Source organism: Rhipicephalus microplus, chromosome 3 (genome assembly GCF_043290135.1).
Source record: "Rhipicephalus microplus isolate Deutch F79 chromosome 3, USDA_Rmic, whole genome shotgun sequence".
Taxonomy (NCBI): Eukaryota; Metazoa; Arthropoda; class Arachnida; order Ixodida; family Ixodidae; genus Rhipicephalus; species Rhipicephalus microplus.
Genome location: NC_134702.1, coordinates 257,359,236 through 257,642,290, shown reverse-complemented (window position 1 = coordinate 257,642,290; position 283,055 = coordinate 257,359,236). Strand labels below are relative to the sequence as shown.

General features: G+C 47.6%; 1 protein-coding gene and 2 long non-coding RNA genes across 4 annotated transcripts; all 3 read left to right on the top strand.

Moving 5' to 3' along the window:
* Positions 1-35,290: 35,290 nt before the first annotated feature.
* LOC142803546 (uncharacterized) lies at positions 35,291-36,049 on the top strand. The gene is made up of 2 exons (XR_012894161.1): positions 35,291-35,656; positions 35,717-36,049. It is a non-coding gene; the product is annotated as an uncharacterized LOC142803546 (long non-coding RNA).
* A 26,965-nt stretch (positions 36,050-63,014) lies between these two features.
* On the top strand, positions 63,015-282,227 carry LOC119181018 (uncharacterized). Of its 2 annotated transcripts, none has more exons than XM_075890926.1 (6): positions 63,015-63,164; positions 159,334-159,433; positions 176,379-176,464; positions 218,777-218,881; positions 249,559-249,612; positions 281,584-282,227. In XM_075890926.1, the coding sequence occupies exons 1-6, from the start codon at positions 63,021-63,023 to the stop codon at positions 281,719-281,721; spliced, it is 627 nt and encodes a 208-aa protein (XP_075747041.1). In that variant the 5' UTR covers positions 63,015-63,020; the 3' UTR covers positions 281,722-282,227. The 2 variants fall into 2 exon arrangements, with proteins under 2 accessions (XP_075747041.1, XP_075747043.1); XM_075890928.1 differs by lacking the exon at positions 63,015-63,164 and adding an exon at positions 155,497-155,740.
* On the top strand, positions 146,115-151,622 carry LOC142804226 (uncharacterized). Its single transcript, XR_012894529.1, has 4 exons — positions 146,115-147,319; positions 147,855-148,112; positions 148,706-148,828; positions 149,378-151,622. It is a non-coding gene; the product is annotated as an uncharacterized LOC142804226 (long non-coding RNA).
* Positions 282,228-283,055: the final 828 nt, after the last annotated feature.

The following is a 283,055-nucleotide window of genomic DNA, read 5'->3' as shown; positions in this document are numbered from 1 at the left end:
ATCATGAGATGTGTGTCATGTGAGAACATGACTACATGCCACAGTCAAGGCGCCATTATATGACGACGTGACGCGGTGCACGTGCTCGGACGACTCCAAGGCGAGAGCCATCTTGTAAAAGCTCTATGTATCTAACGTAGTTTAGCGTTGCTTCCAGGATCAGAGGCACGTCATTTAGCTTTGTGCAGCCTCCGTGATCGGCCCCCCGTCGAGCAAGTTGCAATGCCATGTGGTAACACCATCACGTTGGTGAGGATGGCGCCGTGCAGGTCGGACGCCTTGCGATCGGCTTCAGGCCGCGTTCACACTGAGCATTCCGGCTGCCGAAAGTGCTCCAAACCCGGTTCGGCGGCGGCGACTAAAAAGGCCCGCCGAAAGGCCCCGGTCCGCGCCGCTCGCTCTCGGACCGATTTTTGCGGCGTCTGCCGCCGAATCGGTCACCACGGACCAATAGGAGCGCTAGTCAAGGGATTTTGAAAAATGGCGGCCAAGCCCTACACACTTGTTATGGCGCAGTGCACGTAACTGAATGTTGAAACCAACGGGAGTTTAATCTACTCTGTGCCTACTTCGCGTCCGTATTTCGTGGAAGAGGTGACCGAGCTTGCTGTTGGCATGACCGAGCTTGTTGCAGTCTTGCCGAGCAAAACGAACCCACCAACGCCGCTGGCGTCGGTGGTTTTTCTGCTCTTCGTGCATTACAAGACAGCCACTTGCCAGGAAAGTAAGCAGTACTGTCTTTTCTTCCTTCTTGCGTACGAGAATCGTCGAAGTATACACCACCGGATAGCATAGCGGCGTTTGCGAGCCGCGACAACAACAGGGTGACAGCGCATCGATCCCGCGTTCGCCCCGTAGTAGATGGCGTATTCGGCGGCGCGGGACGCGTCAAGTGCGAACGACGCTGTGTTTCGGCGGCAAGGGAATTTCGGTCGCTTTAGAAATCGGATGTTTCAGTGTGAACTAGGCTTAAGTGATTTTTCCGCTTCTTGGTGTTATGTGAGGCCGCATTCACCCGAAATAGGGTCGCTACGGACATCTAAGATCATCGGGACGCTGTGGACACAACAATCGCACCTGTCGGTGGACTATTTGTACATTAATAAGTGACTTTCGTGACGACGACGCTGAGTGTGCGTGCAGCTACAGACGCCGTCGTTCGGCCCGGCCGCTCCGCTGTCTGCGTGGTCCTCAGGCACCGCGTCTCAAACAGAAAAGGGCGTGTTCTCGCCACATTAAGGGATGGAAGATGAATCATCAATAACCCCGGGGAGCGCCGAAGAGAACAACAAGGATTCCGGATGGATTACGGTGACTAAAAGATGATCGGAAGTGAGGAAAACCAGTAGAGCTGCTCGAGCCGGAACGCCGGCGTTTAAGACGAACTCTCAAGAGCCTACGCCTGGCCGTCACAGCTTCAGGGATTTCAAGAAAAACCTTATAAGGTGAAGCAAGATGCCACCGCTGCTACGTGAAGAAACTAAGGTTATCGTGAGGCCGAGAGGTCATCTGTGTATTAGCAAGTCTGGCGCGTCGTTTGCGGCAGAAGCCATATAGAATGCGGCGGGCTTGGTCAGGAAGAGAGAAACACGGACACAATGTGCCCTAATCACCTGCAAAATATCATGGTCGTCAGTACTTCGAGCCAAGAGAATGTTAAGCGCTATGTTAACGTTGAAGCTATTACGGTGGCCGGACAGCGCCACGAAGTCAGTGCATATGTGGCTGCTCCAGATGCCACCTGCAAGGGAGTCATCCATGAGATACCTCTTAGTGATGATCCAGGAGCCATCGACCGAAAGATTGTCAACGCAAGAAATTCACTGGCCCTAGGAGCAAAAAGAATCAAGAATACTGGCGTCATCATAGTGCTGTTTGACGGGTACAAGGTTCCAATTATGTTTCCTATGGCGGCACCTTCATCAAGTGCACTTTATACAGGAAGAAAGTTGATGTTTGCTATGCCTGCGGCCGACTAGGACACTGCTCTGACGTCTGCCCAACGCCCGACGCTTGCTTCAGTCTGCAAGGCTTCCAGACACGCTATCTAGGAAGAAGAGGATCATGTTTGTGAACCAGTATGCAGTTTGTGTGGCGCAAAGCATCTCACCGCATCCAGGGTATGCCAGCACCGTATTAGATACCCTATGTCATCAGGCGCAGGCGAGGCCTGAGGGCCCGCGCCCCTCGGCAGAGGTCTCCATCCGTCAATGTTGATGGCTTCCTCGGGCTCAACGACTGTCATCAGCAGGGCCAGCCCGGACCATCGGCTCCTGGAAGACGATTCAAATCACGAGGGAGATCCGGAACCAGAGGCAGCTGCAGGAGTCGTTCCACATCCAGGCTGCGTCTCGGATCCCGTTCGAGATACGGGGCCCGCTCCACATCCAGGACGTGGTCTCAATCCAGGGGTGGCCCCAGACCACGTCCCAGCTCCGGTGCCCGTTTCGGATCCAGTCTCGGACCTGGACAGGGAAAGAATGACACACCGAGCACCAGACCGGACCCCTCGCCCAGGGCAGACTGCGGGCACACAAGGGGACTCCGGCTGTCTGGGGCAGTGCACGACACCGAGGACCAGAGCAGGGGCAAGTCAAACCTAACCTGGGCCGACAGGGTTCGTAGTAATGACGGCGAGCAACCCACGCAATGCGACCCGTCTCCAGGGCATGCTAGAGACGCGGAGATATCACGATTGAAAAAGAAAAATGCCGAGCTTAAAGATACGCTTACTAAAATGGCAAATGAAATGGCGGAGTTTAAAAGAATGCTGAGCACGATGCGCAGCAATACTGAAGGTGAAACCACCGATACGCCGGTTCCGGCCCCTATTGGAGATGGCTCATGGCAACCAAACGTAGAGCGGTAGTAAGCAAGCTTAAGAACACGGAATCTCAAGTCGAGGAGATTAAGCAAACGCTGGTTACAGTTACAGAAAACTTTAATGTCGTGGCAGGGAGTGTAGCTAGCCTCACGGAGAGTGTTAGGCAGATGCAGGCTGCACTCAGTGACCGAGTAGAGGGGCTTAGGGAAATGAACGAGCGCATCATTGCGCTAGAACATCACGCCAAACTGCCTAAATCTGCGTCACAGGGTGCGTCGCCGAGCAATGTGAAAGTGGCCATTCCCATACACGTAGATAGCCCAGGAGTTAATTACGAAGAACAGATTTTTCGAGCCACACTGACCCCCCAGGATGGTGATCAAAGTAGAATCCATAATGGATAACGATAAAGACACTGTCTGTATTTGGCAATGAAACTGCAGGGGCTACGCTGGTAATAGAGCACTCCTGCAGCAGTACTTTAGAACAATAACGAAGAAACCTCAAATTATAGCCCTTCGAGAGACCTTAGACTCTGCAGCGTCCATTTCTGGTTACGGGGCAGTCCCTGGCCAGACAGGAGGGCGAGGTGTCTGCACACTAATAAGTAAAAAGCTGACACATGTTGCCCACAACTTGAAGATGGCCAGATGCAATATCGAATATGTATGTATTGGTAGAGATCCTACTTGACACACCATGGTGTAATCAGCAGAAAAACAGTGTTTTTGTATTCAATGTCTGCAGTAACCCCAGGCACAGACGCCAGCAGTTCAAGGCGTTGCTCGAGAAGGCAGTTGAACTAGCCGGTCCTTGGCCCCTTGTCATAGTCGGTGACTTCATTGCCCCACCTTGCTTAAGGGGATACGTGTATGAGACGAGAAAAAGTCGTGACCTCTGGCAGGACGCCACCGAACTAGACCTTACCTTAATCACTGATAAGGCTTTTCCTACGTGGATAGGCAACTCTGCGACCAGAGACACGACGCCAGACCTCGTTGTCATCAAGATTGTCGAGAAGAGTACATGGGCCATGTAAAGACCGTCATCATTATTGAAGTTTTTCGGCCTTTGTGAACGGGACGAAAATATTTCGACGCGTTCCAAGCAAGGGTGTGCCGTCAAGACGGGTTCATTTCCTCTCGGCAAAACCTGAACGAGGGGTTCGGGACTGGTTCGCGCAAAGAAAACGCACGAGCCAAGAGAGGCCATTGTGAGCTCGACCATTGTGAGCTCGACTCAAGAAAAACCATTGTGTTTGCTGCGACCAAGGCTTTCGAGGCAGATAAGGAGGCAGCTGGGCCGTTTTCGAGGTCACTGAGGCTCTGCAAATCTCGGAACCAGCATAGTATTTGCAGTTCTGGCTGAAAGCTAAGGCCAAACTGGTTGTGCCTGCATCTTGCGAGGAGAAGCGGAGGCTTGGATAATCGCAGCTAAGTCCCTGCTTCTAGCAAACAACGAGGAAGGGAATGTGGGGTTGAAGGTAAGAAAAAGGCACTATCTGCTTCAGCCCTTGCGGGAGCCCGCCTGCACGACGAAGGATTAGTTGACTACTCCTCCTTCCCCCTTTTCTCCATAGGATCGGCTGAATCGAGTGGCATATTTTGACAATATGCTGGCACACCACGACATTGTCCTACCCAAACACAGTCAGGCAAGTTTGACACGTGTACTGGCAGCCGGAATTTCGAACCTCACCCAGCTGCCAGAAGAGTCTTGGAAACCAAGGTCAGCTAAGATCATCGGACGTGCGCGAAACTTGGTGACGTGTGAGAAAACGTCGGTGCAGTGCGTTTGTGACCATATTTGGGCATCTCGTAGACTGTGCCCTCTCCGCATGCATTGTGTGGTGTGTTTCCTCTCCTTCGTGGGTGGAGCACCTATACCATGGAGCGCCCTATTGGCGATAGCCGCGGACAATGTGCCCAGGGTTGGCAACGAGGCGCTATATAAGCCCAAGACTTTCGTGTATATGAAGTGCTACAGTTCAACAGTTCTCATGTACAGTTCTGATCACTTGATCACCTTCTTTCTAATTCTCAAATACTAACCATGTAAATAAATTGTTGTCGTTTTCACGAGTGCCTGATCTGGCTTGCTCGACGATGGGTCCTACGACGGGGGCCCGCTACCAAACTAAGACCCGCAGTACCCGGAGTCGCAACAACTGGATGGCAGTGGTGGGATTGAATCAACCCAGGTCACAACCACTGAATTCAGCGGAGAGATGGCGTCAACCCAGGTAGCAACGACTCGACGACAGCAGTCAGATGCTACGACCCCATCGACTTCGAGAGGCGATACGACGACAATGGTCGGATGCTCCGAGCTCATCGACTTGAGAGGCAGCCGAACGGCACTTCTGGGATGACACGAGGTCATCGACTGCGAGAGGCAACCGGAAGGCACTGCTGAGATGCACGACGCTTGAAGAATGACTGCAAGCCGCGTGAGTGCCGACTTTCTCTGTTAAACTTTACCAGGCATTTACTAATGTGCGAGTAAAAGCTCGTAGGGAGCATAGCTTTTTTGGTCATTGTGTAACTGGCGTCAGGCAGATTGTAAGATAGCTTTTTATGCTATAGTGTGTGGGTGATGGCAAGGTTAACAGTGACAGAGCTATTTTAGTCATCAGGTTAACAGATAACATGCGTCGGGCAGATAATTGTGAGATAGGTTGTTTAAGGTATAGTCTGTGGGTGACGGCAAGATTAATGGTGACAGGGCTGTTTTAGTCATTGGGTTAACAGATAACTTGCGTCAGGCAGATAATTGTGAGGTAGCTTGTTTAAGCTATAGTCTCTGGGTGACGGCAAGGTTAAAAGTTACAGAACAGGATTCCGTGTAAAAAGCTTAAGGAAGCTTTTGCAGACTAAGTTAACAGGTAACTTGAGGCAAGGCCGAAAACTAGGGTTGTCATTGTTGTCAGGGTTAGTTAGTTGCAAGACAGGAATCATTTGTGAAACAGAGAACGGTACCGGAAGCAGTCATGAATCTGAAAGCCCTGCAAAGACCTATGTTGCTAGCGATCGCAAGGGAGAGGAACCTAGATGTGTCGACTCTCCAACAAGAACAATACTGATCGAGCGGATCGTCGGGACAGGGTTGGATGATGAGGAACTCTCAGGCTATGTCATGGACATTGAGGAAGCAGAGAGAAAAGCGGCAGAAGCCCAGAGAGAAGAGGCAGAAGAAGCCAAAAGGATACGTGTACAGGAGGATAAAATGGAGCATTAGATGATGACATTGCAAGGATGAATAGTATAACTAGGGCACAGCATCGAAAGCGTCTTCAGTCGTGTATATGCTCAGTATGTGTAGAGCCGAAAAGGTGCGGTGAAGTGGCGAGTACGGTGCAGTGTGAAGTCACCGAGAAAGCCGCTGTTTGCGACGTACCACCCGAGAAAGGTACGCGTCTCTATCAGTGCGACATTCAAAGTTATCCTTCGGCGGAGAGAAAAGAACAACAGGTCGTTGTTAGTAAAACTGCGCCTAGGGAAAGTACGCGACTCTCCGATGGTGCGAAGGTAGTGCATGTAGAGAGCGGGACGGTGGCTGGTATGCAAACTGTAGCAAGTCCAAAAGGTGTTCCATGTGAGACCGAGGCTGGTTCCAGTCGGCCTGGTGATGTCATTGAACAGATTTATGAGCTGGAGACCACGCTCGAGCTTCAGCAAGGGAATGACCTTTCTGAGGCTGAAAAAGAGGACGACGAAGGTAGTCCTAAAGGTAGCGAAGACATAACGCTACTGAAACCCGACAGTACTGCCAGCGAGGTCGAGCTACTGTTGAAATCATTTCCTACAGATAGAGTGGGAATGTCTCAGAGGGTGAGAAGATACATTGCGAGGCTATCGTAAGTGTACAAACAGGCGCAAGTTCAGTGGAAGATTGTTTCGAGGAAAAGTCTAATCCCAGAGGCATGGACAGAGCTTGTAAGGTGTTAGAGACATGCCTCGTTCAGCGGCACGCAAACGATCGGCTGGACAATAAGAACTACCCGGAAATTGAGCAGGACGCTAATTTTGAAGAGTTCAGATCTGTGGAGGGCCAGAGTATAGTTTTGTGAGGGGTAGCGCAGATAAGTCAGCCCGTCAGAGCAATAGATCGGGGAAACCGAAGGGCAAACGCGGCAGAAAGGGTGGTGCACAGGCACACCTGAAGTGGAGTGTTGCCGATGAAGGTTGTACGTAAGTGTCACCGCAAAAGAAGAAAGCGGGGATGTGCGGCGCCACAAAAGGTGGAGGCAGAGGGCACGCCACAGCGGAAACGAAAAGATTGGCCATCGGGCAATTCAATAAAACGTACTTTGACGTGTAGGGTCAGGCAAAATTGGCGAGACAGGAGATGTGGAAAGGGACACGCGTCCCCAAGAAGGAAGGCACGGTATGAAGGAACAGTTTGCGTCGACAAAGATGTCGACAAGTTCCTAAAACAAAGGCTGCTAGTCTTAAATTTAGGGTGGAACCAAACACCAAAGGACAATAACCATTCTTTCCCCCACACTTCTGGAATCGTCGGTGTTACGAAGAAAGCCGGCCAAAATCACGAATGAGGCGAGATAGCAAAGTCTGGCTAGGAGCTCACGCTCACTGTGGCCTTTGGCGACCGCGGAAGCGGCAGAGAACACGACCGCCACGTGCAAGACTGAAAGCGTAAAGGTCAGCTGCAAGCTTTTTGCAGAATGCGACCCAAAGGTTCTGGAAGGAAATAATTTGAATATTGTTCCAGTTTTGAACGTTTGAAGTACAGTTTCCTTTTGTATGTAAGGCTTAAAAAAACTGGTTTGAAAAGGTTGATGCTGAACGCGGTATGTTGTTGTTTTTGTAAACATTTACAATCAAACGCGCGTTTAGATTTTTTTAGATGGCACGAAAGCGTACCTTTGGTCGAAAAATGTTACAGCGCCCTATAAGTACGAGTAGAGCTAACGCACCTGAAGAAAGCCAGCGCGTTCTTTATTCAAGTAGCTAGCATGATAATATAACATTAACCAAACAAGACTATTACGCAAGGTTTAGTTCCGTCCGTTAGGTTTTAAAAGAATAATTGGGTATCGTGCGATAGTTTAGGCGGAGCGCTACGCGTTACCGAAAGCCGAGGTTAAAGCAACATTTTGCACAGTTATAGGATGCAGATGGATCTAATGTGACAGATTGAGTCTGTCAGGGTGTGTTCTACTAGAGACCTGAAGAACGGTAAGGTTTGAGCTTGGGTTTAGCGTACGCAAAAACTGGCACGAAGGCTTAAGGTTTTTTCACGTGTAAACAGAACTCATGCGAGAATTCTTCGTTTTGAGATTTTCGTTGTTTTGCAAGTGTCCTGTTTAAGTGGTGGAAAAACGTAGTGAGGGCAGCTCGAAAACTGGCTTACTAGATTACGAAGTAAGTTATGTAGATGGGGAGCATTGTCTTCTCTCGGGGCTACTGCCTATGTTCTCTAAGAATGGCCGCCTGCTGCGTTGAAGCCTCGTTTTGAAACAGTATACGTTTGAAATACGTTTCAAAAAGAGGGATACCCCATGGCAACGCTTAGTGTTTAAGTCGCTGTCCCTGGAGCGAACGGCATTTTCGAGAGTTCTGAAATATTTTTTCCTGACCTAGACGAGGACCATTCATTAGGCTTTGTTGTTGTTTTGTTGCGTTTTTGAGTTTGTTGAACTCATGGTGAGTACATTAAAGACACCACTATTCAAGGTTTTAGGTTAGGTGTGCTTCCAGTCCTGTTATTCTGTTTCACTCAAACGTAGGAGAGGAATATAGAATAACTTGTGTACTTCTTTTAATTAGTTGTAAAGGGGTAAATATGCCTGGTGGGGTTTGACGGAATTGTCTGGCGCTCACTAGGTGAGCGGTTGTTTTTCATAGGCGTATGTGATGTCTGTTGAGCCAAAATGAAGCAGGTGGTCACTACTTCATCAAGGACAGTCTTCACCTTCACCAGACTAGACGTCAGCGCTGATCTCTCCGAGCTGTGGCTGCAAACCTCAGCCCATCGAGATCTTCACCCCACCGCGCGAGAGGCTGTTATGACCGTCATCATTATTGAAGTTTTTCAGCCTTTTTGAACGGGACGAAAATATTTCGACGCATTCCAAGCAAGGGTGTGCCGTCAAGACGGGTTCATTTCCTCTCGGCAAAACCTGAACGAGGGGTTTGGGACTGGATCGCGCAAAGAAAACGCACGAGCCAAGAGAGGCCATTGTGAGCTCGACTCAAGAAAGGCCATTGTGTTTGCTGCGAGCAAGGCTTTCGAGGCAGACAAGGAGGCAGCTGGGCCCTTTTCGAGGTCACTGAGGCTCTGGAAATCTTGGAACCAGCATGGTATTTGCACTTCTGGCTGAAATCTAAGGCCAAACTGGTTGTGGCTGCATCTTGCGAGGAGAAGCGGAGTCTTGGATATTCGCAGCTAAGTCCCTGCTTCTAAGAAACAACGAGGAAGGAAATGTGGGGTTGAAGGTAAGGAAAAGGCACTATCTGCTGCAGCCCTTGTGGGAGCCCGCCTGCACGACGAAGGATTAGTTGACTACTCCTCCTTCCCCCTTTTCTCCACAGGATCGGCTGAATCGAGTGGCATATTTTGACAATATACTGGCACACCACTACATGGTCCTACCCAAACACAATCAGGCAAGTTTGACACGTGTACTGGCAGCCTGAATTTCGAACCTCACCCAGCTGCCAGAAGAGTCTTGGAAACCAAGGTCAGCTAAGATCATCGGACGTGCGCGAATCTTGGTGACGTGTGCGAAAACGTCGGTGCAGTGAGTTTGTGATTATATTTGGGCATCGTGCAGACTGTGCCCTCTCCGCATGCATTGTGTGGTGTCTTTCCTCTCCTTCGTGGGTGGAGCACCTATACCATGGAGCGCCCTATTGGCAGAAGCCGCGGACAATGTGCCCAGGGTTGGCAACAAGGCGCTATATAAGCCGAAGACTTTCGTGTATATGAAGTGCTACAGTTCAACAATTCTCATGTACAGTTCTGATCACTCGATCACCTCCTTTCTAATTCTCAATTACTGACCATGTAAATAAATTGTGGTCGTTTTTACGAGCGCCTGATCTGACTTGTTCGACGATGGGTACTAGGACTGGGGCCCGCTACCAAACTGAGACCCGCAGGACCCGGAGTCGCAACGGCCAACACCGTCATGGATGTTGGCCGCGACCAATACGTTCTGCGAACTTCTATTATAGTGGACCGTAGCAGAGTCCGAGAGTTCACGGTGGTTGACTGGGATCTTTTTCGCAGCATTCGTGGTACAAGGGCCACTGCTGCTGACAATTTCGAGGAATCGTGTGAGGGCATCCGTAGAGATACCACCGCTGCCAACAAGATGTTAAGACAGATTTAAATGTGGAGAAGATGGACGGTAGGCTCGCCCACCTGCTCGAAGCCAAGACAGCTCTATTTTATTGACAGAATAAGCACAGGCACAACCGTAGGCTGCGGCAAAGAATATCAATGTTGAACAAAGAAATCAAACAACATTGCGACACACTGTGCTAACAGCAATGGGATGAGCTGTGTGAGTCCGTCGACGGTCAAATCAGAAACGGCAAGTCCTGGCACCTTCTGAAGCACCTCTTGGACGAGCACAGCACTAGAGCCAACCAGAGACACACTTTAGCTCGTGCCGTTCACGAAGCAACCAAAGAACAGGGGGTTGGCGAACTCGTTACTTGATTAGTTTCCAAGTACCTGCTGGTCGAACGAGAGGACGAAGATGGCGTGTTCCCAGAGTATGGCGGCCCTTCTCAACCTGAACTAGACGAAGACTTTTCAGAGGCTTAAATCAGGAAAGTGATGCGAATTATAAATCGCAAGTCGGCACCAAGGCCAGACGGTATCACGAACAGAGCCCCCCGAAACCTAGACGATGCATCCATAGAACGTTAAACTGGTTTCATCAATGAAGCATGGAAAACGGGAAGAGTTCCTGAGGAATGAAAGCTAGCTGACACTGTACTGATTCCCAAGCCATGAAAGTCTCCTAGCGTTGAAAATCTTCACCCCATCTCCCTCACGTAGTGCGTGGGTAAGGTGGCAGAGCACGTGATTCTCAACAGACTTAACGACTACCTGGATGGAAATGAGATTTATACGCACAATATGATCGGGTTTCGTACGGCCTTTCAACGCAGGATGCAATGCTGCTCATTGAGCACCAAGTTCTTGATGGATACTCTAGAGATACAAAGGCTCTTCTTGGCCTAGACCTAGAGAAGGCCTTTGACAACATCAAGCACGAATTCATATTGGATACTGTGGCGAAACTCGAGCTTGGGCCCAGGGTGTACAACTACATCAAGTCCTTCTTGTCTGGAACAAAAGCGAGGCTGCGCATTGGGAACTTCTTCTCTGAAGACATACCACTCGGACATCGAGGCACGCCCCAGGGGTCTGTGATTTCTCCGGTTCTGTCCAATCTTTGTATGATCGGACTGTCGAAAAGACTGGCTAGCGTGGACGGCATCAAGCATACCATCTACGCCGACGACATCACAATCTGGTGTGTTGGCGGCAGCGAAGGCCGTGTGCAAGATGCCCTTCAAGAAGCAGTCACCGAGGTGGAATCGTAATTGCGCCAAATGGGACTCAGATGCTCACCCACCAAGTCGGAGCTCCTGCTCTATAGAAAAGAACGAGGTGGCCAACCTAAGGGATGGAAACCCGTCGAAGAAAGCGATATACACATTTACATGAGTGACGGGGAGGAAATACTGAGGGTAGACACCATCCGGATCCTCGGCATGTTTATTGAATCGAAGGTTGGCAACGACACCGCTCTGAGGAAGATTGTCGCCAAGACTGGCAACGCTATTCGGCTCGTCAAAAGAGTCTCCGGGAGACATAGAGGCCTTAAGGAAGACAATTTGTTAAGGCTCATTAATGCGTTTGTGCTATGCCACTTTACCTACACCGTTGCCATGCACAACTGGCTTAGGCCGGAGTGGGACAAGCTCGACGTGATTATCAGAAAGATCGTCAAGAAAGCACTGAGGCTTCCCGTACGCACAGAACCCGAGAACTTGCTCACGCTTGGTGTGCACAACTCTGCTGCCGAGATAGCGGAAGCGCAGCAACGCTCGCAGCTGGCTCGCTTGTCCACTACGATGGCTGGTCGGCGCATACTTAGTGAGCTAGGTTTCAACACCATGGAGCTGGAAACAGATAGCGTGCGCACATCAAAGCATATACAGGAAAACGTCATTGTTGCCCCAATACCCCGCAACACTCACCCCGTACACAACGAGGAACGTCGTCAGGCAAGGGCGACGGCTCTGCTGAAGCAACTGGGAAAAGATGGCGTAAATGCAAGTTTCGTTGACGCCGCAGCATATCGAGACGGCAAAAAGTTCGCAGCTGTGGTCGTGGACCAGATGGGCTCGACTACAAACTGCGCCACGGTACACACCACGAACCTCCAGGTGGCCGAACAAGTGGCGATCGCACTCGCTCTGATAAATGATCGGTGCGAACAGGTGTACAGCGACTCCAAAGCCACAGTCAGAGCCTTTCAAAAGGGCCGCATATCAACACAGGCAGCCAGGATCTTGAACAGCTCCACCAGTGATACGATTGTTCCTCACACCATACATTGTTTCCCCGCGCATGCCGGCTCCGTAAACGGAGTTGCACCCCGAACGAGTCGGTCCACACAGCAGCGTGCGCGCTCACTGACCGTGCTGCTCTCGACCTGGGCGACGGCTCCAGTGCCGACGATGTGGGACATAAAGACACACCTACTACACACAACGAGATTACGAAGTATTACTACATGGCGAGGCGGGCATTCCCAATGCCGCATTCAAAACTCAATAGAGCACAGGCCGTGCGCTTACTTCAAACCCATTCGTACCCGTCGTTAGCATACCTAAACGCAATTTATCCTCATAAATTCCCCGATGCTGCCTGCGCCATTTGCGGCTGCTACACTAGCACACATGCTCTGGGAGTGCGGGTCGTTTGGACCGACTTATATCAAACCCGAGTGGGATGCGCTTCTGCGCAGCCTAGAACTTCATGACTAAATCCTGGCCGTCCAGTGTGCCCGCGACAGGGCCGTCAGGCTGGACCTGCCGGTCCCCAGGTGGGAGTAGCCGGGTGACGCGTGGCAACCTCAGCGTGTGCACTGGACCATAATAAAGTTATCACTCACTCACTCACTCACGTGCTCACCGGCGTTGCGACACCAGGCGCCGGTCCTGCCATATACTCGCACGTGTGCCCCGCGCTGTGTTGCTATGACGCCTGGGCGTTTCAGCGCGTCCGGCGTCCCTCCACCACGAAAAGAGGGAGACGCAGTGTTGTCTGGGTAACGCATCGGTGCGAAATGCAGCATGTCGCATTTCGCGCCGGGTGCCGTCGGGCCACGCCGACGGACGCTTGTCGCGCCTGGTGTCAGACTATAGAGTTCTCGCGTTTTGCTAACGTAGCGTCGCTGTGCCCAGCGTGCGTGCGCGTCAACGCTACATTGGAGTGTATAGGGCCCTTCATGATGCACTTGCAGCCGTTTTGCTAGCTCCACATAAAGCAAATTTGGTGTTACGTGACGTGAATGGATGTCGAAATATATGAATGGTGCAAACATGATAATCCTGACACGCGTGTCATGTAAGAACATGACAACGTACCACGCTCATAACGTGCTCGCGGCCGTTTCGTTACCTCTGCATACACTGAGTTTGGTATCACGTGACGCGAATTGATGACGAAGGTAAACGACACATCCAAACATGATAATCATGACACGGAAGCCATGTACGGCATCATTCACCTCTAAGTCAACGTTGTGCTGATTCTAAAGTTTCATATCAACATTTCTCATTCGTGCTTCGCACATCATCGATTCCCACTGTACGCGGGGTCTGCCAACTTTTTTATTGGTATAGCAATTATATGAACACTCTCAGCTGGATTTTGCCGCCGGCCTCAATGTCGTCGTCGACGCCGACATGGGAGTCGCCGTCACTCACCGTATTTGCATACGTATCTATGTATATAAAAACGCAATACTGAACTAAATCCAGAAAAAAAAAGATTCCAGCTAGTGTAATCAAACGTGGAACCTATGCGAGGCATTCACCACTGAGACACGAAGAAGCATGTCCTTCAACGTTCAAACAGCAATACCACTTACCGCTGGTGACGGACATATCGAGGGGGGAAGACTATCGTGTTTTCAGCTTTACCAACAAGATGTCACAATTATCGCGCGTCACCACGTTATCATGACGCGGCTGGTGGCGCGTGCTCTCCACTCGCGCGCCCTTATCTCACGGCGCGGAAGATCGTACGTCCTCGCTAGCGTTTGGCTTTCACCAGAACAATTCTGTTGTGGTTACCGGGTGCACAATGGTCACTGCAATCATTGCACAGCCTCCGTTTTGGAAAAGAGCACGCTTCTCAGACACAGCGAAATAACAACTGAGACGCTTATTCGCGTTTATCTGTACCTGTGAGTACGTTCCGTGCGCTATCCGTGCGTGGGAAACAAGCGGCACGTTTCGATCTGCTTGCCATTCAGCGTGTGACCTTCCAATTTGTTGCTATCACATTTATTAGGGGCGAAGCTCCTTAAAGCGACACCCGGTCGTCCCTCGTCGTAGGACGTTACATGTCTTACGCTTTGACCTGCAAGGTGGTGCCGGTGTAAGATTTTACTTGTGCGTTGTTGAACAACAAAAAATTCGCAGCGTGTGCGTTAACTAAAAGCCGAATTCTCCTGTCTCTCTTTCCCCATTAGCAGCCATTGGCACGTACATTGAGCACTATCTGACAAGAAAAAGTTGCTACGTTATACTCGCTGGGCGTAACCTCCTCGGTTTCAGAAGGTTTAGCGAACGTTGGGCCGCAGTGTCATGAATACAGTGAGCTAGTATACACCATGAACTCGAGGTGGTTAAAGGTGGGAAGTAGACACGAAGCGCAAGCCGTAAGAAAGTGTGTGTGTGCCACCTCTCCTGTAGTCCTTGTAATGTCCGCTGTATGGCGGTGCTCCTATATGCGGAATATATGATGAAAAGATGCGAGATGGTGGTACTTGAAGTGTTGATTAGATGGACGAACGGACACACAGATAGATGCATGGACGAACGCACGGATGGCTGCACAGACGGATGGACGCATAGACGGACGCAGGGGCGGATGCATGGACGAACGCAGGGACAGACGCACGGATGGACGTGCGGACCTACGAACAGACGCACGCATGGACGGGCGGATGGACGCATGGAAGGTCACACAGACGGACTCATGGACGGACGGAAGCAAAAATGAATGGACGGGCGGATGCTTCACCCCGCTCTCCATCACTCACCCCGTAAATATGCTGCCATTTTTGCTTCATCTTTGCGGAAAAACTGTGACTTTTTACTAGCAGACGCTGCCTTTGTTGGTCTTGCTTGGAGAGAGCACTGATCTTTACTAGGGGAGCTGGATGGTGCATCAAGCACGTGTGGTCGAAGCTACCGGAAGACGCCGTTAGTGTCCCGGAAGCCTCCACCATGAAAATAATTTGCTCTGGGGCGATGTGTGCGATGGGGAAATCATAATAGTGAACTTTACGAATCAACCGGGAACGTCGTCGCGAAGACATTTTACGCACAGTTACCTCAAAATTATATTAATTTTTACGGATTATGCCAGGAAACTATGGTATTTTACCACCAATCTTTTTATCGAGCCGGGTTTAAGGTGTTTGGCTCTTTGATATTTATTTATTTATTTATTTAAAACATACTGTGGACCACACTTCGGTCCAAGCAGGAGGGCATGATGTAATGCAAAGAGAAATACAATACACGCAAAACAAAAAAAACAGTGCACAGTTACTCAGTATCGCAAGTACTACATTCGATTGTCTGATTCCAGTCTGAAATGGTGCGTGGAAAAAATGAAAATTTGAACGTGTCCATTCTCGCGAAGTACGGAGTTAGTGCATTTGGTTGGCGATGTCTTGTCGGTCTTGTGTTTAATGGAGAAAGAAAAGGGGTTGGATCAAGGGAAAGTTTGCGATTATATAAAAGAGACAGAAAATCAAGGCGGGACTTCTTTCTACGATCCTGAAGGGAAGGAATATTATTAGCTAGCATTAGGTCTGTGGGGGAGTCCGTTCGCAAAAACCTAGAATAAACAAACCGAATGGCTTTCCGCTGAATCTTTTCAAGTTTTTTTACGTTTTGTTTAGTATGGGGGTCCCACACGATACTCGCACACTCCAGCTACGGCCTAACGAAAGTGAAATAACTAAGAAGCTTTACGTTTGGAGGGGAATTTCTGAGCTTATATCTTAGGAAGCATAATTTCCGAAAGGCAGACGAGCAAATATTATCTATGTGCATGTTCCATGATAAGTTGTTTGTTAACGTAACGCCGAGGTACTTATAACTGTCAACCTGTGTGAGAGAAGACGATCCTAATTTATACACGTGTTCACTGGGGTCTTTCTTTCTCGTCACACAGAGATATATACTTTTTTCCAAATTTAATACCATTCTCCATTCTATACACCACTCCCGCACGTTTTCAATGTTTTTCTCGAGTTCGTTCTGATCATAAGTACATGTGACTTCCCGAAACAAAACACAGTCGTCAGCGAACAATCGAGTTTGAACAGTATGGTCAACAACAGTTACTAAATCGTTAATATACAACAAAAAAGCAATGGTCCCAAAACACTACCTTGTGGAACCCCAGAGGTGACAGGAAGACACCGAGATTCTTCTTCGTTAATTTTTACAAGCTGTTGGCGGTTGGATAGGTAGGCTGCAATCCAGGAAACAAAAATATCCGGAATGTGAATGTTTTTAAGTTTTGCTATTAATTTGTCGTGTGGTACCTTGTCGAAAGCTTTTTTGAAATCTAAAAATATAGCATCAATTTGGCCGTCATTGTCAAGACACGCTGCTAACGAATGAATTATTGTCGCCAATTGGGTTGCCGTGGAATAACCTTTTCTAAAACCATGTTGAAAATTTGTTAGTACGGCATTTTCGTCAAGAAATTCAAAAATCTGTTTGGAAATTATATGTTCAATGATCTTGCAGCATTGAGACGTTAAAGATATTGGATGGTAATTTTGAAAGCTGGACCGGTCACCTTTTTTAAAAACGGGAACAATCAGAGCCATCCTCCAGTCACTCGGCAGCTTCCCAGTGGACAAAGAAGTACGAAATATTACTACAAGAAACTTAGCAAGTATTTCGGCATATCTGCGTAAAAAGGCGTTTGGAATCTGGTCTGCACCACATGAAGACTTGGTTTTCCAATTTAACAGCATAGATAGTACTCCAGAGTAAGATACAAAGTCAGCGTCATAAATGCTAGGATCTGATATTAACAGTGGATACGTTTGCGCAGGAGAAAACACACTGTGAAAATAATGATTAAAATATTTAGCAATGATTCCAGGGTCAGAAACGAGGTCACCATCGATTTTCATTTCCCTTACAGGCTGCTTTTTGTCAGTAATGTAATGCCAAAATTTATCAGGATCATTTTTCATGAAGTTTAGTAGGAGGGTTTGAAAGTAGTGGTCCTTTGAGCAGCGCACTGTGTTTTGCAAAGAATTTTTAATCTCATTGATAACGTCAGACTGTGCCTTCTTCTTCTTTAATCTTTTCAGTTTGCGTTTCAAGTGAACAATTTTGCGTGTTATCCAGGGTGTACACTTGTGAATTTTTTTTGCGCTTGCTCGGTATAAAGTTATCAAGGCAGTAATGGCACATGTCCTTGAACTGGTCCCATAGGTTGCAAACGTCATCACCATCAAAATTAGCAAGACATATTTCTAGATGGTCAAGTACAGATTTGTCATTAGCTCGTGAGTAATCTTTAAAGCGCCATGTCATCGACCTATCTTGGGAGCTTAACTTGAGAAGGGGTAAAGTAACGCATACTAAGTGGTGGTCAGATATCCCTGGCTCTATTGCGACAGAGTATCGGTCAAAATTACGGGGAATAAATACAAGATCAAGAAGGGAACTACAAGTGCCCTGTACACGAGCTGGTTCGTTTACAACTTGTATTAGGTAATGTGTAAGCATGATATCAAACACTATGTTTGTGTGTTTCAAAAATTCTGAACCAGCCATCAATCGTTTCCAGTCAATTCCTGGAAGGTTAAAGTCCCCAATCAGAAAAACTTTGCTGTTCACATATTTCGACATGTGCTCTCGAAGTCTAGTTAGATATTCCTATGGGGAATCAGGAGGCCTGTAAAGCGCGTAAAGAATGAAAGAGTACAAACCCAGCACAAAACCTTCATGCACAGGCATTCAAGTTCGTCGATATCAGGCAACAAAACGACCCGAATGTTGTTCTTCAAAAGAACAGCCCCGCCCCCGCCTCTCGAAGCCCTGTCTTTACGTAAGATCTGATAGGATGCGGGAAAGACGCTGTCATCTGATATGTCGCTTCGGAGCCAAGTTTCTGTCACTACGACAACGTGCGGGTCATTTTGAAGCAAGATAATTTCAAGCTGGTCAGATTTATTTATTAGACTACGAGCATTAAACTACGAGCATAAAAAAATGCCGTGACATTTTTTTATGTCACTGGACTAATGAGTGATTGTATAACATTGTACGTAACAGCACTGCGCCATATTCGAACGGCGTCGCTACGGCGTCTGTGACTTTTCGTGTAGCGTGAGTCGGCTTTCCAAGTAATATCCACTTGTAGGGTTTGGTGCATGGACAAGTCGTAGTTTACAGCCCCCGCCATTTCATATGGCATTTGCCATTTTTCACGTAGCGTCGGATGACCGCGAGAAAGTTATCTTCCAAAAAATAACAAAAAAATTACGATCACAACGGCTGCTACAAAATATGATAATTAAACACCTAAAACGCCCATGAAGAAGACGCCAGCTTCCATCACAGGGAAGGAACCTTCCGTTGGCTTCACAAGCGCCTGAACAAGAGAGCAAGGAGGCGTCATCCATCCTTCTTTATTGAAAGCCAGTAAGAGAGAGAGGGGGAGGGGGTGACAGTTATGCGGGTGTCTTCCTGGGCCGGCACAAGACATGCGCGTCTCAGTACAAGACGCGAGCTGCGGCGCGAGCATGCGCAGTGCGGGTGTACGGAGAGACAGCGTTGCACAGGCTAGACAAAGAGCTGCTTCGCATCTAATAAATGTGTAACGTATGAACGATGCGTACGTAGAAGCTGACGATGAAGCAATGAGCTGTGCATTCAAATAATTGAATGCCTTCTGAACCCATCTCTGTTCTCGAACGTCACTCAAGTCGTGATGATCCATCCCATCAACCTGTCATGGCTAAGCCATAGCCTCCGTCCAACATAACCGAATACACCTACTCTTAACCTCAGCTCATCATCCACAGTGCAATAGTATGAACGAGCGGACAAACCAGATCTTCGTAAGCACACATGTGTAAGATCAATCATTAGCCACATAAGTGTTGGACTCTATGTCGGAGGTAATGGTCTATTACAACCGAACGCCCCCCACTGTAACGACAACACACAGTCCTTTATTTCTAGATAATTTGCAATTTAAAAGTTTATGATACAGAGATTGACTTTCTTTGCACCGGAAGCATAAGGGTGACTGTGCCAGCCCAGACGTGTGTTGATAAAAGACTCGACATTGCAATCTTTTAATTGATGTTTCCGCCCTTCAAAAGGAGCATGATCAATTTTTCCAAAGATACTTAACATCGGGAAGCTCAGTTGTTGCCAAATGAAGCTTAAGAATGTTATCCGACGTGGCAAATTCTTCGATCAATGATGCCGTTTAATAAGGTGCCAGCATCGGCAAATTATGGGATCGTTATGTGATGCCACTGCAAGTGCATCTGCATATTGTTCTTGTTCTTGTTTCCCTTCACGTACTGACTCATACCCACTGTGGGGGATTGTTCAATAAGTTAGTGGTCCATTTGGCCGATTTTAGGGTTAAACCTCTCGAGGACTTCTTCATCTTCTATTTTTAAAACCTAGGACCGGGAGGGGGGGGGGGTGTTCCATGCAGCTTAGTTTCCCCTGTCCCGACCTAATACCCTATAACAGTGTAACCCATATGTAATGTGTTTTAGTTATGCATAGACTTTAAATAAAGCGTGAATAAATATATATATATATATATATATATATATATATATATATATATATATATATATATATATATATATATATATATATATATATATATATATATATATATATATATATATATATTGTGAGCGCGACAAGCGAATGATTCTTTATTCTCTTTGATATCATCATCACCTGTACATCTTCTTCATCTGTAAATATCATCACCAGCGTGATTTAGCTCGAGCCTGGCTGAATAAACCGGTTCCTCACACGCAAAATTGCATCCCAGTTCGTGTGGTTGGGGTGCGGTGAATGTACGTGGCGATCATGTCCGATAGGGTCCAATGAAACCTTTCAGTCAATCCGTTGGTCTGCGGGTGGTAGGGTAGAAGTGGTCTTGTGAAGAGTGTTCGAGGCACGAAAAATTTGCTCGACAATGGAAGAGCGAAAGACTTTGCCACGATCACTATATATATGTATATATATATATATATATATATATATATATATATATATATATATATATATATATATATATATATATATATATATATATACTTATATTTATATATATATATATATATATATATATATATATATATATATATATATATATATATATATACTGTGAGCATCATTACTCGTTCCATCTTTTCATCAGTACATACTCATCATCACTCCAGTTTAGGTTGTGGGGCACATACTCGAGACAATAAAGAAGAGTCTTGAGGGTACTGGACGCCATCTTACAAGTGGTGGAGGTGCTGCCTGATTCCCGCGTCTTCTCGCGCTCTCGCACAACCCCAGCGACTTTTACGACACATCCCTGGAGCTCCGTTCAGGCCGCCGCTTAAACGTCCTGGGTGCGGTAATGTCGCAAGCCGACCAGCCCAGCGCAGCAGCTGCGCCACCGCTCCCACTGCCAAGAAACCCTTCTCACCTGGTCACCAGCCCTCAAAAGGATCATCTGCTGTTCGCAGGGCTTCCGGGCGAGGACGTGGAAGACTGGCTCAAGAAGTATGACCGCGTGATTGCCATCAACAACTAGGATGAGCCTGCAAAACTCACCCACGTTGCTTTCTACTTGAGCGGCGTCGCAAAAACGTGGTTTTTAAACCACGCTACCAATTTTTTGACATGGCCCGCCTTTATGCGCCAGCTCCGCCAGATTTTCGCCAACCCGTCAGTACGCTCGGATATTGCCAAGAAAAGGCTTGGTGCACGTTTTCAACGCCCTGGCGAGTCTTACGCTTCTTACATTGAAGATGTTCTCGCCCTTTGCCGCCGCATCGACAACCATATGGCGGAAAACAACCGCGTGCGCCACCTGCTGTAAGGCATTGCGATGGTCACTTTTAATGCGCTTGTGGTGCAGAATCCCCAGACCGTTGCCGATGTTGTAGCTACCTGTCAGCGCCTCTAGGAGCTTCAAACCACTCGGGTGCAACCTGATATGCCTGATCTCAGCTCGAGTCACGACACCACAGAGCTGTGTTCATTGATCCGGTCTATCATCCGCGAGGAACTTCATGCACAGGCTTCACCTCGCCACCTTGATATTCGAACGACGCCACCTGCTACTAGTTTACGTGACGTCGTGAGGGAGTAACTGGCCTTGATCACAGGCACACCAGTTCCGTGCTCAGATCCCGTGCCCATGCCAAGTTATGCTCAAGGTGCTGCAACGACGCCTGCGCCCCACCAAAGCCTGGCCTCGATGACTGTCACACCTGTTCCGAGTTCTTATCCTGTGGCCATGCCAACTTATGCTCAGGTTGCTGCTAGGACACCTGCACCCCAGCACAGCCCAATGCAGCTACCAGTGCCCAATGTGCATGGCTCATGGCTCGCTCAATTCGCTCGCACCACGACCATCTTCCCAGCCTTACAACATCTGGCGCACTACATGACCGACTTGCTTTTATTGCGGCATCCGTGGTCATATTTCAAGGTATTGCCGACGCCGTCAACAAGACGAAAGATGAGGCTACGGTGACTATGAACGGGACGACTTCTACCCAACTGGACCACCCTATCGCCGACAGTATCATAACAGCACACGCCGGTTGCCATCTCCGCAGAACTTTTCCTCAGTTGGCAGTTCCCGTTTTTCCCGTCGTCGCTCACCTTCACCGATGCGGCGTTCCTCCTCTCCCCTTCGACCTTCTACTTCGATTCCCGACCGCCAACTGGAAAATTAAACAGTGCAGCTTCGGGAGGGAAAGCTGCATCTTTCGAACTGCGTCAAACTCCTCCAGACCGCCCATCAAATATTTTATTGGTGTATGTTGAAGGTGTACAGACAGAGGCACTAGTAGACACAGGCGCATCACTTTCCGTAATTCGTGCAGGCTTTTGTGTCCGCTTGAAAAAAGTTTGGACGCCATACGATTGCCCTACCCTTCGTTGCGCAGATGGAGTCCCTATTCAGCCTTCAAGTGTTTGTACAGTCCGCGTTTTCATAGATGGCATCCTTCACCACATTCAGTTTCTTGTACTTCCTTTGTGCACTTTGTGCACTCACACAGTCATTTTAGAATGGGACTTCCTTTCTTCGGCATCAGCTTTCATATTGTGTCGTCAGTGAGTAATTCATATGTCAGCTACTGAGAGTTCATCTGATGTCGATCCATACAGCTTTCGTTTCGCTGCTGCCATGGATTGTTTCAGTTCGCCAGGAGATGAACGAATTCTCACAATTGCTTCGGATACTATAGTTAACGGTGACGTGTTCATTGCTCCATCAGTTCCCTCTAAACCTGCGGTGCTTACCAACGCACCCGGCCTTGTGCGGTTTAACGACGGTAAGGCATTGGTCACCGCCTTGAACCCAACTTCGTTGCCAGTGATGCTGCCCCAGGGCACTGCTGTGAGCTGCTTCACTCACAGCGAGCCTTTTTCGCTGGTTCCTCTTCACGCAGAATCACCGCGTTCGTCTGCTACAACCGATACCAAGGCAACCACTGCTACTTTAAATGCTACCATAAGTCCTCACCTCATTGCTGAGCAAACTAGAGACCTCTTAGACCTTCTCCAAAAGCACAGCTGTTCTTTCGACGTACATTCCATAGTTTTGGGCCGCACATTTGTTGCAGAGCACAGCATCGAAACTGAAGACAATTCCATTGTGCGCCGCCGCCCATACCGTCTGTCTTTGGCGGAACGGCAAATGATTGAAGAAAACGTCGCCGACATGCTCAAACGGGACATTATTCGACCTTCATCCAGCTCTTGGTCGTCTCCTGTGGTGTTGGTCCGGAAAAAGGATGGCTCTGTACGCTTTTGTGTTGATTACAGAGTGCTAAATAAGATAACGAAAAAAGATGTATATCCGTTGCCACGCATAGATGATACCCTGGACTCCTCACAAGGCGCAGAATATTTCTCCAGCCTTGACCTTCGATCCAGGTAATGGCAAATACCTATGCGCGAAGCAGACAAGGAGGAAACTTGTAAGCCCATCGGCGTTTGCAACGCCTGATGGGCTTTACGAGTTCAACGTCATGCCTTTTGGCTTATGCAACGCTCCAGCAACATTCGAGTGCATTATAGATACTGTATTACGTGGTCTAAAGTGGAAGTTTATTCTTCTACTTTTCCTCAGCACCTTAAGCGTTTGGACGAAGTTTTTACGTGCATTTCGAACGCTGGGCTTAAGCTCAATACAAAGAAATGCCACTTCGCCAGCAGGAGCATCAAAGTATTGGGTCACCTTGTCAGCAATGATGGCGTTCGACCCGACCCCGACAAGGTTGCTGCCGTAATTAATTTTCCACGTCCGGGCAATCAAAAACAATTGCGAAGTTTTGTGGGCCTAGCGTCTTACTTCCGCTGCTTTATCAGTCACTTTGCTGCCATCGCGCGGCCGTTACACAAGCTTCTGACGTCAGTAACGGCCTTCACTTGGACTGACGAGTGCGAGTGTGCTTTCCAAGCCCTCAAACGTGCTTTGACATCAGACCCCGTCCTCCGTCACTTCGATGAGAGCGCACCCACTTTCCTTCACACAGATGCCAGCGGCCACGGAATCGGTGCCGTCCTTCTCCAGCATGACGACATTTCACGTGAGCGAGTAGTTTCGTATGCCAGCCGCGCACTAACACCTGCAGAGCAGAACTACTCGATAACAGAGCAGGAATGTCTTGCTGTCGTTTGGGCCATCCAGAAGTTTCGACCTTATCTGTATAGACGCCACTTCACTGTCATTACCGACCACCATGCCCTATGCTGGTCGTCCTCCCTGAAGAATTTGTCCGGGCGACTCGGTCGCTGGATACTCCGTTTGCAAGAGTACACTTTTGACGTTGTGTACAGATCTGGCAAACAGCATAAGGATGCTGACGCTCTTCCTCGCTGCCCTTTGCCACTTTCATCTACAAACACGCATCCTCAATGCCTCTCAGGTGATCAAGCGGCTTCCTCTGCACTCACGTTATCACCCCTGGCAGTTGCTGGGCCACTATCTTTAAACAGCAGCGCTCAGTTTGCCACGTGCCAACGTGACGACCCATACTGTAACCACATCATCGGGTACTTGAATGACTCGCCTTCTCCACCTAATGCCAGACTACGTCGTCAGCTACGGCAGTTCAAGCTAGACAACAATGTCCTGCAGCGCTATACTTACAATGCGGATGGGCATCGGTGGGTGCCAGTACTTCCCCGTTCACTGTGAGAACAAGTTCTTAAAGCACTCCACGACGATCCATCAGCAGGACACTTGTGATTTCAGAATACCTACAACCGCGTTAGGAGCCGTTTATTCTGGCCTGGTCTTTCTACCTTTGTGGCTAATTATGTCGCTTCTTGTGTACTGTGTCAACGCCGGAAACGACCAACTTCTGCTCCTGCTGGATTATTACAACCCATTCCATGTCCCGATACACCTTTTGTCATTGTCGGAATAGACCTCGTCGGACCACTTCCCGTAACGCCAACGGGCCACCGCTAGATCGTCACAGCCGTCTACTACCTCACATGATACGCGGAGACCGCTCCTCTACGCACTAGCTCCGCCTCAGACGTTGCCGCCTTCTTTTTAGAAACCACTGTGTGCCGTCATGGTGCACCTCGCACGTTGTTGAGTGACCGGGGCAAAGCCTTCATGTCGACAATTCTTGATGAAATTCTAAAAACTTGTGGCACAGTTCATAAGACCACATCCGCTTACCACCCGCAGACAAATGGCCTGACAGAGCGATTCCACCGGACTCTAATGGACATGATATCCATGTACATCAGACCGAACCACGATAACTGGGACAAAATCTTGCCGTTCGTAACGTTTGCACACAACACCGCTGATGATGATGATGATGGTGATGATGATGATGATGATGAACCTTCGGCTTTGCTGGCACTCGCCCACAAAGGGGGATCGGCCAAGAACCGGGTGGCAGGATCATCAAGTGTGTTCAGTCAGGCATTCAGGCAGTCTCGTAGCCGCAAATAATAACAATAGGCTGTTCAACGAACCACCGGGTATTCATCTTTCTTCCTCGTCTATGGTCGTGCGCCGAAATTCACTATTGACGCCTCTTTCTTCAATGTAACGACAAAAACGTCCACGACTACGCCCGAAAATTTCGGCTCCAGGCTCGCTGACACACGGCAACGTGCTCAACTCAACACGGAGGCCAGTCAACTAGACCGCAAGCAACGACATGACAGCTTTCGTCGAGATGTCACCTTCTGTCCTGGAGATGAAGTACTACTTTGGAGGCCTGTTCGCACACCCGGATTGTGTGAAAAGTTTCAGTCACGCTTTCTTGGACCTTACGTTGTTAGTGAACGAACCTCTCCTGTCAATTACCTTGTCACTCCCGTCGAGGGTTCCTCGGACCGTCGTTACCGTGCATCCGAGATAGTTCACGCTTCACACCTTAAACATTTTGTTCGCCGTACCTTTCCCGCCTAAGTTTCGGCCGGGTCGGCCGATCAAGTGCGCGGGGAAAATAAGTGTGAGCATCATTACTCGTTCCATCTTTTCATCTGTACATACTCATCATCACTCCACACTCCAGTTTAGGTTGTGGGCCACATACTCGAGACAATAAAAAAGAGTCTTGAGGGTACTGGATGCCATCTTACAATATATATATATATATATATATATATATATATATATATATATATATATATATATATATATATATATATATATATATATATATATATATATATATATATATATATATTATTACGCGGACTGAAAGAGCGAGGAAGAAGAAGAGATCGGATGCTCTCGAGCGATGGTGATTCGGCAGTGACGGTAGAGCGCTGCCATTTTTCAGTGTAAATAAACCCATCACATCCGTAACAGCTTTGGTGAAGGTGCTGGGTAACTTGCCATCCTGGACCCCGCAGCAGAATTTCTTCGAAGAAACAGACGCTTAGATGGTCTACCCCCGGACAACACCAGCATGAACGACGACACAACAACCCCATTGACGTACTTCGCTGCTGCATCCACCAGTGCCACCGACACGGCACAAGGGGGCCATCGACATCGACAACCAGGCTACTGGGCACCTGAGCCACGATATTTCTCAGGTAAAACTGACGAAGACATGGACGCTTGGCTAAAACACTTCGACAGAGTGAGCCGCTACTACGAATGGGGCGCACCGGCAAAGCTCGTGAACGTAGTATTCTTCCTTGCCGGGACAGCCTTGTTTGGTTTGAGATCCATGAACATGTCGTCCCCACTTGGGATATATTTGTTATGGAACTGAAGGCCTGCTTTGGGGACACGATTTCCATGAAAAAAAAAGCTGAGCAAACGCTGTCACGTAGGGCTCAGTTGCCCGGCGAGACGTGCACAACCTACATTGAAGAAGTATTGAATCTTTGCGGGATTGTCAACGCAAATATGTCTGATGAAGATAAAGTCGGTCATTTGTTAAAAGGCATCGCCGAGGACGTGTACAATTTTTTGATAACAAAAGAAAACTTGAACACTCCTTCGATTTTCAGGCAGCAGTGTCACGCATTCGAGGCGTTGAAGACCCGGAGAATTCTACCCAAGTTCGGGCGCTTGGACAATGTTCCCACTGTCGCAAGTATGAACGTCACCACCTGCGAAGGCATTCCCTTCCTCGTACGTCAGGTAGTTCGAGAAGAGCTCGTACGACTTCAAGCAGGTGACGTTCACCACCAATCCTCGTTCGCCGCGTGCCACGAACCGCCTCCCTACTGGATGTGAGAGCGCCACGTCGAAAACCGACCACGCACAGAAACTCAGATTTTACCCCGCGGATTCCGTTTTCCCCGACGGGTCGCGGCCACCATCGGATGTCATCATCTTGACGTGCCGCTCCGGACCTCCGACCGTCGTCAACCAGGCCTCTACCAGAAGATTACTATGCGTCATCACAAAATGTTCCTGCGGAGCACGACCCATCTCCGCGTACTTCTGCCACCTCTCCTCCTGCTAATGTAAGCCGACAAGTCCCCTTTTACTACACATGTGGTCTCCTAGGGCATATTTCGCGCTTCTGTTCCAGACGGCCGCCTGCACCGCCACGTTTTTCAACGTATCCGGCTCGTATGTACGAAACGCCTGTGCCACCACGTTTTTCGACGCACCCGCCTCGTATGCACGAAACCTGGACCTTTCACCCGGCCTACCACCGTCCCCGAAAGCAATGGCCTATTGAATTTCGCAGCGAGTCCCCCGTCTCCGAACGAAGCTTGACGCCGCCTCCGACACGGTCCCGCCGGTCGCCGTCTCCACGTCGTCAGTCACCTTCCCCGCATCAGCTGGGAAACTAACTGGTGCGACCGATGGAGGTGCGGTCGCAGGACGGTCAGTTTCGCCAATTCGTCCTTCTGCTGTGATGTTGATGAACAAAGTGCGTGTGTGTATAGATGGTGTAGATACTCTTGCTCTTGTATACACTGGTGCTGCTGTTTCGGTTATGAGCCTTCGTTTCAAACATAGTTTCTCGGGTCACAAAGTTGTTCGCGTGGAATCGTAAAGAAACTTTTCGTGGAGTTGGAGGCGAAGCGTTATGCCCTGTTGGCATTTGTTCAGTTGTACTCACGATTGGTGGACAAATTTTCCGAGTTGAATTCACTGTACTGGCTCGCGCAACTCAGGAGATCATTTTAGGGATAGACCTCCTTCATGAATGCGGTATTACACTTGACTGTGGAACTGGAGAGATTCTTCTACAAAGTACGTTGCCCACTGTAATAGTTGACGATTTTCCGACTCTGCCCATTGATGCTCTTTCGTTTTCTGAAGATGTGACGATCTCTGGTCTGACAGCAGTGTTTGTGCCCGTATGCTCTTCTCATGTTCGCTCAGGACCCTGCACTGGACTTGTGGAGCCTGATCATGCAAACGCCATCAAGAAGAATGTGCTGGTCCCACGATCTGTCCTTACAGCCATCGACGGACATGCTTGCTTGTGGGCGCTCAACGCAGCCTCAGAGCATGTTGTTCTACCAGCCGGATTCAAACTGGGAACGTTCGAGAAGCAGGCCACAATTGACGTCAGAATGGTCTCGGAGTCTCCAGCCATCAGTCAAACTGCGCCCAACTACTCAGCTGAGATTAAACGTATGATCAATAAGTCGTCGCCTTCCTCCGAGCAGAATGTCCTTGAGGAGTTACTTACACGCTACGCGGGAGTCTTTGATTTCGCTCAAAACAAGCGTTGTTCCATGTTGCCCGAATCCCGTATGCACCACCGCATCAACACGGTACATGCTACACCGATACGCCAGAAACCCTATCGCGTATTACCGTAAGAGAGGCAAGTGATCGGCGATCAGGTCAACGACATGCTGCAGAAAGGCGTTATTCAAGAGTCAAGCAGTCCCTGGGCAACTCCTGTTATATAGGTAAAAAAGAAAGACAATTCTTGGCGATTTTGTGTAGACTACCGCCGTTTCAACGCCGTCACAAAGAAAGACGTGTATCCGCTACCACGCATCGACGATGCTGTTGATTGTCTGCACTCGGCCGCATACTTTTCGTCCGTCAACCTAAGGTCTGGATACTGGCAAATACCAATGCATCCGTCTGACAAAGAGAAGACTGCTTTTGTCACGCCGGATGGGTTATTTGAACTCAACGTTATGCCGTTTGGTTTATGCAATGTCCCAGCTACCTTCGAGCGATTCATGGACTCCATCCTTCGTGGTCTCAAATGGGAGATATGTATGTGTTATCTCGATGATGTAATTATTTTTGGCAAGACATTCTACGAGCACAACCATCGGCTTAGCGTTGTTATAGATTGCGTCAAACAAGCTGGTCTCGTTTTAAACGCAAAAAAGTGTCATTTTGGTGAGCGTCAAGCCTTTGTGCTTGAATATCTAGTCGACAGGGACGGTATACGACCAGACCCTCACAAAATCAGTGCTGTCCGATACTTCAAGCAACCGACGTCTGTGAAGGATCTCTCTAGCTTCGTGGGCCTGTGCTCTTATTTTAGTCAGTTTATCAGACTTCGCCCAGCTTGCTCATCCCCTGACAGAGTTGCTCCGCAAAAATGCCCCATTCCGATGGACCGTTTAATGTTAGGCTGCTTTCAAGCAGCTGAAGTATTTGCTTACTTCCGGGCCCCTCTTGCGCCATTTCAACCCGGAGGCACTCATGGAACTGCATACAGATGCTAGTGGTGTCAGTGTTGGTGCCGTGCTTGTTCAATATCACGACAGCCGCCAGCACGTCGTGGCGTATGCAAGTCGGACTTTGACTAAGGCGGAGAGGATTATACGGTCACCGAACTGGAATGTCTTGTAGTTGTTTTCGCCGTCCAAAAGTTCAGACCTTATTTGTACGGCCGGCAGTTCAAGATCGTCATAGATCATCATTCGCTTTGTTGGCTTGTCAGACTACGTGACCCAGCTGGTCGGTTGGCTCGCTGGGCCTTACGGCTTCAAGATTATAAATATTCTGCGACCTACAAGAGCAGTCGATGTCACGCAGATGCCGACTGCTTATCTCGTCTTTCATCTCCGACTGTGGATGCTGATGATGAAGATTTTGACAACTACCAGGCCGCAATCTCATTCAACTTCCCAAATTTGGACGTCTTCCGTCACGAGCAACAGCGTGACTCTTCGCTGAAACTAATGATTGATGTGGCTCGTAGCTCTAAACGCGCCACGCCATTCGTGATTCATGACGCCCTACTATATCACAAGAATTACTCCAGCCATGGTTCCACTATACTACTCGTCGTGCCAGAATGCCTGCGTCTTGCGGTATTCCAAGCCATGCATGATGACATCACGTCTGGGCACCTTGGATTTGCCCGAACGCTTCACCGTATCCGACAACGTTTTTACTGGCCTCGACTCTGGAAGACCACCAAGCACTACGTCGTAAGTTGTGATGTCTGCCAACGCCACAAACAACCTACCACACCATTGGCCGGCCCACTGCAGCCGGTTAAGCCACCGACATCACCATTCGAAAAAGTCGGCATAGATTTACTGGGCCCTTTCCCCAAGTCTACCACCGGCCTCCGATGGATTATTGTGTGCGTAGATTACCTGATGCGGTATACTGAAACGATGGCGGTTGCTTCAGCCACATCATCTGATGTGTCATGGTTTCTTCTACACTCGATCATGCTTCATCACGGGGCCGCTCGTGTGGTGATAAGTGATCGCGACCGACAGTTTACCGCTGACGTTGTCGAAGAGTTGCTACGGCTTTGTGGGTGTCAGTATCGCCATTCCACGCCATACCACCCTCAGACCAACGGCCTCACTGAGCGCACCAATCGTACTATCATCAACATGCTTTCAATGTACGTCACAGCGAATCACAAGAACTGGGATGCCGTATTACCTTTTGTTACATACGCCTTTATTACCGCGAAACACGAAGTCACGGGTTGTACGCTTTTCTTTCTTCTCTATGCTCGTCATCCCCAAAGTTTTCTTGACACCATACTTCCATTTCCAACGAACGAAAACGCCAGTGTCGCGCAGACTTTTTGTCGCGCCCAAGAAGCTCGTCGACTTGCTCGGCTCCGAACTCTTTCCGCCAACGCTCGCGCGAAAGACCGTTATGACGCAAAACATCCGCCCGTGACTTTCGCTACAGGTGATTTGGTCTAGCTGTGGACGCCTGTTCGAAAGAAAGGACTTTACCAGAAGTTTCTTTCTAAGTACTCTGAACCATTCGTCATTACTCAGTGCTTAAGTGACATCACTTACGCTGTTGCGAAAGTGACAGCTCAGAACCGGCGTTCGCGCAAGACGCAAGTTGTGCACATTGCCCGATTGAAGCCCTACAACAACCGATCGCTTCTACTCGTTCGGTGAGCTTCGTCTGGCCAGGAGGGAAATGTAACGCGGACTGAAAGAGCGAAGAAGAATTAGAGATCGGACGCTCTCGAGCGATAGTGATTCGGCAGTGACGGTAGAGCGCTGCCATTTTTCAGTAAATGAACCCATCACATCCGTAACAATATATATATATATATATGTATATATATATATATATATATATATGTGTGTGTGTGAAAAGTGTATACTTAAGGGCTCGTTTTTCTGTGTTTCACACAATATTAATGAGATCTAACAGACAATAATGCCAAGGAAAGTATAGGGGAAGATATTAGACCGAATTTTAATGTAAATATGAAGAAAAGTGGGTGAAAAGATAACTTGCCGTGGGCAGGATCCGAACCTGCGACCTTCAAATGACGCGTTCGATGCTCTACCACTGAGCTACCACGAAAGCTATCCCCGCAGTCACTTTATTGGGTTTATATGTGAATTAAACGTGGGAGTGTCAGTCAGCGCCACCAGTAGCCATGGCGTCGAGTGTAGCACACTCTGTTGAGCCTATTTGGCGTCACGTGGCACGTGAACATAATCCGAGTGGGCAAGTGGGCAGCAGACTAATAGTTCCTCGTATACAACATAAAGACACTAAGTCTGCCAGTACGAGACCTTCGTTAGTGAATTAAGGAAAGAAGTGTAAACTGAAGGGCTCGTTTTTCTGTGTTTTACACAAGATTAATGAGTTCTAACAGACAATAATGCCAAGAAAAGTATAGGGGAAGATTTTAGACTGAATTGTAATGTAAATATGAAGAAAAGTGGGTGAAAAGATGACTTGCCGTGGGCAGGATTCGAACCTGCGATCTTCAAATGACGCGTTCGATGCTCTACCACTGAGCTACCACGACAGCTATCCCCCCAGCCACATTATTGGGTTTATATGTGAATTAAACGCGGGAGTGTCAGTCAGCGCCACCAGTAGCCATGGCGGCGAGTGTAGCGCACTCTTTTGAGCCTAATTGGCGTCACGTTGCACGTGAACTTATTACGAGTGGGAAGCTGACCAATAGTCCCTCGTATACAACCTAAATGCACTAAGTCTGCCAGTACGAGACCCTCGTTAATGAATTAAGGAAAGAAGTGTATACTTAAGGGCTCGTTTTTCTGTGTTTTACACAATATTACTGAGATCTAACAGACAATAATGCCAAGGAATGTATAGGGGAAGATATTAGACCGAATTGTAATGTAAATGTGAAGAATATCTTACCCTATATTTTCCTTGGCATTATTGTCTATCAGTTCTCATATATATATATATAGTAGTGAATCGGAATAATGGACGCTCTGCTGCTACTGAAGAAGACGATGATGATCGGTGGCAGTAGTAGTAGCTGGCGCACGCCACTCGCCGGTAGCCATACCTGCCTCTTAAAGCACCTTTCACCAAGCTGCGTCGGAAGCTTCCTCGACGTACAACACCTCTACATTAATATATATATATATATATATATATATATATATATATATATATATATATATATATATATATATATATATATATATATATATATATTGTGATGAGCGACACAGAGACAACACCCGTTCGTCAGGCAAGCTGTTCTATTCTTCCTTTTCTTCTTCCTCTACCTTCCCTTAGCTGCCCACGCGCCGAAGCGCCAGCGTCTTTCTTGGTCGTGACACTTGGCCATGACCGCGCGCGTGGAGCTGGTGGCAAAGTTTCTGGTGGACGGCTCTAGCTGCCTCGAGCTGGTCGCTCTTTTGCACGCCACGATGTCTTTTAAAAAAGCGCTGTGGACTCAGGCGGCCGGCACTGGCTGCCCCGTTGCGGCCGACGCTCTCGGCCGCGATTTGTTCCCGGTATCTGCCAAAGGTAGAGCTGGCGGTCGATATAAAGGCTGCATCTCGGAGGTCGGCGTTGGCCACGCTGAAACTGGGTGCCCAAGTCTTCCACAAGTCTATCGGGAGGTCGAGACTGGCTGCTGTCTGCATCTTGAGCGCCAACCTTCTCCACATGATCTTGGTCAGTGACACCAGCAGTGGTTACCTTGGGCTCTACCGGCGCCATCACCGTAGGCGGTTTAAGCATAGGCGATGCTGGTGTCTCCGCTTGCCTCAGAAAAGGTGATATTGGGGCTGGCTTCTCTAACTGAGCTGTATGAAGACTGGTATCAGCCTCTTCCGCTGACATGATGGCATCGCGTACAGGCGCGGGTACTGAGAGCAGCAGTGGCGTGCCGCACCTGCGTCTAACGTCATTCGTAGGACAGGCGGAGAAGCTTTCTTCCGCACGGCTGCAGGGCTCCGAGAAACCTTCGAGGTGTTGTTCCACTTCAGCTCGGTGTGCGAATGGGGTTGCGTCGGTGAAGGGCAATGCAGCACAGTCTAGATGATTCTCTGCGGCTGTTTCGTTGGGACAACGCCTTTCAAGAGGTCCGACTTCGGTAGCGGTCTCCGGGCGCAGTGAACTTGCTTCGGGTAGCAGCCTCTGGCCGCAGTGAACTTGCTTCGGGAACTTCTCGTGTGGTAAGCTGCAGCGCACAGCTGCAGCCTCGAGGTGGAAAGCCTCTGGAGCTTGCTTCTCGATACCGGCCAGGTTGGACGGAGTGGTGGTGGAGAGGTGGTAAGGTTTACGACCGAAAACAGCTATGAGCTTGCAGCTCCACTCCGCCCATGACTGCTGCTTCCAGCCTTCATACTGTTGCCACGCCGCTGCACCTTCCCGAAGACGGTCTACAGCCACGGTCCATTTCTGAAATTCCGTCCAGACTTCGCGCATTGCTATCGTGTTGACGGTTGCCACCCAGCTGTCGGCGTCGTTCCGGACCCTGTGGAATTCCGGTAGTTCGCAGACGGTTGGTGATTGTGAGGTGGCAGGTGGCAACGCAGACATCACCGACGCGAAGGAGTCGAGCCGGTGTGAGAGCTCGATCAGAGAAGACCGAAGCTCCCTGTGTTGCTCCGGTTTGCTTGCCTCAAGTTCGTATGAGGCAGCTACATCCAACACTGCGTTAATGTCATACAATGCTGGCAACATTCTAAGAGCTCGTTCGGCGATAGTCTCGGCGCGGAGCAGTGCGAAGGTACGCCGCAGCTCCACGGCACTGTCGCACGAGGCTTCTGAACCACTTTGGTTCGCGTCCGTGAAGTACGTGGTTCTAGTAGTACTCACGGTGGTGACACGCACGTTCAAGGAAGCATGAACAGCGTTTCTTGGCGGCTCATGTGTTGGAAGGGTACCTGACAGGGAATGCAGGCCATGGAAATCTTGAACAGCATTCCCAAAGAACAGGAGCCCGTGTGTATTACGGCCGCGAAGTGGTAGCATAGTGTCCATTGGGTGATGACCTGGTACCACAGAGGAGGCATGGACACCGTCCCCTGATGGTCTGATGGGCAGCTGCAGCGGCGGCCGGGTTGTTGACTCAATCGCCAAAGAAGCGTGAATGGTGTTCCTGGATGGAGAAGTCCGCACTGCTGACGAACCACGAAGACACGTACCGTTGGCTTCCCGCTGAGGGTTCACTTGTCGGCTTGCGCTGGCGGCAAATTCCATAGCCAAGAACGCGTGGACGGCGTCCCTTGCGAAATGGTACTGGTAACTTGTACTGCAGCCGCCGAAGAGACCTTGACGCCGTCCCCGAACGGTGATGGCAGTGGCGGCAGGTGAACCGCTGCCGAGGAGGCCTTGACGCCGTCCTCAAGCGGCGCTTATCACAGCTGCCCTGGATGACGAAGCCGGACGTAAGACTTCTTCTTCGTCGACTGCGCCATTGTGATAAGCGAGACAGACACAACACCCGTTCATCAGGCAAGCTGTTCTATTCTTCCTCTTCTTCTTCCTCTACCTTTCCTTAGCTGCCCACCTTGCCATATATATATATATATATATATATATATATATATATATATATATATATATATATATATATATATATATATATATATATATATATATATTGTAGCGAAGCCTCCGAACCCTGAAATGGGTCGAACTCTTCAGTACCTTCTAGTGGGGCTACCCAACAAGGACGCCGCTCGCGCTGAGAGCCCGTGCTTGGCTGCGACTGTCGCCATTGTATATTCTCGCTCGTTGCCGGCTAATAAACGCCTTAATAATTGACCATTTGCGGAAAAGCTTCTGCGCATGCGCGGTAACGGCGCAGCTGGCGCCCTCTATGGGCGCTTTGGTTTTGGTTGGAAAACACGAACCGGGCCGGCCGTCACTCGTGCATCTTTGTGCCGTCACTGAACTAAGTCGCCTCGCTTTAGCAGCGTACAGAAATGCCAGCGCACTGTGTGGCCTACGGCTGCACGAATTATTTTACTCAGAAAGGAAGCACGCATTTCTACAGGTTCCCGTCCGCGAGGCTACGTGCCGAAAAGAGAGATGCTTGGGTAGCTGCTGTGAGGAGACAGAATGCCGACGGTTCGCCGTGGGCGCCCAGCAAACATTCTCGGATCTGCAGCGCGCATTTCATAACAGGTACGTTAATTTTAAGTGCTTATAACTTGGTTTGGCAATCAGAAATCACGTTTACTGCAGGACGGCCGTCAAAGTTCAAGAACCATCCTGACTTCATCCCCAGTGTGTTCACCTACGTGAGAAGTCGCGGCGATGCTGCTGTGCGTCGCCATAGCCGATGGTGGAAGCGATGAGCCGCGATGAGCCTGGCGAACGGTCGAAGTAGCGGAGTGTAGGTACCGCCACACGTCGTCGTCGCTCAGGCTGCAACGCGAAAAATCCTCGCTCCATCCCGTTTCCACAAACGCAAACGGGATGTTTTCTTCTTCTATCATGTTGTTTCCGTAAGCAGCGCACGTTTCCGGCAAAGAAACAAGACTAAATCAATAAAACAAGCGCACGCGAGCCGCCGAACGCTGCCTAGCACATGTTAGTTCACGAATGCCTTTCCAACCAAAAGTGCGAGCGCTGCTGCTGAGACGGCAGGTGGCGCTCGCTTTTCCGCAAATGGTCAATTTGGTGGAGAGTGCTGCGATCCCTGTCTATGCCTTTGGTGCTACGATCACGTACCCTGCCATCTGCTATGTACCACGACGCTTCTGAGCAAACGCCTCCTCCAATGCCACCCCCTTGTCCCGGTGTCCCCAGAATCCGCGATCCACCCATCTTCACTGGCGCTGATGGCACTGACGTGGAGGACTGGCTCGCCATTTACGAGCGCGTGAGCGTCCCCAACAAATGGGACGAGGACGGCAAGCTGACCAACTTGCTGTTTTACCTTGCCGGTGTCGCCAGTTTGTGGTACAACAACCACGCGTCCGATTTTGCCACCTGGTCCGACTTCAAGACCGCAATCGTCAACGTCTTCGGCCGCCCTGCTGTTCGCAAGCTGCAAGTCGAGCAGCGCTTGCGTGAACGTGCTGAGGAGGCTGGTGAGTCATTCACCAGCTATATTGAAGATGTCCTGGACCTATGTAACAAATCCAATCACACCATGTCCGAGTCTGACAAGATCCGAAACATCATGAAAGGCATTGACGATGATGCCTTCAAGATGCTGCTCGCCAAAAACCCCGGCACGGTGGCTGAGGTCATTACACTGTGCCAGAGCTACGAGGAGCTCCGCCGGCAGCGTTCGATGACCCGACGCTCCCCACCTCGAGCTGCAACGCTTGCTGGCTTCGAAGCCAGTTGTGACCAAGTGTCGTTGATGGCAGACCTGAAGTCCTTTATCCATGAGGAAATCGCGCGTCAGTTCTCGATCCTGCCCTTTGCCCACCAACCTGCTGTTCAACAATCGGCTACTACCCTTCTCCCTCCCATCCGCCGAGTGATTGAACAGGAAATAGCGGAGGTAATGCCTGCTTACCACCCCCAACAGCCTCCGGCTCCTGCGTCCCTGAGTTACGCGCAAGTGGTCGCCAGGCCACCCCAAGTCGTTCAAGCACCCACCCCTCTGACCTACGCTGAAGCTGCTGCACGACCTCCGTCCTTTGCAGCGGGTATGCCCGCTACGTATGTTGACGTAACCCCTCAGCCTCAGCTTCAGTCCACCATGCAGCCGCCGTTCCGTCCATCGGCCTTTACGACATGGGTGAGACCTACCCCGGTGAACAGATGGCGCACACCCGACAACCGGCCCATCTGCTTTGCCTGTGGTTACGCCGGTCACGTAGCCCGTTATTGCCATCGCGTACAGCCAGCTCCGATTTCTTCACCTGTTGCTGGCCAACTCAGCCGTCCTTATCACGAAGAACCGCCGTCTATGTTACCTCGGTCTCGCCCAGGTCCATCTCGAAGATCGCCGTCTCCACGACGTCGTTCCCTGTCCCCCATGCGGCCAAGTGCGGCTGCTCATCAAGCGGGAAAACTAGTCGTCGCAGTCCGCGAGGCAAGGACTGCGACGCTATCACAATGTGAAAGCCCTCAGAGCAGCCCCTCGAATGTCATTGACGTGCTTGTGGACGGTGTTTGTGCATCCGCTCTTATTCACACTGGAGCTGCCGTATCAGTTATGGACGAAAAACTCTGCCGCTTACTTCGAAAAGTGACGACGCCACTTTCTGGGTTATCCCTCCGCACTGCAAGTTTGCACCGCATTTATCCTACAGCAGGGTGCACAGCTCGCGTTGTCATCCAGGACGTTCTGTATGTCGCCCAATTCATTATCATTCAGGCATGCTCTCATGACGTCATCCTGGGATGGGACTTTCTCTCCCGCCATGACGCCGTCATCCATCGTGCCGCCGCCGAAATTGAGCTCTCACCCTTCTCGCATTTGACGCCAGAAGACAGTCCCCCGACACTGAGCAAGATTCTAACGAAAGACGATACAACAGTGCCTCCAAACTCGACGACGGCTGTGTCTGTCTACTGCGCTGGTCTCTCCGACACCATTGGACTTGTTTCGCCATCTGACCGCGCTTGCAGCAGGAAAGGGTTGCTAGTACCTTTCGCGACCGTGCAGGTCAACCAGGGCAACACTGCTATTTTTGTAACCAACCCGTCCCCGTACGCTGTTACCTTGCTTCGAGGGGAATGTCTCGGCAGAGTGGAACCAGTCGACGACGCACAAGTCCGGGACGTACCCGATGACACGCGCGGTCCCAGGTCGTGTACCATCAATGCTGTTTCCACTTCTGATTCGTCATCTGCTGATGTATTTGGCCCCTTTATCGCTGACAACCTTACGGCCGTACAGCGTTCCCAATTTCTGGACCTGTTGCAAGAATATCATTCTTCTTTCGATGTCGGGCGAAGTTCTCTCGGTCGCACGTCCGTTGTTACGCATCGCATCGACACTGGTGCCCATCCACCTTTACGGCAACGTCCATATCGCGTGTCGCCTGCTGAACGTCGAGTAATTAATGATCAGGTTGACGATATGCTCCGACGCGACGTTATTCGGCCCTCGGACAGTCCATGGGCGTCTCCTGTTGTTCTTGTTGCGAAGAAAGACGGTTATGTGCGGTTCTGTGTGGACTACAGACGGCTCAATAAGATCACTCGCAAGGATGTTTATCCACTGCCACGCATCGATGACGCGATTGACAGCCTTCATGGAGCCGATTTTTTTTCTTCTCTCGATCTGCGCTCGGGGTACTGGCAAGTACCCATGGCTGACGACGCTCGACCAAAGACCGCCTTCGTCACGCCAGACGGCTTGTACGAGTTCAACGTCATGCCGTTTGGTCTATGTAATGCACCTGCGACCTTTGAGCGCATGATGGACATCGTTCTGCGCAACTTGAAATGGTACACGTGCTTGTGTTACCTCGACGATGTCATTGTCTTTGCTCCGGATTTCTCCACGCATCTCCAACGTCTGAAAGAAGTTTTCGCACGTGTGAGCAATGCCGGCTTGCAACTAAATCTGAAAAAGTGCCGCTTTGCAGCACGGCAACTCACCATACTGGGGTACGTCGTGTCCAAAGACGGTATTCTTCCTGATCCTGCCAAGCTTCAGGCCGTGGCCGAATTCCCCAAACCTGCATCTGTCAAGGAACTGCGTAGTTTCGTGGGCCTGTGCTCATACTTCCGACGCTTCATACGAAATTTCGCCACGATTATATCACCGCTGACGAAGCTCCTTGGAAGCAACGGGCCCTTCAATTCGTGGTCATCTGAGTGTGACGACGCGTTCGCGAAGCTCCGCCATTTGTTGACGTCGCCTCCCATTCTACCCCACTACGACCCTACAGCCCCAACGGAGGTGCACACGGACGCCAGCGGTGTAGGCCTCGGCGCTGTCCTGGCGCAGCGAAAACCCGGATTTCCTGAATATGTCGTAGCATATGCAAGCCGTACGCTCACGAGAGCCGAGAAAAACTACACCGTCACGGAGAAAGAGTGCCTGGCGATCGTCTGGGCTCTTACAAAGTTTAGGCCTTATTTGTATGGTCGCCCATTCGATGTCGTCACCGATCATCATGCACTATGCTGGCTTTCATCATTGAAGGATCCCTCAGGCCGTCTCGCCCGTTGGGCTCTTCGCTTACAACACTACGACATCCGCGTGCTCTACCGCAACGGACGCCAGCATGCTGACGCCGACGCCCTCTCGCACTCCCCTCTGCCTGAAGGTGATGTGCTCTGCTCAGTATCCTCGGCTGCTGTTTCTGCCATTGATGTTGACATCATCGCTACCGAACAGCGAAAGGATAATTGGATCGGCCCGCTCATCGACATGCTCTCTGATCCATCCGCAACACCATCCACACGTGCCTTGCGTCGTCAAGCTCGCCATTTCGCCATTTGTGATGGCCTCCTACACCGACGCAATTACGACGCCGACGGCCGGCAGTGGTTACTCGTGATACCCCGCAGTCTGCGGTCAGAGATATGTGAATCCTTCCATTCTGATCCGCAATGCGCGCACTCTGGGGTATTCAAAACCTACCATCGCATTCGAAAACGCTACTTCTGGCGCGGGATGTACCGCTATGTGCAGCAGTTCGTTCGCTCTTGCCTCACTTGCCAACGCCGTAAACCGTCAGCCCACATGTCGCACGCTGGTCTGCAACCACTACCTTGCCCTGACCGTCCCTTTGGGCGCGTAGGTATCGATTTGTATGGACCACTTCCTCTGACGTCGGCTGGTAACCGCTGGGCCATCGTTGCCGTTGACCATTTAACGCGATACGCCGAAACCGCCGCTCTCCCTGCGGCTACTGCGCGCGATGTTGCGTCCTTCCTGCTGCATCAATTTATACTGCGCCACGGACCACCCCAAGAGCTTCTCAGCGATCGAGGCCGTGTCTTCTTGTCGGAAGTCGTCGAAGCCATTCTGACGGAGTGCCATTCTGTCCACCGCAAAACTACTGCTTACCACCCACAGACCAATGGCCTCACCGAACGCTTTAACCACACCCTCGGTGACATGCTTTCTATGTACGTCGCTGCCAACCACACTAATTGGGATAATATACTGCCCTTCGTCACCTACACCTACAACACCGCCCCTCAGAGCACGACTGGTTTTTCACCTTTCTACTTGCTGTCCGGAAGGCACCCGTCGCACACCATGGACACAATGCTCCCGTACACGCCGGATCCATCTGAGTGTACACCTATTTCCGAGACAGCCAGGCTTGCTGAAGAGTGTTGCGAGCTTGCCAAGACTTTTACGACGCAAGAGCAAGAGCGGCAGAAGAGTATTCGTGATGGCTCCACCACTTCTGAGCCCACGTTCCTTCCTGGTGCGCTTGTATGGCTCTCGATCCCGACCTCTGCAGCTGGCCTCTCTTCCAAACTACGTCCCAAATACGAAGGTCCCTACCGTGTCATCGAGCGCACCTCACTCGTCAACTATCTGATCGAACCCGTTGAACAATCTTCGGACATGCGCCGCCGTGGGCGAGACATCGTCAACGTGGAGCGCCTGAAGGCTTATTATGACCCGCTCATAGTAACGAGCTGTTAGGTCGCCAGGCGGCTCCCTCTACGACCCCGGGGTAATTGTAGTGAAGCCTCCGAACCCTGAAATGGGTCGAACTCTTGAGTACCTTCTAGTGGGGCTACCCAACAAGGACGCCGCTCGCCCTGAGAGCCCGTGCTTGGCTGTGACTGTCGCCATTGTATATTCTCGCTCGTTGCCGGCTAATAAACGCCTTAACATATATATATATATATATATATATATATATATATATATATATATATATATATATATATATATAGGGCATGCGTCATGCGCTATTTCTATTTCTGATATATGCATTATCGTAATCATCATCATCCTTCTGGGTCTCTGTCCTCAACTTCACTGAGTGTCACCGCAATGATCATCGGGTATGTGCGCGATCTGTCTCAGACTGCCCGTTCGCTGCTGAGTGCTTGGGCTGAATACACTCTTTCTCAACTGAGACGTCATTTGTGGTGGAGGTGGATTTTCGGTCCTCGGTCCTCTCCTACATCACTCGACCCCCTGGAGCTGCGTTCAGGCCGCCGATTGCCCCCACTGTCTGGCAGCATGTCACAGAACGAGCCTGCCGGCGCTGCTGCCATCACTGCTGCCATCTCTCCTCCGCCATCTTCAGCCGCGTCTCCTGTTTACATACACAGCCACCAGCGTGATCCCCCTCTCTTCGCCGGTCGTCGTGGGGAAGACGCGGAGGACTGGCTCGATGAGTACAGCCGTATGAGTGTTGCTAATCGTTGGGACGTCTCTTTCTACTTGACCAGTGTGGCGAAGATATGGTACTTTAACCACATCATCGACATACCTAACTGGGCGACCTTTGAGCAGCAGCTCCACCACGTTTTCGGCACACCGGCTATTCAGTACGCAGTCGCGAAGAGAACCCTCGACACTCGCCAACAACATTCTGGTGAGTCGTACACGTCGTACACCGAGGACGTTCTTGCGCTCTGCGGGCGTGCCAATTCATTTATGCTGGATTCCAACAAAGTACGCCACATTATGAAAGGTGTAAGCCCTGTTGCCTTCAAAGCCTTGGTTGTTCATAACCCGGCTACCATAGCCAACGTCGTCACGACTTGTCAGTGCCTCGATACTCTGGACTCGGTTCGTTTACAACCAGACATTGGCGAACATTATTCTACGACAAACAGATCTCTCCGTGACCTCACAAGAGACATAATACGTGAAGAGTTGCAGAAAATGGGTTTCTGACCTTCTACACCGTGTTCTCTCTCCACAGACTACTGGAGCGGCATTACGCGACATTACAGGGAGGAACTGACATCTCTGAACTGTCCGGCTCACGTCCAGTCACCCCAGTCTCGGCCCACACGAACCTACGTGCAGGTCGCTGCTACGCCTCCCAGCGAAGTATACACGACGTTACCACTACCGTCGTATGCGTCGGTCGCTGCCGCTTCTCTCCTCAACTTTCCTTCGGTCCCTCGTCACCCTTCTTCTGCACACCTGACCCCATTCTCTTCAGGTACTCCGCATGGTTTCTACCCTTACCCCTGGCGCTCATCTCGCCTAGTTTACTATTACCATGGGTATCGCGGCCACACTTCTCGTTTCTGCCGCAAGCGCCAGCAAGGCGAGCGCCGTGGTTACAACATGCGTGAACGAGATACTTCGTACTATCAAGGGCAACACCATTCATAACCTCCACACCGGTCTCCCTCTCCGCCCGCATCGAGTACACCTCGGAACAGCCGCAACTCCAGATAGCGTTAACCTTCACCCTTTCACCGCTTCTCCTCCCCACTACGGCCTGCCTCATTCGCTACTGCCAGTCATTCGAAAAACTAAGTGATGCAGTTTCTGGGGGAAAAACGGCATTCCAAATTAGGACTGATATTCCTCCACCAGGCCCATGAAACATGATTTCGGTGGTAGTGGAAGGAGTGTACGTGAATGCTCTGGTGGAATGGGGTGCGGCATTTTCTGTTATGCGTGTTGATTTAGGCCAACGTCAGAAAAACGTGATGACCCATTACGATGGACTCACGTTGGTTGCTGCCCAGGTGTATACCATTGGCCCTCCCACTTTCTGTACAGCCCGCGTTTTTATTGATGGTATCCGACACGACACTCAGTTCGCCGTCCTGACTGACTGCTCTCACCAGTAATGTTTAGGGAGGGATTTCCTTTCTCTTGCCTCCGCGGCTATTTGCTGTTGTCAACGTGTTGTCCACCTCTCCGACACGGCCTGCATGCTCAACGATGACCCCCAGAGGCCACTTCGTTTGACAGCTGCGGAAGATACCGAATTACCACCAGGTCAGGAGTGAATTGTAACTATTGCCTCGAAAAACATCGACCAAGGTGACGTCTTGGTCTCACCATCACTTAGTGGCGTCGGTAAAGGCATCATTATCGCTTCCGGTGTAGTTCGTTGTCTCAATGGTTCCGCACTGGTCACCATCATGAATACAACATCCGAAAAAATTCTACTTCCTCAGAACACCACGGGGGCCTGCGTGACGAATCCCGAGCCTGCGTGCGTCGTGCCACTTCATGCCGTCTCCTACAACGACAGCCCTAGTGGTGAGCCTGCTTCTTCTTCCGCCTTTACTGCAGCCATTAGCGACGACTTGATTGCTTTGTTAAAAAAACACGCAAGTTCCTTCGATGTTTACTCCTCGACTTTGGGCCGCACTACTACTACAATGCATCGAATCCACATAGTCGGAACATTTGTTGTATGCCGCCGGCCCTACCACGTGTCTCCTGCTGAGCGAAAAATTATCGAAGAAAGCGTAGCTGACATGCTCAAACGAGAGGTCATTCGCCCTTCGTCTCGCCTTTGACCATCGCCTGTGGTTCTCGTTCGCAAGAAGGATGGCTCCGTGCGCTTTTGCGTCGATTACAGGGCGCTCAACAAAATCACTCGCAAGTATCTGTACCCAATGCCTCGCATTGACGACGCCCTTGATTCTCTACAAGGCGGAAATACATTTACAGCCTCGATTTGCGTTCCAGATACTGGCAAATTCCTATGTACGAAGAGGATAAAGAGAAAACGGCATTCGCAACCCCGGACAGGCTACCCGAATTCAACGTTATGCTTTTCGGGATGTGCAACGTGCCCGCTACATTTGAGCGCATGATCGATACCGTGCTGCATGGCCTCAATTGGAAGACCTGCCTCTGCTACTAGGACGACATCGTCATTTTTTCGTCAACATTTCCTCAGCACCTACAACGTTTGGATGACGTTCTGACATGTCTTGCCACCGCTGGCCTCCAACTCAACAAAAAAATGTCATTTTGCCACAAAAGCTACCAACGTTTTGGGCCACGTCGTGACCAAAAGACGGAATTTGGCCGGATCCGGACAAAGTTGCTGCGGTGTTTCACTTACCACCATGCGCTTCTTCTCATATATGCATTATCATAATCATCATCATCCGGATGGGTCTCTGTCCTCACCTTCACTGGGTGTCACCACTAACATCATCGGGTTTGTGCGCGCTCTGTCTCAGACTGCCCGTTTGCTGCTGAGCCCTTGGGCCTGAATAAAAGCTGTCTCAACCCAGACGTCATAATATATATATATATATATATATATATATATACATATATATGTGTGTGTATGTGTGTGTGTGTGTGACGTATGAAGCGATGATTGGTAGAAGCCGAGAAGAAAGAAGTGCAGAATAGAATCAACATGGCGTATGAGCCAGGCCACGTCTCCCATTCATCCTAGCGTCACACGAGTCGACAGGATGAAGACCTCCCAGCCACTTCATCAGTGTCTCATCATCGACGCAGTTCTCCACAAGACGCCCTGATCATACATCGACTACGGAATCATCTCCTGGCCGCACACAGCGACCAGCACCATGACAGAATCATCGACTGCCCTTCCCATCTCCAAGTACACCGGAGCAGCGGACGATGGACCTGTACAGGATTGGTTTGACCTGTTCGAGCTGCATGCAACCGCTGCAACTTGGTCGGAACGGGAGATCGTTACGAACTCCAGCGACTACGTCACCAGTGAGGCATTTAAATTTTACCTCACCCACATATTCGACAACGACGAGTCTTGGAAAAAGATAAAAGAAGAAATGATCGTCTGGTTTCAAGACTCTAATGAAGATTCGATTAGAACACACACTCTAAGTGCATTCGAACTCAGTCATCGCGGTCATAAGCAGCCTTCACGCATTCGAGCACAGAACATGAATTTACAATTCCCGTCAGGTGAAGTTAGCCACATGCTCATGGAAAGACCACGCTGTCGTTTTCCCAACCTTTCACCTGGTTCCTCATCCGCGCAAATATCGCCAACGCTTAACTCTCCGCTGCATAAAATACTTGAATCCGCTATTGATGACTCAAATGCAATGAATACTTCGTGCCGCATGCGTACTTTGCAAACTGACTTGGTATTCAGCTCAGTAGATCCACAAAGACAGAAGCATTCACAGTCAGCATTTTGTGAAGAAAAGTCTTCTGCAGAAGCGTCTAGTGTTCATCAATCACAAGATCGACGCGACGGCAATCCAGTATACAACCTCACTGCCAACACTGAAAACAAAAGCGCAGGGGCGACTTCTGGTGACACAGGTACTTTTCAAGCAACGACCAACAATGAGCTGTATATGAATACAGAAGAATCAAGTGCGCGAAACCCCCCACATTGGTTTGCGCCAGAAAGAGCTGCCTTGGTTGGCGTCGAGAAGCCTGAGGAGGGCTCGCTAAAAATCCGGGCACACTACGAGCAATGTCACACCACAAGCAAGTCCATGAAACCAAGAAAATACAACGTCAACGTATTCTTCATCATTGTCAACGACGAAAGAAAACTGCGTCGAAACCATTCTTAAGGCTAAAAGAACATTGCGAAAAGGCCCATCGTCGTGGATACATTCTCCACCAGAGATTGAAAATGCGCCTTCGATCAAAACATCTGCGACATAGCTATAGAAAAATCTCCAAAAGCCGCAAAAGCACCCGTTTTACTCGGCAGGAACACAGGCAGCGCCCAATCAACCTCTATCAACGAGCACGAAAGCTGCCTGCACGGCCTGTGTATCACCCCCGACGAGGAATTCAATGCCTACAATATCGGAACTGTCGATTCTGCAAGATATTAGAACCTCGTTCGTTCTGCACAGGAATGCCAGCTGTGATTACCCCTATCTCTACGTCCAAAGCATTTTTGTGTTATCCAAGACGCAACCATCAGCCTCGCCCACCAGAACTCCTGCGTTAACCGGACTGCTGCACTCTTTCCTGAAGTTTTGCGAGTTTACGGAACACCACGGGGCCATGAAACCAATTGTGCACTTTGACATTTGTGACTTCTCAACCTCTCCTTGTGTACTTTTCCTTCTTTGTAATCCATGCCTTCTTTCGGGGGAGGCAGAATCGTGTGACGTATGAAGCGATGATTGATAGAAGCCGAGAAGGAAGAAGTGCAGAATAGAATCGACATGGCGTATGAGCCAGGCCACGTCTCCCATTCACCATAGCGTCACACACACACACAAATATATATATATATATATATATATATATATATATATATATATATATATATATATATATATATATATATATATATATATATATATATATATATATATATATATATATATATATATATATTGTGATGAATAAGGGCAGCGGAATCGGGGCCCTGGGCGCGAGAAGCTACCTTGAAAAAGAGAGCAAGACGAAGTACAGAATAGAATAAGGATCACTTGGCTGGTCATTTGTCGTGAGGCTGCCCGAGGAATGAGAACAGAGCAATAATATTCACTGACGTGCTCTCAGTGTGCACAGCTCTTACAACTTCTCATACCTCTCGCGCGATCACGATGTTACGATCTTTAGTTCCGTCTCAGCTGAAGTACCTGAAATTGGTATGGGTACCAGGTCACTGTGGGTAAACAATAAATAAAATGGGTGACGCCTTAGCCCGCTCATCGCTATGTCTCCCAATGATTCAGGTTCTCCCGGTGATAAAATACTTCACCGCAATCAGGTTTGGAAGATCAGCTAACCATACAGATAGGATAGAAACAATAACCACGTGGATGGATTAAAATAACCTAAAATATGCATGGAAATCGCAATGAAGCCATTCTCGACAATCAGAAGTGATGATCACCAGCTTTGGATGTCGTGTCCCCCCATTAGACTTTTACTGGTACAGGGCTTGTCTGATGATATAACCCCTCTGCCAATTCTGCAAAGAACTGGAAAATATCGCACTATAATTTTAGTCATGTGCAAGATATTCTCGTATCCGAAGTCAATTTCTAATTACTCCTTTCACAAAAATACGGTTGACCTTATCGGTGAGAAATATTTTAAGCTTCGGTGCCTCAGGCTTGGGATACTGCCACAAGGATGCCTTTGATGCTGTGTGTGATTTTATTATAAATACTGAACGAGTACTTTTTGAATCTGGTATTTAAAACTCTTCGTCATTTCGTTAGTTTAGTACTTCAGTTTTCAAAATTATTGCCGACAGGTTATTACGGCAGTCTGGAATGCAGGCTCAAAAGTAATCAATTTTAGTTAAATAAATTTTTTACGTATATATGCCATTTGATTTGTTTATTTTTGGTTTCAAATTCTATAGCATACCTGAAATAACACTTAACAGTCTCTACGCCGCATTTTTGGCCAATCCCACAAAGTGGGTACGTGCCATGCATCTAGGATAGCAAAGCAAAGCAAAGCAAACAGCTGGCCCAGGATCGGGTGTTGTCTCTTGTTCTCCGTCTAGTACATGAGGATGGCGCAGTCCGACAAGTGAACCCTCGGAAGGAAGCCACTGGTACGTGTCTTCATGGTTCGTCGACAGCGTGGGCTTCTCCATTGAGGAACGCCGTTCACGCTTCCTTGGCGATGGGGCCCCGTCCGCCACTTCGGCTACCCATCAGAACGCCAGTGGACGGCGCCCAGGCTTCCCCTATGGTTCTATATATAGGGCATGACCTGATGTACACCCTGCCACCGCTTCACTGCAGGGATCCGTACAGGCTCCTGTCCTTTGGGAATGATGCTCACGCTTCCCATGGCCTATAATCTCATTGCCTTACTCTTCTAACATACGAGCCTCCACGGAACACCGTCCCGGATTCTCCGCTCGTCGATCTCGCCGGCGTCAGTGCTGCAACCACTACTTACTCGAAGACCGTGGTCATCGACTCTTCGGGCTTCACCCCCGACAGCGCCGAGGACCTGTGGCGTACCATCGCGCTACTCCGCGTCGAGACCAACGATCTGAAAGCGTTGATCTCCGAGCGAGCTCCTACAATGTTGCCAGCATTGCGTGCTTTTAACGCAGTGTTGGATGTAGCTGCCTCGCGTGACCAAGAGGCCAGCCCACCCGAGCAACACAGTGAGCTCCGGGATGTCCTCATCCAGCTCTCAGACCAGGTGGGCGGCTTCATGTTTGCGCTCTCTGCATTTTCACCTGCCCTTTTATCGTCGCAAGTTGTCGCTCAAATGCCGGAGTTCCACAGCTTTGAGAACGACGCTGACGACTGCGTGGTGACCGTCAATGCAATAGCAATGCGGGAGGCTTGGACGGGATTTCAGAAATGGTCCGTGGCTGTAGACCATCCTCGGGAAGGTGAAGCGGTGTGGCACCGGTATGAAGGCTTCAAGCAGCAGTCATTGGCGGAGTGGAGCTCCAAGCTTACAGCTATCTTTGGCCGGACACTCTCCGATCTCTCTTCCACCACCCAGTTCAACCTGCCCACCACCGAGGATAAGGCGCTGGAGGGTTTTCACCTCCAGGCTGCAGTCATACGTTGCAGCTCACCACTTGAGCTTTCAGACTCTTTGCCGTCGTCCCATTCAAGTTCAGCTCAGCCAAAGACAACTATTGAAGACGGCCCTCGTGAAGGACGTCACTCAAACGACCTACCCGCACTGAATCATTCCGAATGTGCAGCTGTACCCTGCATAAGCTTTGATGACCTCTTGGCTGAACGCTCCGCAGGGTACACCAAAACAGGCTCCAAGGCAGGCGCCGCTCTTCCGATGCCAGGTTCTATACCTGGACCCACCTCATGAACTTCCGTGCCAGCAACCAATGCCATTTTCAAGACAGAGCTGTCAGAGACAACCATGGATAGCAAGGAAACCATCTTGGACGAGGCTGTACCACATCTGCAGTCATTGGCCGAGCGTGTGAGCTACATCGATGCGTTCCAGGCAGAGAGAGCCAGCATCGAATTTTCCGGCAAGATGATGTACGATCTTTCCGACGACGACAAGCATGCCATTCTGACTCCCGACTTACCACCTGAACACCATGCAGACCCCCTCTAAGTCGTTGCTCTCACCATGGACATCACCCGCAATTGTTCAGGCCATGACCAGCCCGATCAAAACAAGAGCGACAACAGCAAGGAAGCTGCGGGAACGTCGCATCATGATTGTGTCCAGTGGCCTGTGCGCGCTCACACTCACCCTGTGTTGCACAAGCATTTTCCGGCTCGGCATGCAAATGCGCCTAAAAACCATACCAACACACTCAGACGACATAATTGTCTACTCGGGAAGCAACGACTGCTCCAGCACACCACCTGTCGCACACCAAATTTCTACACCATGGACTATTGCACACCAACCATCGTCGCACTAACTGAAACGTGGCTAAACGATGACATTCCTGACAGCAGTATTATTCTCACGTGGGCAGATTACAAATTTTTTCGTTGTGATAGGAAACATAGAAGGGGAGGTGGCGTACTTCTGGCGATAAAAAATGATATGCTTGCAGTACCTGTTCCGGTTACCTCGTTTTTGGAATGTGTATGGGTATCCCTGAAGTGTGGCGGCCGCGTCATACTTATTGGTGTTTTTTACTGCCCTCCAGATGCAAATATTGAATTTTCTAATGAATTTACCCGTGTCTTGATGCTACTGTGTTCTCGTTTTCCTAATTCTCTCTTAATAATTTTTGGCGATTTTAATTTTCCGAGCATTTGCTGGTCAACTCTATCCGTTAGGGATGGTCAAAGTGAAGCTCATAATTTCGTCCAGTCTTCTCTCGACTTTTCCCTGGCTCAGCTAATTACTCATCCCACGCGGTGTTCCGCCACATCAGCTAATATTCTAGACCTAGTATTTACCAACAACCCTGATATTTTTTCTGAAATTACTCATCTTGACGGGCTTTCTGATCACGACGTCCTTACTGAAAGCGTCCGGATTTCTTCTAATAAGCGCAAAACTACCAATAAGCAAATAAGGTGCTATAATAGAGCTGATTACGATAGCATTACTAATGAACTCCTGTCATTCTCAAATAACTTTTTATGAGGGTATTTATTCCGATCCGTTGAAGATAATTGGCTCATGTTTAGAAATGCACTTACCAGCTTAATCAGCAGGTTCATTCCCCTTATCACCATCAAAACTGTAAACACCGCTCTATGGTATAACCAACAGCTTCGACGCCTCAATAACAAAAAGAAAAGACTTTACCGCCACGCCAATAAAATAGATCCCCTTTCAGTTTCCTGGTTACGCTACAAAACATGTGATAAGGAATATCAGTCACTGCTCACATCAACTCGACGTCATTTCTTCAAACATGACTTAACATCTATGCTAATAAATAACCCTCGGAAATTTTGGCGTGTCATCAATCCTGTTGATCATCCTGATATAGTCCTTACCACCAGTAATAACAGCGTCATTCCCACGTCTCAGTGCGCACAAGTTTTAAACAACGCATTCATTTCGGTATTCACGTGTGAAGACATCCCATCATGCCCGAAAGTTAACCTCATTCCTAATATCAGCATGCCAGAAATAATAGTCAGTGAAGCGGGTAATTCTCCTTACTAAATAAACTCAAAACTTCTACTGCTTCTGATCATGTCGGCTTTAATAATAAGATACTAAAGAATATATCAGCTAGCATTTGTCCCATACTGTCCGCCCTTTTTTCACAATCGTTATCGTTAGGCTGCATCCCACATGACTGGCAAATCGCTAAAGTAATTCCCATCTTCAAGTCTGGTGAACGCTCATCGCCATTAAACTATCGTCCCATCTCATTAACCAGTACCATTTGTTAACTTCTTGAACATATAATCCACAGCCAAGTAATTAACTACCTGGAAGATCATAACATTATACATAAATATCAGCACGGCTTTCGCCGAGGATACTCATGTGACACGCAGCTCGCCGGCTTTATTCATGACATACATTCAGCTCTCGACGGTGGATCCCAGGTTGATGCTATTTTCCTCGACTTTTCTGAAGCTTTTGACCGTGTCCCTCATCACCGGCTTCTAACCAAACTGTCTAGGCTTAACATTCACCCTAACATTTTGGCATGGGTAAAAGATTTCCTTTCTTCTAGAACACAGTTCACGTCCGCTAACAATTGTAACTCTTCCTTCAGACCAGTAACTTCTGGAGTCCCACAGGGTAGTGTACTTGGTCCACTACTGTTTCTAATCTACATTAATGACTTGCCATCCTTTGTCTCATCCCGAATTAGAATTTTTGCTGATGACTGTGTGATTTACCGAATAATTTCCTCTGACAATGACCGGAAAGCTTTGCAAACTGATCTAAATGCTAATAATGCATGGTGCTCATCTTGGCTAATGACCCTAAACTGCTCTAAAACAAAGTCTACGTCTTTCAGTAAACACGTAACCCGGATTCCTACCTCCTACGTGTTGAATAATACTACTGTTGGCCTCGTCTCTACTTATAAATATCTTGAAATTCATTTGCAACCTGATCTGACATGGCACTACCATATAAAACTCACCCTGGCAGCTGCTAACCGGTCTTTCGGATTTCTCAAGCGTAACCTTAAACAGGCTCCTCCTAACATACGCAAACTTGCATTTACTACACTAATACGTCCAAAATTAGATTATGCATCAGCCATTTGGGATCCCGAACATGTTTACATCATAAACGACATTGAATCACTGCAAAATCGTGCTGCTCGCTTCATATTTTCAGATTATTCACGTCATTCCAGCGTCACAGCACTAAAACGCCGAGCAGAGCTACCCGAACTATTCCATCGTCGGAAACTTGCACGCCTATCACATTTCCATAAACTTTATCACCACGTATCACTTCACAGCGATTTCTTCGAGCCACCTGCCGTTATTTTTCCTCGCCGCGATCACCCCTACAAAGTTAAACGCTTAAACTGTAAGTCATCTGCTTTTTCCAAGTCATTCATTCCGCGTACCACAATCGATTGGAATAATCTACCATCACACATTGCCTTAGAAAAAAAACGCCACGAAATTTCAAGAACTAATTCAAGATACTGACATCATCTAACTTTTGCTCTTTTACTTGTTTTTCCCTCTTTTCTATAACGTGCAGAGCACACGTGTAGTACTTTTACCTTGATTCAGCCCATTTGAGGTGTGATGAGTGAGTGTATATTTTTTATTCGTTTTAGAGTGTACGCTTTATTTGTTTTTTTATCAAGTGTATTGATTATTTTTTCTTGCAGTTTCATAGGTTGTTCACTGTGTACTTATCTGTGTTCCAATGATTTGTTGCCTATTCTTTCCTCTATTTTTGCTGTCTTTACCAATTACTTGTTACAACATATATCTCAACCTTAGTCTGTATTTATTTTAATTTTTTGACCTTTTTTTCGTTTTTGACGTTTATTGTTTGTAATTTTGCTCATGTAACCCCCCCTATGTAATACCCTCTCACGAGGGCCTTTAGGGGTATTATGAATAAATAAATAAATAAATAGCGTCGCAAAGACAGACCACCGTGGTACAGTCAGTTTCATACCCCCGAGTCTTCATCAACCTAGGAGCGAGCGAATGCCCATTCCCAACGTCAACAACGACACTCTGGTCGACCAAGGCAACTATTACAGTCTCAGCGTGCCAAGTCACAGCCTAGACGGGTACGGCCACGGCGAGGCAGTCAATGCCACCCGCCAGAATCGTTTTCACCAAGTCTTCCGAACACGTCGAACGTTAGACGAGACCGACCGCAGCGACAGAACTCATTCCACCCGTTGGAAAACGCACTGGAAGTGTCGCAACGTGACCGAGGTTAAAGACAGCCGCAACACAAACTCGTAACCCAGAGTCACCATCGGCCAAGGTTTACGCCAAACCTCAGCAAACCTCAGCGTCTTCACCGACATTTCGGACGACCATGGTGACACATCCAGTGTCGGCCACCGGATTTAGCTGCAAAATAGTTTGAGACGAAGTTCATATATTGAAATAAATAGGACAAGTTTGGACGACAAGTGTCCGCCAATACTGTACGTCGTTCTGGTACCCCTCTTGTGGACAAAGCCTCCTGGGCGAGAAGTCAGTGGGAGGGCCTCCGAGTTAAGGTCTTCAAACGCGTTATGTGCATGACTTACGTTTTCGATGACCGTCCTCCCCTGGCAGTGGGGCGAGTGACCCTATAATTAACCACACTGAGACGATCTATTCCCCTAAATGGTCCAGTATAGTTAGCGAGTAGTTTTTGAAAGAGTCCGCGTTTTCTGACTGTAATCTATAGCCACTCTAGGTCACAGGATTGTAAGTGACATTATAGAGTGGACTATCATATCGGGATTTAGAGCGCTCTTGTGAAGCCAGAGTATGCAGTCGAGCAAGGAGGTGAGCCTCCTTCACCCGGCAGAGTGTTTCGGCTATACAAGCACCGTCGTGATCACAGAAAGTGAAGATAGTGTCTAAAGTTTACCTATATGATAGGGCATAAAGCAGTAAAAGTGGGCTATATCGAGTAGTCTCATGCAGCGTGGCATTGTAACCTAAGCGTCGAATGGCAGCACTTCATCCCAGTTCTTGTAGTCTGAGCTGACGTACATGGACAGCATGTTCACGAGAGTTCTATTCGTGCACCCAGTGAAGCCGTTGGTTTGAGGGTGATAGGGCGTTGAATGTCGAAGATTGTAGGCACAAAGACGCAGAAGTTTTTCAACAACATGAGCGGTGATCTGACAGTCAGGATCACTATGTCGACGCGAGGGCGACCATGACGAAGTATTATCGAATGCAGTATAAACTTTTACACTTTGCTTGCAGTTGCCGAGGGTAGTGCTGCTGTCTCACAGAACCAAGTCAAGTAGTCAGCAAACACTATGACCCAACGGTTGCCCCCCGAGGAACGTGGGAATAGTCCTAAAGTCGACGCCTACTTGTTCAAAAAGTGAGCTAGGTGGTAACACTGGCCCTAGGCAACCTGCTGGTGCTTGTGACTTTCTTGCAACTCCCTTGGGAATTTGGCCATGGACGCCACTGGCTACGAATGCCTTCGTTATCTTGCGCATTTGAGACCAGTAAAATATCTCCTTGACACATTGGAGTGTCTGCGTGAATCCTAGGTGAGCCGAAGTTGGATGATCATGTACGATGCGCAGTACAGAAAAGCGAAGAGCTTCTGGCATTACAAGAAGAAACTATGCACCTGTGGCGGAGGAATTCTTCTTGTATAGCAACCCACCTCGAAGACAAAAATCACCGGCTGTCGACGCTTTCATGGTATTAAAAAGTGGCTTTAGACTCGGGAATTCTCATTGTTCTTTTCCGAAGATTGCGGCATCTGAGAAATCTGTACGTACGGTTGCAATAAAATGATCAAAGCAGTCAGCGTCACATTTCGTTGCACGAAGAGGTTTTCCTGAAAGGCAGTCGACGTCAGCTTGCCGGCTCCCGCTTTTGTGGGAGACAGTGAAACTGTACTCTTGCGAACGGAGGGCCCAATGGGCAAGGAGTCCACACGAATCACGAAGATTGACGAGCCAGGAGTGATGGTCGGTGATGATTGTAAACTCGCGCCCATAAAAGTGCGACCGAAACCGCTGCAGAGCAAAAATAACGGCGAGGCAATCCCCTTCAGTGACCGTATAGTTACGTTCTGCTTTGCTCAAGGACCAACTTGTTTAGGCGTTTACATGTTCTTTGTTGTACAAGCACAGAACAAGAACAGCACCAAGACCGACACTTCTCGGGTCGGTGTGGATCTTTGTTGGCGCTGTGATATCGAAGTGCCACAGTATCGGCTGCAACGTCAGCAGAAACTTGAGTTCTCGAAAGGCAACAGAATACTCGACCGTCCACTAGAAGTGGGTGTTCTTTTGCAGAAGACTAGTCAAGGGATAAGCAACGTCAGTAAATCGAGGGATGAATCATTCTAAGTAAGAGTATAGTGCCAAGAAGCTTCGGAGTTCTTTTACGGACTGGGGAGGCTCGAATGCTTCAACAGCAACCGTCTTTGCAGGGTTGGGTCTAACACCATCTTTGTCCACGAGATGTCCCAGCACGAAGTCTTGGCGTTCATCAAAATAGCACTTTTTAGAGTTTAGCACAAGACAAGCCTTCTGTATACAGTTGAGGACGGTGTCAAGACGTGCGTTGTGCTCGTCAAAGGTGCACCCATAGATGATAACATCGTCGAGATAGCACGTGCGTATCTTCAACTTTAAACCGCGCTTATTAGTGTTCATGAACCGTTCGAAAGTAGCGGGTGCATTACGCAGGCTGAATGACATCACGTTAAATTCAGAGAGTCCGTCGGGTGTTCCAAATGCTGTTTTTCTCAGTATTCATTTTGCATCGGGATTCCCCAATAGCCACATTTCAGGTCGACAGAAAAAAAAGTAAGAAGCCGTATGTAAACAGTATAAAGCGTCGGCTATACGTGGGAGTGGGTACACATCTTCCCAATAATGCTGTTCAGCCGTCGGTAATCTACACAAAATCTCCAAGTGGCATCTTTTTTTTGACGAGAATGACAGGTGCAGCCCAAGGGCTCGTGGACTCCTGAATCACTCCCTTCCGCAACATTTTCTTCGATTTGCTCACCAAATAATTTACGTTCTCGTGGTGATACGCGGTATGAATTCTGTCGTATAGGATGCGCTGACCCAGCATTGATACGATGGCGAACTCGAGAGGTTGGAATCGGGGGCATTTTATCGTTTAGGGAGAAGTCGAACACTTGAGAGTGCTTGGTTACAATGTCGAGTAGCATGTGCCAGTCACTAATGCTGAGTGGCTTGCTCACCATCTGAAGTATCTTCGAATTCAGAAAGCAGGGATGGAGGGAACCGTTTCCAGTAGCTTTGAGTACAGCCAGTAAAGTTGGTGCTTGTTTCTTGAATTGCACTAGCTTCATGCAAGAAAGTAGAAGTACAGGTTGGGACGTGTAATTAATCGTCCATAATCCAGAACGTACATCAACTACCGAACAGAGCAATGCGACAACACAACATTTTTCTTTACGCAGGGCGAGTAAAGGGATTCCGCTGCGGCATCAAATATTGTGGTAATGGTGCCAGAGCAAATGACGCGAACGCAGACGCTAGATTGTGCGGGCACGACGACACCCTCTGCAACACATAACACACTTTTTTGGCGTGCACACCTCACAACATGTTCGATCATCACGTCGCCGTTTACAAACAGCTCGAGTATTCGACAGTCCACAGTTGCACCACAGTCCCGCAAGAAATATATCCCTAAAATCACAACATATTCACGGCGAGAATGATGATGCGTGAGGCGAAGTGTCCGTCAGTCCGTGTGCGCTTCCATTCGTCCGTCCGTTCTTCGTTTCGTTCGTCCGTGCATCTACCCGTGTGTCTATCCCTGTGTCTATCCGTGTGTCCATCCGTGCGTCCATCCGTCTGTCCGTGTGTCTGGTCGCCCGTCCGTCCGTCCGTCCAGCTGTGCGTCTGTCCATCCGTCCGTCTGCTTTTTGTCTGTCCATCCGTGTATCCGTCCGTCCGTACATCTAGTGAACACTCCAAGTACCGCCATCTCCGCGTGATCGTCTCTCTCCTTCACACGTGCCCGTCTGTCCCCATGGCACATGCCCACTCTCTCGGGTATGTGCCACCGTTAGTTACGCACAACAACAACGGGGACGCACAAGCCACACCATAAGGAGCTTCGCCCTTAATAGCATGATACGTCGATCTAGGAATAACGGCAAATTCAGTAGTGAATGCTTTGCCAGGCAAACGTACATCGGCAGTGCAACACCAACCAGGCACAACGTGGCATTACTAAGAGTACTAAACTTCGTCATGTTGCTGAAGCGAAACCTAACTTCTTGTCCGAGTAAACTTTTGAAGCTGGGGCTCATCCCCGAAATCGTTGCCCCAGTGGCTGCAAGAGCCATAGCTTGCACACCATTCACACGCACATGAACTTTGTTTTTGAGCATGGAGGCTGTCGGGGGCATATCGTTGGGCAGCGCACAGTATCAAGCGACCTCACAGCCATCGACCGCACTGCCTAGTTTTCCGGATGTGGGGATGGAAGCGCCGTTGCGGCGACGGAGAACGCGGAGCTCGTGAGGCAGGTGGAGGCATTAAGCTGCGGTCATAGCCTGGTGACAAGTTCCGGAAGTTTCATTGACTAAATCAACGACTGCCAGATGGACATGTTGGCCATGACTGGACGAACTGTCGATAATTGGCCTGGCAGGGGCGCCTCCCGTAATTGTCGTCTGCGGTCACAATACCTGGAGATAAGTTCTGGAAGCCCACAGCTGTAGCCCATGCAGGGAGAAGGCCGAAATGCGCGATGCTGCTCAAACACCTCAACTTCGTCAGCAAGCATTGGATATCTGTCCCAATTGCCGTAGTCGATGTATATCTTCATCGTTGAATACGTCGGATGGAACTGTGGCGTCGGATAAGCAGTGCGGCGCTGCTGCCCATTGTTGAAGCGAGGTCGGCCCGCGGGTTCAAATGGGTGTACGGCTTGACAATAGTTCATGTTGGCCGCTTCGATGGATGGTTGCCACGACGTGGGTGGTAGTTCGGGGTCATTGTCTCGGGAGTCGAAAAACCAGGAACGGCTGATTTCGTGGCAGCAGAGCAGTTCTTCCCGTACATTCTGCCGTATCGTTGACGAACGGTCGAATGACACACTATAGTGACGACGCTCAACACTAGCTTCGGTACGTTAGCAAGGTGGTCAAATTTTGACGCCACAAGACTCCGCGCTTCGAACGTACGGCAGTGTATCATCACCTCGGCCGCAAATGTTTGGTTCTCTTTGGGAATAAGAAACTGATGCACATCTTCAGAAATGCCTCTGAGAAGATACCCACTTTGTCTTCTTCAGACATACTGAGGTTCACGATTCTACAAAGCTTCAGCATCTAAGGCACAGCCGGGAAAAACCGAACTGGGGTTCCCACCGCCGTGAGTCATCACTACTATATACCCGCCAAAACGCCGCTCGAGGAAGTGCGACCGACTGACGACAGGCACCAGCGTTTAAAGGCAATGTTTTAAGTCTTCCTTCGCGAGATCTTTTAGAAGCTAGGAAAATTGTTGAGAAAAAACTTCATTCCCAACTACGTGTATCCTCACTTACGAGCTGGTTGAATGCTTCGATAGTCCTGAAAGGATCTCAAATAAGATATAAACCAGCTACTTCCGAACTTTCGGCCTCTATGAAAGCCGATTGGCAAGAAGTGATGAGTAAAGCGTCCTTAATATTATGCCAATAACTATTGACCATTATTAATATTGCGCGCAAAAGCTGTGGTATACAGAAGCTCGCTTGTTAAACGAGCTAGGGCAGCATGAGTCCGAGTGTTCAACTGCATATTAAGAACGTAAGAGAGACACGTTATAGACAACTAAACAGAAGAAGTTTATGCGTGATGGTTCAGGTACACACGAGTGCGTCTTTGAGGTGAACAAACGCGCCGCAATACATTCGAACGATTTGAAAGACCAGTCCTCTCAAATCAATAGCAGTGTTGTAAACCTATCAAAAATAATTCTTTCCAACGCACCAGTGAGTGCTTTTTCAAAGCGGCTCAACTCTTGCCCCACCTCAGGTGGCTTCAATGAGTTTCAATTCCTTAAGGATCTACACAACTTTTTCCATGATTTGCGCCTCAGAGAATACTATCATAACCACCGATGCCCGAACAAAGCCTAACAGCACTGCCGACCTATAAACAATGAACACCTCAAGCACAGCGTGACATGCCTAGACGTTTACATAAACGCAGTACAACGCAACATTTTGGCTGCTTATAAGAAAACCGGGCCTTACCGCCAAAATTTGTCCAAAAACAGGAGGTTTCTCTTGAGCAATTGTAAACAAATTATGACATGGTCATTAAGCTAGCCAAAAAAGGGGGTGGGGCTATTGTCATTCTCAATTCTGTTGATAATATAAACGAGGCCGACAGGCAACTTTGAGACGCCACCTTTTACAAAACTTTGCCTTCCGATCCAACCAGCGAATGAAATCTAAGGTAAAGGACGCACTTACGTCTCTACTGGAACAAGGTAAGTTGGACAAGACAGTCCGCTCTTCGGTATCCCTCAGCCCCGTAGCGGGAAGATTTTACGTGCTTCCTAAAATTCACAAGCACAATAATCCCGACCACCCCATCATTGCTGGAATTGACACCGTCACTGCAAATTTGTCACGTTGCGTTAACTTCCTCAACAAGATTCCAGCCACATATTCGTCAATTCAATAGAGACACCAACCATTTCCTTCAAGAAATTGTAGATCTTCGTGTTCTATCCGGTTCAATGTTACTACGCTAGAAGTAGCATCACTATACACCAACATTTCGCATAAAGATGGTATTACCGCAATAATAAAGACCTATAGAAGTTCCCCATTTGATAATGCATTCATAAAGACGCACTTGGTACTCTTCTGAATCTAATTATTGAAATATGCAATTTCGAGTTTAACAACATTCAATACATACAACCTAACGGAACCTCAATGGGCACGAAAGTAGGTCCTAACTGCGCCGATATTTTTATGGTCATTCTGTAAGGCAAACTTTTAGGTAAAGCCATGGTTCAACCTCTCTACCGTAGGAATGGTAAAATGTATTACGATTAATCAATTAATCGATTAATCGATTAAAGGTCTGCAATTGATCGATCAATCGTAAACAATTTTCGCCTTTCGATAAGTCGAAATAATTGATTAAACCTATTTGATTAACCGACTACGGCACCCCACACTCCCGCCCCCAACCTCGGCCCTTGGCTGCAGCGCATGACTGCGAGGAGCGCTATGCTTAAACACAGACGCCGTGCACGTCGCGTTTGTTTCACTGCTTTCATTACAACGCATATTTCTGCGCTAGCAGAACGAGTCCGGAGCCGGCGGTGGCAATACCCCTTATAGAGAGATGAGAACTCGCCCTTATCTCCGTCGCATACGCCTGGAACGGCGTCCAACTCTGAGCACTCCCCAACGCTTGAAGTCCCGGCAGGTGGCGGCTCCACCCCATCGAGACAGAAATGAACTTGCCCGCTTCCCTCCGGCTCACAGTCTACTGTTGCTATTGTTGCTAGTGCCTTCACCTCCTCGACCTTAAGCTGGTTGAGTGTCGCCTGAGTATACGTGAGGCTTGCGTTGCTTGCGTGTTATATTGTATAATTATTACATTTTGGTGGTTGTACTGTAAATGCGATGATGGGGAGAGAATTAGTTAAGCCGTATATGTATAATAAGACACGTGTGCTACTGTGGAAAGGACAAGCACGTTTGTAACCATCTTTTATTATGCAGTGTACCAACTAGCCCAATTATCCGTCTTATAAGCTGTATACCATTTACACAATTATTCAGCTAGCTTTCCTGCGATGCAGTTAGCCCAATTACTGGCAGCTTGTCACTTCTTCAAACAGTGTTCAGGCGCGGCTTGCTTGCGCTGGGACGCGGAAAATCTAGGCTTGGCTTTCTTGACACGAGCACGCATGATAGACAGCATGTGCATTTACGAGCTCGTCTCCACCTGATGCACGAAAGTAGCTGTCATTAGTTGAGAGAAAATGTAGCGCAGGAATGCTCACTGGCAAATTGTGAAAAGGGACTTAAGACCCTTTATGTAATCCGCATCTTTAAGCGTCGGTTTACCGAACGTCTAGCATCCAGTGCATTTCTATTGAAGAAGTGACCTTGTAGCATTTAGTAATACTGTATGGCCACATATTTAGAGAGAAATACAGCTTTCAGCTAGAGGCCCCCCGTCTTCTGCTGCGAGAAGAAAGAAGGACAGTCACGAAACTCATGTTGTATGTCTGATACACTAGATAGCGCTCACAGTTCAGGCTGTGCGCATGATTGAAAAGGTGTGGGTAACGCCATGTTAAGGCAACGATCAGAGAAACCTGCGGAGTATACTGGCGCAGCTGCTGTTTATTCTAGCCGGGAGGCAGAAACTCGTGTCACTTTATTTCCCGCAGTTACCTTACCGATGGTCTGTTTGAGGCCAGTATGTTTCAGTGAAATCTCTGCACAGGGGACCTCAAGATGAAGATCGCGCCAGTCCGCAATTATAATATTATGTAGGGCTTACACAATATCTAATCGACAAACCGAAAAAAGATGCCTTGCTTACGAGAGCGAGCGTCTCATTTAATTCCTCTTCCTCCTCGTCTCTCTATTACCTTTCTCAGGAGTTCCTCACCCTCCTCCACACTGCATGTTTCAGCTGCGACTTTCCAACCATTGTCGTCCCTGAACGCACCTCCGGTTTCGATGAGCTTGAGTAGGCAGGCTTCGAGAAAATACGACCTTCTGTCGAATAGCTCAACGATGATGGCCACAGGTGTTGGCATCCTCGACATTAACCAACGAGGACGGGCCCCTTGAGTCCAATATGCGTAAGTGGAAATTTTCGCACACTGAACACAAGGGACTCGTCGTCGACACTTTCGAAAGTCGGAATTTTCGATCGTCAGCGCATCTGATAAAAATATTTGGGTCCATAGGAAACACAAACGATGCTTCTCACACAAAGAAATATTGGTTTTAAAGCACCCAGAACAAATGTCGATTTATCAATTATTCAAATAAACCGTTCCACAAAAAGCAATTATTAGAATAAAGGCTAAATCGATTAATGGTTAATGAATAATCGCTTAAAAAGTTTAATCAACCATCCCTACTCTACCATAGGCGCTTCATCGATGAAATTTTTCTTGTCTGGACGCACGACAAAGCAAATCGCCCTTGGTTTGATTCAAGAGTTGAATCATTTCCGTTCATCTATTAAGTTCTCGCGGCAATTTTCGCGCACTTTGTAAATTTTCTGAACGTCACCATCCTTATTTCCGAAGAATGACTTGCCAAAAAGCTGTTTCATATGGCTGCCGGAAAAAAAAGGGTCTCAAGTTCTTCGTTTACTTTGTTAGAGTCTATTTTGTTGTAATCACGAATGGTTTTGTTTGAGACTCCCGTAAACTGCAAGGGGATATTGGAAGTAAGCTGCAGTAAATTGCGATCACTGAAACCATTCAAGAAGACGATGTAACTAACCGTGCGCACAAACGACCCCCCTGGCTTAGTCAAGGCCGCCCTCTAGAGATGGTTTCTTCAGCTCTCCATGCAATGTCGCAGTGTGACCGAGTGTAAAAAGCAAGAGTGGCGCTTTCGACACTGGCGCGAAGCAGACGAATAAAAAGAGGATATAAAGAGCCGGCCCAGCGTACGGGTGTTTTCTCTTTGCCTCAATCCCTGCTGATATATATATATATATATATATATATATATATATATATATATATATATATATATATGTGCTCACGGTCACTGAACCCATAAAACCACCTTTTTGCAGCTTTCAATTTCAATTTCTGTCTTTGTGGCTTTTTCTCTTCTTAATCTGCTTTGCATTTTGTTTTGTGTTAGCCATTACCATTGGATAAAAATGTTGAATATTTGGGCTTTAACATTGTGCTTTCACATGATTTGTCATTAAACTGGATTGAACATACATTGAAATAAATAGATAGATAGATAGATAGATAGATAGATAGATAGATAGATAGATAGATAGATAGATAGATAGATAGATAGATAGATAGATAGATAGATAGATAGATAGATAGTCAACCAATCCTTCGCATTGTAATAAGGTTTTTGTCTTGCGACGAGGTTGATCACATGGCCATGTTCACCTACCTCTACCTTTGCGAGCAGGTGTCGTATGCGATGCGCGGACGAGGCATCATGGAGCAGCCAGTCGCTCAGTCTAAGTGCATCCCCTCAACGCCCGTCATCCATCATGACTTCTTGCTGCTTCTGCTGTGACACCCGCAACGGATCGCTTGCCACAGCCGTGGCATCAATTGTAAGTACAGGTCGAGTACCATCTCACTACGGCTGTGTGGCAGAGTTGTTCGTGTGCAGCGAACGTTGATCATATGGTCGCTAGAGATGAACTGCAACAAAACTTATGGCTTATTAGAGCTATGAAACAAGAATGTTTCCCAGAGCGCTCGCGTAAATTTAACTATTGACTTGTGCAATAACAATACGTGCCGACACTTAAAGCAAGAAGGAATAGTTATATCACATATTAAACCGTGAAGGAAGGATAAGTTAAAGATCCTCGGGGGAAACGACAAGTTTCCCAAGTCAGAATTCAATATTCCCTAGGTTGTTGATAACTTGATATCACCTCTAATACAGTTCCCCGATTAGTGGAGTACGGAAGTTTCCCTAAGTAGTGGCGTTGCACGCTCTTGAATACCCCGCTGAATGCTGTTGAGAAAGCATTATTCAAAACTAAAAAAGTGTGAGATTTTTAGGCAATCGTCTATAAGAGTTTAACGCGATAGTGATATCTCGTTCCTAATGCGTAATTCAGACACCTAGCACATGAAACCTTTTCAGATTTGCTATGCACCCACTGCGTGGCCTTAAAAGACTAGGCATTACACTGTGTCTTGTGTAGTGGGAAGTGGGTGACTGGCTCTAAACCGTGAATGAATGAAACAACCTTTTGTTGAAATGCAGCCAATTGGTGGTCCGGGCCGAACCACTCATATGGAGTATGGAAGACCTTGTCTTCAAATAGCCTCCCTGGCCTGCGGAGTATCTCAGGGTTGTCTGTAGAATCGGAGCTGAGCAGCCTTGTACGCCATCACTCTCGGAGAGGTTCTGGGGAGTCTGTTTGCTTCTAGGACACCCCCAGAGCTTGTGGCTTGGGGAGGCCGCTTCTATTTTACAGGCTCCACATATAAAGTTTGGGTTAATTGCTGGAAACATTCTGTGCAGCAGAACAGGGCTGGCAAAAGAACGAGTTTGTAATTGGCGCCAGTTTATCACCTGTTTTCGATCTAAACTTTGGTGAAGCGGAGAGAAAATACGCCTCAAGCCACGATGATACTTGGTATGTTCTGTGTAGCTGGAGATCTTGTATTTTAACACATGTTCGATTTCGGCAGCAGCATCTCCGACTAGGATAACCTTGAGCTGCGCGGCAGGTTAAATCTCGTGACAGCACATGGACCGCCGCAATCGTGTTGTAGGTGGCAGCGTTTGTGTGCAGGGTACCAGATTAGATATATTTTACGTTCCCCCGGACCCATCAGTTCCTGGCTTCTTGCTAGAATTTTTAGGCACTTAGCGAAATGCGTCCGCATGCTAAATTTCCATTCGCGACCTGTGAGTCGCTTAGAATGAAGCTATGTTTTGTGAAAAAGAGAGCCATGACCATGGCCACCTCTTCAAATTCCTCAATGCGTGTCGTAAATGCAGTTTCTGGTCGCTTCTACGGCACCTAGAACATGCGCTCTCTTTTTGGAGTATGGGCTTGCATCTACGAACAGAGACTTCTCACTAGTCCTGTGTGTCTTGAGCAGCGCTTTTGCCGTGTGGCGTCTGCGTTCTGCGTTCGTGTTGGGGGTTGATATTTCTTAGAAGCGGGTTTATCAGGATTTTGGAGTGGATGTGGGGGGGAATGTCGCATTCCTCGCCATGCTGAACATGGTATGCGATAGCGAATTTCACTAATATGTTCCTGCCTGTTTTCGTCACTGACAACCTTTTTAATTGTGAGACGCGTTGGGCTTCGTCAATCTCGTCTAGCGTGTTGTGAACACCTAGTTGCAGGAGTAATTCCGTACTTGCATATTCTGGGACGCCTAATACTTGTTTGTACACTTTCCTGACCAAGGCGTTAATTTAATTGCTCTCTGCAGTGTGATAATTGTGGAAAGCCGCTACGTACGCAACATGGCTAATTACAAACGCCTGTATTGGGCGCATGAGTCTAATGACCTTGCGTTGAGTAATTTCGAGCTAATTAGTGTCTTTCAACGTAATTGGATTCCAAATTTGTGACGCATACTCTAATTTTGATCACACGAAGGTGTTTACAGCAAGCGAGCGTACCTGAAGAAGAGCATGACGGAGTCTTCTACGCAAGAAGCACAACTTCCTAAATGCCTTCGAGCATATCTCTGTAATATGTTTAGTCCATGATAACTTAGCAGTAAAGGTGACTCCAAGGTACTTGTAACTGTCAGCTGTTTGAATTTGAACGCTGCTGGATTGGTACTCAAGTATTATTGAGCCTTTTTCCTAGTGATTCCTAATAAAACTGTTTTCTGTACATTTAGCTGGATATCCTAAGAGTGGGACCAAGAACTTATGTTATCAACCGCTTATTGGAGCAAATATTGATCGCTACCAGAAGTAATTTTTTTAAAAATAACGCAGTCATCTGGAAACAGCCTTACGGACACTGAGAATGAATTTCCCTCCGTAAAATTATTTATCTATACTAAAGATAACAACGGCCCCAAAACACTACCCCGCGGCACACCCTATAGCCAACAGAAAGCACTCGGGAATGGCTACCATCATCATTTACGAATTGTTGTCTGTTGCTTAAGTACGATGCCATTCACTTAACGAGATAATCCGGCAGACGAATCAGTTCCAATTTGTACAAAAGTTTTGAATGTGACCCTTTATCGAAAGCCTTACAAAAGTCAAGAAATAGCATATAAACTTGGCCACCTTTATCAAGAACCATAGAGATTTCATGAGATTTTATGTACGGTTGTTGCTAACTGCGTTACTGTCAAAACACTTGCTCGGAACCCATGCTGGTGAGGTGACAAAATGTTTTTCTCGCCGAGGTATGCTCTAATTTTTTTGCAATAATTATTTGTGAAATACCGCTGTTATCTGCGCCGTGGTGACTATCTGGTGAAGCGTTTGATTTGGGTGGGCTGATCAATCTTGGTGTCGCATAGAATGGGTATGTGCAGTGCATAGAGCCGTTAGATCCTCGGTTAACTGATTCTCTTTTCCCTTGTGATCGAGTGTTAACTTGCGAATGGTGTGCCTCTCTACCGTTTTGGTATTTGTCGGGTCTAAAAGAAACCAAAACAACGTCCATGTTTGGGAAGCTCCGAGCTGCCTGTACGTGTCTCTACATATCTGTTTCCATTGTTTTTCGTTTAGTTCACTGCAATAAGCCTCAATGTTCCTGTTTAGTGGCGCTACATTTTTTCGTAACCCTCTTTGGTGTCCCAGCTTCCTACGCTGTCTTTGAAGTGATTCGTTCACCTGGCATAGGTGTATACGCTTACTGTCTAGCCTGTCGATGAGCTTACTGTCTAGCCTGTCCACCTGCTCTTCCTGCGTGGCCTGCCGGGCGCTCCTTATTACGTTTTCAGTCCAGCTCTTTAGGTCCGATGTTGGCACGGAAGACGACTGTCATCTTAGCTCTCTGAATTCGTCAGAGTTAACAAGCCACTTCGTTCGATTGGATGACCGAGTGGCGTCGTTCTCGCGTGATATGGTCGCCACAAAAATTCTGCGGTCACTACCCCGATCTTCGAAAGTGCTATGCCACATCGCTCCCGAGTTCACCTGTCTGTTCCCGCACAACTCTTGATCGCTGTAATTATTGCTACACGCCAATAGATTTTGTCTTTTGTGTCAGAAGGAACACTAAAAACTCAGACAGACCATCGCTTCTTCACCAGTATGCAAACCTTCGCAATTTCCCGCTGACCGAAGATCGCTTACTTTCAGTTTTTTTTCTTAAGTGAGCCAGTGGGCGACGACCGCTGGCGAGTGACAGCACACAGTCTCTCATATTCACTAAAATGTCAGAAGCCATGCTTTTAAGTTTCCGTTGAATCTCGTGTGGTAGCGCTAAAAATAAATGCGCTCGCTGTCAAGTTGTTTTTTTACTTCATAATTCGCATTTCATTTTTTGTAGCAATATGTAGCAACTAAGCTAGATTTAGAAAAATAAAAGCAAACCAAGATACCTTTGCCAATAAAATTAAAAAAACCTATCGTCCACAAGTGGGATGCCAAACTGGGTCTTTTGAGTGGGAAGCGAGCATTCTACCCCTCAACCACTTCGGGGGAACTGCACGCGCTCAAAACAATGACACATTGCACACTTCCCGTTCCGTCTTGGACACTCCCGTCCTGGCCTCAAACAGTAGAGAACAAACCCGAGTATTATCATAGATCCTTTCCTTGGCAGTTTCCTGCTTAAAAGTTCGATAGACCTCTAGTGCGGACTCCTTAATCATGCCGATTCTTCACATATAAGTCTCAGCTTCCTTCACCTTCTTCTTAACCGATAATTCTTTTTGGTTTGGCGACCTGCTGTTTTCTAAGTATTTACCAGTCAATTTTGTGGTTCGCTTCCTCCATTTTGTATCGACATTCTTTCTGTACAAGTAGCTGAACACCTTCCTAGCCCAACGCTCCTCCCCCATTTCTCTCAATCGCTTCTCAAATTTTATATTGCTGCTAGCTTTCCTGCCCTCAAATGATGTCCATCCCATATCACGTTGTATTCCCTGATTGGTGTTTTCCCGTGTGCTCCTAAAGCAAGCCTATCTATTCCACATTGCTTAATTTCTAATCTTGCTTGATCTTCTGGTCTCATGCACAAGACCGCATTGCCGATTGTAAGACCAGGAACCATGACCCCTTTTCATATTCCTCTGACAACATCATACCTATTGTAATTCCACAGTGCCCTCTTTTTCAACACCGCTGCATTCCTGTTACCTTTAGTCGTCACGTATATTTCGTGTTCCTTTAGGTACTCGGCCCCTTTGCTTATACATACGCCCAGATATTTGTATTTATCTGTTATCTCTAGCGTGACCTCCTGCATTCTAAGCTCACTACCTTCGTTGTCATTAAAAATCATGACTTCTGATTTTTCCTTACTGAATCTGAAATCTAACCTATATTCCTCATTACCGCAGATGTCCACCAATCTCTGCAAATCTTCCTTATTGTCGGCCATTAGCACTATATCATCTGCGTACATCAATGCTGGTAGTGCCTGTTCAATGAGTTTTCCTTGTTTGATGAAAAAAAGGTTGAAGACTAGTCCACTTCCCTCTAATTTGGCCTCTAATCCTTGTAGGTACATCATGAATAATATGGGTGACAGGGGACACCCCTGCCTAAGCCCCCGTTTGACCTCTGCAGGCTTGGATACCTGTTTTTTCCACTTTATAACTACGTTGTTACCTTTATAGATATCCTTTAAAAGATTAGTGACTACATGTTCTACGCATAGTGCGTCCAGTATTTCCCACAATTCCTCTTGAACCACGCTATCGTACGCTCCCTTGATATCCAAAAATGCTAGCCACAGGTGCCTGCGTTCCTTTTCTGATATTTTGATGCACTGCTTCAGTGAGAACAGATTGTCTTGCAACCTCCTGCGTTTCCGAAACCCATTCTGCAGTTCCTCCAACACCCCCTCATCCTCTATCCATGCCTGCAGTCTTTCTTTTATAATCTGCATCGGCAGCCTGTAGACCACTTATGTCACTGTTGTAGGACGGTAGTTGTTTATGTCAGCTTTGTCCCCCTTTCCTTTATATATCATGCTCATCCTGCTAAGTTTCCATCCATCGGGAACTTCACCATCGATTATTAGTTTCCTCACTGCCTCTCTCAAAGCCTGCTTAGGCTTCGGACCTAATGTCTTTATCAGCATAATTGGAATAACATCTGGGCCTGTTGATGTACTACTAGCAACCCTTTTCTCAGCTCTTTCCCACTCTCGTTGCGAAAATGGAGCCATTGCGCCACTTGATTCATCCTTGTATATTGTGGTGCATAAAGCACTTCTTTGTTGAAATTTTTCTGTCACCCTTGTTCTTATATGTTCAATAGCTTCGCACCCTTCTAGCCTAGCACCTTTAGCTGTAGATATAAACCTCTGCTCTAAGCTCGTCTCATTTCTTAGGGAGTTTAGATGGTTCCAAAATTTCGCAGCTGCCTTTCTATCTTTCTTATGTACTTCTGCCAGCCACTGAGCTCCCTTTCTTCTGGTCTTTTCATTGGTCAGAAGGGATGTATCCCTTCTACAGGGTAGAAGGGTTTCCCATTTTCTTTCAACATCATCTGTCGGTTCCCCCCGCTGCTTAGCATGTCTGTGTTCCCTAGAGGCTTGCTGACGTTTTGCTATGGCTCTGTTAACTTCCTCGTCCCACCAACTTTTCGGTTTGTGTCTTCTTTTTCGGGGCACGCGTCTTAGCAAGCTCTAGCTTAAACAGTCTAATTAGGTTCGTGTATGTTCATACTGCTTTATTATCCTCCGTGATTACTTTCTCAATTTGTTTAGTGACTATTTCAATTTGCATTTCTGGATAAAAATTTTCCTGTATTTGCTCCTCTTGTCTCCTTTCCACTTTCACTGCTCTTCCAAAACATAGCTTGATACGTTTGTGATCACTACCCAGACTTCTGGAGCCACCTTCATCTATGTGCATTCCCCTGAGCTTATCATGCATCCTATGTGACATCAGTGCATAATATGTAGTCGACTGCAGCCTTCCTACCTCCCATGTTATTTGCCCTTCACACTTCTCGGTACTGTTGCAAATGATTAAATCAAGCCTTTCACATATATCCATGATCATTTTGCCTGTCGGGTCGGTATACCCATCTATATCTTCTATTTGCGCATTCATATCACCTAGTATAATTATCTCGCACTCTCTTCCTAACTCCTGAATGCCCTTTAATATACACTCTACTATTGTCTGGTTTTTCTCTCTGGCCTTTGCTCCCGTCCACAAGTACACAAAACCAAGGAGTGTCATTTGACCTGCCACTTTCCCTTTTAGCCATGAATGTTCCTTGCACTCCTGCTTGACTTTTTGCCAGTCTGTACTTTTATGAATGAATGCCCAATTACCACCCCCCTTTCGGCTGCTTTCTGTTTCATTACGATATTCCCACGCATAGTCCGGATTGTTCGGAGGTTCTTCCATATGCCTGAGTTGTGTTTCTACAAAACCGTATACCATCGGCCTCTCTTCCCATGGCTGTTCTTCTATCTCTTCCCACTTTAGCCTGTTCCTATCACCCTGCAAGAAATACTGTCGGTCGCAAGCGCCACCACACGGCGCTTGTTTAAAACTGAAGGCAGGCACACTCTGCTGGGAGCGCGAACCATTCCTCAGGCATCTTTCTAGAGGAGGCGTTGATCGAGCCCGGCTTGATCCCTTGCGCCTCCTTGCGTATGCCCCTCAAACGCCGACGCCGAGAGGCGCATTTGACGCTTTAGACGCTTAGACGCGAGCATACGCGTGCCAGTGGTTGACACTTTATGAAATGCGTGTCGTATAAGGCTTTAAACGAGATACGTGCACTATCTCTGTTCCTCGGCAACGATGATCATGATTAGCGCTGAGAGGAGAAACGCGGTAGTTGACAGAAGATGTCTGTTTGACCACCGTGTACGGCCCAATGAAGCGACTGATGAATTTGTCGCATAAGCCGGGAACGCGTTGTGGAGTCCCTAGAAGAACTGCGTCGCCACGGAAAAACTCTCAACATGGTGAGACGAGTCGTAGCGAGATCTTCGAGTGTCTAGAGAGAGGCCGGTGTTAACGCAGGCCTGGTGACGGCAGTGTGCGAGACGAGATAAAAATTCTTCAGAGAAAGGAGCCGTCGAAGGTGCAGGGGCCGAAAAGACAAAGACATCCAGAGCGAAACTCGGTGAGCGACCATGGACGAGAAAAAAAATGTCAAAAAGCCGGTAGTGCGTTGAGCAGCCATATTATAGGCGAATGTCATGAAGGGCAGAATTTCATCTCAGTTCGTGTGGTTGGGTTGAATGTACATGGCGATGATGTCCGATAGGGTCCGATGAAACAATGCAGGTACCACCTGCGTTGGTATGCAGGTGATACCTAGAAGTCGTGTTGTGAACAGTGTTCGAGGCACGCGAAACTTGCTCGACAATGGAAGAAAGAAAGACTTTGCCACGATCACTCAGGAGAATGCGTAGAGCTCCATGACGCAAAAAGATGTGGCGAAAAAAGAAATCGGTGACCTCAGTGGCAGTCCAAGATGGTATAGAAGCTGTTTCGGCGTAGTGGGTAAAATGGCCGGCGGCCGTGAGAATCCAGCGATTTCCACTGAATGATACAGAAAGAGGGCCATACAAGTTGATTCCAACGACTTCAAAAGGCGGGGTGGGACAAAGAAGAGGTAGCGCTAGGCAAGCCGGACCAGTTGTCGGTCGTTTTCGCCGTTGGCAATAGACACGTGGCGCAACGTACTTAGCAACGGCTGAAGAGAGGCCAGGCCAAAAACAACGACTCCGTATTTTTGTCGTAAGTCTTGTGATAGCCTTGATGAGCAGCGGTTGGATCATCATGAAAGGCTCCCAGAACATCACGTTGCAGAGAACGTGGGATGACGGGTACCCACTTGTAGCCATCGATGTGGTAAATGTAGCGGTATAAAGCACCGCCGGCAAGCTTAAATTGTTTTAGTTTATGACGGAGTCTGGCGTTTGGAGGAGTAGTAGAGCCGGTCAAGCGGTCAACAATGGTGCGGCAGTATAGGTCAACACGTTGTTGTGAAACAAGGACGAGTAGGTTAGCAGGTGATGAACTTAGCGCTGCGATTGGAGAGGTGCTGTCATTTTGGAGTATCGATGGTGAGTGGCTTCCGCTGGGCAAAGAACAGCGCGATAGATCATCAGCATCTTGATGCCTCTTGCCAGATCTGTAGGCGTCATCGAAATCATACTCCTGCAAGCAAAGCGCCCAGCGACCGAGGCGACCCGATAAGTTTTTCAACGATGAAAGCCAGCATAGGGCGTTATTGTCGGTAATGACGGTAAAATGACGGCCGTGCAGATATGGTCGGAATCTTTGCACTGCCCAAGCAACAGCGAAGCACTCCTGCTCGGTGATAGTGTAGTTTTTTTCTGGAGAGGTAAGAGCGCGTATTGCGTATGCAATGACAAGTTCGCGTGAGTTTTAGTCACGCTGCAAGAGTACCGCGCCTAGACCATGACTACTTGCGTCGGTGTGAAGGATGGTGGGTGCGCTTGGATCTAAGTGGCACAGTACCGGATCCAACGTGAGGGCTTGCTTCAATGCCGTGAAAGCGCTTTCACAGTCTTCTGACCGAACAAAGGTCACGCTACTTGCGAGGAGTTGATGGAGCGGAGACGCAAGTTCCGCGAAGCCACGTATGAAGCGTCAGAAGTGAGAAGCTAACACAAGAAAGCTGGGCAGGTTTTTCAACGTAGTGGACGAGGAAAATCGAGGACGACGACAAGCTTGTCGGTGTCCGGGCGAATTCCTTCATCGCTTACGAGGTAGCTGATAACCTTCATTGTCTCGTTTGCAAAGGTATATTTCTTGGTATTAAGCTGTAGACCGGCTTTTGCGAGGCATGTGAGGACTTAGTCAAGACGTTGTAGATGCTGCGAGAACGTGGATGAAAACACTACTATGTCATCGAGATAACACAGATACGTTTTTCATTTCAAACCACGCAATACGCCGTCTATGATGCGTTGGAAGGTGGCGGGCGCATTACAGAGTTCAAAAGGCATCACATTAAACTCGTACAACCCATCTGGCGTTGAAAAGGCGGTCTTATCTTTATCAGACTCCGACATTGGTATCTGCCAGTAGCCTAACCTAAGGTCGAGGCTAGAAAAATACTGTGCGCACTGTAATGAATCCAGTGCATCGTCGATCCGAGGGAGAGGATAAACTTCCTTGCGCGTTATTTTGTTTAGCGCATGGTAATCGACGCAGAAACGCACTGTCCCATCTTTCTTTTGAACGAGAACAACTGGGGATGATAAGGGACTCTAGGAAGGACGTATGATGTTGCGTCGTAGCATGTCTGAGACGTTTTCCTCGATGATCTTGCGTTCTGCCTGAGACACGCGATATGGACGCCGATGTACAATACGAGAGCCGTCAGTCTGGATGCTGTGAGTAGTGGTGGTAGTCATGCTGAGGGCGGGTGTGTTCACGTCAAATAGAGAACGGTGTCTATTTAACAGGGTGAGCAAATCTTCAGTTTGATCAGGTGTTAAGTCAGTGCTTATGATTGCCGACACAGGTGTGGAAGAGGCATTGATTGGAAGTGATTGTGACTTTGGGACATCGTTGTGGTTGTTGTTCGGAAGAGTAACAATCGCAACAGGCTCACTGTCGACCGCGCAAGATACTGTTGATCCACAGTGGAGCAATAAACACTCGGGTGTTTGATTCATGGTGGCTAGGTAGGTAGAACCATCGAAGAAGCGAAAAAGTACTGGTGTGATCACAATGCCCCTACGTAGGGTATGGCCGTAAGGGAGAATTAGCACGTCACCATCCAGAATGTCGGTGCAATTAACACTTATAATTTCTTCGATGTATGGCCGAAGTACATAATCTGACGTGGTGACAAGGCGGATGCGTCCCTCGTGTTCCAGCGGAGAAGAGTCAGTGGCATTTAGATGCAGGAGGCGCTGATGAAAAGATATGAAAGCCGACGAAGAATACAAGAAATCCCACCCCAGAATGAAAGCGTGGGTGCACTCATGAAATATCGCGAAAACGATGTGATGACAAATGCCTTCGATGCAGACATGAACGGTACACTGCGCAAGTGGACGAATGAGAGCGTTGGTCGCCGCATGGAGAGGTGGGCCGCCATAAGGCGTGGTGACTTTTCGAAGGCGGGAACAAAATTCCGCACGAATAATCGAAACGGCAGGGCCAGTGTCTACAAGAGCCTCAATGCATACACCTTCTACATACACTACTATCCGATTCGACGGCCGCTCTGGAGGAATTGTTAGCTGTCCAGTGGATACAATTTCGCCTCCTAAAACTGCATTGGGGAGTTTTTCGCGTGGGCGTTCATGGAATGGGAGGCGGACCGCAGAGGCGACACTGAATGGCGACCTGGCCAAGGCGACCTGTGGCGAGACGTACGGGAATTCCCAGGCATGTCAGTAAGGTAGGTAGGAGACGGTGAACGTCTATAGGATGATCGGGAGGGTGGTCGTAGGTAGTTCATGGTCGGACGGAATGTTCTATGTTCTTCAGGAGCCTAGCCGCGTTGCTCGTCTTGTTGGCACCTTCGACAAAACCGACCGATATGTCCTCGATAGCCGCAGTAGTAACAGATTGGTTGAGGTGGGCGCTGAGATGCGTAGCAAGGTGGTGCACGCACTGGGGTTGACAACGAAGCCACAGGCGTATGGTCTGCTGGTGTAGGCACAGAAACGGTGGGCGCGGCAGAGAGCGCGGCAACTTCGGCGTACTTGCACGTCTGGCACACGCAGGGACTGATGGAACACGTCGGACGCGATGCGTACGCGATCTCTTGTTTGATCAGGTCTCGCAAGCTGTCTTTTTCAGAAGGGAAAGTATTTTCCACAGCGCAGGAAGAGCAACGATCATGAAGCTCTTCACGAACGATGTCGCTAATAAGCGCACGCAAGTCAAGGGGTGCAGGCAAACGAATGTCAGTGACATTGGAGCAGAGGCGAAGAAACTGAAGCTCGCAAGTCGCTAACAGATGATTATCACGTCCTGGGTGGTGGCAGGATTTTGCGTGGCGAGGGCTTCAAAGGTGATGGTGTTAATGCCTTTAATAATGTGGCGTATTTGGTCATTCTGAGACATGCCGTAGTTAACGTGCTTGCATAGTGCAAGGACATCGTCAATATAAGATGTGTGAGATTCACCCGGCAGCTGCGTGCGTTCAGCGAGCTTCTTCTTTGCTGCCTCAGTGCGAACTGTAGGGGCACCAAATATTTGACGAATTTGCTGCTCGAAAGTGTCCCAGTCGGAAAGATCCGGGTGGTGGTTCCAGAACCAAGTTTTCGCAACATCGGACAAGTAAAATAGAACGCTGCGCAACCTCTGTGGATTGTCCCACCTGTTCAAATCGCTGACGAGGTCGTAGTTTTTGATCCAGTTATAAACCTCATCGCCTCGGAGACCGGAAAACACAGGTGGATTACGCAGGCGAATGTTGTTGGGCGGAGCGGGTGGCGGTGGCTGCAGTAGGACAGAGACGTGGGATGCGCCAGGGTTTTCTTGGGTCGCCATGGCTCGGGGTTGTATGCGACGACACGAGCGGAGCTCCAGAGAGAACGGGCGAGAAGACTTGAGGAAACGAAAAGCACCGTTCACCACTTGTGGGGAACCGGTTTATTCAGCCAGTCTCGAGATAAATCACACTGGTGATGATATCTACAGATGATGATGTACAGGTGATGATGATATCTAAAGAGAATGAAGGTTCAGTTGCTTGTCGCGCTTACAATATATATATATATATATATATATATATATATATATATATATATATATATATATATATATATATATATATATATATATATATATATATATATATATATATATATATATATATATATATATATATATATATATATATATATATATATATATTGCAAGGGAGTTTAATAGCGACGCCAGGTAGTAGGTAGGCAGCCGGTACTGACACATTTGCTCGGGCAGCCCAGCGTCTACAGCTCGTGCACACGCTCGCGCTTCGCACTCAGGGATGGTCCCACTAGTCAGTGCCTTGCGAATTCCCCACTACAATACCCCGGCGACGAAGACGAGCCATCCTGGCGACTCCAGGTGACGACAGAACAGGAGGGTCGCAGCAGGGCTTGAGGCGACTGACGTGGTCCGTCTCACGACCAAGGCGACGCTTGTCTGTGGACGGCTTGAGCGATTCAATCACATAGGTGATAGAAGAATGGTGCTGTATGACAAGGTAAGGGCCAGTATACTTCGGTGCAAACTTGGGAGTCAGTCCAGGAGAGTGGAAAGGCAGTCGGAGCCACACGAGAGAACCGACGGGGAAATTGTCCTGAACAAGATCACGGTCATGGCGATTTCTTGGAGGGCTTGATTATCGGCTGTGAAGGACCGTGCAAGCTGACGACAATCTTCGGCATGTTTGGCCATTTCAGAAACTGGGCTGAACTCGGAGGCATCAGGATTATATGGCAGAATTGTGTCGAATGTGCTGCATGTGTCACGACCATATAACAGAGAAAATGGAGAAAAGCCTGTTGTTGATTGAGTCGCCGTATTGTAAGCGTACGTCACGAAAGGAAGAACAACGTCCCAATTGGAGTGGTCGGAATCAATATAGAGGGTTCTGTTGAAACGTTCCGTTAGGCCGTTCGTGTGAGGGAGGTAAGCTGTTGATGTGCGGTGTACCATACGGCATGAATGTAAAAGCTTCTGCAGAACTTCGGACAAAAATACGCAGCCCCTGTCACTCAGGAGCTCCCGTGGTGCACCATGACGAAGAACAAACCGATGCAAGATGAAGGTTGCAACGTCACGAGAACCAGCCGAAGGTAGCGCAGCCGTTTCGGCGTACCTTGTCAGATGGTCGGCAGCCACAATCACCCATCGATTACCACTAAGAGAGCACGGTAGTGGGCCGTAAAGTTCAATCCCAACACGATCAAATGGGTGTGCAGGACATGGTAAAGGCTGCAGTTGACCGGGTGAATGAGGAAATATCTTGTGCTGCTGACACAGGGAACATGAGCGAATGTGTTTGCGTACAAACGTGTGCATACCCCGCCAGTAATAACGTTGGCGGATCCGTTCATACGTCTTTAGCGCACCGGCGTGTGCGTGTTGCAGCTCAGCATGAAAATATTCGCATATATCAGACAACATATGGCTGGGTATGACTAGCAGCCCTTTACGACCCACCACCTGGTAGTTGCGACGGTATAGCAGGCCATCCCGTATGGTGAAATGCGTTACTTGGCGGTGAAGAGCGCGCGGTTAACCGGAAGTTGATGCGTCAGAAAGCATATTCAAGAGCGAGCCAATCCAAGGGTCCTTCCGCTGTTCGGATGGCATGTCTGTGACGCTGACGGTAGAGAGGGAAAGGTCAAGGGCTGATATTTCCGTATCATCAGATTTCACGGGTGATCGTGAAAGCGCATCTGCGTCAGAGTGCTTTCGCCCCGATCGGTAGACGACGCCTATGTCGAATTCCTGGAGGCGTAGTGCCCAACGTCCGAGGCGACCTGAAGGATCTTTCAGTGAAGCCAACCAACAAAGTGCGTGATGATCAGTTACCACATCAAAAGTTTGGCCATACAAATAGGGGTGAAACTTGATTAACGCCCACACAATCGCCAGGCACTCTTTTTCCTAACAGAATAGTTGGCTTCTACCTTAGTGAGGGCGCGGCTGGCATAGGCGACCACATAATCCGTAAAACGTGGTTTGCGTTGCGCGAGTACTGCACCAAGACCGACGCCACTTGCATCCGTGTGTACTTTAGTCGGCGCAGTAGGGTCGTAATGACGCAGTACGGTTGGTGAGGTAAGGAGTTGGCGCAGTGTTGCGAAGGATTCATCACAGGCTGCTGTCTAATTCGAAAGATCTGCAGGGCTGGCAAGAAGTTTGGTGAGCGGAGCGATCATAGAAGCGAAGTTCCGGACAAACCGACGGAAATAGGAGCACAGGCCCACAAAGCTCCGTAGTTCCTTAACTGTAATTGGCTTAGGAAATTCGGCAACAGACGAAGCTTGTCAGTGTCGGGAAGGATGCTGGCTTTTGACACGACATGACCAAGTATGATGGGTTGTTTAGCCCCGAAGTGACATTTTTTCAGGTTAAGCTGAAGCCTGGCGTTTGTCGGGCACTGTAGAATCTTGCGCAGACGAGTGAGATGCGAAGTGAAATCGGGTGAAAAGACCACAACGTCATCAAGATAGCACAAGCATATGTTCCACTTGAGACCGCGTAAAATGCTGTCCATCATTCGCTCAAATGTGGCGGGCGCATTGCAGAGTCCGAATGACAATACGGTAAATTCATAGAGACCATCCGTTGTGACAAATGCCGTTTTTGGTCGTTCAGACTCAGCCATTGGGACCTGCCAATAACCTGAGCGAAGTTCAAGCGAGGAAAAGAATTGTGCACCTTGGAGACAATCGAGAGCGCCGTCTATGGGGGGAAGAGGGTAAACATCTTTCCTCGTAATGTTGTTTAGGCGCCTGTAGTCTACGCAGAACCGGATTGAACCATCCTTTTTTTTGACGAGTACAACTGGTAAAGACCAAGAACTACATGAAGGCTTGATGACTCCACGTTGTAGCATGTCGTCAACTTGTTCTGCAATTACGCGACGCTCCGCCGGGGACACAAGATAGAGCAGCTGGCGCAAAGGAGTACTCTTCCCTGTGTCAATTGTGTGCACAACGGTGTTCGTTCTTCCTTGCACCGGTTGGGGAAAGTAAAATGATCGCCTGAATTCGTGCAACAGAGTAACAAGCTGCTCTCGTTGAGCCGGGGCGAGATGGCTGTCAATAGAACGGTGAAACGCATCGGATGACACAGTGTTCGAGGCAAAGTGAGGAACCAACGCGTTCAGCTCCATATTTGGCTTGGTGTCGAAGAAATCAGCAGGCAGGATAGTACCTTCATCGATAAGCTGAATGTGGCTGAGCGTCTCGTTGCAGCGCAGTGAGGGGGCACGAGTTGGGATTAGAAATAAATATTCCGGTAGTGTCTTGACAAAGCTCAAGAACGGCGAATGGTAGCGATGTGTGGTGGCGGCCACCGAAGATGTCAGATGGTGCGAATAGGACGGTAGCGTCAGAAAGTGAAGCACAGCAGGCAGGGACAAACTGAGCGCTGAAAGGAGGAAGTGCTATGACCGTCGCGACGACAAGGTTAGCCACACTAGATACGACCGCATCAACAGAAGGCGCATCACGGAACGGTAACAGCTCCACTTCAGCCCGAGCGCAGTCCACGACGGCGTGATGACGTGATAAGAAATCCCATCCTAGGATGACATCGTGAGAACATGAAGCCAACACGTGAAATTCAATGATGTACAACACGTCTCGAATAACCACTTTTGCCGTACATGCCGCGACGGCCTCAATTTGTTGGGTGCTCGCAGTGCTAAGAGAAAACACGGGAGAAAGCATTGTCACTTTACGAAGAGAGCGGCAGAGTTTTTGACTACTCACAGATATCGCGGCATCGGTATCGATGAGTGCAAGTGTTCGTACATTTTCGCCAATTACATCGATAAGATTGGCGGGAGACGGGCGAGGACTTGAACGATTAGACGATAACGCAGCTCGTGCCTCCGGAGCAGCGGCAGTTAGTTTTTCATCTCAACGGAGGTGGGTCGTCGACGCATAGGCGATACAGAACGACGACTGGTTGAAGGGGAAGGCAAGCGGGAAGTAGAACGTCGAGAAGCGGAGGTTCGGGTGCTGGAAGCAGCTTGCGCATCGCGTTCGTGAACTTCAGGTGGCACGTGAGGCGCGTGGTATGGAGGCCGAAACGAGTAGTCAGCGTATCTTGGTGCATTAACTGATTGATTTGTGGGGTTTAACGTCCCAAAACCACCATATGATTATGAGAGACGCCGTAGTAGAGGGCTCCGGAAATTTTGACCACCTGGGGTTCTTTAACATGCACCCAAATCTGAGCACACGGGCCTACAACATTTCCACCTCCATCGGAAATGCAGCCGCTGTAGCCGGGATTTGAGCCCGCGACCTGCGGGTCAGTAGCCGAGTACCTTAGCAACTAGACCACCGCGGCGGGGCTTGGTGCATTAACTACGAAGCGCCGGCGACATAGACGTGCAACGTGACCTGGAATTCCGCAAAAGTAAAATATGGGCCGGTTGTCAACAGTGCGCCAAGGATTTCCGCCGTGCTTGTGTGTAGGTGGAAACGGCGCGGTGGAAGGTCGCACACGTTGTGGCGTATACAGTGGCATACGAGGTGGAGGCATTGCCGCAACAGCCGCATAAGTCAGTGGCACGGCAACAGGTGTTGGTGGAGAGGCAGACGTAGGTAATGGCAACGCCTCGGAGCCCTGCTCCTGAATACCCTGTCTGATTGTCGGCGTTAGGCGGTTCGTTGGTGCTTCGGAGGTCGGCAGATACAGAAGACACGAAAGCTGTCGTGCGACCTCTTCGCGTCTTTTATCAGCTCCAGCAGGGTGCTGTCACCACCGACGGCCAGGGCAGCGAGAGAGTCGTCTGCTGTCGTCGACCTCCGAACTGACGCACGTTGTTTCCGAATCTCTTCCAAGCTCTGGCACAAGGTCACGAGTTCGGATACGGTACTTGGGGCCTTTGCCAGCAACATTTGAAAGGCAACATTTGACGTCTTTAAGATAAATTGGGACATACTCCAATTTCGAGGGGTCGTCCCACTTGTTGGCGGCGCTCACTTTTTCGAACAGCTGCAACCAATCTTCCACATCTTGGTCCTCGGTGCCGCTGAAGAAGGGGGGATACCGTGGGCGCAGGCTGGTAGGTACGATGACCAGTTGAGATTGGGCCGTGCTTTGCAGGGTGGTACCTTGCTCGGTCGTCTGATCAGGCATTGCTGATGCAGTGGGCAGCTTTCGGCCTCGAAGTTCCAAGTTTTTTGCGTACCCAGCACACTTCCACCACTTTGCAAGAAAGTTTAATAGCGACGCCAGGTAGTAGGCAGGCAGCCGGTACAGACACAAATGCTCGGGCAGCCCAGCGTCTACAGCTCGCGCACACGCTCGCGCTTCGCACTCAGGAATGGTCACAGTGCCTTGCGAATTCCCAACTACAATATATATATATATATATATATATATATATATATATATATATATATATATATATATATATATATATATGCAGAAGAATAAGTTCGGTTGCCGCAAGGTTATAAATATGAAAGTAGATGCGTTTTCACATAACAACTGTTTATTGTGCCGACGTTTCGACGGGAACCCCGTCTTTTTCAAGGCATAATAATATTTACACATGTTCCGTGTCTTCTTATAGCCTGTCGAGACAGGAGGGAAGGGGTCAAAAGAAAAGTAAGAAAAGAAAAAAAAGAAAGAAAAGAGGGAGAGAAAAAAAGAAGAAGAAACACCGAAACAGGAAGAGAAACATTAAATAAAATATAGAAAATCTAGGAGAAGAAGCAAGACCAACACGGCGTAATTAGAAAGGAGCTGCATCTCAACAGAGTAGGGCAGAGGTAGATGAGCAATGTCATAATTGTCAACAATACCTCCCCCGCACCCACTCTTCCCCAAGTGGGCAGTGTGCCGCCGTTCTTATATTTCACCTTTCCGTGTAGTCTGCTGGCGGCTCGTTCCTCTTTGAAGTTTAAAACAAGTTAATGGGGAGAGCTTAAGCGCTTCGAGTGCGTACTGGTGGCGTCGAGAGGAATGTAAAAGCCGGTGATTGAGGCGCCGCCATCGATATTCATTATATGCAATGGCTCCTTGTCAGTAAAGGAACAGAATGTGCGTTAAAAATTAAAGAAGAAAAAAAGAATAGGGGGGGGGAGCACTGCACGATATCCGGGACAGTCACCACACAGTTGCGGCTCACTGGGAAGACATGCGCGCATGTATGAAAAAGTCAACGAAACCACCTAGCTGTCAGCTCCTTGTCAGTGAAGGAACAGAATGTGCGTTAAAACCTAATGAAGAGAAAAAAAAAAAATGAAAAAAGGGGGGGACCGTACGACATCCGGGACCACTTATCTGTGCGTTCCGGCTGTGCTTGATGAGGCAAATCATTTCTATGTCGTCATATGCATAGGCCAAAAGCTTTGTTAGCGGGTAATAATATTGCCGTAATGAAACCGGACTGATTAGAGAGAAGCGTTTGCGCCATTTAGCGGTCGTAACGCTGACAGAGTGCCTAGGTGTTCATTTATTCCGGATTTTATCGTGTTAAATTTGTAGATAAAATAAGATTCCCGTTGTTCCCGTTCTCTTATTGTTCGAAAGTTGTTTTCTAGTAGTGTAACCCTGATGTCATCAAAGCTGTGGTCTTTTAATGTGCAGTGTTTTGAAAGTGGAAGGCCTGGCAGGGATTGTACATGTGCCCGATGGTTGTTGAATCTAATTCTAAACAGAGTGTCCATCTGGCCCACGTATTGCTTGTTACATACCCCACATTCCAAGAGGTATATGACGTTGTCTGAGTCACAGTCTAGTCCACCTCTTTTTTGTGCTTAAAATCCGAGTGGCTGCTTTTCGCCACTGTCGTTGTCTGCATGTGTTTGCATACCTTGCATCTGCTTTTTCCGCAAGGGTGACACCCAATTTGAGATTTCACACCTATCTTTGAATTTATTAAATGACCCTTTGTATTTTTCGGCCGTCTGTATACAACACAAAGAGGAGAAGTGAAAATTTTGGATAGTCGCACGCTCTGTTCCAATATGTTAAACTGTTTTCTTAGGACCTTGTTTATATTTGGTGGGTTGCTCGTGAAAGTTAATAGCAAGTTTTTGTTGCGGTGTTGGTCGGCGTTTCTCTGGTGGTTGAGAAGAATCTGGCGGTCCAGATTTTCAGCTTTTTTGATGGCGTCATCGACGATAGCTGGCGCGTATTCTTGATTAAGGAGTACTTCGCGCATATGTGTGCTGTTTTTGTGGAAGTCCTCGGTCCGGGAGCAGATTCGTCGGAATCTGTGCTTGCGAATAGGGAATACTGGTCTTGCAATGTCGCGGGTGGCAGCTTTTGAAGTGCAGGTATTGTTGCCTGCACAGGCAACAATACCTGCACAGTATACAGTCTCCCCCCCCCCCAATACAGTCTCCCCTCAATACAGTCTCCCCCCCCCTGTTCTTTTTTTCTTCTTTAATTTTTAACGCACATTCTGTTCCTTCACTGACAAGGAGCCTTTCCATAAAATGAACATCGATGGCGGCGCCTCAATTACCGGCTTTTACATTCCTCCCGACGCCTCCAGCACGCACTCAAAGTGCTTAAGCTCTCCCCATTAACTTGTCTTAAACTTCAAAGAGGAACGAGCCTCCAGCGGATTACACGGAAAGGTGAAATAGAAGAACGGCGGCACACTGCCCACTTGGGGAAGAGTGGGTGCGGGGGAGGTATTGTTGACAATGCTGGCATTGCTCATCTACCTCTGCCCTACTCTTTTGAGATGCCGCCCCTTTCTAATTACGCCGTGTCGGTCATGCTTCTTCTTCTAGATTTTCTATATTTGATTTAATGTTTCTCCTCCTTTTTCGCTGTTTCTTCGTGTTTTTTCACTCCCTCTTTTCTTTCTTTTTTTCTTCTTTTACTTTTCTTTTGACCCCTTCCCTCCTGTCTCGACAGGCTATAAGAAGACACGGAACATGCGTAAATATTATTATGCCTTGAAAAAGACGGGGTTCCCGTCAAAACGTCGGCACAATAAACAGTTGTTATGTGAAAGCGCATCTACTTTCATATTTATAACCTTGCGGCAACCGAACTTATTCTTCTGCAGATATATATATATATATATATATATATATATATATATATATATATATATATATATATATATATATATATATATATATATATATATATATATATATATATATATATATAGACAGGCATGGTGGTTGAGTGGCCATAGTATTGCACATAGTCAAGTAGATCCTCCGTGAGCAGTCACAACGTGGTTTATTTCGACGTTTCGGCCTAGATAGAGTCTGGCCTTCATCAGGATAATGAAGGCCAGACTTTAGGCCGAAACGTCGAAATGAACCACGTTGTGACCGCTCACGAAGGATCTACTTCATTATGTATATATATGTATAAATATATATATATATATATATATATATATATATATATATATATATATATATAATTGCTTTGCCTAGTGAAAACTATAAAGAAATTTGAATGGCACTTCTAGTGATGTATTACTCCGCAGCCTCTCCATTAAAGCTAGGAGGAACGCGTCAATAGGTTTGTAGAAACCACTTTTATCTAGGGTTTGAAGATTACTTACTTTCCGGCACACTACCCTGTACCAGTGACATGAAAAATATTCAAAATATGTTTCTTTGATACGATTTCAGTATATAAAAGTTATGAACGTCTATTGTTATAAAGTGTCCAAAATAATTGTCAAGCAATCCGGTTGACAAAACGCGAAAGTGCCGAATAAACATCACAATAATAAAAATATGTAAGTTTCAGACATTTTCATACTAGAACAATGACTTTGTCAATAATTCAGTGCCATGTCATTCAGCTACCTGCATTGTGGATTTTTCTGTCAGCCTCAGAGCAAGAAGCTGGTTCTGAAAAAAAAGTCAAGTGCTTAGCATGCACAGGAGAAATCAATTGGCTTTTTAAATAGATGGCGCCTCGTAGTCTACTAAATATGTGATATATCATCGATATGATAAATGAGTTAAAAAATTGGGTAGGTCCCACGCACAATGGGAATCAATGATATGCAAAGCACGAATAAGAAAGGTTGATATGTCACTTTAATATGAGCAAACGTAAAGAGGTGGAGGTAAATGATGCCGTACATGACTTCCGTGTCATGATTATCATGTTTGGATATGTTGCTCACCTTCGTAATCTATACACGTCAAGTGATACCAAATTTAGTATATGTGGAGTGAGCGAAACGGCCGTGAGCACGTTATGATCGTGATATGTTGTCATGTTCTTACACGACATTCGTGTCAAGATTATCATGTTTGCACCAGTCATATATTTCGTCATCCATTGACGTCACGTTACACCAAATTTGGTATATGTGGAGTTAGCAAAACGGACGCGAGCGCATCATGAAGGACCCAATATACTCCCACGTAGCGTTGACGCGTGCGCACGCTGGACACAGCGATGCTACGTTGGCAGAACGCGAGCATTCTATGGTGTAGCGCCAGGTGCAACCGGCGTGACCAACGTCCATCAGCATGGCCCGATGGCAACCAGCGCGAAATGCGGCATGCTGCATTTTGCACCGATGCGTTCCCAGACAACACTGCGTCTCCCTATTTTCGTGACGGAGGGACTCCATACGTGCTGAAACGCGCATGCGACAAAGCAACGAAGCACGGCGAGCGCCTGCGAGTATATGGCAGAACCGGCGCCTGGCATCGCAACGCCGGCTTGGCATGGCATGTAGTGATGTTGTTACATGACACGCATCTCATAATTATCATGTTAGCACCAGTCACATACCTTCGTCATCCATTCATGTACCGTAATACCAAATTTGGTATATGTGACGCTAGCGAAACGGCCACGAGCGCATCATGAGTGTGGCATATAGTCATGTTGTTGCATGACACGCGTGTCATGATTTTCATGTTAGGGTCTGTCGCTTGTGTTCGCCGCGCAATCATGGCACGCCGTACCAGTTTTGCAACATGCCATGTGAACGGATCCACCGCAAGAGCTGCAGGACCTTGAAATGTAAATCATAACATTCGTGACATACATGGCATGATTTTTATGTTATGACAAGTGAAATACGTTCTCTATACAGCCATGTTATCCCATACCAAGTTTCGTATCGATAGCGTTATCGAAACGGCCAGGAGAGCTAAAAGTCGTAGGCGGCTAGATAGATAGATAGATAGATAGATAGATAGATAGATAGATAGATAGATAGATAGATAGATAGATAGATAGATAGATAGATAGATAGATAGATAGATAGATAGATAGATAGATACGCTCAAAGTTGCCGAAGTTTGCTAAAGATACTTCGCATTTAAGAAACACTGATTAAAACAACTGATTGGGTCACTCTTGTGACAAACAGCAGCTAATTTACGGCGGCTATTACCCCCAGAGAACTGCCGCCACTCGTTTACCCGTCCCTTCCGTCCCCGCTCCGTCGGGCTGCCGCGGCCACAACTGACCCAACGGCTGACACGCACTCTCCCATAGAAAGCCGCTCGACGTGACAGGCCGTACCTGCGCTTCTTAATCCAGCGGCCATGGTTAGAGTATCTCGAGCGTGCAGCGGGGGCGAACGAGCACATCAAGTCACGTCACACGTGAGACATGAGCGCTATCTGGCCGTTTACTTGGAAGGCGAAGCGTGCGGTTTTGAGACGGACGTGCGCGCCGGCCTCAGAGGTGATAAGGTTCAGAACGCATGGTGACGGGTAGGTGCCACTACCGTGTCATCTTAGCAAAACGTTAGAAACACTCGCCTTTTCGTGCAAGCGTTGCATAGTCAGCGCAGCGTGATAAACTTTACGGTCCTTAGAATTACTTATGTATGCCTTTTCTAGTAAAGAGACACACATACAGAATAATCACGTGATGTTATGGTACCTCACATATGCGCAATAATTGCTTTTTAATTGATTATCGTGCAAGTATTAACGCTAAATTTTGAGCAACATTGGTGGGCGCTGCAGATGGGGGCGGCCGTTTAGGGTACCAGCTGGTGCCGTTCAGAGAACCGGTAACCGTTAAGGGTAGACAAACAGACAAAGATTTTTGCGTCGAAGGTCCCCAAGAGAGACTATCGACTGATTGCGAGCCTTGATGCTCACAACTTACATACACCGTGAGAAAAAGTAAGCCTCCGGTTGAAATTAGCGCCCTAAAAAAGCCATGAAGGGTTAAGATGGTTAAAATTAAGAGGCAAATAAAATCGGTATGCAGCAACCATTTTGAGTACGAGTACAGCAGCTTCCAGGTTCGCAGTTTTCGTGCTTAGATTGTTACACCCCATAGCTTTGGTAGCGCTGAACCAAAAGGTTTTGGGCCTTGGGTGAGCACGAACGCAAGAGCCCAAGATTGGCTTGGTTTCTTCGCATGCGTTCTAGCGCATCGCAGGCTTCTTGGGTCCCCAAGCTCCCTGGGGCCCCAGTTGTAAAACTATTTATTCTTACGCGGCATTCTTTGAGACGCGTCTGCATAAGATCATTAACAGCTAAACCTCTTTTAGATTCGAAGAAACACTGGAATTCGACGCCAAAGTCCAGAAACGTGAGCACTGAGTTCATGGTAGTGCTTCTGTGCTACGAGCGATGAAATAGTTTTCTAAGCAAAACGAAACCGAGAGAACTGAATTCTAACATGCGTTGACGTGTTGGTCACGTGTTGGGCCGACTTGGTGGGCTTCAATCGCGTTGCGCAATGCTCCCTCCTGTATTTTCCCTTCCTCTACGCCGTCGAAGCAGCAAAGCTTTATCGCGTTCCATCATTTCGACAGTGTCAAGCACCAGCACGGCGTCTATTTGTTTGTCACTAGGATGCACCAAGCCTATCGCCTGATGGTGGCTACTCAAAACGATTGTCGTCATGGTCATTCGTGTGAAGTCTGAATGTGCGCGTCTGTGATCTACCGCCAGTGAAACCCATGGCACCAGTATTTCTACGTGTGCGTGTGTGAGTGTGGTAATTGGGTAACACAACTACAATATCTTGGTGACCTTTCGAGAGGCGCGATTTGCTGTGCGCCTATGTCACGGAGGAATCAGTCTTTATTGTGCAGAGCGCGAAAACATATATAGGCACCGCACACTGACCAGAGGGAGCTGTGTTGCTCACACTGCCCGGTCTCAAAGTTTTTGACATTCGTCGTTAGGGGCACGCAGAAAATTGACGCGTGCGCATGTCCCCATGTATCCCAGCCAAAACCTGCCGAAAGATGCAGGCCGCGAAATGCATGCGTCGCGATCCATTTTCACAGAGGCTGTCTCAAGGTTGTTTTTTTACCCCCTCGGCTATGTATTTTTGCGCTGCAGTTAAATTAGAAAGCTCGACTGAATGGTGCCTATAGCAGACGAAAAGCCATAAGACACAAGATCAGCAACGCAAAGAATATTAAGGTAAGAATAAAAAAAACAGGAAAGATATCTAAAAAAACTTTGGTGAAGACTAAAAAGCTACCACTAGTTGCGCGTATCGCTACCTTCAAGGATCCTTAATTCCTTCTTGTTTAGAGACAAGTAACCCTTGCCAACACATAAGACGTATCATCTGCTCAGTCTTGACGATATATCGGGTGCTATCATCTCTGTGCTGTGTAATACAAAATCGCAAGACATATACCGCGCAAAGGCGAATGTCGCAAAATGTCACTTAGTAATGCAACTCGGCTATTGCCTCTTCGATTCTGACGCATGCTTATAACTTTGCGGAAAGCCACATCACCACAAGATTGTTCGCGGATGCCTTTCATTAGGTTTTGCTACGCACTGGTAATTTTCTCTCTGGGACGATTTGTACAAAAAAAGACGGAATAGACACAAACGCTGAGGTAAGTAGGTAATCAACTTTATTGATTCACAAAGGAATCATTTGAGGGGGTGTTGGAAGCGGAAGTGGAATCAGGATGACGATGAGCCCTCGGGACGCTCTAGGTGGCCGGACACTGCTGTGCTTCGGCGACCCTTGCGGCCCAGCTCACTGTCCGGAGCTGTAAACCCGGTTGCGAGCTGCGCAGAGCAGCCTCGCGTCGCTCCTGGTGTTCTGACCCTTGCCATGGGGGCTTGGGTTTGTGTGGACAATTCTGAAATATGTTCTAAAAGTTGGCTCTGGTGCTAGGACATAAGTTGCAATGAGGCGAGGTTTTGCCATGTGGAAAAAGAGAGAGAAGAAAAGGAGTCGTCACTGTGGCCGTTTGAAGTCTCCGCCACAAAGCCTAGTCACTTCTGGAAAGAGATTTATCTGGTGGGGGATACGTTAGGAGGGAATTTCGGTAAAATAGCGTGACATTGTGATAGCTGAGGAGTCGATCCCTGGCACCTCGAAGTGAAGGCAGGTCGCTGTCAGTCCGGTTAACGAGTGCTCGGGATTGATTGTGAGTGGCCGTGTTGCCTGGGTGTCCACAGTGCGCAGGGACCCAGAGGGGGGCTATGAGGTGATCAGGCGGAAGAGATGATTCAAGAATTTTGGCAGCCGGAAAATTAATTCGGAAAGTGGCGAAATTACGAATTGCAGTTTTTGAATCGGAAAAAATATACTCAGCGGAGGAGTGGACAATGGCTAAAGCAATTGCCGCCTCCTCTGCTTCCAGGGATTCTGTCGAATTTGGAAAGGACGCACTTGCGACCAGTTTTTGAAATCCATCTACGACGGCTACCATGAAAGCTCGATGATCTACATATTCGGCCGCATCTACGTAGACTGCGGGAGAATCAGGAGGGAAGCGCTTCTGAAGGAACTTGGCTCGGGCTTCCCGGCGCGCCCGATTATGTTCTGGGTGAGTATTTTCGGGGAGTGGCGGGATTAATAGGTTGCTGCTAACAGTGACGGGAGCTGCGTGCGTGGCCGTGGTGTGACCAGGAACGTTGATTCCAAGTTGGCGCAGGAGTACCTGTCCTGTTTCTGTGTGTGATAGTCTTTGATATTGGCTGAAAAGATGCGCCTCTACAAGCTCTCCCAGAGTGTTGTGCACCCCAAGTTGAAGTAATTGATCCGTGCCTGTTGATTTAGGGAGATGGAGCGCAGTTTTATAGGCATTACGAATGAGTCTGTTAAGTTGCTCGATCTCCGTAAGTGAGAGATAGAGGTAGGGGATAGAATAGGTAATTCTGCATAGGTAAAAGGCCTGTATGAGGCGGCGTGTGTCTGCTTCCCTTATGCCGCGATAACGGTTTGATATGCACTTAATGAGGGAAGCTGTATTATGAACAGGTGCGGATTAACTTTATGGTGTCAGCGTTCGAACCATTGTCGGAAATATTAAGGCCTAAATTATTGATTTTATTGACCCTGCGAATAGGGGTGTCATCAAGCGGGACTTGAATGTGACATGTGTCTTGCTTTTTAAAGTCAATTACTAGGAGTTCCGATTTAGCCTCCGAGCAGGTGAGCCCAATATTGTTGGCGTGTTCAACAACAATGTCAGCGGCCAACTGAAGCTTCGATTTGATTTCGCCATGGTTGCCAGCATTGACCCAGATGGTGATGTTATCCGCGAACAAGAAGTGATTAATAGAAGAAAGTGTGGCAAGTTCCCGCGCTAGCGGTATGAGAGTAACGTTAAAAAGGAACGGGAACAAAACCGATCCCTGGGGTGTTCCCTTGCTACCTAGCGTGAAGGGATCGGTTATGAAAGTGCCCAACTGTAGGCGGACTGACCTATTGCTAAGAAGGCAGAGACATACCTGTGCGTGCGAGAGCCTACATTTAGTTCACTAAGAGATTGTAAAATCGAGGAGTGAGAAACATTATCAAAAGCCTTAGTCAGGTTCAATGCAAGGATGGCTCTGGTGATGTGTGGAAAAGTAGGATTTAGCTCGTCCTCCTTAAGCTGCAACATGACATCCTGAGTGGAGAGCCCCGCTCCGAAGGCGTACATGGTGGAGGGAAACAGTTTTTCTTGTTCTATGTAGCGATTAAGACGATTGAGAATTACATGCTCCATCAGTTTTCCTGTACATGAGGTAAGAGAGATCGGTCTCAAATTATTAAGGTCTAACGGCGTATTATGTTTGGGTAGCTTAGCTGAGTTCCATTCCTGGGGCAGCGTATCCTGCTCCCATTGTTGATTCATCTAATCGGTAAGAGCTGCCACTGACATGGAGTCTAAATTTCGGAGTGTCTTGTTAGTAATTCCATATAGTGCTGGAGCAGATGTGATGCGAAGTTTGCTTAGGGCAACCCAAACTTCCGCCTCTGCAATCGGTGCATCCAAGTCTGCATTGGGAGCTCCATTGTAGGTAGGTAACGATTCTCGCCTTGGGCCAGGGAAATACGTAGTTTTAAGAGCAGTCTCAACGTCTTGCCCTTGTTTTTCTACTTCAAACAAGAGTTTCGTAATTTTCTTATCACTTTCACATCGCGAGGAGCATGGGTCTAACATATGGCGAAGCAGGGACCAAGAGTTCTTCATATGTAGAGTACCGTCGAGTCGGTTACATATCTGGTTCCATTGCTGCGATGAACGTTCAACCGCGTGTTCAGTTACAAGCTGGAGTGTTTGTGACATTTGGCGTTTTAGTTTGCGATTATATTTTTGCTTGAGCCATTGTTTCTCCAAGCTTTGATAGGCCTTTCATAGGTGGAGTAGCCTGCTGTCTACTGGATCGCGGATATGTGCTGCTGGGGCTACTTTTTCGCTAAGAGCTACATCCTGTTTAAGCTGAGACGCCCAGTCTTTGTAGTCTTGAATTTCGTTTTTAGGGTTTCGGTCTCGGATTTCGCGAAATTTGTCCCAGTCAACAATAGGTTTGAAATGAAACTGTGGACGAAAATTGGCAGGGGACAGTATAATTGTTGGGATGTAATGATCACTGTCGAGGTTGACCCCACTGTGTGTCCAGTTAGCTTGTCGCACAATTTTAGTGAAAGTCAGGTCAGGGGTGATAGCTCTCTTCACACTGTTGCCAATTCGTGTTGGTAGCATGCAGTCAGTGACTAGAGTGCACCTGTTTCGCTGAATGTATTGAAAAAGGCTGGTGCCCTTCCGAGTGTTTCTCCTGTAACCCCAATTTACGTGCGGAGCATTAAAGGCACCCGTTACAACTATGGGAGCAGAGTTTGCTATTTAGATGGCCCTATGGATTGCTTCAAAAACAGCAGTGAGGCCATCTTTGGCATGAGAATAAATATTCAAAATAAAATATGTGCCTTGTCCTGTACCACGTGGGAGAAGTTCCAGAAGAAGGCAGTCAATGTTAAGATCGGAAAGATCATGCGCTATAAACGAGATATTCCTGTGTGTATACGTGGTAGCCCATGGGGAGCTGGGATGCGAATGTACAGCCTGAAGCCGAGGATTTCGCAAGCTTTTAAAGGCTCCTGTACGGAGGTGACACCCGGGGCCTGTGTAGACCGCTGTATATAAAGTGAGAGACTGTCTCTCTTGCTTCTTACTCCACGGCAATTCCATTGCCATATGCAGAGTGAAGAAGGTGAAGATGAGGCAAGGGTGCAGGAGGGGGTCATGGCTGCGAAGGTGCTGGAGAGGGTTGAGATTGTGGGAGAGATTCGAGCCGAGCAACTAACACGTCTAGAATACTCTTTATCTTATTGAAGCGTTCAGGAATTTGCGTAAAGCAAACATCAACGTTCTGTTTGAGTTCCCGGTGTTCTTTCAGAATTTTTTGACTGGTGCTTTTAAAATCATCATCCGATGACTCGGGCTGCTCTGTCCTTTTCTTTTTTGCTGGCCGTGGAGAGGGATTTATAATATCGGTCCCTGACTCGGCTGCCATATTACGCTCTATGATAAAGGGGGAGATGGGTAGGGGTGGAGAAGACGCGGGTGGGGCAGCTGTAAGTGTATTTAAACGTTCCAGCACCAGAGCCAATTGTTGCTTTAACTCTTAATTCTCTTGCAATAGACGTTCGATAGTCTCTTGAGTTTTCGAATTTTCTTTAGCGTCAGAGAGCATGCAACAGGACCAGGAGGCTTGCTTTGCCCAACTCACCTTTTTGGGTCTGGGGCTGAAGTCATGGCTTTGTGATGCACTTCGTCCAGGGCTTTTACTTTTGCTGCCACGGTTTCGTCCAGGACTCCTGCTTCTGCTGCTACGGTTTCGTCCAGGACTCTTGCTTCTGCTGCTACGATTTCTATCATCGATGCTTGAAAAAAGCCTTCTCGAGCAGGAAATCGGGCTGCTCCTGTTGGTGCTCTTGTTGCAGCCTTTGTCGTGGCCGAGAGAGACGGCTGAAGCCACGCTGAAAGCGTTGCTTGCATGCCCTGTCACCCGTCTTGTGAGCGTCCCCACAGATGACGCACTGCGGAGTGCAGGGATAGTCCTCCGGGTGTTTCTGTCTGCAGCTTGAGCAAGTGAGGCGATTTGGCAAAGGACATACATCTCGTCGGTGGCCGACTTGTCTGCAGTTTAGGCACGCTTCCACCTTCGGTCGAAAGTTGAAAACGGCGTAGAGGATGCCAAGCATTTTGACTGACTGAGGAAGCTCCTCAGCCATGAAGTGAATGAGCACTGAGCGTGAGTACGCCCCATGTCCCTTGCTTGGACTATTGGTAGAAGAGGATTCACCCGGCGTAATTCTTGAAGCAAGTCCTGTGGTGATTCACCATTCCAAGTGCGGTAGATAATCCCAGCCCGTGCCCCGTCCGGGTGAGCTATGTACGCATGAAATACCAGTTTTTTACCACGTAGCGTGAGTTTTCGTATTTTTGCATAGTTGGCAACTCGGTCGGCGCAAGAAGTGGACACGGTGAAAATATTCTCGGCCAGATTGGTGCACACAAGATCTTCATCGGCAACCACAGAGCGCAGTCCGCTGTTGGCGACTACAGCCGCTCGTAACTCTCCATCGTAGTATTGGGCCAGATCTACGCCCGCACTCGGACGAAAGACAATCTTGAAGTCATCGACTGGCAACCGTGGCGGTAGTTTTAAGCGAGGACGCGCCACAGCTGTGTCGTCGAGCTTTGAGGAAACGCTGGGTGGTAATTCGTTTTACGTGCTGGCGTTTCGGCAGCTGGTGCCACACAAGGAGGTTATATTAAAGATTCTGGAGTGGCGGAGAGGCTCCGCGGCTGAAGCCGACACCGCCATATTGATCAGGGCAGAAAACGGATGGGCGCAGTTTAGCGTGCGTGGCTTTCGTGTTGATTTAGTGCTAGTAATGTTGCGTATCATGCTTCTAATTGAACAAGACGCTTCTGAACACGTCTGTGATCACATTTCAAGGCGACGATGTTGGGCTCTTGGGTAGTATTTGGCTGTGCGAATCGTGTGAAGCGGACAATGGGCTCAGCTTTCGATGTTTAAGTAGGCATGCTTCGCTCATTCGCTTATTCTCCCATATTTTAGCGACTATGCGACTGCATTCATAGATTTTCTTTTGGCGTCCGGGGGCACAATGACGCTAAGAATAATTTTTTGCAGGCTCTATGTTTTTGTAGGATATATATATATATATATATATATATATATATATATATATGTGTGTGTGTGTGTGTGTGTGTGTGTGTGAGTGTGTGTGTGTGTGTGTGTGTGTGTGTGTGTGTGTGTGTGTCATATCCTTGAGTAAGTTTTTTTTCTTTTATAGTGAAAGGTGTTACGAGATCAGAACATGGGTCATGCGTAGAGCCGTGTCCGCCGCCGCCGCCACTCGTAATTAGTATCGAACAAAAAAAAACTCGGTAAGTTAAGAATATCAATGACACAATGAGAGTCCGACCCGGGTCCGCTGCGTGCCAACCCAGCATTCTACCACTGAGGCGCGCCAGCGCTGGAAATTGTTTCTAAACTGGTTTTAGGCAGGCTTGATGTCTGGAAACGAGTCGCATTAATATGAGTAATAAAGTGTTTTAGACCATCAAGGAACAGCAAGGCGTCACACAATGCGAATTTCGTGACGACTTGGTCGCCCAACGCTCCCATCCATTAAATAACTTGTTCTTGATCACCTATTAACTGTGGTGCATAACCACTTCACGCATATTTCTTCATCGTCATCAGCCACTGCATAAAAAGATGCACTAAACTTCAAACAAGTGTGTAGCGAATACCGCGCACGATTCTCCAAAGAATGGCGAAGGATAGCATAGTGAATGCTGGCCTACTACAGAAAATTTATGATTATTTAAGGCACTGTGGATACCCAGCAGTGCCCTTGTAGCATCCCAAAGAGTTTTTAGAGAAGGCTCTGAAAGACCACTCCCCAGCTTTCGCTGTGACTGTGCTGCGCGTTCCTTGCAGGTCTGGCATGTCCTTTTTTTTTTACACGCTTGAAACGCCAAGTGTCCAAGAAAAATTAAAGCAGATGTGCATTAAAGTCCTTTCCGTGTTCCTTCGCCTACTATATAAAAATATTAAACAGGTGCTTTTGTAGCGATAACGAAACGCATGGCAAGCATCACGGCGCTTCAAAGCAGGCGCCGCCTGCTTCTGCCCTGAGCAATATGGCCGCTGCGGCTTCACTTCGAGACATGGGCGGGTATGCGGGACCGCCACTCCAGAAGATTTAGTATAACCTCCTTGGTGCCACATTACTTGACTGCGTTCCTTCAGTTTCTTTTGACTGTTGTCGAGGTGAGTGTTCTGGGGCATTCAGGACTACACTCCATTCTTCTGGGTTGAATTCTGTGGCAGGTGAATTCATGCCACTCACCTTGTATGCCATTGCGTTGCCGAATGAAATTGTGCACGCGCGTCGAAGCGCGAGCTCGACGCCGGTGCCGGTGGCGTTAGGGCTAACGAGGCGGCGTTACCCCGCTCAGCAAGAGTTGAAGTTTGCAAAGCTCCTCAAGAACAAAGAGGTTTGAGGCACTCACGAGCAGCGTCGGCAACTTGCTGAAGTTCAAGAGAGACCACTGTTGGCACCAAAAAAGCAGTCTTGGTTCAACAAAAACTTCATAGAATACGTAGCCCGTGCGAGCAACACCAGCCTTGCCTGGCCCCCTAGCAGACTCCCCACAAAAGCTGATAAGTCACCTCGAGTGTTGCAATGTAGGTGCTTCTTTCTTTCTTTTTTATTGCGATAGCAATGATATAAACATTCTCGGCTTAATTTTTCCGCTGGCATCGATATCAGCGTGATTCACCGTATAGTATATATATATATATATATATATATATATATATATATATATATGAAAACGGAAGAAAGAAAATTATTCCAGAAAAAAGAAGACTCCCGCGTGGAATCCATCGTCCGACCTTTTGCTTGTGAGTGAGATGCGTTAGCCACTGGGCCACACCTCCTTCAACATAACAGGAAGTTATTATTATGTACCACTTACTGCTGGTGATGGCCATCTCGGGGGAATTAACGTGTTTTCACGAGAGTTCCCTCGAGAGGATGCAATGAGCGCACAACGAGAGGACGCAATGAGCGCGCGCACTAGATCACCACGACGCGGTAGCGCGTGATCTCACTTTTCACGAGTATTTTGCCCTCCGGAGAGGACGGTGGGTGGACGCTCGCACATGCGTGCGCTTATCTCGCGGTTTGGTGAATCGTACGCCTTGGACTCTCACCGGAACGAGTCTGTTGCAGTTACCGCCCGCATAAAGGTCGCTGCGCAGTCTCCGATTGCAAAAAGAGTGGGCTTCTCAGACAGAGCGAAGTTACAACTGAGACGCTTATTCCTGTTCCTCGCACCTATGAGTATGTTTCGTGCGTCATTTGTGCGCGACCAACACGGGGCACGTTTCGATGTGCGTGCCATTCTTGGCGTGACCTTCCACTTTCTTGCTGTCACGTTTATGTCTTCGTCTTTGCGGCAAATGTGTGTGTTTTTTAGGAGTGAAGCCCCTTACGCAGTGGGTCGTATGTGCCGTGTCGGCCGGCTTAGTATCCAGCTGCATCGCACTGCATATCAATAAAAACGGTCTCACAGGTTATACACGGAGTGAATGATAATGAGTGGGGCGAAGCGTCCATCAGTCCATCCGTGCCTCCGTCCAACCGTCTGTTCGTCCGTCCATTCGTTAGTCTGCTTCGCCCCACTCATCATTATTCATCTCGTGGGTATGCTGTGATTTTTTCTACAAAACATCCAAAGCTCGTGTCTATTCTGTCTGCGTTTGTTGCTTTACCAACCTTCCCTGGTGCCCCATTCGCCCCAATCCTTATTTCCTTTATGTGTGTTGTTGTGCGTTGCTTTAAAAAGGAAGGTAATTTTTGTAAGCAGGTTCACGGAGTGGCCTAGTTTCATTCCGCGATTATTGTATCCACATCTTAATATCAAATTACGTCATTTTATGCATATATGAAACAATTCTTTTAGTTTAATTGTATAATATTGTTGTCCAGCATTTTCTGTTCCACTTCAACATAGAACGAAGAACTTATGAGACGACATTAATGTGTTCTAGGTAGAGCTGCGATAAACAGCCTGCAATGCATAAGGTTCGTGACATTATGTATAGAATCGAAGTAAGCGAATAGCCTCTTCAGTTGAGGCGCTGGACAAGCAGATAATGGGTTTATGCGCTAAAGTGATAACCCGGGTGGGGTAGACAAAGCCTTTTGAAAACAAATTGCACTTCATTTACCAATTACAAGAACCAGAGCCTTGACTTTACATGGCACTTCATGCTGAGCTCTTCGGCTGCCTCGTGGGCTTTCTGGACGACCCAGAGCTGAACTGCTAGGGAGGAGCTGAGGGTTACCGCCTCCTATCAGGCAGAAATCATGTTGGTTAAATGAGTGCGGTGCACTGCCGAAACATTGGTTCTAGTGATGTTATTTCCCCACAATGTGGGCAAAGGTTATTTGGGTGTGGGTAGATGACGTTTAACATTTTCAACGTAGGATATGTCTTCCTCTGCAGCAGTCATAGTGTAAGTGCTTGAGGCCTCGCGACATTTTTGTGAGGTAAAGGCGAAATTCCCCTAGACAGGTGGGACTGCTTAGTGAGCCCGTTATATATGTTGTGGGAATTTCTCAGCTATTCCCTTCATTGATTAAACGCATGTCCAGAGAAGTGTGGTGGAAGAGATCTCAAGCCACCTCGTTTGCTGCTTCATTGATATTTGAAGGCGAGCTGTTGATTTGTCCAAGGCGAGCTGATAACGAACTCCGAAGATGATGCATGATGTTCTTGTCATGTAGTATTCACAGCGTTTCTTCTGAAACCTTGCCCTTTGCGAAGGTCTGTAGTGTTGCGCAGAATCAGTGTAGATAACTTCAATTTTATTTATGCTGAGTGCTCATATGTTGGCGACATGTTCCTCAATGATTGGGTGCTTCGTCCTGACCATAGTGAATTGACGGGAGGGCTATCCCCATCAACCACTACGGCTACAAGAGCTTTCCCATTGGCGTAGAAAGAAGTGTGAACACAGACGGCCTCTCGCTCCTCGTTCTAGACCAGACAAAGTATGGCCCTGGCCCTCGATAGTCTTCTTCCAATGTTGGGCTTCGGGTGCATGTCTCATGACTTGAGATATATGATGATGGTTCCCTGATCATAACGGTAATATCAATATAGTGAAGTGTCATCGGCATGGGGTCCTGGCCCAGCTTCTATGGATCATCCTGCTTGACGTTGTTGTAGATAGCTTTACCAGATGTGCTCTCTCTTCGGCTCCTGCTATTTCTTCGAGTGCATTGTGAATGCTCTGATAGGCACTCGTTGCTTGCGTGTGTGGGTAGCTCCGACAAAGGAAGACAATTTTTCGTACTTTTTAACAGTTGGCTGTATTTTGATGGACTGTCAGCGTGCGGCGACAGCACGCGAGCACTTGTCGTGGCGTCACCATCGCCGGGGCGCATGCAAGATGCACGCGTTCGCGTGCTCCTCTTTCTATCCCCGACCTATCCTTTCCTCCCACTCTCCCCCTTTCGCAATAGTGTTGATGCTTTACTTCAATTGGGAGCATTGCTCGCTATTGGTGTTATTTTTACAGGTACTAGGAAGCGTTGAGGAAGATGGGCGACTCGAGAGACGCGGGTGACGGCTGGAATTTTTAGCATGCTCGTTTCGGGCGTTTGTGACTTCACCAAATCCCAAATTCTGTAGTCCACGACCCGGATGCTAGACGCAGCAGTTTGTTCAAAGGGCCTAAATTAAATGTTTTAACGTCGTTTATACCTGCAATAAAAGTTGTCTCTCTTGATTTTAGCAACCAATCTTTCCGTTTGGTTGAAAATCCTGGTGGCATAAAGTATATGCAGTGTACCTTCAGCTTCACATGGGGACACTATCTGCCAAGGCATTGCAAGCTGACCATGGTATTTTCTTTGGGGAAGAGATTGCCTTTTTTGTAAAAAAAGAAAAACTGGAAACTTGATGATTGTCTATATTATTGGGAAGGCATATATTTTTTTAACATACTTCAAAGAACGATAAAGAAGAATTTACCTCTAAATCCTCTTGGTGTAATATTTCTGCTGATTGATGATGAGGAATTTCCTTTTGACTTGATCATGATAAATGGCCTTCACTGTTTTAATGTAGGCTCGTATGACGGAATACTACTGCGGTACACAGCCCGCACGAATGTATTTGCGAGAGAGTACAGCGAAGTTTACTGAACCGTAAAAAGGAAGCTCAGAAGTCTGTACATCCGTGTTTGTCGAGAGTAGAACATTCAACAGCATTCAGAAAATATTAAACTCTTGCCTGTTTAGTAGAACTACGTCACAAACGAGCACTATAATCCCCCAAAAGTGCATCAAAACTGGCGGCGTGGGTGGCTCACGCACCGTGATTCAAGGCACCAGCAACACTAGTTTCTCCAGAGTGTACACCATTTCATCTCCCCCACAAAAAAACGCACGCCGTGAAAGAAAACATCAGAAAACATCGAGAAAATTCGAGAAGCTAACGCGACTGACACCTGCACACGTGCGACTGCACAATAAAACATACCCGAAGGATCTTGTACGTCCCCGGCTTTCGCTGTGCTCCGTACCTGTGGCGGTGTGGAACTAAACCGCTGCTTGACAGTGTTGCAGAATTGCCACTCTGGACTTGGAATGATTCCAGAATAATTCCTTTGGCAAAGCTGCAATGAAATGGAAACAATGCTTGGAGGAATGTTGAATAGGAATGAAATTAGGCACGTTTTGCCCGCAATAGAAAAGGCATTGATTTATATTTTTGCCCGTGAAGAGAGACCGCTTTTGTTCACATGCAGTTTTTCAAATTTCAAACTTTAGTAAATGAGAGCCTTGAATTTACCAACAAAGCAGCATTTTCATAATGGTTTGACTGTTTAGAAGCATGGTTTTATAAGCAATCCGCCTACTACAACCTTGTCCTTATGTCGACTGTGTTCCCCAGAAGTTTGTCTATATTCCTTGCGTAGCCGCGGTCGAGGAGAAGTGCGATTTCAGCAACCCCCCCCCCCCCCTCCACTTCAATTGTACGCGTCGTGATTTTTTTTTTCGGTAGCCACCCCAGTTCCTGCTGTCTTCGCACCTTTCCCTTCTTCAGGCTACATCGCCGTCGGCGACTCGGACGCGTATTCGAAACAACGCTTCTGGGGGTTGTGATGCGTCCTTTTACATTGCTCGTCCTTTTGCATTCTTCTCTCTCGGTCCCTTTTTACAATTTTCGTCCCCCTGTCTAGACTCATGGGCACGTTCGCCCGAAAATCTCTCGGCGAGGGTCTGTAGGTCAGTGCAGCACACCGTCGTGCACGATTAAGCGTATGCGCTCCCCTTCCGTACGGACTGATAGAGAGAATCAACTTTTGAAAGCATTGGTTCCGGAAACCACTCGAAGCAGGAAAGCCCACGTAACCATGGCCATGGCAGTGCCTGCATGAGTCCTGAAGCAATGATTCGCTTCGGAAAAAAAAACTCATGGTTGCTCTTTTCGAGCGTTGGAAGGCCCGGGTGGAAAGCCGCGGCCACCGCGCCTGTTTACGGCTCGAGACGCACTACCATTGTGCACAACCATGATGCACGACCGCACAGGCTCTTGTGGCCAGTGGTCCATGCTTGAGCAGCTCATGTTTTTGAAGCGCCACGCATACATTGGTGGAATGTGTTTTCGTTCAATTTTTTTAAAACCAATCGTTCGAAAAGCCGTCATTTACAATCGCGGTTTTACAAACTAAACGACGAAGCGCCTATTTAGCTTAAAACATTTCATGACAGAATTGTCATCAATAAAACCAAGATAACGCCTCTTTCTGCACCTTGTCCAGCTTGCAACCTTTACTGCAGCAATTAAAAATCATGAGGGTGCTCAAGCACTTCATGACGTAAGCCTGGCGACCAAACAACTAAGGACCGATTGCCAAACGTGTTCGGAAGAATGGCGTTTGGCAGATCAAGCCCAGAAGATGAGGTGTTTCTGAATTTCGAGCTAAGATCTGGTCATCCGGCACTCTTACTGCTCTGGGGTGGGATTATTTTCTTATTATTGTTATTATTTTTTAATGATTTTCGGCAACTTCGCTTAGTGCTATTACTTGACATATGTCTGTTTGCATCGCCAAACGAAGAAGACATTGCGGGGAACCTATTTTACTACACCCTTATTACTATACTATCACGCTCAAATTAGTCCTGTAGGCCTGAGCACATGTTCTATCAAAATCGAAGGCCACAACGTGTTCTCTAGGTCCACCTTTAGTTAGCCAAGCCCAAGAGTTGGCATAGCGTAAAAGTGGGAATTCGCAAATTTGTAAAAAAAACCAAGGCATAGGTTAGTACGCAAGTGCATAATACCAACAGAGACTGATAGGAGAAAAGAATTATCTCTGCAAGTTTCTTCCCCACACGAAAGTGGCAAATTCTATATGCGCTGCCTGACATTTATCTCACGTTCAGTTTAGTACCTGACACACGTAAATAACCTTTGCCACAAGGAAGGCATTCATAGCTGCGTACATGCGAACACTGAAAGATGTCTCCCCATCCATGCTTCCGAGGTGCTCTTGACAAGTGTGTGTGCTGACCAGCAGTGCAGCTTATTGTTTCGTATTAGATGCAAAGGCACGAAATGCCCAAGTAGCAGTGCACTACTTTTACTAGTACTCGAGGATCTAGATGTTTCCGTACCCTATTAAGGAAATTTTAAGAAATTTTTTTAGTTTTCTCTGTTGCGCGATGTGGAGTCTCGCTGTTGTAGAGAGCGCTATGCTGTTGCAGTGAACGAACACAGCAGACATGGTCGGAACAAACCAAACACCACACAATAAAAAACATAGCAAACACACTCAAGGCGGCGTCGCCAACGCCTGACTTATCACGAGGGCTTCCAGCGCCCAACCCGCGGTGCTGTGCACTGGGAACCCACCGCAACAGACAACCGTTTGCGCCAACCACCACCCGCCGAAGAGACTCGCTCATCTCTCCCATGCCGCAACCAAGGCCTACCACCAGTTGTCAATGCTGAAGCCACTGTTCTAACCATGATGATGATAGTGGTGATAAACGCTCGCGAGCACAACGCTATTTACCACTCGATAGTGGTCACCCCTGAATGTGGCCTATGCGCGAGACACGTGCGCCATAAGGCACAAACAACTTCACAGGGGATGTTAGCTCCTTCCCCCTTCCCCCAAACCTAATTTCAAATCATATCCCGAATAAACAGCAGCATAAAAGAAAACAGCTACACAAACTCTATCAAACACGTGACAACCCATGTCCCTTGAGAATGCCCGTGCACCATTACACCGCCACTGGTCGACACTGCTGCACTGTCCGGCTCGATGACTTCCCCTTAGTACCGGTACCGCAACGGCAAAGTACCTTCGGCGCGAGGAACCGTCACTCACACTGACACGTCTTCTGGTTGCGATCAGCACTCATGAGGGCGCCGGAATGCAGGCAGTTTCACACGTCCAAGGCATATCCATCGCCCGAGGTCTCGACTGCATTTATGGCCAGCGGCTAAGATGATGTGCAGGATACAGCCAGTCATGGATTACATCACTCCCACTGCGCACACTCAAAAAACTCGAGTAGGGAAGGGACCTTCGTGGTTGTCACCCACGTGCTATAATGATCAGTAATTCTAGCAAAGAGATTGACGGAGGCCGAGGCACCCAAATAAAAGCCAGACAAAGGTCGCTTTTCTTAACTCGTGCATCGCAAGATAAAAAGTGAGGGAAACAGTGCAACACCTCAACTTCACGATCTTCCTAGTTGGTCCACGTGTGACGGGCGTCTGCGCAGAGCCTTAAGCTTAATGAGTCGCTTGACCACAACCGTCATCCACCCAGCACCCAGCCTAGGCGCAGAAGAGGCAGCTGCAAGGAGACATCAGCTCTGTTAGGTGACCCCACTCGCTCGCCGCACACAGCAGCTTACCGACCAATGAGCTTCCATCATTGTGGATGGCGTCACGACAACCCGGCATCGAGCCGCAAGACAAGACAGCAACGACGCCCGACTTCCTGAGCCCAAAGAGATAGAAGCTATTTACAGAAAATTGGATTACTCACGGAGGCTTCCGTACTCACTAGCTTCGGGCTTAGCCTACAATCTACGTGCTCTAAGCATTGATCACCCCCGGACGCGGATCACATGGCTCTCCTATCAACAACTCAAACTTCTTAAAAACCAAAGAAGAACAACTTACAAGCAAAAAAAGAAACACTTAACGTGCCAACAAGTTCAAACCGGTCACTACAACTTATCTCCTCGCTTTCAACAAAGCACACTGCCGACGCTAGCAATAAAAGTCCCCTGAGGCCTACTATGCCCGGGCTCAAGCAAAAGCTTGTACCGAACAGCGAAAACTGTTGTCCGATGCTCCAAGAGCTCCAGGTTGGGCAGCCAGTGTGGGGTCTCGTTATGGAGAGATCCATGCTTTTAGAGTGAACATACACAGTAGACACGGCCGGAACGAACCAAAAGAACCAACATTTATTTACCTACTTTTAGACAATAACGAATGCCAAATTATTGTGCATCAATTGTGATCAACACGCTAAAGCAACCTTACACAAAATTTCACAACATTCAAAAGCATAACAAACGAAAGAACACACCCAAGGTGGCGTCGCCAATGCCTGACTTACCATGAGAGCCACCAGCGCGCAACCCACGGGGCCGCGCTCAAGGTTCCCACCGCTACAGACAGCCAACCGTTTGAGCCAACCGCCATCCGCCAAAGAGATTCGCTCATCTCTCTCGCGCCGCCACCAAGGCTTGAGGCCAGGCGTCACTGAGGATGGTGGTGATAAACTCTCACGTGCACAACGCTACCTACCGCTTGATAGTGGTCACCCCTGAATGTGCTTATGCGCGAGACTCGTGTGCCATAATAAGGCACAAACAACTTCAAAGGGGGTGTAAGCACCCTACAACTACTGCTACATACGCGTGACAAAACAGCTTAGTCTTCTTGAACGCTACTTTTGTCAGCATTATTATACGATACGTCGTCATTCTCGCATTACCACATTTACGCTTAACTAATCCGAAACGTCACATTTGTTCAAACATGCTCGTCATGCAATTACTCTATGTAGCAGCAGAACTGCTCTTATGGTATTTAGTAGGGTAGTTGTACTGCACTAGATATGATACCAAGCTACTATTTCTCGGCTCTGGTACCATTTTTGCGTGCTTTTGCAGTTTCGATGCACCTTGTGCACCAGCATTATGGGGGCGCTTATTATTAGCTAAAAGATCTATCAAGATGCATTTGCTACATTGAGGAAATACTGGAATGGAATCGAACTACCGAACCATTCCCGGACTGGGAATGAGCTAAGTTTTTTCATTACGAAAAATGAAAAGGAATGGAATTGTGGCAAGTCCTAATTCTCTGGAAATAAATTAGAACAGAGAGCAGGTGCCAGTTCCGCAACACTGCTGCCAAATATAAACGGGCCGTGATGGAGAGACATTGACCGCCGAAGAGCGGCAAGAATAGTCTTGCTGCTACCAGCGACAGAGAAAACAGTAACCAGGGATGGAGTCTGTTTCCTCAAAGAGAAACGTCAGGGACTCTTTACAAGACTTAGTGGACTGGATTTCAAGTCCTTAAGTGTGCAGGTTTTGTAATGCGTGAGATTCCACAATTGTAGTGCAATCGGCTTGATTGTTCCTGTTGTCCCAAATATCGTGCGAGTTATACATTTATTGACCAGCTGAGTGTGCATGTATGTTTATGTAATGATTTTACTTGTGAGGAACCGGCTTATTCAGCCGGGCTCGAGCTAAATCATACTGTTAATGATATTTACAGATAATGAAGATGTATAGACGATGATGATATGAAAATAGAATGAAGAGTCATTCACTTGTCACGCTCCCACTGATTCCCCCACGTGGTGGAAGCGGCCACCTGATAATGACGCATGAATGCGTCCCGTATAAGGTTTCAAACTAGATATACCGGTGTCACACGGGCACTTTTAATCACGATCAGGCGTGATTGGGAGCAAGGCTATGGCAATCCGCGCATTGGGATCTGCCTGAGAAATCGTGATTTTGCTTTCATCTGCACCCCTTAGCCGAGCTTTTTGAAAGCACAATAAACAAGAAAATCGACGATAGTTCAATAAAAAAGTTAAAACAGCTATATGTTCATAAAAACAAATTCTAAACTGCCTAAAATAAATAATATCTGAAGTTTTGCATATTTTAGTATTCCTATCGACCGCATGTATACATTACGGGAGAAGCAGACGACAAGCAGACGACCAGCAGTCGACCGTTGCCTTCAGTGCTTAGTTCAACTCTCACCCCATCGGAGCTGTTGGAGCACCTCGAAGCAAGCTGATTATGTGTGTCGCAAGCCTTTCGACTACGTCGCAACGTACATGCACTTCGTGGTCGAATGAAGAGACCTTTACAGTGATTGCCCGCTGGCAGGAGTGACTGCAACAGACTTGAGGAGCCAGAAGTGAAACACTAACGCGTACTACGAGACTGACGCTTCGCTGCATTTGACAACACGGCTGCGAGCGGGGGCCATCAGAAATAAAAGCGAAGGTTAAGAATCTCACACAGCAATACAAGTACGTGCTGGAGAAATTTTATCGAATGATGGATTTATAAAATCACTATTCTAGTCGCATGCGAGCTTTTTGACGTTAGAGTGGTTTTTGCATGAATAACAGTCCTGATAAATGGCTCTATACATATACCGTACGACAAGTTTTGTCAGTGGCATGGTTTACGGCACGCAAATGCCACCTGGGGCATTTCATCTGACCCAAGCTCAAACCGGAATAGCTTGGGCTGTGTAGCAACGGTCATAAAGTTGATCGCGATCAAGAAAACTAATCTGGATCGCCCTTATCGCAATTAAAAGTGCCCGCGTGAGACCAGTACTACATGCACTATCTCTGTCCCTCGACAATGATGATCAGGATTAGCTCTAAGAGGAAAAACGTTGTAATTGACAGATGATGTGTGTTTGACCCCCGTGTACAGCCCAATGAAGCGACTGATGAGTGGAGTCCATAAAAGAACTTCGTCACCAGGGAAAAACGTCACAACACGGCGAGACGAGTCGTAGCGAGGCTTTCGAGTGTCTTCAGAGAGGCTGGTGTTAACACGGGCCAGGTGACGGCAGTGTGCGAGACGAGATGAAAATTGTTCAGAGAAAGGAGCTGTCGAAAGACGGGGGCTGAAAGGAAAGAGATGTTCAGAGCAAAACTCGGCGAGTGACAATGAACGAGAAAAAAAAATGTCAAAAAGCCGGTAGTGCGTTGAGCAGCCGTGTTATAGGCGAATGTCATGAAGGGCAGAATTGCATCTCAGTTAGTGTGGTTGGGGTGAATGTACATGGCGATCATGTCCGATAGGGTCCGATGAAACCGTTCAGTCAATCCGTTGGTCTGCGGGTGGTAGCTAGAAGTGGTGTTGTGAGCAGTGTTCGAGGCACGCGAAACTTGCTCGACAATGGAAGAAAGAAAGACTTTGCCACGATCACTCAGGAGAATGCGTGGAGCTCCATGACGCCAAAAGATGTGGCGAAAAAAGAAATCGGTGACCTCAGTGGCAGTCCAAGATGGTATAGAAGCTGTTTCTGCGTAGCGAGTAAGGTGGCCGACGGCCGTGAGAATCCAATGATTCTCATTGGATGATATAGGAAGAGGCCATACAAGTTGATTCCAACGACTTCAAAAGGCGAGGTGGGACAAAGAAGAGGTTGCGCTAGGCAATCCGGAGCAGTTGTCGGTCGTTTTCGCCGTTGGCAATAGACACGTGAGGCAACGTACTTAGCAACGGCTGAAGAGAGGCCAGGCCAAAAACAACAACTTCATATTTTGTCGTACGTCTTGTGATAGCCTAGATGAGCAGCGGTTGGATCATCATGAAAGGCTTCCAGAACTTCACGTTGCAGAGAACGTGGAATGACGGGTACCCACTTGTTCCCATCGATGTGGTAAATGTAGCGGTATAAAGCACCACCGGCAAGCTCAAATTGTTTTAGTTGTCGACGGAGTCTGGCGTTTGGAGGAGTAGTAAAGCCGGTCAAGCGATCAACAATGGTGCGGCAGTATGGGTCGTCGACACGTTGTTGTGAAACAAGGACGAGTAGGTTAGCAGGTGATGAACTTAGCGCTGCGATTGGAGAGGTGCTGTCATTTTGGAGTATCGATGGTGAGTGGCTTCCGCTGGGCAAAGAACAGTGCGATAGATCATCAGCATCCTGATGCCTCTTGCCAGATCTGTAGGCGTCATCGAAATCATACTCCTGCAAGCAAAGCGCCCAGCGACCGAGGCGACCCGATAAGTTTTTCAACGATGAAAGCCAGCATAGGGCGTTATCGTCGGTAATGACAGTAATGTGACGCCCATGAAGATATGGTCAAAATTTTTGCACTGCCCAAAGAACAGCAAGGCATTCCTGCTCGGTGATGGTGTAATTCTTTTCTGCAGCGGTTATAGCATGGCTTGCGTAAGCAACGACGCGTTCGTGTGAATTCGTTGTCGCACTGCAAAAGTACCACAGCTATACCATAACTACTAGCGTCGGTGTGAAGGATGGTGGGTGCGCTTCAATCGCAGTGGCACAGTACTGGATCTGACGTGAGGGCTTACTTCAATGCCGTGAAAGCTCTTTCGCAGTGTTCAGACCAAACGAAGGTGTCGTTGCTTGCGAGAAGTGGATGCCGGTCCGGCATAGGCATATCAGCTGGAGAGGGGGGCAAGGGTGCACAAGCCCTCCACTGAGAAAAGGTGAGGGGCTGATACCCCCTCTCCTCTTTCGACAGTGGTCACTGTCGGTTGCACGCTAAGAAAAAGAACAACTAAGGCAAAATTTTCTCTTGCCATTGTTACCACTCAATTACATTGTTACGAGAAAATGAAAATATTACGAGGCAAAGGTACAATGTAGTGATATTTTCTAAAAATTCATCAGGGACGATTTTCTTTGAAGGCTCTATGCGACGCTTTTCGCCCTGTGCAGTATCACTGCAGAGTAGGCTAGCGCTGAACAGGGGCCCTAAATTTTACATCATTTGTTCATGTTTTTATTCTGCTGTGACTGGCCGATGCAGTTAAAGATGGGAATGAACATACTTTTTGTGTACCGGTCAGAGTATTTTCTGCTTCAGAAAAATCAATTGCTAAAAAGGGTTACCACCCCTGCTGTTCTGTCGAATCTGCTGTGAAAACATCATTGCGACTATTCTTTCTAAATATTTTAGTTTTGCCGTACTGGAAACGCCAAGAAAGGTTTTCGCTTTAATCTTCGATAAATCTGATAAGCCTTGCTTATGGGAATTTGGAGCGATGGAGGCAGCTTGAAAAGCGGCGACGAATAAAGCAGTGGACTCAAGCTCAGTGGGAAGCCAAAGTAAGTAGATAGAAATGTTCAAAATACCTTTGGTTTCTCAAGTAGTGCTTCACATTCAGAACCTGAATTCTTTTTGAGATGTTTTTATTCAATAAAAATTTCATTGAATGACAAAATATTCGCTGTTAAGGAGGCCCCCATCAACATATTTGTATGCTTCTTGAATTAACTGTCCTTTTTTACGCTAGTGAACAAGTGTTTTGCGTATGAAAAAGTACATGAAAGTGCCAGCGTGTGCAAAAAGTTGTGTCGTCTCTCTCTTATTTGTTCTCGTATATATATATATATATATATATATATATATATTTATATATATATATATATATAATTAAGAATAAAGAAACACACTTACGAAAATTTGATAATTGTTTACTCTACGTTTCGGCCGTGGCACGGCCTTCGTCAGGATTAACAGAAATACGAGTATGTGGCCGCTTTTATGGGCAGGCATGAACACGTCAGTACAAAACACGTGCAATCAGCATGTGAGTGTCACAAAAATTCTTTGAAACAGCCGTGACTACACTACAAACCATTAAAATCTAATACAATCGACAAGATTGTGGGCATGTAAAATGCATTTGTAACATTCACCTTTGACGACGAGGATCACGCATGAAAAAAAAATAAATATGTGATAACCTTTAGGAAGTATATTATACGTCAGGAATGCTTCTTTAAATATTTCTCAAAATTTCGGACGTCAGGGCATCGTAGAAAGGCATGACACTATGCTTACGCATTCGTTAATGCCGGATAACAGACTGTTGAACATGTGAATCAAGAACGATTATCGAATTTCGCGATCATGGTGCGATTTAAAGCCCGATTCTAATAGTGTCACCATAATCTTGTTAAACGAATGACCTGGTAGATGACAATGCTTCGACAATGGAAGATGTGGCAAACTGTTTACGTGTGATTTGTGGTTGTTGAAACGGATGCGAAAAGATGTCTCGGTTTGACCGATGTATTGCATGTGGCAGATTGAGCATTCAAGTAAGTAAATGATGTTGCTGCTATCGCAGTTTAAGTCCCCTTTAATCCTAAGTGAAAAGTTAGATGCCGTGCTTGTAGCAACAGTCGCAGTGGTCATGTGCGCACAAACTTTACATCGCGTTTTTTACAGGGGTGACAACCAAAGGGAGCAATGAATCTAGTCTTGGAAGAAGTTACCATGTCGTGCAAGTTCCTTGATCTCCGATATACAACCCGCGGTGATTCAGTGAAGATGTCCTTAAGCCGATCGTTCTGTGTCAGTAAGTTGTAATGCTTTCTGAGTATATGCGACACGTTGGGAATAGATGCAGAATGCGTTAGAACGAGGTTGGTTCGGGAAGGTGGCGCTAATCGCTTGTCTTTACTGATGAGCTCTTTCCGATCGAGACATTTGGCCCGTTGGAGAGCGTCATCAATTATTTGTGAAGGATATTGTTGTTCGGTTAATGCTTTACGAAGCTGGTCACAGTTGCGAGTTAAATCTCTGTTGTCGAAACAAATTCTTTTGAAACGGATAGCTTGGCTATAGGGGATACTTGTTTTGCAGTGTTTGACATGGCTACTTTTAAAATGAAGATATCTTTGTCGGTCAGTGGGCTTCCTGTATAGGTTTGTCGTTAGTTTACCATTGCTTAAAGCTACATTGATGTCAAGGAAGTTTATGGTGACTGGTGAATAAGAGTGGGAAAAGGAGATGGATGGTTCTATTTTGTTGAAGTCTGCAATGAAAGAATGTAATGCCGCTTCACCATGGTGCCAAATTAAGAAAATGTCTATATATATATATATATATATATATATATATATATATATATATATATATATATATATATATATATATATATATATATATAAGGCTTATATGCAGAAGAATAACTTCGGTTGCCGCAAGGTTATAAGTATGAAAGTAGATGCGCTTTCACATAACAACTGTTTATTGTGCCGACGTTTCGACAGGAACCCTGTCGAAACGTCGGCACAATAAACAGTTGTTATGTGAAAGCGCATCTACTTTCATATATATATATATATATATATATATATATATATATATTCGTTATGCGTTATTCGAAGGTCGCAGGTTCGGATCCTGCCCACAGCAAGTTATCTTTTCACCCACTTTTCCTTCTCATTTACATTACAATTGGCCTAATAACTTCCCCTATTCCATCCTTGGCATTATTGTCTGTTAGATCTAATCGATATTGTGTAAAACACGAAAAAAAACGAGCCCTTAAGTATACACTTGTTTCCCTTATTCATTATCGAGGGTCTCGTACTGGCAGACTTGGTGCCTTTAGGTTGTATACGAAGGACTATTGGTCAGCTGCCAGTTAGGAACAAGTTAACGTGCTACGTGACGCCAAACAGGCTCATAAAGAGTGTGCCACACTCGCCGCCGTGGCTACTAGTGGCGCTGACTGACACTCCCACGTTTAAATTGACATAGATAGCCAATAAAGTGGCTGAGAGGATAGCTGTCGTGGTAGCTCAAGTGGTAGAGCATCGAACGCGTTATTCGAAGGTCGCAGGTTCGGATCCTGCCCACGGCAAGTTATCTTTTCACCCACTTTTCTTTCTCATTTACATTAAAATTAGCCCAATAACTTCCCCTATACCATTCTTGGCATTATTGTCTGTTAGATCTAATCGATATGGTGTAAAACACGAAAAAAACGAACCCTTAAGTATACACTTGTTTCCCTTATATATATATATATATATATATATATATATATATATATATATATATATATATATATTTGACGAACCACACGAGAACGGTGTGGTGGAATGGTAGAGAAGGAGGAAGACGAAGAAAAATAAATGGTTCATCGTACAGCCATCACACCTCCTGCGTCACACTAGTCGACAGGATGAGACCTGGCGGTCACTTCAACAACCAGCCACCATCTCCGAACGTCTCAGCAAGACGCAGTGACCGAACGTGGACCACGAAAGTACATCCCAACACCACACCAAGACCAGCATTATGACAGCACCATCAGACGACCTTCACATCCCCAAGTACACCGGAGCAGCGGACGATGGACGTGTACAGGACTGGTTCGACCTGTTCGAGCACCACACAACCGCTGCATCATGGTCGGAACGGGAAATGATCACCAACTTCACTGAATACATCTCCGGTGAGGCATTCAAGTTTTACCTGACACACATATTCGAAAACGACGAATCATGGCAAAAGTTCAGGGAAGAGATGATTGCCCGTTTTAACGACTACGACAAGGACTTCCTCATTACCGACCATCTGCATACAACCACACTCGACCGTCACAGCCCACGCTTATTTCTCAAGAAACGTGGCGTTCCACCAGGTTTCTCTTCATGAAAGTCGGCATTTTCAAAGTCGTGGCACCAACATACGACACGAGACGTCGCTCACCCTACTGATGCCTTTCATGCTTTGTCTCGCATACATGGTCCACCACCTGGTTTTCTACGACGCTGCTCTTCAAAGGCTCCTAACGGTCACTATTCGTGTCATAAGGATGCCTTGTTTATGGTAGACCAGCTGACAAATGGGGAAAATACCAAACAACGCCAAGATGACTCAAAGAGTGAAAATCAGACTCCACGCATTGAAGCAGCTTACTCCCCATCTCGCAGACTTGGCCCGCCTCCTGGTTTTCCATCGCTTGGCTCTTTCGTGACTCACAATGTCCATCTCACATCTAGCACGCTCACAATGGTCGGGATAGAGCTGCAGAGCTCGGACGATGCTACGCCAATCCCTGGACTTACCTCCCATATTCATGCACCAGAACAGCTCGCATCGTTAGTTGCACAAAAAGAGGGCCATTCACAACTCAAACCTTACCGAACTACCCCGGTTGCAATGTTGCCATCCAGTGCGCAGCCACCAGAAACTCCAAACACAGAAGGCTCAGACGCATCGAACGTCGCATGCTACCAGGCGCAAGAACCACTCATAGTGAGCCGCAAAGAAGAAGCCCCCGATAAACTATCTGTCAACTCTGAACGTTTTTTGTCGCAAGAGTTCATTTCAACGGCACCGCAGACTTGCAAAAATTTGCATTTTCAACCTAGTGTTGCAACGTCACATGTGGTACCCTCATGCAGTGGTCACCAATCCAAGAATCGAACCAATTCAGAAGCAAATCATACATCAAACCTAGTACACAGTTGGCTTTCAGAAGCGTCCGTAATCAACCACTTCACAGAAGCCTCTGAAGAGCAGGCTAGCAATGATGGCGCACCACCAACCATGCCCAATAAGCAAGAAACCTGTTCACCATGCATCAGCTGTCCACAGGACGCGTCAAACCTCAAAGTAAATGAATGTCCCATTCTAGAAGGCTTGCCACTACAGCCATCTCCTGAGCAGCATCAGCAAAGCAAGCATAGCCAAGCGCGCAACCTCATGCGACAACAAAATAGACTGCAACGAAGGCATCGACGAACGCGAAATTCAACGGAAGGACACTCACCAATTGAAGAACAGTGGAAAATAAGATCTCCAACCCAAAAAGTATTCCAAGACGTCAAATTTTCTCGCACAGAGGAAAGTCGCCAGAGACGCTCCCTGCGCCTGCAGTTACACAGACCGCAACACCACGGAAAACGCCAAGAAAGATGCAGAAGCACTTCCTACATACCGTCAGCCCGCAGGCATCACGCCGTCACAATCCGTAAAAAGCACGCATTTTAGAAGCAAAGCGTCTGTCGCAGCCACGACTCAGAATCCAACGCATGAGACATCCGACCTTCCAACGCTACAAGGACTTCCAACCTTGTTCGTTCCTCAAAACTAACCAGGTTGTGCCATCATCATTTTTAACGCTGAAGGCATGGTTATTTTCTCCAAAACGCCACAGCCAACCTCGTAAACCTGAGGTCTCCTAGATATCACCGGACTGCCTTTCCTGTGAACATTTTGTGCAAGTGCATGGAACCGCCGTGTGGCATGGAACTACTGCATTTTCTGGCATTATTTTTTTATTATAAGACTCCATTTGTTCATGCTTCCTAGATTGTAGCTCGCGCATTCTTTCGGGGGAGGGGGAATCATGTGACGTAAGAAGGTAGCGACGGTTGGTAGAAGCAGAGAAGGAAGAAGTGACAGTAGAATAAACATGGGGTATGAGCCAGGCCACGTCGCGAATACATCATAGCGTCACACACACACACACACACACACACACACACATATATATATATATATATATATATATATATATATATATATATATATATATATATATATATATATATATATATATATATATATATATGTATGTATATATTATGCCTTGAAAAAGACGGGGTTCCCGTCGAAACGTCGGCACAATAAAGAGTTGTTATGTGAAAGCGCATCTACTTTCATATCTATAACCTTGCGGCAACCGAAGTTATTCTTCTGCATATATATATATATATATATATATATATATATATATATATATATATATATATATATATATATATATATATATATATATATATATATATATATATATATATATATATATATATATATATATATATATATATATATATATATATATATATATATATATATATATATATATATATATATATATATATAGGGAAAAGAAGTGTATACTAAGGGCTCGTTTTTCCGTGTTTTGACACAATCCTAATGAGATCTAACAGACAGTAATGCCAAGGAATGTACAGGGGAAGTTATTAGAACCAACGGAATGTAAATAAGAAGAATAAAGAAACAAAAGTGGATAAAAAATAACCAGCCGTGACCAGGAATTTCGGTTCGATTCCTGCTCATGGCTCGTTATTTTTTCATCCAATTTTCTTTCTTCTTTCTTTTTCTTTACATTCTATTGGTGCTAATAACTTCCCCTGTAAATTCCTTGGCATTACTGTCGGTTAGATCTCATTAATATTGTGTTAAAACACGAAAATCCAGCACTTAGGTATACACTTCTTTCCCTTATTTCATTGAACGAGGGTCTCGTACTGGCAGACTTGGTGTGTTGAAGTTGTATAAGAGGGACAATTATTCAACTGCCCGCTCATAATAAGTTCACGTGCTACGTGACACCAAACATGCGCATAAGAGTGTTTTCACACTCGTCCTTTGGCTTATAGATGGCGCTGACTGTCACTCCTACTTCTAAATTCTCATATAAACCCAAAAAAGTGGACGGAGGGAAGGCCACTGTGGTAGCTCAGTGGTTAGAGCATCGAACGCGTTATTCGAAGGGCGTAGGGTCGATTCCTGCTCACGGCTGGTTATTGTTTCATCCACTTTTCTTTCTGCTTTCTTCTTATTTACATTCCATTGCTTCTAATAACTTCCCCTGTACATTCCTTGGAATTACTGTCTGTTAGATCTCATATATATATATATATATATATATATATATATATATATATATATATATATATATATATATATATATATATATATATATATATATATATATATATATATATATATATATGTATATATACCCAAAGAAGGACGCCGCTCGCGCTGGGAGTCCGTGCTTGGCCGTTACTGTCGCCATTGTCTATACTCGCTGTGTGCCTGCTAATAAACGCCATAACAAATTGGTGGAGAGTGCTACGATCCCCTTTGATGCCCTGGGAACTGCGCTCACGTACCCTAAAATCTACCATGTCCCACGACGCCTCTCAGCAAACGCCTCCTCCCATGCCACCCCCTTGTCCCGGTGTCCCCAGGATCCGAGATCCACCCATCTTCACGGGCGCCGATGGCACTGACGTGGAGGACTGGCTCGCTATTTACGAGTGCGTGAGCGTCCCCAACAAATGGGACGAGGACGGCAAGTTGACAAACTTGGTGTTCTACCTTGCGGGCGTTGCGAGCTTGTGGTACAACAACCACGCGTCCGATATCGCAACCTGGTCCAATTTCAAGACCGCTATCACCAACGTTTTTGGCCGCCCTGCCGTTCGTAAGCTGCAAGCCGAGCAGTGCTTACGCGAACGCGCTCAGCAGGCCGGTGAGTCATTCACCAGTTACATAGAAGATGTCTTGGACCTGTGCAAGAAATCCAACGACAGCATGTCCGAATCAGACTAGATCCGGAACGTCATGAAGGGCATTGACGATGATGCCTTCACGATGCTGCTTGCCAAAAACCCAGGCACAGTAGCTGAGGTCATCACGCTGTGCCAGAGCTATGAGGAGCTCCGCCGGCAGCGTTCGATGACCCGTCGCTCCACACCACGAGATGCAGGGCTTGCAGGCTTGGAGGCGAGCTGTGATCAGGTGGCACTGCTGGCAGACCTCAAGTCCTTCATACGTGAGGAAATCGCGCGGCAGTTCTCTCTCCTGAACTTTGCCCACCCACCGGCTGCTCAACAATCGGTCACTACTATTCTTCAACCCATCCGCCGATAAATTGAGCAGGAAATAGCGGAGGTCATGCCTGCGTACCAACCACAACAGCTTCCGGCCCCTGCGCCCCCACGTTACGCCCAAGTGGTCGCCAGGCCGCCTCCAGTCGTTCAACCGCCCGCCCCACTGACTTACGCCGAAGCTGCCGCACGACCTCCATCCTTTGCAGCGGCTATGCCGGCTACGTATGTTGACGCGACCTCTCAGACTCAGCTCCAGCACCCCCTGCAGCCTTTCCAGCCACCGTTCTGTCCATCAGCTCTTGCATCATGGACAACACCTACCCCAGCGAACCGATGGCGCACACCCGACAACCGGCCCATCTGCTTTGCCTGTGGTTACGCTGGTCACGTAGACCGTTATTGCCATCGTGTACAGCCAGCTCGAATTTCTTTGCCTAGTGCTGGCCACCTCAGCCGTCCCTATCACGACGAATCACCGTCTATGCCACCGCCGTCTCGCCCAGGTCCATCTCCTCGAAGGTCGCCGTCTCCACGACGTCGTTCCCTGTTCTCCATGAGGCCAACTTCGGCTACTCATGAGCGGGAAAACTAGTCGTCGCAGTCCCCGAGGCAAGGACTGCGATGCTATTGCGATGTGAAAGCCCTCAGAACCGCCCATCTAATGTCATCGACGTGCTTGTGGACGGTGTTCATGCGTCTGCTCTTATCGACACTGGAGCTGCAGTATCCGTTATGGACGAAAACTTTTGCCGCTTGCTTTGAAAAGTGACGACGCCGATTTCTGGGTTGTCCCTTCGTACTGCCGGTTCACATCGTATCCATCCTTCAGCAGAGTGCACAGCTCGCGTTGTCGTTCAGGACGTTCTGTATGTCGGCCAATTCATCATCATTCCTGCATGCTCTCATGACGTCATCCTGGGCTGGGATTTTCTTTCCCGCAACGACGCCGTCATCCATTGTGCCAATGCCGAAATTGAACTCTCACCCTTCTCGCATTTGATGCCGGAAGACAGTCCCTCAAAACTGAGTGAGATTCTCGTGAAAGACGACACCTCAGTGCCTCCAAGCTCGGCGATGGGCGTACCTGTCTACTGCGCTGGACTCTCCGACACAATTGTGCTCGTTTCGCCATCCGACCGTGCTTGCCGAAGGAAAGGGTTGCTAGTACCTTTCGCGACCGTGCAAATCACCCAGAGCAACGCCGCTATTTTTGTGACCAACCCATCCCCGTACACTGTTACCTTGGTTCGAGGGGAATGTCTCGGCAGAGTGGAACCAGTGGATAACGCACAAGTCCTGGACGTACCTGATGACTCGCATTGTCCCAGTTCGTGTACCGTCAGCGCTGTTTCCACTTTTGATTCATCATCTCCTGATGTATTTGGCCCCTACATTGATGACAATCTTACGTCGGTACAGCGTTCCCAGCTTCTGGACCTGCTGCGAGAATATCATTCTTTTTTCGATGTCGGGCGAAGTTCTCTCGGTCGCGCGTCCGCTGTTACGCATCGTATCGACACTGGTGCCCATCCACCATTACGGCAACGTCCCTACCACGTGTCGCCTGCTGAACGTCGGGAAATTAACGAGCAGGTTGATGATATGCTCAGACGCGACGTTATTCGGCTCTCGGACAGTCCATGGGCGTCTCCTGTTGTTCTTGTCACGAAGAAAGATGGTTCTGTGCGGTTCTGTGTGGACTACAGACGGCTCAATAAGATCACGCGCAAGGATGTTTACCCACTGCCGCGCATCGATGACGCAATTGACAGCCTTCACGGAGCCGAATTTTTTTCTTCTCTCGATCTGCGCTCGGGGTACTGGCAAGTACCCATGGCTGATGACGCTCGACCGAAGACTGCGTTCATCACACCCGACGGCTTGTACGAACTCAACGTCATGCCGTTTCGTCTATGTAATGCTCCTGCGACCTTTGAGCGCATGATATGCTTATCAAATTTCAATATGCTTATCAAATTAACAATGGTGAATTAGAGGTTGTTAACGAGTTCAAATATTTGGGTGTAACCATGACATCAAACCTCACCTGGAACAAACACATACAAAATATTACATCATCAGCACTGCGCAGACTTTGGCTTCTAAGACACCGACTTCAGCACTGTACAAGCAGAACGAAGACCGTTGCGTACACTACGCTGGTCCGCCCCTTGCTCGAATATGCAGACGCTGTTTGGGACCCACACACAAAGACGGATTCAGCGATGCTTGAACGGGTACAAAAGAAAGCGCTGCGATTTATTCACAACGCATACAGCAGGCGAGTATCCGTGACAGAACTGCGCAGGCGTTCTGACCTACCAACACTAGAGTCTCGCCGTAAATTACATCGACTGAAAATATTACACAGCATAGTCAATGGTTATTCAAAGCTTGACTTTAATACTTATCTCGAATTCAACATGTCATGCCCCACCCGGAACAAGCACAACAAAACAATCCTAATGCCTTTCACGAGAACAAACGCTGACCGTCTATCCTTTTTCCCGAGAACGATAGCAGAATGGAACACTTTGCCACGCGACGTTACTAACTTAACTAATCAAAATGCTTTTTCAACGGCTATTCAAAATTGTGTATGATTGGAAGTGCTGGTCTTGTTCCCCTGTCCTATTGAACTAACGTATTTCACGTGTTATCTTGCTACCATGCCACAACGCACACTGCTTGTGTTTTTTTTACGCTTCCTGGTGAATGCGCGTAGTGTACTTTGTGTGTTTTGCATTAGACTAGCATTGCCGGTTTTATTGTATATTCATGTAGCTATTTGTAACGAGAATTACTGCCGCTTTGCGAATCGTGGGCCGTGTTACTGATTGCGTGCGCTTGTGTGTCGTGACAATCTGTAAGCTTACTGCATTATTGCTTCCCTGTGTACCGAGGACCTTGTTACTGGTCGCGTGTAAACTTTGTGTACAAACTCTGCACTGTACCACTCCTGCCCTGGCTGCCAAAGGGTGGCTGGCAGTATTGAATAAATAAATAAAAATAAAAATGATGGACACCGTTCTGCGCAACTTGAAATGGCACACGTGCTTGTGTTACCTCGATGACGTTGTTGTGTTCGCCCCAGATTTCTCCACGCATCTCCAACGTCTGAGAGAAGTTTTCGCACGTGTGAGCAATGCCGGCTTGCAACTAAATCTGCAGAAGTGCCGCTTTGCAGCACGGCAACTCACCATCCTAGGGTACGTCATGTCTAAAGATGGCATTCTTCCTGACCCAGCCAAGCTTCGGGCCGTGGCTGAATTCCCCAAACCTGCGTCCGTCAAAGAACTGCGTAGTTTCGTGGGCCTGCGCTCATACTTCCGACACTTCATACGAAACTTTGCTACGATTATATCACCGCTGACGAAGCTTCTTGGACGTAATGGGCCCCTCAATTCGTGGTCGTCTGAGTGCGACGACGCGTTCGCGAAGCTCCGCATTTGCTGTCGTCTCCTTCCATTCTACGCCACTACGACGCTACGGCCCCGACGGAGGTGCACACAGACGCCAGTGGTGTAGGCCTCGGCGCTGTCCTGGCGCAGCGCAAACCCGGATTCCCTGAATATGTCGTAGCATATGCAAGCCGTACGCTCACGAGAGCCGAGACAAGCTACACCGTTACGGAGAAAGAGTGCCTGGCGATCGTCTGGGCTCTTACAAAGTTTCGACCTTATTTGTATGGTCGACCATTCGATGTCGTCACCGACGATCATGCACTATGCTGGCTTTCATCATTGAAGGATCCCTCAGGCCGTCTCGCTCGTCGGGCTCTTCGCTTACAAGACTACGACATCCGCGTGCTTTACCGCAATCGGACGCCAGCATGCTGACGCCGACGCCCTCTCGCGCTCCCCTCTGCCTGAAGGTGATGTGCTCTGCTCGGTATCCTCGACTGCAGTTTCTGCCATTGATGTTGACATCATCGCTACCGAACAGCGAAAGGATAATTCGATCGGGCCGCTCATCAACTTGCTCGCTGATACATCCGCAACGCCATCCACGCGTGTCTTGCGTCGTCAAGCTCGCCATTTCGCCATCCGTGACGGCCTTCTACACCGACGCAATTACGACGCCGATGGCCGGCAGTGGTTACTCGTGATACCCCGCAGTCTGCGGTCAGATATCTGTGAATCCTACCACTCTGATCCGCAATGCGCGCACTCTGGGGTATTCAAAACCTACCGTCGCATTCGACAACGCTACTTCTGGCGCGGGATGTACCGTTACGTGCAGCAGTTAGTTCGCTCCTGCCTCGCTTGCCAACGCCGCAAACCGTCAGCACACATGTCGCCAGCCAGTCTTCAACCGTTACCTTGCCCTGAGCGTCCGTTTGGGCGCATAGGTATTGATTTGTATGGGCCGCTTCCTCTGACGTCGGCTGGTAACCGCTGGGCCATCATCGCCATAGATCACTGAACGCGATACGCCGAAACCGCCGCTATCCCTGCGGCTACTGCGCGTGATGCTGCGTCCTTCCTACTGCACCGATTTATACTGCGCCATGGTCCACCTCAGGAGCTTCTCAGCGATCGAGGCTGTGTCTTCTTGTCAGAAGTCGTCGAAGCCATTCTAATGGAGTGCCATTCTGTCCACCGCAAAACAACTGTTTACCACCCGCAGACAAATGGCCTGACCGAACGCTTTAACCGCACCCTCGGCGACATGCTTTCGATGTACGTCGCCGCCAACCATACGAATCGGGATACCATACTGCCCTTCGTCACCTACGCCTACAACACCGCCCCTCAGAGCACGACTGGTTTTTCACCTTTTTCCTTGCTGTACGGAAGGCACCCGTCACACACCATTGACACTATACTCCCGTACACGCCGGATCCATCTGAGTGTGCACCTATTTCCGAGACAGCCAGGCTTGCTGAAGAGTGTCGCGAGCTGGCCAAGACATTTACGACGCATGAGCAAGAGCAGCAGAGAGTATTCGTGATGGCTCCGCCACTTCTGAACCCACGTTCCTTCCTTGTTCCCTTGTATGGCTCTCAATCCCGACCTCTGTAGCTGGCCTTTCTTCCAAACTACTCCCGAAATATGAAGGTCCCTACCATGTGATCGAGCGCACATCTCCGGTCAACTATCTTATCGAGCCAATTGAACAATCTTCGGACATGCGCCGCCGCGGGCGCGACATAGTCAACGTGGAGCGCCTGAAGGCTTACTATGACCCACTCGTAGTGACAAGCTGCTAGGTCACCAGGCGGCTCCCTCTTCGACCCCGGGGTGATTGTAGAGAAGCCGCCGAACACTGAAGTGGGTCAAACTCTCAAGTGTTCTCTAGTGGGTCTACCCAAAGAAGGAACGCCGCTCGCGCTGGGAGTCCGTGCTTGGCCGTTACTGTCGCCATTGTCTATACTCGCTGTGTGCCTGCTAATAAACGCCATAACAATATATATATATATATATATATATATATATATATATATATATATATATATATAAATTGTGAAGAAGAAAGAGCGTCGTTGGCAAGCAACATCGCCACCGCTTGGGTACTGGGTGCTGGGCTTCGCTCGCTCGGCTCGTGCTGATCATCGCCGGCATCTGCTTGACCGTTGCTCTTGCACGATCGTGTTTCTTCGTAGGACCACCGTCGCAACAGTCGTCAATAAACCCTTTTTCAATTGGTGGAAGGTGCTGACATTCCCCGTCGCCTGAACCTGGGTGCTGCCATTCGCCGTCGCCTGAACCTGGAGCTGCGCAACCGAACGCTACCTCCCATCATGGCTACCAACAACGCGCAACCTGGCTCTTCCACTCCATCCCCCAGCAACCCCGGCGTTCTTCGTTTGCGAGAGCCCAAGGTCTTTAGCGGAGCTGATGAGACCGACGTGGAAGACTGGTTCGCTAACTAGGAACTGGTGAGCGCAAACAACAAGTGGGATGACGCGGACAAATTGACTTACGTCATCTTTTACCTCACTGACGTGGCCGAAATGTGGTATAACAACCACAAAAACGACATCACGACGTGGTCTATCTTCAAAACCTTGTTTGCTGACGTTTTTGGCCGACCCGCAGTCCGCAAGTCCAGAGCCGAACAACGCTTGCGGACTCGCGCACAAAAGCCAACGGAATCTTTCACCAGCTACATCGAAGACATTATTGGCCTTTGCAACCGTGTGAACACCACCATGCCCGAGTCGGAGAAGATTCAACACATTCTCAAAGGGATAAATTACGGTGCATATCAGCTGCTCCTGGCCCGTAATCCAGCCACCGTTGCGGAACTTGTCACTGTGTCAAAGTTTCGACGAGTTGAACAAGCAGCGCGCCCTGACTCGGCCATTTTCCTCACACGCCGACTCGCTCTCCAGTCTCACTTCTGTTCCCGACCACTCACCAACCATGCAAGAGATTAAAGACTTTGTGCGTGAAGAAGTAGCTCGGCAACTGTCGTTGATTCCCTTCACGCAGCAGCCGCCGTCCTCTCGTCTGCCCTCACCACTCCGCTACGTTATTGCCGAAGAGGTAGCTCAGGCTGTTCCCATCGCTGCCCACCAGCAGCCTGTGGCCATGCCTGTTGCCCATGCGCCGGCTATGCAGCCCGTGGCCGCGCCTCTCACGTATGCCCAGGTGGTACGTAGCAGACCCCGCCAGCAGCAATTGCCACCCATGTCTTCAGTCGCTCCCCACTCCGCCCCATTTTCGACACCTTGGGCCGCACCACGAGTCAGCAATTCCTGGCGCACTCCTGACAATCGACCGATCTGCTACGCCTGCGGTACTCCAGGACACGTGGCACGATATTGTCGCCGTCGCTTCCAACCACTCCACGACGCTACTCGGCCGTTACCGTATGACCCACAGCCCATGCACATACCTGCTCCCTATCCCTCACCGCACTATGGATACACTAACTTTCCTGAGTCTCGGTCACACCAGCCTCAAAGTCACTCTCCCCGCTCCCCATCTCCTCGCAGGCGATCACTGTCCCCAATGCGTCCTAGACCCGCTTCCTCCGACCGGGAAAACTGAACGCCGCAGTTCCAGAGGCAAGAACTGCGCCTTCGTCGAAATGCTCAAGTCCTCGCACTTCACCAGCTAACGTCGTCGCTATATCTGTCGATGGTGTTTCTGCCTTTGCCCTCGTCGACACAGGTGCTGCCGTTTCTGTTATAGCCGCCCAGCTCTGCCGCTCCCTACGCAAAGTGACCACGCCGCTCTCTGGACTATCGCTTCGTACAGCTAGCGCACAACAAGTTCGACCTCTTGGCACCTGTACGGCCCGCATATTCATCCAAGGCTCTATGTACGTTGTCGAGTTCATCGTCCTTTCGGTGTGCTCGCATGACGTTATCCTCGGGTGGGACTTTCTGTCAAATCATCATGCCATCATCGACTGCGCACCCGCTGAAGTTCAATTTTCGCACCTGTGTGACGAACCTTTGCACGAAACCCTTGAGCGGTCGCCAAAAGTTGTCGTGCGTGAGGACACTGAAATTTCGCCAGCCTCTCTTGCCGTTGTCCCGGTTTGCTGCGATGACTATAACGATGCTACAGTAATGTTTACACCTTCCGACATTTTCATGAGCCGCAGAGCCGTTTCCTTGCCTTTCGCTACACTCGACGTCACTGCGGGCCGAAGCAATATTTTCGTTCACAACCCCCTTTCTGCACCGCTTACGCTACTTGCCGGCGAATGTCTCGGTCGAGTGGAGTACCTCGATTCCTTTTTATTCCTTAGCATGCCAGACGAATCGTGCAGTAGCGCCTCGACCGAACTTTATGCCCTTTCCCCACTGGAGTGCTCATCGAGTGACACCTTCTCGAGTTCCATCGCCGACACCTTAAGTGCCCATGAACGCGCCGAGTTTCTTGAGGAGCAGCCGCAATTGGGTCGGACTTCCGCAGTGCACCACTACATTGACACCGGTTCGCACCAGCCATTGCGTCAAAGACCGTACCGTGTCTCCGCTGCAGAACGTCACGTCATCAACGACCAGGTCGAAGAGATGCTACGCCGTCGCGTTATTCGACCATCGCACAGTCCTTGGGCATCTCCTGTCGTTCTAGTTCGAAAAAAAGATGGATCGATTCGATTTTGCGTCGACTACCGGCGATTAAACAAGGTGACGCGGAAAGACGTCTATCCATTACCGCGCATAGACGACGCCCTTGACAGCCTACAAGGAGCCGAATTCTTCTCCTCCTTAGACTTACGATCTGGATACTGGCAGGTTCCTATGGCAGAAGCTGATCGCCAGAAAACTGCGTTCATTACACCAGATGGCCTGTACGAATTTAACGTAATGCCATTTGGTCTTTGTAATGCTCCTGCCACGTTTGAACGGCTCATAGACAACACACTGCGTGGACTGAAGTGGTCTGTGTGTCTATGCTACCTCGACGACATTGTCGTTTTCTCTCCCGATTTTCCTACGCATCTGCTTCGGCTCCAACTGGTTCTGACGTGTTTAACCAATGCTGGGCTCCAACTGAACCTTAAAAAGTGCCGCTTCGCCGCGCGAGAGCTGTCCATCTTAGGGCACATCGTCTCCAAGCATGGTGTTCGACCCGACCCTGCAAAACTGCGAGCAGTCGCTGAGTTCCCGAAACCTACTACACTGAAAGAATTACGCAGTTTTGTCGGACTATGTTCGTACTTCCGGCGCTTCGTGCGAAACCCAGCACCTCACCAATTGAAAAAGGGTTTATTGACGACTGTTGCGACGGTGGTCCTACGAAGAAACACAATCGTGCAAGAGCAACGGTCAAGCAGATGCCGGCGATGATCAGCACGAGCCGAGCGAGCGAAGCCCAGCACCCAGTACCCAAGCGGTGGCGATGTTGCTTGCCAACGACGCTCTTTCTTCTTCACAATTTATATATATATATATATATATATATATATATATATATATATATATATATATATATATATATATATATATATATATGTGTGTGTGTGTGTGTGTATTGTAACGAACAAATGCAACGCCGGAAGCTAAAACAGCTATTTAATTATGGCGAACTTGTGCCCGTCAACAAAATACACAAAGGTTATCCTGAGCTCGCTAGTGAAAAGCTCGTCAACCTCTCCTTTTGCGTCTCGCCGCGTCCCGCTCCTTCGAAAAACCGCCAGCCTTCTTTTTCCAGCACGTGGTGTGTTGACACGTGCAGCCAGCGTTGCATGGCGCGTTTGGCTTGTCAGGTGGTCTAGCAGAATCCATAAGAGCAGGAAGCAGTGCAAGACTTCAGTAGGTGCCTAACAACATGCGGCGTTAGTCCCCCTCCCGAAACGCATCGTCCCGATGCGTACGCTGACGTCGAACAGTTTCGTAAAGGAGTATTGACGTGATGCTTGAACACATTTATCAGTTGTGTCGTTCAGTGCCTTTTGTAGTACGGTTTCATTCGTACTACATGTATGACTTCTGGGCGATTCCTGCGTCAGGTTGAGCACACTTGCCCTTCAGGGATTACTTCGTAGTTTAGTGGGCCTAACCGGCGAAGTACTTTGTAAGGGCCGAAATAGCGCCGCATCAGTTTTTCAGATAGGCCAGGTGCGCGTACAGGCGTCCACACCCACACTTTGTCTCCGGGGTGGTAAAGTACGTCTCTCCGCTTGAGATTATAGCGACTTGCGTCGGAGCCTTGTTGTAAGATAATACGATGTCTTGCCGATTGCCGTGCCTCTTCTGCCCTTTCTATGAAGTCGCTGATGTGCGGGTCACTCTCATTCGAATCATTGACAGGTCACATCGCGTCTAAGGTCGTTGTGACCGTCCGACCATAAACAAGTTGAAATGGCGTGAAGTGTGTCGTTTCTTGTACTGCGGTATTGTACGCAAATTTTGCATAAGGCAAAATACTGTCCCATGTCTGGTGCTCAACGTCCACATACATCGAAATCATGTCGGCGAGAGTTCTGTTGAGTCTTTCGGTTAATCCGTTTGTTTGCGGATGGTATGCTGTAGTCCTTCTATGGTCGGTGTGGGTGAGCTTCATAACAGACTGCATCAAACGGGTAGTAAATGATGTTCCTTTGTCCGTAATGACAACCTGCGGTGTGCCATGTCGTAGTACAATCTGAGTGACAAAAAAGTGGGCCTCTTCGTTCGCCGTTCCTTTTGCGAGAGGTGATGTCTCAGCATGTCGGTTCATGTAGTCTGTTGCTACAACAATTCAGCGCTTTCCCGATGAAGAGAGAGAAAATGGACCAAGCAAATCCATTCCCACTTGCTGAAATGGCCTTTTTGGTGCCTCTATTAGTTGCAACAGACCCGCTGGTTTCGATGGTGGTATCTTGCGTCTTTGGCAATCCCGGCATGATTTGACATAATGGTGCACCGGATCTCCTCATTTCGGCCAATAATACTTTCGGCGAGTTCTGGCCAAAGTTCGACTACTGCTCATATGGCCAGCCGATGGGTCGTCATGACACGCTTCTAAGATTTCTGCTCGCAGTGATGATGGTGCAAGAAGCAGAAACGTCTCACCGCTGTTTCCGAAGTTGCGATTGTATAGGACGTCGTTCCGGAGGACATAGGATGTCAATCCACGGACGAAAACTCGTGGTACCTTATTTTGGTGACCCTCCAAGTATTGGATAAGCGGGCGTAGTTTCGGGTCCATTCGCTGAAGACGAGCCATCTCCGACACATTCAGAACTCCAAGAAATGGAATGTCTTGTTCTTGGTCAGATGATGGAGACTCAACAGGTGCGCCAGACAGGCAATCCGCGTCATTGGGCTTGAGACCGGACTTGTAGACCACAGTGATGTCATGTTTCTGCAGTCGCAGGCTCCATCTTGCAAGTCTTCCTGAAGGGTCCTTGATATTTGCCAGCCAACACAATGAATGATGATCACTGATTGCTCGAAACGGTCTTTCGGAGAGGTATGGGCGAAACTTGTTGATGGCCCTTATAACTGTGAGACACTCTTTCTCTGTCGCTGAGTAATTAGACTCAGCATTCGATAGAGTGCGGCTCGCGTAAGCGATGACCTTTTCTTCTCCATTCTGCCACTGAACGAGGATGGCGCCGAGACCAACGTTACTCGCGTCGGTATGTATGTCTGTATCGGCCTCTTCATCAAAATGGGCAAGTATTGGAGGAGACTGCAAACGGCGTCGCAACTCTAAGAAAGCTGCTTCTTGTTCTTCCCGCCAAGAGAATGCTACACTTTCTTTCGTTAAGCCATGTCAAAGGCTCAGCGACCTTAGCAAAGTTTTCCACAAAGCGTCTGTAGTAGGCACATATTCCCAGGAATCGTCTGACAGCTGTTTTGTCTTGCGATTTTGGAAAATTTTCAACGGCTGCAATCTTTTGCGGGTCCGGGCGGACGCCTTCCGCACTGACTATGTGCCCGAAGAACCGAAGCTGACGAAATCCAAAGTGACACTTTTCCGGTTTGATGGTCAGTGCTGCCGCGCGAATGGCATCCAGAACCGTTCTCAATCGGTGGATTTGCTGCTCGAAGGTAGAAGAAAAAACCACTACATTGTCGAGGTAGACAAGACAAGATTGCCACTTGAGTCCGGAAAGCACAGTGTCCATCATCCTCTGGAAGGTAGAGGGAGCAGAACACAAACCGAAAGGGAGCACTTTGAACTCATATAGTCCGTCTGGGGTCACAAACGCCGTCTTCTCGCGATCTCGTTCATCCACCTCGATCTGCCAATATCCACTTTTTAAGTCCAATGATAAAAACAAGTGGGCATTGCTTAGCTAATCCAAGGCATCATCGATCCGCGGAAGTGGGTAAACATCACGCTTTGTGACTTGGTTCAGCTTTCTGTAGTCAACGCAAAATCGCAGCGTGTTGTCCTTCTTTTTTACTAGCACAACCAGTGATGCCCACGGGCTGTTGGATGGCTGGATTACGTCATCGTTGAGCATTTCCTGCACTTGGTTCTTGATGGCTTTCCTTTCTTTTGGCGCTACTCGGTATGGGCGCTGATGCACAGATCTCACGTGTTTGTCGACCACGATGCGATGCCTTGCGACGGGAGTACGTCCAACTTTCGACGAGGTCGAGAAGCACTCGTCGAACTCTCTGATGAGGTCAGCAATCTGTTGTTTCTGAGATGATGAGAGTTCTGTGTCAATGTCTACTGATTGGAGTACATTATCTACTGTCTCTGAAGCTTTATCAAGAGTGCAACAATCTGAGACTTGCGCGTACTCATGCAGCGATGCTACGGATGTTCCCTTTGCGACATGCTGCAGCTCATTTCCAAAGTTAGTTATTAGGACATACGCACATCCATCATGAAGGCTCACCAAGCCTCTTGCCACGCATAGTCCTTTTTCTAGTAGCATTCCGATGTTTCCGTCCGCTAATCCGTCACAGTCACGGAGAACTTCACTCCTCACAAGAACGAATACACTGGAACGTGGCGGCACGGTTACATCTTCGTCCACAATGCGGAGAGGTAGAACGATTGGTTTCTCCGCATGACAGAAGGCGACGGCATTCTCCGTAGAAAACGAAACCTGGGACTCTTGCAAGTCAATGACTGCATTGTTTGTTTGCAAAAAGTCCATGCCTATAATCAGTTCACGGGAGCATTCAGCAAGCACATTAAAGCTGCCGACATACACGAATCCTCGTTTTCCGATTCTTGCGGTGCACAAGCCCACGGGACGTAACTAAGTGCCCTCCAGCGATACGTATCTGAGGTCCGGTCCATTCAGTCGTCAATTTCTTCAGTTTCCTTACGAGAGAATCACTGACAACAGAATAGTCTGCACCAGTGTCTATTAGCGCAATGGCCTCGACGTCGTCGATCGTGACTAATATCTCGGAGGTAACGTCGGTACTACTGCACTTCTCCGTCGTTGCGTAACTGCCGCTGTTCTGTCGGGCTAACAATGGAGGGTCTTCAGTTGTCAGTATATCAGAGGCCTCACCTCTAGAGGTCGCTGGCTCTAGTTTTCCCGCCGCGGGCTAGGAGAACGTGGTCTTCGGAGATTTGATGACGGACGAGGACTCGGCGACCGATAGCGCATCGGTGCTGTCGAACGTGACTCCCGTTGTTGCATGTCTTGAGGTGAATATCGTGAAGACGAGTATTCTTCGATTTCGTAGGGCTGTAACCGTTCCGCGGGCACGGTGCATTGACTGGAAAACCATGCAGTCCCGCTCGGCAATACTGGCACGCCCGGTAAAGGTGGCCTGCTTCTCCGCAGTGGTAGCAGAGGGGCCGCCGGTCTACAGTGCGCCATACATCACTCTTACGTGGTCTTGCTTCCGGCATTGGTAGCGGCGTACTCGGAGAAAACGTCAAGGCATCACAGCAGTCGTAGCAGTCCGATTCATGCGTCCGAGGTCCTGTCGTACTACTTGCGCGTACGACAACTGAGGCGGAGGCTCCGGTTGTGCGCGCTGTAGTTCCTGAGGTTGTGGTTGAAGAACTGTTTGCCCCACTTCTTCGCGCACAACGTCGGCAAGTGAGGTCATAGCTGGATGACCTTGAGTCATTTGTATTTTCTGAAGTTCTTCCCTTACGAGAGCCCTAACCATTTCAGGCAAGAGGTCAATGTTACTCGTGAGGGTGGTCGACGCCGCGCTAACAGATGAGACGCTTACGTCCCTGTTGTATTGGCGCGCGCGCGCTGCTGCAGGGTCTTTTCTATCATTGTCGCCTCTGATCTGAACTCAGCAAGAGAGCGGGGTGGATTACGCACCAGGGCTGCAAAAAGCTCCTCTTCCACTTCACGCATCAGGGGCCGCAACTTCTTTTCCTCAGCCACGTTCGGGTCGGCCCGGCGGAACAGTCGGGACATGTCTTCAATGTACATACTGACGCTCTCGTTGTTTCGTTGGTTACGCGTCTGAAGAGCGGCCTCCGCCTTTTCTTTGCGGTCCGTGTTTGGGTACGTAGCAAGAAACCCTTTTCGAAAGTCGTGCCATGACAATAAGGACGCTTCGTGGCTTTGGAACCACGTACGCGCAGAATCTTGCAGTGCCACGTAGAGGTAGCGAAGTTTCCTGTCCTCGTTCCAACCGTTCAGTCTGGCGATGCGTTCGAAACCGTCGATCCAGTCTTCAGAATCCTCGAAAATATCACCGTGGAAGACCTCTGGTATTCGGGGTGGGCCATGACGATGTGCGATGGAAATGAAGTCGCATGAGCTGCCATTGCAGGCACTCCGGAACTTACGTCCTCCACCGGCCTCGAAGAATCGAAGAGGGCACCAAACTACGGCTGCTCACCTCGTAGGTGGTGACTCGTGCGTTGGTGTACGGGAGTCAACTGCGCTGGCTCCAACCTTCGGTGCTCTGGGCTATGTACCCTAACCTGAGATGGGCTTGGAATCATACCCAGCACGTCCACCAGTTTGTAACGAACAAATGCAACGCCGGAAGCTAAAACAGCTATTTAATTATGGCGAATTTGTGCCCGCCCACAAAATACATAAAGGTTATCCTGAGCTCGCTAGTGAAAAGCTTGTCAACCTCTTCTTTTGCGTCTCGCCGCGTCCCGCTCCTTCGAAAAACCGCCAGCCTTCTTTTTCCAGCGCGTGGTGTGTTGGTACGTGCAGCCAGCGTTGCATGGCGCGTTTGGCTTGTGAGGTGGTCTGGCAGAATTGATAAGAGCAGGGAGCAGCGCAAGATAGGTGCCTAACAACATGCGGCAAGATATATATGTATATATAATGAGATCTAACAGAGAGTAATGCCAAGGAATTTACAGGGGAAGTTATTAGAACTAACGGAATGTAAATAAATAGAAAGAAAAGTGGATGAAAAAATAACCAGCCGTTTTTTTCATCCACTTTTCTTTCTTCCTATTTACAATCCATTGGTTATAATAATTTCCCCTGTACATTCCTTGGCATTACTGTCTGTTAGATCTCATTAATATTGTGTTAAAACACGGAAAAACGAGCCCTTAGGTATACACTTCTTTCCCGTATATATATATATATATATATATATATATATATATATATATATATATATATATATATATATATATATATATACGCCTCCCCCTCGATAGACACAAAAGATAAGGCAGACAATTTCAACCGCTACTTTCAGTCCGTCTTTACGATCGATAATGGGCTAGTGCATCATCCCGAGATTAGGCCTCCCACTGACAAGAAGTTATCTAAAACTCCGGAAATAACTGAAAGCGGTATACTAAATCTGCTGTTAAACCTCGATGATAAAAAGAGTTGTGGTCCAGATGGGATACCGAACGCTTTTCTCAAACGGTATGCGGAACCGGTTAGTAAGTACCTGCGCTTACTATTTACAAAATCTATTCAAGATTCGCAGATTCCCTCTGAATGGAAACTTGCAAAAATAATCCCTGTGCATAAATCTGGGGACAAATCGACTCCATCAAACTACAGGCCCATTTCCTTAACTTGCACTAGCTGTAAGCTACTCGAGCACATTATCCTTAAATTCATTACAAAGTTTGTCGAAGAAAATAACCTATTACACCCCAACCAACACGGTTTTCGGAGAGGCCTATCGACCGTAACGCAACTAGCTGAAACAATTCACGATCTGGCCGAAGCCATTAATCAACACTCCCAAATTGATATAATCTTTATGGATTTTTCAAAAGCGTTCGACCGGGTTTCCCATGAAAAGCTAGTTTTCCAGCTGGTTTGCAAACTCGGGGATGGGCCAGTGACCCGTTGGATATCCAACTATTTGTCCGGTCGCCAACAATTTGTACACTGCAGTGATCACGTCTCTGACACATTAAACGTTACGTCCGGTGTTCCTCAGGGATCCGTCTTGGCACCGATATTATTTCTTCTATTCATAAACGATCTAACAGTCAACATTAACGCAAACATAAGGCTTTTTGCAGACGACTGCATATTGTACAAACAGGTTAAAAGCTCCAGAGACCAAACTGAACTGAACGATGCCCTGAACGACGTTGTACGATGGTGTTCTAACTGGCAAATGGTGATTAATTCTGACAAAACAGTCGCCATGCAAGTAACAAAAAAGAAATCACGTCTACCTTTCCATTACGGTTACAACAGCATCGTGCTACGAAATGTAAGCCAGTATAAATATCTTGGTGTGACTATAACTTCCGATCTCAGTTGGACAGTACACCTAGAAGACATAGCCGAGAAAGCCTTAAAAAAATTATTCTTCCTTAAGCGGACGCTGCGCCACGCTGACCGCGACACTAAGCTTCTAGCATACGTCACACTTGTCAGACCAATCTTGGAGTATGCGAGCATAATCTGGTTTCCATTCACGGATAGTGGTATCAGCACGCTTGAAAGAGTGCAGCGCAAAGCGATTAGATTTATTTTTAACCGGTATCGTCGCCTCGACTCCCCAACACAATTACTACGCCACGCAGATTTGCCGACACTCGAAAGTCGAGCAAAAATTCATCGCCTAAAGTTCTTATACCTGTTATTGCACAACTGTCTTAAAATAGACCACGCTAAATACGTGAAAACCAAGACAACAAGGCAAACACGTCACACACATGATCACACACTCCAAGAGTACTCTTGCAACAATAACACATTCTATTATTCTTTTTTTCCTAGATGCATTCGAGAATGGAATGCTCTTGACCGACTTATAGCCGAACAGCGTACAGTTGATGACTTTCTAGCAATGTTGCAAAATACACATAGCACTTAATCATAACGCTGATTACATAGTATGTATTGTATTTTCATTTCCTTGTGTACTTCCTTGAATTGACTTGCTTGCCAACATTTGTATTTGCACCAACTTTTACAGCTATGATTTATTATCCTTCTTTTCTTTTCTACGGGTGTAAAATATGTTTAATGCGCCCACTACCACTTTAACTCGTACATGCAGCCTCCTTAATTTGAACTTGTTGAGAAAGGCTGCTCGGTCCAAAATTGATTGTTACTATTGATGTGAATGTTTTCTGTTTTTCTTTTGTTCCCCTTCGCTCCCACTCCTGTAATAACCCTGCAAAGGGTTAACAGTATGTGAAAATAAATAAATAAAAATAAATAAAATATATATATATATATATATATATATATATATGTGTGTGTGTGTGTGTGTGTGTCGGCTGACGAGTGCGGTAGGTTAGCGCCCCCACTCTTGAAAGAGTTGGTATGCCACTGCGGTCTTGGACCGATTACAACCGGCAAGCGTTCAAGGAAGAGTTCCATCTATAACTACTGGTATACGAGACCAGTTGCGTAGGAACTCTGCTAAGTTGGCTGGGTAATTTGGTAAGCACGTGTAATCCAACTTCTAGGAGGCCATGGCATGGAATGGCTCTTCTTGTGACAGGTTTGAATGAGGTACTGCTATGGCCGGGAAAACTTGTGAGCCCCTGTAATCCAGCCAATCGGGAAGCCGTGGTACGGGTTTTGGAATCTCGCTGCTGGTTCGGTGGTTAATAAAATCCGTTCGTGGTTCAGAGATGCCGGGACGGTATGGGTTGTCGCACGCCCATGTAATACAGCCCAGTAGGAGCTGCGACCTCTCGAGCCAAAGAGCCCCCTCCACCTCCACATGGTAGGTCATGGGCAACGCGAGGGTGTCCTTAGATACCCGAGCGTTTAAGGGGGGGGGGGGGGGCTCAAGCTGCTGACCTGGAGTCGAACGAAGAGTCAGTGGCTGGAGGCTGCAGTGAGGGGGCAAGAAAGTGGACCTACTTGACTGTTCATGTACCCTCCGGTGCCCGGCAAAATAAGCGTGGGATGCCAACCCCCTACAGCTGCGGTATGTTGAATGTGCCCCAAAGGCCCATTGGTCCGCTAAAGAGTGCGTTGTTTTCCACCACGTTTCTGCGAGTGGCGACGCTGGACGATATGGGGATGTCAGTCCAGTCTTGCTGCGCCGCTCCTTCGGAGTGCGTAAAAGGGAGAGTACTCCTGGCGGCATAGGCTCAGCTGAGCCGGAAAAAATCCCCTATACCAAGCTATTCATGAGAGATCACCTGCAAGAATACATAAAACTATAGTAAAATTGAAGAGTTTACTGCCTACGCACGAATACTGACCTCCATGTGCATCCCACCCACCATGGCGACTCTTATCTCAGGTATTACAACTTCGATTCCCGGATTAAATTGTAAGAATGATATTCCCATAATTGTTCTGAAGCAACTAACTTTAAGCCACCTTTACACCAAATATGAAGACTATATTCCCGTGTACACCGACGGATCATGTCTGAATCGAAGTTCTACATCGGAATTCTTTGTACTTGCATACCAAGCGAGAAAAGCTTTTAAACTCAGCCATTTCACTACATCCACAACCGTAGAACTCTGTGCAATACTCTGTGCTTTACGCTTCATATGTTTACAGCCAGGTCCACTTAGATGGGTAGTTATCTGTGACTCACAGTCCTCATTAGTTTCTTTAAAAGCAATCAGCTTGGGCAACAAAGCTAGTGAGCTCGCATATGAAATACAGGGAACGTATACTATAGCAAAATATTTAAAGCACACTATAATGTTCCAGTGGGTGCCAAGCCACTGTGTAATCACAGGAAATGAGATAGCTGATCACATTGCACATGCAGCACATCAATAAAATAATCTATTACTGCTACGTCTATCGATGAGCGATGCACGGTACCTAATAAATAAGCTGAGCTGTCAACTGTCTGAGGAAACCTGGTTCGAAAATGGTGCGCAAAACTTTCCGTTGTATAACATTGATCCCGGTATAGAATCTAATATTCCGTTAAAGGTTAGCCGATCGGTAGAAACAGTCATTCATAGGCTTCGACTTGGTACAGCCTACACCAACGCTTTCCTGTATAAAATAAGGAAAGCTGGCAGTCCTACCTGCTCATGTGGAGAAGCTCAAGAAGACGTGGAGCACACTCTTCTGCATTGTAAAAATCATGACGTGCCTCGAAAGAACCTTTTTCAAAAATTCAATTCTTTGGATAAGCAAACTTCATCAATTCCAAAAGTCTTGGGTCCATGACCAAAAGGAAAACTACAAGCCACTGCAGCGCGTGCAGTCGTTCACTTTCTGGAGGAATCAGAAATAGCTCAAAAGTACTAAACAAAAAAAACAAATGTACTTCACTGTTAACTGCGGTATGTTTCAAAACAGTATTTTCGTGTTTCACTATGATATTTTTGGGAAAACCTTTCTGAAAACAGTTCAGTATTAGCGACAAGATCACCTTCGATATCTTACTGAACTTTCAAGTTTTGTGTGAACACTTAAATTGGCGTAATTACTTGTGTTCTTACAAACTCAGGGTGGTACGGACACATTTCTATGTAGTGTGGACACATTTCTGTGTGGTGTGGACACTCAGTGTTGAAAAACGTGAACTCATTGTGTAAGTATTGTGCTATGTGCATATGTATAGCTTTTCGTTCGCTACGAAATGTGCGATGTCGACTTTTGTGCAAGAGAAGAGGAGTAGAAGGCACCACGCATTGGTACCAACCTCTCCTTATATACATTTAGTTTTAAAAATCGAATTAGTCAGTTTCACCCATGATCTTGATGAAGTTGCCATGTCTGACCCATAAGGCTTACCCTTCGTCTACGTCCCCCGGTATACCACCCCCTCAAGTGCGCACTCAGCATCATAAAGGTGCCGCGCACAGCCGACTCGCAAAAGAGGTGAACCCGGTACCGTGATGACGCTTGCTGATGAGAATACGACACAGGACACATTACCCTTTTCTTTCACAGTTGTGGTGGGACACAGTTGTCTCAACCCAACTATCCCAGGCCTTGTGCATTGCGGAAAATGTCGCCAAATAAATAAATAAATAAATAGATGAATAAATAAATAAATAAACTACTGTCTTATTAAGAATAAACTATGAACCATCTTCCCGAAAGGAACCCTGATGGGCAGCGAAGCAGCAGCGGTGCGCACGGCGTTGACCCGGTTGAAACAGCTGTCGACGTGGGGGCTGAAAGAACGCTGTGAAGCGAAACAGGGTGTGACGTTTACTCTAGTGAATAATTATTTGAAACGCAAAGTCAGTGGAGGCGGGACGCGTTGAAGAAGCTTGCACTCGGCTTCCTTGGCTCGCGTCACAGCGGTGTTACCCGCGTGCCGTCTGTATTCTCGAACGCGATCGGTGTTCTTGACTCACACCTCATCGGTATCGCGGGTAGGGGCGGTAGTGGTTGTAAGGAAAGGAAGAAGGCACCTGATTTCTGTCTGCCTATAGGCGACATGGCGCAGTGCCTCATAGGGGTGAAGGTAAAGAGAGCTAAGAATAGAAGGAAATAGATGAAGAAGTAGAGAGGCAAGCGACGGGAAATAGAAGGAGATAGGAAAGTGGGGATACGGTCGAAGCAGTCCAAAGGCGGGGCACCACAATGCGAGAGCTGCACGGCGTCAGAAGACCGTGGAGGGCGAACCAGTCAGCGGGAGCTACGCTGGCGTCGGAGATCGCGAGAGCACAACCGTCGAGCTTGAAATCCACCGAGCGAATCTCGGTATCGCTGGTCTTCCATTGCGAACGCTTGCGTTCGACTTCCCCTGCTCGCGCCTTGTCAGTGTTGACGTCGCTATTTTCAAACGCAATCGGCTTTACTAATCCTCGCAACACCGGCGACAGCCGGGAAAGGTACGCGCACACTAGCGGGAAGCTACCGTGACGGCGTCCCGCCCGTCGGCGCAATCACGTGTCATGCAGCGGCACGCTGTACACATTGTCGGCACCGCGAGATTCTTGAGGCGCACGCACCGGCTCGCGGCTTCTTCTCGCTGACAGATGGAGAGACATGGCACGGGTGAGATGGTGCTCCCGTGAGGAGTGGGCTTGAGCCTAGCGAGCAGTGGAGAGGGTGAAATGAGAGAGAGCTCATACGTAACGAGTGCGCGGTAGCTGAGGGAGAGAGACGTCACCGTGCATTGCTAGAGAGCGTGAGATACTTGGCACAACTTTATTACCTGCGGCGAGGAGAGTGGTGCAGACGGAGGGATAGCATTACACAGGCTAATCAAAGAGCTGCTTCCCATCTAATATTTTTAAAGACGATAGTCTTTCTTAAGAACTTTCAACGCAAAAAATTGGTCTGTCTGTCTGTACAGTTGACTGTTTGTCCACTCTTAACGGCATCAAGTACTTGAAACGGTCGACACCATCCGCAGCACCCAGTAATGTTGCTCAAGACTTAGTGTTCATGCTTGTGCAATTGTCAATTAAAAAGCAGATATTGCGCATGTCTGGGGGTCCATAACAACACGTATGTGTTCTGCATGTGCGTATTTTCTAGAAAAGGCATATATGAGTAATTTGATGGACCGTAGCGCTTATCACGCTGCGCTGACCATGCAACACTTGCACGGAAAGGCGAGTGTTTTCAACGCTTTGCTAAGAGGAGACGGCGGTGGCACCTACCCGTCACCTTGCTTTCTACACCTTATCCCCTCTGAGATGGGCGCGCACACCCGTCTCAGAGCCACGCGCTTGGTTTTCTAAGAGAACTGCCAGATGGCGCTCACATGTGACGAGACTTGATGCGTTCGTTGGTCTCGACTGCACGCTCGGGGCACTCTAACGCAGCGCCTCAAGAATACCATTCACCAATTTTCTTGCGCAGAACGTCAAATAAATGTTTTGTTCACTCTCTCCACACGCAAGACTATCGTCTTTTGACGACATTTGCAGATTAACATGCAGATATGGGGCCAATTTTTTTTATGTTGACAACTTCTGGCTCTTACTCGGTCTTGGAATAAGCCTGGCGGGAAAATTCTAGTTTTTGGAATAAGCCTTGCGAATGCCTTCCCAATCACGCAATTTAAGACTAATATTCTAGCTTCCGCTGCAAGACCTTTTTGGTGCATCGTGTGTCGAAAATAGAATATGGTATGTCTACTTAGCGTAAAAAAATCACAGCATATCCATTCAGTGAATAATGATGAGTGGGGAGAAGCTTCGAAGGGTCTCCATCCGTCAATCCATCCGTTCGTCTGTCTCTCACAAGGCGAAGCTTTAGGGGACCCTAAAGCTTCACCTTTAGGAGTTAACGCGATAGGAACATCCTGTTCATTGTGCGTACTTCAAGCACTTAGTGCATAAATTGTTAGAAGTTGTTGATCTCCTGGCGAAATGAAACAATCAGTGGCAGCAAAGAAACGGAAGCTGTAGGGATCGACATCGGATGAACTCTCAGTAGCTGACATTTGAATGACTCGCTGATGACACGATATGAAAGCTGATGCCGAAGAAAGGAAGTCCCATCCTAAAATTACTGTGTGAGTGCACAAACGAAGTACAAGAAACTGATTGTGGTGAAGGATGTCATCTATAAAAACGATGACTGTGCTAACACTTGAAGGCTGAATAGGGACTCCATCTGCGCAACGAAGGGGAGGACCATCGTAGGGCGTCCTAACTTTTTTCAAGCAGGTACAAAAGTCTGCATGAATTACGGAAAGTGATGCGCCTGTGTCCACCAGTGTCTCTGTCTGTATACCTTCAACATACACCAATAAAACTTTCGATGGGCGGACCGGAGGAGTTTGACGCAGTTCGGAAGATGCAGCTTTCCCTCCCGAAGCTGCACTGTTTAGTTTTCCAGTTAGCGGTCGGGAATTGAAGTAGAAGGTCGGAGTGGTGAAGAGGAATGCCGCATCGGTGAAGGTGAGCGACGACGTGACAACCGGGAACTGCCAACTGGGACAAAGTTCTGCGGAGACGGCGACCGACGTGTGCTGTTCGGATACAGCCGGCGATAGGGTGGTCCAGTGGCGTAGAAGTCGCCCCGTTCAAGGTTATCGTAGCTTCGTCGTTCGTCTTGCTGACGGTGGCAGCAAAACCTTCAAATATGACCACGGATGCCGCAATAGAAGCAAGTCGGCCGCGAACTGCGCCAGGCGTTGTAAGGCTGGGAAGATGGTCGCGGTGAGAGTGAGTTGAGCGAGCCATGCACTTCGAGCGCTGGTAGCTGCATTGGGCTTTGCTGCGGTGCAGGTGTCCTAGCAGCAACCTGAGCATACGTTGGCATGGCCACGGGATATGAGCTCGGGACAGGTGTGACAGTCATCGAGGCCAGGCTTTGGTGGGGCGTAGGTGTCGTTGCAGCAGCGTGAGCATAACTTGGAATGGACATGGGATGTGAACTCGGAACTGGCGTACCAGTCATCAAGGCCTGCTCCTCCCTCACGACGTCGCGTAAACTAATAGCGGGTGGCGTCATTCGGATATCGAGGTGGCTAGGTGAAGCCTCTGCAGGAAGTTCCTCGCGGATGATGATAGATCGGATCAATGCACGCAGCTCTGTTGTATCATGAACTGAGCTGAGATCAGGCATATCAGGTTGCACCCGAGTGGTTTGAAGCTCCTAGAGGCGCTGACAGGTAGCTACAACATCGGCAACGGTCTGGGGATTCTGCACCACAAGCGCATTAAAAGCGACCATCGCAATGCCTTACAGCAGGTGGCGCACGCGGTCGTTTTCCGCCATATGGTTGTCGATGCGGCGGCCAAGGGCGAGAACATCTTCAGTGTAAGAAGCGTAAGACTCGCCAGGGCGTTGAAAACGTGCACCAAGCCTTTTCTTGGCAATATCCGAGCGTACTGACGGGTTGGCGAAAATCTGGTGGAGCTGGCGCATAAAGGCGGGCCATGTCAAAAAATCGGTAGCGTGGTTTAAAAACCACGTTTTTGCGACGCCGCTCAAGTAGAATGCAACGTGGGTGGCTTTCGCATGCTCATCCCAGTTGTTGATAACACTCACGCAGTCATACTCCTCGAGCCAGTCTTCAAGGTCTTCACCCGGAAGCCCTGCGAACAGCGGAGGATCCTTTTGAGGGCTGGTGACCAGGTGAGAAGGGTTTCTTGGCGGTGGGAGCGGTGGCAAAGCTGGCACGCTGGGCTGGGCGGATTGCGACATTACCGGACCCAGGTCGTTTAAGCGGCGGCCTGAACGGAGCTCCAGGATTGTGTTCTAGAAGACGCTGGGGTGTCCGATAACGCAAGAGGACGCAGGAACCGGGCAACACTCTCCACCACTTGTAAGATGGCGTCCAGTACACTCAAGACTCTCCTTTATTGACTCGAGTATGTGCCCCACAACCTAAACTTGACTGGTGATGATGAGTATGTACAGATGAAAAGACTGGACGCCTAAATAATGCTCAACATATATATATATATATATATATATATATATATATATATATATATATATATATATATATATATATATATATATATATATATATATATATATATATGCCTAGAGTCTGGCCTTCATCAGGAATAAAGATACAGTTTGTCGGTGCTCAGCTTTATACAATCTCAAATCAGAGGGCAAGGTAAGAGGGAAAAAAAAGAAAAGAAAAAAAAGAAAAGAAAAGAAAAGGAAAGAAGAAAAAGAAAAAAGAGAAAAATAATATACGGTGACCGCCCCTCGGGTGCCCCCCTTCCACTTTTCCCTCCACTCCCCCCCATCTCTCTCCCCCCTCTCCCCTTCACCTTTCTGATGTCAGCGGTCTGTGTATGTTTCCGTTCACTAGCGCATTCCTCCCGATCAGACGGTCCCTCCTGGCACTGGCGGTTCGGTGTGGGGCAAAAAAGAGCTTTTCAGGAAGTCCTAAGCCTTTTCAGGAAGTCCAAAGCTCTCTTTTTTGCCCCACACCGAACCGCCAGTGCCAGGAGGGACCGTCTGATCGGGAGGAATGCGCTAGTGAACGGAAACATACACAGACCGCTGACATCAGAAAGGTGAAGGGGAGAGGGGGGAGAGAGATGGGGGGGAGTGGAGGGAAAAGTGGAAGGGGGGCACCCGAGGGGCGGTCACCGTATATTATTTTTCTCTTTTTTCTTTTTCTTCTTTCCTTTTCTTTTCTTTTCTTTTTTTTCTTTTCTTTTTTTTCCCTCTTACCTTGCCCTCTGATTTGAGATTGTATAAAGCTGAGCACCGACAAACTGTATCTTTATTCCTGATGAAGGCCAGACTCTAGGCCAAAACGTCGAAATAAACCACGTTGTGACCGCTCACGGAGGATCTACTAGACTATATGCAACGCTACGGCCACTCAACCACCATGCCTGCCTATATATATATATATATATATATATATATATATATATATATATATATATACATGTGTGTGTGTGTGTGTGTGTGTGTGTGTGTGTGCGTGTGTGTGTGTGCGTGTGTGCGTGTGTGTGCGTGCGTGCGTGCGTGTGTGTGTGTGTGTGTGTGTGTGTGTGTGTGTGTGTGTGTGTGTGTGTGTGAAAATGCAAGAAACCTGGCTGCGACAGCTACTTTTCCGATCGAGGCGGAAATGCTGTAGGCCCGTGTACTCAGATTAGGGTGCACGTCAAAGAAACCCAGGTGGTCGAATTTCCGGAGCCCTCCACTACGGTGTATCTCATAATCATATGGTGGTTTTGGGCCGTTAACCCTACATATCAATCAAAATTCAAGAAAGCAAAAAATTTGAAAACGGCTCAGGCGGGCGGAATCGAGCTTCAGTCCTCTGAATCATAAGTGCGAGGGGTCAACCACTGAGCCAACAAGGAGCTCGTCCTCAACGTTCAAGCGGCAAGCTACCTATATCAACCACTTACCACTGCTGATGGGTATTTTGGGGGGAACTATCGTGTTTTCAGCATTACCAGCACGATCGCACAATGAACACGCGTAACAAGATAGTCACAATGTGGCAGCCGCGCTCTGATTTACCACGCGCATTTTGCCCGCAAAGAGCAGGTGGTCGAAGCTCACTCACGCGCACTTATCTCGTGGTAGGGAGAATCGTACGTCTTGGCTGGCGTTCGGCTTTTCCCGCAATGATTCTGTTTTAGTTCCGGCGCGCACGAAAGTCACTGCAATCGTTGCACAGACTACGTTTGCGAAAAGAGCGCGCTTTTCAGACACAGCGAAGTAACAACTGAGATGCTTATTCACGTTCGCATATACCTGAGAGTACGTTTCGTGCGTCATTTGAGCGGAAAAAAACGCGGGACACGTTTATCTGCTGGCCATTCTGCGCGTGACCTACCAATTTGTTGCTATCGTGTTCATTGCCTCGCCTTTGCGGCAAAGCTGTGACTTTTTTAGAGTACACACTAAAGGTACAGCGATTTGCCAAGAACAGGCATCGATTTGTTCGCATGCAGTTAAAGTTTTACAAACGCCTCAAAACGCAATTGTGTGGACCGCATCAGTCAATCAACGTTGCAAGTGAATTAAAAAACCAGCTCGAATTTCGTATGACGGGCTGTACCTTGACGTGAATTAGAGCTTTACGAGTGTTACGTAAGACAAAGCAACATACTGGAACATTCAACAGCTCGAGTATCACAATAAATAAGAGATGTGTGCTGGCGCGGATGCACACACTGGCACACGTTAGGTCTCCCACAAGAGAAACACGTTCATTGTCATAACATATAATGATCCCGTAGCTATTGAAAATAAAAAGTGCCGCTAATCAAACTGACTTAGACACATTTACTTCTTAGCACACAACGAACAAGTGTGCTCAAAGAAAGAACACAAGTTTACAACAAAACCTACATTACGCGCCTTAGGCACCATCAACGCGTACAGCTGACGAATGCCGTCTTCGCCCAACAATTACTAAACTAAAATCGATTGCAGGTGAAGCCACTTTCCAACAACACCGACGTCACAGGTGGGCGCCACTGCAACTCAGATCAATACCTCCGCCGATGTCAAGCTCCACATGCACCCTTTGCTTCACACTCAGCATAAAAGGAAAAACTCTCCCGCGGTAAACTGTACACAACATTACCCATATACCAATGATATGATACGCACAAATCACATAGCCCATACCACAGCTTAGTGCACGGATGACCCTCCTTCTCACGCGTTTATTTTTTCTTTACTCCATCCTGTCTCGCTCAATTTCAACATTGTCAGCTTCAAAATGTCCTTAATGTCGGAGTTTTACTCACTTCGAGTGGTCACATTCCAAATTTGACAATCCGTCTCAACTGACGAGTTGCACGCAACGGTTTTGCAAATTGTGAGCAATATTGTGAGCAAATTACTCTTCAGAATTAGGAAGCATTAACATAATTGAAAACTTTACGTGATGATGTGTATCAGCATCAATATAAGCAGCATTGCTCCACGTGGCAGATCTTTGGCTACAGCTGCATCTTAACTGAACCAAAAAATAACAAGGGAAAGCACCTTACTCACCCGTAAGAAATGACATGACCCACTTTCTTATACTCTGAAAAATAAATGAGGTTCAATAAAACACACTACATTTTAGAAAAGAGGACACACACACACAAATACCCACCCGACTTCATTAAATATCTCTAATATTAAATACTTCATTTTTAAGACCAGTGTCTTCCCTTGAGCGAAAATTGACTTTAGGTGGGACTGTCATATGTGGGCTTGACTGTATATATACTTTGCATATCTGGCTAATGATCATCATCACCATCATCATCAGCCTGACTACGTCCACTGCAGGGCAAACGCCTCTCCCATGTTCCGCCAGTTAACCCGGCCCTGTGCTTGCTGCTGCCAATTTATACCCGCAAACTTCTTAATCTGATCTGACCACCTAACCTTCTGTCTTCCCCTAACCCGCTTCCCTTCTCTGGGAATCCAGTTAGTTACCCTTAATGACTAACGGTTATCCTGTCTATGCGCTACATGCCCGGCCCCAGTCCATTTCCTCTTCTTCATTTCAACAATGACATCCTTAACCCCCGTTTGTCCCCTAATCCACTCTGCTCTCTTCTTGTCTCTTAAGGTTACACCTACCATTTTTCTTTCCATTGCTCGCTGCGTCGTCCTCAATTTAAGCTGAACCCTCTTTGTAAGTCTCCAGGTTTCTGCTCCGTAGCTAAGTACCGGCAAGATACAGCTGTTATATACCCTCCTCTTGAGGGATGGTGGAAATCTACCTGTCATGATTTGAAAGTTCTTGCCGAATGTGCTCTACCCCATTCTTATTCTTCTAGTTACTTCAATCTCGTGGTTAGGCTCTGCGGTTATTACCTGCCCTAAGTAGACATAGTCTTTTACAACTTCAAGTGCACTATTACCTATCTCGAAGCGCTGCTTCTTTCCGAAGTTGTTGTACATTACTTTCGTTTTCTGCAGATTAATTTTAAGACCCACCTTTCTGCTCTCCTTGTCTAACTCCGTAATCATGAGTTGCAATTCGTCCCCTGAGTTACTCAGCAATGCAATGTCATCGGCGAATCGCAGGTTACTAAGGTATTCTCCATTAACTCTTATCCCTAACTGTTCCCATTCTAGGCTTCTGAAAACCTCCTGTAGGCATGCGTTAAGTAGCATTGGGAAGATTGTGTACCCCTGCCTTACACCCTTCTGATTGGTATTCTGTTGCTTTCTTTATGAAGCACTCTGGTAGCAGTTGATCCCCTGTAGATTTCTTCCAGAATGTTTATATATACTTCATCTACGCCCTGATTCCGCAGTGTCTGCATGACGGCTGATATTTCTACTGAATCAAACGCCTTCTCGTAATCTATGAAGGCTATGTATAGTGGTTGGTTATACTCTGAGCATTTCTCTATTACCTGATTGATAGCATGAATGTGGTCAATTGTTGAGTAGCCTGTTCGAAATCCTGCTTGTTCCTTTGGTTGATTGAATTCTAATGTTTTCTTTACTCTGTTATCAATTACCTTTGTAAATAGCTTGTATACTACAGAGAGCAAGCTGATCGGCCTGTAATTCTTCAAGTCTTTGTCATCTCCTCTTTTATGTATTAAGATGATGTTAGCGTTCTTCCAAGACTCTGGTACCCTTCCCGTCAGGAGACACCTCGTAAACAGGGTGGCTAGTTTCTCTAACACAATCTGTCCTCCATCTTTCAGCAGATCTAATGTTACCTGATCCTCACCAGCAGCTTTGCCTCTTTGCATGCTCTACAAAACTTTTCTGACTTCTTCTATCATTACTGGTGGGGTGTCATCTGGGTTACGACTAGTTCTTATAGTATTATGGTCGTGGTTGTCTCGGCTACTGTACAGATCTCTGTAAAACTCCTCCGCTATTTTAACTATCCTATCCATATTGGTAGTTATTTTGCCTTCTTGGTCCCTTAGTGCATACATCCGACTTTTGCCTATCACAAGTTTCCTCTTCACTGCTTTGACGCTTCCTCCGTTTTTCAGAGCGTGTTCAATTCTCTCCATGTTATACCTTCTTACATCGCATACTTGACGTCTATTAATCAACTTCGAAAGCTCTGCCAGTTCTATTTTGTCTGTTGTACTTGACACTTTCATGATTTGACGCTCTTAATTAGGTTCTTCGTTTCCTGGGAAAGCTTGCCAGTGTCCTGTCTAACTACCCTGCCTCTAACTATCCCTGCACACTCCGTAATGATACTCGTCAGATTATCATTCATTGTATCTACGCCAAGGTTGGTTTCTTCACTAAGAGCCGAGTACCTGGGCCCGGATTCACAAAACACACTTACGAAAACATTTTTGCGCAAGAGAAATTTTGTTGCGTAAGTCGATTCACGAAACGAAAAAACGTCGTAAGAGGCCGTAGTTGTCACATCGGCCGCTGCAAATAAAGCGCGCTGTGACTGCCCGGGAACATGTCAGCGATGGTGATGCAGTTGCTATATTTGCTCACGTCACCGAAAAGTGCTCGTAAGTGGATTCACGAAGCAAAATTGTGCGTAAAAACAGCATGGCTGAGAGAAAATCCCAAGAGTGGTCCGGACCACTCTTAGGAACAATGTGGCTACTTAGAACCTGCTGCCGCAGCGGTATACTTTGGTGCCTTGGCTGTTTTGAGTTAATTCACGCCCATTAAGGGCTGCCTGATGACTGCTGGTGCGTTTTTATTTCTTTCGGCGCTTTGAGCTTCGCGTGTTGTTTCCCTTGTACGCAGTGGATGGTGTTGACAACCACCACCGTCCAATAAGATCGAAGTTGCAGTAATTGAAGAATTCTATTGGGCGTCAATGGCATAAAACTACGCATGTACAGATTTGTGGTTGGATGAAAACCAATGTGATACGTGAATGGTCGGTGCATTCGAACGCGACATGACATAGGATCAACCTTATTTGTTATGTTGTTGTGTTGCGCCCCATCTCATCCAATTAAAAGTGCGACTCGAGATCCTTGCCTCATTGGTGGAAATTGCCACCAAAGAGGTTAATGGGAGCACATTCTTTGCACGATATTGGAAATAAAAATGAGAGGAAGTTTTCAGTGAGTGGTTCCTAAAGTTTGTGCTCTAGTGTACTTTCATTGGCTCTAACTGTCCAATGGTTGCGATCTCTGAAACACAGCTGTCTATACACTTTGGGACGATCTGGAACAAAGCGTACTTTGTAAACCAAAGCGTATTAGGGGTGCGTGTGATTAAGCATGGAACTACAAACAAATCATGCATCTTCACCTTCACTGTTCAGACACTGATATGGACCGTGATATTATGACAAGCAATTGGAATGAAATGACCCTAGTAACTTTGTATGACACCGAAAATATGCAAACCCTCACGATTCTGGAGCAAACCTTGGCTGAATTCATCCCGGCGTCAATTACCAGCCATTTAACTTGGCGCACGAACATCATTCAAAGGTAGAGCGAGCCACTGACATGTATTTTGTGCGACGTAGCGACCACTTGACCTGAGAATAATAGCGTTGCGAAGGCGAATCTTCTGTCGCATGCTCTGATCGAAGCAGACGAAAAACGCGAGCAGACGACGGCTTGGCCTACGGGCACAGCTTGTGATTGGTTGTGAAGCAATACCCTCTACATCAGCTCACTCCGTGACGTTGCCAAAACACTTCTTTCATCTGGCACGCCTGTCCTGTTCGTCATATCACCCCCCTCGCACATAAGAGAAATTTTTTTCACGCCGTGAAAATAGTGCAAGTACTTTCTAAGAGCTCTCTTATCATCTTATGTGCTGCGCAGTTGTCGAAAACAACATGGCGTCGTAAACAGCATATCGGTCGGTGCGACTTTCAGCAAACGCTTCTCGCACGAGTTACTTCAGCGTTTGACCGGATGTGTTGTGATTACAGCAGCTCTTTTGGTGCGTGTAAGCAGTGCGGAAAGCTGTGGCAGTGCAATGGTGTACGGTGAAGCGCAGCGAAGCCTGTGCGTCGGTGTGGTTATCAAGCGGGGATCGGCGTCGATGTATCGACGGACATAGCACTCGAGAAGCCTGCAATGTGTGTTTGTGTGCCGGTAACAGTTCGTTCGCTTGACCTTCCAGTCTCTCAGTTTGGTGCTGTGCGACATTTCGGATTGACAGCGTTTTGACACGTTACTTGAGTGACCCCAAGTACGTACGTAAACGTATGAACTACGCGCTCGGTTCTTGCTTCGCCACTAGTTAGCCCGTACGCTTCTATTTACTTGAGAGCAATGTACTGTTCGGGAGTGAAACGATGTTCGTTGTGAACAGTGGTGCTGTGTTGACGTTCCAAGACTTGTGAACAAGCTGTGGTCGTCTGACCGAAATTGAAAGACAGCGTTGATAACTGTTTTGCCCTGTGAAGTCGTGGTGGGGCAGCTTGGCGCTTTTGTTTGTTAAGTCGTCACTTCTCCTTTTTGGGATAACCATAGTCCTAGCGCTGTTATGTGATCAACCAAAACTGCGAGATGCTACATTCTGTTGTGGATCGTGTTACTTTGGAAGCGCGCCTAGACTGTTCTTCGGTAACAAATTGAGAGTTCTATGTGGCAGCGAGAGCCCGTGAACGTCAAGCTTCCCTCCAGCCCCCCCCCCCAAAAAAGCAAAGATTTCACCGGTGTCTTGCTTTGGATGAAGTTGTAGGCCAATATCGCCTAACTACAGGTTTCCGAGTTCGTCTGGCCATCGCTTCGCACGGCACTATAGCCTTGACAACAGCCGGTCATGGCCAGTTCTTACACTTTATCAATGGACGTGCACGCCTGGCCAGCCCTTCATTGCTGTCATCGGCAGCTTCCAGTCTGCAGATGCCCTTTGCCTGTTGGCCGTACTTGGTTCCTCATGACACCGACGGCTACTAAATGCTGCCATCGGTGAGTTCACCTTGCAGAACTAAATTTTACCGGTACTATAATTCACGCAGTTCTATAACGTGTGCAAGTTTTTAAGCCCATCAGATGTAACGTTTCTCTATGGTAAGTTGAAGCATGAAAAATTTACTACTGTTATATACATACATATATTATGGAGCAAATACATAAAAAGTTTTTTGTGATTTGATACAAGTGAGCTCTTGTTTGATTATGAGGTTGGGCCTGTCGATTGACCACGTTTGATAGTTGGAAAGTTAATGTGAATTTATTTTTCAGGAGCCACGTTGCACTTAAAAAAATTATGTTCTTTTGGAAAATTAGTTCTATAGACGATTACCACTGTAATAGTACTATACTTCAGTAGGACATATATATTGCGGTACGTAAATTTTACATGAGGCTTCAGTTTATTTCAAAGTGAATATAGCAGATTTTGGTCACTTTAACGAAGTGATAGCTTCCTCAAATAAGTATTAGAAGTGAGTGCTTTTAATGATTGTTTTTAATTAAATATCTCGTTTTTGGCTCTTCACAGATCGCAGAGATTGGTTTGTTAAGGTCCTGTGATGCATCAGTTGCACATTCTGGCACATCAATCCTCATCATTACTTGGAGCACCTGTACAAAAATAGGAAGGACACGTTCTCCCTAACTGTGCAAGCCTATGTCACTGCTGGGACTGTTATCATTCAGCGGATGTGGCGTGGAAGCATGCATGGCAGCCTCATCTGGAAGGACTGCAATCTGCTTGGGAGCTTCGAGGGCACAAAACTGCCTAACGGCTGACTGCAAGGTTAGTTTTTCTTTAATACATACGATTACGTGAACACCACTTACTGTGCACAAATTGAAAACCCAAGCATGGTTGCTTTCAGTGGATACCTGCAATATTCTCACACATAATTCTTATTCAACATTTATAGAACTAAATTGCAAGATAATTGAGAATGTTGAAAGCTGAAAGCCTGCAGCTTATGAATGAAACTCCAATAATCTGAGACTCAAAAGCTTGTGCTTTGAAATGAGCACAAATACTTTGATTCCTTATTGAGCTCTCGAGCTTGTGACTCCCTCTGTGGATCAAGTGCTCTGGAAGGAAATAGCAAGGGGGTGAAAATTGCCTGGCTGTACACAACTTGCAAGGAGAAAGACCTATTGAAGAAGCCTCAGATGACATAGGGCCAGTAACTGCATCTTTTATTTAATGTAGCTTTTTCTCTCTCAGTGCTGTTGCTTGTGTTTCAGCCGAACATGTTCACCACGATTGCATAGTGATATATATTTTTCTACAAATTGTACCTGACCTAAGTATGCATTGTTGATCTCTAAATGTCACATTCAGTGTGTTTCAAAGCCATGGCTTCTCATTTCTTTGTCTGTGGCTAGCCTATTTCAGCAGCAGAGCGATGAAGCTAGCACACACGCAATCCAAGTCATGGAGCGCTCCTTTGGTGTTCTGTGCAGGACGCAGCATATCCATCCGGCAAGACACTGGTATCAACAATAATGGTGAGTGTTGGTGGCACCTGTAGGAGCCCGTTGTGTTTGTTGCGTATGATTATTTCCCCTGATGAAGTGCAATTTTGAAAGGTTTTCTTCATTTAGAATAATAGATGTCAGCAACAAGCACACTCATAATCCACAAGTTCTTTGTGTCTTCTAGACTGCCCATTTGCTCCTATATGCGGTATGGTGAGCTGGTTATGTTAGACAGCCTTAAAATTATGAACATTGGCTGTTGTGTTGTAATGCAGTCCAACTTGTGTTTCTTAGTGAACTTATTTGTGGTCTACTTCTCGCACCTAGTGTAAAGTCGAAATAGAAGAAACTTTATTGGCTTTTTATGCCTGTCAAAAGTTTCATGTCTTCATCTATAACATTGTAGCTTTGCTCTTGTATCATATTAAATATATTTTCAGTGTTCACTGTTTGTGTGTGTATGTGTTGAGGCTTGTCATTGGCTTCTGAAAATACAATATCTGTAAATATGAGCACATAATTGACAACTATACACTCTTGCATGTAGCATGGTTGTAACAATGATCTGTTTTTTCTAAGTTCCAGCAGTAACAAGGGGTTCGGTGCTCCACGGTCATGAACAGTGTATCAAGAACAGAGCACAGAAGACCAACAAGTATAAAGGGACTGCCAGTGACTGTTCTCCTGCTCAAAGTTTACAACAGCAGAAGGAGCACATTGTGATGTCAGGAGCAGCTGCTGCTTAACTTCTTAGCAGTGCATTATTCAGCAGTTCATTTGCTTGCATTCGAAATTATTTAAATTTTGCATGGAAGATACCAAACTATGACACTAATTTAAAGGCTGCTGTAGTGCTAGTGGGCAAATATTTTTGAGCTGAAGTTTTTAACATGTGTGTTAAGTGCCTGCATGCCTCTACATTTACATGCCAGGAATCACAGCATCTATGGTCGCCAATGGTAACTGTGTTTGCATTCTTTGTAGTACAAGAAGTACAGCCATGGATGCAGTAATCATGTACTTAGTCGATGTAATCTTTCAGTGTACACTCATTTGTATAGCAACAGTGGTGCCATGAGTGTATAAGCTCTGGGAAGTGAATCTATGTGAATTATTTTATTTGGAAGGAAGAGGATCATCACTACTCCTAGTATATCTTAACAGTAGATTTTAGTGCTTGGGTATTATCCCACTGCCTATTCGTCCTTCAACAGTCTACTTATCTACTGTGTAAGTGTAACTTTTTAAATGTATACTTTGCTCGGATAGGTTTGTTCATAATGTAATGCAAGTGATTTATCATCTATGCAGCTCTACTCAGACTAGAAATAAAAGTATTTATTTTTATATGTAGCTATAGCATGCATTCACTTGTGTTTTTCTAGGTGCCTGTGCAATTGTTTAACCCTACAAAAGTGCTGGTATACTCTAATATTGAATCTGGCATCTTAAAATGGTTTGTTAGTGGAAGTAAGAAGGTGTTTACAACCAATATTACTATCCACAGATGAACTGTGAAAACTCTGAGGAAATTTATTTACAATTATTGAACTTTGTGAAGGCAAATGTTGTTATGTTCTTTTATTGTGGTCCCTGTTTCATGCAAATGACACATAATTACTTTGCAGTGGCATAGTATTAGTTGTTATTTTACACATATGTGCTGAGCAACATCGCAGTTGAGGCCAGCAGCAAGACATACATGCAGTGCACTGGAGCATCACCTCACATAGTGTACAGTCTTTGCCCACCAGTAAACTCAATATTTCTCAAGCAGACTAATAGACAGCTCTATGGGAACTGTGTTGATGCCCAAACTTTGAAGTCTTCTTGAGGAGTGTTTTTCATCATTTTTGTCCAAGTGAAGTAGCCACCCAAGGCCACAACTGGTGGGAATGTGGTGGTTTCCTCTCTTCAAAAGCATTCCTATCAGCTGCCTCAATGTTATTTTGGGGTGAATTCACGAACTGGAAAAATAATTGGTATTTGTTTTCTTGGCCGAAAGAGTCACTTCCACTGTTGAGCCACCACGACGCACCAGAATAGAAACTTTTAGCTAAATAAAGTTGATTCTACTTTTGAGAAGTGTTTTGGGGAAACGAAATGGCACTTATAGCAGTCAATATAAACACTGTTTGCACCAAGGAGCTTAGTAGCTTATAATTGTATTATTCATGTATTGTCTAGAATTTACTCGCGCTGTGCCAACTTTCAGCCCAAGTGTCCTAACATGCTTTGTTAGTGGGTTGTGAATGAGCCAAGCTATGTAAATAAACAGAGTGATATTGCAGACATGTACAAAATATTGATGCACAGCCCTTTTCTTTAGCAAGATATTGTCAAGGGCTTTATTCTTGTGTTTTTAAAAAAACTGCTTGTCACTGGGCAGCAGCGGAAAACTATGCATCAAGCTTTTGCGAGATGGTTCGAGAAACACCGTGTTCAGACATAACAGTGCCGGTGGATTTCTCTCGTAAGTTACTTTCTGTAGTATATTCAAAATGAGTGTATTATAATTGTTGTTTTATACCCATTCATTTTAATATTTACGCCTGAGTGTGCGTATGTATGTATGTATGAATGTACATATGTATATGTGTGTGTGCGTATATGTATGTATGTATGTATGTATGTATGTATGTATGTATGTATGTATGTATTTATGTATGTATGTATGTATCTTTTAAATGAGAATCCGTTTATCATTGGTGAGTAAGTTTGGTAATGATTTGGCTGAATTTGTTTCTAGTTATTTCTCTTTTGAGCCATTATACATTTCAATTTGTTTTCTACTGCATAAAAATAAATGTAACCTTACACAGAATATGTGTGTTCGAAGAAGTTTCATTTACCAACCTACACTCATGGGCAAGAAATTGGTTAAAATGGAACGAACCTGCGAAGATTAGTTTCGAGCATAGCTACTCTACATGGCATATCTCGTACACATTTCGTTGGTTGAATATGTCAATTTCAACCTTTCAATTTTAATCAGAATAAGCAAGCTACCACCCGTGGTTGTATATGTGTGTGATATTTATGCATACTGTGATACCGGTTCGCAATTACAATTAAGGTCACAAGCCTAGTCAAGCTGAATACACGAATTTTGTCCATGCACCTTTCATCTGCACTGGAACTGTTGTTAATAAAAAATAAACTTCAGTTTAGAAATTTATTCTAGTAACCAAAAGCAGGGTATCTCTTTATCACACAAATCAAATTGCCATTGTTCTATTCCATTCTGGACAATAGGGGACCCTCTCAGCAGAACTCGATAACTGCTATAGTTCATTTTAACCATTGACAGCGACATTACACTGAAGCGTGCAGCATGGCAAATAGCGGGAGAGAAGACACAAACTAATCACTCTGTTTGCGTCAGCTCTAACTGTCCGTGCTCTTTGGTCTTGCTGCATGTGATGATGCCCACCAAATTAGCACGAAAGCGTGTCCCTACAAAGGCAGTCAACTTGGCTGCAAGCAGTTAGCTCACTGCATGTGTAGATTTTCTTCAAAACTCCGTGAAGACTGTTTGCTGGTCGAATATCCAAACACGTAAAAAGTAATATACCAGGTATGATATTGGTATTTCAGCACTGGACACTTTTGCGATAAGAGAGGATGGAGGAGAAAATTATGAACCCTGAATTGTTTATTTTTGAAGGAGCACAGTACAGCGCTTTCGGGTCAAAAGGAGAGTGAAAGAAGCAAGTGCGAAAGCCTACTTCTCAAAAAACTAGTACCCGCCACCACGCATAATGTCAGGCCGGGTAAACTCTTGAAAAAAAAAAGTTCTCAGTGATTCTGCGAATCGAACCAAGCACCTCCTAGATTGTAGTTGAGCACTGTAACCGCTCGTCCACTGCAGCAGTGCTTGTGTGCGCCCTATTGCTGATATATCGTCATTCCTTCGAATGAAGCCAAATGCAAAAACGTCCCGTGAAACTTTGTCAAAAATAGAAAAAATAGTTAGAATGCGTTTTCCCAAGGTTACTAGAAGATAGAAACCGCCACGTGTGACTGTATAACCGTGCGCTATTTACTCTTGTATACTACTGTCATGACGTTGGGATAGCCGGCTCTAACGTACGCTACCTTCTCATAGTCTGCCAAATATAGATAAGAAAATAAAAATATATATCGGCCTGTGACAACGCTAATCAACTATTATGAGTTCACTGTCACTAGTGTCACTTTCACTAGATGAATGCTCAGTTTGCTTCCATTATCGTTATTTAGGAAAGTTTTGGCTCATTAACTCAACTCTCTTAATTAGCATTGATTCTCACACCTAAGGACAGTCACGCTTCATCTCGCTTTCTGAGTGGCTGTCACTCCCATATAACGCGTACTCCACTTTTTTATGCTCTCCAAGCATCTGACGCTGCTTTGCGGAGACTTTCCCTGACGTCTGCTGGGCCAGAAAATTGTCTTTATTATCTATCAATTTCAAGTTTTCGCGAAGCCGAAACGAGAGTCTCTCTCTCTCTTTCTTTTCATCCTTTTCGCACGTGTGATAACGTCTCTCGACCTCAAGACTCGTATACACGTCCCTTGCTTCGTTTGCGCACTCAAACAACGCTGGGCGAAATATTTGCACCGTGTTTTGTGAAAAGCATTAGCACTGAGACACCTCCCGACGAGTCTCCCTCATTTTACGTAGACATAAACCTAAGCGTAAGCGTATGCACGTTCTCGCATTCCGGCTTTATAAAAATGCTGCGGTGCATGGAACCAGCGAAATTGCGCTCACAATTTCATTTGATTACTGCTGTTATCTATTTCCGCACAATTCGTCTGCAGGCACCAAAGTCGTTCATGTGTCTTGTAATAAGAATATTGTAACAAAGGCTACCTTTGACTATAGGTACGAAGCACCCTTACGTTCACCACTATACCGTGCTAGATTGCATCTAATTAGTTAAGTAGCAGCGCAGCTTCAATGAAATGTAAGGTAACTGGTCGCGTTAAATAGGGGAAGACATTCGAGGCACATTTTCAAACATTGCATGCATCGATTTATGTGTGGTTTCATTTATGTGGTACGCCTGGAGTGTTGTTTACTTGTACTTGGCGAGATAGTGCATGGATTGCTCGGTGGCTTAAGGCCATCGAGCAATTATTTTTTTTTAGCTACAGTCGTTAATTAAAGGCGAGTGCTTGGCTTTGCACAGCCCACCAAAACGTCTATTACAACGTACGCGGCATCCCGTAAGCGCTGTAGCAGACGCTCACGGAACTGAAACTTAGATGCAGCAAATCATTGGCTATCATCGTATACTCTCCATGCTAGACGCTTTGCGTGCTACCTTGATATTATCGGCACACACTTCTTTCTTTCCTTGTCGTTTCATCGGCTATCGTGTGTCCTCCTTGCCCTCTTAAGTGCCGAATAAGTTAAATTCATACCCGCGCTATAGTAATCCCTCCGGATAAGAGAACTTTTGGCTAAGAAAATGCGTAGCCAAAGAGAAAGCTTTGTGAATTCGGCCCCTGTTCTGTAGCGACACTCTGAATTCCTGTACTTTCCCTCGCAGTGCTAGCTCATTGATTGGCTTCTTGCGTATCAGTTTCTGTGCAAATTACGGGAGAACGCAATTTATGCCAGTAAATACGGTAAGCCGGCATAACAAATATTTGAACATGAATAATGATAAATGAAGGCGAGGATAAGACGTTCATTTCTCATGTAAAGTCATCCGGAGGCACAAACGAAGGATGGACAACATCCATGGTTGCCGCTGAATCTCCAAGTGCTTGACACGTTTTCCCATTCATACTAATTTCTGGGAGATACGATTCTAAAAACCGCATGTTCTTTTCCGATTCTCGGATTGTTGTGAAAGCAAACTTTTGCTTACAGTTTACCACGATGTGCCTTTCTTTTTTGCAGTTGTAGCGGAATAGCGGCTTCCGTTATTCGAACGCTCGTGTGGTATCAGTGCGTTGTTAACGAGCATCACTCGGTTTCTCCGCTTCCGTTTGCCCTTCCCCTACAGTATCCTTCATAAAATACGGGTCCTTCCTGAAATCATGGTATGATTTGGGTTTCCGCTTATCAGGTTTTTTGAAAGGCCTTCTTCTCTTTCATCCTTTTGAACGCACACTTCCCTACTATGCAACTTTCGGCGAGTGTAATACTCCTCAGCCAACTCTGATGCCTTGTCTAGCTGTACTTCGCCAAGCTTGTCTTGCAGCCAAAAGTTTGAGGTCATTCTCGATGCAGCGGTAGAATTGTTCCAATGCAATGCATTCTATCACTTTATCGCGATTGTCATAAACATCTTCACCCTTGAGCCATTTCGTTAAATCGGCTTTAAGACGAAACGCGAAGTCAACGCGTGACTCATTCACCTTTTTTGCATACCGGAACTTTTGCCAGAAAGCCTCGGGTTACAACTTATCATGTCTCAAAAGCACATCCTTAACCTCGTCACAGCTCTTAAATGCTTCCCTCGACAAGTACGTTATCACGTCGGACACTTCGCCGGAAAGTAGAGCTAACAGGTTCTGCGCCCAAAGAGACCGCTCCAAAGCATTTCGCTCGGTGACGTGTTCAAACATGACGAGATACTTTGCCATGTCCTCGCCTAGTACGAAAGGTGGCAGTCGGTCCCGAATTTGATAACAACTGACCTGAACCGTCGCGAAAGCTACACTAGGCTCCTGCGAACACTGTAGGATTGCCAGTTCTATTCTTTTCAACTCGAGGTGCTCCTGTCTTTCGGCCTACTCACGCTTGCGACGTTCGCGCATTTCTGCTTCTTCATGTTCGCAAACTTCTACTTCTCGCCATTCAGCCTCCTCACGGCATGCTTTGATTTCCGCCCAGGCCTCACCGACTTCTTCAGCTGACATTCCTTCACCCTTCAGGATTTCAAGGATCACTAGCTTTCGTTTCATACGGCCAAAGTAAGGTCAAGATCCTCACAAATTTAGGTGAGTTCCTTCACTTTAAGGTTCTCCATCGTTCACACTAGCCTCTTGCTGTTTGCCCCTGTTAAGAATATACTTGCCGTACCCACAATAAGTTGACTAGCAAGACGCGCAAGCAATTTTTCCCACTGCTGTGTTCACACCCTGCGCACTGACTTTGGTTTCAAAGCACTCTGACTTGGCCTAAAACTATCAAAGCTCACTTACTAATACTTCAAACAGCCCTTCTCTAAATAAACTAATGCTTTACACAGCCGTTTTGTAAATAACCTGTTCTAGAGCAGTCTGGTGAACTGAGGGGAAACATAAGGCTCTCGCCACATCGATATCGCTGACGCCGGCCGATCCCACAGCTGCCATCCACTGTTACGAAGTGCGACGCAAACACGTTCCCGAAGGCGCCACTGCTCCGAAACTCACCGATGGCAAGGTCACCAGCCATTTGGTAGCGTGTGTTTCTCAGCTCGCGACTGTTTCTCCGCAGAGGTGATAGACGAGTGGAGAAGACGACATTGAAAGGCCAGGCTTATGTGCAGCATAGAAACAGAGGTGTTAAATATTCGTCACTGGGGCTGACAGCTTAGGTACTCGAAGAGCCGAGATGCCTTCTCTCGGACGCATAGATCGGCTTCTTTCTGACGCATAGGTCAGCTGCCTGGCGAAGCGCCGTGCCTTTCTTTATAGGCCCCGAGTGATTCTTTACGTCATCAACGTCCAATCAGAACTGCCGTCAGGTCGCCTCAGAATCCTTCGATGGGGACCCGCCACTGGGTTGCGTCATTATCCTCCAGTCAAGAGCCGCTGCGCTGGATTGCATTCAAGGACGAGTGGTGTTGTCTCGCACTGCGTAAGACTCGCCAGACTGGATGGCGCCGTTTGCATGACGTCATTGAGATGATGGCGTCAGGCGGGCCCGCTTGCTGGTATTGGCACAGATTGCCTTTGCAGAGACAATGACGTTCGGTGTGGACTCCCAGGCGAAATGTGCACTGCACTTTGGAGCTTCACTGCAATGTGGAGCTCACGAAACGGCAGCAAGCACGCTATGAGCGTTGCATGTAGTCATGTTTTACATGTGGCACGCATATCAAGATTATCGTGTTTAGACATGTCATTCACCTTCGTCGCCTATTCACGTCACCTGATACCAAATTTTATATAAGTGGAGCTAGCGAGACGGCCGTGACCACGCTATGAGCGTAGCGTGTAATCATGTTTCACATAAGACAGGCATTTCATGATTATCATGTTTGGACGCGTCATTTACCTTCATCCTCCTTTCGCGTCACGTAATACCAAATTTTGTATATGTGAAGCTAGCAAACGTCTGTGAGCTTATCATGAGCGTGGCATGTAGTCATGTTGTTACATCACACTCATCTCATGATTATCGTGTTTGCACCAGCCATATACGTTCGGCATCGATTCACATCGTGTATTGCCAAATTTTGTATAAATGAAGCTAGTGAAACGACCACAAGCGCACCATGAGGGTGGTGTGTAGTCGTGACTCATGAGTTTCATGACATGCATGTCGTGATTTGCACGTTAGGGTCCGTCACTTTTGTTCACTGTGCAGTCATGCCATACACTACCAGTTTTGCAACGTGCCACGTGAACGAAACCACCGCAAGGACAGCAAGATCATGACATGTAAGTCATGAGATTCATGACATTCATGTCATTATTTTCATGTGATGACTAGTCACTCATGCTCGCCATACCGTCATGATATGACATACCAGTTTTGCTATCGATAACGTCATTGAAACGGCCAAGAGAGCTGAAAGTCGTAGGTGGCTAGATAGATAGATAGATAGATAGATAGATAGATAGATAGATAGATAGATAGATAGATAGATAGATAGATAGATAGATAGATAGATAGATAGATAGATAGATAGATAGATAGATAGATAGATAGATAGATAGATAGATAGATACGCTGAAAGCCACCAAAATTCGCTGAGAAACGCTTCAAGTTTAAAACGCGAAGACACAACAGAGAAACTAAAGCAAATACGAATACCTTACTGGTGTGAGCTGCGTGCTGCCTCAAATATCTCTACGTAGAAAATAAAGGAGGAACGCTTATATTGCACGTTCAATATACAGCCGCTACTTTGTAACTACGTTCACTAGTGGTAGGATGCACGTGATTTAGCTCCATAGCTTTCCTTTCAGTGCGAAGAAAAGTTGTTGCCGAGTATAGTTCCTGCTAGTATGCTCTAATGCACAGACGGACGGGCGTCGGGGGCAGTCGCGTTAGGTTCTCGAATTCTCTCCATGTTTCCGGAAGCTCGATTTCAAGACGTCAGTTCTTTGCAGATGAGATGCATTAGCGTATGCTCTGGAGAAGCGGCCGTTGCTGGTGCCTTGAATCACGGCGCGGGATCAGCTGGCACTGTTTGTTATGACGCACATTGAGGGTGGTCCCTGAGCTCGTTTGTGGCAGACCGACACAGTTAGTTTTTGGTAATAGCATATGTTATTGTGGTTTACTTATCTAAGAACAGGCAACAAAGAAAAAAAAGTGGCTGTGGCGATTACAATTGCATGCCCACCATCGCTTGCCACGAACTGAGAGGAAGGAGGTTCGACTGCCGTTGACGGAACCTTTTTCTTTGTATTCTGTTCCTGCGGATTTTGTCGACGGCTTTTTCTTGAGGAAATAAGTCAGGAAATCGTGGCAGATTCCGGTATAAAACACTTGCGTATGTAAACGGTGCAGTCATCTTGCCCTTTCGGCTTCTGCAGTGGCATAATAAGTAACATCGAGTTAGTTAACGAGCCTCGATATTGTTACAGCAGCACAGATGTGACACATTCACGCATATCTAAAAATCAAGGGAACAAAAGTGATGTAATTGCGTCATGGTATGTGCGTGTGCATTTGTCTTTTGTTTCTTACTCCGCCCATTTCGGCATTCTGACGCAGGCAGCACGCAATGACAGTCTTTAGACTTTGTGTCTGATAATTCTTGTTGACTCAGGGTGTTGGACTTAACATCCGTGATATGCGCAGTTACCTGCAACAGATGAGTTGCGCAGGCTATGCATTTGTGTTGTGCAGGAGTCCAGGTGCAAGTCATTATTCAAATAGCAGTCAACATGCCACACACATGCATTACATATGTGTGCATGCGTGTGTGCATGCGTATTCGCACAAATTTCTTCATCATTGGGCAGGAAAATATGCAGGCTTTCTATTCTAAGTATGCTGCGAAAAATGCTCGAAAGAGGAATTTTTATGTCTTGAATTGGCGATTCCTTCGCGCAATATGGAACATGACTGCGTGCGATCACATCAATACTCGAAACAACAGAAAGTGCACCACTTCACGGCATAGACTTTCTCTGGTGGTCCACATAGTCATACTCGAGGGTTTATGTGATCCTTGAAGCGGAATCTACGTCACGTTCGCTCATTAAAAAGATGAAACATTTAGCGTATGGCTGGCCGTTTGTCCTTAACGCGTGGCACAGCTCTTGTTTTTACATAATCATTCCTTAGTCTGCATATGATCATTGTTGCCATGTTTTGTGTTAGTTATTTTGACACAGAGTGAAGCTATATCATGTAGTCTTCTTCGCAGTTGACTAGGGGCCTTACCATCCTGGGATACTACCTCATGGTGACAGCGCCGCGGTACGAAAACACACGGCTGCACAAACAGGACGAGAAAGCGCTCCTCAGTGAGTACTTGTTGCTTCACATTGCAGCGCACACGTACTTCGATTGCTTGAGGGGCGACAGGTTCCCTCCAAATACAGAGCCTCGCCATGAGGTGCAGAAGCAGTGCACAATTTTCTAGTTGCACATGCTCGATATTACAACCTGACGAGGCGGTGCTATTGGAAAGCGTCACGGACGTAATTTAGCAATAAAACTTTAGATTGGACAAGTCGCCCCACCGCGGTTGTCTAGTGGCTAAGGTACTCGGCTACTGACTCGGAGGCCGCGCGATCGAATCCCTGCTGCGACGGCTGCATTTCCGATGGAGGCGGAAATGTTGTAGGCCCGTGTGCTCAGATTTGGGTGCACGTTAAAGAACCCCAGGCAGTCAAAATATCCAGAGCCCACCACTACGGCGCCTCTCATAATCATAAGGTGGTTTTGGGACGTTAAACCCCGCATATCAATAAATCAATCAATCAAGTTTGGACAAGTTGGTGCATTCTTTAACACATACTTGAGTTGCGCGAAAAAGACATCGACGAAGGAGAGTGAACAACACTGGCGCAAACTTCAACTGTGTAGACGGAACACCAAAGCGGCTCTGCTCTATAAGAATAGACAACAGCCTGACACATGCGTGTATATAAAAAAAATAAAGCAGGATAATCGTACATATCAAGCTTTACACTGACAACGCCAAGATACTGTAGATGGTGAATAACAATCTAATGAAGGTCAACAAAAGCACGCACACAGACAAAAACAGAAAATGCAGTGGAGTGTCCTAAAATACTACTGTGTTTAAAGACCTAAAACCAACCAAGAAGTGCTGCCAGGACGCAGTCAACGAAGGCATGCTTACGCATTTGTCCCTTCTAGCAATGAAGAAGGCCCCACAATTTCCCTTTACATTTTGTTGTTTGACTTGTACAGGATTGCTGTATCTTTTACGGTCAGCGTACATTCGCATCGCCTACAGTGCAAATCCACGTGTCCACCCGTGTGGGAAGGGATGGCTATTCTGTACTCCCTCGGCCTTTCATTGAAGCAGCGTCCCGTCAGTCCTACGTAGCAAAAGCCGCAAAACAGAGGTACTTTGTAGACCAAACCTGTACAATTAATGAATATATTAACAGGGCACTTACTACGGGGCATGCGCCTACTTTTGTGCGTCATTGCACATACTCTTGCCAACTTGCACGCAGCCGAAAACACCGTTCTGACCCCGTAAAAGTTGGCCACCTTTTTTACATTGCATGACACGCGATGGATGTGGGGCATGGCTTTCTTACCAGCAAATTCTGGCTGTTTTCTATTACCCTAGATGCTCAGCAGCAGCCGCTCACATGAGCCTATAGTCACATCTGACGGGTATGCGGCATTGATCAAGCGTCTCTCCTTGAGTGCAAGGCTTTCTTCGGCCTTATAGTAGCATGATTACCAGTGCCGAACGACAACATGAATATACGATTGCTCTATTAATGTGAGCTTAGAATATGCATTTTGATATGACAGCAACGTCTTATTGGTTCTTGGTGTGTACAACCAACATACTTGATTACGTGTAAAAAATACATACAAGTTAAAAATATGAGACCACCGTTAACTGGCTTCTCGTGTTTGAATTTAAGGTCATTGGCATCATGAAAACAATTTCCAACAATAGCTGGAACCGTGCTACCGAAACCAGCATCGTTATGGGCGGTAACTAACACTATGTAATCGTCTACATATCTAATTACTCACCTTACCCCTTGCGAAGAAAAAGAAAAATTAAGTGTACGATCCTAGAAAAAAGTCACTAAGTACCGGTGCTACCATAGCCCCTATACAATTCCCTTTTTTCTACAATACTAACCCCCGGCATCGTGTAGGACGTTTTAGGCCATTACAGTGAGACGTCCCAGCCCAAAACTCGGCCACCAGTGATTACGATGAAAAAAGTTGAGCTGAAAAGTAGCCATAAGAAAGTTTAGTGAAGTACTTTGTTGAAAAAAAAAGTGGCAGATCCTATGTACAGCGGGAATTGATGATACGTGAAGCACGATTGAGAAAGGATGAAATGTCACTTTAAAATCAGCGCAAGTAATGTAATGAGGTTGAGGTATATGATGCCGTACATGACTTACCTGTCATGAGTAACATTTTTGGATGTGTCGTTTACATTCGTCATCTATGCACGTCACGTGACACCAAAATTAGTATATGTGGAGCTAGCGAAACAGCCGCGAGCACGCTATGAGTGTGGTATGTTGTCATGTTCTTGCATGACACGCTTGTCGGGATTATCATTCTTGCACCAGTCATATACTTTCGTCATCCATTGATGTCACGTAACACCGAATTGGGTATATGTGGCGCTAGCAAAACAGCCGCGAGCGCATCATGAAGGACCCAATATACTCCCACGTAGCGTTGACGCGCGCGCACGCTGGGCACAGCGACGCTACGTTAGCGAAACGCGAGCGCTCAATAATCTGACGCCAGGTGGGACCGGCGCGACCAGTGTCCATCGGCGCGGCCCGATGGCAACCGGTGCTAAATGCCACATGCTACATTTTGTGCCAATGTGTTACCCAGACAACACTACGTCTCCCTCTTTTCGTGACGAATGGACGCTAGACGCGCTCAAACGCACATGCACCAAAGCAATGCTGCGCGGCGCGCGCCTGCGAATATATGGGAAGACCGGCGCCTGCAGGCACGGCAACGCCGGCGTGACGCGACAAAATGAACACCAGGGAGCACGCTCACCGTGTCACGTCGAAATGTATTTATGCATTGACTGTGGCGTGCAGTCATGTTCTCACATCACACGCATGATTATCATGTTTGCACCTGTCACATACCTTCGTCACCAATTGGCGTCACGTAATACTAAAATTGACACATGTGAACCTAGTGAACTGGCCGTGAGCGCATGATGAGTGTGGCATGAAGTCATGTTGTTACATGACACGCATGTCGTTATTATAATGTTTGTGTCATTTATCCATGTCGTCTGTTTGTGTCGCGTAATACCGAGTTTGGTACATGTGAAGCTAGCGAAATGACCGCGAGCGCATCATGAGCGTTACATGTAATCAAGTTGTTACATGAGACGCATCTTATGTTTATGATATTTGCACCAGTATCATACCTTTGTCATCTGTTCACGTCCTGTAATACCAAATTCAGTATAAGTGAAGCTAGCGAAATGGCCGCGAGCGCATCATGAGCGTTACATGTAATCAAGTTGTTACATGAGACGCATCTTATGTTTATCATATTTGCACCAGTATTGTCATACCTTTGTCATCTATTCACATCCCGTAATACCAAATTCAGTATAAGTGAAGCTAGCGAAATGGCCGCGAGTGCATCATGAGCGTAACAAGTAGTTAAGTTGTTACGCGACACACATCTCTTGATTATCATGTTTGCACCAGTCACATACCTTTGTCATCCATTTACGTACGGTAATACCAAATTTGGTATATGTGACGCTAGCAAAACGGCTGCGAGCGCATCATGAGCGTGGAATGTAGTCATGTTGTTACATGACACGCATGTCATGATTTTCATGTTAGGGTCTGTCGCTTGTGTTCGCCATGCAATCTTGTCATACCATACCAGTTTTGCAACATACCATGTGAACGAAATCACCGCAAGAGCTACAGGAACTATGAAAAGGAAATCATGACATACATGTCAAGAGTTTCACGTTATGACTAGTCAAATATGTTCTTCATACAGCAATGTTATGCCATGCCGAGTTCGGTATTGATATAATAATCGGAAGCACCAGAAGAGCTAAAGGTCGTATGTGGTAAACAGATAGATAGATAGATAGATAGATAGATAGATAGATAGATAGATAGATAGATAGATAGATAGTATGATAGACAGATAGATAGATAGATAGATAGATAGATAGATAGATAGATAGATAGATAGATAGATAGATAGATAGATAAATAGATAGATAGATAGATAGATAGATAGATAGATAGATAGATAGATAGATAGATAGATAGATAGATAGATAGATAGATAGATAGATAGATAGATAGATAGATAGATAGATAGATAGATACGCTCGAGGTCGCCATAGCTCGCTAAAAATGCTTCGCATTTAGGAATTTTGTGGTCATGGGACCACCCTTCAAATGTGCTGGCGAAAAGCAAAAGGCAGGCGGGCAGAAATTATGCGTGTGCAACCTTGAAACTGGGTATGGCGACACATTTGAGTTTAAAGCATTATGTTGTCATTGTTATTTCACGTGACGTCACAACTAAAACCATATATTACTTCTACGGCCTAACTAGGCTTATGAACTGTATCAGTAGGCTAAAGCAGGAACAGAAAGAGAGTTTATTGATAGCTGTTGTTAGGTTTTATAGAGACTAGCCCTGACGTCGGCAGATGGTGGGAGACAGCACTAGTACGCACAGCGCATGCGTATCTTGCACGATACTCATGCACTGTGCAAGATATGCATGAAAACACGCAAATTCAGGCACTCTTTAAAAACCTGTGGCAAAGTTCCAAGCGTACAACATTTTTTGCTTTTTTAGCAATTAACGTACTATTTGCTAAATGTATTTCAAACGTCTATAGACAGACATTTATTGAGAAACATCTCAAAATTGACGAAATTGACCTTTTGGGGAGATTACATCATAAATTAAGCATCAAGGCCGTCATGCTAAAAATACCTAAAATAGTTGTGATCCAATTCATTTTTATTTGATGTGGAAAATTTTATTTCTGTAAATTTTCTTTAAATTGAAAAATAACTTTTGATGTGCACAACCAATGCAGCGTCAGCGATGCACTTGTAAGGCGTCGATTTGTGGGCACCACAAGGAACTTCAAACTTCGCCGATAACTTCAAAAGTTGCTTCAAAACTGTGCTCGGACCCATATTTTACGCCATAGCAAACGCTGTCACGAGTCGACAGTCATCACAATGACTCTTGCATATGCCCATCCACCTTTTCACCTTGTTCCAGGAAGTCGAATTTGTTAAGCTTGCAGGTGGATGTGTCATACTGCTCACAAGAATGTGCACCCAGAACAATAGCTCACTGCGCTGTCTACAGGAAGGGAATGCGCACCTGGAGGGCCAGCTGTTGAAAAAGTTGAGAAGTTTTTAAGTCTAGATACTGGTAGCGAAACGAAACTGGTTCAGCATAGGCGATAGAAGCGTGGAAAAGGAACCAGGCCAGAAATCACAAAGATGACGTCAACATTGTGAGAAATTGGTCAATCATCTAACTGTGAAAGGAATGAGGACTTTGGCTTTCCATTCAGTGATTTCGTGACCTTAATGCGAGACTTCCAAAAGATGCGTTTGCAAGAGGACAGCAGAGAAAAAAGCCACCCGCATCTTCCCCCCGGGGGAACTCCAGTTAATACGTCGCACAGTGGTGGTGGTATCTCGTGAATGTTGTGTAATTGGGTATAGTTTGGAACTCACCGGGCAGCGTTTATCTCGGGTAGGTGTGCGGGTCGAGCCAAGCCGAACATGCGCAGTGGGGTTGTGGACGCCGACGACAAGTGACATGAGGCAACTAAGAAATGCTCTGCATTTAAAAAAACTTCATTTTCTTACACTCTGGCTTCGCAGTCTTGATTGATTGAAATGTGGGGTTGAACGTCCCCAAACCACCATATGATTATGGGAGACGCCGTGGTGGAGGGCTCCGGAAATTATGACCTTCTGGGGTTTTTTAACGTGCACACAAATCTGAGCACTCGGGCCTACAGAATTTCCGCCTTCATCGGAAATGCAGCTGCCGCCACCGGAATTCGATCCGCCACCTGCGGGTCAGCAGCCGAGTAAAAAAAAACTAGGCTCAGTTCGTGATTCGCCATGGCACTAGTTGTTAAAGGGACCCCACAACTGCACCATTTGAGACCGTCCACTTTTTCTCCCATTCATGTTGGCCTTACAACGTTCTCCATACTAGTGAAGTTCAACTGAGAAAGCCGGTTTGATTGGTAAGGTAGCGTATTTCAATACAAACAGTTATGGTGTCGACACAGGACTATATATCACAAAGAAAAAAATTGGAAAGACAAAACGTCTACGTAACAGAGGTCGTAATTTTCATTTTTTTATTATTGGTAAAACATGAAGCACTGTTCTTTCGCGAGTATCAAGCACCCGAGAACAAGAAACAATTTGATTCACGCGTCAGTGGGAGACAAAATGAAGCAGAGTCACTAAATGAAGACCGTTACCCATGTTTCATTTGTCGGCATTACTTTCCGGGCGCCACAAAGAGCAGTTACGAAAAGACACAAGCAAGTTGGTTATAATATATATACGTCGATGCGAAACAACCTACCAAGAACTTGCTTTAATAACTGACGTGGTACCCAAGCAAGTCCGAAAAAGCACCAAGAACCAGCACGTGTTTTACAGGGAAGACAGACATCGCTACTTCCTACCCCTGACGTTAGTTGCGCATATCAAAATTAGTTTGCGTTTTAAACGAAATATACAGAAATAAAATTTTCCGAATCCAAAGAAAAGGCATTTGGTCACATAATGAACTATCTTATGTATTTTAAGCACGAAGGCTTTGATGCTTAATTTACGATTGAATCTCCTCTAAAAGTCACTGTTTGTCGATTTCGCTAACATTTTCGCAATAAATGCTTGTTTATAGACATTTAAAACATTATAGCAAATAGTAGGTGAACGAGCAAAAAAGCAAAAAAGGGTTTACAGCTGGAACGCTGCCACGATTTTTACGAAAATTGGCTGAATTCAAGTGTTTTATTGCTTCTTTCCTACGCCTGATTAAGTTGTAGAAGTAATATATTGTAACGAATGTAGCTGCCTCACAACAAGGATGTTCTATTGACACGGTTTATTAAGGGCGAACTTGTGCCCAAAGTGAACGACGCACAGCAATAAAGAAGATCCAAGGGCGGTCGTCCTCGTTAGCTTCTGCCTCGAGCACCCTCGTTCTCTTCTTCTTCACGCGCGTTGGCTGTTCGGCGGAGTACCGGGCGCATGCAGGGCCGGCTCGTGCATTGCCGCTGGCTTCGTCGCTCGTAGTCGTGCCGTTAGCGTTTCTCTGGTTCCCAACGTCCGCGTTGCGCAGAGCAATGGCAATTTCCTGTAGCATTATCCCCCCTCTCAAGAGGCATCGCGCCGATGCTTTCGATGATAATGTATGCAGCGTTTTCGTCTCGGAAGGTTTGTAAGAGTGAAATGATTGTACAGCAAGCAAGTGGGGTGGCTTGTACCGGTCGAAGTACGGCTTCATGCGCCAATGTGTACACGCTCGGTGGGGTTGCGTCGTTCGGAATGCCCATGTTCTGTAGGCTTGACTTCATAAACGAGGTCGCTGAGTCGCTGTGCTACCTCGTAAGGACCAAAATATCGACAAATGAGTTTTTCAGACAGGCTTCGTTGTCATGCTGGAATCCATATCTACACTTTGTCACCAACTTCATACCGTGTTTCACGTCTTCCTCGGTTGTAGCGGTCGGCATCGATTCGTTGTTGGTGACATATTCGGTACCTTGCTAATTGGGGGGCCTCCTCCGCTCTCTCTATATAGTCATCGAGATCAGAAGGGTAGTCATCTTGATCTATAGGTAACATAGCGTCCAGTGTTCTGGTAACTACACGACCGTAAACTAGTTGAAACGGGGTAATCTTGGTAGTCTCTTGTACGGCGGTGTTATAGGCGAAGGTGACGTATGGTAAAATTTCGTCCCACTTTTTGTGTTCGACGTCCGCATACATAGATATCGTGTCAGCTAGGGTTCTGTTAAGGCGTTCAGTCAGGCCGTTGCTTTGAGGGTGATATGCGGTAGTTTTCATGTGTACAGTGTGGGTCATGTTCAGCAGGCATTCCATGAGTTCTGCCGTGAAAGCCGGTCCGCGATCGGTGATTACAACAGTCGGAGCGCCATGCCGTAGCACTATGTTCTGTACAAAGAATTTGGCGATCTCAGCTGCAGTTCCTCGATTCAAGGAGTCTTTTTCCGCGTATCTCGTTAAATAATCAGTCGCTACAACGATCCACTTCTTGCCAAGTTAAGATGTCAGGAATGGTACAAGGAGGTTCATTCTAACTTGTTGGAAAGGTGCTTTCGGTGGGTCTATCGGGTGCAGAAGGCCCACTGGCTTAGCACGAGGCGCTTTCCGTCTTTGGCACTCGCGGCATGTTCAGACATAGCGCTGTACTGACGACAATAGCTTGGGCCAATAATAGTGCTGACTGATTCGTGCAAGCGTTCGAGTGACTCTCAAATGTCCAGACGTAGGCTCATCGTGGCACCCTTGTAATATTTCTTGCCGCATAGTTGCGGGAACGACAAGCAGAAACTTTTCACGGTTGGGCTTAAAGTTTCTCTTGTAGAGGTTATTTCCGCGGAAGCAGAACGATGCGAGGCTTCGAGAAAATATACGACGTGCTTGGACGTCAGCTCCTTTCAGGTGTTTGATGAGCGGGAGCAATTCTTCGTCCGCATGTTGAATTTCGGCTATCTGAGAAGTCTCGACAACAGCCACGAATGGAAAGTCCTCTTCATCTGATAGGGCTGTGTCTGCAGGTGCCCGTGACAAACAGTCGGCGTCGGTATGCTTCCTGCCAGATCGGTATACAACAGTTATGTTCAATTCTTGCAGTCTGAGGCTCCACTTTCCTAGTCATCCGGACGGGTCCTTAAGGTTGGCGAGCCAGCAAAGGGCATGGTGATCGCTGACTCCCTTGAATGGTCTACCATACAAGTAAGGCCGAAACTTACTGATGGCCCAGACGATGGCAAGGCATTCTTTTTCAGTGGCTGAATAATTGGTCTCCGCCTTTGTTAGAGTCCGACTGGCGTATGCTATCACCTTTTCTTCGCTATTCTGCTACTGTATTAGGGTGCATCCTAGGCCGATGTTGCTGGCGTCTCTGTGTATATCTGTGTCAGCTGTTTCATCGAAATGAGAAAGGATTGGGGGCTCTTGCAACCGTTTTCTTAATTCGTTGAAGGCGCTTGGTTGCTCTGTTTCCCACTGGAAAGGTACATCTTCTCTCGTAAGTTTCGTCAAGGGTTCTGTAATCTGCGAGAAATTTCTGACAAATCGTCTATAGTAAGCACAGAGACCTAGAAATTTCCGTACAGGCTTTTTGTCTGCTGGCACCGGGAACCTTGCAATGGCGGCTGTCTTTTCGGGATCACTGCGCACACCGTGGGCGCTGACATCGTGCCCAAGGAATCGAAGCGCTTCGAAACCCAATTGGCACTTCTCTGGCTTGATAGTTAAATCTGCCGAACTGATTTTTTCTAACACTGTTCGCAGGCGCTTGATATGCTCCTCGAATGTAGCGGCGAAGATGACCACGTCGTCAAGGTACACTAAGGAACACTGCCACTTCAATCCGGAAAGTACAGTGTCCATCATGCGTTGGAACGTTGCTGGCCCACAACAGAGACCAAAGGGAGAGCCTTGGATTCATAGAGTCCGTCCGCGGTAACGAAAGCAGTCTTCTCGTGATCACATTCATCAACTTTGATCTGCCAGTATCCACTTTTCAGATCTAGTGATGAGAAGAACTTGGCACACGGAAGTCTGTCTAATGCATCGTCAATACGCGGGCGGGGATATACATCCCGTTTAGTCACAGTATTCAATTTCTGAATACTGTGACTAAACGAAATTAAATGCTAGAACTCACGGCTTTAATCGATACTGGTGCGGATTGCTCTGTGATAAGCTACAATTTAGCGAAGTGCCTCAGGAAAGTTCTGACCAAATGGAGGGGACCTCAAGTACGTACGGCAGGCGGTCACCTTATTACGCCTTTCGGCAGATGCTTCAGAAGAAATGAGATACGAGGTTTCACTTACGTTGGTGACTTTGTTGTCCTGCCCTGATTCTTGATGACTTCCTTTCTTTTGGTGAAACGCGGTACGGGTGCTGGCGTACCGGCCTGGTTGTCTCGTCTGTTACGATCCTGTGTTTTGCAATAGTGTGCGTCATACCTTTGAACTACTGGAGAAACAGCTGCCAAATTCCCGTACAAGGTCGTATAACTGTTGACGTTGGATCACTGAAGGATTAGGATTTACGGATATTGCGTCGCAGACGTCCAATGTTGGTTTCACATCCGTTGACGTTGTTTCAAGGCTGCATATTTCATTGGCTTCACAAACCTCATGAAGAAAAGCTATGGCTGTCCGCTTTGCGATGTGCTGGAATTCGTTCCTAAAATTTGTCAGGAGGATGTCTGCATACCCGTTTCGTAGCTGGATAATTCCTCGTGCCACACAAACGCCTCTTTTCAGGAAAACATCCATGTTGCTGTCTGCCACACCTTCGTTGTCACCAAACGTATCATTCTGACTAGAACCATTACACTGCTTTGCGGTGGTACAGTCACATCATCATCGACGATGCGCAGTGGAGCGGTGTATTGCTCGTCTGCTCGAGCTATCTTTATAGCTTGTTCGGACGAAAATGATACGCTGGACCTCTGCAAATTAATAATGGCACCATTTGCTTGCAGAAAATTCATTCCGAGTATAACTTCTCTCGAACATACGGGCAGGACAACAAAGTCACCAACGTAAGTGAAACCTGGTATCTCAACTCTTGCGGCGCATCTGCCGAGAGGCGTAATAAGGTGACCGCCTGCCATACGTACTTGAGGTGCACTCCATTTAGTCAGAACTTTCCTGAGGCACTTCGCTAAATCGTAGCTTATCACAGAGTAATCCGCACCGGTATCGATTAAAGCCGTGAGCTCTAGTTCGTTAATTACCAACGGCAAGTCTGAAGTTATCTTCCCATTACTGCACTTCTTTACCTGGAGACAGTCGTCGTCGTCGTCATGCTGGTGTCGTAGTGGAGGATATTTGTATTTCGAGTCACCAGCGGCCCCGTCTCCACAGGTCGCCCACTTCAGTTTCCCGGGTTTGGACTAGGCGAACGATGCCTAGGTATGTTTGAAAGGGAACGTGGGCTTGGTGAGTGCTGATGTAGAGGGGATGGTGACCGCGGTTGATGACGACGATGCAGGTCAAAGCTCTGACGTGAGCACAGGTATTCCTCGATGTCGGACGGCCTTTCGCCGTTTCGCGGACACGGTGCGTCGACCACAAATCCTCGAAGACGAACTTGACGATATCGGCAAAACCGGTAAAGATGGCCAGCCTCTCCACAGTGGAAGCACAGGGGCCTACGTTCCGCATCTCGCCATACAACGCTTTTCCGAGGTCTTGTCTCTGTCGGAAGAGGCGCGCTGCGAGTTGTCTCTACGATATGGCGCGGGCTACGAGTTGTCGGTGCGTAAGTACCAGGTGTCTCGATTGGCGCACAGTGGACAGCAGGCCGCCTGAGCACCTCAGAATAAGTTACCATGCGTCGTGTCGGTGGTGCATCCCTTTGCGGCTCCCGTATGGTTTGCCGAATTTCTTCTCGGACAACATCCACGCAATAGACAGTTCCGGTGAAGCGGGTGGCTGCAGCTTGCGTAGTTCCTCCCTGACAACTGACTGGACGAGCTGCCGCAGACTGTCAAGATTACCGACAACGTTTGCCGAGAAGATCCCTGCTGATGTACAGGCTGCGTCACGATTGTATTGCCAGGCTCTCTGCTGCAGCGTTGTTTCTACTGTTGTTGCTTCCGACCGAAACTCAGCAACAGTGCGCGGCGAATTGCGAACGAGTCCCGCGAACAGCTCTTGTTTTACCCCATGCATGAGATGACGCACCTTCTTGTCTTCAGTCATGTTGGGATCAGCTTGCTTGAATAGGCGGGACATGTCTTCTATGTAGATAGCGACAGTCTCATTTGTGCGTTAATTCCGTGCACGAAGAGCTGCTTTTGCCTTTTCCCGGCGATCATTGTTGCCAAACGTACACAGTAGCTGCCGCCGGAAATCTTCCCAGGACGTCAAACATGTGTCGTGGTTTTCATACCACACTCGCGCTGCGTCTTCCAAAGAGACGTATACGTTGCGCAACTTGCCGCTTCGTTCCATTGGTTTAAGTTCGCCACCCTCTCGAAATGATCCAGCCAGTCTTCGGCGTCCTCGAACGGGTCACCATGGAACACCTTCGGTATGACGGGTTGGCTGACAATGAGCTGTGCTGGTGCAACTTGGCTAGTCATGGTGGTGGTGTTTCTTGTTTCCGTCGCTGATGCCTTTGGCACAGGGGGAAGTGGTCGAAATTCTGGTGAATCCGCTCTAATACGGCGACTGATTCATTGGTGCACCGGCGTAAGCTCCACGGCTTGGGGATGGTCAGGGCTTGGACTTCGCTCTCTCGTGGGGTTTGGAATCATCTACCCCGCACCTCCACGAGAAAATGTAACTACTGTAGCATTCGTTACAATGCTACATTCGAATTCACATTGTAGCATTCGTTACAATACTACAATGCGAATGTAGCCTCACAACAAGGATGTTCTATTGACACGGTTTATTAAGGATGAACTTGTGTCCAAAGTGAACGACGCACAGCAATCAAGAAGATCCAAGGGCGGTAGTCTTCGTGAGCCTCTGCCTCGAGCACACTCGTTCTGCTCTTCTTCACGCGCGTTGGCTGTTCGGCGGAGTACCGGGCGCATGCAGGGCCGGCTCGTGCATTGCGGCTGGCTTCGTCACTCGTAGTCGTGCCGTTAGCGTTTCTATGGTTCCCGACGTCCGCGTTGCGCGGAGCAATGGCAATTTCTAGTGGCAATATGATTTCAGTTGTGACGTCAGGTGAAAGAACATTAACAACATAATGCTTTAAAATCGAATGTGTCGCCATACCCAGTTCGAAGGTTGCATACGGATAATTTATTCCCGCCAGACTTTTCCTTTTTGCCAGCACTTTCAAAGGTGGTAATGCGACCACATGATTTTTTGAAGAAAAATAATTCAGTAAAATTGCTCTCACATAGTTCCCATTCAGCTCATTTTTTTTTCTGCGGAGTTGTTGCTGGTCGAATTTAAGGCTGTGTCTTTTTACTTGGGTCACCCGTTATTAAGCCTGGAGATCTTCCAAAGGCCCTGGTATTATTGCATTACGGATCCTCATGAAGAGCATTAATGAGTAATCATGCCTTTTCAATTGGAAAGGCGATAAAAACAATTCTTCTCGTTACTATGGTGTTTGCTTTAAAAAAGATTTTGCTGTCTTGCAGACCCTAGTGAATGTAGAAAGACTAGCCGGTATTAGAAAGGCTAGCCAAAAAGAAAGGAACGCGAGAAACAAATCGATGTAACATAAAACATGACAGTAGGTACGTTGAGTGCGAAAAAGGTGTGTGCGGAACCCCTTCCACGTGTGGAAAGGAATATACGTCAGCCAAACATGTCGTTGTCTGAATGTGCTCCTTCATGAACATGAGAGTTCACTAAAGGGGGCCCGCACTGCAAGGTGTTCACTTGCCAGCCGAAAATTTCAGACACACGAATAACTTACAGGAACAAGAAGCGGGTGACAAGAGAAATAATGGAAGCATATTGAACAAAGCAAAGAGGTGAAAAGTGCGTCAGCCCGGCATCTGTTCTGCTAACAGATTCGGAATTTGCTTTTTTGGACGCAATGTAAATCAGTGCGATTGCCTTTTTCGTTTTCTTTTCTTGATTTCTGGGGGGGGGGGGGGGAGGGCTTGACACGTGTTTTTTTCTTCGGTTGTGTGCCATCGATTATCGAAGTGGATTTATTTAGTTATAGCAAGTTGTTGAAAGAAATAGGGGTAGTTTTTGAATAAGTATATATATATATATAGTATTTTTATATTCATAAAATTTCTTTATTTCCCCAATTCGGCGCAGGAGATACGGTACACAACGCTCTGAGATTTATCCGCAGGTGCGTGACCTTTGGGCTCAGGAATGAAGCCGCCTAGCGTGGTGGATGGCTTGCGGGTGACAGTCACCCAGGCTAGCCACCCTACACAGGCTGCCTATTCTGTTCCGCTGACGCCGGTGACGTAGGGTATTGACAAGTGGTGTCGTTGTGGCGAGGCAGTTGCCAGTGTTTCTCCACTTATACTTTTGGAAGGGATGTACTTGAGATGTGTTCCGCAAACCAAACAAAAAATACTGATCGCCCGCTTCGACTGTGTACGGAGTCAGCGCCCCAAGTATTGTTCTTTAAACGCCCAGTGTTTATTTGGAATTCTTTCTGGCCGTATTCGTTGCCGTTCCGGTTTTATTGAATGTTAATGGCAGCGTTCGTTGGCCTTTTTAAATGTCGTGCGTTTTGCTTTCGAATGCCACGGACATGCATACAATCGCCCACGGTCAGCGGAAAGATAATTACGTTGATAAATCAAACAAACAACTGCATTTATAATACGGCTCCATAACTGAGTGCTCCGCGTTCGCAATACACATTGACTGAAGGAAGCAGATGAAGAATGAAAGCAGATAAGTAAGGGATGTAACACGACTGGGTAGACGCGGCGTGTGCACTTCGGCGCGCACATCCTTGCGAAACTTACAAAGCAATGGATGAGTGAATATTGACGATCGAGTCTCGTGTACGGCACTCATTAACGCGCGCAGCTTCTGCATGCGTAAATACGCAAGTCCTTGCTTTCGTCGATGTGCCACACTGACGAGGTATTGTTGATGAATTATGCTCTCTCGCGCGTGTGTGACGTTGGCAGTCTATTTTCAAATGCCCTTATCCAAATATACGGTTCTGTAAGTTTAGCTGTGTTGCACGTGAGCAAGTAAATTGCACGGATAAAGAAAAATTGAAGTTGTGCAGCTCGTTTGCGCGCGCTGGCTGCTTCCAAAACACAGTGTTGATTTTGCCGACATACGGAACAAGTGTGCGCTGGTATGCTTTCGCTCGTCCATCTATCCGATAAATTTCATTAAAATTTGTCCTACCATGTTCATCGCATTGTCAGGACACGCCGGCCGCAAACTGATCACGTAATGACTATTCTTGCGACGTAAATGAGCACATCGCGGCAAGCTCTGTTAGCGTGGTCATGCATTCTTGAATTGACTCGCCTGGGGCTGAGTTCGACGGTAGAATCGGTGGCGCCCGATGACCAGGTTGCAGGTGCTTACGAAGTGCTTAGCAGGTGCCGCTACCGCAAAGTCCTACACGTCAGGCGTAACTCCGGTTCCTCCTTTCTCCTCTGTCTTTCCGGCTGCCTGCGAAACAGACAGGGTATTGAAAATGCGTTGACTTTCGGGTCCCCAGGAATGTAGTAGGATAGCCTTGCGTCACTTTGTGGAGAACTCTTAAGCACCGGAAGCCAGCAGATAGACATTTAACATATTTAACATGTAGCCTCATCGGGACCATGGCTATACGGCGCAATCCGGTGCCGGAAGAAACGGATCTGGTGGGGCGATGTCAGTGAAAGGCATCTGGGGAGCGTGTCAGACCGGGTTCAAACACTTGTCGCCATTGTAGTGAAGGAGTAATGTGACCGGCACACTACGGGTAGCAGTTGCATACATATTGCGGTTTTATTAGACGTTCTCAAAACTATATACATGTACAAAGACACAGTGTACAAAGACACCGAAACCTCTGAATACACTAGCGCCCAGCCAGTGAACTGTCTAGAGTGAGGCGCGAGCGGACGGGAAAGTAGGGCTCATGGAGGAGAGAAAGCGAACGGCGAGAGAATTAGCGCCAAATCACTGCACCTACCCTCTGCTACGCTCTCTAGCACCATATGCTCTGATTTCTAGGAACGAGAATAAGTGCGCGCGCCCGCAGCTGTTGCTATGGGAGAGGGAGTGAAATCGGGAAGATAACACCTGCCGGCAGGCGGACACCGTGGTGGACAACGCCGGATTCTCGATATAGCTCTACTAATAAATGCAATCTCATTCTGAAAAAAAAAACGGCAGGAAGAGGAAGCTGAAAGATTGCGATGAGAAAATATATAGACTGTGGTTGTGTACTCTGTTGTAGCCTTGAAAACAAGCGCGCTTGTCAAAATGTCGGCTAGAACACACAACTATATTCTAGACACTATAAAACAACCTCTCTTTACGTAATTTTCCCCATCGTTACGCGATTTTGAATCCAGGGGTAGTGGTTACGTAACATTATGCAAATTAAAAGTGCCTCAACATACTTGCCCATCTGAGTTATCGCGTTACACGCTAGGCCGCACAAGTTATGGGAGCGAAACAGAAGACAATAAAGCGAGCGCGTTTATGTGTTAATAATACAAATAATTTCTTTCACGCTACTTCGAACAACAAGCAGTATAAACAGCCCTACTGTTGAAACATTTCTTGTCGGTTATGTCTTTGCTGTACTAACTGGATTGCTACAAATGGTATCTCGCGTTTTCAAAGGCACAATATGAAGAGGTATCACATAGGACAGTCACTGAGTGAGGTATTTTTATTGAAGATCATGTTTTTAAAGACGCCTATTGGAAGCTAACAATCTCGTGCTTTGACTTTCTCCGACCAACTCAGGATTAAAATGAGCCGTGAGTACAGGTTTAAGTCCATGTGAATAAATTGGTTAGTCTGAGTGAGTCTGGTTGTAAAATTTTCTTGCTGAATCTGCAACAAAGTGAGCTCTAATCCCGAAGTATATTTCTTGGGTTGACCTCGCAAGCCACTCATTTTGTTCAGACCTACACTCTTTGCACCACGATAATTGTTTAAACCTTTAGGTCACCGCACCAGACGTTCTATGAGCCAATGAAAGTGCTTAGCATATCAGCAACCATGCTACAATTAAGATTTGTTTTTTTTGGACCCTGAAACACCCCAGCTGCAGCCTCGTCGTGCTAAGTAACGTAGCGTAATCAATGAATAAAAATATAATAAACATGGTTGATATTTTCGCCATAGGAATAAGATGAAAGCGAGCAGTCTTTTGACATATGTTCTTAATTTTTTTATGCATAAATACATAAGTTCTCTTAATGTCTGTTTTTAGGACAGACTTCTTGAAGCAACCACTCTGATTCATCGCTGCAGCCGTCGTAATCTGCATAACGTTTTTTTTTCTGTTATTACAGATCCCCATTACGTAGCAATAGCCATGATAACCGAAAGCTGCATCGAAATAATCTTCTCAGTCATCCTTCTCATTGGTGTAATAAAGGTAAGCAGCAATCGTTTTTTTATATTGACACGTGCGGTTCTTTTCGTTTGCGAAGGAAGACGCTATCACTTTCTGTTAAGCGCAACGCAGGCCGCGTTTATCTTGTATGCCACTTTGGAACGCGTTACGACGCGTGTATAAAAAGCCGGCGCAGTGCGCCACTGGGGGTCTTTTTTTTTCCGTCGGCCGACGACTGTTCACGCCGCTGTTGCTGTGAGTTGTGTTTGGCCCTGTTTTGCTGGGCAAGGGTTCGCCCAATAAACAGTTCGCCTGACACCGCCCTGACTCCTGCGTGCTTCCTCTCAAGTGCTGCGTGTATCACAACCTCGTGACAATATATACCGTAAGGTGGCCCTTATTTTCAAACGAAACATTTAGTTGAAGAACCATGGGGCTACAACACACAATATGCGTGCACAAAAATCATATACAAATTTTTGAAACATTAGATTAGACGCTAACTGTTGCAAAATACATAATTCAGGGCATGCAATGTCAAACTTACGGAATTACATTTTTTCATTGTCAAACTAGTCAGCTTTTTTCGTAAGCGTCCCCTTCTAATAAACCACACACGCACAACAGAGGGCTTCTGGGTCCCTTGCAATATTCACAGAAAAGTCAAACAGGCACGCGTGCGATGCAGTTTTATTGACATCTTTTTCGGGACTCTAGGTTCCTTAGAATGAAATGTGTAACAACATTGCTGGCAATATACATGCACATATTAAAAAGAGTGAAAATATGCTAACAAACGTGAAGTTACCGAAGAAAACGCTTATGAACTGCTTAAAAACATCGCTGATACAAGTGATACAGGTAATACAACCTTAGTAACCTGCGCTTCGCCGATGACATTGCATTGCTGAGTAACTCAGGGGACGAATAGCAACTCATGATTACGGAGTTGGACAAGGAGAGCAGAAAGATGGGTCTTAAAATAATCGGCAGAAAACGAAAGTAATGTACAACAACCTCGGAATAGAGCAGCGCTTCGAAATAGGTAATAGTGCACTTCAAGTTGTAAAAGAGTTTGTATACTTAGGGCAGGTAATAACCGCGGAGTCGAACCCCGAGATTGAAGTAACTAGAAGATTAACAATGGGGTGGAGCATAATTGGCAAGTACTTTCAAGTTATGACAGGTATATTTCCACTATCTCTCAAGAGGAAGGTATATAACAGCTGTATCTTGCCGGTACTTAGTTACGAAGCAGAAACCTGGAGACTTACAAAGAGGGTTCAGCTTAAATTGAGGACGACACAGCGAGCAATGGAAAGAAACTTGGTAGGTGTAACCTTAAGAGACAAGAAGAGAGCAGAGTGAATTAGGGAACAAACGGTGGTTAAGGATATCATAGTTCAAAATCAAGAAGAAGTAATGGACATGAGCTGGGCACGTAGCACGTAGACAGGATAACCGCTGGTCATTAAGGGTAACTAACTGGATTCCCAGAGACGGCAAGCGGGTTGGGGGGAGACAGAAGGTTAGGTGAGCAGATGAGATTAAGAAGTTTGCGGATATAAATTGGCAGCAGCAAGCACATGACTGAATTAGCTGGCGGAACATGGGAGAGGCCTTTGTCCTGCAGTGGACATAGTCAGGCTGATGATGATGATGATGATGATGATGATGATGATGATGATGATGATGATGATACAAGTGGTAGAATGACGATGCTGATATACACGTGTGTAAGGAAAACAAATATACAATAAAAAGGAAAGGTACAACCGGAAAGGTAAAGATACTCAAAAACACAATAACATCACAGCTCAATAAACAAGGAAAGTACTCCTTTTTAGAACAGGTGGATTACAGACACAAACATTTTAATTTGCTAGCGCATTCATTAAAACAAGGTGCGATTGTATCAAGCTTGTGCTTTCGGAAGGATTCCCTGTCATAATTAGAGTTAAATCCAGACTCTAGTTACGTTATTAAGACGGTGACCGGGGAGATGCACATGTTTTGATAAAGGCGGGTTCGGCAGCGTGCTTACATTTTTGGTGCAATCGAAGTCATCTTCAATTTTTTTTATGAAAGGTTGAAGGCGTACTGGTGACCTCTTGGGAAGTGCACATATGGGGGCATACCTACAACGCGGTTTGGGACATGGATGGAATTCGATGTCGTTTGTGAGCAATCTTAGGTGATGATGAAGATGATAGTACGTGGCGAAGGTTTCTAGCTCTGCAGTACATTGCACTGGGTAGTTCAGTTGCGATGTGCTTCAGGCTGTCGCTTTGCATGAGAATGGTAAGATGCTTGTTAAGTACAGCCGATACACAAGGCACTGAACCACAATACTTTAGCCCTAGGCTTGTGTGGGACAGCTGAGTAGGTGGCTGCGTGGTATAAAGATGCGTTCTGTGGTCGCATGTACCTGCACACTGGATCACATCGCAGCACATTGCGGCGGAAATTTTTGTTTCAACGAGGTGTTTTTAAGAACTACACAATATTTTTGAAAGTTGGATGGGTTAGAGCAGATTCTACAGAAGCGTAATGGTTTGCAATACGGGATTCTAGTCTTGCAGTGTTTTACGTGGATGCTATCGAAATGCAAACATATTTGTCGATCTGTAGGCTTTCTGTGCAGCACGATGGATCATTTGAAGTCTGTCTCTAAAATGGCCACATCAAAAATGATTAGTAGACGCAGAATACGCATGAACAATCGATATTGAAGTGTGGCAATTGGTAAAGGTTATTTATTATTGAAAGAAACTCCTGTTCACCAAGTGTCCAAATAAGGAACACGTCATCATCCAAGCGTTTCTAATTAAAAAACGTTTAAGCGTCTGCTTTAACAAAAAAACTTATGTTCTCGGTGGAATCGCTAAGGAGGGAATCTACAAAACTAATAATTTTTCGGTAGCAGTACCTACAGCGTAAATTACAGAAGGATCAGAATTGTCTTGCTTATGCGATTTCAGTAGCAAGAAAAATGACCGGCTACCATACTTCGTGGAAAGAGTGACTGAATCGCGTTGTGAGCTATTTTCTTCTCTGTTTAAAACCCAGAAGAGTGCGTTTGACCAGTAACTTGTGATATTCTGTGGGGTCATGATAAAGTCATTTATAAAATCTGGTATCTGATATGCTGCTCGAGGGCCTCTGTGGTATAATCAGACCTATTAATGACTACAGAACAACCGCCTTTATACGGAAGCTTTGTGATAATGTCAGTGCGAGATGACAACTAATTTAAAGCTATAAGTTTGCTCTGTATGGAACGCATACCTCCTCTAAAAATCAACGCATTGAGATATGCAGCACCAACAACCAAGTCGTGCAGGCAGCGCCAGTCAAATGACAAAACACTTTCACAGCCGGTAATGCTACGTTTCTATGTTCTAAAAGATTCCGAAATCTAAGGAAGTTGGTTAAAAAGAATTGGTTCTAATCTGCTTAAGAGATAGTTGGCTTGGGCGTGTGGATATACCATAATAAATAGTCGTCTGCGCTGTTGAGCACTATTTCTTCTGATCTATAGATACATTGACACGTTAAAAAACTACCTGGCTGGATCAGTTGCCCCAAAGAGTCTCCTTATTTATTGGAAACATTTTTTGTCTGTTATGTCAGAATGTCATTCATTCATATGGAATGACATACTAAATACTACCTTATAAATGTTGCGAATCACGTGCCTCAGCTACCAGCTGCATCTGCGCAGAGCTGGTAGACGGAGCGGATGTTAATATGTCCTGGACAAATTAGGTGTTTGGTAAGGTGGAATCCCACAAAACTATTGAGTAAGGATCCATCTTGCTAGGAAGCGCAGCCACTATTACAAAGATTACACAACACAAGCGCTTGTGTGTTCTTTGTAATAGTGGCTGCGCTTCCTAGCAAGATGGATCCTTACCAACTGGCCCGATACAATTGTTTATTGAGTAAGGCTGCAGGTATCAAGCTTCTGTTGTATTGGCAAAGTTCTCCAGGTAGAGTGAATTGTGTAGCACTTTATGGGCTTTGAACGGGTAACCTGTTAACTCCTGATTGCTGACTTTAGTTATCGTATATAATATTTTATGGTATTTTTATATTTATGCTATATAATATTTATAGTTATGGTATATAATATGTACGTATTTTCGTTTACCTTGTAAAATTTTCAAATTTTCTTTCAATTTTTTGTGCATACTATTTTTTCCTTACTGCTTCTGTGTGTCTTATTTGGCTTTCCTTTGAGTTGCTTTTTATATTATTTTTCGCATAGTGCCTTTCGTTTTATGGTACGATTTCATTTTTTTAACTGTTCTAGCAATTCGCTGCGAGTTTTGCCTCGTGAGAGTTTCTTATTACCACCTGCTAAACCTCTGCCATTTGTTTTTCATTGACGTTTGTTGTACTTTTTACCTGAGGGTCCCGTTTTTAGTATTTTTACTCTGGGACCCTCATCATTATACAAGTGTTATGTAATCGATGCTGTGTAACAAATAAAAACTGAAGCCTAACTGATTCTGAACGAGAAGCTACGCTTTACCTTTTCGTTTATTAAAGACAATTTCATATCTATTTTTAGTACCTGCTGCACAGGATGCAATGACTTAGCAATTTAACAATGAAGAAGCGCAGCTGGTGCTATATTATTCACAATTTACGTTGGATATGGAGTAAAAAATTCGGTCATTACTGTAATTTCAATACTCTTTTAAATTTTTCTCACTTGCGTCAGCGTTGTTATCCAAATAAGATATTGGGAATGCTGCGAGTCAACTGTAGTCTTACTGTTAATCATGGACACAGCGTCGGTGAGTGCGTCAGCTGCTGAAATGTTGGGCTTGCATTTGCAGTTGTTCGTTGGCTCTCAGACACAGACAAGTTCAAGGAAAAGAAATCATTTGTGCGAAACACGATTCAAGCTCAAATACATACACTTTCCGTACATGGATGAAATGTACAACACGGTTACGATCTCTCTGACCCCTCAGTCTTTACAGTCCCATAGCCTGCGAGTATCTATACACGCCCTGACTATCGTTCGGGGACGTCACTCACGACGCCGATGACCGCGTAGTCGACGCACGCTTGAAGCAGGGGAGAGGAAGATCGACAGCTCGTCCTGACCCGCTCGCAAGTTCACCATAGGAAAGCGCCGCAAGGCCTAGTCTGGGAACCACCTGTTCTCCGCAAGAAACGCCATGCTCGTCCTATCTGGTTCGATGGCCCCAACAAAGTGACTTTGAAAAAGGGAAAAGGAATAAATAAGCGCAATTCTGTTACTGTTTTTCACAGTGGAGGGCAACTCCACAGTTCTGCACAGCGAATGGGGGAAGGGGAATAAAGAAACAGATGAAAAGAGCAAGAGAAAGGTAGTTAAAAGCATTCGATCTATCGCGTCGCGCGCGTGCGCAAGGAACCAAGCGCGGCACATGCAAACAACTGAAAGACCACCGATAAGCCGGAGGTGAAGCGATGCGCCATAACGGGAAAGAAATATAAAAATGGCAGCATATCCACGGAGTGAATGATGGAGAGTGGGGCGAAGCATTCGTCCGTCCATGCGTCCGTCTGTGTGACCGTCCAAGCGTCTGTTCGTGCGCCCGTCCCTGCGTTCGTTCATGCATCCGCCCCTGCGTCCGTTCATGCGTCCATCCATGCATCTGTCTGTGTGTCCGTTCGTCCATCTATTCATCACCCCAAGTCCCACCATCTCGCATCTTTTTATCATATGTTCTCCATATAGAAGCACCGCCATTCAGTGGACATTCTGAGGACTAAACGAGAGGTGGCACACGCACACTTTCTTACGGCTTGCGCTTCGGGTCTACTTCCCAACTTCAACCACCTTGAGTTCATGGTATATACTAGTTCACTGTATTCATGGCACTGCGGCCCAATGCTCGCTTAACCTTTCTAAAACCAAGGAGGTTACGCCCAGCGAGTATACCGTAGCAACCTTTTGCTGTCAGATAGTGCTCAATGTACACGCCAGTGGCTGCTAATGTGAAATGAGAGACAGGAGGATTCAGCTTTTAATTTCTTACGGCTTGCGCTTCGTATCTGCTTCCCCCCTTTAGCCACCTCGAATTCATTCATGGTATATACTAGTTCATTGAATTCATGGCCCTGCGGCTCAACGCTCGCTAAACCTTTCTAAAACTAAGGAGGTTACACCCAGCGAGTATAATGTAGCAACCCTTTCTTGTCCGATAGTGCTCAACGTACATGCCAATGGCTGCTAATGGGGATCGCAGCGTGTGCGTTGACTAAAAGCCGAATGCTCCTGTCTCTCATTCCCCATTAGCAGCCATTGGCATGTACATTGAGCACTATTTTTTATTGTTAAACAACGCACAGAAGAAATCTCTCACCGGCACCACCTTGGAGGTCAAATGTTATAACTATTTCGGGTATGTGCCACTGGTGGTTACGTACTACGAGGGACGCACAAGCCACGCCATAAGGAGCTTCGCCCCTAAAAAAAGGCAGATCCCACGTACAGTGGGAATCCTTAATAATATGTGAAGCACGAATTAGAAAGGTTGATATGTCATTTTCATATCCGCTCAACGTTACAACGTGGAGGCAAATAATGCCGTACGTGACTTCTTTTTCATGATAATCATGTTGGATGTGTCCTTTACTTTCGCCATCTATTCAGGTCCCATGATACCAAATTTAGCATATGTTGAGCAAGCGAAACAACCGCGAGCATGTGAGCATGGTATGTTGTCATGTTCTTACATGAAATTCGTGTCAGTATTATCATGTTTGCACCAGTCATATACTTTCGTCATCTATTGACGTCATTTAACACCAAACTTGGTTCATGTGGAGCTAGCAAAACGGCCGCGAAGGCATAATGAGGGGTCTAATACACTCTAATGTAGCGTTGACGCACGCACACTGGGCGTTGACGCACGCACGCTGGGCACAGCGACGCTACGTTAGCAAAACGCGAGCACTCTATAGTCTGACGGAAGGCGTGACTGGCGTGACCAGCGTCCGTCGGTGCCACCCGACGGCAACCGGTTTTCGCGCCCATGCATTACGGGCCGATGCATTACCCAGACAACACTGCGTCGCCCTCGTTTTGTGATGGAGGGACGCCGAACGCGCTGAAGCACTCATGCGTCATAGCAACGCAGCGTGGGGCACACCTGCGAGTATATGGCAGGACCGGCTCCTGGTGTCGCAACGCCGACGAGCACGTGCACCACGTCACGTCGTCATATAATGGCACCTTGACTGTGGCATGTAGTCAGGCTCTCACATGACACACATCTCATGATTATCATGTTTGCACCAGACACATACCTTCGTCATCCGTTGACATCACGTAATACCGAATTTGGCTTGTGTGAAGCTAGCGAAGCGGCCGGGAGCACACAATGAGTGTGGCATGTAGTCATGTTGTTGCATGACACGCATCTCAAGTTTGCACTAGTATAATACCTTAGTCATCTATTCACGTACCATAATACCAAATCTCATATAAGTGAAGCCAGCGAAATGGCCACCAGCGCATCATTAGTTTGGTATGTAGTCATGCTGTTACATGACATGCATCTCATGATTATCATGTTTGCGCCTGTCAGATACCTTCGTCATCCATTCACGTACCGTAATACCAAATTTGGTGTATGTAACGCTAGCGAAACAGCCACGAGCGCATCAAGAGCTTGGCATGTAGTCATGTAGTTACATGACACGCATGTCATGATTTTCATGTTAGGGTCTGTCGCTTGTGTTCGCCATGCAATCATGTCATACCAAACAAGTTTTGCAACATGCCATGTGAACGAAATCCCCGCACGAGCTGCACATCCATGAAATGTAAATCATATAATTCATGACACACATGTCATGATTTTCATGTTAAGACTAGTCAGATATGTTCTTCATACAGTCACGTTATGCAATACCAAGTTTGGTATTGATACCATTATCGAAACGGCCAGGAGAGCTAAAAGTCGTAGGCGGCTAGATAGATAGATGGATATGCTCAAAGTCACCGAAGTTCGCCAAGAAATGCTTCGCATTTAAAGAAACCCGCTGGACAAGTGGAAACAAGTTATGGCGCTCCCTGACCAAAAGAGAAGAGGAGAGAGTGTTTGCACCGATGGCGCAACAAACACCGTCTAAATTTCTAAGTCGGTGTTGGCGCAACGCGCCCGCGGGGGAGAAAGAGATTGGTTGGTTGGTTGCGAAATTTTACTGTGGTCCTGCAAGGCGCGCGTCAGCACACACAAGGCCCCTCTCACGTCGGGATCGTTAAGCCAAGCCTATCGGCCACTCCGAGGACCTGCTAGACGGCCCAAAGTTGGTCAGCCAGGAGGGAGCTGCATAGGGCCGCCTCCCACCTGACCAATTTAAGGTCGGGGTTAGTGTACATTGCCTTGTACTCCCAGAGCATGTGCGCCAGCGTGGATACATCCCCACTTGCGGGGCAAGTGTCTTTGGGGAACACGTCAGGATAAATAGCGTGAAGGGATCTCAGGTTAGGGTACATCTCGGTCTGCAGCAGTCTGAGCGTAAGGGCCTCTGGCCTATTAGGTTTTGGATGAGGGAGTGGATATAGTCTTTGCGCGAGGTAAAAATGTTTTGTTATTTCGTTGTACGTGGTAGGCACGTCCCTGTTTTCCGCAACCACGTTGGCCCCGAATCGTTGCCCGGAATCGGCACGGTCGGTTAGCGCGCGCGCGGTCTTTTGGGCAGACTCGTCGAGGTTGGGGGGAGCGCCTTGGACCTGTCCAACATCTGCAGGAAACCAGATCAGTACGTGGTGCTTGATACTGTCGTGGCCGCCACTCTGGAGAACGTGCAGGCCTTTCGTGGAGACGACACCGTGCTCAAAAGCACGAATAGCTCACCTATATTCACTATAGACCTCCCTTTCACATTCCAGGATGGTTAGGGCGATGGCCAATTGCTCCGCAATTGTCGGATCGTCAGTGTGAACCGATGCGCAGTTAGTGATTTGCTGTTTGGAGTCGACGACAACTGCGGGGAAGGCACGGCTCCCGCGGTACGCTGCCGCGTCGACAAAGCTGACGCCGCGCTCCTCACTGTGAATCTGCTTGAGAAGAGTGGCAGCTCTAGCCCGTCACCTACCACTATTGTGCTCCGGATGGACATTCCTCGGTAGCTCTCGGAGCATATGTCTGCCAGTCTGGGAGCTCGAAAGGCGTGCGAGATGGACCCGCTCCTGCGCTTCGGCCATCTCCTCCCACGTATTGTGTACTCCGACCTGGAGCAGGCGCTCGGCGCACGTCCTGATTGGCATACCGAGGGCCTGCTTGGTAATATTTAATCTTTCTGAGCAAGACGTTGATCCTGTCACGCTTGGCACGCTGCCAATTGTTCATGGTCGCGACATATGAAAAGTGGCAAAGCACAAAGGCATTGATCAGGTGAATTAGGCTGTCTTCCTTGAGGCCTTGGTAGCGGTTGGCCACCCGCCGAACCAGTCGAACTGCGCTATTCGTATTGGCGGTGAGCTTGAGTATAGCCTTGCCGTTGGAACCATTGAACTCGATGGTCATGCTGAGGACCCGAATGGAGTTGACTCTGGGTATTGCGCCGCCGTCTCTGGTGTAGAGCTTGATATCACTCTTCGAGATTGGCAGCCAGTTTTTGGGCTTGGGCCCTCGTCTAGTGGGTTGGTAGAGGAGGAGCTCAGACTTCTTTGGGGAACACCTCAGGCCTGTGAGACGGAGGTAATCTTCCGTGGTTTCTATGGCCTCCTGCAGGGAGCGCTCGACTTGTCCGTCGCTGCCTCCTGTGCACCAAATGGTAATATCGTCCGCATAAATTGTGTGGTTAATGCTTTCGATACATGAGAGCCTCTTGGACAACCCGACCATGACAAGATTGAACAGGGTGGGTGATATCACTGGCCCTTGCAGCGTGCCACGGGAGCCCAGCTCGATCTCTTCGGAGACAATGTCTCCCACTCTGAGGGTGGCTCTCCTACGGGTCAAGAACTATTTGACCTATTCGTAGAGTCTCAATCCAAGGTCAAGCTCAGAGCGACCGCAATACGAAAGAGTGAGTCACATTGTCGAAGGCTTTCTCTAAGTCGAGGCCGAGAATGGCCCGCATGTCTCGAGTGTTGCAGTCGATGACTTGGTGCTTGAGCAGCTTCATAGCGTCTTGCGTCGAAAGCTTGGCCAGAAAACCAATCATGGTGTGCGGGTAGAGCCCATTGTCTTCCAGGTACCGAGTCAACCTATTGAGTACCACATGCTCGGCTACCTTGCCCACGCAGGACGTGAGCGAAATGGGGCGCATGTTGTCCAAGTTGGGTGGTCCCCCGCCTTGGGTATGAGCACGGTGTGTGCGACCTTCCACAGGTCGGAGACTTCGCCGTTCTTCCATGCCTCGTTGATGACTTCAGTGAAATAGTCGATTGACCGGTCGTCCAGGTTGCGCAGGGTCATATTAGTTATGCCATCGGGGCCCGCGGCAGACCTTCTTTGAGCCCGTGGAGCGCCTCTACTTAGTGGCATATCTCGGCGTCCAGTTCAGTTTTGGCCGGTTCCGAGTACTCGGGGTACGTTGTTGGGGGGTTCGAGTCAACAGGGAGGTACTTTCGCACCAGCTGCTTGAAAACATCCACTTCTGAAGAGGACTGCTTGGCTTCATGCATGGCTCGCGCTAGTACGTTCCGCTGGTTACTTTTGGTGTTAGTCTCATTGAGCAGGTGCTTGAGCAAGTTACATATGTCATGCCATTACGCATCTAGCAGTCTACCGAGTTGCACACCTCGTCCCACTGCTGCTTGGAGAGGACGCGGCAGTGCGCCTCGATTTTCTTGTTTAGGTCGGAGATCTTCTTGCGCGACCTGCGATTGAGACGCTGGACTTTCCAGCGGGCGAGAAGCGACTGCTTCGCATCGAGCAAACGGGCAAGGCAGCTATCGATTTTTTCAACTGGGAGGTCAGTACTATTCTTGTTTGTGGTACTTATGACGGCCTCTCTGACCTGGCTAATCCACTGCTCGAGGCTTGACCTCGTTGCAGGTAGGGATCGGCTGTTGCGAACTTTGTGAAACTGGTCCCAGTTGCTCCAGTAAAACTCCCGTGCCCTCTTTCGGACCACTAAGAACGGCGTCACCAGGATGGAATGGTCGCTACATAAGTCATTGTTCGACCTGGCCCACTCTACATCAGGCAGATTCTTGACGAAGGTCAAGTCGGGAGTCAAGTTTCTGCAGAATGAGGTGCCCAACCAAGTCAGAAAAGCCTTGTCGGTAATTATAGCCAGGTCCAGGTCAATCGCGTTCTGCCACAGTTCCGCGCCCTTGCTGGTATTGTACGGGTAGCCCCAAGTGTGGTGCGGAACATTAAAATTGCCCGCCATAACCAGGGGGTTGGGACCCCCCTGGTTGACGGCCTTCTTTATGAGGGCCCTGAAGCGCTGTCGTTGGTCCTTAGGGCTACTGTACACGTTGAGGAAAAAGATGCTGCTTCGGCCCGAGCTGCGCGGAGGAATCTCGGTCATGACATATTCGGCGCTGCCGTCGGCCATTTTCAGGTCATGAAAAATGTGTTTGAGCTTGTTACTGACCAAGGTGCAGATGCCCCGGCCATCAGAATAACGCGAGACGGCCTGGTAACCATTCAGTGTGACGTTTGGGTTGAATGTTTTCTGGAACAGAATGATGAGGAGTTTTTTGCTATAACATCAGATGTACTGCTGCAAGGACGCCTTTTTACTGGGGAAGCCCCTGCAGTTTCATTGCCAAATGAGAAACGTCTCACTTGGCTTGGCCATCTTGGTGCTTTTGTGGGCTGGTGCTACCCTCAGATTGGCTAAGAATAGCGTGGACGATGGGGTCCGTAGCGCCGAGCTGAGGTTGTAGGACGGCGGTGGAGGTCAGGGCGGGTTGCACTACACTTTCGAGAAAGCACTCTACCTTGAATACATGGTCGTTTTGCGCGGCCAGGGTGATCTGAAGTTGGGCGAAATTCTCCGCGAGCTTATTGATGCTTTCACTGGGTGCGGATAGCGTGTCTCGAAGCTCAGACCTGACGCGAATTGCTACATCTTCCGGTTCATAGGCGACAGCTTTCTTGGGAGCACTTTGACCCTCACTGCTGCTGCTGTCGCCGGCTTCAGTGCTGTGCATGTCCATGGGTAGGGGCATTGTATGGGTGGCGCAGGTGGCGGCAAGTTGTGGTGATGGGTTCCTCGCGTTCTTAATTTCGGGAATTGTGGACATAACCTTGTTTATGGTTCCCCTCATCACAGCGTTCTCGCGTTACAGCTGGGCAATTTTGTGCACCTTCTCACCGAGCTCTTGGAATGACCCCGACAGTACCTCAGCTGGCACTCCTCAGACCATGGCTGCCCAGGTTATAAAGCCCGACTTCTTGCTTCTCGCTGACACACCGTTAGGCTGCTATTGACGCCCGGTAGACCTGGATCGAGACCTGGAGAGGCTGTCTGACTTGTAGCGCCCCGCTCCTCCATGGGACCGGGAGCAGCTCCTGGACCAGGAACGGCCCCTGGAATGGGATCAAAAATGTCACCTGGAACAGCCCCCGGAACGGCGTAACTGCTGGAAGTCCTGCCCATCTGTGGGGGGCGACGGTGGTGCTGTGGCTTAGCCTTGGTCGGTGGTGCGAGAGTTTTCCCAGTGCCTTCGTCGCACGACATACAGGATCTGGAATCTTTGCCTACAGTCTTTGTAAGCCGTGAGGTGTTGCCCACCACACAGCCTGCACTTGGGGGTGCTCTTGTGCTGTGCGTCAGGATTTGAAGCCCCACAGCTCCGATATACGACGTCGCCTGGGCTGGGACACACATAAGCATGGTGACCGAGCCGACCACAAGCGTAGCAAATGTCTATTTTCTTGCGATAAAACGAACATTGCACAAGAGTGGGGCCGCAGCGTACAAAGTTTGGGACTCTATGACCATCGAAGGCAATGATTACTGTGCCGGGGCTGCCTATGCGCTTCGCTGCCAGGGCGAGCGGATTTCTTGTTGTCAATATTATTCGATCTTGTTGTCAATATTATTCGGGCCGTCAACGAGTGGAATACCTCAGATCACGCCCTTGCACGTAGAATAAGGGGCGGCCTCGTAGGCATTGATCTCGTATGTTAGGCCCATGACAACAATCTGCCCAACTTTGACGTAGTGGTTGGCATTTTTTATTGTAGGTGTGCGGACAACCATAATATTCTGCTGCACGTTGGGGCATAGCGTGTCGCCCCGCATATCTTCGGCGCAAATTAATGTGGCCATCAGGATTACATCAGCCACCATGGTGCTGATAGTCTTAAACATATTGAGGCCCCTGCGGGGCCTAATCACGATCATGGTATCCACCATGGGGAGCTGGGGCATCCGGCCAGCGCGGATGACATTAGCTTTGATGTTGTTGTCACTGTTGCGGCCTCGCGGGGCCTCCGCCGTTGTCGACGTCATCTCGTAGAGAGTAACACCATTAGGATTAGCGCCTGCCAAGCGAGTGCCAGCTCTTCTGGCGCCTGCAGACTGCCAACCGTGGTCTTCTGTCACCTCTTCGGGGTTATGTCCTCCCCCACCACCTGATATTGCATTTTTCTGGAAAGAAGCCCTGAGAAGAGCGAAAAGAGCACCCGGGAACGGCCACGCGGCTGCCGTCGCGCCAGCGTGGGCTTACCTTCTTAGGCCGGGGAGAGGGAGAAAACAAAGCCATCAGGCAGCTCGGATAGAGTGTACTAGAACTGTTGACTGGCGTGACCGTGCCTCGCTGCCTGATTTCTTCCACGTTGCAAATAGCGGCAGCGCTGCAGTCGAATAGTACTGCAGTCGAATTGTTGTGATTGAGAGAAATGGGTCAGGAGCGTTGGGCTAGGAAGGTATTCAGCTACTTGTGCATGAAGAATGTCGATACAAAATGGAGAAAGCGAACCAGAAAATTGACTGGTAAATACTTTGAAAATAGAAGGGGGCCAAACCAAAAAGAATCATCAATTAAGAAGAAGGTGAAGGAAGCTGAGACCGATATGGGGAGAATTGGCATGATTAAGAAGTGCGCAATAGAGATCTATCAAACTTTCAAGCAGGAAATTGCCAAGAAACAGATTTGTGATAATACTAGGGGTAGTTCTCTACTGTTTGAAGTTAGGACGGGAGTATTGCGAACCAACATATATCGGGCCAAATACGAAGGGGTAGACACGGTATGTGCGCGTGGAGAGGAAGAGAAAACTGCCGAACACTTGATAATGTTCTGTAAAGGGCTTCACTCTATAGTTCAGGATGATGGAATACCTCGGATCACGCCCTTGCACGTGCAATAAGGGGCGGCCTCGTAGGCACTGATCTCGTATGTTAGGCCCATGACAACGATCTGCCCAACTCTGACGTAGTGGTTGGCATTTTTTATTCTAGGTGTGCGGACAACCATAATATTCTGCTGCACGTTGGGGTATAGCGTGTCACCCCGCATATCTTCGGCGCAAATGCTTGTGGCCACCAGGATTACATCAGCCACCATGGTGCTGACACTCTTGAACATATTGGGTTAGGCCCGTTGTCATGGGCCTAACCCGACCGAGGCATAGGTTCCCCCCTGAGATTTGTGCACGGTGATGGCGCTGGCCTGGACAAGGAGGAACTGCGTCCGTTTACAAGCTATGCCGGCCGTTCGATCTACCGTGACGGTGGCCGACTGCATCTCGATGGGTATCCAGTTCTCGCTGGTCACGTCGTAGCCGTTAGAACGGGCCTCGTGAACGGCCCGAGCGGCACGCGCACGGGTGAGCTTTCCGGTACCGGGCACATAGAACTCGAGCCACAGTCGCCTCACGCGCGTCTCTTGACCTCACGCGCGTCTCTCCTTCTCCTTCTTCATCCACTCCATCTCCATCATCGGGCAACGGGCCCGCGAGCTCACACAGGCGCAAGACTCCAACCGCACCGTTGACCAGACCATCCACGAGATCGATGTTATGAGTCATCATGTAGGGCTTGCCAACTACGGCCATGACTTCCCCGGGCAGATTTGCAAACTCGCTGGGAACCATGCGGGCAACCCTGCGCTTGGCACTCTCGAGCAGATGCGGCGTCTTGCAGCCGAAGTACCGATCACGCGCGCGAAGTACCACGAAGTCGTCGTGCGAACGGGCCACGGTCTCGTTGAAACGCGTGACATCGGCGTTCGAGTAGAAGATGCGCATGGCCGAGGGCGCGCGCTCGGCGGCTTCCTCGAGCGTGACGAACCTGGATTCGAGAAGCTTCACTTCTTCGGCCTCGAGCGCGCGGCCGTTCCCAATCTTGGTGAGGACCGCGAAGAAGGTGACGTCGGACTGGCGCACGACTCTCACGAGCGGCAAGTATTCGAGATGATGCCAGGTGACAGTGCTGAATCCGAGGAGACCATCAGCACTGCAGCGCCGCTTGAAGATCTCGCTGGCACGCATGGGCGTCAACTGCCGCAGGTCCCCACAGAGGATGACGTCCAGTCCACCGAAGGGTTCGGTGAGTCGCTGCGTGATCTGGCGCAGACGGCAATCAACCAGTTTGAGTTGGTCGGCGGACATCATACTGACTTCGTCTATGATGACGCACTTGACTCTGCGGAAGGCACACCGGAAGGTGTTCAGGTCACTAGGTCGGCGTCCACCGTCCCCCATGACTCCGAGGCGGGCGTCCTGTCGGTTTCCACGGGCAGCCCGCACGAGTTTGAAGGCACTGTGGACGGTGGTTCCACTTACAGCAACGGCGGCCTTTCCCGTACTGGCGCAGATCACGTACGCGTTGTAGACGGAAGGGACGGATGAGGAGGAGCCGTCTTCCCAGCCAACGGCACCGCAGCAGTCCGCACAGCGGTTATACACGTCCATGGCGAGCTTGAGCACGAAGGTCTTGCCACAACCCGCGGGTCTCGTGAAGAAGACCCGCAGCGGAGGCTGCCCCGGCGTGGTCTGACGGTGCAGAATCTCGCGCAGCAACTCGTACTGCTTGGGGTTGGGGCTGCGTATCATCGAGACGTACTCTTCTCGTTCCATGATTCAGCGCCGTTTGCGTACCGCAACACACGGCGTACTGACCTCCTTGAGCAGTCGGAGCAGGCGCTCGTTAGGCAGCACATCCGCGTACACACTAGCATCCGCATCTCGTCGTTGGGGGATTTGTACCCACGCGCACCCGTCATCTTCATTACATCCTTCTTCTTCTTGCATTGTTCTTTATTCATTCTCTTCTCTCTCTCGCCTGAGCCGCGCAGCATCTCGGCGTAGTGGACCTCCACCATTTCTTGGACCAGTGCATCGTCATCCGCCGGGTTGTATTCTTTTCGTTTTACCTCGATCAACTGCTTGTTGTTCTCGTAGATGGACACATACCTATTACTATCCAACACATCAACCGTTTTGCTTCAGAACGGGACGTATAGAAGGACATTTTCCCGCATATACGACTCCACATTGTTACCGAGGTTGTATCCGCGGTAGCGTATCACAGCCGGCCGTACCCTGAGCACGTAACGGCAATCACCCTTCGCCGGCCGGTACTTGCTGGCGAAGTCGGCGAGGCATACGTCGTGAAGGGTAGGCGGCCTGGCCTCGTACTTTTGCACGAAGTTCGCTTTCCAGACGTCGGTGGAGCCCGGAGGGAGCGCCTTCAACTCGGCACGCGTTTTGCGTAGGCGCACCCGTTCTTCGGGGTAGCACGTGGGGACGTACACCACCTCCCAGCTCTTGTGCGACATGTCCTGTTTCAGCAGAAACCAGGCCGCTTCCTGTGCCGACATTTCAATTCCTTTAAGGATGTCCACACGAAGCTTGCGGATCACGGCTTCGATGTCATCGTTGGGATTCGTTTTGAGGATCTCGGCAACGGTGCGTTTGAGGTTGGACATTCCGCGGTCGGACTTATTGACATAGTCCACCACGTAGGAAGCGCGCGCGTAGTGGTCGAGTATTATCTGCATATCCATATTCGAATCCAAGACCCGGCCTATCCACGCGTTGAATGCATTCACAAACTTCTCCGCCGGGGTCCTTCGATGGAGGACGCAGGGTCGCGAAAGGCCGGTGCGCAGGACATCCATATACTTCTTCTCGGGTTGCAGGCCGAAAGCGCGTAGGAACGAGGCGAGATCCTCAAGGTCGCCGGACTCGAGGCCCTCGTGCATTTCATCATACTTCTTCTTGAGGGCCTTGAGACGCTGGCGTTCTCGCTCACTCTCCGCATCATCTCCCTCCGGCGCAGGTGGAAACGGCACCACGATCCTCGTTTCATCACTGGGCATGAAGGGCGCTCCGAACCGGCACTTGGTGCGGCCGCGCTTTTAACACGTGTGGCTGTGCTGATGCGTCTGCGTGTGCGGTCGCCTGAGGAGCGTAGTGTCAAGCGTGAGGAGTTGGGCCACCATCTCGACGGTCTTGGGCATGGCACCTTCCTCACCGGTGAGCTCCACGTCGGGCGCCTCTTCGAGTCACAGGATCACGTGCACGTGCGCGCTTCCTCTCTGCTGGAACTCCACCCGCTTGAAGTAATCCCGGATCACGTACAGCCGGAAAGGCGAGCAGTTTTGGTCGGCGAGCACGTTCATGATGACGTCGAAGATCCTGTTGATGTACATCGCGCAGGCAACGGGGTCTTTGTTCACGAGCTCTATGCGCAGCCGCTCCAGGGTCTCGAGCAGGCGCTCCCAGTGGACCTCGGAAGCGGACATGGTCAGGAACGCGTGCGGCTTGCCCAACTGGCGGATCATTGCGAAGAGTTCACTCCTGCGATCCTGCCAGTACTGGACCGTATTTGGAACGCCCCACATGAATGCGAGGTCGCGGTCCAGCACCTCCTCCAGGAACTTCTTACCGCCACTCTCGAGCTGCTCGCGCGTGATGGAAGCAGTGGTCTCGTTGGTGCGAAACATCATGTTGCTTTCCGCAACGTTGTACTGCATCACCTTCGCGGCCATGTACAAGACGTGCTCCGGCGTTGCTCCACGCCGGTCGGTGCTCCGTATCTCGCTGCTGGCCACGGCAAATGGCGTGGAACGCGGACCGATGATCTTGCGAGGCACGCCCATGTATATCGTGGGGAAGGCGAGCTCTTTTGCATACGCATCCATGAAGAGCCCCAGTGGGACGCGGTTCTCACCCGGAGCGAGGTGCAGGCTATGCCACTGATCGATCAGCTTGTCAGCGGCAGCGGCGTCGTCCAGTTCACCGCTTCGCTCCCCATCATCTCTCATCAAGAGAGCGCGCGGTCGTTGCTCACCCTCCTCATTAAAGAAGATCGTCTTTGACATGGCATTGAGGGCAATGGCTAGTTGCACGAGGTCGTCCAAATCTATGTTCTCGGGGACAGTCTTGATGTCATCCGCGTCGTCTCCCCCCTGGGCGCGTTCACCTTCACAAACGGCCGCATCATCGTCATCGAAGACACCCAGCCGACTCCAGTTGATGCGCACGCCACTAGTGACATACAACGGCGCATGCTCCAGGTGCTTCAACCACGCCAAGATATTACCGCGCTTCACCAGTCCGCGCCTGTACGTAGCCGGACTCACCAGCCTCCGCTTCACGTGCACGTCCATCGCAACGTCCTCGGGAACCAGCCGCGGAAGACACTCCACCACGCTCGGAACGTCAATGGGCACGTTCATGATCTGTCCCTTAATGCCGTACTGACCGTTGCCCCACGTGAGCCGCCTGATGCTCATGAAGGGGAGTCGAGGCGAGATGAGGCGCTCTTCCACCGGGTTCAGATCGGGGAGGTCCTCGGGACGAGGCGGGTACGCGTAGCCATGGCTCTTGCTCAACGGCGGAACCCGCCCGGCCAGCAGGGACTCTCTGCAAGGCGCACACACCCGGAACGCACCGAAGGGAGCCAGCCGCGGGTCTTGCGCATCCAGGTCGTCGCATCGGTGTTCGCCCGACCGTCTTCCGAACTCGTTCCAAAGAACCCGCAACGCGTTCAACCTGTTGGTCTCGTTCCTCACGCCGGAAACGCAGCCTAGGTTGTTATCGAACCACAGCCGGTCACACACGGCGCAGCTGTGACTGAAGCAGCAATCCACAAAGTCGCGTTTGAAACGCGCGTCTGGACGAGCAAAGTTCAGGGCTCGCACCCTCTCCCGTGCTGCACGTTCACTGGCTCGAACGGCTTCGGGAACGTCCACTCACCGTTGACGATTGCGAGCGGCGTCTTGACGCCGGCCTTCATCGCCCTTCTCTGCCTGACGCTTGCGTTGTCGTTCCGCTACTTGGGCCGCGTTCGCGGCTCGATGCTGACGCCTCATATCGGCCTCGCGAGCGCGCAGTTCACCATCCACTGCACGCTTCGCCCACTTGTCCTCGGCCTCGCGAGTGCGAAGTTCGGCATCCTCTGCACGCTTCGCCCGCTTGTCCTCGGCCTCGCGAGCGCGCAGTTCGGCAACCGCTGCACGCTTCGCCCGCTTGCACTCGGCCTCGTGAGCACGCAGTTCGGCATTCACTGCACGCTTCGTCCGCTTACGTTCGGTCTCACGAGCCCTTCGCAGCGCCGCCTTGTCTTCCAACGTCGGCGAAACCACCGCGGTACCGTCACCTCCAACGACGGGTGCAGTCCCCGCAGGGGCGCCTGCGCAAGTAGGCGTTTGGTGTGTAGCGACACCACGGACCCGAGCTAACGGGGGAGTTTCTACTCCCTCCCACGCCTAGCCGTGCGTGGCTTTGCCGTGCCCGGGAAAAAGGGGATCCTGGGGGTTGAGCTGACGCTGGGTGATTGGACCGTTAAGGCCCCCCGGCAGAGGCAACACACCCCTTTGGCCCCGGCTTCACGTAGACGGCACCCCTGGGCTGACCCACCCAGGGGAAATCGGCAGTCGCCTTTTCCTATCTCTCTCTCCCTACATCTTCGTCTTTATCTCTTACTGTTTATCTGTCCTGTCTTCTACTCTCTTCTGTTTACTTCCAAACTTCCTGGCGGTGAGGGTTAACCCTGTGCAAATAGCCTACCTTGGTCTAGGCGCATTGGGTTATAGTTGCGTTGTACGGCTGGCGTCTGCAGGTTTTAGCATCCACAAACTTGTAGCGTCCCCTTGTTGGGCTCCGTGGTGGGTGGCCGCCAACGCTTCTGAAGAAAATTAAACTGGCATGCATAAAGCATTTCCCCTATTAAGTGATCGTGCCTCCTCAAAGCGGGTACGCACCGAAGATATCAATTTTTTCCTCCGGCCAAGACAAACCTTTCCTCATTTCCACGTTATACACTGCGAAAAAACTAACAAGCAAGCCAGAACAGTATCCCCCTTCGTAGTGGCTAGGTCCTTAACCGAAACTCTCGGTGCCGGGTACAAGGTTACCAAAATGGCCAGTGGAGATCTACTCCTCGAAGTACGTGACAAAGACCAATTTGATAAACTGAACACCCTCACAACGTTTGAAGACACACCCATCAGTATTACGCCACACAGGTCTATGAACTCATCTCGCGGGGTCGTTTCGGACGCAAATTTGCTTGACCTGACCGAAGCTGAACTTCTTGAAGGATGGAAGAGCGAGAACGTGACAAACGTACAGCGCATTAAGATAAGAAGAGATCAAAAGGAAATACCAACAAAACACTTAGTACTGACCTTTGCTTCGAGCGATTTGCCGGAAACAATTCAGACTGGGTACACAAAAACATCTGTGAGGCCATATATTCCCAACCCCCGCCGTTGCTTCCATTGTCAGAGATATGGCCACGGCTCGCAAAGCTGTCGTGGCCAGAAAACTTGTGCTATGTGTGGAGTCGTGGGCCATGCGTCCGACAACTGCGAAGCACCTGCACACTGTGTAAACTGTGGCGGTAATCATGCCGCGTACTCACGTTCTTGTTCTTTCTGGAAAAAAGAAAAAGAAATCATCACTTTAAAGATAAAAGAAAACATTACATATAAAGAAGCAAGAAAAAGAGTCTCGCCATTTTATGGCCCTACATATGCTGATGCGGCGCGCCAGGGGGCAGTGTCGCACCAGCCCTCGCCACTCCTTCGGCCTGCGCAGAGCGAGCCATTGGCTGTGGCGCCTGCCCCCAAGGCGGCAGTAGTTGAGTCTACTCCGCCTACTATTGAACAGAGACCAGGGACTCCAGGGTCCTCGGGTCTCAAGGCCTCACCTCGCCAGGCGAGGCCCAAGCTTCGAAAAACCAGCTCGCATGAGCGGGCATCCACTGCCTCCGAGGAGGCAATGGATACGGCGGCACCTCTGGTGCCAAAAGAGCGGCGCGGCTCTCTGGAGCGCGCCAAGAAAACTAAAAAGCTCATAACAGGGCCTGATAATAGCCCTGCTACTTGAGCTCGACCTTTCAGTTTAAACAAGTCACTCCCTTAACGTACACACAGCACTACTTTACATCCAATATGGAAACACAAATTATACATTGGAACGTCAGAGGCCTGCTTAAAAACCTCGACGACGTCCAAGAGCTTTTATACAAGCACTCACCTCAAGTGCTGTGTGTACAGGAAACACATCTTAAATCCTCCAATACAAATTTTTTACGTGCTTACGTCATATACCGAAAGGACCGAGATGATGCTGTGGCGTCATCCGGTGGCGTAGCCATTATTATTGCTACGATACTGAGGATGCGCGTGGAAGAAGAGGAGAACGAGGTTGGCACGAGCAGTGATCGGCCAGATCCCTGGACTCTCGCATTGATCATCTCCTGTAAATAAAGGCATCCATCGCACCGTAACAAGATTGGTGGCAGGTGCGGGGTACAGCGGAGCGATCCAAGGCCAACGATCACGGAAGCGCTACCTCAAGAACTACGCCGAAGCCGCCGACTGGCTGGTCTACCACCGCTCTCTATGGATCCGATTGCTGACGGCGACACCACGCACTCTTCATCTGGCGCTGCGTGGCCCCGGCACATGATACCACGAAGCTTCTCAGGGAGGGTCGGAGAAGACGTTGACGAATGGCTGAAACACTTCAACCGTGTGAGTAAATACAACTGTTGGGATGCGGCCTCCCGGTTGTCCAACGTCGGATTGTTTCTTCAAGGGACGGCGTTGGTGTGGTTTGAAAACCACGAAGAAACAATAATGACCTGGGAAGCGTTTGAGAAAGAAATAGCGAGCTGCTTCGGGGACCCATTGATGAAGAAGAAGCGCGCTGAGCAAACTTTGATGCAGCGTGCTCAAGTCCCCGGTGAAACATGCACAACGTACATTGAAGAGATCCTGAAATTGTGCAAGTCTGTAGACCCACGCATGAAAGAAGACGACAAGGTAGGGCATCTTCTCAAAGGGGTTGCTGAGGATGTCTACAATTTCCTCATCGGCAAGGACACCTTGGCGTCTGTAGCGGACGTAATACAACACTGCCGCACGTTTGAGACACTGAAGGCTAGGCGCATCACTCCCAAATTTGGTAGACTTGCCAACGTCACCACCGTTGCAAGTGTCGACGTCCTTCCAACATCCCCCTGTGATCTTGCCTCAATGATCAGGCAAATCGTACGCGAAGAACTAGGACGACGTGATGCTGTCAACCCGCCGAGAGCACCTGCTATTAACACCTCCCCGCCATACGACGCAATGTGTGCTGCCGTTGATGCCACGCTATATGATGTGCCCCAATCAAGAGCACCAGAGCCCCCAACCGACAACTTACATCATCGCCGTGGTTTCCAGAACGCCTCTCGCCAACCACCTACAATGGTGTCTTCGTGGGACGATCATGGGCACATGGCGCCTCGTGGAAGGTTTGGCGACGTGCGTGAGGCCCCTGTGTGCTATAACTGCGGTTTCCGTGGACATGTGGCTCGATTCTGTGGTCAAAGGCGTCGCCCCCAGCAACGCTACTACGAGGGACCATCACCTTCTTCTCGACAAAACCGCTGGCGCGGTGGTATGCGTTCAATGCAGGACGCGTACGATGGGGACAGTTTCCAGCAAACGACCCACAGTGATACACATGTAGGACGCAATTTCCACCGGAATTTACGCAACGACTCGCCTTCCTCCGTGCGAAGCTTGACGCCCCCCACAACACGCCGGTTCCGTTCCCCATCTCCTGGTCGACGCGTCACCTCCCCGCCTCCGGGAAACTAGGTGGTGCGGCCAATGGAGGTGAGGTCGCCGAACATTTGTCACTACATCCGCCTATGCCTCCACCCGTTTTTATGACTCAAAATAGGGTCCCCGTGCTTATTGATGGACTTCCTACGATGGCTTTGATAGATACTGGAGCAGCTGTTTCAGTGATGAGTCTTAACTTCAAATTGCGGCTAGGACATAAAGTGATGTTTCGCTGGGACAGTTGTGCATCATTTCGTGCAGTGAGCGGGGAGACATTGTGCCCGATCGGTGTGTGTGTTGTTAGTGTCACTTTGGGTGACAAGGTCTTCGAGGCTGAATTCGCCGTCCTGACCAGCTCCACCCATGACATCATCTTGGGCATCGATTTTCTACGCGAGTGCGGGGCTACTGTAGATTGCGGTGCTGGCGAGATTATGCTATCGGCATTTACTGACGATCCTAGGTGCTGTCAAGGATCTATCACCGTCATTGAGGATGTTGTCTTGCCGCCCAACTCGATGAAGACCGTACACGTTGACGCCTCTGCCTCGGACGCCGGAAAGTTTGATGTTCTTGTGGAGCCCATTCCTCTTAATTGCGCCAAGAAAAATGTGCTCATTCCACATTGTGTTCTGTCGATCAGTGATGGGCGATCGGCCTTATGGGTGTCGAATTATTCAAATGAACCTGTTATGCTACCCGGCGGAATGCGACTCGCCCGCTTCGAACAAAATGTGACTAGTTTCATTGCATCTTTAAGTGACGAGAGAGTAGATCCTATTTGTGCAACGTACCATACAGAAGCCAACTTTCTGAGTATGGTAAACAAGTCGCTAACATCAGAAAAACGTCAAGCTTTGGTCGAAGTCCTTGCGAAGCACGCTACTATATTTGACTTTGCGCAGAAAGAAGAGCAAATAAGTGTACCCGAGTGGCGTACTCGCCATGGGATTGACACAGGATCCGCTCACCCTATCCGGCAGAAACCATACCGTGTCTCATCTGCGGAGCGCAAGGTCATTGCTCAACAGGTAGAAGAGATGTTAAAGAAAAGGGTTATTCAAGAGTCGTGTAGCCCTTGGGCTGCCCCTGTGATTCTTGTCCCAAAGAAGGATGGTACATGGCGATGATGCGTGGATTACAGACGGCTCAACTCTGTTACTAAAAAGGATGTCTACCCGCTTCCCAGGATTGATGATGTCATCGATTGTTTACATTCGGCATCGTACTTCTCCTCCGTGGATTTGAGATCTGGTTATTGGCAAATACCCATGCACCCGAATGACAAAGAGAAAACGGCCTTCATAACCCCAGATGGTCTATTTGAATTCAATGTAATGCCGTTTGGCCTATGCAACGCTCCAGCCACGTTTGAGCGCTTCATGGACTCTGTGTTACGTGGACTAAAGTGGGAAGTTTGTCTTTGCTACCTGGATGACATTATAATATTTGGCCGTACATTCGATGAACACAACCATCGTCTAGACATTGTTCTCACCTGCCTTGAGAGAGCTAAGCTCACCCTGAACTCTAAGAAGTGTCACTTTGGCAGCCGCGAGACTCTCGTTCTTGGTCACCTGGTGCACAAGCATGGCGTTCGACCCGATCCCCAGAAAGTCGCAGCAGTCAGCAGCTTCAAACAACCTCAGTCGGTACGAGAGTTGCGAAGCTTTTTGGGCCTATGCTCGTACTTCCGTCGCTTCGTGCCCAGGTTCGCCGACCTCGCTCACCCTTTGACGTCCCTACTCAACAAGAACGCTCCTTTTCGGTGGTCAGCGGAATGCGAGTCGTCTTTTTCGCAACTCAAGTTTGCTCTTACGTCAGGGCCCGTACTTCGCCACTATGACCCATCTGCTGCCACAGAAGTTCATACCGACGCCAGTGGTGTAGGTATTGGCGCTGTATTGGTCCAACGCCATGGAGCTGCTGAACACGTCGTTGCCTATGCCAGTCGCTGTTTAAGTAAGCCGGAGCGAAACTATACTGTCACAGAGCAGGAATGTCTCGCGGTCATATTCGCCGTGCACAAGTTTCGCCCTTATATCTATGGACGCCGATTCTCGATTGTCACGGACCACCATTCTTTATGTTGGCTCACTGGACTACGGGACCCATCTGGTCGTCTTGCTCGTTGGGCATTACGATTGCAAGAACACGACTTTGAAGTCTGCTACAAGAGCGGTCGTCGTCATGCCGACGCTGATTGCCTTTCATGACTTCCCCTTCCGACAACCGAGTGTGACGCTGACAACTTTGATGAATATTTGGCTGTAGTGGATACTCCGTTCCCCGACCTAACAACTTTTCGAGCAGAGCAACGCAATGACAACAGTCTCGCTTCTTTCTTTATTTCCGGAACGAATGGTCAACGTGGTTTCGTCGTAAAGGATGGCGTTCTCTACAAAAAGAATTATTCCGGCGTAGGCCCTCGCCTACTTCTAGTTGTGCCTACAAGTCTTCGACAACACGTACTTCGAGCAATGCACGACGACCCAACATCTGGCCATATGGGTTTTTCTAGGACATTTTATCGCACGCAAGAACGCTTCTTCTGGCCGAAGATGCGTAAAAGTGTGACTGCATACGTTGCGAGCTGTGAGCAATGTCAACGCCACAAGCGTCCCACAACTCCGCCAGCCGGACTACTTCATCCCATAGCACCCCCGAGTTCACCATTTGACGTCGTAGGTGTCGACCTGCTCGGCCCTTTTCCGCGATCAACGAACGGCAACCGATGGATTATTGTGGGCGTTGACCACCTCACACGTTACGCCGAAACTGCGGCGATTCCTGCGGCAACGGCCACTCAAGTTTCACAGTTCATGCTGTCACACGTTATATTACGCCATGGATCCCCCCGTGTCATCATAAGTGATCGCGGGCGGCAATTTGTTGCTGATGTAGTTGAAGACCTCCTTCGTCTTGCTTCGTGCCATTTTCGTCACACTACCCCGTATCACCCGCAGGCTAATGGTTTGACGGAACGAACAAATAGGACTCTCGTCAACATGATTTCCATGTATGTTGATTCTGGACACAAAACATGGGACGCGATTTTGCCATTTATAACTTTCGCCTACAACACTGCACAGCACGAAACAACGAGGTACAGTCCATTTTATCTGCTCTACGCACGCCAACCCCGCACAGCTCTTGACACTATTCTTCCTTTTTCCGAGACTGATCAACCTACTCTCGCCGAAACCATTTGCCGCGCAGAAGAGGCCCGGCGCATCGCCTGTCTTCGAACTTTCGTCTCACAGAAACGCTCCAAAAACCGTTACGACAGAAGTCACCGGCACGTATGGTTTGAGAAAGGGGATTTGGTGTGGCTTTGGACGCCGCTTCGCAAGCGCGGCCTCTGCCAAAAGTTTCTGGCCAACTACACCGGTCCGTTTGTTGTCTTGCAACGTCTAAGCGATGTCACGTACGTGATATCTCAGCTGTTGTCAACTGGCCGCCGCTCAAGCAAGACCAACGTCGTTCATGTTGCCCGTTTAAAACGCTATCATCATCGCAACGAAGCCTAACTCGCCCGGTGGGCATCGTCTGCGAAGGGGGAATTGCTACGATACTGAGGATGCGCGTGGAAGAAGAGGAGAACGAGGTTGGCACGAGCAGTGATCGGCCAGATCCCTGGACTCTCGCATTGATCATCTCCTGTAAATAAAGGCATCCATCGCACCGTAACATTATTAACCAAGGAGTAGCGTGTACACATTTACCACTCCAGACATCCCTTGAGGCGGTGGCTGTTCGAGCGGTACTCTTAAACAAACTCGTCACCATCTGCTCTTTGTATGTACGTCCCCACCAACGTCTTGAAAAACGTGAATTTCAGTCCCTAATAGACGAACTACCGGAACCTTATTTGCTTCTTGGAGACCTAAATGCACATAGTGGACTGTGGGCCAATTCTCGCTGTGATGCACGAGGTCGTCTCATTGAACAATTTCTCTTCTCTTCCGGCGCCTGTTTGTTGAATAGGAAAGAGCCAACCTACTATAACGTTGCCAACAAAACTTACTCGTCTATAGACCTCAGCATCGTATCACCTTCACTTCTACCCCTATTGAAATGGAAAATCATAAACAATCCATATGGAAGTGACCATTTTCCTGTAGTGTTGAGTTCACAAACAACATATGAATGTCCTCTACATGTTCCCAAATGGCTGATAAACAAAGCAGACTGGGAACAGTTCCACAACACTACACGTTTGAGTTGGACAGACATATGTAGGTTAAACATAGAGGAAGCTGTGAAGTACTTCACAGCTTTTCTAACTGACGCAGCAGCCAGGTGCATACCGCAAACATCTGGAATGCCCGGCAAACGATACGTCCCATGGTGGAACACGGAGTGTCGTAATGCGTGAAAGGAACAGAACAGGGCATGGAGATTGCTGCGCAACTCGCCAACAGCGGAAAATCTTGACACGTTCAAGAAAATAAAGTCTCAAGGAAGGAGAACGCGTCGGCAGGCCAGAAGAGAAAGCTGGCAGAAGTTTTTGTCAGGGATTAATTCATACACACAGGAGGCAAAAGTCTGGAACATGGTCGGTAGGATAGCAGGGAAACAAGTACACACACTTCCACTCGTAAACACTCAAGGTGATACCTTGGAAGATCAGGCAAACTTCCTCGGGGCACACTTTGAACGGGTATCCAGCTCGTCCCACTATACTGACACTTTCCAAAAATACAGAACAAGAATAGAAAAGCAGAAACTCGAACACAAATGCACTAGATCCGAGGCATATAACCAAGCTTTCAGTCTAGCTGAGCTGCAAATGTCTCTAAACTCCTGCAGTACTTCTGCCCCAGGTTCTGACCGTGTGATGTATGAAATGTTAAAAAACCTACCAAACGAAACCCGTAAAACCTTACTTTGTTTGTACAATGCTATTTGGTCTTCTGGCACTATTCCTACCTCCTGGAAAGAGGCTATTGTTATTCCCATTTTGAAAGAGGGCAAGGACCCTTCTTTACCCTCGAGTTATAGGCCTATAGCACTTACAAGCTGCTTGTGCAAAGTCTTCGAAAAAATGATAAACTGCCGACTTGTACATTTCCTTGAAACAAATAATTTGCTCGACCCATTTCAGTGCGGGTTTCGAGAAAGTAGATCCACCACAGACCACCTTGTTCGTATCGAGGCACAGATCAGAGACGCCTTCGTCCATAAACAATATTTTCTCTCTGTGTTCCTAGATATCGAAAAGGCGTATGATACAACATGGCGGTTCGGCATTCTAAGAGACCTGTCTCACCTTGGTGTGCGCGGAAGAATGTTTCATATAATCGAAAGTTACCTGTCAAAGCGGACTTTCCGTGTCCGTCTGGGCAGTGTGCTTTCCCAAACATTTGTCCAGGAAACAGGCGTGCCACAAGGTGGCGTGCTTAGTTGCACACTTTTTATTATCAAAATGAACTCTTTGCACTTGTCCATTCCCCGCAATATGTTCTATTGTACATATGTCGACGACGTTCAGCTTGGCTTCAAGTCATGCAACTTGGCCATATGTGAGCGGCAGGTTCAGCTGGGTTTAAATAAGATCTCCAAATGGGCAGATGAAAACGGATTTCGACTTAACCCACAAAAAAGCACGTGTGTTTTGTTCTCTCGAAAGAGAGGCATGCACTCGGAACCTGACATTCGACTGAACGGGCAACGTCTGTCCGTCAAAGCCGAGCATAAATTCTTAGGTCTAATCTTGGACAACAAGTTGACCTTCGTGCCGTACATCAAGTATCTAAAAACAAAATGTTTAAAAGCCATGAATCTTTTAAAAGTGTTGTCACGTACTACTTGGGGTAGTGATAGGCAATGCCTCATGAACCTCTATAGAAGCCTCATTCGCACCCGCTTAGATTATGGGGCCGTTGTCTATCAGTCTGCTACTCAAAGTGTCTTGAAGATGCTGGACCCCGTGCACCATTTGGGCATCCGCCTTTCTACGGGTGCTTTTCGCACCAGTCCCGTAGAAAGCCTTTACGTTGAGTCAAATGAGTGGTCGCTTCACCTGCAAAGAACCTACATGTCCCTTGTTTATTTCCTTAAGGTGAAAGCAGACAAGAGGCACCCCTCATACTCTACTATAAATGACTTGTCGAGCTCCATTCTTTTTCAAAACAGGCCTTCAATGAGGCAGCCCTTCTCAGTTCGCCTGAAGGGTCTAGCCGAGGACACTGGAGTGTCACTCGAACACAATTTAATGGCTCCTGTAGCATACCCGCCACCGTGGCAGTGGCAGACTATAGATTGCGATGTGTCTTTTTTAGAAGTTACTAAACATGCGCCTATTGCCCATATTCGAACATACTTCTTGGAACTTCAACACAAATACACACGTCCTGAGTTTTTTACAGATGCCTCTAAGTCTAACTCCTCTGTGTCCTACGCTGCTGTTGGCCCTTCCTTTTCGGATGCTGGCCCTCTACATCCAGACACAAGTATCTTCACGGCGGAAGCTTACGCGATACTTGTGGCAGCTAAACACATCAAACAATTACAAATACAAAAAGCAGTAATTTATACAGACTCCCTTAGTGTGGTAACGGCTCTGCACAGTCTTAAAAAACAAAAAAACCCTGTCCTCATCTCACTTTACTCCATTTTGTGCACACTTTACACACTCAACCAACATGTTGTAGTGTGCTGGGTGCCAGGGCATCGTGAAATTCAAGGCAACGTGATGGCGGATCAGCTTGCTGCATCCGTCCACGAGGGCACCGCCACTACACCCATATTAATCCCGGCCCTTGATCTTAAGCCGTCTCTCAAACGAAACATCAGAGACTTCTGGCAGAGCAAGTGGAATACACACACACAAAACAAACTACACATTATTAAGCCACACCTTGGTCATTGGCTGCCAGTATCAAAATCGCGTTATACAGAGGTAATACTAACGAGACTCAGAATAGGACACACATACGCAACACACACACATCTTTTGTCTAGTGACGATCCACCATTGTGCGACAAATGTGGTGAAACATTAACAGTCCTTCACATACTAATCCAGTGTAAACATTTAGAAACTCTAAGAAAGCAACATTTTCCATTACTCTACCGACAACATATACCTTCACACCCTGCAATGTTTGTCGGTAGGGAACCACTTTTTAGTCATAAATCATTGTTAGCGTTTTTAAAAGAAATTCACAGCTTTCATGTCATATACCCGGGCATACCGTAGCATGACCTCTCCAGAGAGGTTTTTGCTGCGGTGGCTACACAAGAAAGCACATGCCTCACGGACCTTGGACGCAAGGGTTTGAATGAGTGAGGCACTTGTGCTAATGCCATACATATCCACCATCGTCTTTTATTATCACCAACTTTTGTCATCTATTCACACCACACACACCTTTCACGGTATGGTCATCATTTTATTACTTGTATGTTTTTACCCGCCTTACTGCGAGGAATTTTATGGCCCTTATACAGCCACTTATCACAATCATTGTGCATATTTTTAGTAAGATGAACTGGCGCTCTTTGGCCGTGAATCGGCCCTTGCGCCATAAAACATCAAACATCATCATCAACGACGGGTGCAGTGCTGGCATTCAGTTGTACTGCATTCATTGTTGATGGTAGCGTTGCCTCCAGGACATCCATCGCATGACCCGCTCTCGACGGGAGACTGAGAGAGAAGGCGGGCGCGCGAGAGAGAGGGGTGCGCGCGCAGCTGCAGCGAGCGAGGAGAGCGGAGGAGTGAGCGAAGGGGGAGGGGGACGTGTGCAGCGGCGTTAAAGATATAAGGCGCATTACTGACACCGATATCAGCGTCGTGTCCGTGGCTTATTCGGTAGAGCGTCGTGCTGCGGCCCGCCAAGTCCTCCTTCTTTTAAAGATAGAGAGAAGACTGCGGACGCCGCCGACGGCGGTGGATGGTTTGGGGTCGCTTATAAAGTGTATTCACACTTAAAACAACAGAGTGTTCATGCCTTTCCTCCCCTATTTAGGAGGTGGGCTAGAGTTTGTACCACTGTGGCATTACAGTGTGTACTTTTCTTTTCTTCCTTAGAAACATGTCCTTTTGTGCAATATTGTTCGTGAGCGCGAGAGCAAATTGTCCTCACAGGTGAATGCAAAATATCACGCTAGACTGTAAATGACCTCCCCTTGTTTGTTCATATAGCCCTACTGTTTATTTAAGTTTAATCATCTCGATGTCATGAATGTCCTGTCTTTGCTGTACAATTTTTGCGTTGTACGCCACTGCATACGCTATAAGTTCTTTCGCTGTATATAACAGCTTGCATTGTACATACGCATTGTTCACCCTTGTCTATTTTTATGTGTGCACATAAGCTGTGTAAGATATATCCGGAAATAAAATTCTCTTAAACGCTATCAGTCCAAGACAGCTTATGTAATCAGACTTTCCGTTTACCCGGCACAGATTCGCCCAAATAAGCAGTTAAATTTCAACGCAAAGTCTCCTGTCTTCGGCCACGTCACGACCCCTTGACATCTGGTGGAGGTGCTGCTTCTTTGATGTTCCGGACGCCCCCTTGAAGCCGCGACCCCAGCCCAAGCGGCAAAGAAGACACGGACGCTAACCCTGAACAGCGAACAAGCCGCAGGCAGTTGGGACTACAACCAGAGTACGGGCCCCTTCCTAAGCAGCCAGACAGACCCGGATCCAGACATCAACTACTGAAACCTTGACCACTCCCGTGCAGCCTGCACGACTCTCGCTCCGGCAACCCAAAGAGCTGCCAACTTTCCGTGGTTCGCCACTGGAAGACCCAAAAAGCTGGATCGAAATGTTAGACTGCGTCGCCGCCTTCAATGACTGGACAGACGATGACAAGCTCCGGCTTGTGTATTTCGCCTCAGAAGATGCTGCTCGGACCTGGTTCGAGAATCAAAAGCGAAGCCTTACAACGTGGGACGTCTTTCACGTCAGGTTCCTCACTACTTTCGCAAGTGTGGTGCGCAAGGAGAAGGCCGCAGCTCTTCTCGAAACCCGCATGCAGATGCCAAACGAAAACGTGGCGCTATTAACGGAAGATATGATTAAATTTTTTCGCCATCCTGACTTCGACATGTCCGAGGAGAAGAAGGTCCGTCTGCTCATGCGAGGAATAAAGCAGGAACTCTTCGCCGGGCTGATCAGAAACCCGCCAAAGGCGGTCGCCGAATTCATTTCAGAAGCATCTACGATAGAGAAGACGGTCGAGATGCGCACGCGGTAATATAGCCGAAGCTTCTCGTTTACAACCTACGCCAGCATTCAAGCGCTTGGAACCACCGACTTGCGTGAGACGATCCGAGCGATCGTGCAAGAAGAGCTGCGAAAATTACTTCCTTCAGCGCAGCCTCACGTGGAATCCATCGCGGACGTCGTACGCCAGGAGATCCAGTTCTCGCTGGGCGTTTCTCATCCTCAAGAGCCTTAGATGCAAGCCATGAGCTATGCTGCTGCAGCAAGCCGCCACGCCCCTCCTTCACGCGCACGCCAAAACACTGCCCCATCGCACTTCTGTCGCCAGACGACAACGCCGCCACCACCTCCACCGACGTCCTACCGTTCGCCAGCGGCCCAGCTCAGTGCGCCGAGGAATACTGACGTCTGGGGCACCCCTGACCACCACCCGCTCTGCTACCACTGCGGCGAGGCCGGACACACATACCGCCGTTGCCAGTACCGACAGAAGGGAATGCGTGGCTTCGCCGTAAATGCACCGCGTCCGCAGCAAGGAAAACGGCCACGTGAAATCGACGACTACTTGACAGAAAATCAGTGGACACCACGAAGCCCTTCCCGTTCGCCGTCGCCCAGCCGCCGCACGTCACCGCTCCACCGGCAGTACTGTGGCCCAACGCGGGGCCGGGCTCTTAGCCCTTATCTGGGAAACTAAGGGCAGCCACCGATGGAGGTGCGCTTGCTGTGCGACAAACTACCGAAAATCCTCCGACGACGACGACGCCGCGACGGAGCTTTCCGAACACAACGCCAACTGGGCAAAGCCCTAACGGCGAAACCTCACTTACCGAAGGTGACCTGACGACGCAAAATGGAAGCAGCGGAACAAGCCGACGTTGCCGTGACCCGACGCCACGCCCTAACTGTAATGCGAGACGGCGAACTAGCGACCTCGACGTTCTTATCGACGGCCACAGTGTGACTGCTCTCGTCGATACTGGAGCCGACTATTCTGTCATCAGTGGGTCGTTCGCCGCGAAGTTAAAGAAAGTTAGGACAGCTTGGAAAGGCCCTGAAATACGCACAGCCGCAGGTCATCTCGTAACGCCTGCAGGAATCTGCACAGCGAGAGTCACCATTAACGGCCGTATTTATCCTACAGACTTCGTAGTCCAAAAGCGTTGCTCGAGAGATGTCATCCTTGGCATGGACTTCTTATGCCTCCATGGTGCTGTCATCAACCTAAAAACAAGGTTGATAACGTTATCCACAGAAGAAGCACTACCGCCGCGCACGCCGTCAGGACACCATGCCTTGAATGTGCTGAAAGAACAAGTCACCATTCCGCCTCGCTCAAGCATCATTATTTCAGTCGGCGCTCCTAAATCACCTGACTTGGAAGGCGTCGTTGAAGGCAGTCAGCATCTGTTGGTCACCCGAAATATTTGCGTCGCAAGAGGAATTGCACAGCTACGGGGAGGCAAAGCAATGGTTATGCTCACGAATTTCAGCAATGAGTACAAACATGTGAACAAAGGAACAACGGTCGCATACATCCAAGAAATTGTCGAAGCCACTAATGCTTTCACCCTCGCCGATTTTGTGGAACCTGCTCAGAGGAACCAAGCCCCTCCCATAGCTTTCGATGTCAATCCCAGACTTCCGAACCATAAGCAAGAACAGCTCAAGGACCTGCTCCTGCAATACGAAGATTGCTTTTGATCGTCATCAAAAATTTGGCAGACACCAATCACGAAAACCGCATCATAACCGAAGAAAATGCCAGACCACTCCGTCAGAGTCCGTACAGGGTTTCAACGCGAGAACGTGAAGCCATGAAGAGACAAGTTGAGGAAATGCTGCGGGATCACAATATCCAGCCGTCCAAAAGTCCATGGGCATCCCCCGTGGTTTAGTGCAAAAAAAAGGATGGGACCCTACGTTTCTGGGTCGATTATCGCCGCCTGAACAAAATAACAAGAAAGAACGTGCATCCTCTCCTACGAGTAGACGACGCACTTGATCGGCTCCATAACGCCAAGTACTTTTCGTCCATGGACCTCAAAACTGGCTATTGCCAAATCGAATTTGACGAAAGAGACTGAGAGAAGATGGCGTTTATAGCACCGGACGGCCTCTTCGAGTTTAAGGTGATGGCCTTCGGTCTTTGCTCAGCGTCTGCAACGTTTCAACGCGTTATGGATACAGTACTGGCAGGATTGAAGTAGCAGACTTGCCTTGTGTACTTGGACGACGTCGTCGTGTTTTCGTCGAGTTTAGACGAGCATCTTCGGCGCCTTGAAGCTGTACTTCAAGCCATCAAGACGTCAGGACTCACACTGAAGCCAGAGAAGTGCAGATTTGCGTACGAAGAGCTTTTGTTTCCGGGGCACGTGATTACCTATTCTGGAGTTCGTCCCAATCCATGGAAAACAGCCGCCATCGCCGACTTCCCGCCACCCACTGACAAGAAGGCGGCGCGCCGATTTCTGGGCCTGTGCGCCTATTATAGGCGGTTCGTGAAAAACAACGCCCGCATCGCCGATCCTCTCACTAACTTTACCAAGGCCGACGTGGAGTTCAAGTGGGAAACGCCGCAGGAACACGCTTTGCAGGAGCTTAAACATCACCTCCAGACACCTCCGTTACTTGCCCATTTCGACAAATTTGCTGAGACAGAAATACACACTGACGCAAGCAGCGTAGGTCTTGGCGCCGTTCTTGTGCAGAGGGCTGACGGACTTGAAAGGGTTATTAGTTACGCCAGCCGATCGCTATCCAAAGCAGAAGCCAATTATTCCACAACAGTAAAGGAGTGCCTGGCCATCATCTGGGCTACGTCGAAATTTCGCCCCTACCTCTACGGCAGGCCCTTCAAAGTTGTGAGCGACCATCACGCCTTGTGTTGGCTAGCCACCTTGAAGCACCCTTCCGGTCGCCTCGCGCGATCGAGCCTGAGACTTCAAGAATATGACATTACTGTCATTTACAAGTCCGGCAAGAAACACTCCGACGTCGACTCTCTCTTTCATGCGCCTGTCGACCAACCACCACCTGACGACCCGGATGACGACTACTTCTTGGGAACAATAACTACCGACGACTTCGCTGAACGACAGCGGGCCGACCCGGAACTTAAGGCCCTAATAGAATACCTCGAAGGCAGGACCGCTGATTGGATTGGATTGGATAAACTTTTATTTGGTCCACCAATACACAGATCATTGTGTTGCGGGCAGCTCCCACGTGGGGACTGAGATGCCAAGCTCCTCAGCCGCCTCGCGGGCTTGGTGGACCACCGAAGTCCCGAAGGTATTCAAGCGCGCACTTGCGTAGTTGTTCCTGCGAAATGGTGTTCTACAAAAGAAAAACTTTTCATTGCTTCGAGCTAAGTACCTCCTTGTGGTGCTTTCAGCTCTGCAACCAGAACTCTTGCAGACCCTGCACGACGATCCGACGGCAGGGCACCTCGGTGTTTCTCGCACGCTAGCGAAAATACAAGAAAGGTACTACTGTCCACGCCTTAACACCGACGTCACTCGTTATGTGAGGACATGCCGGGACTTTCAGCGACGAAAGACACCGCCGACAAGGCCAGCGGGACTTCTGCAGCCAATTGAACCACCTTGCCGACCATTCCAGAAGATTGGTATGGACCTACTGGGGCCGTTCCCGACGTCGGCTTTCCGAAACAAGTGGATCGTGGTAGCTACCAACTACCTCACCCCCTACGCCGAGACAAAAGCCCTTCCCAAAGGCAGTGCATCCGAGGTAGCTAAGTTCTTCGTCGAAAATATCGTCCTACGTCACGGTGCCCTGGAGGTCCTTATCACCGACAGAGGAACGGCATTTACTGCCGACTTAGCTCAAGCAATCTTGGCATACAGCCAGACAAACCACTGTCGGACGACAGCGTACCACCCTCAGACCAACGACCTCACCGAGCGGCTTAAAGAGACGATCGCCGACATGCTGGCAATGTACGTCGATGTCGAACACAAGACGTGGGACGCCATTCTTCCGTACGTGACCTTTGCGTACAACACGGCGGTGCAGGAGACGACGCAGATATCTCCATACAAATTGGTCTACGGAAGGAGCCCGGCAACGACGCTCGATGCCATGTTACCCAACGTCACCGACGAAGAAAACCTCGATGTGAGTGAGTACCTTCAACGCGCCGAAGAAGCCCGACAACTCGCGCGTCTCCGTATCAAGAATCAACAGACGACCGACAGCCGCCGTTGCAATCTTCGACGACGCTTCGTGGAACACCAGCCCGGTGAACGTGTTTGGGTGTGGATGCCGATACGTTGACGTGAACTAAGTGGAAAGCTTCTGCGACCGTACTTTGGACCGCACAGGGTAGTTCGACGTCTCGGCCCACTTGATTACGAGGTTGTCCCCGACGGCATCACGAACGCTCAACGACGCCGATCACGACCTGAAGTCGTCCATGTCGCGCGCCTCAAGCCGTTTCATGCGCGTTAACAAATTGAAACAGTGTTTTTGTGTTATTATTGTATCGTAATTTATTCATTGTACATTATTGCATTATTGTTGTACCTTCCTCTTTAGTTAAAGCATCGGGACGATGCCTTTTCAGAGGGGGGCAATGCCACGTTCCATTTCCCAAGTTTTGTTATCGACCCAAAATACTACACGATTCTCAGCACAAACCGTGCCTGCAGTTTTTGAGAAGCTTCCGGACTGTAGTAGATCATTTCAATAAGATCACGCCTACTCTGCGAATGGTACAGATTGTTCTGGAACCTACGCCGCCGCCAGCGATAACGCTAGAACATTCGACGGCAAGAGTATAAATGCCGACGCGCTTCGCCACTTGTCAGTAGTTGATCGACGGCCGACGCTCCGTTCGCCGCTATCTGTATGTGCCGCTAGTTTCCTCTATGGATAATGGAGTTTGTATGCCCCATAGTGCACAAGAGGGGTGTCTAAACGAGCACTGTATGTTTAAAATGATGTAAAGAGTTTTGTTTTTATTATGAAGTTAATAAATTTCTCTTTGTATCAGTCCAAGACTGCTACTGTAATTAGACTTTCCGTTTACCGGGCACAGGTTTGCCCAAATAAACAGTTAAATTCCAACGCAAAGTCTCCTGTCTTCGGCCACGTCACGACCCCGTGACAATAATATAACTACACTTATCATACAAAACATTGTTATAAATTTGGTGGCTTGCAGTGGCGTTACGCCAATTGATTATTTGGAAAGCAGCCCAATTTAAGCTGTTAATATAAAATGATAACTGGGTATAATGAATTTACGCAAATTAATAGACGGGCTATATATACAAAGTGGCACTTTTTAATTTGTTTGTGTGTTTTTTTAATATGTTCAATATACAATAGGCCGACCTTTCATAAAGCAATAATTATTATCTTCCGCGAAATAGGCACAATAAAACTGAGTCGTTACTGATATAAATGTTGTAACAACGTTACTTATACTCGGGTTTCTCGTGAAACAATTCAGCTCTTGTGAACCCATACAATTAACAATGCTCTGGATATCCTAGGGACTGCCAACAAAACGACCATATGATTTATTCGCGGTTTCAATACTACTCCTCTTTTCGAAGTTCGCTAGTAGTCACTTATGATATAACGCAGCTCAAAGTGCTAGTTGAGTTAGAAGCTAGGCAGATTCATGCGAATTCCAATTGCACATGTTTCTTCTTTTTTGTTTTTTGTGGGTCCGCAGAGCCTTGACACAGTCAATGTATCGAGGCAATTTTAGCGTGTCTGCATATTCACTCGTGCACCATGGCGCGTAGCAGGTGAGTCCACTTATAAAGGCTCAGAAAAGCAAGAAACGCGCTAAAAACCAGCAATTATACGTTTTCACAGGGTACGGCGTGCGTGCTCCCAATGCAGACGCTCCTGAGATCTTCAGTACTATGGGACAACTGCGCCGCCGGTACTGTCAACCACCGGAGAATCAGCCGAGATGTGGCGTGGCCGCCTCGTTCACTCCACTGCCCCCTTCTAGTACACTGTAGCTCGGAGCGGCGTACGTAAACAAAGTCACGTGGGGTGCACACGTCATCATCTTTGTTTGCGTCAACATGTTCGGCTCGCACTGTTAGTTTTGGTTGCGCTACGCTTTACCACACTCCTCTGAAGTTTCAGTACGTTGTGTCTAGAAAAACCTAAGTGTTGACGTGACACAATGAAATACAACAATAACAGAACAATCACTGGCACATGCAGAAGGGCCAAAATCGTAAGCATTTGTCACTAAACGCTGTGAGAAACTTGCTGCTTACACACTATCACGAGAGGTCAACGCACAACTCGTACGTTTGAAAACGGTCGGCAGTGACACGTACTACCACAAACCTGCATAGCGTGTATCCGTAACAACCAGGTCCACTTAGACTACCCAGTGTACGAATAAAACACGCACCAACACTCAGCACACAAAGCAAGATTCACAACACAGTGTCTCGTCACAGTGACGACACTACACCACTCTTCAGCTAGTCGGCGTCACTAAGCATTGTCACGTCGCTGGTACGTCTTGCTCCTGTGTCGTCGATAATGACACTGCAAAGGCGGTGTTTGCAGCATTGGCAAAGGCGGCGATGGTGACTGGTGCACCGGATTACAGAGGACCCTCGCACCATTGCTATGAAGTCCAAGAAGCCCCGGCCGATTTTGGATGCACCAGCCGCTTCTGCGTCGCTCGAAGTAGGCAGGCTGCCTGGCTCGTCGGCGTAGTGGTACCCGTTGGGTTCTGAGACGACCTCGTGTCATCTTGTAGGGCAACTGTAATGTGGAAACGCGTCGCATCTGGTCGAAATTTCTACCATAGCAAGATTGAAAGCAGTGAAGATCCATCTCGATGTGCCCTTGTTTGGCATCGCATCGCGCATGTCATCAGGGTTTCGCTGTCTGCTACCATAGCACTGCTGTCACTGGGCCAGGGCCTTGGTGCACGTGGTCGTTTGGCGGCTTCACTCACGGTTATCTGATGTCGTCGCCTTCCCCGACGACCCTTTGACTTCTTCAGCATCACTTCCTCGATGTCCACGCATCGACTGGAATTGCCCGTCTTGTGGTCCATCATGCTCAAGTTGTTCAGTGATGAGCCTCCTCTGATAGTTCGAAGGAAAACATCATAAAGTGAATCACGCAGACAGTGTGCATGAACTTGTCCCCTGAAGAAAGGCGTATCGGGGTAGACTACAGCTTCTGGTAGGTGGTGTAGCGTGCGGTCCAGGAACAATACTGGCTGGTACGTTCCGGTCGGTTTTTCTTCGACACTAATGTCTGTCGCAACACTACCGTATCACAGCCAATGTTATGGAGAACATGCACTGGTTTGTTCTCAGGTATCGAAGCTTCCCGATTCTCTGACAGCATGCATGATGCTTGGTTCTTTTGAATACTCTTGCTGAGGCATCTGTCACTGTTGTTACCACTTTTATGGCCTACTCCACATCAGCCGCAAGTATTCCCTCTCGTGCGAGACCAAGCATCCACTGCGTGGTGTCCTCTCTTGATACACAGGAAATAGTGACTGGCGGGCTTTTTCGACTTTTTCGCAGACTCTAACTTCAACATCAACGGTCCTGGTTCTTTGAGAACATGTTCTTTTTCTAGGCTAGTCAGCGCCTGCGCTTCCGTGAAGATATCGGCAGTTTCACACAGTAAACTCAGCGTCTTGCAACTTTTTTCGTCGAGAAAGACCCCGGGTGCCTGAGAACAACCCTTTATGAACTGCTCACTTATGACAAGTTCACTCAAGCTGTCGAAGTATTTCTCCGTTTCCTACATCTCCAGCCAACGGTCAAAGTAGCCGGAAAGTTTGGCAGCCTACTGCAGGCCGCTCTCGTTCTTTTCTGGCTTGGCTTTGCGAAACTTCTCCCGGTAGCCCCCAACGGTATATCACAACATCTGAAGAAGCACCGCTCTTAGCTGATCATAATTCATTGCAGCTGTTGGATCCAACTGGCCTATGACGGTTAGTGCTTCTCAGGTCATACTATAGGCTAAGCGAAAGGGCCCACTTCTAACGTGGCCGTTATTAAGACGTTTCAACCCGTTCAAATTGTTCCAGATACGCATCGAGGTCGTCCCGAGCTTGATTGAAGGGCAGAATCAATTTATGAGGAATGCAGACCTCTGAAATACTTCTACTACCCATGCTATATCCTCTTTGTTCATCAGCCTCAGTTAACTGTAGCCTGCCTGTACTTTCCTCAAATCGAAGCTTCAGGTCCATGATCTTTCGTTCTTGTGCTTGTGCTCTCTGCTGCCGTTCAATATTTTCTTTCGAGAAGTCGCGTTTCTTAGCGCGTTCATCGCGAGCTTCAACAAACGCTTTTTCAACCCATTCCCTAAGCTCCTCATTCTTCAACCCGAGCTGTCAACCAAAAGCAATAAATTATTCCCCATACAAGACCAGGCTGTATCTGAGTATGCCTTCAGATGTCAATTAGCCTTCTTGGCAGGCTCGCCCATTGTGGTGGTTCATGATCTCTCGGACACAGACAAATTAAAGGAAAAGAAAAGATTTATGCACGACACGATTCAAACACAAATACACATACATTCAGTACATGGCCGAACAGTACAACACGGTTATGATCCCTTAGCCCCCCCCCCCCCATATTTACAGTCCCATAGCCTACAAATATCTATACACGCCCTGACTTATTCGGTGACTATCGTACGGGGACGTCACTCACGACGCCGATGACCGCGTAGTCGACGCACGCTTGAAGCAGAGGAGAGGAAGATCAGCAGCTCGTCCTGGCCCGCTCGCACGTTCACCATAGAAACGCGCCGCGAGGCCTGGTCTGGGAACCACCCGTTCTCCGCAAGAAACGCCAGGCCCGTCGCAGCTGATCTGATGGGCCCAATGTGGCAACGCACGCTCTGCCAGTCGACGTTCCAAGGCTCACTCGCTTCATGCTTGCCTTTCGCGCGCACACATCTTCAACTTCGTTTGCGTCAACACTTTTGGTTCGCACTTCAATTTCGATTTAGGCGTGCTCTTTCCACAGTGTTCCACTGGTTAGGTCGTCCATTAGGGGGCGTGCTTTGTTCCTCATCTAGTTGTCGCCGGTAATTATGCAGTATTCGGTTTTTGCAGGAACTTCAAAACTGATTTGAAATACTATCACACTTGTCATTGACCAAAAGCAGCCAGAAAACACTTCCTGTTGCGGCAGGCGTCTGTAAGAACCGCCTTGAAATGCATGTCAGTAGTAGACGATAATTAAACCAGCACGCTTACTTTTGAGCTCAACGACTAGTTATCACAGCAAGCATGGCTGTTCTCGGTGCCCACGTGAGTTAGAAAAAAAAAGTTACTTGATTTCAAGCTTGCCAAGTATTGTCAAAACGTCCGCATCAGTAACGCCGCGAAAGTACAATCTAAGCCCGTTAAAACTGCACTTCTGTGTAGGCCGGAAAAGAACTGTTGCTGTTCCTCGCTTTTGCGACTCGCCGGGGTGGAAAGTATTGCTAGCGTTTCACCAAGCGTTACACTGTTCTTGAACAGTCTACTTGTCAAATATCAACTACCGATTTTCTAAGTTTCTCGTTTGAACTCTCTTGTATACGGTGACCTCCACAGCTCCATACTCCATTTCAGTCTCATGTGCAACGATGTGGAGGCTAGCGAGACAATTTACAGTCGATGCGTTCTTGTTAAGAAATGGTTTAACGTTGTTACTAGCAAAAGTTATGTTCTTTGTTTTTACGTTCAGTATGGAGAGAATCTTTTGTACCTTACAAAGAAACAAGCTCCACTGTGCTGTTGCTACTAAACGGTTGAACAGGTTAGCATGTTGTTTCATTTTTCTGGCAGTTTGTTTAGCAGGTGGCCATGACGCGTCATGTGCAGGCCTGTCATGAGACTGGTGCTTGGCATGTGCATGCGTTTACAACGACAAGAACCGACAGCGAGACGTGCGAAGGATAAGTGACCGAACGTCTTGCATAGCTTCCACAGCGTTGCGCCTTATGTGTGAAGCAGAGTATAGGGAGCGGCCAGGTTGACCGCTTCCCGTGTTGAGGGCCACAATGGTCGCCGATACGTCAGCGCTGCCTTCATTGAGCGCGCAGTCTGCCAAAATAATGTTTCTCATTAACAGCTATCCTGCACGGTTAAGATAGGCGACGGAACTTACGTCTGGTGTTTCTTTTGCAGGCCAGCTACCGGTGGCTACTTCCATGGATCGCATGGTGCTTTTTCAACATTCTTTATATTTTCGTCATCGCAGTCATGCAGGTGCTGGCCGCTGTCTTTGCCTCGGTAACCTATTTTTGTGTGTTTCATTTTCTTAGATAGACTAAAGTGCACTTCCGTGTTTTCAGATCAAACTTTCATGGATATCGGTGTCTAGTACGCTTTGTACCGCGTGTCATTTATCTTTTTTGATTTCGCGCCAATAGGAGCGTAACGGCTAGAAAGAAAAGAAAGAGATGAAAAAAGTTTAAGACGTGGCTTGGCCTACCACCTTTCATCTTCAACGGCAACAAAGATACAACCGGCGAGATGCATTGTTAATTTGCTTATTCATTCCTTCATTCTATGACAACGACCAATGCCATCTAGATTATTTCAGGCCTGCTAATTGCAGCAAAACAGCCATTTGGGCTAGTTGGTAACAGTGAATTATGAAAAAAGTGGGGCGCGGTACGTAACACGGACTAGAGGAGTACGCTTGCTTCCCGTTTTCTCCTCTAGTCCGTGTTACGTACCACGCCCCACTTCTTTCATAATGAGCTGCTCACTGTGTCAGCCATGGGCTCTGACGTCACTCTATTTTGACCAGCGTGTTTCACTACACAGACGTGCCTACACTTGCTCTCATCGCTCGACAGACATGAATTGCCAAGCCGGACGAAACTTTTCGTCGCGTGCTAGTGTTCTTGTTGGCGACTTGACAAGACCATCTTTTTTTGTGTCCCTAAGGTGCGGCTTGGATATGTGATCCCGGTCAAAAAAGTTGATGGGTCCAACAAGATGTTTGGGAGCAACGGGAGCGAAAGGGTGCCTAGTGGACTTCAACTGGTGTGTAATGAATGAATGAATGAATGAATGAATGAATGAATGAGAGCTAAGCACATGTTACACTCCCCGAAAAAGCTAAGGCTAAAACCTGATCGGCCTCCTAACACGTTTTTTGTCGCAGTAACGATAGGGTTAATATAAAAAAGTATTTCCAACTGTGCACCAATCATGTAATCAAACTTGCGCATTCTCGTTTCATAAGTCGGTGGTTGTTTTCATCACCATCATAAGCAACTTGACCATGCTGATTCTTGGGTACACATCAGTCCCATCTTTCTCAAATCAGCACGGTCTTGTGCATACTGCGCCCACGTTAACACCGGCCACATTGAATCTCACCTTCCCATTTAACTTTCTGCAGCTCGTTTTTGCGCTCCCCTTCTGTTATAGTCCATGCTGTCCCTTTTAATGATCATCAGTTGTCTGGCTTTCTCGCAGCATTCTTGATTTTGACTAAGATAAATCCTTATCATGCATCTGTTCTCTCGCCCACTCTGTTGTCTTCCTGCCCATGATAAGGTTACACCTATCATAATTATTTTTATGGCCCGCAGCATCATACTTAGTTTAAATTCAACGCTCTTCGTCTTAACCGCAAACATTTATATTTCTTCCCGTATAAGCAAGCACCGGTAAAATTCAGCTTTTTATAACCTTTTTTGCTCGAAAGATGGTGGTAAACTGCAATTCATTATCAAAGAATAATCGCCAAAATTACACCACAACACTCTTATTCGTCTGGTTACTTCAATCTCATTGTCCGAGTCTGCGATCATGACCCTCCCTTAATAGACATATTCTTTTTGTACCTATATTGTTTGCATGAGTATCGCAAACCACTGTTTTATTCCAAAGCTGTTAAACATTACCTCAGTTTTCTTCATCATATTTTCGGACCCACGGTTCTGCTTTCCCTGTCTAATTTAGTAATTATGATTCGCCATTGTTTCCGCGACTTACTGAATATGGCAAATGTCATCAGAGAATCACAATCAACTAAGCTACTCTCCATTAACTGTTGTCGCGTGCTGTTCGAAATCTAACCCTCTGAAAACCTCCTGAAAAATGTGGTGACTGACATTAGAGAGATCGTATATGTATACAGCTCCCTGCCCTAAAAAATTCCTAATAAAAATTTATTACGTTTTTTTTATGGAGGACTATGGTGACTGTGGAGACACTGTAGGTGTACCGCCACGATGGTGCAGCGGCTATGGAGATTGGCGGCTGTTGACCCGAAAGGTGTGAATTCGGGCCGCAGCAGTCACATTTCGATGGAGGTAAAACGGTATAGCACCGTGAACTGTGTGATGTCATTGCACCTTAACAAACCACCTAGGGGTCGAAATTTTCAGATTTCTCTCCGATGGGCCTCATAATCACATCGCGGTTTGGTGTGTAAAACTTCCAATATTTTTAATGGTGTTTCTAGTTTGTTGAAATAATCATGTACCAGTGGGCCTTGGAATGCCAATATTTTGTACCGTTTCTTGTTTCGTTGAGTACGTTGATGAATTAAGCGAAGTGACCAGCATACAACACATGAGTGATCATGTGGGCTACATGCACCGATAAGTGTGTACCGCAAGCCAACAACTTCTAGAACAATGACCTTGTAGTTCAATAACCCCGCAGGGGTGCCTGCGCAAGTAGGTGTTTGGTGTGTAGCGACACCATGGACCCGGGCTAACGGGGGAGTTTCTACTCCCTCCCACGCCTAGCCGTGCGTGGCTTTGCCGTGTCCAGGGAAAAGGGGATCCTGGGGGTTAAGCCGACGCTGGGTGATTGGACCTTTAAGGCCCCCCGGCAGAGGCAACACACCCCTTTGGCCCGGCTTCACGTAGACGGCACCCCTGGGCTGACCCACCCAGGGTCAGCCCAGGGTGCAACACCCTGCCCTGCCTCGTGCCTGTTTCTCGGTGCCGACACCGATACGGTACCAGCCTTCCCGGACGATTCTGCGCGCGCAGTCATCGAGGCATCGTCATTGCCCTTCACTTCTGCGCACAAGTGCACCGACTCCACAGCGACCCCTGGACCCAAAGACTACTTAAGGCTCCGGAAATCCTTCCCCGCTTTCAGTGGGCATGGGAGCAGCCACTGCGAAAGCATGGCTAACATGTTGATCTTCTTCGCCCCACAGGTGTGTACATATACTCCACTGCATGCTAAAAAAAGTGACAATCGTTTCTTAGTCGTGCTCCCATGCCCACGTGAGCTGTGTATTATCTTGAAAGAATGCTTAGATATGAGTTTGCTGTTGCTTTGTTCTGGCGACGTAGAAACTAACCCTGGCCCCCCTACTCTTCGCAGTTCCAGCGCAGACATAGGTGAAGAACAAACTTCTGTACATAGTGCCGCCATACTTGAATTACTCAAAGGTATCAACGAACGAACAATTCATCTAACTGAGAGCCAAGCCAATCTAACCACGGATGTTAAAGCAATAAAAGATAACCAGGAGACTATAAAAACTAGTCTCTCAGATATATTCACCCGCCTTGAAACCTTGGAGCATGAATCGAAAGCCCTAAATGCACTTCAGGAAGATATCGTGTCAATTAGGAGCTCCACCGCCCATCTGACGTCCCAACAAGAGATGTTTCAGACGCGATTGGATGACTTAGAGGATCGCTCCAGACGAAATAACGTCGTTATTCATGGTATATCAGATTCGAAAGAAACGTGGAACGATACGGAGGAGAAAGCACTTGCCGCGTTACACTCCGCACTTGGCGTCGAAATAACCCCCTCAGACGTTGAAAGAGCTCACCGTATAGGGACGCTATCTGCATCCAAACCCCGCCCCATTATAATGAAATTTTGTTCCTTTAAAACCCGAGATAAGGTATTATCAGCGCGCGCTAAACTTAAAGAATCCGGTATTTCGGTATCCGAAGACTTTTCGCCTGCGACTCGTGAGGCACCAAATAAACTGTCTGCATTCGCTAAGGGTCTACCTGGATCCCCGAAATTCAAATTGCGCTACACGAAACTGTATGTCAACCAACAATGCTACGTATATGACTCTTTAACCGATACTGTAACAGAAACGAGTAACTTTCCCCACCCTGAAACGCATCAACGCAAAGCATCGCAAAACAACGGCCTAGACGCTACGCAAACAGCAAACCTAGAGACACGATAGGAAAACGCGAGGGGATGTGGGCGATTGCCGCCCCCGTCACGCTTATCTGTACTTCTTGCGAACGTCAGGAGTGTGCTTAATAAACTTGACTCTTTTAACTCTATTGTAGACACGTGCAGACCTAATGTTATCGCGTTAACCGAAACTTGGCTGAATAATAACATTCGGAACACGGAAATTTTTTACGATGCGTCCCGCTACACAATTTACCGTTGTGACCGTACCCTTCGCCAAGGCGGTGGCGTTATGCTTGCTGTTTTGAATGCACACGATTCTTACCAGGTTGCTGTTGAAACCGATATTGAAATTATCTTATCGTGTGTTGAGGTGGCGCACTAGAAATTCATTTTTGCGGCATGTTATCGCCCCCCTAACGCCCCGCCAACATTTACTGCCTCCTTACACGATGTTCTTAATACCGTAGTAACTCGCCTGCCAAGCGCCCCGATTTTTTTATTAGGTGACTTTAACTTTCCTCAAATTATGTGGTCCTCCGAATCGCCCATGTTTAATTCAAGTTCCTCACAAGTTAGCGAGTTTCTGAACCTTTGCTCAACCTTCACCCTTACCCAACTAGTTTCCCGGCCGACGAGAATAACAGACAGCACAGCAACGGTACTAGACCTCGTACTTACCTCACGCCCCGACTCTGTCTCGTGCATGACATATTTACCCGGTTTATCTGATCATTTAATCCTGTCTTTCGACATCTCAGTACCAGCTCTAGTAACACGTAAGACAACTAAGCAAATTCGTGATTATAAGAAAGCAAATTTCGATGCCATTAACACTGAACTGTCCACTTTTCTTGACATTTTTCTAGACAATTTTGACAATCGTACAGTTGAAGCTAACTGGAACTTATTCCTGCGAAAAGTCGACGAGCTAACCAACAAATACATCCCGCTTCGCAAAATCTCTTCGCATGCCAGAGCTCCATGGTACAATGCCTACTTAAAACGTCTATCAAACCGCAAGAAGCGCCTTTACCGTAAAGCGAAACTGCTGCCCACGAACGCTCGGTGGGTTGCATACAAAGTAGCCAACAATTCCTACGTATCCGCTGTCAAAAATGCAAAATCCAACTTTTTCCAGAGTACCTTACCTAGCCTGCTTCTAAACAATCCTCAAAGCTTTTGGCGTGTAATTAATCCAAGCACGACTGAGTCAATTAAACTGCTGGACCATAATGACGAATCCATTCCCGACAATGAGTGTCCGGTTGTCCTGAACAGGTTTTTTTGTAGTAATTTTGTGGTTTCTTCCAGTACATCTATTCCTTCCCCAAAGCTGCACGATTATCCACTCATGAATTCAATTATTATTGACACTCGGGGAATTTCTAAAATAATACAGTCACTTAAGCCCTCTTCAAGCCCAGGTGTCGATCTTATAACTTCTAAATTTCTTCAAGGTACGGCCTCGTATTCTTCAATTCTTCTTACCAAACTTTTTCAACAATCCATTGACAGCGGGTCCCTACCCATCCAGTGGAAAATCGGTAAGGTGGTCGCCGTTCACAAATCAGGTAGCAAAGAATCTCCTTTAAATTACCGCCCTATATCCCTTACGAGCATTCCTTGTGAAGTCTTGGAGCATGTCTTGTACACAAGCATCGTAACGTTTCTCGAATCCAATTCATTTTTCACGGATGCACAACATGGTTTTCGAAAGGGATTTTCATGTGAAACCCAATTACTGTCTTTTACACACCAGCTTCACCGCATTCTTGACCGTCGTTCTAAAGCGGACTGTATTTTTTTAGATTTTGCAAAAGCCTTTGAGAAAGTGTCCCATAATCTCCTGCTCCTGAAACTTAGCAAACTTAACCTTGATCGTGATGTGTTCAAATGGCTTGAACACTTTTTGTGTGGCCGTACACAGTTTGTTGCAGCCAACTCATATAATTCCCCAGAATGTTCTGTTACTTCGGGCGTAACCCAAGGCTCAGTCCTGGGCCCCCTCTTATTTTTAATTTACATCAATGACCTCGCTGATTGCGTTTCATCAAACATATACCTGTTCGCTGACGATTGTGTGATATTTCGTGAAATTAACGACACAAGCGATGTTAGTATTATACAAAACGACCTTAACGCTATTTCAAACTGGTGCAGTCTTTGGCTAATGAACCTTACTATTAAAAAGTGTAAAGTTTTACGCGTATGTCGAACTTCAACCACTCCCGCCTCGTACCATCTTAATAATGTTCTACTCGATGGTGTTTCATCCTACCGGTACTTAGGTGTGCACATTACTTCTTGCCTGACATGGTCCGTTCACATAAGCAACATAATTAACAATGCAAACCGTATGTTAGGCTATCTTCGTCGCAATTTTTCTTCTTCACCTGCCTCTCTAAAACTACTTATGTATAAGAACTTGGTTAGAAGTAAATTAGAATATGCTGCTTCAGTTTGGGATCCCAGCATGGTTTATCTGATCAAAGCCCTCGAACTGGTCCAAAATAACTCTGCCCGGTTTATCCTACACGATTACGATCGAACAGCAAGCGTTACAGCTATGAAAAACTCGTTGCAGCTGACTTCCCTTTCTTCTCGTCGTAAGTTTTTTCGCCTGTGCCTTTTTCATAAAATCTTCCATAATAGCCCCCACCTTCGTGCTAATCTTTTTCTTTCACCGTCCTACGTGTCCTCTCGCATCGATCATGCGCACAAAGTTGGTATACCTATATGCCAAACAATTACGTGTTCAGAATCTTTTGTCCCACGCACCAGCAAAGACTGGAACCAGCTTCCTGGAGCGACTGCTGCGATTACTGATTATCAGCTGTTTCGCGCTGCACTAACAAACATTGTAAACTGAGGTTACTTATTACGTGTGCCTTTTTCGTTTTTTTTTATGTTCTTGCGTGTTCGGATGTGTTTTGTAGCTAGAATTGTATACTAAGATTATTTAAAATATGTACACCAGATCTCTTTTGTTCTACTTTTGTGTCCTAACTTTGTTATCAGCTAAAATTGATTATTTAGTAAACGTTGAATCCTGTACTCCCCTCTACTCACCTTCTGAATCCATTTTTTGTAAACCCACTCCCCTCTTCAATGCCTCTGGCCCTGAGAGTACAATAAATAAATAAATAAAAAAAGGGGAAATCGGCAGTCGCCTTTTCCCATCTCTCTATCCCTACATCTTCGTCTTTATCTCTTACTATTTATCTGTCCTGTCTTCTACTCTCTTCCGTTTACTTCTGTTTTTCCTGGCGGCACGGGTTAACCTTGCGTGGCTATCCAAACTATGGTAAACCATATCGGGTTATAGTAACTGCGTACTGCTGGCGTTGAGCAGACATGCCCACATGCTCTGCCACGTCCCCTCGTTGGACTCCGTGGTGGGTGGTAGGCGCCGTTACCGAAAAATCCACATTTTCCCATGGGATCCTCGACCCCCTCTCTAACTGATCGTGCCTCGAAAAGGGTACGCACCGACGCAACTCTACTACTTTGGCCAAAAAACAAAGAAACTTTTCCAAAATACCATGTTCTCCACTGCAAACAATCATCTACAAAAGCTAGAGCAATCTCACCCTTCCTTGTTGCCAAGTGCTTGAGAGAGACCATTGGAACCGGTTATAAGGCCACGAAGATGGCAAGTGGAGATCTGCTTCTCGAATTAAAAGACAAAGAGCAGTACAATAAACTCTCGCACCTTGTAGCCTTTGCTAACATCCCCGTCTCTGTGAGCGCACATCGCACCATGAATACAGTGAAGGGCATGGTATCGGACGAAGATTTAATGACACTGACTGAAGAAGAGCTCTTTGATGGATGGAAGGACCAAGGTGTAATACATGTCCAGCGCATCAAAATCAGACGTAACAACAATGAAATAGCAACAAAGCACTTGATACTCACCTTCAACTCAACCACTTTACCTGAGACTCTCGAAACTGGCTATGTAAAGCTCCATGTCCGACCCTTCATTCCAAACCCGAGGCGTTGTTTCAAATGCCAACGATTTGGTCATGCATCCCAGAGCTGCCGAGGACAGCTGATGTGTGCTAAGTGTGGCACAACCGGCCACAGTGCTGATGAATGTAGTCGTGACGAGGTCCTCTGTGCTAACTGCGAAGGTAGTCACCCCGCATACTCCAGAGTGTGCCCAGCCTGGAAAAGAGAAAAAGAAATAATAACTATAAAAGTTAAGGAAAATATCACATTCAGGGAAGCAAGACAACGGGTCTTGTTATCATTAGCACTAAAAACACCTTTTGCCGAAGTGGTGCAACGAGGGGCGGCACCACAAAGGCCCTTGGCAGTTGCCCGGACCGTGCCTAGCGTGCCGAGGCCAATGCCACAAGCCCTACGGCGGGAGCAGCCAGTGCTGCCCTGCCCACAATCAGCCTGTCCACACCAGTGACCTCTACAAGCTCTGGCAGAAGCCAGGGAAATCACGAGGCCAAGGGGGCTTCATCAACCCCCAGCTCGGTGGGAACAAAGACTTCGTCGATCGAGACGAAGTCTAAGCGACGCACAGATCGCTCTTTAGAGCGGGCGTCCAGTGCCTCGCAAGAGGCTATGGACACCAGTTCGAGCCAAATGACGCAAAAAGCGCCGAAGGAGCGGCGAGCTTCTCTTGACCGCCCCAAAAAGGACAGAACGCCGATTACAGGGCCTGACAAAGGCCCTGTAAAATGAACTAATCTCCGTCTTTTCTGCACAAAGCACTTTTTCCTTTTTTTTTCACTATGGACAAAATCATACAGTGGAACGTAAGGGGAATACTTAGAAATTTAGATGACGTCGAAGAACTTCTGAGTAAGTTTAATGCGAAAGTGCTATGTGTGCAAGAAACGCACTTAACTCCTAAGCACAAGGACTTCCTACGACAATATATTATTTTCCGAAAAGACCGGGAGGATGCTGTCGTACCATCTGGCGGTGTAGCCATTATAGCTGATCCTAGTATAGCATGCCAGCATTCGAAGCTCCGAACGGCACTTGAGGCAGTGGCCATTCGAGTGGTACTTTTTAACAAACTCATTACCATATGTTCTGTGTACATACCACCGCATCAACAGCTACACAGACGTGATCTAGAATCGTTAATAGATGAACTCCCAGAGCCGTTTCTGGTTCTAGGTGATTTTATTGCACACAATATCCTGTGGGGCGATGCTCACTGTGATGCGCGAGGACGTCTCATTGAGCAGCTCCTTTTCACTTCTAGTTTATGTCTTTTCAATATAAAGGAGCCTACGTATTTTAGCCTTGCAAACAACACGTACTCCTTCATAGATCTTAGCATTTCATCACCGTCCCTTTTACCTGTTTTTAAGTGGAACGTTCTTAAAAACCCTTATGGGAGTGACCACTTCCCGATCATCCTGAGTGCGCCGAACAAAGATCAACTACCCCTGCAAGTTCCTCGATGGAAGATTGTCTCAGCTGATTGGGAAGGGTATAAAACTCTTACACATATGACATGGACTGAGCTGTCTGCCCTGACCATAGAAGACGCTGTCACGTATTTTACAGCTTTTATACTTTATGCCGCATGTAAATGTATTGCCAAAACGAGCGGCATGTCTTCTAAACGGCCAGTCCCATGGTGGAACGACGCATGCAGGAAAGCACGGACCACTCAGAACAAAGCATGGGCGTTGCTTCGCGATTCTCCTACAGCTGAAAACCTGGAAAATTTCAAGCGGGTCGAATCGCAGGCAAGGAGAATGCGTCGACAAGCTAGACGAGAGAGCTGGACAAAGTTTATATTGAGTATCAACTTGTACACAGATGAGGGAAAAGTGTGGAATAAGGTCAAGAAAATTAAGGGCCAACAAACGTATTCTCTTCCACTAGTAAATAGCCTCGGGGAAAGCTTGGAGGATTAAGCCAACGTTCTTGGCACACATTTCGAACACATATCGAGCTCCTCACACTACTCCGAATCCTTCCAGATTTACAAGGCACGAATAGAAAAACAAAAGTTAGAAAGAAAATCCGCAAGAAATGAGGCATATAATGAATGCACCATTCTGCTTAGCAGAACTGCGAACAGCACTCAGCTGCTGTAATACATCTACCCCAGGTTCTGACAACGTAATGTACGCGATGCTGAAGGAACTACTCTCCGACACTAAAGAAACCCTCCTCTCTCTTTATAATCGCATATGGTTTTCAGGTGTGATCCCCTCCTCCTGGAAGGAGGCTGTTATAAATCCAATTTTGAAGCAGGGAAAGGATCCCTCTACTGTATCAAGTTATGGACCCATAGTGTTAACAAGCTGCCTCTGCAAAATATTTGAAAAAATGATTAAATGCCGCTTACTCCACTACTTAGAAACAAACAAATTGCTCGACCCATACCAGTGCGGGTTTAGAAAGGGCCGATCTACCACCGACCATCTTATACGTATCGAGGCACACATACGTGAGGCTTTTGTTCATAATCAGTTTTTCTTATCTGTGTTCCTCGACATGGAGAAGGCTTACGATACCACGTGGAGGTTTGGAATATTGAGAGACGTCTCACACTTAGGTATACATGGTAATATGTTCAGTGTCATTGAAAGCTATCTGTCTGATCGTACCTTCCGCGTTAGAGTGAACAATGTTCGTCTCGAACATTTGTGCAGGAAACCGGAGTGCCACAGAGTGGGGTGCTTAGCTGTACGCTCTTTATTATAAAAATGAATTCTCTCCGTCTGTGCATTCCACGCAATATCTTTTATTCAACATATGTCGACGATGTGCAGATAGGTTTTCAATCGTGTTCTCTTGGGATCTGTGAGTGACAGGTTCAGCTCGCCCTTAACAAGATATCCAAATGAGCTGATGAAAACGGGTTCAAACTGAACCCACAGAAAAGCACCTGTGTCCTTTTTTCACGAAAAAGAGGCTTGCACCCTGATCCTGAACTGGTCGTTAAGGGTGAGCGTCTACCCGTAAACACAGAACATAAGTTCCTAGGTATAATTTTAGATGCGAAGTTAACCTTTGTATCGCACATAAAACATCTTAAAAATAAATGCTTGAAAACAATGAATATCCTGAAGGTGCTGTCACGAACAACGTGGGGCAGCGACAGAAAGTGCCTCATGAATCTGTATAGAAGCCTTATACGCTCACGTCTTGAGTATGGGGCAATAGTCTATCACTCTGCCTCGCCAAGCGCTCTGAAAATATTGGACCCTGTTCATCATCAAGGCATCCGCCTGTCCACAGGCGCCTTTAGAGCAAGCCCAGTTGAAAGCCTTTATGTAGAATCGAACGAGTGGTCACTCCATCTGCAGAGAACATATTCTTCCTTCATATATTTCCTTAAAGTAAATGGGAACAGTGAGAAACCTGCATATTCCACCATCAACGACCTGTCAAGCTCTCAACTATTTACAATCGACCCGCAATGGCACGCCCTTTCTCGCTGCGTGTCAGAGACCTAGCTGAAAAAACAGATGTCCCACTGCTTGAATACCACCTCAGCCCCCCCGCTCTGCGGCTCCCGCCATGGCAGTGGCAGGTTATAGACTGTGACACATCTTTCGTAGCTGTCACAAAGCATTCCTCCCCCATACACATTCGGATGTATTTCTTAGAGCTGCAACATAAATACGACTGTCCAGAATATTACACCGATGCATCCAAGTCTCATACTGGCGTGTCCTATGCGGTGATCGGCCCATCCTTCTCGGATGCCGGCGTTCTGTCCACCAACACAAGCATTTTTACAGCCGAGGCTTACGCGTTATTTGTAGCCGTTAAACACATCAAAGAATTGAATACGCCTAGGGTAGTTATATACACAGACTCCCTGAGTGTCGTAAAAGCGTTGAAAAATCTTAAAAACATAGAAACCCTATAGTAATATCCCTCTATTCAATACTCTGCGCAGCCTATACTTCCAAGCAACATATCGTCGTGTGCTGGCTGCCAGGACATCGCGAGATCGAAGGAAATGTGTTGGCCGACCAGCTCGCCAGGTCAATTAACGGAAGTTCTGCCAACTCTTCAGTTGCTGTCCCTATAATGGACCTAAAACCAAACATACGGAAAAAGCTCAGGGCTTACTGGCAGAAGTTATGGGATTAACAAACTCATAACAAGTTACACTTGATTAAACCATACCTCGGTAACTTGCCGCCCACGTCGAAAACACGCCGTACAGAGGTTAGTCTCTGTCGGCTTAGAATAGGACACACACACAGCACGCACACACATCTTTTGTCCGGTGGTGACCCACCCAGCTGTCACAGATGTGGCCGTCCACTTACCGTACTTCACATACTACTTGAATGCTTTGAGCTAGAGGCTTACAGGAAAAAACATTTTCCACTAGCGTACAAAGAACACATACCCCTTCACCCAGCTATGTTTATTGGTCGCGAACCTCTTTTTAAATATAATGCATTGAATGCATTCTTCAAGGAAGTAAATACTTTCCAAGTTATCTACTCAAGTGATCGGTAGCACGGCCTCCGAAAGGAGGCTGCTGCTGCGGATGCTGTATCCAAAGAGAGCACCTGTCTCCCAGCCCTTGGGACCAAGGGCGCCGGCGAGGTATCGGTGCTAATATAACAATCCTATTCTATGGTGTCATCATAAGTTAAGACTTATTCTCACCAGGCATGCTTCACTTCACTTTCATGATTTTAATAAATATATGTCTTACGCACCTTTAGAGCGCAGAATCTTAGGCCCTTCTACAGCCATCTAACATAACCATTGCTCTCATCCGATATCATTTCCTGGCGCTCTTTGGCCATCAATGGCCCTTGCGCCATTAAACAAAATATATCATCATCATCATTGTACTTCAATAAACACAGTAGTTTCGGAGGTTTAACTTCCCAAAACTATATTATGGCTATGCGAGATACCACAGGTGAGGCTCCGAAAATTTCGACTACCTAAGATGCTTTTCCAGGCTCCCTATTTAGGCCAATGGGCCTGAAGTATTTTCATCTCCACAAAAATGTGACCACGCCGGCCGTACTTTCCCTTTGGAGCTACATGTTAGGTAGCACAATCTTATTTCACGGGACCGAGTTTGCGCCCACATTTTGATGGACGAAATGTGCTAGTGTGCTTAGATTCAGAAGCACGTTAAAATCGCGTCGTCGAACTACCGGGCCCTCTACTACAGCATCTCTCACATTCACATCGCGTTTTTGGACGCAAAACCACGAACAATTATTGCAAGAAGTATAACCGCTTTCTGTGCAGCCAGAAAAGGCTGAGTAGTAGAAAAAAGCTCGAAAAACACAGGGACGACAAGTCAACCTACGCTACAAGATAAGCAACCTATAACTAAATGTGGCCAAATGCTACCAATCAGCTGTTAAGCCAATAAAAGGTTGTGAACCACTTTAAGATCTGCCATCGGCGGAGCTTCTCGACACAATAAAAAATCTGCTCAGCTTTCGCGGAGTAATGCAATGCTAGGGTAGAGCAAGAGTAGTTCGCACTGACTTGTCCAGGTTTCACAAGGCACACCTTTAGTTTATTGTGAAGAGGGGGGTAAACACGCCTTTGAAATTTATAATGGTTCCTAATTTCATTGAATGTTGTGATTTAGTCCTCCAACTCCCACACATTGGGAAATTCTGACGAGGGATCAACATTTGTCGTAGCCCGGAAAGTGAGTTTTTCAGCTACGTTGTGTGCTACCTCCTTAGGGTTCATATCTCCCGTGGTGACATGTATGTGAGCTGGGAACCAGAAAATGCTAACGCATCTGCCGTGTTGGTTGGTTTTGCCTGTTCTAATAGTACGCAGTGCTTCACGAAAGATTCCGCCATTTGCAAAGTTGCGTACAGCTGCTTGTGAATCGTTGATTATATTGCCACCTACAGGTGGGAGCCGGCAAGCCCCATCCAGCTGAAAAGGGCAAAGTGAACGAAGAAGTGTGTGTTAGCGCTTCGCTTAAAGATACGTGCTCGTGTCTTTCTGCTCCGCTGTCCCTGTCTTGTCTCTACGGCTCTTGGTGCGTGACAATATAACACGCGTCAGTTGGTGATACGGCCAAAGCTGTAGCTATCTCTTCCGCCATTTCAACGCGTCTCGTGTGCATTGTCAGACTGGTGCTGCATTGTTTCTTGGGGTTAACTACAGCCGCGACGAAGCAGCTTTTGTGTTTGTAACAAGTGCCATCTACGAAGACTGCTTCTTTGTTGTTTCCGTAGCTGTTTGTCATCGACTTAGCTCTGCTCAGCCTTCTACCTGCGTTGTGCACGGGATGCATGTTTTTAGGTAACGGTGGCAGTATGAGCTTAGCCCACACGTCACGAGGAATGTCACATTTGGTGGCATATTTTGTGTGGTAAGTAATGCCTAATTTTTCCAGGATGTATCTGCCAGTCTTGGTTTCAGAGAGGTGCTCGTACTGTGCGATACGTCGCGCCTCTATCAGTTTCTCAAGTGTAATATGTAAACATAGCTCTAACAGCCTCTTTGTACTTGTGTTTTAAATGGGCCCCAGTGCTTTTTTGTAGACTTTTCTTATAAAGTTGTTTAATTTCATTTTTTCTTCTGCGAACCATCTGTGGTATGCTGAAACATGCGTAATGTGGCTGATGACAAACGCGTGGATGAGCCTTATGACATTTGCCTCTTTGATGCCGCTATGCTTACTCGTAATTATTTTGATTAGACGCATCGTTTGAGAAACCTTCACTTCGATATTGTGTACCGTTTCCCCGTTGGTGCCTTTGGCTTCTATTATTAACCCCATTGCTATTCTCTTGTCGACAATGGGTATGGTGTGTCCATCTCGTTTTTTAAGTTGTATGTCTGTGTAGGTATGTGTGTTGTGGTGCTTGGGAGGTCGGCCTTTTAATGTAAGTTTATATATAGCAGCTGAGACTTTTCAGCTGAGCATGTGAGACCAGTTTCTTCGAGGTATTGCTCTACAGTGTGAATAACTTCTTGTAGATGTTGTTCAATTGACCCATCGCTGCCGTGGCTTACCCACAGAGTAATATCACCTGCATATATTGTATGGTGCAAACCTTCTATTTCTAATATTCTTGAGAGGCCAGTTAGGGCCAAGGTGAATAACATAGGTGATATCACTGATCCTTGGGGACTTTCCTGCACTACCCATACATATTTCCTCGGATGTGCGGCCTCTTACAACGATTTTGGCTTGTCTATTCGTAAGGTAGTTCCGAATGTAATTAAACGTCCACTCACCTAAACCTAGCTAATGACTTGATTCAGTATGGCTTGGTGGGTGACATTAGGAAATGCATTTTTAGATCAAGCCCGAGGATGGATCGAGTTGATCTGTTAGGGTCATCTCTGATCTAGTGTTTCAATTGTAGCATGGTGTCTTGTGTACAGAAATTTTTCCGAAATCTTCTCATTGTACATGGGAGTACGTTGTTGCCCTTTAGGTAGTTAGTCAATCGGGTCAGTAAGGCATGTTCCATTACCTTACCCAGGCAGGAAGTTAGTGAAATAGGTCTTAGGTTTTCAAGCTGTAAGCGTTTGCTAGGCTTGGGTATAAGCACAACGTGCGCCGCTTTTCATTGCTGCGGTATGTGGCCTTGTCTCCAACATTTATTAATAAAGTCTGTTAATTTGCCAATGAACGTATCGTCTAGGTTTCGCAGTGTTTTGTCGTAATGGCGTCAGGGGCCGATGCCGACATAGTACTTAGTTTGTGTAGAACTGCTCGTATCTCGGTTTCGTTGAATTCTTCATCAAGGATTCAGCACTCCTACGTAACCGGCGGGAGTACATGAAGGTGCTCGGGATATGTATTTAGGCGCGACCTCTTTGAGAAAGTCTTTTTCTGTGCCTTTATAGACATGCGGAATTTCGTTACTATTTTGTTTGTGTACCGTTTTTGTTTTTTCTGGGTTCAGGAGGTGTCGAAGTGAATTCCACGTTTTGCTTAGGCTCAGTTGGTTGTCCATGGCGGTACAAGTTTGTTCACATTGTTGGTAACAAATGTGTTGTGAATATTGTTCGATTTTCTTGTTAAGTCTGCCTATCTTTTTTCTTGGTGTTCGGTTATGTTTCTGTGTTTTCCATAGTTTTTGGAGCCCTTCTTTGGCTTCCCACAAATAGCCTAATAACCAGAATTTTAAGCTTAGCTTCCGGTGGGACTATTTTTGTGGCCTTCGAAATATTCTTCTTTAGATTAGCTGTCCATTGGTCAATGTTTGTAATGTTTTCTGTAATGCCCTCTTGTATATTTTTGAGTTTAACCCAGTCAACAAGCCTAAGCTGTTTGCGCATGTGTTTGGCTTGCCCCCAAATTAGCTGGGTTTCAGTGATGGAATGATCGCTTCCAAAATCTTGCTTTGTATTCAGCTATCGCGCAGATTACGCGTTCTTTACAAAAGTAAGGTCAGGCGTGGTATCACCACAGACACTATTTCCTTGCCTAGTGGGCATTGTAGGGCCAGCGATGAGTGTTAAGCCTTACTGCTGCGAGTCGAGCCAGATATTCCTGCCCTTGGGGTGAACGTGTTTATAGCCCCATGTACAATGGGGGGCATTAAAGGGCCAATAAACAGCCCTGAGGTCCAAACTTTTTTAAAAAGAGATATACGTGCAGCTTTTCTTTGCGAACATGCTGCCGCAAGAATTTTGCGAATACGTGCTATATTAAGGAACTTACAGGGGTTAGAGCATCTGTCTAAGCTGGTTTAAAATTTTAGCGAAGCCTCGCCCCCTTCTCCCTTCCATGAAGGGTAAGACGCAGCCCATCGTCGTGGCTCCACTCACTACGGCAACGTGACACTACATCAGCGATTGACAACATCAGTGAACTCGATCAGTCGCAACGCACTTCCGCTTACTGCGAAGCGTGGTTGTTTGTTTACCGTTTGTTGCACCAGCCGTTGGTCAACCGTGTAAGTGTCAGGTGCGATGTGTCGACCACAAACGATCAGGTTCACGACGTACGGCGTTGGAAGGCAGATTCACTTTCGCCATGCAGCGCGCTGGACCACATCGTGAGACACCCGGTGCCGATGCTTCTCCACTGCCCAGTTGCTCGATTCGCAGCCGACGACAAAGCAACGCTTTTTACCCTAATTGCTCATGTCAAGGGCGAAGTACATTCGTACGTGCGCACAGGCGCTGTTGTTGAGTGAGGAGTGTACACATGCACGCGACAATTGCTAGGCTGGTTCTTTCATCGCAGTACAAAGAAACAAGGGCCAGTTTCGTAGCTGTGGGTGGGAACTGAAACTGACGTTGACTTCACTACTGTTCTTTCACACCTGATTTAGACCAATCGGCGAGCTGCTTCGGTGAGCTGCGTGCTACGTCACGTCGCCGATTGCCACGTTGACGTCACTGCGCATGCAAGGGGTTTGGTCAGACGCAGGAAAGATGCGCGGGAATTGTTTATCAAAACAGAGGCTCTGCGCGACGCGCACCGCTATAATATTCAGAAAACGTGATCACTGCGGTCTAATCTACAAATTGCTAAGCTTATACGGGGGGTATAAAAAAATTCGGAGCCTGTTTACTGGCTGTTTAAAGTCCCTTTCTATAATTACAACCCGGTCACCCACTATGGTAAGCGTATGTTTAAAGAGACTGTAATGAATCTGATTGACGGACGCTCTGCTGTTACTGAAGAAGATCATGATCGGTGGCTGCAGTATTAGCTCAAGCACGGAGCTTGCCGGTAGCCAGACCTGCCTCATAAATCACCTTTCACCAAGCTGCATCTGAACCTTTCTCGGCGTACAACACCTCTAGTTTAAGTGGTGGAGGAGCCGGGAGTCCCATCAACCTGGAACTTCGCAATCGGACGCTAGCCTCACCATTCACTACGACTGCTCCTGGCCCTTCTCAAGCTGCCCCACCAACGACAGTCTTCTGTACTGGCGTGCCTCGGCAACGCGACCCACCATGCTTTTTTGCGGCAACGACAATTATAACGTCGAGGACTGGCTCATAAAGTACGAAATCGTAAGTGCTTCCAACAAACAAAACGCCTGCGACCAGCTCACGAACGTCTGCTTTTACCTCGCTGATGTGGCGAGCCTCTGGTTTAAGAACCACAAAGGCAAAATCATCAACTGTCCCGCCTTCAAGACCACCATTGCCGTGGTCTTCAGTCATCCCGTCGTGCGCCGGCGTCGCGCAGAACAGCGTATGCGTAGAGGAGTTTAGCGCAGGGATGAGACCTTTACAAGTTACATCGAAGATGTCTTGTCTGTTTGCAAGCGCGTCGACGCATCTCTAACCAAACACGAAAAAATCAAGCACATCGTCAAAGTAGTTGACGACGATACCTTCCAGATGCTCGTCGCTGGGAACTCACAGACTGTCACCGACGTTGTTCAGCTCCGTCAGGAATATGACGAGTTGCGTAAGCAGCGTGTCTCGACGCGCAGGGCTGCTGAAAATACAGCTTAAGTTTCCACCCTCGTGCACGACGTCGCTGCTGATCACACCGACTTACTGCCCCACATCAAACAATTCATTCGTGAAGAAGTTGCGCGTCAACCTTTTCTCGTGACCGAAGCATCTGAGTCAGTGACCTCGTAAGACTCAAGTCTACGCCAGGTCATTGAGACACAGGTCACGCAGGCACTGCCTTCATCCCCATACTGGGACACCGCGTTGTTCTACCCTACGACACTCACAGCATATACGGCACCCCATCCTACTTCACCCCCTGCACTTTCTCTCGTTAACCCATGGCGCACTTTCGATAATCGACCCATCTGCTTTGCATGCTGTTTTGTGGAACATATAGCACGCTACTGCCGCCACCACGAATTCCAGCCTCCGGACCGCGGGAATTCTGCAAATTACCAGACTGCCCAGAATCTCCAACGACCATCTTCACCTATCGGTGAATTGTTGTCCCCAAGATGCCTTCTCGACTCTCACTGGTCATTATCGCCCCGTTGCCGATCTGTCTCCCCAATGCTTCGGCACACGAGCCCCACTCGAGAGGAAAACTGACAGCTGCACTTCCGGAGTCCAGATGTGCGTCGTCGTCAAACTCTCCAAGACCTCCTCTTTGTCCACCCAACGAAATTGATGTGCTAATAGAAGGTGCCGCTGTACGTGTACTTGTCGGCACAGGCGCTGTAGTTTCTGTAATTAGGGAAAAACTGTGTCGCGATTTCAGAAAAGTTACAACGCCGCTTACGAATCTTACCCTGCGTACAGCCATCTCCAATTTAATCTCGCCTACGGCTCAGTGCACAGCTCGTGCTCTTATTCAAGATGTTTGGTACGCCGTCAAGCTTGTTGTACTTCCATGTTCATCTTACGACATCATACAAGGATGGGATTTCCTTTCTACCCATCAGACCCTTGTCGACTGCGCTCGTGCTGAACTCACGGTGACGAATCCGTGCCTTGATATTAACCACCACAGTCCCTCGAAAGTGTTTGCCGCAGCTGACGTCCGCATCGCGCCTTTGTCGGCCATCCTAGTGTCTGTGTTTTCCCCTGCTGCCACTAGCTCAACGCTCCTGTTTCAACAATCTATCACCAGTGAACACCACCGAACCATCGTCCTCCCGTGTGCCGTCATCAGCTTTTTCAATGGTTCGGCGGTACTTTATACGTGCAACGTCTCTGCTTCTCCATACATTCTGCTACGCGGCAAGTGCCTGAGGAACCTCAAGAACTTATATTGTATTTTCGAAGACCCGATGTATCTAGGCGAGCTATTTCTACCGACTTGTGCCATTACACCCGAAACTGACGCCAATGCCCCTATGGATGTATTTCGCAAGTCCTTTGAATGCCACCGCACGCCTGGACAGCAGGAACAGCTAATCAAGCACCTCCAGCATTTTCAAGCCTCCTCTGACCACAATTAGCCTTCCTTAGGTCCAGCCTCATCTGTTGTTCACCGTATAGATACCGGTCAAAAGACACCAATACGACAGCGTCCATATCATGTGTCAACTGCCCAAGGCAGTGTTATCAATGAACAGGTTGACGATATGCTGAAGCATGGCATAATCGAACCGTCAAGCAGTCCCTTGACCTCTCCAGTTGTGCTGGTGAAGAAGAAGGACGGATCCATCAGGTTCTGCGTGGACTACCAACGTCTCAACCGAATGAAGCGTAAGGATGTTTATCCGCTGCCACGCATCGACAATGCCGATGGCTGCCTACAGGGAAGCGAATTTTTCTCTTCTTTAGATCAGCGCTCTGGATACTGGCAGGTACACATGGCAGAGGCCGATCGTGAAAAACAGCTTTCATCACGCCTGACGTGCCAGCAACTTTCGAACGAATGATGGACCCTATCCTTCGAAGCCTCAAATGGAACGTTTGCTTTTGTTATTTAGTTGACATTGTGGTCTTTTCAACTGATTTCACAACCCATTCAACCGCCTCGAGCGAGTCCTCGCTTGTCTCTCCGCCGCGGGGCTGCAACTGATTATGAAGAAGTGCCAATTCAATGCTCAAAAGCTTACGGTCTTTGGCCACGTAGTTTCAAAGGACGGCATTCTTCCTGAACCTGCCAAACTTACACCCTTTTCAGCGTTTCCCAAACCGACCACCATGAATGAAACAGCTCCAAAGCTTCATGGGCCTGTGCTCCTACTTCCGACGCTTCGTCCGCAATTTAGCGACGATCATCGCTCCTTTGACAAAGCTCCTCGTTGGCTCTAGGGACCTTTCGGCCTGGTCTGCCACCTGTGACGATTCTTTCAATGAACTGCACCGCCTCCTCACGTCGCCGCCAATTCTGCGACACTACGAGCCATCGGCACCCCCAGAGATCCACACCGACACTAGTGGTGTCGGGCTAAGCGCTATTCTTGTGCAGCAGAAAGACGGCTTCCAAGAGTACGTGGTTGCCTACGCAAGCCGAACTCTTAGCAAAGCTGCAACCAACTATTTCGTCACTGAAAAGGGATGCCTCGCCATTATTTGGGTGATAGAAAAATTTTGACCTTACGTGTAAGGGCGCCCTTTTGACGTGGATGGATGAATGGATGAATATGACTGTACCCTTTAGATCGGGCGGTGGCTAGCGCCACCAAGCCGTAATACTTAATGAACCAAAAACTAGATTTATTTTTTTTTCTTTAAAAAGTGAGTTTTAGGATTCGTACTTTGCAGTGAAGGGTTTAATTTTTACTCGTGCCTTGACTTTAGCCACCAATCAGATAACCTCCTTCTAGTTAATTCTACCCGCCTAAAGTCTATTTTGCCCTCCTGGTCCCTAAACCCCAGTGCTTTGAAAAACTCTGCGCCATCATCCTGAAATATAGGGTGCAGCCCTTTATAGAACATTATCAAGTGTTCGGCAGTTTCTTCTTCCTCTCCACACGCACTGCATACTGTGTCTACCCCTTCGTATTTGGCCCGATATGTCTCGGTTCGTAGTACTCCCGTCCTGGCCTCAAACCAAACAGTAGAGAACTGCCCCGAGTATTATCATAGAATCTATCCTTTCCTTGGCAATTTCCTGCTTAAAAGTTCGATAGATCTCTAGTGCGGACTTCTTAATCATGCCATTTCTCCACATATCCTTCTCAGCTTCCTTCACCAAAACCGGCGTTGTCGAGCAGAAAAGGCACACTTCAAGCGTCACTTTATTCAATCCAGAATAATATCACGTCACCAGGGAAACGTACTCGATGTTTGTCACGCCGCCGCAGTCGGCGATGTCAGCAAATCCACGCTGCCACGCTCCATTGACTCGCCTGAAGCCATGGACCACGGGTGATGGGAGCGGCGACAGGGACATGGCGCCACTAGCATCGTGACGCCACTCGTATGCTCGCGCTGTGATCAGCTGCTGCCATGCGGCGGTGCGATGCTGCGACGACAATATCTGGCCAGTGCGACGCGATGATACGTCATGAAACGTCACCACTCCGGCAGTCGCATCGTCGCACTGCATGCCGAATCGCAGAGAAAATCGCACGTCTGTCTCGCGCTTAAGTTTGACGCCAGGCGCGACCGACGCGACCACCATCCGTCGGCGTGGTCCTACTGCAACTGGCGTGAAATATGACCTGCTGCATTTCGCGTCGATGCCTTACCCAGACAGCTCTGCGTCTGCCTCTTTTCGTGACGGAGAGACGCCGGACGCACTGAAACACGCATGCGTCAAAGCAACGCAGCGTGGTACACGCCTGCGAGTATATGGCAGGACCGGCACCTGGCGTGGCAACGCCGGTGTGACGCGACGAAACGAGCGCCGGCGCGCACGCGCACAGGTTCACATCGATCTGTATTGACTCCTTGACTGTGGCATGTAGTCATGTTCTCACATAGCACGCATCTAATGATTATGCGGGGGACACATCGTGCGATTCGGCATCCGATGCGGCGCGCGACGCCGCACCCCGCGTACGACGGTTCAAGACACATGGGGAGAACAGCCATCAGCGCTCAGGCTCCACCCGCATACGGCCCCTCAGCTTGTACGCTCGGAAGACATCGTGTCCTTTTTATTAGGCGCAAAATAAAGAATCTCACGCAGCCATGCTTTGTTGTCTGATAACATCACCAACAAAGCTACGCCTTCGCTAGCGACAAACATCGACACAGCCCACATTCATTATCGAGTCCGAGCGTAGGCCTAGCAAGGCCGACGTTCTCAGTAGTGCCGCTCTGCCCCGCTGCGGTGGTCTAGTGGCTAAGGTACTCGGCTGCTGACCCGCCGGTCGCGGGTTCGATTCCCGGCTGCGGCGGCTGCATTTCCGATGGAGGCGGAAATGTTGTAGGCCCGTGTGCTCAGATTCGGGTGCACGTTAAAGAACCCCAGGTGGTATAAATTTCCGGAGCTCTCCACTACGGCGTCTCTCATAATCATAAGGTGGTTTTGGGACGTTAAACCCCACATATCAATTAATAGTGCCGCTCTCTTTCTGACGTGATCTCATTGTCCAGCGCTTCTTTTTACTAACACGATAAAACCTCGTACACTTATATGACGCTTTCGCCCGTGCGACTGGTTTAATCAACGGTGTCCGTGTAAAAAGCAAATGTGGGAACGAAGCGGGCCAGTACCACTGTTTGTAGGGAGACCGCCAGTACCACTGTTTGTTTACCTGTGAAATGAACTTCATCACGGCTCGACATCTCGTCGTTGCCTTGCAGAAATAGTACACCTCAAGCATTACTTTTTTCAATCATGAGTTATTTCCCGTCAGAAACAGTCTATCCAATGTTTTTGATGCCACTGGCAACGGCGATTTCCAAAAATACAAGGGTGATCAGAGCGGCGAGGCAGAAACTTGCGACAGCGCCCACCTGGCGCACCCCTTGTCACGCTCCGGCGCTGCCATTAACTGCGGCCAAATGGCAGCGCCGGAGCTCAGTTCGGGCTGTCAGGGTGAATGGACGTGTTTTTTTAGCGCTGCGGATCGACTGCGCAGATAAGTGTTTTTGCATGTTTTGAGCTTTTCTTTATAATTAAAAGGCAGCGGTTGAAATCTTCGTAGCACTTATTTTATCGTACGACTTTTTCGGGGGCCAGTCACAAGGTATTTATTAGTTAGTGCGGTTGTGTGTGTTTGAATTTTTTTGTTTTTTTTTTGTCAACCCGTGGGTGAGGTGCGCGTACATTGAACACGCAAATTTTTGTAGTAGAGCTTAGACTTTCTTTTTTTTCGTAGTGCAGGGCTTGGGTTTAGTAATTATCGAGTATAGAGACAATTCGTGTCAGAAAGACAAGGTTGAAAAGACTGTAATGTCTTCAGGATGTGAAGTGGATTTGAAAGTAGACCCAAGCGTAGAAGCGCATGGAGAAGAGGCTGACGCGAAGTGTAGGCAATGTGAGGTCGAGGAAAAAATTGAGAAAATGTTGGTTGCCCAGAGTGAATTGCTGATGAGAATCGCTGAGCAGGACCTAGTGGCCACGGTCCACCCACAGACAAGAGCGAAAAAAAAGGCACCAAGTTTGCCCAGAGTGGCCTGCTGATGAGAATCACCAAGCTCGAGATTGCGTTGGCGACAGAGCAAGAGAAAACGAGGGCAATGGGAGAAAGACTGAAGTTCGCCGAGAAAGCACTAGCCAAGCTGAACAAAGAAGCGGCCTACGGAGAGAACAGTAGGGAACCGGCAACCAGAACGGTGGAGAAGGAAGAGCAAGCAAGTTTGGAAAAAACAGGTTTAGCCGGCTCAATTGTCGCAAGGCGCAGCTTCAGCGAGGTAGTGGTGGGGCTGGGAGGAGACAAAGCAGCCGGCGTCACAGGTGCAAGCAGCCCCCAGGTGCAGGACACTCCAGCTGAAAAGTCACAGCATGTAATAATCGCCGGGGACTCGAATTTAAATCGATGCACAGAAGCCATCAAAGAGAGGGTAAGAGGTGACAAGAGGGTTGCGGTAGGGGCGTTCCCAGGACGCAAGCTGGAAGCAGTCATGAGGCAAGCAAGCGCAAAGCTCAAAACGACAGCTGATAGACGAAACCTCGTGATAATTTCAGGCGGTTTAAACGATGTCCTCAATGAAGATGCAGAAGGACTAGCAGCCACACTGGCGAAAGGCGTCGATGACATGCGCGCCACTTCTCCTAAGGTACAGGTAGTTATATGCACGATACCGGAGGTACCGGTGCGTGATAGAAACCTGCAAAGAGCGGTGGTCAACGCAAACCAAGAGATATGGCGGATGAGTCGAGAGAAAGGCTTTGAGGGGGTGGAAATAAACAGAGAGGTGCATAGGTGGGGGGGTTTTCAACGAGACAGAATTCACTTCGATGGGCGGCTAGGTCATGAGGTGGGTTGGCGACTTGCAGGACGCGCAGTAGCTTTTTTGGGGGGCAGGCGAGCCCTTCAGGGTGCAGGATAGCTAGTAACGAGGAAAACAACCAGGGAGACTCTTCGACAGGTGGTATGGACAGATACGATTCCAAAGTGGCACCAATATCTAACATAGGCAGAGTCCGGGGCATAAACAGACGTAGCCACGAGCGCCGAGCCAATTCAGACATAGGGTATATTAACATGCAGGGTGGTAGGAACAGGCTGAAATGGGAAAAGATAGAAGAACAGCTAAGGGAAGAGAGGCCGATGATATACGGTTTTGTAGAAACACATCTCAGGGACATGGAACAACCTCCGAACAATCCGGACTACGCGTGACAATATTGTAATAGAACAAAAGGCAGCAGAAAGGGGGGTGGTATTGGGGCATTCATTCATAAAAGTACACACTGGCAAAGGGTCAAGCAGAGTGCAAAGAACACTTATGGCTAAAAGGGAAAGTGGCAGGTCAAATGACACTCCTTGGTTTCGTGTACTTGTGGACGGGAGCAAAGGCCAAAGAGGGAAACCAGGCATTGGTAGAGTGTATATCAAAGGACATTCAGGTGTTAGGAAAAGAGTGCGAGATAATTATACTAGGAGACATGAATGCATGCATAGAAGATATAGATGGGTATACCGACCCGACAGGAAAAATGATCATGGATATGTGTGAAAGGCTTCATGTAATCATTTGCAACAGTACTGAGAAGTGTGAAGGGCAAATAACATGGGAGGTAGGAAGGCTACAGTCGACGATAGATTATGCACTGATGTCACATAGGATGTATGATAAGCTCGGGGGAATGCACATAAATGAAGGTGGCTCCAGAAGTCTGGCTAGTGATGACAGACGTATCAAGCTAAGTTTTGGAAGAGCAGTGAAAGTGGGAAGGAGACAAGATGAGCAATGACAGGAAATTTTTTATCCAGAAAGGCAAATTGAATTAGCCACTAAACAAATTGAGAAAGTAATCACGGTGGATAATAAGACAGTGTGGACATACACGAATCGAATTAGACCCTTTGAGCTAGAACTTGCTAAGACGCGTGACAAGTCACCCCAGAAAAAGAGACCCAAACCCAAGAGTTGGTGAGTTGAGGAAGTTTAGAGAGCCGCGGCAAAACGTCAGGAAGCCTCTAGGGAACAGAGACATGCTAAGCAGCGGGGTGAACCGACAGATGATGTTGAAAGAAAATGGGAAACCTTTCTAAGCTGTAGATGAGGTGCATCGCTTCTGATCAATGAAAAAGATTAGAAGAAAGGGATCTCAGTGGCTGACAGAAGTACATAAAAAATATAGAAAGGCAGCTGCGAAATTTTGGAATCATCTAAACTCCCTAAGAAATGAGACGAGCCTAGAGCAGAGTTTTATAACTACAGCCCAAGGTGCTAGGCTAGAAGGGACGAAGCTATTGAATATTTAAGAACAAGGGTGAGAGAAAAATTTGATTGATTGATATGTAGGGTTTAACGTCCCAAAACAACCATGTGATTATGAGAGACGCCGTAGTGGAGGGCTCCGCAAATTTCGACCACCTGGGGTTCTTTAACGTGCACCCAAATCTGAGCACACGGGCCTACAACATTTCCGCTTCCAGCGGAAATGCAGCCGTTGCAGCCGGGATTCGAACCCGCGACCTGCGGGTTAGCAGCCGAAACCTTAGCCACTAGACCACCGCGGCGGGGCGACAAAAAAATTTCAAAAAAGAAGTACTTTATGCGCCACAATAGACAAGGACGAGTCAAGTGGTGCAATGGCTCCATTTTCCCAACGAGAGTGGGAAAGGGCTGACAAAAGGGTTTCTAGTAGTACATCAACAGGCCCAGATGGCATTCCAATTATGCTGATAAAGACATTAGGTCCGAAGTCTAAGCAGGCTTTGAGAGAGGCAGTGAGCAAAATAATAATCGATGGTGAAGTTCCCGATGGATGGAAACTTAGCAGGATGAGCATGATCTATAAAAGAAAGGGGGACAAAGCTGACATAAACAACTACCATCTTATAACAGTGACATCAGTCGTCTACAGGCTGGCGATGCAGATTATAAAGCAAAGACTGCAGCCATGGATAGAGGATGAGGGGGTGCCGGGGGAACTGCAGAATGGGTTTCGGAAACACAGGAGGTTGGAAGGCAATCTGTTCTCACTGACGCAGTGCATCGAAATAGCAGTAAAGGAACACAGGCCCCTGTGGCTAGCATTTTTGGATATCATGGGAGATACGATAGCGTGGTTCAAGAGGAATTGTGGGGAATACTGGACACACTAGGCGTGGAACATGTAGTCACTAATCTTTTAAAGGGTATCTATAAAGGTAGCAAGGTAGGTATAAAGTGAAAAAAACAGGTATCCAAGCCTGCAGAAGTAAAACGGGGGCTTAGGCAGGGGTTTCCCCTGTCACCCTTATTATTCATGATGTACGTACAAAGATTAGATGCCAAATTAGAGGGAAATGAACTGGGCTTCAACCTCTCTTTAGTCGAACAAGGAAAACTCATTGAACAGGCACTACCAGCATTAATGTACACAAATGATATAGTGCTAATGGCCAACAACAAGGAAGATTTGCAGAGATTGGTGGACATCTGCGGTAATGAGGGAGATAGGTTAGATTTCAGATTCAGTAAGGAAAAATCAGCAGTCATGATTTTGAATGACAACAAAGGTAGTGAGCTTAGAATACAGGAGGTCACGCTAGAGATAACAGATAAATATAAATATCTGGGCGTATGAATAAGCAATGGGACCGAGTACCCGAGTGAACAAGAGATATACGTGACGACTAAAGGTAACAGGAATTGAGCAGTGATGAAAAATAGGGCACTGTGGAATTACAATAGGTATGATGTTGTGAGAGGAGTATGGAAGGGGGTCATGGTTCCTGGGCTGACGTTCGGCAATGCGGTCTTGTGCATGAGATCAGAAGTTCAAGCAAGATTAGAAATTAAGCAACGTGGAATAGGTAGGCTTGCTTCAGGAGCTCACGGGAATACACGAAATCTGGGAGTACAAGGTGATATGGGATGGACATCATTTGAGGGCAAGAAAGCTAGCAGCAAGATAAAATTTGAGAAGTGATTGAGAGAAATGGGGGGGGGGGGACGTTGGCTAGGAAGGTTTTCAGCAACTTGTACATGAAGAATCTCGATACAAAATGGAGGAAGCGAACTAGGAAGTTGACTGGTAAATACTTAGAAAACAGCACGTGGTAAAACCAAAAAGGACTATCGGTTAAGAAGAAAGTGAAGGCAACGGAGACTGACATGTGGAGAATGGGCATGATTAGGAAGTGTGCACTAGAGATCTATCGAACTTTTAAGCAGGAATTGCCAAGGAAAGGATCTATGATAATACTCGGGGTAGTTCTCTACTGTTTGAGGCCAGGACGGCAGTACTGCGAACCAAGATATATCGGGCCAAATACGAAGGGGTAGACACAGCATGCAGTGCGTGTGGAGAGGAAGAAGAAACTGCCGAACACCCGATAATGTTCTGTAAAGGGCTTCACCCTATAGTTCAGGATAATGGCGCAGAGTTTTTCAAAGCACTGGGGTTTAGGGACCGGGAGGGCAAAATAGACTTTAGGCGGGTAGACTTAACTAGAAGGAGGTTATCTGATTGGTGGCTAAAGTCAAGGCAGGAGTGAAAATTAAACTCTTCACTGCAAAGTACGAATCCTCGAACTCACATTTTAAAGAATAAAAAATAAACCTAGTTTTGGTTCATTAGGTATTACGGCTTAGTGGCGCTAGCCACCGCCCGATCTAAAGGGTGCAGCCATATTCACCCATCCATCCATCCATCCATCCATCCAGCCGCCAAACCGGCGCGGCTGCCGTGCGGCTACATTCAGCAAGTTGGATGCATGCGCGGCGTGCGAATCATCGCCGCATGCTGTCGGACGACTGTCGGATGCGGCTGTTGGCACGAACGGCCGTACGGCAAATCGCATCCGAATTTGCACCCTGTGTCTCCCGCTTTAACAGGTTTGCACCCTGGTCACGCACCTTCGTCATTCGTGCACGTCGCGCAATACAAATTTGCCATGTGTGAAGCTTGTGAAACGGCTGCGGGTGCACCAGGAGTTCGGCATGTAGTCATGTTGTTACATGACACGCACGTTGGGATTATCATCTTGGGATGTGTCATTAACCTATGTCATCCGTTAGCGTCATGCAATGCCAAATTTGGTACATGTGATGCTAGCGAAACATTCGCGAGCGCATGATGAGCGTAGCATAAAGTCAAGTTGTTACATGACATGCATCTAATGTTTATCATGTTTGCACAAGTCTCATACCTTCGTCATCCACTCACGTCCAGTAATACCAGATTTGGTATAAGTGAAGCTATCGAAACGGCCGCCAGTGCATCTTGAGCGTGGCATGTAGTCAAGTTGTTACATGACATGCATCTCATGATCATCATATTTGCACAAATCGCATACGTTGGTCACCCATTCAAGTATCGTAGTATTAAGTTTGGCATATGAATACGTGACGCTAGCGAAACGGCCGCGAGCGCATCATGAGCGTGGCATCTAGTTATGTTGTTACATGACACGCATGTCATGATTTTTATGTTAGAGTCTGTCGCTTGTGTTCGCCATGCAATCATGTCATATCATACGAGTTTTGCCAGATGTCACGGGAATGAAAGCGCCGCAAGAGCAGCAAAACCATGAAATGTGAATTATGACATTCATGACATACTATTGATGATTTTCATGTTATCAATAGTGAAATATTCTCTTCATACAAATATGTTATTGCATACCAAGTTTGGTATCGATACCATTATCGAAACGGCCAGGAGAGCAAAAAGTCGTAGGCAACTGGATGGATAGGTAGATAGATAGATAGATAGATAGATAGATAGATAGATAGATAGATAGATAGATAGATAGATAGATAGATAGATAGATAGATAGATAGATAGATAGATAGATAGATAGATAGATAGATAGATAGATAGATAGATAGATAGATAGATAGATAGATAGATAGATAGATAGATAGATAGATAGATAGATAGATAGATAGATAGATAGATAGATAGATAGATAGATAGATAGATAGATAGATAGATAGATAGATAGATAGATAGATAGATAGATAGATAGATAGATAGATAGATAGATAGATAGATAGATAGATAGGCAGGCAGGCAGGCAGGCAGGCAGGCAGGCTTCATGTCGCGGAAGTTCGCTAAGAAATTCTTCGCATATATAACAAAATGGTCGCATCGCAGGCGTCCAGCGAACCTGAAACAACACAAGAGTGCATTCAGTTTGCATGCGAAGTGGGAAAGAATGGCTTCCGCGGCAACCATCTTTTTCTAAATTTTTTATCGTTTCTCTTTATTTCAGGACATCACCAGTGACGTCATCAAAGACATTTTCTGTTTGCGATTTATTTTCAGTAAGATGCCCTGCATTCGCCAGTGGTAAAAGTGGCGCTGCCACCGCCCAGAGCGACTACATGGGAGGTACAGGGAGTTTCCGTCCCTTGGTGCTAGGTCAACGGTGTCACTTTCAAGGTGGCCATCGTGTTAAGAGATGCACTTAAGCTTGTATTATCACTCACGCTCATCTTTTTTCACGGTGATTGCACGTGCGGGGAACGAGATAATTGACGCTGCACCGCTGTCTTCGTTTCTATCAACTTGACGAATACAGATCACCTTTCAAACCCGCACTAATGGTCGCTAACAAGCATCAACGTGAACTTGCAGCAACCGAGTGACGCCATCGTTGTTTACTTCGCAGGGAAAATGTGAAAGGACACCATAAGGCCGCAATACCCGTTACTGCCACGAACGAAAATAGCACATGAAATAAACTTTCTTTATAACAATGCGAACGATGTTGATCATCATAGTTATAGTATTTATTTCGGTGTTTTCCTTTGTGCTACGCAATATATAAACAATAGCGTTCACGGCAGAAACGTAGTGGAAAAGTGCGTCGCCTTCCCAGCCTGATTGGCTCTACTGCCACAGTGCCAGTCTCACTACGTATTCCATAACAGTTTGTTGCGATCGAATTATTTGCTTCCCCCTTTCGGTGAACCTGTTTCTTTTTTTTTCACAGTCAACACACGCGCTAGGGAGCGCCATGGGATCCTGGATTGGATTCTTTGTCTCTGTGAGTATTCTGTCATCATAACAAGTAATCGAACCGAGAGACAATAGCACCAATGAACGCATAGCACACAATATGTGGAGCTCCTTAACCACACGAAAATGATTCTCCACCAAAATATAAAGAACAAAAGTGAACAAACAATCACTTTTTCCGTTGGTGGGATCAGAACCAAGAACCTTCATATTACACATCTGATGCTCTATCAATTGAGCTACAACATACTTTTTTTTTCTTCTTTTTCGGCTGACTTTTGTACAAAACAGATGATAAACTCAACATTAGTACTACAAATACGCACACTCCTTTGTATACATGTTAACTGGTCAGTTGACCATGATATGCTGGTGTCGTCATATTATATTCGCTCAAGGTCAATAACGACTCAATCCTTAAGGCACAATCGGATGGTTCTTGAGCAGCTTCATAAACCTACTCAAACCAATAAATTGTTTCTCTGAAAAAAACTTGGACAGGCCACACATCTTTTTGAAACTATAGCCTGCCATACTCACTCTCCACAAAAAAGGAGGCCATGGAGCATAATGACGCCGAAATATGTGTCATCTTTATTACTAAACATTCGAAAATCGGATGCCTCATGAATCCCAAAAGAATTCATTTTTGATAGATCTCTGTGGTAAATCCGAAAAAGACACCCCCTCCCAGCAATATAAAAAATCATAATGTATTGTTTCCAGATGTTTACTAATGAAACACTCCGAGCTCTGAGGCAGAAAGCATTCAATTTTTTTTTCTCTACGAAAGTTTTCACTAGCAGCGTGTCCGCGTGAAGTTCGGAGCAAAACAATTTTGCTGGCGGCTGCAGCTGCATTTTGTTACCTCTTTTTAGGACGTCGTCTCCTGGGCCTCCTGGGCATCCATTGTACAAAGACTTGTAAAGCTGCACAAAAAAATGCAATGTCACATAAACCAACATAAAGCCCTTTTTCTTTAACAATAGCGAGGTACACTATCAAAAACCGCACAGAAAGATATTGCACACTGGCCACATTTTCTATAAAAAAACAACCTAACCCTTCCGGAAAATCCTTCGTCACTGCTGCCATGGCCACTGAATAAAAAGCTCATGTGTACGACCTGCCAAGTGCTCCGAAAGCTGCGCATAGAGTAATATATAAGGAGTTAATAGAAGACAGCCCCATAGTCTCTGCGGCTGGCTTGAGTTAGCAGCGCTCTAAACGGGCGTTGGGAACCTTCGCAGCCTCAGAGATTGGAGACTGCAGAAAAAGATGTCTCGAAAGTCATTTTCTAACGATTAGTAAAATTATACAGACTCAGAGATCACTTCTATGTGCGTGCTCGTCTCTGAGGTCATACTTAAACTTTTTAACGTTTCGTTTGCATGCGTCAATTCGCTGCGTGTAAGCTGCACCGCCAAAGTGACAAACACGCGATGCCATTGTATGTCTATGCACATATTTTAAATATTATATGCGAATCGTTGGAAGAGGAAAACTTTTAATTTCAAGCGATATTTTCGGTAAGCACATGCCCATTTTCTTAATGTTTCATGAACGCGGGCACGAAGATTTAGATTAATTGCACTGAAAGAAGAGGAATTAAAGCTGCCTTGACGTGATTATAGATTACACGAAAAAAATAGACGACGTTATAAAAAGGCCCTTAGAACAGTAAAACTGCACGAGACACACTCAACTACTCATACAATGCACAACGCAACACGGCAGTAGCTGTCGCAGCACTGGACGCCGGACGGCATGAACTGAAAAAAAGAGAGAAAAAAAATGCCTGCTACATTTTCTTTCCCGCCTTCACAAAAAATTGCTGCTACGCCCTTTACATCGCTCTATCACGAACAACAGTCACAAGAAGATTCCGCGGCTGAAACGAAGCCACTTTAGGTGTCTGTCGTGGGTTAGGTTCGTCACATAGCAAGGCGTGTGACGCGAGGAAGATGGAGACAGTGAGGAAAACAAACGGGAGTTATATTGGACGAAGAACAAAAACTATTGCACATACAGTACTATAAGTTATACACACGCGTAGTTCACACACAAAAGAAAAGAGTAACCAGTCTCACAGTCTGTGCCGTAGCCCGGTGCCTTGAAGTGGGACCCGTTGCGTGCTCGGATGCAGTCGTCGCTTGGGTGCCAGGTCAGCATACCACTGTCGAGGGCATCACCAGGTATAGGCGTAGCCGCACACTGTCAGCGACATCGGCACGGTAGACGTGGTCAGCAGCTCCGGTCTTTCGAGGGCGCTCGCCGTACCGGAGATGTCCACAGGACCACTCACCGAGAACTCGTGCTGACACGCCATGCCCCGAGGACGTCAATGGCTCGAGGACAGGAACCCGGCCTTTCGAACCTCGCGCGTAGTTGCGGGTTCACCCTAGGCTCCCTTGCGTCGTCTTGCCGGCGTCCGAACGGCTTCGTTCCCCGCGAGCGTCTCCTCTTCTTTTTTTAATGGGCGCGCTGCAATGCCCCTTCATTCTTCTCATCTTCTAAATGATGTGGTGCTGTCGTCTGCTAGGCTCGCATTTTTAAGGTACTACATCACAGTGTCATAAAAGCTGTTAACGAAGCAAGAGTGTTTATTCAGAAGATTACGTCGTAGCTTTAGTTAAGAAGCATTTTATACATTTACCATTTCTCTCTAATTGCACTTATTACAAGAGCTTTAAGCAATTCGCAAACGCCACAGATAACGATACTAAGCTTTACTACACTTTTCACATGAACTGACTCATGCGCTGAATTCAGATACATATACCGGAAAAAAAAGAAAACCTAACAACGCGACGTGCGACTCAATTTCTTGAGCCAACAAACAATTTTTTCGCGAACATGCTCCGCAACATTCAAAATAGTTTATTTTTCTGCGTTAAGGAATCCAAGGAAATAAAATTATAGGTGAAGTGCAAGGCACATTTTCAAAAGCTCTGAACAGCATCAAACGAGAAATATTAGTTGAAGGCTTCTATTACGAATGCAATGTGCACTTTACATAGTAATGATGGTGTTCTTTTAGCACCAGCCAAGCTGAGAGGCAGACGAAACAAGCGAAGACCACATCGCTCGCCAGCCACGTTATCGCTCATAATTTAAGCGAAGGCTGTTATGAGATCACAACTCGGGTCACGTGCAGTTGTCCGCCGCCACCGGTGTCCATAACCACATCACCCGAAAAAAAAATCTAGCACCAATGATATACCAGAGAACCACCCCGTACTGCACACCCACCCCGCCCCTGCCTAGGCGTGCTCGCCGGTCGTCTCGCCTACGACTGCGCCAGCTGCACCTTGGCGCATGTCATCTGCATCTCTCACCAGCGTGAGTTCGCACCTTCGCTTTCGTTATGGTGATCCAGGTCGCCGGCCAGGATATTTCACTAGAAGACGTGACCACCTAGTCTAGCTGGCTCACTGCTAGATCGCGCCGCCCACCACGCGGCACTGACAACTCGGCCCCGACCGATGAATCATCTCAAGCCCCAAGTAACAAGCCCCGGTATGAAGCGAGACAGCGTGTGAAAGCTGAAGCATTTAAGGCGGGCCGCATGCAACCGCTTCCAATGGAGGACATCAAGATTGCTATTCGCCCCTAGGGTGCCCTTCATATAGCCAAGGTAGGCAGTCCCGTTGTGATTGCAGCCATTCTCCAAGCAGCCAAATTCACCGATAAAGAAAGCATAAACATACCGTCTGCCTGAATATAACACAAAACATTGTTGTCTTCAGCACACCTGACCCGGCCCATGCAGACTGGTTCGCCCGTATTTCTTCCATCGAAGTGAACGGCGTCACTCTCGACGTGAATGCCTACGAAACCACAGCTTAACTCACTGCCAAGGGGGTCAGCCGTAGGATCCCACTCACGGAGACCTCCCCCCCCCCCCCCACAGCAGATCTAAAACAATATCGTCACTGCTCGAAATCTGATGGCCCTGGCAGCTAAGCGCATCGCCTCAACTACAACGGTAGTTATCGCCTTTGACGACCATGACGTGCCTTATCAGGTCCGCTACGGGCTTACGTTACTCCCATGTTCACTATATCGGAAGCAAATTGACAGTTGCCACTAGTGTGGCCGTCTGGGTACCGCATGGACGTTTGTCCCTGCGCAAATAACAAGATTTGCCAATGCTGCGAGGCCCGCAACCCCCCCCCCCCCTTCGATCACAACTGTGACCCTGAAGGCTCTCTCTGCAGTGGCCCTCATGTTACTGCCAAAAAAGCTGTCCTGCTCGTTATAAAACCCCGTACGTTATTCGCAAGCACATTGGGGAACGACGGGCAAACAGCCAAGCTATCGAACAAGACGCCGGTCTCTCCACTCTCGACACCAAAGCCAGAAATTGTTCCTGCAACCAGGACAAAGAAAGACCATCCCGCTCCAGAACTTCATCTTGGTCCAGGCAACAACGCAGAAAATCAGGATAGGGCAGCCAATCTACCAACCATACCAAGGTGAGCTTCGCAGAGACACTCAAGGGCACCTCGCGAAGGGATCTTAACACAAACAACGCACAAGCTACCGCCCCTACTCCTCCGCCAGACAACCCAGAAATAGCTCAACTTAAGCGCGAGTACGCCAATCTACACTATCTCTTAACTAAACTCATACAGGAGGTTAAAGCCTTAAAACAAATTCAGACGCCAACCCCCCCCCCCACTTTCCCTTACCCACAGTCAGGAAGCCTCTTTGATTCCTTCTCGCATAAGGAGAGTTCTTCAATATGGAGCCACGGGCGAAGTCTATTCTGAGGTTAAGCAAATGCTCATCTCGCTCCAAATAACTATGAGTACGTTCGATTGATATGTGGGGTTTAACGTCCCAGAACCACCATATGATTATGATACACGCCGTAGTGGAGGGCTCCGGATATTTAGACCACCTGGGGTTCTTTAGCGTGTGCCCAAATCTGAGCACATGGGCCTGCGACACTTCCGCCTCCATCGGAAATGCAGCCGCCGCAGCCGGGATTTGATCCCGCGACCTGCGGGTTAGCACCCGAGTACCTTAGCCACTTGACCACCGTGGCGGGGCGACTATGAGTACTTTCCAACAGGCGCTCGACCCCATCCAGCACGCTCTCACAGGCATTGTTCAATGAGTGACAAACTTGAAAAATCATATTTTTTATGCCTTCTAGCCAAGCTGCGCCCATCTGCGACCCTTCTGGTACGCCAATGGCGACATCCCCCGTTTCCTACTATGGCCCACACTAACCAAGGTACCCTCGTTTGGCAGTGGAACTGCCGAGAATTTCACCAGAAATGATCGGTTCTTAATCAATACCTACGTCAACAAACCCGCAGCCCTTGTGTTATTCTACTCCAAGAAATGAAAGCCCCTACCACACTCCCCGGTTATCAAACATTCCACACAGCTCACCCACGTCACCAGGTTTCCACCCTAGTACGGCCTCGCATCCACGTTATTAAACATGATCTCCATAGATCTCATATCGAACACTTTTTCCCCGAATGAATTCCCAACCGTAAACGGAAAGAATGCATCTTTATTTTAAATGTTTACAATAGCCCCAAGAACAAAGCAAAGTGTTGATTCCTCACTCTCTTTAAGAAGGCCCTACATGTTGCTGGAAAGCACACTCTCCTTATCGGCGGCGACTTTAACCTTGCCCATACTGGTTGGGGCTACGTTAGCACAGAAGCTGCAGCTCTCAACCTCTGGCGAGATTTCCATGACTCAGGCCTCACGCTTATCCCAAATTTATCTTTTCTCACACGCCTTGGTACCTCCACTACCCGGGTATCTACACCACACCTTACATTCACCTAACATATCAGCAATGCATTCAGAACTAACACCCAACAGAACCTAGGGTGTGACCATTACTTCATTGCTATCTCTTTACCCCATCTCATTGCTGCCCCTGCCCCGAAAAAAGAGTTCACTATTGCCGATTGGGATTCATTTCGTAAGATACGCAGCGGTGCCGCCTCAGCGGAGCGCATCGCCAATATTGACACCTAGACGCAAAAGCTACGCACTGACCTCCAGACGGCCACTCAGGCGATAACCACAAACGCCCCGGTCGAATGCATGGATAGCCGCCTAGCCCCGCTTTTGGAGGCTAATGCCTGTATCATAGCTCGGTGGAATGGGCAGCGCCTAAACCGTCGCCTCAGATGCAAGATCTCTAAACTCAACACAGCCATAGAAGAGCACTGTCAAACGCTCAGCCGGCAACAATAGACTGAACTGTGTAACAAGATTGACGGGCAACTTCACCCTCGATCCTCGTGGAAACTCTTGAAGCACCTACTCGACACTACCAACACTTGCACTTCCCAACAGAATCGGCTGCAGAAACTCCTTTACACGGACACCCTTAAGCAAGGCCAGGAAAATGTGCTTGACTAATCTCTGCACCAAGTACATCTCCAGGGGAGAAGTCAGTCCACACAGCAATTACGTCGGTAACCACAACACCACACTAGACGCAGACTTTAGCAAGTCCGAAATGCTGCCCCCTGTAAGCTAAACGGTCGCTCTGCTCCAGGCCCAGACAGGGTCACGAACAAAACCCTTCACAATCTAGATCACAAATCCGTGTACCATCTGACTGGCAACATCAACGATTGCTGGCGCAATGGCTCCCTTCCGCCTACAAAAAAAACTGCGAAGGTCTTATTATTCCAAAGCCCGGCAAACCATCTAGCCTCAACAACCTAAGACCCATTTCCCTCACTTCATGCGTGGGCACGTTTATGGAATATGCCTTCTTGGCACGAGTCAACACTTACCTTGAAGACAACTCTATCTATCCCAACCCCATTATTGGATTTCGACCTTACCTGTCAGCACAAGATGCTATGCTGCAACTTAAGCACCAAATTCTAAAGGACCGTTCCCGTAACACCAAAGTCATTCTCGGACTTGACCTTAGTCAAGCTTTTGACGAAATTTCCCGTGTTGCTGTTCATGAACAAGTTTGTGTCCACTTAGGCGAGCAAGCCTACAATTACATCCGTGACTTCCTCTCTAACCGCACGGCCATCATTTCGGTCAGATATTTACGATCAGCTCTGATTCATTTTAGCAGTGTAGGCACCCCGCAAAAGTCAGTCATCTCTCCCATGCTCTTTAACTTAGTCATGCTTGGCTTTGCACAGAAATTACAACAGGTCGACAACTACTACACTATCGACGCCGACTACATCACCATCTGGGCGTGACAAGGTAGTGATAGCCAAGTGGAGACCGCCCTAGAGACAGCAATTGACACGGTTGAGGCCCATCTCTAAGGAACCGGACTGCGCTCTCCACCGGCTAAAACAGAGCTTCTTCTTTACAAGCCTATTCAGCAGGGACGCCCCCCCCCCTCAAATACCTACATGAACAATGACCCTGTGACACCCTCACCCTTCACCTTGAAGATGGCTGCCCTATCCCGCACTTCCCTAGTATCCGGGTCCTTAGTCTCACTATATCAGCCAATGGCTCTAACGACTTGGCTTTCAGAAAGATTTCCGCTGAATCTCGCAACACTTTACGTCTTCTGAAACTTACAGCCAACCGAAAAAGTGGTCTCAAAGAACAGAGCCCTCTCCACCTCGTGCAGTCTTTTGTCCTGTGTCATATCACCTGCGTTGCTGCTTATCTGAACTGGTACCGTGCTGAACAGTACAAACTCGATACCCTCATACGAGGAGTCTATAAGCGAGCACTTGGCCATCCACACTTCACCAGTGCTGAACTCATCAATCAACTGGGAGTTCACAACACCCTTGCAGAACTCGTCGAAGCCCAACAATGCAGTCAGCTTGAACGGCTCACACTCACTGAAACGGGACATTCTATTCTCTCCACGCTTGGCTTCACGTATCATCAGCAACAGGGCCCCAAAAAATCCATTCTGAATAACACCCATAGCTGAATCCACGCGAATCTCATCCCTATAGAGATGCATCCCGAGTACAACTGAGCCCAGCGCCAACCTCACGCTGGAGCCACAACAAAAGCCCCTGCTCACGCACCTGGCGCCACATTTGTTGACGCAGCTGCGTATCCTCAAGGCGCACGTTTTGTAGTTGTCACCACGTGCAATGGAGTCCTACACCATGCAACCAGCGTCACTACTCCCTCTGCTGAGACGGCTGAAGAGGTGGCCATCGCCCTGGCCACTCCAGATCCCATCTGTGACAGCATCGTATGCGACTCTCGCTCAGCCGTCACTAACTACAACAAAGGCCGCATTTCATCTCAAGCGACTCGCGACCTCTGCCATTCACCACACTCCAAGACAGCATGATCACCCTAACATGAATCCCCGCCCACGCCGCCCCAGTACAACCATGCCTTCTCAACCTCAACGAGGTCACCCACTGCCTTGCGCGAGGCCTTGTCAACCGCACTGGAGCTACTGGAGAGGAGATGGACACCAGGGGCAACCTGACTACCTACAACGACCTCGTTAAAAACTTTTATTGCTGACGCCGAGGCTTTCCCCCAACTCACCCCCAGCTCAGCCGGGCACAGGCCACCAATTTGCGTGTACTTCAAACAAACACGTTCCCGGATGTGTACACAGCCTCCCACTGCCAGTGCTGTGGCACTCATCCGGCTACGCTTCTCCATTTGCTGTGGTAGTGCCAAGCACAGTACAGACACACAAACACCACGACCCTTTCGTCGAAGCTCCATGACGCTCTGCGAAGCTCCGCTCTTGAATAAACCTGGGCGACCCAGCACGCCCGTGAGACGGCGTCGAGCCAAGCCCATGACGTTCCCTCATGGGAGGCCTAGGCCCGGCTGCCTACACTTACTGGTTTCTTATAATAAAGTTTATTGCATCTCCTCCTCCTAGCACCTATGGCGCAGTGGGGCTCCAGCCCGTGTCCGTTAGGCGCCAGCTCAGCACTCTGTCACTGAGCGACCCCGGTTTTTTTATTAATCACCTGAGTACATACAACATTCACAGACAAAAGTACATCAAAGGGCAAATACAAACACAAGAAAACAGTTAAAAAGCGTCAAAGTTAATAGGCTTTCTAAAATTTCTCCATCTGCAGAAGGCTTTCTACTTGTTGAAGCCATTCGGGTACCTCTTGTTGAACCTTCCGTGATTTCACGAATGAACAGACATATTGAAAGTAGTATTGCCAAACTGGACGTGCATTAACATCAGCATGGCGCAGCGCCATTCTACATTGCCATGTACTGTGCAGGCCCAGTAACATAAACAGGTCAAAAGGTATTCTTCTTCATTTGATGCCGGTAGAAACCGGATGCCGTAGACATCAAGAGGAAGATCCTTTCTCGAAGTCCTTTGGAGAACATCTCAGAAAAAGACGGCATCCCAGCAGTCCAGCAAAACATGTTCGATTGTTTCCGGCTTTTTGCAGAGAAGACAATCATCACCCCAAGGAACAAATAAGCCTTCTTTTTGCATAAATGTTTTCACTGGCAAGGTCCCAGTGTGTAATTTAAAAAAGAATTTCGCTCCAGGTGATACCTTCAATTTTTTTACACGGCTTAAGACATTCTGGCCTGGGCTTACATCGAATAATGTTCTATATAGGGGAACATGAAGAACTGTTTCGGCTAGATTTTTGTATTACTTTTTACGCGACACTGTACTGAGGTATTCCAATGAAAAACGTGTTTTTAGAAAGAGACATGAATCAACAACTTCTTTTAAGTAACCTCTAATTCTTGCTTTCATGGGACAAGATGCTACCACGAATTCTGGCAACCATCTTCCAAGCCTAGGCTGTATAACAATACGTATGAACGGGTCTCGAATATTTCGGAAATAAAATTAACTGATTAACTAACTGACAAAAGTTTCAAAACTAACTGACAAAAGTTGACAAATTCACAGAACGAATAACCTTTGTTGGCACATAAACGTTCATTACATCACTAACAATGCCAATAAATCACTCGGGTACATACGCAGAAATTCTTCTAATGCCCCACGCCATTTAAAGTTGCTACTTTACAAAACACTCATCAGACCAAAACACGAGTATGCGTCTTCTGCTTGGGACCCCGGTCTAAAAACATTAAAAATCATTGATGAGTCCGTTCAAAATCGATCTGCACGTTTCATTATGTCAAACTATTCCCGCTCAGCTAGCATTTCATTAATTAAATCTGATCGGACTACTTGATTTTCAGCTTAGAAAAAAAGTTTCTCGTCTATGCCCTTTCCGAAAAATTCTTCACTCGAACAATTCAATTAGACAGGATCTCAAATCACAACCGTCATACATATCGTCACGTCTTAATCATGAGCATAAAGTTTTCACTCCTCTCTGTCGCACTTATGTTTTTCCGACTCCTTTTTGTCAAAAACCAGTGCCGAGTGGAACCGCCTTCCCTCCTCCATCGCCTGCATTGCAGACGCATCATCATTCAAAACTGCAGTGACAGATTATGTTATGCACCCTAAATAACTTTTTGTTGCTAAAAGTGTATTTTCACTGACTTGTATTTTCATGTTCTACTTTTAATGCATTTTTTGTTGTATAACCCACCCACTCTGTAACGCCTTTATGTTCCCTGAGGGTAATCGAAATTATAAAAAATGAAAATAAAAATTAAATGACACATACCAAACCCGCCAGAGTGAACCCGTCTGAATAAGTTAGTTCTACTTGTAGCTCCCAACAAAAACCACATAAGGAAACAGCAAATATTCGATTGAGCTTCTGTACAATCACACGTGAATAATGTAATAGTTGAACGACATACCAGAGCTTACTGACTAAAAATTGGTTACAAAAGGTCGCTCTGGCAAAAATAATAGCTGGAAACTTTTGAGTTGTTCAAATTTTTCTTGTAGCTCCCCGGCCTCACGCCACCAGTACAGTTCACTGTCACAATAATATTCTAATCGCACAACTAGGTATCGCACTGAAGTAGTAGTCCATGAAATACCAGCCACCAATTCTGGAGTCACAGGCTATTCGCCATGCCAGTAACCCACGCACTTGCTCAGGTTTACCAAGCTATACCTCTTGTATTACAATAAAATGTTCAAGATTTTGATGGTTTCAGCGAAACTTTCCTAATCCTTACAAAACACAGCTATATCATCTGCATATGCCAGTACCCGTACTTCAGCTTCTTGTAATTTGTACCCTTCTATATTACTGCTTTTCATGACTTCTTGACAAAGTGACTCTATATAAATTGAAAATAGAGGGAAGACACAGGACAGCCTTGTAGTACAGAATGTCTGACATTAACTCGTTTCCCAAGAACTTTGTTGATGATTAGCCGAGTTTTACATCTAGTATAAATCATTCGAACTGTATCCCGAATTACTTTACCAACATTGACATAGTCTAACAAATGAAAAAAACGCTTCGTGAGGTACTCGGTCAAATTATTTCTGTAAATCTATCTGGATCATCGCGATGTTATCGTTTGTGCCATCACATACTTTGTGCCTTGTGAATGTTTCTGAATATAGTGCGCCTTCTATTTCCACATGTTTGGTGATCACCTACAATGTTATTAATAACTGTCTGCAGTCTCCTTGCTAACAGTTTGATCAAATTCCTGTAGTCGATTTTTGATAAACTTATTAGTTTTTACGATTTCACTTGACGTAGTTCAACTAAGTCTTCTGTTTTTGGAATTATTGTAGTATGAGATACCAAAAAGCAGGTGGTAGAACCTTTATGTCTAAAGCTTTTTTAAAAACCACTGCTAGGATCAGTGCTGGTTCCTTTTTGAATTCCTTACAAAATGCGGTGGTCAACCCTTCAGGTCCTGGGGACTTTCCCAAATGGAAGGAAATTAATGCTTTTGGCACTTCCGGTTCATAATATTGTTACGGGGAGAAGGCGTCTGAAAAATACCTTTACTTTTGGTAATCAGGCAGGCATACAATATGGAGCCCAGTCTGCACGAGCTCGCCCTAAACATCATTCTCTTTTCCTAATGTTTATTTGTGGCATCCCGTAGCATCACCCCCGGCGTCGAAGGCACCGTCTCGGTGCTTGGCTGGTCCGAGCAATATCGCTTCAGCCGAGTGACGTGAACAACGTCGGAACACGATCCCGCGCTGGTGGCGTTAAGGGGTTCCATTTCATATGTAACGTCGATGACTCGGCGCATCACACGGTACGGACCCGAGTATGGCGAAGTCAGCTTTTCGCACAGGCCGACTCATCGTGACGGCGTTCTGAGAAGGACTGTGTCACCTTGACTGAAGCAGACATCACGATGGCACGCGTTGTAGACCAGTCGTTGTCGTTCCTGCGAATCGCTCAGACGCAGGCGAGCAATCTTACGTGCCTGTAAAGCTCTAGAGATCACATCATGGGCATATTCTGACGTGTGGCTAACGGCAGGAAGGAGCGTGTCAAAAGGCAACGTAGGTCCTCGTCCATACAGGAGGAAAAATGGCGAGAAACCTGCAGTATCATGTCGGAACGTATTATAGGCAAATGTCAAAAATGGGAGGGCGGAGTCCCAATCCCGATGGTCGGAAGAAACGTACATAGCGAGCTTGTCCGTGATTGTTCTACTTAGCCGCTTCGTGAGCCCGTGGGTTTGAGGATGATACGCCGTTGTGAACTTGTGCTTTGTAGCGCAGGAGTGTGATATGTCTTCGATAACTTGTGATAAAAAGTAGCGACCCCGATCGGTAAGCAGTTGCCGAAGAGCGCCGTGGTGTAATATGACGTCTTCTAGAAGAAAGTCAGCGACGTCGGTCGCACAACTGGTAGGAAGGGCCCGCGTGATGGCATACTAAGTGGTGTAATCCGTGGCGACTACTATCCACTTGTTTCCGCTGGCCGATAAAGGGAACGGTCCTAGTAAGTCAACACCTACCCTACAAAATGGTTTGGATAGGATCTGAATGGACTGAAGGCGTCCCGCTGGAAGGGTGGTTGGTTTTCTGTGGTGTTGACTGAATTTGAATGAGATGACGTAATGGCTGACGGATCGGTAAATACCGGGCCAAAAGAAGGACGTCAAACATGGTCATAAGTTCTTGAAACTTTCAGGTGACCAGCCGTCAGAATATCATGCAACTGTGCGACGACAGTTCGACGTATATGTTGTGGTATGACCAACAGCAGCTCAGGTCCGTCAGGATGCATGGTGTAGCGATATAATACGCCATCTTTGAGCAGGAACATACGGAGAGACGGAGGAGTTGTGGGACCACCGAGCCGAAAGATTATATCTCTGAGGTGAGGATCATGGCGTTGCTGATCTGCGATGTTGCTGAACGCGGAAAGTGCCAAAACGCAAGTAGACTCATCGCTCTCCAAAAGGTCTGCTGGGTCTACTGGATGACGCGACAAGCAATCAGCATCCTCATGGGGGCGGCCTGATTTGTAGACAACCGTGTAGGAATATTCCTGTACCCGTAGAGCCCACCGGCCGAGTCGTCCACTAGGATCTTTTAAGGACGACAACCAGCATAAGGCGGGGTGATCAATGACAACCGCGAACGAGCGTCCATACGAATACGGCCGAAATTTAGCCACTGCCCAGACGAGCGTGAGACATTCGCGTTCTGTGATGGAATAATTTCGCTCTGCTGGCAATAGAAGACGGCTAGCGTATGCAATAACGCGCTCGCCGCCATGCTGTCGTTGTGCCAAAACGGCTCCAATTCCGTTGCCGCTGGCGTCGGTACGCACTTCCGTTGGAGCGCATATATCAAAGTGGCCGATGATGATGATGAAAAACATTTATTATAAAAGAGAGAGGTACGGGGCCAAAGCATGACCCCGCTACATGGTCGGCGTCCTTAGTCCGGGACACCGCATGACGAGGCCCCTACTCGCGCCAGTCTCACCAGAGCCCGTTGAGACTCTAGTGATGAGCAGTTGAGGAGGGCAGTCTCCCATGCCTCTCGGTAAGGGGTAGGGGAAGGGGGTAGGTGGGGATTTTTCGGACATGCCCATACCATGTGAAAGATATCACACGTCTCCCCACAGTGTGGGCACCGCCATCTGTGTTCGCACCGAAATGTTTTAGGATTGCAGGACAGTGTAGAGTATTTGTCTGCAGGCGCCTTAGGGTTCGCTCTTCCGCCTTACTCAGCTCCTTTGCAGGAGCCGGGTAAAGGCGGTGAGTGTCGGGATAATCGGTCAAAATTTCTTTGAACCGCAGCAGTGGTGTATTGGCCTCCAAGTCATAAGAGCCAAGGTGAGGAGCCCGGTGGGTAAGCGCTCGGGCGGCCACGTCAGCAGCCTCATTACCTCGTAAGCCCTGATGGCCAGGAGCCCATACGATGCGTTTCGGGGCTGGATCAGCGAGAGCCCGTTTTAGAATTTGGCTGGCTAGGGGGGATATCTCTCCTGTCAAGTAATGAGCACATGCTTTCCAGGAGTCCGTGATGATAACTTTAGAGCTGGGGTCCGCAGCAGCAAGTGCTATCGCGACTTCCTCAGCGCACTCTGGATTTTATGCTCAAAGTGGCCGAGAATCGGTGGCGTCGTAAGTCTAGTCTTCAGTTCAATGAATGCTCTGGCTTGCTCAGGTGCCCATACAAAAGTCACACTTTTTTTCAGTAGTTCCGTGAGCGGGTGTGTGACCTCAGCGAAATTCCGCACAAATCTACGAAAGTAAGAACAGAGGCCCACAAAGCTTCGAACGTCGTTTGCAGAGGTCGGCACAGGGAAATCCTTGCCGGCGCGGACTTTCTCGTGATCGGGACGAACAGCAGAAGAATTGACAAGGTGTCTAAGGACAGTGAGCTGCCAGCGGTCGAGTGACATTTCGACAAGTTTAGCTGCAGCACTGCTTTGCGGAAAACCGAACAAATTGTTGAGAGACGCTCGAGGTGAGCTTCGAAAGTTGGCGAAAAAACAATGACGTCATCAAGGTAGCATAAGCAGATTGACTACTTGAAACCGTGAAGAAGAGCGTCCATCATTCTTTCAAATGTAGCCGGGGCATTGCATAACCTGAACGGCATTACTTTGAACTGATATAGCCCGTCGGGAGCTATAAATGCTGTCTTTTCACGGTCCAGATAATCAACTGATATCTGCCAGTATCTCTTCGGAACGAAGGTCGATGGACGAGAAATATTTTGCTCCACTGAGGCAGTCAAGAGCGTCATCTATCCGTGGCAGAGGATACACATCTTTTTTTTTGTAACTTTGTTAAGATTTCAATAGTCGACACAGAAGCGCCACCTGTTATCCTTCTTTCTCACGAGCACAACGGGCGAAGTCCAAGGACTTGAAGAAGGTTCAATGATGACTCGGGCAAGCATCTTGTCGACTTCTTGCTTGATCACGTGGTGCTTGGTGGAGGAAACCCGGTAGAGCCGCCGGTGTGCTGGATTTGCATCGCCGGTGTTGATCCGATGCTTTACGGCGGTCGTTCGACTTAGGGGTCGGTCGTGGAGATCAAAGGCGTCTTGAAACGATGAAAGAAGGCCACGAAGCGCAGACACATACTCGGCCGGAAGGTCAGAGGCAATCATTTTAATTATGCAGTCTAGTGCTCTGCCCGACCGAATACTGGCAGATGGCGGTGTATCCTCTGTTAAGGGGGATATGTGGTAGTCGCCGGCTGAGGCAAGGGTTGCAAGGGATGTCTCTCGTGGCAGCACTTCAGAGCAAAGTCCAAAGTTCACTATAGAAAGACATGCCACGTTGTCCTTCATTGTGATGATGGTGTGGGGGAACGCAACATTGAGCGAACACAGGACTGTAGAATTAGGTGAAATGACGTAATCACTATCAGCCGCAAGTGGATCAGAAGAGACGTCGATATACGTCACAGCTCGACAAGATAGGCGAACAAAGTCGACGGAGCATAGCTTTGGCGGCGCAGGATCAGGAGGGTCAACGGCGTGTGGTAGGACGAGCCGAACAACACCAGCTGAACAGTCAATTAGGGCAAAATGCTCCGATAGAAAATCGAGTCTCAAAAGGATGTCATGTGGGCAGTGGTCCAGTACGTAAATCAGAACAGTGGTATGACGTCGAGCAACAGTGACGCGGGCGGCAGACATCCCAGTGACCGCTAATGTTGCACCATCGGCTACTCGGACAACAGTGATCGGAGCAGGAGTGAACACTTTCTTGTGTTAAGCACGATGACTGGAGTTCATGACTGATATGTGAGTGCCGTGGTCAATGAGTGTCGCCACAGAAGTACCGTCAACATTTACTTTAATTAAGTTGTTGTGTCCGCGGGTATCGTGTGTAGAGGAATTTCGCTTCAGGTCGTCGAAGCAGGCTCACCTCTAGGAGCTCTGCTCGTCAGTTTTCCGAGGACTGGCGGTAGGAGGGTGAGAGGGAGCGACGTCGGTTAGTTGAGAGGGACATGCGTCCAGAGGGCGACGAAGAGCGGTTCGGTTGGGCGGTCCTGGATGGCGATGCGTCGTCTTGTTCCACGTAGATCAGCATCCGAGAAACGAGAACCAGCAGGCGGGCGTCGGGTGTTGGCACAATGCGACCATGGCTGCCAATCCCAGGAAGTGCCGCAATGACGTGAATTATGGCCGAATCGTCCACAGTTGAAGCAGGTCGGCCTGTCATAGTAAGTTCGCCCTTCTACCGAGTTCCGGTAACGTGGGTGATTGTTCGGTACGCGGGACATATTAGGTGTACTGAGCAGTCGGTAGCCAGGTCGGTTAACGGGGCATAGCGTCGGAAGTCCGGCGTTGGCCAGTTCCTGGCGCACGACACTCTTGATCAAAGAAATCGTGGCACGAGAGTCGTCGGTAGCCCGGGCTTGGTTGGACAGTAAAGATGATGCCTCGATATCGTGGCGCACGATGCGCACAATATTGTCGGAAGCAGCAGGGGCTGGTGGCAAACGGGCGTTCTCGCAGGTACATTTTGCAGCCGTGTTGGTAAGACGTGAGAAGCGTGGAGCGATACGGCGACTTTTCGCGTCTTCGAAGCGTCGGCATTCATTATTAACGCCGTCTACAGTCGATGAGTTTCGAAACACGAGGAGATGGAAGGCGTCATCGGCGATTAGTTTGAGGATGTGCGCGACCTTTTCAGATTCCGGCATCTTGTCGTCAACCTTCCGGCAGAGGGCGAGCACATGTTGTATGTATGTAACGTACGACTCGGTGCAGGACTGGAGGGGCACGCTAGTTCGTTGTGCGCGCCCCGCCACGGTATTCTTGTGGCTAAGGTACTCGGCTGCTGACCCGCTGGTCGCGGGTTCGAATCCCGGCTGTGGCGGCTGCATTTCCGATGGAGGCGGAAATGTTGTAGGCCCGTGTGCTCAGATTTGGGTGCACGTTAAAGAACCCCTGGTGGTCGAAATTTCCGGAGCCCTCCACTACGGCGTCTCTCATAATCATTTGGTGGTTTTGGGACGTTAAACCCACATATAATAATAACAAATAAATAATAGTTCTTTCTGCGCAGCACGACGACGCCCATTGGGCTTGCTGAAGAGATCGAAGAGTTTCTGTTTACAGATGTCCCAAATTGTGATATCGTCCTCGTGGTTGGAAAACCAAACTTTGGCTGTGCCATCAAGGTAGAAAACAATATTGGCCAACATGAGCGTCAAATCCCAGTAGTACAGAGTGCTCACCCATTCGTACAGCTAAAGCCATTCTTCTACGTCAGTACTGTCACTGCCCGAAAAGGTGCCTGGGTCACCCGGTTGTGTCAGGACGGCGGTGTGGTCAGTAGCGTCTGAAAAATACCTTTACTTTAGGTAGACAGACAGGCATAAAATATGGAGCCCAGTCTGCACGAGCTCACCCTAAACATCGTCCTCTTTCCTATAATCCGGGATTAAAACAACCCGGGATTATAACCGTGCTAATTTTCATCAATTCAGGACGGAGCTAGAAGATTTTTATCGGGAACTTTTTTGCCGTCGTTTGCCTCTCGAACCGTGAACGAAAACTGGATTCTTTTAAAAAAAATATTAGAGTTAGTTGACCAGCTTGTGCCACTGATCTCTGCTTCCAACGATAAAACTAACCCTTGGTTTACTAAACATCTTCGAACATTACGAAATAAAGAGAAACGTTTCTATGATACCCCAAAACGCATTGGCTCTGTGTCCTACTGGGATAAATACAAGGTCTGCTTACAAGACTATTGTAAAGCCTTAGACACAGCTAAGAAAAAATATTATTCGCAGGACTTGCCGTAACTTCTCAAAAATAACCCCAAAAAGTTCTGGCAAATAATTTCACCATATAACAAGTCTCCTAATCACATTACAATACACGAATGTGAACTAACGCCGCTTTCTGATGAAGCTTCCGCTATTGCTTTCAATGAGTACTTCGCGTCTGTTTTTACACAGGAAAATAGTTCCAATGTGCCATTTGTTCCAGATCACCCTTTCGCTTTGAGGGCCCCAATCATTGCCACTGCCGAAGGTATAGCCCAACTCATCACGAATCTTAAGGTTTCTACTTCATCAGGTATTGATAACATTAACTCTAAAATACTGAAGAACACCACAGATATTTCCGGGCGCTTCCTCTGTCTCCTATTTAACCAGTCGCTATCATCAGGCGAACTGCCCAAGGATTGGAAGATTGGTAAGGTGATTCCCGTATTCAAGTCCAGTGACAGGCACTCGCCCCGTAATTATCGACCCATTTCACTTACATGCATCTCTTGCAAACTACTGGAACATATCGTGGCTTCTCATATCTACGATCACTTTGAATCGCACAACTTCTTCTCCCATCAGCATGGCTTTAGAAAAGGCTACTCATGTGACACCCAGTTATTCGAATTCACGACTGACCTTCACTTTAATATGAACGCTAACGAACAAACTGATTGTCTCTTCCTTGATTTCGCCAAGGCATTCGATACTGTCCCTCATTGTCGTTTAATGTGTAGATTGGCCGCACTCCGTATTGATTCATTAATCCTGTCTTGGCTACGAAGCTTCCTCTCTTCGCGTCAGCAACTTACGGTGATCAACGACATTTCATCTAACCTTTGCGACGTTACATCCGGTGTTCCCCAAGCTAGTGTAATAGGTCCTTTACTTTTTCTAATATACAATAATGATTTGCCCGATAACCTTTTATCTAAAGTTAGGTTGTTCGCTGACGATTGCGCCATATTCCGCAACATTAAATGTTTTCATGATCATTCCGCTCTCCAAAATGACCTTGACCTAGCCTTCCGGTGGTGCAAAACTTGGCAGATGTCCCTTAACGCCTCTAAACGCAAGTTAATCTCGTTCACTCGAAAGCATAACAATTCAGCATTTCACTATAAGATTAATAACGCCGTTGTGTCAGCTACACCATCTTAAAAATATTTAGGCGTTCACCTTACATCGGATCTATCCTGGACTACGCATATAGCAGCTGTCTCATCGAAAGCATCTCAATCTTTCGGATATCTCCGCAGAAACTTGCGCAACGCTCCTTCTAACGTACGCGCATTATCATATATTACTTATGTTCACCCACAGCTAGAGTATGCATCATCCACATGGTCACCATATCAAGATTACTTGGTACGTATGTTGGAAGCCGTCCAGAATAGGGCAGCGAGATTCATCTCCGGAAACTACGACTATCATTCAAGTATTACCCTAATAAAACAAGACCTTGCATTTCAGTCACTAGAAATACGCCGCAACATTGCTCTTTTATGTCTGTTTCATAGGTACACTTATAGTAACGAAATTCACTGTTTGCCACTTTATTCTTCTGCGCGCACTTCCCAGCGCATTCACAATGCCCGTAGTTTTACGCGCATTCATGGTCACACGCAGGTATTTAACTTATCATCACTACCTCGAGCCATTGCATATTGGAATGACCTTCCGGATCATGTTGTATCTATTTGTAACCGTGAAATTTTTCGTGATAACCTGATTTCGTTGCACTCTAGCATTGTATAACGCTGTTGCACCTTGATGTTTGTAATATTTTATATATGTATATATTTTTTCGTCTGCTTTTCTCCTTTATTGTTATTTCGTTTGTATACTGATGCCCCCCTTACTCAATGCCCTTCAGTGGGCCTGTAAGGTATTTTGAATAAAATAAATTAAATAATAATCTTCATTTGTGGCATCCTGTAGCAATATGACATTGTAAGCTGTCTTTCCTGCAGTCTTCAACCTTTAGTATTAATTTTGAAAATAAATTTTTGAATCCATCTACATTTACTTCTCTTTTTATCAATTATTTGGTGTAGAACTCACTGAAATCATCCTGTATATATCTCTGTTCACGTGTAACATTACCAATGTATTCAATCTGATGTATAGCATTCCTTTGAGCGTTCCATTTTTCTAGACTGTGCATTCTTTTGGTCGGCTTCTCTCCTGCGGCCATTTTCTCGGCCTTTACCCTCATCTGCGCACCACGATACTTCTCCTCGTCAATTTTTTCTAATTTGGACTTTACTGACCTTATATCATTCATTAATAAGCCGGGGTTTTTGCTTTCCTGTGCTAGCAGTTCTTTCAGATTTAAGCGTAGGGTTCTTTCTGCTTCACTTTTTGCGTGTTTTATAACGCTTGAGAGCTCTATAGCTTTCATCTTTATAACCTTTTTAAAATGTTCCTATTTAACTCCACATTTTTGTCTCCACTGCTTATGTTTACCAACTCCTCTTGAACACTGTCCATAAACATCTCATCTTCCAAGAGCTTCCACGTGTTCCAGTGAAATACTGGTCTGCGTCTGTTTCTTTTGCCTATTAGAAATGATACTAAGTAGTGATCACTAAACAAATTAGTGAGGACATTGTACTCACTGATAATCGGAACATATTCCAGTGACATGTAGGCCTTATCTAGGCGCGAATGACTGAAACCTTGAAAGTGCGTATACAGTGTTTGTCCTTTACCAATTCACTCTGCAACATCCTCATGGTCTAAGTGAGACGTTAGATTCCTTAACAAAACAGTGGTTCATTCGTTAAAATTGAATGCACATGTTTTATCATCGGCACTGATCACATAATAAAATATCTCATTAGGATAACTATGCGATGGCATTCACAATAAGCACGATTTTATTCGAATGTTGCACACCGTTCGTCCCCTTTAACAGGTGCATATAAACAAATTACTCGCCAATTAAGAGGAAAGAAAGCCAAATCACAAACAACAAACCTTCCGGACGAACTATACGAGAAATTTTGAACAGTGGCACCTAAACTATCCCGCACAAATATCACACACTCTGCCGACCTACCAACTGCATGACTGACTGATTGATTGATTGATATGTGGGGTTTAACGTCCCAAAACCACTATATGATTATGAGAGACGCCGTAGTGGAGGGCTCCGGAAATTTAGACCACCTGGGGTTCTTTAACGTGCACCCAAATCTGAGCACACGGGCCTACAACATTTCCGCCTCCATCGAAAATGTAGCCGCCGCAGCCGGGATTCGAACCCGCGCCCTGCGGGTCAGCAGCCGAGTACCTTAGCCACTAGACCACCGCGGCGGGGCAACTGCATGACTGACGCTGGCACTGTAGCGTCCGGTGAAACGTTGCAGTACACTCTCGATGGCGTCCACACTCTCCGCTTCGGTTTCCTGGACTGCAATAGTGTCCAGGTCTTGGTCTAAGGCTAGTCTGTAGAGCTGAGTCTGTTTCTTTTGGAAGCCAGTCCTCGTGCGTTGAGCGTCGCTGCTTTCACGAACCCACTCAGCGACGAGATTGGTCAGCGGGTCCAGGCTGAGAGCCCCGCACTTTCACTTGTTGGGATCTCGTCGTCCAGGGTGGATCCATGTTGTTCACCTTCAGTTTGCACAGCCATCGTCGCCTTTGAGTGACGACGACCGTGGTCGCGCAGCCGATAGTTATAGCGCGAGAACAAAACGACGACACAGAGACAAGAAGGACACGAAAGACACGAGCGCTATGTCTTTCGTGTCCTTCTTGTCTCTGTGTCGTCGTTTTGTTCTCGCGCTATAACTATCGTCATGCCATACCAACTAGCCCAAGCTGCCACACTTCTAAGTCGCGCAGCGTTTCGTTTCTTACCTCCACTGACCACCTTCCGCTGGACTTCCGACTTCACTTGCGTTTCGTCTACTTGAGCGCCGTCGTCCGAGTCGCGACGGCGTTTTGCAGACACCAATTCTTATTCCATCCTTGGGCTATCCAGGTTACCAAGCAAACCTTCATTTTCACGTGTTTCGTTCGCTAAAGAATACTGTGGAGCTGAGTTTGGAGGAGTCGAAGTGGCGTTGGCCTGGGACGCCGACATTTCAGGGTGCGCTGTTTGGAGCTGCGACGCGGCGTGCATCGCAGGCGCAGGACACGTCTGTTCGCTCGTCGTTGGCCGCTGGATTTCCCATCCTTCGATCGGCGTTCATGTCAGGGGCTGAAGAATGTTGCTTACTTTTGTTCGGCACAGGCGCGTCATCCGATGTCGTTTGCTGTGATGTTACAGGCCAAGATGCTTGTTCGGATTCCTCTTCATCCGTGAGAACTTCACACTATTGAGTCTCAGGTCGTCGCCCTGCAGCTCGCGCGTGCGAATGGTTGCACTCATTTTGCTTATGACCAAAGGAGTGACATTCACTGCACCTTGGAACTTTGCAATCGCGTCGCATGTGCCCCGTGCTTCGGCACTACAAGCACAAAGTAGGTCTCCCTGGCATTACGATCAGGGCCATACTGCTGCCATACGCATTTTATGCGGCAGTTGATCTACACAAACGCCGTCTAGTAGTTGCATGCGTATTACACGAGTTGTCGATTCAACTCATTCGAAATCCTCGACTCTCCATTGGTCATCGGTCACCTCCTTGACGTCACCGTATTCATAGAAGGCACGTTTAATAGCGCCTTTTGTAACATCAAACGCTAGCCAGTGCAATTTAATCTTAACCACTTGCCGCGTAGGATCAATGGTGAGACATTCCCGGAGAGCGCTGGAGTCTGTCAGCACTTTTTTCGCTTGCTCGGTCTTCGTGTTCAATAACCACACGTGCGACATCTGATATGTCCCAATCCCACTTACTTGCTGTATTACAACTAAGTATTTGAGCGGTTTACTGAAGTCTTCGATGCGATACGGTCGGCAGCTGACGTCGCAGTGTAGAGCTACTGCTTGACGCATCGCATCATCTGATGTCAACGAAGGCAGCATAATCTTGTAGTCCTTTGGAACGAGGGGAGGCGGCAGGCGTCGGCCGCTGTCGCTGCTACGAGCTTTCCATACTGCGTCTGCACCGACCGGCGTCCACAAGTAGAATCCATTGAGCTACGCCGGTGCTTCTCAGTTCATAGCAAACTTGCCTGAGGCAGGCTTGATGTCGGCAAAGCAATCGTGTTAATACGACATATAAAGCATTTTAAAACAGCGAAAGAACAACAAGCTCTTGCACAATGCGAATAGCGTAACGAGTGGGTATTACAATGCTCCAGCCCATTACAAAGGCTTGTTCTTGTTTCCATATTAACTGTGGCACGTAGACACTTCAGCCGTAATTCCTCAGCAGCGTCAGCCAGTGCATGAACAATTGACACGATTCCTAGCAAGTTTTCAGTGGATACCACGCTTGTCAGAACAATGACAAAAATGGCATAGCGAATGCCGGCCTACTACTCAAAAGTTTATTATATTAGCCCTAGTGAGTACCAAGCAATTGTGCTTGGAGTAGTTACCCAATGAGTGTTTTGAAAATGCTCTGAAAGGCTGCTCTCCTAGCTTTCGCTGCGACTGTGCTGCGCCTTCCGCGCAGGCCTGGCGTGCTTTAGGGGAAAAGCTCCTTAAAGCGGCACTCATTCGTCCCCCGTAGTAGCCATAGTCGTAGTGTGTAACTAGTCTTACGTTATGACCTGCAAGGTGGTGCCGGTGGGAGATTTTTTCCTGTGCGTCGTTGAACAATACATAATTGGCAGCGTGCGCGTTAACTAAAAGCCGAATTCTCATGTCTCTCATTCCCCATTAGCAGCCATTGGCATGTACATTGATCACTATGTGACAAGAAAGGGTTGCTACGTTATAGTCGCTGGGCGTAACTTCCTTGATTTTAGAAAGGTTTAGCGAGCGTTGAGCCGCAGTGTCATGAATACAGTGAACTAGTATATACCATGAACTTGAGGTGGTTAAATGTGGGAATTGGACGCAAGCCGTAAGCGCAAGCCGTGAGAAAGTGTGCGTGTGCCATCTTTCCTTTAGTCCTTGGAAATTCTGCTGGATGGCGGTGCTCCTATATGGGGAATATATGATGAAAACTTGTGAGGTGGTGGTACTTGGAGTGCTGAATAGATGGACGAACGGACACACAGACAGATGCTTGGACGTGCGCACGGATGACTGTATGGACGGATGGACGCATGGACGAACGCAGGGACGGAGGCACAGATGTACGTGCGGACGCACGAACAGACGCACGCACAGATGGGCGGATGGACACACGGACGGTCACACAGACGGACGCATGGACGGACCGAAGCAAGCACGAATGGACGTACGGATGCTTGGCCCCACTCTCCATCATTCACTCCGTGGATATGCTGCCATTTTTTTTAATCGCGTCTCCCTGTTTCTGTTCTTACTTCTTCGTTGCCCTAAATGCTCATGAACACGGAGCGTGACGTTGCCCTTCTCTCGCATCTGATTCATTCCCGACGACTCTGCCCAACGATATCGCACCGTCCAATCACAGGCGATCAAGAGAGCCGCAACGCGAGCTAGTGAAAGCCACAATCGCAGTCACAAAGACACGTAGGCGTATGGTGCACTTGAAAAGGTACTGTAGCAGATAACTAGTACGCGCGTTTCCTTGAAAACGTTGACTGTTGTGTTGCCATCTTACAACTGGTGTGAAGCTGTGTAGCGCCGCCACTTTTCGCCAGAGCGACCAGTCTTGTAATTTTATATTACTCCTTGACCGGTGCGTCAGGGTTAGGTATACCACTGTGGCTCCACCGAAGGAAGAGGGGACAGGTTTTGCAAGCGTCCGCAGGATCACAGGCACGCCGCGCTTGCATAGTTATGAATTCAGACGTTAAAACATATTTCGAAACCCATCTAAACTTTACATGAAAGTCAATTACCAACCTTGCTTTCAGAAACAAGATTCTCTTGGTAATTCTCTGTCTTGCCTTGCCCAAGATACCACTCCGCGGTGGTCTAGTGGCTAAGCGACTCGGCTGCTGACCCACAGGTCGCGGGATCGAGTCCCAGCTGCGGCGGCTGCATTTCCGATGGAGGCGGAAACGCTGTAGGCCCGTAAGTTCAGATATGCGTGCACGTTAAAGAACCCCAGGTTGTTGAAATGTCCACAGCCCTCCACTATACGATGTCTATCATATTTCTATGGTGGTTTTGGGATGGTAAGCCCCACATATATGTTGTTGAATGACTGTTGGAGAAGTCAACTTGCCGAAACACTGTTTGTAGTGACTTTCTCTCCTGCAAAATTTTGTTTTGGCTTCAAGCATCTCCGTGCCTTTGAGCTTGTGTCTAATTTGGTACTCAATTTCTCTAAGAAAACGATGTGCCGCGATAAGAACTGTGATTGAGTCAAATACGACGCTGCCTACCTACGATTGTCAATATTCTTTGCATTTGTTAGGATACTCGGTATTCAATGTTTGCTCATTTTGTCTATATGTCAGTTGCAAATAAAGTTGATTCATGGACTGACATTTTCACAGACGTGTACGTTTGTTTTTCAATAAATAACCTGCAATAACAAATTAATTTAACTTCTGTCGATCGAGTTTTCTCTTACAGAGAAACCATTCGGTATAACTTTTGCCTTTTGCTGACACACGAATATTTTCATACAATAAGGAAGAAATGATTAAAGAAATTTCATGATTGGCCCCATTGCCAAAGCGGGTAGTGGACCTGAAAGAGGGCACTAGCGCATTCCTCTTGAATGCGAAGTGGGAAAGGAAAGCTTCCCCTGCAAACCTCCCCCTCTCGGTTTTACATCTTTCCTTCTTTTTGATGACTTACCCTTGGACGTCATGTAAGAAATGTTCTGTTCGTGATTTATTTCTAGATATATGCCCCGCAGCTGCAAGTGGCAAAAGTGGCACTGCCACTACATATTATGTGAGAACACGTACATGAGAGGTATAGGAATTTTCGCCCCCTGCTACAAATATGATCACAAAGTTTGGCAATGCGGACTAATCTGCGCATGTGTGAGTTACTTTTAAACATCAGTCCATTTCATGCTGAAATAAGTGTCACCGATGTCGTCGTCTGCATGTCTCTTTTATTTGTGTGTTTTAATAGGGGCAAAATGTCATACGGTAAACAGTGTACCGCGTCGACAGCATTGTGCAGTATGCAGGAACAATGTGGCGCTTTGTATTTGAGTCGTCGAAAGTGCGCATTGAGCCGAGGTGCGAGCTCGACACCGAAAATTCTGGTTTCTGTTTGTACCCACTGCCCAGTCTCATACCTAATGTGATGGATGGATGGTAAAATTTTATTTCGTCAGAAAGCAACTGCGGATGATTCCGTGTTAGATGGCCATCAGTCCAAGGTTGGCGGCGACCTGTGTGGCCCACTCCACGACCTTTAACTGGACGACTGGTTCTGAGCTGGTCAACACGGCCTTCCAGTGCTCAAGAGAGGAATCACGCATAATATCCACTGGCGGCGGCACTATGCTACATTCCCAAATTATGTGATCATATGTTGCCACAGCTTGACACCATTTGCAATGCGATCTCCTCCGGGTACATTTTGTTCAACACGTAAAGGTTGGGAAAAGATCGCGTCTGCCGTTTTCTCCAGACACATTCCTGCGCCTTAGTCAACCGCTTGTGTGGGGGCGAATAAAACCTACGCTCTTGTTTATAATGATTCGTTATGTCGTGAAAGGACACCAGCCCATCTCTCGCGGACCTCCTCGGAACGGACGGCTCACCTACCCGGCTCACGAAACCTCGAGAATTCAGGTGAGCCGCCTCGTTCCTAGGGTTTCCAGAGTGTGCTGGTACCCAGACAATTTCTATTTCTCTAATTTCTCGTCCCGTGGCTCCATGCAGAAATCGTGCGGCGGTCGCCGATATTCTGCCCCTCGCCAGATTTCGAATGGCTGTCTTTGAATCACTGAGAATCAGATCCGACTGCGAATTATTTATAGCTAGCGCTATTGCTGCTTCTCCTGCAGTTTATGAGGAGCGGGTTTTGACCAATATAGAGGCGACTAAGTGTCCCCGCTTGTCCACCATCACAATCACAAAAGCGTCTTTGTCCTTATATTCCGCAACATCTGTATAGACTTCCGCTTTGTACTCGCCGTACTCAACGTGTAAAGATCTGGCGCTTGCCTGCCTGCGCTGCGTATGGTGAATCGCCCCAGTGGGAGCTTCTGCTTCAATGCCAATCCTTTCCAATATGATCCTTCCCGATTTGGTTGTCTAAAGCCTAGCGTGCTGCATCACCATATGCGCCTCCCATAATTCATCCAGGGTGTTGTGTACCCCTAGTTTTAACAGCCTTTCTATAGGCGTGTTGTTAGGCAACCAAAGCGCTGCCTGGTAAGCTTGCCGGATCATAGCCTCGACTTTGCCTTTTTCTGCAGCATCCAACCTCATATAAGGTGCCACGTAAGGAATTCTGCTGAGCACAAACGCCTGTACCAGCTTACAGAGTTCTTTTTCTTTAACCCCGCTCCTAATATGATTATTTCAAAGGTTAAACTGTGGGATTCAGCGCCTCAGGCCTATAATCAAGGTAACAAGTTAGGTATGAATGAATGAATGAATGAATGAATGAATGAATGAAACATTTATCAAAAAGGAGAAGGAAAGAATAAGCGGAAGGACAGGGATGTTAGCCAGCTCTTAGACCAGCTGGCTGCCCTGTGTTGGGGAAAGGATGAGGAGAATAAAACATGATAGAAAAAGTGTTGGAAAAAGAGAAAGATAGACAATACAAAAATAGCGACTGAGGAAAGGCAACATCAAAGAGAATAAGACACTAAATTCTGTCTCTGGGACCACGTATCCGCAAAAAGCGTAGCAAAGCATTCAAAGCCTTCTGGGCTGAAGATGGGCTCGGCCAATGACCCAGAATTTTTCGTTCCTACAAAGGCCGATCAATTAGTCTATTCAGAGCTGCACTAAGTCCTTGTCTTCGCCCATTGAAATTTGTGCACTCACATAAAAGGTGTGTAATGGTTTCTTCGCAGCTGCAGTAAGTGCGTGTAGAAAACCTGGCCATTCCAATAAAATAGGAGTATGCATTCGTGAAGGCCACTTCAAGCCACAAACGGTATAGAAGAGTCTCCGCAGCTCGAGATGTTCCTGAGGAAACACGAATCTGGAGATCGGGATCAAAGTTATCCAGGCGCGCGTTTGCGAATTCTGTCAAGTTCCAATGTACCAGTGTGAGATCACGTGCATGCGAACGAATTCTTGTAGCTGCATCGGTTCTTGAGAGCACCATGGCTGTGTATTGAGTACCGTCGTGTGCAGATCTAGCAGCCTCATTAGCGTGGTCATTGCCTTGTATACCGCGATGACGTGGTATCCACTGATACACTATGCTGTGTTGTTTTTCGATTGCTTGGTGATGAAGAAGCCTTTTTTCAGGTACTAAATGTTGATTAGGTCCATGGCGAAAGGGTGACAAGAGACATTGAAGAGCTGCCTTCAAGTCCAAGAAGATAAACCAAGTTTCCGAAGAAACTTCAACTATAAACTCTAGAGATGCACGTATGGTGGCGAGTTCTCCAGCTGTCGACGATAATAAATGCGATGTCATGAATTTAATTGTGATGTGGCTCGCGGGAATAACCACCGCCCCTGCTGAGCTTACTGAAGACGCGGAGTTATCCGTGTAAATGTAAAGGCGTCCATTGTGCTTCTCTTGCAGGAAAAGTAATTTGGCGTGTTTGGGGGCTAGATGCGACGGCGTTTTCTCATTTTGGATGCCAGGATTGGTAAGAAGCGCTTTGAGTGGGTATAGGCACCACAATAAAACAGCGGCCGTGCTGCATGCGTAAAGTGCAATGGAAGAACTGCGCAACGCTGAGCTACAGTTGCGCTGAACGCCAAGTGGTGCCTAGAAGTTCAAAGTGAGGCGAGGTAATGTGATAGAATCCGAACGAAATGTCTTAGGCGCTTTCTCTTGCGTCTACGTGGATGCATGTGTTGACAGGATAATCACGCGCAGTGATGACTCTCGCTGCTGTAGATGCGCTTCTCGGAAGACCAAGGCCTATTCGCTGTGCTTCGGCTTGGATTGACTGGAGGACGCGCAAGTTTGTTCTTAGGATCCCGCAAAGCACGTGTAAGCTGTAGCGCACATAACCGAGGAACAGAATAGTGTAGAGTTGAAGCATTGCTCATACCAATGCACCCCACGTTTTTCTAGCAAGAAACCTGAGCACGTGGGTGATCATGGTGAGTTTCATTTTCATATGGGCGATGTGAGGGCTCCTGGAGAGGTCGTGATCAACTATGGCTCCGAGGAATTGGTGGGTCTTCATGTAGTTGATTGTCTGTCCATTGATTGTAATAACACATGGGCCCATCGCCTTATGCATGAATGATATAAGCGAGCACTTCTCCGATGACAGCTCTAGTACCCGTTCTTCAAGGTACTTCGTCTCTAGTGTAGCCGCTCTCTGAAGCCGGGCACGCAAATGAAGGCGTGTTGCGCCTGACGCCCACATGCAGATGTCATCTGCGTGTATTGATAGATGAATTGATTGTGGAAGTGCATCAACCAGGCTGAGGAGCACTAGATTGAAAATAGTGGGACTAAGAACACCACATTGAGGCACACCACGGCGGATGCAATAATGCGTTACTTTTCCATTCTTCGTCTGTACAACAAAAGTTACACTCTTCAAATAGCTGTCGATCCATTGGTAAACCCGACTCTCCAATCCAACATTTTTCATGACATCCAGAATGGCTTCATGCCATGCATTATTGTTTGCGCATTTCACGTCCAAGAACAACGCCGCAGATAAATGTTGCAGTCTTTTGATGCTGCATGGGCGAGACCAGGTCAATAATGCCGCCGAAAGCCCGTCATAGCATCAGGGTATACTTCGTGGTACTCCAAGTACCACTCTAGGCGAGTCAAAATCATCCTCTCCACCCCTTTACCGAAACAGCTGGTAAGCGTGATGGGGCAATAAGAGGTCAAGTCTCGAGGAGATTTACCTGGTTTAAGCACAGAGACGAGGCGGATGAATATTTCCGAAGAAGGGACCAATCCACTGCTAGACGAGTCGTTGTATATAGATAGAAGGGCCCGTCGACCTGCTTCATCGAGGTTGCGAAGAGCCATGTACAGGATCCTATCCGGACTAGCTCATGAATATCGTTTGCATGCCGTCAAGGCCACTTGAAGTTCCTCTAGAGAGAAAAAATGCCGCCATATCCACGAAGTGAATGGTGATGAGTGGGCGAAGCTTCGGAGGTAAACCTGGTAAACCATGAATCCTCCGTACATTTTGCCCACTCGATTTTATTGCGACGCTCCCCCTAGCGTACGTCGCCGCACTATATCGAACGATGAAGCGCGCCATATGTGGCATCATTCCTATTTTATAACACCTCGCATCTTTCATAATCAACTACACGTACCGCCGTCTAGTTTATAACATCTTGCATCTTTTGGACGGACGGACGGACGGACGGACGGACGGATGGACGGATGGATGGATGGATGGATGGATGGATGGATGGATGGATGGATGGATGGATGGATGGATGGACGGACGGACGGACGGACGGACGGATGGACGGATGGACGGATGGATATGGCTGTACCCTTTAGATCGGGCGGTGGCTAGCGTAATACTTAGAACTGAACGAGAGGTGGCTACATACAGGGGACGCACAGCCCGCGCCTTAAGGAGCTTCGCTCCTAAAAGGTGTTCATTCTTGTATCTCTGGAGACTGGTGAGTTCTCTAAGTGACACGTGGTGCATGGGGACGCCTGACCAGAAACGAAAGTGTATATTGCACTTAGTGCAGGAGAGGACTGGGCGGGACCTTACTCCATTGGACTGAGCTGCTATTCGCGCCTGCTCCACGATGTTCCACTGGTCGTCGAGAGCTAAGTTGGACAAAGTATGCTCCAACGTGTCGGCTGCAAAGTTTGCGCTTTGTTTCTGTCAGAGTGGCAGGCCCACAAAGTATGTGAAACGGGGCAACGCGGCTGCAACATAATTACCACATGGCGCTAAATTTGGCCATAACAACCGGGCGTTTGTACGACATGGTGTGGAACCTGCGCGAATAGGTGTTCTCGGCTTTAGTGAGTCACGTAGCGGAATGAAGCAAAGTTGGTCTTTGTAGGCATTACAGCTGCAGTATGCCTGCGTGTGCTGCAGCCGGTATTGGCGCTTGAGTGCCGTGGTGTGAAGGGTCTGTAGACAGAGCCCGGGGAAGGCATGCTGCGCCGACTTGTGTGTCCACTGGTTTGTGGCTGCCTCCTAGCGACCTGACACTCATGAAATTTGGTATCAGTATTTTGGATGCGTTCATAATATGGCAGAAATGTGTCCGGGACGTCCCGAAAACTAATACTTGATGATGCTCCAATCCGTCTTGTCCTGGATGTTTATTCCGCATGGTAAAATAACTTATTCATTTTCTAAAAACTCTCAACTATTGAGAACTTTCACAATTTGGCATTGATTGATTTATGGATATGTGTAGTTTAACGGCCCGTAACCATCATATGAATATGAGAGACGTTGTAGTGGAGAGCTCCGAAAGTTTTAACGACCTGGGGTTTTTTGACGTGCACCCAAATCTGACTACAGGGGCCTACAGCATTTTCGCCTCCATCGAAAATGTAGCCGCCGCAGCCGGGACACAATTTCGCATGACATTGACGCATTGAAGATAATAAACCCATCGTGAAATGTTTTTGTATACGTAACTAGCACGGCAGTGTCGCGATTCCTCTCATAAAAATGAACAGCGTATCTTGTGCGCTTTGAAAAAAAATTTTTTTTTATTTCGAACCATCGTATCTAACGCCAAAGACGCACTGTTGTTCAAGCTGGTGTATACCTCTCATGCGTTACATACTTAAGTTCCGGTAAGTGCGTGACCATGTCTGTCTCTTTTTATTTGACAGGTGTACTTCCTCAAGTGTGTGCTGGCGTACTATCACACGCTACAAAGCGAAGAAGAACCACAGCCGGAGCCGGAGCTGGAGCTGGAGCCGGAGCCTTTGATCGAAGAAGAGCCACACTGCAGCAAAAACAACGCTTAGCATTATCGCCTAAATAGTAGTATTCAAGATGTACAATGTCAATTTTTACGAAAGGGAACACGGGAACGCATGGCCTGCGCACTCCGGCGGCTGCTGGCAGCGCGTTTAAGTGGGAGCAAGAGCAACTGCGATCTTTTTTTGCATCATCTCCTGGTGAGGAAAACAACCATTCGTTGCTGATATAGAACCAGCGGCAAGATTGCGACCCCCTCCCCCTTCAAAGAGATTACCAGAGAGCCAGTAATCCCTTGAAGGGGGAGGGGTTGCAATCTTGCCGTTACATATCAGCAACAATTGGTTGTTCTACTGTGCAGCAAGATGACTCGAAAAAAGACTGTGGTTACTCTCGCTCCGGCTTGAACGCGCTGCCAGCAGCCGCCGGAGCGTGCAGGCCACGCGTTCCCGTGTCCCTTTCGTAAAAATTGCCACCGTACAAAACATGCGCACTGCACGAACAAATCCAGCAAATTCACCTACAACTTGCAATAAACACATTTTAAGATGGTTTGCTCTAGCCTGGTGCCAGTTTAATTTTGTCGCATTGTTCACTACTTCGTAAGTGAACTCGACCACTAAATATTTCGGGCAGCCATCGTTGCGACAATATAATTTCAATACGCAAGAGCAACTGCTACATAATGCTGTCGAAATGAACCACCTGATGAACTAATGTTTATGTTTACTGATTTGTATCTGTTCATTGTCCAGAGTTTAATGTTATCATATTTGCGGTCGTAATTGTTGGTTATGAATGTGTGATATTTGGTGGCACGAAACCGTTAGTGACAGACGCTAAAGAACGTAGCAAATTCATAGGCCGGGGTTTCCTAGCCTTTAGTAAACAACACGCCGTTGTACGTAACATTTATTTCTTTAATTACTCTGCCTTTAAAGAATCTGTTTTAGAAGGGCGGCTGCCAATCGCCCGTTTGTAAGTTTCACCTCATTGGTGTAACTGAGTCAATACTTGCACAAGGCAGGATCGAAGAGTGCAAACCTGGAGCAGGGAACAGCGTGTGTTCACTTCAATGGGACTTCTTGAGTTGGTTCATTCTATGGAAAAAAAACCTTGACAGGAACACCACAAAGAGAAACAGATGAAAGTTGCGTTCCATCTGTGAGTTTATTTGTGTTGTCCCTTCCAAGTGCCGTGCTGTTATTTTTTAAATACGATAGTCTTTCTTGGGGACCTTCGACACGAAAATTTTGGTCTGTCTGTCTGTCTGTCTGTCTGTCTGTCTGTCTGTCTGTCTGTCTGTACATTTCTCTTTTTGTCCGCCCTTAACGTTACCCTAAACGGCACCAAACGATACCCCAAACGGCTGACCCCCTGC

Excerpts from the sequence above, each read along its gene's own strand:
- LOC119181018 (XM_075890926.1), top strand. The coding sequence starts at position 63,021 with ATGCGATGCGCGGACGAGGCATCATGGAGCAGCCAGTCGCTCAGTCTA. Across the intron at positions 63,165-159,333 it reads CCACAGCCGTGGCATCAATT|TTGACTAGGGGCCTTACCAT; the intron begins GTAAGTACAGGT and ends TCTTCTTCGCAG. Across the intron at positions 176,465-218,776 it reads TTCTCATTGGTGTAATAAAG|GCCAGCTACCGGTGGCTACT; the intron begins GTAAGCAGCAAT and ends TTTCTTTTGCAG.